This window comes from Megascapheus bottae, chromosome 3 (assembly GCF_031878675.1).
Source record: "Megascapheus bottae isolate mThoBot1 chromosome 3, mThoBot2.hap1, whole genome shotgun sequence".
In the NCBI taxonomy this organism is placed as follows: Eukaryota; Metazoa; Chordata; class Mammalia; order Rodentia; family Geomyidae; genus Megascapheus; species Megascapheus bottae.
In genome coordinates, this window is record NC_143511.1 from 9,136,342 (window position 1) to 9,351,373 (window position 215,032).

The 215,032-nt window shown below is 40.8% G+C and overlaps 1 protein-coding gene across 6 annotated transcripts; it reads left to right on the forward strand.

The window, feature by feature from the left end:
• The first annotated feature begins 66,966 nt into the window (after window positions 1-66,966).
• On the forward strand, window positions 66,967-187,390 carry LOC150064923 (glutamate receptor ionotropic, delta-1-like). Of its 6 annotated transcripts, none has more exons than XM_090329544.1 (6): window positions 66,967-67,114; window positions 71,628-71,789; window positions 73,112-73,231; window positions 166,314-166,480; window positions 174,081-174,321; window positions 186,705-187,390. In XM_090329544.1, the coding sequence occupies exons 2-6, from the start codon at window positions 71,661-71,663 to the stop codon at window positions 187,032-187,034; spliced, it is 987 nt and encodes a 328-aa protein (XP_090185670.1). In that variant the 5' UTR covers window positions 66,967-67,114; window positions 71,628-71,660; the 3' UTR covers window positions 187,035-187,390. The 6 variants fall into 6 exon arrangements, with proteins under 6 accessions (XP_090185670.1, XP_090185672.1, XP_090185667.1 ...); XM_090329541.1 differs by lacking the exon at window positions 66,967-67,114 and adding an exon at window positions 137,273-137,468 and having other exon boundaries at window positions 71,702-71,789; window positions 186,705-187,388; XM_090329546.1 differs by lacking the exon at window positions 66,967-67,114 and having other exon boundaries at window positions 71,672-71,789; window positions 73,089-73,231.
• The last annotated feature ends 27,642 nt before the right edge of the window (window positions 187,391-215,032 follow it).

Here is a 215,032-nt window from a genome sequence, read left to right on the forward strand (position 1 = left end):
AATTACCAGCAAAAACCTAGACTGGAGACATGGGTCAGGTGGTAGAGCACCAGAGGAGAAAGCAAACCAAGCCCAAGTACAAGATGCTAAGTTCAAACCACAGGAAAACAAATAAATAAACAAAACCAACCAACCAAACAAGGCAACAGCAAAACAAAACAATCCTGCTTATTGAAGAAATTTGAGGGTGATATCAGCGGTTATATTACTGTCCTACACTGCTATAGTAAAAGACCACACGTAGGTTGGCTTGAATAACAGAACATTATTTTTTCACTTTGGGAGATTGGAAGTTCAAGATCGACATGGCAACAAGTTTGGTTTCCTGTGAGGTATCTCTCATAGTAAGGTGAAGAAGACATTTTATTTTTTGGCCAGTCTTGGGTTTGAACTCAGGGCCTGGGCACTGTCCTTGGGCTTTCTCAAGGCTAGTGCTCTACCTCTTGAGCCACAGCACTCTTCCAGCCTTTTCTATGTATGTAGCATTGGGCCTTCCTTCATGTTAGGCAAGCACTCTACCACTGGCCCAGATGACACCTGGCTCTGTCGTTGCTTTTTCTTGTCAGGGTAATATATAGAGGGGTTACAGTTACATTCATCAGGTAGTAGGTACATTACTTCTCTCACATTGACACCCCTTCTCATGTTTTTGTCCCCCTCTCCTTCCCCCCACCATCTTGCTATCTCTTTGTGTGACTTTTCCCACCCTTCATACGCCTGTCTATCTGTCTATCTCTTACTCCTACATATACACAGAGTTGTAAGAGCTCATGCCTGACAATAAATAAATTCTGATGTCTCTTTCTCTTCTTAAAGAAGTTTGATTTCCTTCCTTCCTTCCTTCCTTCCTTCCTTCCTTCCTTCCTTCCTTCCTTCCTTCCTTCCTTCCTTCCTGCCCTGTGCTAGACTCAGTTTCAAACTGTACCTGTTATTTCTGCTCATTGGCTAGCACTCTGTCAATGGAGCCCTATCTCCAATCCCTGGATTATCTTTATTTAGCATTTATTTATGGAGAAATATTGCTTCAGAAAAAAATGTGAGTTTTTCAGTTTTGGGGATTCAGAGATTAAGAGTAGATTAGTTAGGATAAACTAAGCTATATTGAAGCAACAATTAAAAAAATGAGTATTCATTTACTAGAAGGCTTGTCACTCATTCATCAGCATGGGTCATTTTTCTATCACCATGGTTTAGTTTTTGCCTGTTCCAGAATTTTCTATGAATGGAGCCGTATAATTCACGTTCTTGAGTTTGACTTCTTTTGCTCACATAATGATTTTGAGATCTATCTATCCATCCATCTACCTAGCTATGTATCTCTATCTACCTATCTATCTATCTATCTATCTATCCATTCTTCTGTCCACATCCATCTATCTATCATCTCTATTATTGATATATGTATATATCATTTATCTATCATCTGTCTGGCTGTCTCTATCTCAATCATATAATCTACCTATCTATCCTTTTTCTCTATCATCTATCTCTATGATCTATAGTTCGTTCTTTTCAATTGTTCACGCATAGCATGCATTAATTGCAGAAGAATTAACCCTATGCTTATCATTATAGAGTATGAGTATGATATTAACCTTTGGCTAAAGCTAATGTATGCATGTAATAATTGGGGGATAAACATTTTACAACTGTGTGTGTGTGTGAGCGACTCCGGGATCGCCGCTCTCCACCGGCCCGGAGTCGGGAAGTTGGGGAGAGACTTCTCCCCTCCCCCGGCCGCGGCGGCCATGGCGAGCAGGGGCCTTGGCCGTGGTCCCCGCCCCACCCCAGGCTTCCTGGTCCCCGCCCGCGTCCTCCGGGGCATAGTGTGCCCACCCCGCCCTGAGGAGGTGTGCGTGTGGGTGGGGGAGGGAGGTTGGGTGGGCAATGTGTGGTGTGAGTGGGGGGCGTTGAGCCTTCATTCGGATCCCCGAGCCTGATCAGGGGTCGCGGGGAGCGGCTCCTTTCTGCCCTGGAGAGTGGATGGAGGTCCGCGGGCCTTCGGGCTCAGGGGGCCGCGGAGGAGCCGGGCTGGGAGGACCTGGGCGCGGGGACGAGCGGGGGTGGGGGGGAGCTCCGGGGCCACGGGTTTGATGGAAAACCTCCACCTGTGTCAAGTGTTCCTTTGTTTTGCCTGGGGGTGGGGAGATCCACCCTTCCGCGGCCACTCGAGCGGCACCGGGCCGCTCCGCTGCCTCCCCTTGCGTTCGGTGTCGTCCACATGGGCTCCAGGAAATTTTGTGTTAAAAGTGTGTGTGCATGTGTGTGTGTGTGTGTTTTCTTCTTGGTAATCGCTTCCAGCTTTTGCTTTATTGGGCAGAGTTGTTGTAAGGAGCTCCTGGAAAATCGTGTCTGGTGTGGAGGGATTGCTTTAGTGTGTGTGTTGTGAGTGGAGTGGACGCGGCGCAGTTTAGCCTGGGTTATTGTCTCAAAATCCATGGAACCAGTCATGGAATGACGGGCAGTCTGGTCACCTTGTAAGCTGCTCAGTGAAAAGTCTTCTGGTAGCACTGAAGCTAGCACATGCATGCCGTTTAGTTCGTCTGCTGATGGGGGAGGTTGTCATAGGTAATTTCAAGAATGTATGCCGTGGTCGTATAGACGTGCATGGTTGTCATAGGTAATTTCAAGAATGTAAGCCGTGGTCGTATAGACATGCATGGTTGTCATAGGTAATTTCAAGAATGTAAGCCGTGGTCGTATATACGTGCATGGTGGTGCTGCAAGTGTTTATACCATTCACTTCCTAAGAGTTAAATTACACACTTAGGAAAATACTGCTCAATGTGGGCATGTGACTGCATTTGCGAGAAAATACGTATTAAATCTAGGATATCAAGCAACACAGTGCCTTGGCACACAGCAGACAGGAAACGTTTTGAGTGGAATAGATAATAAAGGAATGTCTTGAACTAGAAGCCAGGGTTCCTCTGTCCTTCACATACATTCGTACATTATACTTTGAGACAAAGTTACATGTCACCAAGGCCAATTTTTTTAAAAAACATTATGTGCGAACCCTGCCATATCAACATTTAGTTTTATCAGAATTTTTAGACACTAGCTGAACCTCAGTGAAAAATTGATATGCTTGTTGAGGACACAGAGGGTCCTAAATTTAGAAAAAAAATAAAACCCCAACCAATTGCTTTTGGTCGCAATCGTAAACACAAGACTGTTCATATACATGTTTCAAGGATAAAAGATGAAAGGGCTCCTAACATATGTACTTAGTTATAACTACCGTAATGTTATAATAGCTTTAATTTTCCAGTTAGTTTTGCTGCCTTCATAAACCACAAAATTGACTCCTTTCTGTTTGACCGAAAGTGAAATTACAGCGTTTATCTGTCTTCCTGGGATAGGAGGAATTTGTCTTATGGTTAGAGTATATACATTATTAATACATTGTTGGGGGAAGATATCTGGTTCAGGAATCCTGAAACTGAAAAAAAAATCAGTGTTTATATAAATGAATTTGTATCTTCTTATATGTAGTAGTAAAAGAATAAATATACTGAAAGAAAAGCAGTGACTGAATAAGATACTTATTACCAATCCAACTTGTTTATTCATGGTTAATTTTCGTGGATCTTAAGTTATACATACTTTTTATATGAGTAATTTTTTTCCTTAAAAATATAATTAGCTCTTACGTTGGGCACCGGTGGTGTAAGCCTTTGGTCCTAGCTAGTCAGAAGGATGAGACCTGAGGATCAGAGTTCAAAGCCAGCCAAGGCAGGAAATTCTGAGCAGACTCTTATCTCCAGTTAACCAGTAAAAGCAAGAAGTGGAGGCATGGTTCAAAAGGTAGAACACTACTCTTGAGTGAAAAAGCCAAGTGAGACCTTGCCCTGAATTCAAGCCCTAGCACAAAAACCCAAAAAACTCACACAAATATATTTAGGTCTTAATCTAGTCAATCAGTTCCGTGGACATCCCTTATTAGTCCAGTTAAGAAAGAAGCCTAGTAAAACATTTTGAAAAGCATTGTTAAGATTTGCTGTCTAGGAATATACATCTGTCTGTTAAGAAATACAATTTCAATGAAATTATGCCTTTATAAGTTAAATATTTGCTGTCTTGGAATGCAAACTTGGGTGGCAAGACTACATTAAGAAAAAAAATCTGCAGGAAACTTATTTCATGAAAAGATAGGTTAGGAAGGAGAAGGCTGTGATTGCTATCTTGTTTCTGAAGTGGCAGAAACCGTTTGTTTTTTAACCTAGTTGTGGTGCAGTGGAGTTGGCCTTTGTGAAATGCATTAAGCCGAATACCTCTTATGTGTGCTTTTCTGTATCTGGGCTTTATTTTAGGTGGAAGTTTTCTTTAAAGAATGTGTGTAATGTATATAAGATACTTGGATTAAGAACTAAGTGTTTGGTGATTGGATTTAGAACTTTGGTGGGGCTTTACTTTGCCTTAGGGGTAGACTTAAAAAAAATGGTTGGGGTGGGGTAATGTATTGAGGGGTTACAGTTACGCCCGGCAGGTAGTGGGTATATTACTTTTTGAATTTTGATAACTCTTCTCATGCTTTTCTTCCTCTTTTGCTCCCCAACCCCCTCCAAGTCATCTTGTTTTTCCCCCTTTCTTCCCTATTTCAAATAAATGCATACAGTAACAACAGGTAGGGTTAGGTTTATTTAATCTTAATTTTTATATACCATTTAGTGTGTATAGTTACCTTGAAAATGCTATGTACTCACTTCCAAATGTATAATAATTAGAGAATTTCAGAAAAGATATTTGCAATAAAGTTCTGGGTTCTTTTAGGATGATAATTATTTGACTATTTTGAGAGTAGACACTAGGTTTACTTACTTTAAATGTAAGTGAAAAATAAAATAAATACTGTTGTGTTGTCAAATACCCTGTTTTTCAGAAAACTGGTCAATATATCAACACGGCATGTTGGCATCACAGGAGTAATTTTTTTTTACTTTTGTCCATTTTTAGTTTTCTAGAGCAGAATGCTTTTAGACCAATAAATCCAGCCTTACATTTGACATTTGACATTGATTGTTAGGAAATTCTGTGAAAAATAAGTTGTCATTACTTAAATTTTATGAAAGTGTATATCAGCGCAAGGAAGATATACATCTTCCTTCAAGGGATATGTTTCAGAAGGAAGCAAATGACTGTCTGGTGTTAGAGTTTCAGAAATGCAGATGGAAAGACTTAGAAAAAATCATATTAAGTGAAGTAAGCTAGACTCAAAGGAACTTAGGCTCAATGGTTTCCCTCATTCGTCATAATCAGTAGAAACCTTGGGCTCTACTAGCAGAGATCTGCAATAGAGCAAAATCTTGATACATAAGGCCATATAATGTGAAGCTAATTGAAAGGACCTCCAGGATATTGAAACAAAAGCCATATAATGAATTCTTTCTTTTTTCATATTTTTATTACAATTCATAGAAGGGTTACATTATATTCACCAGATAGAAGGTGCATTACTTCACAGACATGGATACCCTTTCTCATGTCTTGGTCCCCATTTCACTCCACCCACCCCCATTCCTTCTTTTTTTAATGGTTGTTACTTTTGTGTTGCTTAAGAAGTTTGGGCCTACTGTCAGGCCACAAAGATGGTTTGAGTTTATTCAAAGAGCTTGATTATCTTACTACTTCATTCTGGTACTAGGGCTTAAACTCAGGGCTAGAGTTTCATTTGGCTTTTAAACATTTTTTTATTGTTATTATTAAGGTCATGTATAGAGGGATATCTCACTGTCTGTGTGTGTGTGTGTGTGTGTGTGTGTGTGTGTGTGTGTGTGTGTGTGTGTGTGTGCGCACATGCATGCGTACGCTGGTAGTGGAGCTTGAACTCAGGGTCTTGGCATGTCCACTAGCATTTTTGCCTAAGGCTGTGTAGGGAGCACAATAATGATACAGATAAGCTGAGATGCATAAAGGTGTTTATTTCTCCAGTGCTAGTTCCATAGTACCTTATTCCATTACCATCCAGTAGGCGGCGCACCTCACCCACCCAATGCAAGGCTACCCAGCCTCCTCCTACCTGCCTGTCCCAGCCAGGGCACTCACTTGGTCCCACAGGTTGGCCTGCTCCCACTGGATCCACAGCTTCACTTCTGGGATTTTGCTTGTTAACAGGAGATAAGAGTTTTATGGACTTTTCTGCGTGGGCTGGCTTTGACCTTGAATTCTCAGATCTCAGGCTCCTGAGTAGTTTAGGATGAGAGGCAGGAGCCATTGGTGCCCAGCTCAGAATTGAATACTTTGGAGTAGTTTTAAGTTCACAGTAAAATTAAAAGAAAATGACAGATACTTCCTATGTCCCTACACAGGCCCAGTCTCCCCCACAACCAACATTCCCTACAGAGGGGTACACTGTGAGAATCAGTGACACACACCTCACACTGGCACCCATGTCTCCAGAGACTGCAGAGTGTGGCTTATTTGCCCTGTTGTGTCATATGTGCACTGTGGTCCTGGGCCCAGGCACAATGTCGTGTGCCAGTCGCGTTATGTTTCATCAGGAGTAATGCCAATGTTATACAATCCTTTTCTCCAATATAGATTTGGCCTAATGTCTCTAGATTTTGTTCTATTTTAAATCTCTCCTAAGAGAGCCCAAGGTTTCTACTGATTATGACAAATGAGGGAGACTATTGGGCCTATGTTCCTTGGTGTCTGGCTTACTTCACTTAATAGGATTTTTTCTAAGTCTTTCCATTTCCTTACAAATGGGGTGATGTCGTTCTTTCTCACACCAGCATAGGATTCCATTGTGTATAAATACCACATCTTGTTGAGCCACTCATCAACTGAGGGATATCTGGGTTGGTTCCATAGCTTTGGTACGGTAAATACTGCTGCAATGAACATCATTGTGCTATTGGATGTAGTATGCCCTTGTTTCTGGATGGTTGGGTAAATGCCAAGTAGTGGGATTGCTGGGTTATAGGGGAGCTCTATGTTTCGTCATACTGCCATACTGCTTTCCACTCCCACCAACAGTGTAGTAGTGATCCCTCCTGGCCATATCCCCTCCAGCATCTGTTATTAGTTTTCTTGATCCTGGCCATTCTAACTGGAGCGAGGTGGAATCTTAGAGATGTTTTGATTTGCATTTCTTTTATGATCAGAGATGTCGAGCATTTCTTCATGTGTCTATAGGCCATTTTTGTTTCTTCTTCAGAGAAGAATCTCTTAATGTCTTTGGCCTAATTGTTACAACGTAAGGAAACCATGGAGCTTATTTTTTTTGGGTCTGGGTTACTTCACTTAACGTGATTTTTTTCCAAGTCTTTTCATTTCCTTAGAGATGGGATGATGTCATTCTTTGCTCACACTTTATGAATGAATGAATGAAGGAAACACTTTCCCCTAATGACCTACAATACATAGTACCATGAAATAGACGTGCATCAGAACATCCCTGTCATTCAGCTCACCTTTTTCTTAGAAACATTTCAGAAAGATGTCCATGTAGTTGAGGGTTGACCCTTCTGCAATAATATTGCTGGCCTCTGCAGACCAAATCAAGGGTATTCTGGATGCTCTGCCACTGACTTGATATAGGTAGCCATGTTAACAAAAGGGTATCACTCCAACATGACTCAGATTTCCTGTACCTGCCCATCTTGAATTCCCTTTGATAGTTCAAGCCTATTTAACGAGACTGGAACCTGTGGAGTGTGAGATGGTATGGTATGTGAGTGGTGGTGGGTGGAAGACTAGCGTGGGAGGAGCAGGAAATTGGAGACCCTGGGGATGAGATTGTAGCATTTTCAGTTGCAAAGCTGTGCAGCCAGGATAGCTTTGTGAGCTCTGTGGGTGAGCTCTATTATCTGGTTCTTCCTGGAAAATCCCTGTAGTTACAGAGATGGCAGAGCAGCTCTTCCACCATTATGAGAGGCCAGAATTAAATCTGTGTGTATGTGTGTGTGTTCCTCACATTAGTCACTGGTGAATGCTAATGGTCTTTCCAGTCTCAGGCCTTCAGAGAGGGGGTACAAATGTGTTTCTTGGTGACCCTTAGCAGTGTGGTAAACTAAGTGGTGGTGGGTCCTTTCTTGTCTCATGAGAATGTCCATCACTGGATGACTTGCAGTTGTTGGAAGCCTCATTTTAATGATGATATATAAGGAATTATTACTATTTTGGGGTGTGTGTATGTGGCAATCTTGGGGCTTACTCAGGGTCAGAACAGTTTTCCTTAGTTTTTTTTTTTCACCCAAAGGCTAGGGTCCTACCAACTAAGGCAGTCCTCTTCTCCTGTTTTCTTTTTTTTCAAATATTTTTATTGTAATTAATAGAAGGGTTACATTATATTCACCAGATAGAAGGTACATTACTTCACAAATATTGATACCCTTTCTCATGTCATGGTTCTCCTTGGTTTTTAATTGGAGCTAAGAATCTCATGAACTTTTCTATCCAGACTGACTTTGAATCCTGCTTCTCAAATCTCAGACTACTGAGGAGGCAGAATTCCAGGCATGAGCCACCAGTGTGCCTGGATTAAGACCTGTTATTATCCACATTAGAAATGAGCTCCTCAGCCCTTTTCTCCAGGTGAGAATGAGTTATGGAACAGGAAGCTTTCAGAGGCTGCAGGGAATTGTACGCTGGTTTGAAGTTGAGAGGTCACCAGAAAACAGGGCTATCAGAGGTAAAGGAAGGTAGATAACATTTCTCAGCAGAAATACAAATTAAGTTACACCACATTCTTGACTTCAGTGTATTTATATATACTGGACATTTAGAGTTTCAGTTAATAACATTGATTTGTCATCTCTCATGGAACAGGAGAATGGGGTTGTAAAGGCTAATGAAGCTAGAGGACAACTGAGCAGCAGGCCACCTACCTCATCTAGATGATTCATTGCATTGCAGTAAGGTAAATAAGTACCTGTAAGTAAGTACTGAAGCTCCCGGGATTTCTGCACCTGGCTCTGCCTTCTGCTGGTTTGCAGCGCAGTGTCCTCTCACTGCCCTCACCTAAGGGTTAGACTACACTGGGTCCTTGCAATTAAATGCTTGGAGCATCTGAGATCCTGATCAGAGGCCACTGGTGACCAATACCTGTTCTGCAAGGGATGAAGTGATTCCTGGCTTCATTTTACTATTTGTGGGTCTCCAGTAAAGTGGAATGGCTGAGAAGCAGGCCACGGGACAGCTGACCTGAGGTGTTGCCAGCACCAAATGACAGCTTTCTAGATAGGATGGTGGTAATGCTGCATCTGGAAAGTTCTCAGCTGAATTTCAGCTGAACAGATGCCAAAGGCCAGCCAGTTTCTGGATGCCCTCTGGGGAAAGTGCAGCCAGTAAAATTATAAAGACGATACAGGGCATGATTGACCACAAACAAGAGTAAGCCATTTCCACGAAGTCAGGGGGATGCCAGGAGAATAGAAAAAATGGGATTGGGGGCAGAAGGCATGGAACTGAGTCTCATAGGCTTTCCTTATCCTTGGCTAGCTTCGAACTGCAGTGCTCATATCACAGCTTCCTGCTTAGCAGGGATTACATGTGTGAGCCACTGGTGCCTGCTTTACTTTTGTATTATCTATTAAATGCTCTAAGTGGCTTTTCTCATGTCTTTATTTTTCCCAGTTCATGCATATTTGGCTCTGTTTATCCTATATCCTCTACTAAGGTGTCATTGATATGTTGGTCAAAGGGAGTAATAAAGACAGATGATAGGATTTTTTTAAACCAAACTTTCAGGCACCCAAGAGTTCTCATATTTCCTTTGACATTTGATCAATTTATATTCATATTAGTTGGAGCTCAAATATTAGGTCACAGCTACACTTAAGAGTAGGTTTTCTATTTTCTCCATTTCTAAACATCCAGTTTATTACTATCCATAGACTCTGTTTTTCTCTAATGACAGAAGAGCTGCATAGCAGGGGCAGGGACCTTTTAGAATGGACGCATACGTAGTTTGACTAAGACACTCTTTCGTGGAGCAAGCATGGATCTTCAAAATATTTTACACAGCTATGTTGTAAAATGGTAGTAGACAGAGCTGTTTTCATTGCATATGAGATTTGAGCTGATGTGTGTGTGTGTGTGTGTGTGTGTGTGTGTGTGTGTGTGTGTCCCTTGTGTGGAAATAAAATTTAAACATCCCTAATTCTTTTTTTAAAGCATCATTAATTCATCATTCTAGCATTAGAACTCGTTGGGCACATGGCTTCCCAGCCCAGCTAGATGTGACCAGGTGACTACGTTTCCTCCAACAGAATGTCATCGAAATGTTCACAACCTCTGCGACAAGTCCTTGGAAGGAAACTGCTTGCCTTCCCTTTCTTTTTTTTTCTTCCTTTTGGCTCCATTTGGGATATCTGTTGGCCAGCTTGTCTCAGGGTAGATGAGGAGCATATTGCAGAATTTCCAGAATTTGTCACTAAATATTCCCACTTCATTGATCAGAGTTTAGCTGTATCTAGTTATACAGTGACCCAGATAAAAATAAGAATTGTTTTTAACTAAGGAAAAGAAAGACGTGTTGAGTGGACTTCTAGTTAGAAAACTCCTATCTAGGTCAACAGTGAAAAACAATGGCCTATAGACCAAATCTACCCACAACCTTGTTTTATTATTATTATTGCAAATACATTGTTATTGGAGCAAAGCCATAAGCACTCATTATACATGTCATCTCCAGCTAACTCCAGGCTAGCAGAGTTGAACAAGTATTCCAGAGAGCAAAGGGACCATGGGCCTAACCTGCTTACCATGTGCCTAGAGTGTCCTGGAATCACAAACCTCTCCATCTTAGCCTTGTGTGCTAAGATGATAGGCAGAAGTCTCCATAGTAAGCTATGTATTAAAGAAGAGGTCTCATAAACCTACATACTCAGAATAGCTGCAAGCTACCATTCTCCCAAAGTCCACCTCCCAGGTAGCTAGCAATACAGTCATTATAATGCCTCAATTCAGCTGATTTTAACTTAACTGAGTAACTAGTGCCTCACTCCACACATGACCCTTGCATGGAGAGTCACTGCTTTTGCACCCTCTTACAGGAATGCTCTAATTGAGTTATTTGTGAACCAACACAGTTGCCATCCCTCCACTTGTTTTCTTCATGTCATTTCCCTATGGACAGGTGGCTTTTTTCTGCAAATTACTGTCACTCTTTGCCTGTGGACATTTTTTTTTACCTATAGTAGCATGCTCAGCCTACATAAGGGGCAATCTGGAAGTCCCTTAGGCATTAATGCTCCAGGACAGCCCTTAAACAATAATGAATATGAGCTATTACATAAAATATCCCAGCTTCCTTACTCCTCTAATGGGTCAACTCTGAGATATGTCCCAGAATAATTCTCTGTCTCTCTGTCTCTGTCTCTCTGTCTCTGTCTGTCTGTCTGTCTGTCTGTCTCTCTCTCTCTCTCTCTCTCTCTCTCTCTTTCTCTTTCTCTTTCTCTTTCTCTCTGTCTCTCATTTTCTTCATTTCCTGCCCCTTAGTGATTCTTGGAAGGACCTACTTTTAGTCCAGTTCTTACATCTGAATCTATTTCTCCATGGATAAAACTGAAGCAGGGATAGGAGTTTGGTCTAGTGGTAGAGTGCTTGCCTAAGCATGCACGAAGAACAGAGTTCAAATCCTCAGTACCACATAGAAAGAAGGTGGAAGTGGTGCTGTGACTCAAGTGGTAGAGCTCTAGCCTTGAGAAAGCCCAAGGACAGTGCCCAGGCCTGCCCCCCCCCTGACAAGAGAAATGAAGGCAGTAGCTTGTCACATTTTGTATCAAGGAAAACTGATATGACTGATGATTTGCATCTGTTTCAGGGAAATTGGATAAGCCTTTGTTCAGAGTCCATCTGCCTTAGTTAAATACTGAGCAGGAGCTGGTGTTTTTCAGAACAAACCCCAAAGTAATAGATGGTAAATTGGTTAAGCAGTCTGATGTGTATTTAAATTTTGTTATATATATATCTTCCATCCTGTCAGATGGAAGACTGTCTCTGTAACATAGAGATAAAAGAAGAAAAGCACAAGAACCAGAGCAGAGAAGAACAAGAACTTTAATTAAATGTGAACATTCAAATCTAACTTATCTTTCTAAAAAAACCCCTCCAGTACCATTAGTATTTTACTTTCTGGCATGTACACAAATATTCATTGTTAATAAATCATATACAGAGCAAGGGCCCATGTTTCTTTGTTTGAAAAAGTACTCAACATCTCTGGCCACAAAAGAAATGCAAATCAAAGCAACATTGAGATTTCACCTCACTCCGGTTAGAATGGTCATTATAAGGATAACTAATAATAATAAATACTTGTGGGAATGTGGCCAAAAGCAAACCCCATTACACTGTTGGTGGGAATGTTAACTTGTTCAACCAAAGGCAGTGTGGAAAGCTCTAACCACAGCTTCCCTATGACCCAGCGATTCCGTTCCTCGACATTTATCCAATGGACCACAAACCAGGCTAAACTAAAGCCACCGGAACAACCATGTTCTTTTTAAAAATTGCTTTATTGTTTTAGAGGTGATAAACAGCAGTATTACCTTTATATACATTAGGTAACAAATTCATTTCCTTCCTTTTTCAGAGTATCATCTGTTCCCTCATTCTCTCCCACTTCCCTCCTCCCATCTTCACCCTCGAGTTGCATGGCTCACGTTCATCAATATCCAGTGCAAGCAGTGGGCTCCTGTGCTGCACTTTTCATCCTTTTCCTACTGTGCTCTCTCCCATCTTCCCTCAAATGTGCATGCGTATGCACCATACTTAAGATAAATCATACAGAGTCATCAGAAAACAAACAACAGCAACAAAAAAACAAATTAAGAAAAAGGTCCTTTGTTTCCATATCTTTGGAGTTTGTTTCAGTGTGTATATTATTTTATATACATATAAAGAGCCATTTGGGTATTACATCTTGGTGATTTTCTCCTAATACTATCCTCTTCTGGCATCACTGCTTATGGTTATCTAAAGTAATTTGCATGTTCCGTTGCATTATAAGTCTAACTTTCTAAAAATAATTTTATTTCAAAATATGGAGGGGTTACAGTTATATTCGTCAGATAGAAGGTGTATTACTTCTCACACATTGATAGCCCTTCTTATGTTTTTATCCCCATGTAAATATAATTTCTGTATATAAGAAATAACATGTGATATTTGTCTCTCTGAACTTGGTGTACCTCACTTATCATGGTTTGTTCTTGTTCTATCTATTTCCCTGAGAATGATACTATTATATCCTTGCTAATGGCTTCCATTGCATATAGGTACCATGCGTTTTCGATCCACTTGTCTATTGTGGGGCATCTGTGTTGTTTCCATGTCTTGGCTATTGTGAATGGCATGGCAATGAACGTGGATGTGCAGGTATCCTTGTCATATCCTGGTCCATGATGCTCAGGGTAGATGCCTAGGAGTGGTATGGTTGAGCCATAGGAAAGGTTTATACATTTATTTAGTTAGTTGGTTAGTTTTTGAGGAGCCTCCATCCTGCTTTTCAGTGTGGTTGTACTAGTTTACATTCCCACCAGCTGCACAGTTGGGTTCATTTTCCCCCATATCCCTGTCAGCATTTTTTCAAAATAGTGGCCAATCTAACTGGGGTAGGATGATATCTCAAGGTTGTTCTTATTTGCATTATGACCAGAGATGATGAATATTTCCTCATATGCTGAACATTTCCTCTTTGTCATTCTTACCTCTTTTTCTCAGAAGACTCTCCTTTGCTTCCTTGCCCATTTAGTGATTGGTTTATTAGGCATAGAGGGTTTTTTTGTGTGTTTGTTTGTTTGTTGAGATCCTTATATATATTGGGCATTAGGCCTTTATGTTGATATATTGCTAGTAAAGATTTTTTTCACAATTAGTTGGCTGTCTTTCTGGTTTAGTAGGTATGTCAGTTGTGCAGAAACTTTTTGGTTTAATGTAGTCTCATTTGGTAAGTCTCTCTCCTATCTGTTGTATCCCTGGGACTCTATTCAAGAAGTTCTTGTGTGTACCAATACGTCCTAATGTCTCTCTTTTGAGGTAGCTTCAGTGTTTTGGGTCTGATGTTGAAGTCTTTGATCCACTTTGTGTTGATGTTAGTGCATGGTGTCAAAGAGGGATCCATTCTTAGTTTTCTACATATGGCTGCCCAGTTTTCCCACCACCAATAGTTAAAGAGGCTATGTCTTTTCCACTGTATGTCTTTGCCTCTTTTGTCAAACAAAAGATAACTATAAATGTGTGCTTTTATTTCTGAGTCATCTGTTCCATTGATCTTTGCATTTATTTTTGTGCCAATACCAAGCTGTTTTTATTATAATGGCTCTGTAGTATGATATCTGGTATTGTGATACACCTACATTGCTTTCTTTTTTTGGCTAAAGTTGCTTTGTCTATCCTAGGTCTTTCGTTGCTGCATGATTTTTTTCGATAGCAAAAATATGTTTTTTGCAGCATTGTCTACCATAGCCCAGATATGGAATCAATACATTTTTTCTAGGTCCATCCATGTCTCTGCAAACGGATGAGTAAAATTCCATTGTATGTATACATTTTCTTGATCCATTCACCCATTGCAGGGTTTTGGGGCTGCTTCCATAATGTGACGATGGTAACTTGTGCAGCAGTGAAAATAGGTGTCCAAATGTCGTTCCCAGGGAAATTCCTTTGTGACCCATGCTGTATGATTCTGCCTCCCAAAGAATTCACTGTGGTGAGAAATTGAAGTGCTGCATTTTGATTAGACAGCAAATGATGCTGGATGGATTGTTTCAGACATATGCAACTACCACAGGCTTTGATACAAATTGTTTAAGATGCTTATCAAGTAACACAGAAGGATAGCTTAAGCATTGAGCTCACTGAGTGAAGCACTAAGAGACTAGCACGTCACCAAAAGCTCAGGGGAGGTGGGTTCTCAGGAAAGAGGAGGCATTGACAGTGGGCTCTCAATCCATCTCAATACCCAACAAATGCCAATGACTGCCATGTATGTTGTCCATTGTAAAATTTCCTTTGAGCTGCCGTCTTCACTTATCTGCATGGAAGCCATGTTCAATCTCGTGTGCCCCTTCCAGAATACATTGTCCTTTCCAAACCCAGGGCTTGCGCAGTGATCCTTGACCTCAAGGATCTCTATCCACAGCACCATGGTAGCTCTCACCTCTTCAAGCCACTCCAGGAGGACACAGACTTATTTTTATCCCTTAGCTATTCTTCCTCCCTTCCTCCTCTTCCCCCTGCCCTCCTCTTCTTCCTTCCCTATCTCCATCCCTCCTTCTCTCCCTTCCTCCCTCCCTCTTTCCCTCCCTTCCTCTCTCTCTCCCCCACCCACTCTCTCTTCCTCCCTCCCACTCCTTCTCCTCCTTTTCTCTCTTCTGGTCCTGGGCTCTGTTCCTTAGCTTCTGCTGCTGCTGCTGCTTCCTCCTCCTCCTCCTCCACCTCCTCCTCCTCCTCCTCCTCCTCCTCCTCCTCTTCTTCTTCTTCTTGTCCTTCTCCTTCTCCCTCTCCCTCTCCCCCTCCCTCTCCCTCTCCCCCTCCCTCTCCCCCTCCCCCCTCCCCCTCCCCCTCCCCCTCCTCCTCCTCCTTCTTCTTCTTTTTAAGACTGGCACCCGGAGCCACAACTCCACCTTTGTCTTTTTGGTGGCTAATTGGAAATAAGAATCTAATGGACTTTCCTACCCAGGTTGGATTTGAACTGTGATCCTCAGTTCTTAGCCTCATGAATATCTAGAATTATATATGTGAGCCACTAGCACCTGATTGGATGCTTTTTTTAACTATTTTTTTGCAACTATTTGGACAATAGTGTTCCCCCCCTTTCCTTTTTTTTTTTTGCCAGTCCTGGGCTTGAGCTCAGGGCCTGAGCACTGTCCTTGGGCTTTCTCAAGGCTAGAACTCTACCTCAGCACCACTTCCGGCTTTTTTTTCTATATATGTGGTACCAAGGAATCGAACCCGGGTCTCTGTGCATGCTAGGCAAGCACTTTAACCACTAGGCCAAACTCCCGCCCCCCCTTTCCTTTTGTTTATATTACATTGATTCACTTTCTAATATTAAAGAAACTCCAGGATCCCTGTGCTAAAAGCTTGTTAGTCATGATATCTTACCTTGGGTATATTCTGTCACACTTGAGTTGGGAAATTTTGATTAGGAATTTTTCCCCTGTGTTCACAAGGGATATTGGCCTTTTCTTTCACCTTTTCTATTCTAATATCTTTTTCTGTTTTTTAAATTTTGGTAAAGCTTCCCTCAATATACGAGTTGAATCAGGTGCTGGTGTTTATCCTATAACCCTGGGTACTCAACAAATAAGTATCACAGTTCTAAGACAGCCCAGATGGAAAAGTCCATGAGACTCTTATTTCCAATTAACCACCATCCTGAGTTCAAGCCCCACCCAGTACTGGCACAAAAAATTAAATTAAATAAATACAATTTAAAAAATGACTTGGTAAGTGTTCAATCTTAGAATAATTTGTGTAGAATTGTTGTCAATTTTTCTGTTTCTTTGGACTCAACAGTAAAATCTCTGGGTCTGGAGGGTTTTTGGTTGTTTGTTTAATTTGATTTTATTGTCAGGGTTACAATTACATATGTAAGGTAGTGAGTACATTTCTTGTTGGACAATGTTATCCCTCCCATGTTTTTGTCCCTCTTTCCCTCCCTGCAAGTCGTAGAGTTCATTTCGAACATATTGTCTGTGTGTGTCACTATTACATTGGTTCACCCTTTATGTGTTCAGTAGATGTGGAACTACCTATGTCTTCTTGACATTGTTATATGTATCCCCGTCTAAATTGTAAAACATGTAAGTATAAAGTTCATAACATTCCTTCACTATCCTCTTAATATTTGATGGATGGACCTAAAGATATTGAGTAATTCTCATGTTTGGTATTCATATGTCTCTTTTACTTTTTTTTAAATCTTTTCCTTTGTCCTGGTCATACTGGGATTTGAAATCTGGTGTCATATTTGCTAGTATTGTGCTCTGTGACTTGAAGCATGCTCCCAGCCCTTTTATTTCAGCTATGTTTCAGTCTTGTGTTTGTTGCCCAAGTCTTGCTTATACCTTGCGTGTGGCTGAGATCACAGATTCACCCACCATACCTGACCTTTTTCATTGAAATGGGTGCTTGCTAACTCTTTTTGTCTGGGCTGGTCTCAAACCATAACCATTGATCTCTACCTCCTGAATTGCTAGGATTACAGTCAATGGCTGGCTCCTTTTTTTTCCCTTAATCTGTCAGATTAGAAGTTTATTGATGTTATTGATTTCAAAGGACTTTTTGTTTCACTGACTTTTCCTATTTTCTTTTGTATTGACTCCACTTTTGTCTTTAGTATTTTCTTTTCCTGCTTACATTAGCCTTAATTTATTCTTCTTTCTTCTAGCTCCATATGGATAAATGAAGAGTTATTGACTTAAAAACTCTCTTGTTTTTAGAGCTACATTTCCCTTTAAGTGACTTAGTGTGATTCCATACATTTTGATATGTTGTAGTCCATTATTTAATTCAAAATACTTTCTACATTACTTTTTTATTTCTTCTTTGACCCATGGACTGTTTATAAGATTTGGGGACATTCTTAATCATCTTTAGGTTGTAAATTTCTTTTTTTAATTCTACTATGTTGAGTGAACATAGTTTCTATTACTTAAATATTTTTAAATGTACTGAGACAGATGACAATACAATGTGTTATATTGTCCTTCTTGATAGATATTTTTTGAGCACTTGAAAAGTATGTGTAGTCTGCTGTTGTCCTGAATTGTCTATAAATGTGAATTAGGCTGACTGAATTGATAGATTTATGTGTGTCTTTAGTATCCTTGATGACATTTTTGGTCTATTTATTCTATCAATTATTGAGAAAGAGCTCCAATGATATTCAACTTTAATTGTGTTTATTTATTTCCTTTTTCAGTTTGATCAGTTGTTGCTACATATTTATATCTCACACAGAGATATAAATACGTAGGATTTTTTGATTAATGGTCCCTTTATTATTATGGAGTGACTTCCTTATTTTCTGCTCTCTGAAATACATGCCTTCTGGTGTTAGCCCAGCCTTTCATTAATACTTGGAAGTTGAGGTGATGCCTTGCTCCGTGGACCACAGAATGGATACGGTGTTGGTAGGTGTGGAAACAAAAGCATCTGTATGTGATCTCTATCATGGCTCTTTGGGGATCAGGTGTGTGTTTAATGAGCATGAATACACTAAAAGATTCTGTGTGCATATGTGTGTGTGTGTATGTGTGTGCATGCACATGTGTGCTTGTGTGCATGCCAGTGCTGAGAACTCAGAGCCTCACACTCTTGCTTGGCCTTTTGCTCAAGGCTGGCATGAGTCACCAACACATGGGTAAATTTGCCTTCATATATAGGTGAGGTTCTTGGTTTCCCCAAACAATGACAATAGTAATGTTAAAGATCACAGTTTATACATCCCTTTACCAAAAAGAGTAGTAATGCAAACACTGGAAACACTGTAATAATTACCAAATGTGACTGTGTACTGTTGCGAGTGTGCTGCCAAATGGCTGGGTACAGACAGAGCTGCTCCAAACCTTTGATTTGTGACCATTGTCATATCCACCCAAGCTCAATAGAGTAAACCAAGAGAAGCTGCACAACTTAAGTGTTTTGTGAAATGTTGTTATAATGTTTCATTTAGGGACTAATGACAAAGAAATTAAAGCTTGTCCAGGTTCAGTACAGTTGTATCCACTGTAGGTCAAATCACATAGTACACCTCAGCAAACACTGTCACTTTTGTAAATGAAAACTTTCTGTGTATTGTTGATTGACTCTGTAGATGCAGAACCCTGGTACAGGGAGAGTCAGCAGTATGGTTTTAATTTATTATGATATATATGTAAGTACTATTATATCATTTCACTTAGAGTATAAGTGTATGACACTTTATAAATGTGTGAAACTAGCTTTTATGTAATTATTGTCATAAAGATTATTTTTATATGGTATGGGTAGTCAGTCTCTCCAGTCCTTATCTTTCGTGGCCTGTGACAACTGGCTTTAGACAACATGCTTCGTCTGCCCATTCTCTACCATGATGTGGGAACATTCTCAAGACACTAAGCCAACTCAGTCACAGCATACACTTGTCTTCCTGCCTTGAAAGCTCACTATCCTTTGCTGCCTGCTGACTGGCATTTAAAAAAATCCAAGTATTTATACACAATGGAATTCTATGCTGCCATCAGAAAGAATGACATTGCCCAATTTGTAAGGAAATGGAAAGACTTGGGAAAAATCATATTAAGTGAAGTAAGCCAGACCCAAAGGAACATAGGCTCCATGGTTTCTCTCATTTGTAAAAATTAGTACACACCTAGGACATTCCTAGCAGAGAATTACACTAGCTCAAAACCTAGATACATAAGGCCATATAGGATGAGACTAAATGAAAGGATTTCCAGGATATGGAAACAAGAGCTTTATCTTGTGTGATTGTTGTTCTTAATGTACTATGTTATTTCTCTTCTCCTTTGTTGCCCATTGGTTAATCTCAAAATGTTACTGTATCTGACTTTGTTACCTGGCATATTGTATATATGTTTATTTGAAATAGGAAAGGGAAGGAGGGGAACAAGATGACTGGGAGGGAGTGGGGGGGAGGGAAATGGAGACAAAAATTTGAGAAGGGGTATCAATGTGTGAGAAGTAATGCACCTACTACCTGGCGAATATAACTGTAACCACTGTATGCATTACAATAAAAAAATCCAAGCTAGGTGCGGTGGCTCATGCCTGCACTCCTAGCTACTCAGGAGGCTGAGATCTGGGGACAGAGGTTCAAACCAGCCCAGGCACTAAAAAACATGAAACTCTGATCTCCAATTAATCACTAGAAAGTGGGAAGTAGGGTAAGTAGCCTTGAGCTGAAGAGCTCAGGGACAATGCCCAGGCCCAAGGATTGTGTGGCAGCCTTGAGCTGAAGAGATCAGGGACAGCACTCAGGTGGTGTTCAAGCCCTATGACCCACAAAAAAATGCAAAACTATAGTTTTATAAATTAAGTTTAATTTGTTAAAATTATTTAAGCAGAAGGGAAGAATAAATCTAGTAGGGATTTCTTTCCACCTTAATCAAGTTCTAAAAATCATACTATTATTCATTTATTTCACAAACATTTCTACTTTTAGCTTGGTATTCATGGCTGATAGCTGTAATCCTAGGTACACAGGAGGCTGAGATCTAAAGATCTTGACTTGAAACCAGCCTGTGTAGACTCATCTCCAATCGATTCCACCAAAAAGCTATAGATGGAGATGTGGTTCAGGTGCTAGAGTGTTAGCAATGAGCAAAAATCCTCAGGGGCAGTGCCCAGGTTTTGAGTTTAAGGTCTAGTACCAGCAAACTCTCTATTCCTTTTGCTCCAAAACATTTGTGGTTTTGTAGAACTTGGCTTTTTCTTTAACATATAGGGTCTTGACATATTGCTTAGGTTTTCCTTTTCAAATATTGGGCATAAGTGATTCTCTGGTGTCACCTTTCAAGAGGTCATTTAGGTCATTTTGGCCATGGTATGGCTGTTATTCTGCATGAACTGGAAAGTCAAAAGGTTTAGAGAAACATAGTAAGAATACACAGTTTATTTTTAAATGTGTAATAGAACATGGCCTTATGAGTCTTTTGGGAGGTAGAGGTAGCAGGATTTAGGCCTGTGGCTGGCCTAGCAGAAACCAGAGAGTTTGTGTCAAAAACAAACTGAAACAAAGGGAGAAACAAAACATCTCCTAATACTGGGCAGTATGGTTCAAGTGGTAGGGTAGTCCTTGGTAAATTGTGAGGCTCTGGGTTCAAATCCCAGTGCTGTAAAATCCAGTTTTTTTTAAGATGAGGGGTGTAAGGATGGGGGAAAGAAGGACAATGATTAACAGATTATTATTGTTATGTTGGCACAAAGAGGAGGTGATTGGAACTGTGGTAATAGGAGGAAGTGTGGAGAGTAGTTGGAGTGTGGATTTGTTGCAGCAGATAAAGTTATTTAGATCATATATGGGTTATAAGAGAAAGAACTGAAGGATAATTCCACAGATTTTGTTTGTGTAGGATTTTCAGTTGTTTTCAACTTGAGAAACCTGAAAGAGAAATCACTTCTGAAGACAAGGTACTTAGAGTGCTGTATATTGGAAAGGGATGATGAGAAGCTTGGTTTGATGTTGTTATTGCTGTGTGTGTGTGTGTGTGTGTGTGTGTGTGTGTGTGTGTGTGTGTATCTGTGTCCAGGGGCATGAACTTAGGGGCTGGGGGCCGTCTCTGAGCTTTTATGCTCAAGGCTGTCACTCTACCCCTCAAGCCATAGCCCCACTTTGGGCTTTTTGCTGGAGATAAGAGAGTCATGACTTTCCTACCTGGACTGACTCTGAACTGTGATCCTCAAGTCTCAGGCCTTTGAATAACTAGGATTACAAGGATGAGCCACCACTGCTTGGCTTGAACATGTTCATTTTGAGATGTCTTAGATAGCCATGTGGAAGACACTACAAAAGCTTGTGGCCACATAGGATTCGTTGCATGAGGAAAAGGATGCTGATATTGGAATTTAGGAGCTAGCAGCTTATAGGAGATTTTAATATGACACAACTGCATGAAATCATTAATGGGGTAGGCATGTTTCTAATGAGTATACAGTGGCCTGGCAAGCCAGAGAAAATAGAGACCTGCAAAAGAGTCTGAGAAGGAGAAGCCTGAGGTAGAGGAGCAGGCGTAGAGGGGGAGCCCTGGCAGCTAAGTGAAGCAAGCATGTCACAGGAAGGGAGAAAACATTTGTGTTTATGCTTGTATTGTGATCTTGGAGGACCATGACCTCTTTGAAAGACAGAGCCCCCAGGGACCTCAAGTTTACATGTCTTCTATTTCACAAATAAGGAAACAGACAAAGGGAGATGGGGTGACTTTCCTTGGTTTGGTTTTTGTTCCAGTTCTGGGGCTGGAACTCAAGGCTTGAGCACTGTCTCTGAGGTTTTATTCTTCTTTTATTAATAGTACTCTAACATTTGAGCCACAGCTCCTCTTCTGGCTGTTTGGTGTTTAATTGCAGATGAGAGTCATGAATTTTCTTGCCTGAGCTGGATTTGAACTGACTCTTCAGATCTCAGCCTCCTGAGTAGTATTAAAATGTCTTTTTTTAAGACTACATAACTCATAAATGGCCATATTGGGTTTTGAATTTAGATTTAAGTGACTCCAATTTAAGAACAGTGTACCTAATGCACACTGCCTGTCTATTCTTTCCCCTGCCACACATCCAGCATTTGCTGCATCCTGAATGCATGACTGAACATCTGAAGTACTTAGATTTTTCATAATTTGGAAGAAGTAATATAGTACTTATTAAGGAAAGTCTTGCTGGGAAACTTTTGTTATTTGTTATTAGATTTCTTCCCTTTAGATTAGTTTGTATACTGGCACCTTGTTTTGAAATCCTTGTAGAAGAGACGAAAGAATCTCATGCTAACAAGCTAATAGAGTTACACAAGGAGAACTGGAAGGAAATAAACTGTTTTCTGAAGACATATTTCCACTCCTTAGAATAGAAGCTATCTTTCTTTCTCAGCCAAAGGGACCATGTAAGACTTAGCATTTATATTTATGGATGCATGAGGTCATTGTTGCTTTATATTAACTATTAACCTTATCGGAGACCGTGGAGAGGGAATCTGAGGTTCATTTGGGAAACATGACTGAGGTGCTGTTGATGCCTAGGTCACAGTCTTCAGGGAAAAAGTCTTTCTAGGACAGTATTAGAGTTTAAATGAGCAGATATAGAGGAAATGGCCAAGTGTGGGTTCAATCAGACAGCAAGCCTTCCTAAATGAAAGGTTTTCCTATGAGCAAATACCTAATGTCCACCAAGGCAGGATGGCTTGACATCTGCAAGGAGTAAACATTGAGATTTCAGGCGGCACTGATTTTAGGTCAGAACACATGGGATGGGAACATGGTTTGAATCAACACCTTACTAATTTGAGTTGTGTCCTTTATGGCTATATTCTGGGTTTGCTGGGATTGTAATTCTATCTCAGCCTTTAAAATTACTGTGCATTAGTTAATGCTCAGCTGAAAGTACTCTAGCCTTTCCTTGCCCACCTATCAGTTGGTTTCATAGTCTTTTCTTCTTTCATCCTTAGCTTTGTGTAATCTCTCTACAATGATGTATAGCTCTTGATGAGCCATGGCTCATTCAACATATACTTACTGAATAACAATGAGGTGAGGTGTGTGTGTGTGTGTGTGTGTGTGTGTGTGTGTGTGTGTGTGTGTGTACATACAGAGAATATAATTGTAACTATGGGACTATTTGGGAGAGGGTACATGAATGGTGAGGGGTAAATAACATTGAAGTGCATTGTGTCTATCTATGAAAGTGATATGAGGAAAGTAACCAAAATCTGATGAATAGTAGAGGGTTGAAATGGACAGGGAAACTGGGTATTGGTAGCTCACATCTGTAATTCTAGCTACAAATGAGGCTGTGATCTGAAGATCACAACTGAAACCAACTCCAAGCAGAAAAACCTGTGAAAAATTGGTTAATTTCCCTTTAACTAGCAAAATGCTAGGAGTAGACTAGTAGCTCAAGTGGTAAAGTACCAGCCTTCCTTCAGGGAAACAAATCAAAGTGACAGTGTAAGACACACACACACACACACACACACACACACGAGGGAGGGAGAGAGAGAAAGAGAGAGGAAAGAAAGGAATGAAAGAAGGAAGGGAGGGAAAGAAGGAAGGAGAGACAAATAGTGTGTTAATTTGACTAAAATATATTTATGTGTGAAATACCACAGTGAAATCCCTCTGCATAATTAATATACACTGAAGAAAATGAGCAACAGGAATATATAACAAGATTTTGTTTGTGTACCAGAAAAGAAGATGAATGGTCAAGGTTAGGGAGAGTAAATGTGGTCAAAGTACTTTATATGCATGCAAGAAAATAGAACAATGAATCCTGTTGAAATTGGTTTAAGAACTGTAGAAAGATGGTAAGGGAGAGTGAAGGGGCCCTGAATTTGGCCAGAGGATATAGACATGTCTAGAAATAGCCCAATGAATTCTACTTGTACAACCAAAATGTGCTCATTAAAAAATATTAGGATAGGGTGCTGGTGAATGTCTCCAACCCATAATCCTAGCTCCTCGGGAATCAGAAATACAAGAGGACTGTGAATTGTTGCCAGCTACGCAAGTCATCCCTTAAATACCCAGCAAATAAAAGCTGGGCTGGAAGTATGTCTCAAGTGGTAGAGGGTTAGCTGATTGAATAAACTAAACAAATGCAGTTATGCGTTCAAACCCAGTACTCACAACAGTAATGACATTTTTCTTTTTCTTTAAATGTGGAACAGTGTCTCCTGCCCTCAGAGAGGTGTCTATGGGTCATGAAACTACAGCGGTCAGGCTGTGAGGACCTCCTGAATACAATTCACTAAAACTTCCTGTAGACACACTGCTTACATTTCCTGGGGAACCAGACTCGATGTTTATAGATATGATTCAATTGTTCCCAACAAATGGTATTGCCATTTTGCTGAGTTTTGACAGATTGCTTCAGAAAGGGTGTACTGACACTTGAGGGAGTTGTAAAAATAGCTCTAATTACCACATGCTGTGAATGTATCTGAAAACTAAAGGTTAGTAATCTCTACCTTTCTGCATTCTAATCCATTGCTCTTCCCACAAATGGATTCCAGTGGATTCAGATGAACTTGCTGCTTGTGCCAGAAAGGCTTTATTATTTGTGCTTTCTACTCTGTTATTACATCTCCTTTGTCAGGCTGGATGATCATGATACACCACGTGGAGAAGAGAGCATGTCTGCATGTGTGCTTATACCCACAGGGATGCTGAGTTCACAAAAACCCGTGGGGGGCTGGAGTTGTTCAAGGAGAGGCCCACCAAAGTGGGAGGCAGAAACAGAGGCACCACATTGTTCAAACCACCAGCCATCTTGCTATGAAGTGTCTTATATGATGTCTGAAGGTTCATAGAGTCCAGAGTCTTAACTTCCCTTGGCTTTTCTACTGCTTCAAATCATGGAAGCCTTCTGTGTAAGAGAGCAGCTTGTCTGAGAGCTATTGAAATCTCCCCAATGAATACCTTGGGCATTCAGAAAAGGGAGGATGTAGGAGGTGAGGATGAGGAAGAAGTAGGATGCTACTTTCCTGCAGGTGTGCTGACTAGTTTGTCAGCTTCTGAGTTTTCTCCAGTGGTGGAAGAGCCAGCTGTTGCCTTCCACATGCCTGGCATTTCTTCAATTTAAATAGTACTGAAGAGTGTACCTGGAGAAACCAATGGGGTCTGAAGGCCTAGTCCTTAGCCTTCACTTTCTTCTTCTTTGCTGTAACAACACCAAGCTGGCCCTTGTCATCAGAAGTAAGGGAGCTCACATTACCACTTACCTACTATGTGCAGGCCCTGCATGGGGTACTTCATAGACTTTTTTTTTCAAAAGAAATTGGTCCATGAACTCAAAGGAATGGCAAGAAGTTTGATCCATTGTAACAGGCTCACTTTCTCTTTGTTCTCATGAAAGTTTTGTCAAGGACGTTGGGTTTTATATACTAAGATCAATCATTGAAAGAGCTCTGTAGACTCAGCAATCCCACTACTGGGTGCATATTCAAAGAAGGGGGTTTGAGTATGGATGGACCTGGAAAAAAATATGCCAAGTGAAGTCAGGCTCAGAGAGACCAAGGATGCATGGTTTCTCTTTTCTGTGGAAGTTAAATCTAATTTGTAAGCATAGGTGTAAACATATACAGGGTCATTTGCATAGGTATGCAAATATATTAACTACAGCATAACATGTGCAAGGGATGACTCCTGTGGTGTCATTGCGTTGAATAGCTAACTTGCAACTCCCTAAGAAGATGAATACTAGAAAGCTGGAATTTGAGATGTCAGGGATGAAGAGAGAAAGAGTAGGAGAATGTAGTCATGATGTTCAATGTATAGAACTATGAAAAGTGAGGGCCAAGGTTGGATTGGAAGAGTTAAGGGGTGATATTAATGAAGATATGTTATATTTATAATCTGACCTAGGCATCTATTACCTTTAAGTAATAATAACCCTATTTTGTGTGACTACTTAAAGAAATAAAATGATAACAATAAAAATAAATAGAAGTTGCATTTAAAAGAGACATCTATATTATCATGTTAATCGAAGCACTATTCCACTATTCATAACAAGCAGGACAAGTGTGTACCAGAGGACTGGAGAAAGAAAATGTCACACACACACACACACACACGCAGACATTCACACACACTGTGAAACACTCTTCTTTAAAAAAGCAAAGTAAATCCTGTCTTTTATGACAGCATACATGCACTCGAGGGCACTATGTTAAGTGACAGAAAACAAGCATAGAAAGTCAAGAAGGATACAATCCCATTGATACGTGGAATTCAAAAGAGCTGAACTCATTGACATAGGAACGTAGAATGGCTCCTGTGACGGATTAGGGTAGGACTTGAGGAGGTGGTGGTCAAAGGATAGGAGATGTCAATTAGACAGGATGAATAGCTCAGGAGAGCTTGTATACACCATCGTTGTACTCTGGAACAATGAATTACAGTTTCCAACAATACTGCCAGTAGATTTTAAGTGTTCTTATCACAGAAGAACTTATGATCCACTTAATACTCCACCACTTGCATATTTTTCAAGCAGCATATTGTATGCCATGGCTTCATGCAATGTTACATGTCAGCTTCATACTACTACTAATAATTAATAATACACAAGCTGATCTTAGTGGGCACTCAATATGTCCCAGCCCACATTGGCTCACAAATGGATTAATGATGACTTCTTTTCTGTTGATGTGAGGTCCCATGCTGGGGCCCAGCCTTCTTAAATAGCCACCAGCCTTCTCCGTGCTATTCCACTCTGGAGGTAAGTGGGTAGCTGTGGATGGAGAGACCATTAGCCTCCTCCTCCTCCATCTTCCAAACTCTACTAAAACCTTAGCAAATGACTGTCACCACCACCTACTTTGTGTGTATGTATGTATGCATGCATGTATGCATGTATGTATGTATGTGTGTATATGTATGTGTATGTATGAGTGTGTTTGCCTTTGTATGTATGCATGTGTGCATGTATGTATCTATGTGTGTTATGTATGTGTCAGTACTTGGGCTTGAACATGCGTGAAGGATTTGAGAGGCTTGTTCTTTACTTTTTTTTCCTTATGGCTAGAGCTCTACCATTTGAGGAACAGCTCTGCTTCTGGATTTTTGTTCATTAATTATAGATCAGAGTCTCTAGGTTTTGTGTTCTCCAGTTTATTCTGAACCACAATTCTCAGATCTCAGCCTCATGAGTAGCTAGGGTTTGTCACCTAGTTTAAAAAGGGAATATCTTGGGGAAGAGAGACTCTCACACATTTTCCAGACTTATGAGTGTGTGTATGCAGTGAGTTGGGGGGTGCAGGTCATGTGAAAAGAGGGACAGAAATGAGAGACTAGAGGAAAACAGTGAATTCCTTGTGATTATTCAATAACAAGACAAAAATGCAAGTTTATAGGTCAATAAATTGTCATTTTAAACAGTTTTTATGTAACTTATTTAGCTAGATTGAATTTTTTAATGATTAAGACTGGTTTTGCAATATAGTACTATTTTCAATGAACTATGCAACATTAGCATTTTGTTATATAAGTAAATAATTTTGGTATAATATTTAGCATTCTCTAATAGAAGGAATTTTGTCATTCAAAAGAATCAGAATTTATGCAAATTGTCTTCATCCCTTAGAAACCTAGGTTGGTTAATGCTCTGTTAAAGAAATTCCACAACCAACATGATAATACCTAGACTTGTTGACCTTGACTTAAATCAGTCTTATAGTTGTTATACTGAAGTAGAACATTTTGAAGAAAAATTTGGCTTCAAGTTATAGCAACACAGAATTTTGGTTAATTAAGAATTGATTAAAAAATCATGATGCTTGCTCAAATTTTCATCCAACAGAAAGCAATGAATGAGCAGGTTCAAGGGACAAGCAGAAAGCTAGGGGAAGAAGGTTTTATAACTATATTGCCTGGGGCTCTTTGGGAGGTATGCAAGGATTCAGAGAGAGCACTTGCTCTCTGAGAGAGAGGGAGGGAGGGAGCAGGAGTCTTTACTGCACTATAGAACCAGAATCAGATTCAGCTTCTTCCCTAAAGACTTATTCTGTACTCAATTTTTTTTTTATTTATTTCATTTTTTGGTGACAAGTTTGACACTTCTGAATTATGCAAATCCTCCTGGTGGGTGCAAACTGGAAGCGTTTTGCCATGGACAGCAGGCTTCTAGATGAGACACTTGTATAGGATTTCATATCATGAAAGCTTGGTACCTCAAAAGAAATGTTTGATTTAACATAATTGTTCAGATTGATTTGAAATGCTATTTCATCTCCCCTGAACATTGACTTGAGGATCAAGGACTCTCTAGCCTATTGGTTGGTCCATAAATCCTGCTCAAAGACCTGGGAAGAGTATTGCTTTGGTTTCCATGTGGTTTTTTGAATCCAAAATTCATGTTTGAAATTGGACTTCCAATCCAACAGTGTTGTAAGGTGGTAGGGTCTGTTAGCCATGATTAGACTGTTAAGGGGGATTAATCCCTTTATTACAGGAGTCAATTCTTGTCCTCATGGGGGTGACTTGGTACCAACATAATTGGTTGCTGTAAAGCAAGGCCACCCTTACATTTTATTTATTCTTTTAAATAATTACTGGTTTTTTTTTTGTTGGTGGTATTGGGCCTGGGGCTTGATCTCATGTCCTGAGTGCTATCTGTAAACTTTTGCTCAGGGCCAGTGCTCTCTCAGCACCACTTCTGGCTTTTTCTGAGTTATTGGAGATAAGAGTCTCATGGGCTTTCTTGCCCAAGATGTCTTTTTTCATATATTTTTTATTGTAATTAATAGAAGGGTTACATGATATTTGCCAGATAGATGGTGTTAGACTCCCGATTCAGCGGGATGTCTTCCAGACGGAGCCCCCTTCCCAAGGAACAGCGAGACCACACAGTCGGATGTAATCAGCAAGAGGTTTATTCAGGAACCCGGGGGCAACAAGATCTCCTAGGAGACTTGCGCACCTAGGCTGGGGAGAGGGGGATATTTATGGGTGGCTGAAGCAGGTTACAGAAGCAGAAGCATAGTTACAGAGTAATGATTGATTATAATTACATTAGGTAAGACTCAGCTAGGGGTTTATTGAATTTCCACTTGGTTAAACAGGCAGTTGACTGCATGTCTTGTTTCTGGCCATATTTTATTGTTTTATCCCTGGAATTTTTTCCTCTTATTCAGGTTTATAAGGTATACAGTTTTACTGACTCGAACCAACTCAAACTGCACATCCTGTTGGCTGTTCTTCAGCCCATTGTATAAACTGCAGCTACTTGCACTATTCTAAAGGCCATTTTTTTAAGACTTTGGATTTCTTAAGTAAGATGTTTGTGTTGTGTGGTTACTGTTGGTTACTATTACATTATGGAGAGATTTTATATTTTTTATTATTATGGGGAGATTTTATATTTTTTATTCCCCATTTTTTTATGGGTTGAATGAAATCCTTTATTTAATGAGTGTGGTCTCTCTTTTCTTAAGTTGTTGATACTGTTGAGTGAGCACTAAGGCTTGTACTACAGTTAATCGATCTTTTACAAATTGGACTAGTCTATTTAGGATACAGGGACCCAAGGTGAGAATTAGAATGAGTATAATGAGTGGTCCTGCTATAGTGGATAACAGAGTTGCAAACCAGGGGGACTGATTGAACCAGCTTTTAAACCAACCTTGTTGGGAATGGAATTTTTTTTTTCTCTCTGTTAGTCTTTCCCTAAGTTTACTCATAGTTTCCCGTACAGTTCCTGTCTGGTCTGCGTAAAAGCAGCATTCCTCTTTTAAAGCAGCATACAAATTACTATCCTTTAAGAAAAGTTCTTCAGACAAGGATGTTAGAGATTTTTACAACCAAGATTGTCCAGGTTAATTTCTGTAAAGTCAATTTCCCAGTGAACACCTGGGAGGTGTCCTCTTATTTTAGTTCCAAGTCAAGTTTTAGTCTGTCCTGCATTTACCCTAGCACACGCTGGGCACTGGGCAGCCACTTGTTGTAAAGCCTTCTTCTTTTTCAAGAAGTGGCCAAGGTTTTTTTGCCGCTTTATAAGAGTTTTTATTTTATTTTTACTTAAATGAGTTAGAGTGTGGAGATCTAGAATGAATTTAAAAGTCCACTTTTTGGGCCAAACTGTTTTTTTATTAAAAGTCCATTGTCCTTGTTTGGAATCATAGGCCGCCCCCATTTTTTTAAGACACTCAATATCCTCTGGAGTGTATGGGAGTGGGGGAAGACTACGGTGAGGCTTTTCTATTATTGAGAGAGCTTGCACTTGTGGAGTTCTCTTGCCCTGGAGTGCAGCTTCCCGGGCCGCTTTGTCTGCTAGGCGGTTGCCTCTGGCTTCCATGGATTCCCCCTTTTGGTGTCCCGGACAATGCATGATGCTTAGTCTTTTGGGTAAGAATAATGCAGTCAATAGGGCTATAATTTTGGCTTTGTTTTTAATGTCCTTTCCCTCTGAAGTCAGTAAGCCCCTTTTTTTATAAATTTTTTCATGTATGTGAGCTGTAGCAAATGCATATCGGCTATCCGTGTAAATGTTGAGTCTCTTACCTTCAGCCATCTCTAGGGCCTTTGTCAGGGCAATAAGTTCTGCTTTCTGAGCCGATGTTCCAGGGGGTAGTCCTTCAGCCCAAATTACCTCATTTTCAGTGGTAACAGCTGCCCCTGCCTTCCGCTCTCCATTTTTCAGAAGGCTACTGCCATCCGTGAACCAGGTGAGCTCAGCATCCTGAAGGGGGTGGTCTGTCAAATCAGGTCGGGTCCCATTACCAAGAGTTTAGTTCCAGTCCTCTCAGTAAACAATTGTAAGGTGGTGGTTGAATCCGGCAGCACAGCAGCTCCAATGGAATGTCACACCTCCTGCTAGGTCACCTGCAAAATTTTTAAAGAAGCTTAACTTAAGGCCTGACTCTGGTGAATTCTCCCAATGCTTTTCTAGTTGCTTTACTCGAGCACACTACTTATGAAACAGCACAGTGGGTATGGCAAAACCAAATATACCAGGGTGGCAACTTTTAGTAACCAGATTGAACAAGGCTTAGCATTCTCTAGACAGGCACAGAAGACTCGAAACTGTAGCCGTTTTCCACAAGTGCAGTCTCCACTTGCACATTTGTTACTACTATTTTTTCCATGCCTTTAACTTATGCTGTCTTAATTTTTAAGAAACAACTTTTTGGTCCCTTTATTTAAAGAGGACTGATGGGCGACGATCCATCTTTTATAACTTTTTCAGGCTGACTCAGGGGCGTTGTCTCTATACCTAGCCAGGGACCCTGAAAACTTAGCCTATTTTACCAAGAGGCTGTCAAGATTACATATATTTTACTCTAAATTGGAGGTCATGTAAAGCATTTAACAACTGCACAAGCTTTTTCTTTGGCTACAACAGTGTAGCTTACTTAGCACCCACTTGCAAAGGCATTTTTCTGATTTTCTGGGGAACTTAATCCCTGCACTCTATGCTTCAGTTGCCAGATCTAAACAGATAATAGGGACGCAAGCGTCACATCCACCCTGAATTTGTGGCTGGTGTCAAATTAAACTTCACTCAGTTAGGATTTTAAACCATTCTTTATTACAGATGATTGACAAGTTCCTGCCCAGGTAGGCATGGGCATTAGTAAGGCATGCTTACAAACTATTCTATGACCTCCCGGCTCTGATTAATTTTGAATGGCCAAGCACAAGTGACTCTAGGATCTGACACCACCTCTGTCATCCAAGCTGTGGCTTACTGCATTTGGATGCTTTATTGTCCCAGTAGTGTCTCTCTACACAGGAATAAATGTCCCATTGGCATTTTACTTTGTTGGTTGCTAGACTTGAACTCAGGGTCTGGGTGCTGTCTCTCAGCTCTCCAGCTCAAGGCTAACACCCTGCCACTTTGAGCTCCAAAGTAACTCTCAATAGCACTCTGACAGATTAGACACCACAGTCTCACAGGGACTTTGCCTTGCCCGGGCTGGCTCAAAACTGCGGCTTTCAGATCAGTGAGTCCTACAAAGGCCACTTTACTCCAATTAGAAGCAACAAGGTGGTCAACTCAGAAATAGTCTCTAAGCATGACCTTACCTGGAACTTGGTGAGGGCCAAATTTACATCTGAATGAGGATCTGCTGTCCTTCTCCATGGACCTGCTGCAGATTGCTATAGAGTAACTTGCAAGAATAAGCTGAAATAGCAATTAAGCAACCATTTTGGTAGTCCTGATTTTTCTTGTTTAAACAAACATTTAGGATAATTTTAATTTTAAACTTTGTTCAGAAACCCATTTCCAATGTTTTTTAAAAATTTTTACTGATATTTGCTTAAACAATTAACACTTTAGCCTTTATGTGCAATTGAAAAATCTTTAAGGGCCCAAGGAACTCCCTTTGTTTCCAGGTTTTAAAACTCCAGTAACAGTTTCCTCAATGCAAGAACTGTAAACATCATCAGTGCACCAAAAGTCTAAATCTGGACTTAGTTTCCTTTTTTTTTTAGAATATATCCAATTGCAATGCAGTAGCATGAACCCAAATTATACAGAGATAAACTTTTAAATATTTATTCCTTTTAAAATACTAATTATATTACCCAGATTTTACCATCAGATTTTCAGTATCAGTCTGCAAAGAAAAAGAGTGAAGATGTGGATCTTAGTCCACCTGACCAGGTTAAGTGAACAGCCTTCATTCCAGCTTATTTACTCAGAGCTGCACCTTTGCCAGTTTACCTCTTAACCCCAAAGATGGTCACATAGGACTATCCTAAGTTTTTCCATCCTTTCTCTTAGCATTTGATTCCTAATATTTATTTTTAAATTTTAACTTAAGGAAATAGATTCCAAATTCCCTAATACCTCTGGGTTAAACAGGATACAATGTTCACAATGTAAACAGCTCTGTGCATTTTAATATTAAATTATTAATGTAAATTTTATTTAGAAAATACTTTTTTTACTTTAGAAAAATACTTTTTACCAGTTTTTCTTTAAAATAATGCAATAACCCTTTGAGACATTGTAAAACATTTTAACCTAATAATTTTTTTAAAGTTTAGACTTAGATTTACCCAATTGCCTTTTTGTTTCAAGTATAAATTTATCCATTGTTTTATACAGCATGCTGACAATTTAATCTTGAACATGTTTACTTATTTATTTATACACACTTATACTTAAAGATCTTAAAGCGCGCAAAATTAATATCGGCCGTTCATTTTCCGGAAGTTTGTGTCAAGAGAGCTTTGCCAATTTTACTCTTGCAGGTGAGAACCAGGTTCAGAACAAAACTTTTTACAAGGCAACTTAGCAGTGATTTATTTTTCTAGGGCTTGTTACAACTGCCCATAATACACACACAAAAATTGTAAGGATCCTGGTACCAATTTTGAAAACAAAACTAGACAATAAAAAACATCTCACAAAACAAGATAGAAGCAGAGACCTTTAAATACCCCAAATTTTGATGACATGCATGGCAGCAGTCACAGACTGTCCCATATTAATAATCAGTCCCAGTCCTGTCACCATAAACACAACAATTAAACAGACACAAAGGACAACACACTTCGCAGCGCGGCTTCGGTGCAAAACCGAAAGGGGAAGGGCGTTCGAGGGGGAGCTCGGAGTCTCCCCTACCAGACGGACTAGAGAGTCCTCAGACCGAGGCAAAGCCTCGAAAACAGACCGGGGCGAAGCCCCGAAACCAGACGGACTAGAGAGTCCACAGACCGGGGCTAAGCCCCGAAACTAGATGGGTCAGAAATCTGACCCCAGACACCTTCCGGGACGTCTCCCGGAGGCTGCGGTCGGGAGTACGAGCTCGTCAGCTCCTCCACGGGTCCGCCAGATACAGATTGACACGGCCGAGTCACAGATTCCAGAAATACTCTTAACATAAGACAAGACACACAAAAGACAACAGAAATTTGCTGGCCAGCTTACCTCCCGGAGGTGGGTCGGTGGTCCCTGGGTGGGGGTCTCTATCTCGCTGGGGCCTCCAAATGTTAGACTCCCGATTCAGCGGGATGTCTTCCAGACGGAGCCCCCTTCCCAAGGAACAGCGAGACCACACAGTCGGATGCAATCAGCAAGAGGTTTATTCAGGAACCCGGGGGCAACAAGATCTCCTAGGAGACTTGCGCACCTAGGCTGGGGAGAGGGGGATATTTATGGGTGGCTGAAGCAGGTTACAGAAGCAGAAGCATAGTTACAGAGTAATGATTGATTATAATCACATTAGGTAAGACTCAGCTAGGGGTTTATTGAATTTCCACTTGGTTAAACAGGCAGTTGACTGCATGTCTTGTTTCTGGCCATATTTTATTGTTTTATCCCTGGAATTTTCTCCTCTTATTCAGGTTCATAAGGTATACAGTTTCACTGACTCGAACCAACTCAAACTGCACATCCTGTTGGCTGTTCTTCAGCCCATTGTATAAACTGCAGCTACTTGCACTATTCTAAAGGCCATTCTTTTAAGACTTTGGATTTCTTAAGTAAGATGTTTGTGTTGTGTGGTTACTGTTGGTTACTATTACATTATGGAGAGATTTCATATTTTTCATCATTATGGGGAGATTTCATATTTTTCAATGGTGCATTAATTCCCATACATTGATACCCTTTCACATGTCTTGGTCCCCATTTCCCTCCTCCCCCACCCCCACCCCTCATCGTGTTTTCCCCCGTTCCGGGGATGTGGCCAGGAGGGATCACTACTACACTGTTGGTGGGAGTGCAAACTCGTTCAACCACTATGGAAAGCAGTATGGCAGTTCCTCAAAAGACTAAACATAGAGCTCCCCTATGACCCAGCAATTCCACTACTTGGCATTTACCCAATTGTCCAGAAACAAGTCATACTAAATCCACTAGCACAGCGATGTTCATTGCAGCACTATTCACCATAGCAAAGATATGGAACCAACCTAGATGCCCCTCAGTTGATGAGTGGATCAACAAGTTGTGGTATTTGTACACAATGGAATTCTATGCTGCTGTCAGAAAAAATGACATCGCCCCATTTGTTAGGAAATGGAAAGACTTAGAAAAGATCATATTAAGTGAAGTAAGCCAGACTCAAAGGAACTTAGGCTCAATGGTTTCCCTCATTTGTCATAATCAGTAGAAACCTTGGGCTGTCCTAGCAGAGATTTGCAATAGAGCAAAACCTTGATACAAAAGGCCATATAGTAGGACGCTGAATGAAAGGATCTCTAGGATATAGAAACATAAGCCATATAATGAATGATTGTTGTCCTTAATGTACTATGTTATCTCTCATCTCTTTTGCTGTCCCTTGGTTTTCTCATATTGTTACAGTATCTCACTTTGTTACCAAGATGTCTTTGAATCACAGTGCTAAACTCTCAGCCTCTTGAGTAGCTAAGTTTATAGGCTAATCAGTCTTTTACTATTATTATTTTATTACCCATATATATCTGTACAGACATGTTTCAATTCAACAGGTCAGATCAGATTTTGAGTACACTGCATCTTTTCTTTTTTCTTTCTTTTTCGCCAGGCCTGGGGCTTGAGCTCAAGACCTGAGCCTTGTCCTCGGGCTTTCTCAAGGCTTGAGCTCTACTACTTTATCACTTTCTGCTTTTTTCTATGTCTGTAGTACTGAGGAATCCAACTCAGGTCACTGTACATGCTAGGCAAGCACCCTACCACTAGGCCAAACTCGTGGCCCCATAGTGCATCTTGATCAATGCCATCCCTTCCTTCCTTCTCCTCACATCTATCCCAATGGCACTCATCCCCTTGACTTATCTAGCTCCATTTTCATATATACTCATCAAATATGGTGATTATCTTCATCCACCCTTCCCCTTTCCATTTGTCTGTCCTCCTCAATTGGCCAGATGGATAGAAATTTGCTGATATACTGCTGTATGGAGAAGGCAAAGTACTAGTCCAAGGGCAGGTGCCTAGTATGTATATAAAGCTGGAGAAGGGAAATGGAGAATTCATGGTATTCATGGGGTGAGTGGAATTTTATATATCAATTCTGGTTGATGTGACTCTGGTGCCTGAACTCACACTGTTTTATAAACTTACAGTATAATTTTTTATAAAAAAATGACCCACACAATATGATGGTACAAGATGTTGTTTTGATATGTATGTTTGTGAATCTTCATCATCAAAATAATGAACATTTATCTGAGATCTGAGAATCACAGGTTGAAGCCAGCCTGGGCAGGAAAATCCCTAAGACACTTATTTCTAGTTAAGTTACCCGCCCGCCACCATCCCCAAAATAAAGCCAAAAGTGGAAACTTTCAAAAAATCAACTGGCGGGCCTAGAGTTTAGCCTACTGGTAGAGTGCTTGCTTAGCATGCACAAAGATCTGGGTTCGATTCCTCAGTACCACATGCATATTGTGCCATGTGTGAGTAAAGATAAATATACTTTTCCCCTCCAAGATGAATCTTTGACTTCTTTTTCTTAATATGAATCTCCTATTTCTTTTTCTTGCCCTTTGATCCTGGCTAGATCTCCTACTACAATATTGAATGGAAGTAAGAGTCATTCACCTGACATTTCTAATCTCATAGGCTAAGTAGGGTATTGCTTGGCTAGTGTTTATGGGAGAATTATTGGGGATAGATATTTTTCCTTTTCCTTTTGGGGAAAGCAATCAAACTTTTACTACTAGTTACTGTTGTAGATTATTTTCTTTTTAAGTCACTTTGATGCAGTTTTCTTTTATTCTTCTTTTACTGAGCGGCTTTAGCTTAATTAAATGATAAATTTAGTTAAATTCCTCATATGCATTTATTGGGTTGATCATATGTTCTGATTTTTTTATTGCGTGTTAAAAAGGACAATGTACTTGATTTATTTTTAATCTTTATAGTCTGGGAATAAATTTTGTTTGATACGGATTTTTTTTAATCACTTTTGATTTGTGGGATTTAAAATTAGTGAAAGTTGGGCCAGCAGTTTGGCCTAGTGGTGAGAGTATTTGCCTAGCATGCATGAAGACCCGGGTTCAATACCTCGATATCACTTACATAGAAAAAGGTGGAAGTGGTGCTGTGGCTCAAGTGGTACAGCTCTAGCCTTGAGAAAGCCCATGAACAGTGCTCAGGCCCTGAGTTCAAGCAAAAAATAAAATAAAAATAGTGAAAGAACTTTAGCTCAAGTTTAAAATAAGAATTTTAAAGAAGTTTTGTATCTCTGTAATATAAATAATAGTAAAATAAATAGTATCTAAGGATATTATTTGTATTTTTTCTATATTGTAAGCCATTTTGTTTTGTTATTAGGGAAATGGGGCCTCTTAAAGTGAGTTGGATATGTTCCTTCCTGTCTAAATTTTTGAAATTAAATTGTTGGTAGAAAGTAGAGTTGTGGCCTAAGAGGTAGAGTGCCAGCCTTGAGTAACAAAGCCAAGCAAGAATGAGGGGCCCTGAGTTCAAGTACTAGCACACACCAAAAAGTTGTTTATAGTTGGCATTATTGCTGCTATAAAGAAATGTAGAATTTACCAAAGAAATTATCTGGGCCTGAAATTTGTAACTACTTTCACATCCCTACATATGGGAAAATGTTCTTGCTGGGCAAAATGATTTATTTAATAAGTATGACACTGTTTAGGTCCTCAGTATTTTGATAACTATAATAACACATGTCCTCAGGGAAAATGGTACATTTCACCCAAGTTGTTTTAGGTCTTATCGGCTCACTATCCATTTTCTATTTTTATATTCCCCCTAAAAATGATTTGTTCTTGTTGTACATAGAAATTTAGTAAAAGGCAGGAGATGTGGCTCAGTGTAACACATTAGACTGGCACATGTAAAATCCAGAGTTCAAAACTGCTTTCCTTACTCCACAACCCCCAAAAGAAAATAAATCAATTTGGCTCCATAATGATTGAAATATACCATTTCACTGATTTTAGGTTGCATTGTTTTTAATGAAAAGTCAGCCATACATCTTAGTTTTGTTTCTCTTGGCTGTATATTTTCCCTGTTGCTTTAAAATAATTTTTATTGTGTTTGTATATTTATATATATTTATACACACACACCTATATGCACATACACTTGTGCATGTTTTTCATCAAATTTGGAAAAATGTTAACTTCTATTTCTTTTTATACTTTGCCCAGTCTCCTCCTTCAGAGGTCTAAGTGACTTGAGCATTAACCAGCTTAGAATAATCCCATTCTCACTAACAATATTTGTTTTTCCCAGCCTTTTTTTCTCTCTGTTGTAATACATTCAAGATCATTGATTGCTTTCTTTCACAGTGTCTAATCTACTATTAACTACATCCAGTGCCTTTTTCACTTGTAGAAATTCAATTTGTCTCTTACTGTTTTCTGTACTATGCACCTACTTTGTCTTGTTGGTTATTCAGTATATAACAATAATATTTATAATATATGACTTGGTGTCCTGTTCTACCATCAGTATCATTTCTGAATACATTGTTTATTGATTGCATTTTCTCCTCATTATAAGTTGTATTTTTCTGTTTGTTTGCATGTGTGCCTGGTTGGTGTGTGTGTGTGTGTGTGTGTATGTGTGTGTGCGTGTCAGTGTGTGTATGTACACTGAGGCTTTTACTTGGTACCTCATACTTACCCTTGGCTATTTCTTTCATGGCTCTTGTTCTATGTCTTGAATCATTCCTCTACTTTTGCCTCTTTGCTAGCTAATTGGAGATAGCAATCTGGAGAATTTTCCTGTGTGAGATGACTTTAAACTACAATCCTCAGTTCTCCTCCTGAGTAGTTTAGGATTCTAGCCATAAGCTCTGGTAATTTTTGAGTATATGCTAGACATTGTAATTCTATGTAATTGGGTCATTGGTTCATTTTTGTTTCTTTAACTCTGTGTACCTAGGTTACTTTGAAATATTCTGCTTTTATAAGACTGATTTTAAAATCTTGTTTGGCATGCAGATCTTGTTAGATTGTTGCTAATTTGATCTTTTCCTGTGATTTTCTATACCCGCTTCTTTCAGGTGATACTTTTCCTGGACTGAAGTAGCTTCTTTGTGCACAGGCATTAATCATTTAACACTCTGTCAGGGATTCAAAGACAACTTAATGCAGATTTCTGGAGGATCTTTTTTATCTCTCTTGCATGATTCCTGAGCCTATGAATCATAACTACTCTGGACTCTTCAAACTTCAGACTCTCTGTTCAACTTATGGAACCTCATGGGTTCCCCTTTCTGTGCTAAAACCTATTCTTTAAAAAAAAGTATTGTAAATGTGAGGTACAGAGGGGTTACAGTTATAAAAGTAAGGTAATGAGTGCATTTCTTTTTGAAGAGGGTAATCCCCTCCTTCATTTCCTCCCACTCCCCGCCCCATCTGAATCCCCTCTCCCACAAGTTGTAAAGTTCATTTCCAACATAATGTCTGGTGTGCATCATTGCTTCATTGGTTGACCCTTTGTCCTATCATTTCTGTTGCTCTTTCCCTTCTCTAAATCAAAAGATAAAGGGTACAGAACTAAAAATAAGTGACAATGTGGAATAAACCAAAAGAGAAAAAGAAAGAAAGAACTACACTAACAGAAACCTTTTGTTTCAGTTTCTTTGAGTTCATTTCAATAAGCATAATTTTATGTGGTCATATACAATAGCTATTGAACTACTGTGATTTTTTGCTAAGACTATCCTAGACATATTTTAGTTACTACAAATGAGGGAAACTACGTAGCTTATGTTTCTTTGTATATGGCTTGCTTCACTTAATACATTTTTTCCCGTCTTTCCATTTCCTTCCTTATGTACAGAGTAATTTCTTTCTCTCATGTCTTCCTTTCTTTTTTCTTTCTTTCCTTCCTTCCTTCCTTCCTTCCTTCCTTCCTTCCTTCCTTCCTTCCTTCCTTCCTTTCTTCCTGTTTTTGTTTTTGTGGTTTTGTTGTTGTTGTTGTTGATGGGGCTTAAACTCTGGGCCTGGGTGCTGTCCCTTAGCTCTTCAGCTCAAGGCTAGTTTTCTATCACATTTAGCCACAGCACCACTTCCCATTTTCTGGTGGTAAATTAGAGGGAGATAGGAGTCTCCTTGACTATTTGTACCCAGGCTGGCTTTGAACCATGATCCTCAGACCTCAGCCTCCTGCGTAGCTAGGATTATAGGCATGATCCATCAGCACATGCCATACTTTCTTAAGGAAGTATAGTACTCCATTTTGTATATATGCTACATTTTCTTGATCTATTCATCCACTGAGGGATATCTGGGTTGATTTAATATCTTAGCTTTGGTAAATAATACTGCAATGAACATGGTTGTCATTTGGGTAAATGCCCATGAATGTGATTGCTATATCATAGGGAAGTTCCATGTTTAGTCTTCTGAGGAACCTTTATACTGCTTACCAGAGTGATTGAACAAGTTTATATTCCCATCAATAGTGTGATAGCATTCCCTTTTGTTTACATGTCTGCCAGTATCTGTTATTAATAGATATCTTGAGAATGGCCATTCTAAGGGCAGAGGGGTGGAACCTCAAAGTTGTTTTGATTTGCATTTCTTTTAGATCCAGAGATGTTGAACATTTCTTCATGTGTCTATTGGCCATTCATATTTCTTCTTCAGATAAGTCTCTCTTTAAGATTTTAGTGCACTTATTAATGGGGTTGTTTCTTTGAGAATTTGTAGGGATTTAATTTTTTGAGCTGTCAGTGTATTTTAGTATTATATAGTTAGAAAGGGTCTTCAAATCTGTAGGCTTTGTATTTATCTTGATAGCTATGTGCTGACATGCAGAAACTCTGCAGTTTAATGCAGTCCATTTATCCATGCTTTCTTTGATTTATTGTGTTTCTGGCTCTTAGAAAGTTTTGACTCTGCCCAGGAACCCTAGATTTTTTCCGCTATCCCTTTCTGTAATATTTTCAGGGTACCTGATCTTTCAATGAGGTTTTGATCCATTTGGATTTGATTCTGGTGCAGGGTGATACTGAAGGATCTAACATTAGTTTTCTACACATGTATAGCCAATTCTGCCAGTACTATTGGTTGAAGAGGTTGAGTTTCTTCCATCCTGTGTTTTTGACTCTCTTAGCAAATATTGGGTGGTGATAGATCTGTGAGTTCATTTCTGGGTCTTCAATCCTAATCCATTGGTCCTCAGGCCTGTAAAAACCTACCCTTATTTTGTCATCAATCCTGAGGCTTCAACTCATTGCTTGGGCACTGTCCTTGAGTTTTCTCAAGGCTAGCCCTCTACTACTTGAACCACAGCAGTACTTCCAGCATTTTCTGAGTATGTGGTAACAAAGAATCAAACCTAGAGCTTTGTGCATGCTAGGTAAGACTCCACCACTTGGTCATATTCCTGGCTCTAAAACCTACTCTTTAAACAACAAGCTCAGGTTGACTTCATTCTCCTTTTATTGGATGTTTTGGTTAAGATAGCAACTCATGCTCTTGGCCACCATCATATATCCTTCCGAATTTACATTTTCAGATCTTTATATTTTTCCCAGCACAACTGTATCTTGTTCAGATGTAGGAATTTTAATGTGTTAAATCTGGAGCTGTAAACTTCAGGACCACACTGTATTAGGGCTCTATGTTTGGTTCATCTTGTGAAAAAAAATTGTGGGAATGATATTTCAATATTTTAAATTATAAATGCAATTAAAATGTATAATTTTCTTTTAGTTCTTTGGGGGATACAAAACCAAGAAGTGTTAATATGGAACGGAAGGCCTTATTTTCTTAGTGATAGGGACAGTTGTACACAAATAGAAGCTGAATTAAATACTCCCCTGAGAAAACAAATAGGTATTGCAAACAAAATAATTAGAATGGTTTGTAACAAGCAAGCAAATGAGTGCTGCGAAGGAATTGCTGCATTATATTTATTTTTTTTTCTATTTGAATATCTGCCTGGGGCTGCAAATTGAAGGACCCAATTTGCTTTTAAAATTTTAATGACAGAATGAAAAGCATTGGCTTTGTGTTATGGAGAGATGTACTTAGGTCACAGTTTTTTACATATTAAAATTTTTGAGCTTTATTTTGTATGGAGGTGTATGAATAATTTTGAAGAATTCCTTCTTTTTTCCCTCTTCTCTTCCCATTCCCTCCCTTCTCTTCCTGCTTTTCATCTTTCCTTTGCTCTTTCCTTCCCTTCCCTTCCTCTCCCATAAGCACTAACTAGGCTTGGTACTCAGTATTAGGAACCCACTATAGTATGAAACATTAACTTAGCTCATAAGGAATTGATCTACTCTAACTCCAGCTTGGGTGAAGCAATGCACTATGGCCTTCAGTTTATTTTTAGTTCTGTGGGTGCAGAGGGTCCTGAATTCCTAACACTTGTGAAGTGAATCAGTATGGGTATATTGTAAGGGACTAGCAGTTCCTTGTGGATTTTGGATTTTAGTGTAAGGCGTTTCCTTACACAGTTGCTGGGTTAATTGCCATATTGCTCCGTTGGAGCCAGAGGGTGGCAGGAAGGACCACTTCATAGCCCGTGAATACAGAGTTTTATTCCCTGGACATCTTATGTGGACTGTGATCCCAGCTCTTGAATTTCAGGGACTGTAGCTCTGCCCTGCCTCCAAATGCCAGGTGAAACTATTTTTAGCCTGTCCCTGGAGTTATTTTTGTGCTTTGTAAACCCCAGGTCTAGACCTGCAGCAGTTTACATTTCAGATGCAACTTAGAGCATTTTTCAGGAATATCACAGCTGAAAAAGTTAGGACAAGGTTAGCAATTGCTAATCCCCTTTGCGGAGGGGATTGCTTTGACCTACCTTGGATGCTAAGAGTTCATTGGAATGTTGGTATGAGCTGTGATGGGTGAGATGGAGCCATAAGTATTTAGTGCTTGTCAGGGTGGTAGAAGGAGGAATTCTACAGGAGATGGAGGCAGGAAGTGAAGAAAGAGGGAGAGGAAGAGGGAGAGGGAGAGGGAAAGAGAGAGAGGAAGTAACAATAATGAAAGAACACAAGAGTAAGAGACAAGAAAGAAAGGTCAGAAAAGGGATGAGGAGAATATATAGAAACCTCGATCCAGTTCTACCCATAATCCACCACTAACCAGCCAGCCAGAGGAATTTCATGGGCTGTTGCCAGTAAATACTGGGGACAGAGGTGGGTTCCTGCATTTATTGAAAAAGGGATGACCCACCTAGTGCTCATGATCAAATAGAATAGAATAAAAGAGAAACTCAATTCAATAAAGCAGAATAAAAGATTCACTGAAAATGTATATGTTTGAGGAATGCTACTTGGACTCCTCTGGCTAGGACAATAGTCTTTTGGTAAGCAGAAAAAAACTAAGGGAGGATTTTCCAGAAATGAGCAGATGACCTGGATGACATCCATCCTACCAAACCCAGGCATTGGTCTTGAGGAAATAAGGTTAGCTGAACGACCAGATCCATTCAGGAAAACCTGCTGTCCTGACAGTGGCCTTGTAATCATCCTTCAGAGAGAATGGCATTGAACCATTGGTAAAGAAATGGAAAAGCCTGTCAAGGATTCTGTTAAGTGAAGTAATCCAGACCCAGGGAAGCACAGGTGGCATGGTTTCTCTCATGAGAGAAACTAGCACATGGCTATAAATCTAGAAGTAAATATACTAGGTGGCACTTAAGCAGTTATACATGAATTATCAGAAATATAATAGATTCTATGGAGAACACAAGAATAATTCTTTAGGAAGCCTAAGTCGAAGCCTAACAAAATGAGTATTAGAAGATGAGAACTTGTTGGGGGAAGGTGCAGCAGCAAGAGGAGAGGAGTATAAGAGTGAATGTGAGCACTGAGTAGGATGCAGGCAAGAATGCATTGCATAAGTCAGAGAACTGAGAAAAATAAGGAGAACAGTGAAGGTGCCAAGGGGCTGACATGGGTCAAAATGCATTGAATACATAAAATGCTTTGTTAAATGGGAAAAAAACCTCAATATATAGCCTTGAAATTAGGAAAAGTGAGGAAGGGGTTGAGGGAGGGGTGGTGAGAATGTGAAAAAGGACCACATCGATCAAGTTGCACTGCATTCATAAATGCCCCGTTGAATGGCAATGCCTTTGTTCAACTAATTAAAGAAAATAAAACAGTATATTTAACAAAGACACTTGCTGAGTTGAAGGAGATGCTGTGTGGTCAGAACTTTGCCACCTCTGTCTTGGAAAATCCACAGTAGAGCGGCAGGCAGCATACTGACTGGACTGTGAGCAGAAGCCACGTGTGTCATTTGCACAAATAAAGCCATAGAAGTGTTTATTTAATGACTGGGTGGTTGAGCCCTGGTGTATTGTCTTGGCAGGATCTCTTGGGGGTAAGGAGGAGAAGACAAGCTTGGTGAAGAAGACAGTGGGCTGAAAAGGGCTTACTTACTAGTTCAGGGTGACGCATCAGGAATGAGTCGGACAGATGTGTAGGCGAATGTCCCTTCCCAAGGGGAGGCTAGGTAGAGGCATGCCTGTGCTGGCTTGCAAAGGTTATAGAATGAGCTTCAGCTTTGGGGTTGGAAAGATGAAGTGTACTCACTTGTGTGAGTCACATGAATTCCACTCATGGACTGTTCTGGAAAACTCTTGGAAGTAGTTGTATCTCGTTTAGATTACACACAAAGACATTACATGCCCTGCCTAAGTTATATAGCCAGGACTGGACCCCAGATCTATCTAATCAGTGATACACTGAGTCAAGGTCTAATATCCGAAGGTGGGATTCTCTGGACATCACAGGGAGATCTTTTGAAAATGCTGATTCTGATATGCTGGGCCTGGGTGGGACCAGAGACTCTGCATTTTTAACAAGTTTCAAGATGTTTCTGCTGTGGTTAGCTCATGGACTGTGCCAATCCTGGGGCTTAAACTCAGAGCCTGGATGTTGTCCTAAGGTTTTGTGCTCAATGTTAGCATTCTACTACTTGAGCTACAATTCCACACTCAGCTTTTTGGTGTTTAATTAGAGATGAGTCTCATGGACTTTCCCGCCCAGGTTGGCTTTGAAACAAGATCTACAAACGTTACCCTGCTCAGTAGCTGGGAATATAGGTGTGAGCCATCAGGGCCTAGTTCACACCTATAGGAAGAAGATGGTGATGATGATGATGATGATGAAGATGATGATGATGATGATTATGATGATGTGTGTGTATGTGTGCTGATCCTGAGATTGGAACTCATGGCCTCATGCTCTTTTACTTACCTCTTTTGCTCAGTGCTGGTGCTCTACTACTTGGGCCACAGTTTACTTTCAGAATTTTTGCTGGTCAACTGGAGAGAAGAGATTCAAGAGCTTTTCTACATGGGCTGGTTTCGAATCTATACCTCAGAACTCAGCCTCCTGAACAGGAGTAGTTATTGGCATGGACAACCTCCTCCTGGCTTATTATTATTAAGTAAATGGACAAAGGAGTTTCAGTTCATTGCATCAGTTTCTTATTACAATGCATCTCTATCAGTGTCACTTCTTCGATCATTCTCCCTCTCATTTATCCCAACAGGACTCCTCCTTTCCCATTTCCTAGTTCCATGTTTACATATGTTCACATATGTTCACAAAGAGTATTATAACTATATTGTTGACTCTTCCTGTGTCACGGATCACACTTGGATAAATAAGGATGATCTCTCTGCAGTTTTCTATAGCTTACATCAAAAGGGAGACTCAGCAGCAGTCAGTGAGGTTTTCTGAAACAAATAGGGAGACAGGGTATGTCTCTGAGCAGAACTATCGTGTCATCTTCTGCCCCAGAAAGGTAAGCAGAACCAAGCTTTGAGGGTGTCCTACCACCCTCCCTTCCTTTCATATCTCCCTGGAACTTTGGTTCACCTTGATCTGTGTACTCTGATATGCTATGAATGCAGCAGACACTCCCCAAATTCTGTTGACTTGTCTGGGAGTGATTCTTTCATCACAACTTTATTGAATCCTGCTTCTATTTTCTCCATGTTTTCCAAGCCAGTCTTGTCTATGAAATTTCTCTACTATCATTAACTTTAGATTACTGACACCATAGATTTTTTTAAAGGGGAATAAACTTTATTATTTCTCCAGAGATGGAATAATGCTAGTATCACACAGATGTTTGATAGATTTTGGTCTTTCTAAGGAATAAAAAGAAATGACTAACAGTGTGATTGCATAGCCCTATATAAGTTTAGAGATCCATTTAAATATTTAATAACATTTCTCCCTGATATGGGGTGGTTCTGAAATTTTACTGAAGTCTTAAAATTAGACAAAAATGTGTTTGTGTATGAGGGTAATATCCACTTCGTCAAGATGTATATTTAGAAAAATGAGATCCTTAGTGTTTTAATTGCCATTCTGAACATTTCTTGTCATAAAAATTTATCCTCTTTGCTGCTCTGCCTGACTTAACATGAGATTCCTGCCGTGATTCAATCTATGTTCAATAAAATGCTTCTAAGATGCTTAAAAGTTCAGATGATAGAAGGCACCCCCACACAATTGCCATTCAAATATTGCTCTGGTTGAAATATCAACTTTTAAAAATTTAAAATACAATGGAACTTTGTGCTATACTGCATTACATGTCATATTGGACTCATTATTCTGTTTTGTTTTTTTTTTAATTAGACTGTCAGAGAAACCTAAACCAAGCTTTCTTGAATGGTCTGAGAATGTATTATCACAGAGGTAGTGTCAGGGCTTTTGGACTGGTCCTGGTAAGGCAAAATGGTCACCATGTAAAGATAAGCTTGGCTATACTTTGAAGGTTTGGGGAATGGTACAAGTGGTAGAATGCCTGCTTAGCAAACCCCAGAATCATTATCACCAAAGAGAATCCAATGAGGTGTCAGGCAGGAAGAGGAGAGTCAGCAAATTCTCAGCCTCCCTCAACCCCCACCCAGTGCTCTCAGTGTGATGTGTCTGCTCTCAGGTAGAGTTTGCCTGGGACACAAATATCCAGTCAGGAAGGTATGGACCCCTCCAGGTCTTCTTTGGATTGCATAAACCCTTTCAGAACTCACTAAGGAAAATCTCTTCCCATCTCTTCACTCAGAAATGGGGTCGTGATGCTCATTTACAACTCTCCAAACTCTGTTCTGACATGTAATTGGGACCAGAACCCATAGGATGCCTTCCCGCTATGGAGAGGAGCAGTCACCTCCCACCTCCAAGACGCTGATTGTGGGGGAAAGTGCAGATGTGTTAGGACAATGTAGAAGAGGAAGGGGGAATCCTGTCAGGAAAGGAGAAAAAAAAAGGTTCTTTCTGTTTACCAATTGGCAAAGCAGCTGTATGTGCATCACACTTTATTTTTATTTTTATGTTTTGGTAGCTAATAGGATATAAGAATCTTGTGGACTTCCTGCTGGTTTTGAGTCATAGTTTTCTGATCTGAACCTTGTGGGTGGCTGCGATTACAGTTATGAGCCAATCACACCTGGCCATTCCTAAGCATTTTTTATGCTATTACATACCTCTACTATAAGTGTATCTTATTTTGTATCATCTTTCTTTTTTCTTTTTTTCTTTACTCAGTTACCTACATTTATACATAGAATGATGTCATCTCATTAACTTAGTCATTTACTTACAGCTGCATATTAGACTATTTTACAAATTCTTTTGCTTTCTTGTTCTCTTTCTTTCTGCTGGTCGTGTGGTTTGAACTCAGGGTCTGGACACTGTCACTGATCATTTTTGCTCAAGGCTAGTGCTCTACCACTTGAGGCCACCATCCAACTTCTGGCTTTTGTGGTGCTTTACTGGAGCTGAGGTTTCACAGACTTTCCTGCCCAAGATGGCTTGAAACTGTGATCCTCAAATCTCAGCCTCCTAGACTGAGTGGGAGTAAGAAAGGAGCAAAAAATCTTTAGTTTCTGTTGTTATAGTGTGTAGGAAATAGGATAGAGAAGAACAAGTCCAATCCATCAGACTCTTAGTTTGACAGATGCAGAAGTCCTATGTCTCCCAAGTTATGTTAGTATCATTTTCATTTTTCTTCCAGTTAGAAAAAAAGGGGCACTTTAAAAACCATTCGTAGCCTCCCTATCAATTGCTCATCTACTTTCAGGGGGAGGCTGAAAGATTTTTTGAAAAGTCAATGCAGCCTATGGGTTTTCTCCACATGAAAATGCGCACACACTCATATTCATCTCATTTTTTGAAATGGTGAACCCCTGTGAAGTCAACCATGGGCCCTGGCTGAAGACACACATTTCCTCTGAACAGAAGCAATCAAATCTCATTCTCTTCCTTAGCATGCTCTACAAGAAGGACAATTTTGCTTTCAATCAGTAAATTAAGTATGTGCCTTCTGGGAGAATGGGCGATTTGGCTTTTCTTTAGAATTCTTCTAACTTTTCTTTGGCCTTAACCCTTCGAGAGTAAAGTAGAGATTTGTAGAGGTTTCCTAATAATTTATTTGACTCAAGATACATATTTTTCTAAGCTTCAGTATACATTCTCAGTAGAGAACTGGAGATAGTATTTTTATTATTCAGTGCACGAAGCAATTTCTCACATTTTATTGTACTCATAGCCATTTTTCCTATAAGTATGCTACAAGGCACAAAAGAGTCTGTTCCCCCTATTTCTTTCTGATAATGGGTAGGAAGAATGTGATGTTAACTTGAGACCATAGCCCTCTGTATTTCTGTACTTCCTTCTGTACTTATTCCATTGTTAAAACAATCATAACAAATATGTATTGTTTCCCACTGAAAATAGAGACATATCCAGCAGTGTTTTACTGCCTCTTTATCCAGATTCTGTCATCAGTTAAGTGTTCTAGATACTCAATTTTAACTGTTTCTAATGATAATCCATTGACCTTCAGGGCTAATTTCTTGAGTGAGTGGTGTAGAAGAAAAAAGATTTATGGTGTAAACTGTAAGATTATAGGAGGTAAGGGTAGTCTCAATTCATGACAATATTTCTTCAAAGGAAGTCAGATGGAACCTACAGAGAGCTTGTCCTCTTGCATCTACCAGGGTAGATGACACAAGAATCCAATTAGGATTTGGTCAAATGGAGGAAATTGTTCAAATGTCTTCCGAGTTCCTTATAAATAGTGCTTTTTCTAATATTGATGACAGTGAACTTAGGGAAAGGCAGTCAAATGAAACAAGTATAAATTATAGCATAATAGCTGGGATTTAACCAGTCATACAGCCAAGACATATGGGGAGCAATTTGGGGCACAGGTGTGTGTTCCAGAAAAAGAATTAGGATCATGAACTAAAGAATCTGAAATACATACAAAAGGTTTAGTAGTACGTTGCGATGGAAGAGTAATTAGCTTGAATGACACTCCCAAATGGGGGAAAAAAGCACTAAAATAGCTGAAAATGGTATATTTAAGAAAAATCAAATAGCAGCTGTCAAGAGTAAGAACCATAGAGACACAACATAGAAAGAAAATGGAAACTCTTGGCAATATGTGAGCTTCAAATTTAATGTTTGTCCTGAATGTCTTGGCCAAGCTGTTTTTGTTCTTCCAGTTGGGTGGGAAACAGGACATAGAAGATCAAGTCAAAGAACCACCTTGTGTAGAGCCCAGTGTCAGACTTCTCCCTAGCTCTGGTAACATATCCTCACTCTAAGAATTAATGAGAAACAAATGCAAGGGAAATTTCCCATTTTCACTTCAGAGTTGCACGGAAGGGACATTTTCTTAAAAACTGATGACTCATGCAGGTTTGTGCCCCAAGTTTATGTTGTTTGTGGGGTCTAAGGGAACTCAAAGGAGAGCTTAATTTACAGTGGTTTAGATGGGCAGTGAGGAGGAAGTAGATTGCAAGCAAACAGTTTCTGAAATAATGTGAATGGCAGCTAGACTCAGAATTCTTAGAGAAGTTATAAGAACAATGAGACCGAGAAAGAGATAAAGAGAGAGGCATAATCTCTGACTTACACTATGAAAGAAATGTACTTAATATGTCTTAAAAATAGTGGTGTATGTGCCTTGAAAAATAAAAAGCAGAATTGAGGCTAGCTAAACCAAACACAGGGAAGTCACAAATCCTAGTAAGTTAAAAACCTTACAAGGAGACATTACACATCAGAGTGGACCTACAGAGAAAAAGATGGAAAATACGAAGGCATTATTTAGACTATAACCACAGAAACAAAAACATGAGAGGTTAAGACACATGGAAGATAAGTAACAATATTTAGCATATTTTTGACTAAATTTCTAAAAGCAAGTAGGAGAAAGTGAAGTAGAAAGAATATTAAAGGACATTATGATTTATAAGAAGAAAACAAACCAGATGTAGCAAGACTAAGGATCAAGAAGATGACAAAAAGTTCACATCTAGCCACATCACAGAATGACACTGTAGGAAACCAAAGACAAATAAAACCTGAAATGTATTTACAGAAAAATGACAGACCATATACATATTTTTAAAAAAATTTATGTGTGGTAGGCTGAATATTTGCCTATGACTATATTCAAGGCCTAGTCTTATCTTTCAGTTCTTTTTTATTCATTTTCTGACAGGAGAAGCAAGGTTTAATTGTTGATAATTAAATTAACAACACATGAAATTGGCTTGTATAAGTTCATACTGTTAATATATTTCATTATCCTTATATAATTTTTATAAAGGGCTACCATTCAATAAATCAGTTTATAAGTACAATGCAGTTTTTTTATTCTCAACTATTTATTTTGTGATAATTTGTTATTACAGCTATAGGAAACTAGTATCTGGATAATAATGGAAATCTAAGATAGTGTCATATTGCCTTCCATGAGAGAAGAGAGAGTGGTTAACCTACAAGTGTACCTTTAAAAAATGTGTTGTATTTATACATTTTCATGTTGAACTGAAATTCCTTTGTGCAACTATTTAAAGGATATAATAAACAAATTTAAAGAAGAATAATATCGACATGGCCTGAGGCTAGCTCTGGGCAAAAATATAGGATTCTGCTAGGAAAATAACTAAAGCAAATAAGTGCTGGGGGCATAGCTAAGTGTTAGAGTGCTTGCCTAACAAGCATGAGTCCCTGAGTTCAAAAGACACAAAACCCTGAATAAGATAAAAATGTTTTTTCTATTAATGGAAAAAAATAAAACAAAACTGAGTCTATAACCACAATTCAATATGAAAAGAAACTCAGTAATGTACCCCAGAAAGAGAATTTTGTCACATGTAAGGCTTGAAATCTAGTCAATAAAGTCTAACCAATATGCTAATGGATACTTAGTACAAAGGCACATGTGCAGTTTATAAAACAATGTGGCTGGAGCGAACTAGAAGAGCACAAAGAAAGACAGAATGAGACTAATGTGCCATTGACACACTGACACATTAGTTGGCCCACATTAGCTGGTCATGGGAAGCTCACATTGTTGAAGAGAAATACGGAATGATTTTGCTTGTGCATTCCAGTGAGCATTGTGTCTGATGTGTTCTGTTACCTCACTGTCTTCTGAGAGTGCTGTGTTACCCAGTGGCTTGTTTCTTTTCTCATCAACTGTAGTCCTTGGTGGGGTGGGGGGAAGATTTTTCTCCTGGTACAAAGGGAAAATGTTTTCTGTTTTAATTGAATGCTTAAATTACCCTGTGTCTCCATAGGATGATTCGGAAGTTGGGGCCTCTCACTGTGGTCCAGAGATATCAGCTAGGAACTAGTGGGCAGGAGTGAGAAAAACTTCAGTGCTACCCTAGGGGCCTAGCAGATACATTGGGACAGGACCAGGGCCTGCCATATTGCTGCCAGAATGGACCGATCAGATAGACTCAGAATTGGGAAGAGGGAAAGAAGTGGGGGCTATTTATTACCATGGGTTCCCAGATTGGACATGTTTCTGGAGAGAGAGGAATAGTCCAGGGGGAGTGTAGGAACAACTAGCAAGCAGAGATCGAGTGGATTCAAGCCAGGCCAGGTGACACAGGATGGTCCACACGTTCCAACAGACTCTCATGGTGGAAGGCATATGGTAGTTAATGGCTTGGCAGGACGCTGTGCCAAGTCTTTTAGAAGTCCTGGGAAGGCAGAAGGAAAGGGCAGATCAGGGAAGCTGAGAAGACTCCCACCCCTTGGTTCACAGAGTCATTCCCCCAGGGCTTGTGAATTGCCAGGAGAGACAATGGTTGTTCTAGGCTGTCTTGTAAGTCAACTCCCAGGTTTCCAGGGTCTACCGGGGTCTATAGATTTGCTTTTGAAAATGAGGAAACATGAGAAATTTTATAAAAGGACTTCTAGGAAAATGACTGTCCTGTAATAGCCTCCTCAAGATGTGGGAAAAAAGAAATAATATGAGACACACCCATTTCCCCTCTGAGGGGTGCTAGCTCTGATTCACTTCTTTATGGGAAATTGAAGTGGTGTTTCATGATATCATGCAATTTTTAGATAAGAAGCTTCTCAATTTCTTTCTTTGTTTCTTTTCCTCCTCCTTCTCTCCTCCTCCTCCACTCCTCCTCCTTCTGTTCCTCCTCCTTCTCCTCTTTTTCTTCTTCCTCATCCTCCTTCTATGCCAGTACTATGTCTTAAACTCAGCACCTCATGCTCTTGATTAGCATTTTTCTTTTCTTCTTATGGCTGGTGCTTTATCACTTGGGCCACACCACCGTTCTGCTTTGCTCTGGTTAATTGGACAAGAATCTCATACGCTTTTCTGCCTGGGCTTGATTTGAATCTGGATTCTCAGATCTCAGTGTCCTAAGTCAGGATTACAGGTATAAGTGACCAGTACCTAGCTCCTCACTTTCATATGGTTTCTGGAATAGTAGATAGCTGGTGTACGTGGGTAGGTTGATGATATGAGGGTGTGATTTCTCTCATCCTCTGTCTGTGCTCAGGGTAGGGCCTTGGTCCCAAGAGTGGCTGGGGCAGAGCTGACCATGTATATCCAGATTCAGCTTTATCCTTTACTGTGCTCCTTGAAACCCGCTGTGTTCTGGGTCTGTTCTGCATAACTAGTCTTCTTACCTTGGATTGTCTATTGCTCCAATCTAGCAAGTTCATCTTCCTTCAAACAGACTTGTCTGGAACATTGTCTTGAGAGATTCTAGCACAAAAACAGCATGAAAAATTTGGATAATTTAACTTGATGTGATCTCTGCAGGCCAGCCTTCTTGGAGATTACAGATTATGCCACAACTCTTTGTATGCCACCACTCTCTTCCTGATTCAGCATGGGACTTTAACCTATTGTAACCCTTCCCCGACATGTTTCCTTAGACCCATCCTATATACATTGTTTACTGTCTTGCCCTTGAAAACGTTATGCTGTGGTTTAAATGATCACTAATTTCTAACTACTTTCGGAATGCGTCATCAGTCATCATTAATTTCTAACCTCATTAGCTCTATTTACACCACTATAGAATTTCAGCTTGGGGGATCTGTAAGGAGAAAAATTTAAAGCTCATTTTAAAATACAATTATGCATAGGTAAAGTCTTCACTTGTAACCAGCTGCCAGTGGAGACCATGAGCTGAGACTTCAATTAACCTAACTATTCCTGTCCCATTCATGGAGTGCTTGATGTGTATTCATTGTCATCTTATAGCATTCTGGGTGTGTGAACCCCATATACCTCTGTTGGGGTCCTGGGTTCAAAACCTATTTTTGATCCTACTTATGATCAACCCCCTCTGATCACAAATGTCCCCACCCCAGGACCACCCCAGGCCGGTGGAGCCTGTGGCACTGCACATCTGGTGAGGGCTCCACCCTGAACAGAGTTTTTCTGCCCTGTACTGCAGCCAGTGTAGCACCACAAGCTTCCCGGCTGTACTCTGCCCACACATATGCAAACACTGTGCCTAGTAAGTTCAGCTTCAAGTTCAGTATGTGAGACATTTCTCATGGCCTCTGAAGGCCCCTCCTTTTGCAATGTCTCCACCTGAAGGCAAAATGGAATGATACTAAAATATACTTCACTGCATTTCTAGGGTTGTTGTAAGCATCAAATAAACAAAGGCATATGAATAGCATCATTGGTGTTTCAGTCTCTGAGACACTCGGTATATATTTCATCTAGTAATGGAAAAGGAGAGGTTCTTGGGACAGGACTGTGGGTGACTCCTGTTGTATCACTAGTGTTAAATATAGAACAAACACCATACAGGATGATGGGTAGATTTTTGTGGAACAAATGGATATGGTTGTGAATTTTTTATTGGAAGAAACCCCAACAATCTAAGTAGGAAAGAATTCTAGGGAAGACATTGTGTTTTGGCTAATCAAGTCAGAGAAACTTGGCTTTCCCTGATCACATCAGGCTGGTGACTCCCAATAGAAAATACAGCAGTACATCTGGCTAAGTAATGCCTACTTGTATCTACTGTGAGCTGTGACAACACCGGTTGCTAAAATCTTGACCTGTGGAAACCAGCCTCTGACATCTTTTAGCCTCTGACATGTTTTTATTTTTTTTCCACCCCCTCTGGTGTAGAGGAAAAGCTAAAACAATTCTGTGTATACCTAAGGGCTAACAAGTATTGTTGTAAATAAATAAGAATATGTGTGACCTGAGCCTCATCCCTTGATCTCTTTCAAATTATTCATGAATTGATAGTAAGCACAGATGTGATTATTTCTGTAGGAAATCAGTGACCCCGAGATCCTGGATCTGGTCCACAGTGCCCTTGGAAGAATGACGGTGGTCCGGCAAATCTTCCCATCTGCAAAGGACAACCAGAAATGCATGAGGAACAACCACCGTATCTCTTCTCTGCTCTGTGACCCTCAGGAAGGCTACCTCCAGATGCTCCAGGTCAGTGTGGGATATACAATTCCGTGGGGGGTGGGGGTACATCTCACTTACACCCTTGGCTTGTGGCCCAAAATGTTCTGGGGTTTCCTGGGTATGAGCTGAATGCTATTGCCAACCACTTTTAATTACTAAGACCTCTGTCATTTGCTAAAATTGAAACCAGTCAGCTGGACAGTGTCAGCAGGCCACTATGTTTGTTGTTAGCAAGCAGGAAATGCTAGCACACAGGGGGCCTCTAGTATTTTTTTACATATATAATTTATTGTAATTAATAGAAGGGTTACATTATATTTGCCAGATAGAAGGTACATTACTTCACAAACATTAATACCCTTTCTCATATTTTGGTCCCCATTTCCCTCCCCCCACCCCAGCACCTCATCTTCTTTTTCCCCCTTCCCTATCCTATTTCAAATAAACAAATAAACATATATACAATATATCAGATAACAAGGTGAAATACTGTAACAATATGAGATAACCAAGGAACAGCAAAAGAGATGAGAAATAACATAGTACATTAAGGAGAACAATCATACATTATATGGCTTTTATTTCTATATCCTGGAGGTTCTTTCATTTAGCGTCATCCTATATGTATAGCCACACTTTTAACAAAAGGATTTATATTTTGTAATACCCACAGAATAAACTAAAAAGAGAAAAGAAAAAGACAAAAACTTCAAAGGTAAATGAACCTAAGACCTAAAGAAAATAAAAAGGGTGTGTAAGTCTCAAAACAAGCAAATGAAAATCATGCTCATTGATAGTGAAAGAAGTAGAAAATAAATGGGCAAAATAGCATTTATAAAAACTGAGAATCCCCTGAGTTGGCAAAGCTAGATACTAACAGACACCTATTTACACTGTAGTTCTTGGGGAGTCCATTGACACACATATGTAAGATAAATTTGGGCCTCTCGTATTTAAAAGTTATACCTCTTGGTCACTGGTGGCTATAATCCTATAATCCTAGCTACTCAAGAGGCTGAGATCTGAGGATTGTGGTTTGAAACCAGCCCAGCAGGAAAGTTTGTTAAGAGTCATACCTTCAATACTAGCTTTGAATACAAAAGCTCAGGAACAGCACCCAGGCCTTGATTTAAGCGCTAGGACTGGCACCAAAAAAAGGAGAACGTTATACCTTCGTGGGGAAGAGATTGCTGTTTCTCAGGCCTTGTTATTCACTTTTTGAAGGGATGGGTTTATTGGGCAGGGCTAGAGGTGGAGAATGGCTTTGTGCTCTTTCTTGTAAGAAGTCACTCATATGGACACAGAACATATGCTAAGGAACTTGGAACTTCCCTAGCACATCTTCTGAATGCTGAGGCTCAAGTTATCCAGGTTCAGGTCAGAGTTGGCTGAGTCTCAGCCACTCACAGGACATCTTTGATGTCAATATTATTGTGGAGGGGTTGGGGAAGGAGGTCTCACATTTCAAGGGGTAAGTTATTAGGATCTCAAATGGGTTGATAACATACATAATTTGCCAAAACATTGAACCCACGATGCTATTTTATATCAGGAGAGGGGAGGAAACATGGCTCAGCAGATAGTACACAGGAGAAATAGGTTCTCAGTGGCAGGAAAAGACAGCAGGAACTGAATTTAGGTGGAATAAATGCCCTCTCTTGGTGTCCACCGCTCCAAGGTATAACCAATCAGCCGAATGGGCTGGATGGAATGTCTGGGACTGAAGTGGTAAAGGGTTGGCAAGAGAGTAGCCTCTTCATGGACCATGAATTTGAACTTGAATTTGTACTCATAGCTCAGAAAGGCCTTTGGTAAAAATTTTACATTTTTGTTCTGCTTTGCTTTTGTTCTCTCTGGCCTATTTAAGAAATAACAATGACCAAGTATACTGTAACAGTGATCCTGCTCATGTGTCATTTCTGCTCTCCATGTGGATGAATGTGACACTAGACAAGGGGTCCACACTGTGTGCCTGCCCTTCTCGATGCATAATGAGAGGAGAAACCTTTGCCCTGAACGAAGTGAAAGCATGTGCACCTCCAACTCCCTGGAAGGCGTCTCCAGCTCTTCAACCCTTTGAATGGCTTCATCCCTCTCCAGTCTTAAACCATCTCTTCCCTGGCCGTACCTCTGTCCTTCTATCCACATCTCCAGTTCTTGCTACTCAAACCACACTCCATCTTCAGGGATCACTTCCTGTTGCACAAAAGTGGGTGACATAGTCTAGGGCGGGGAGTTGACAGTGTTTCATGTTGAAGTATGTAATGAATCTGTTTCCTACAGACAAAAATATAAAACGAAGTGGGTTTATAGCAGGCACATTGGATGCAAACAATCTGGCCACGGAAGACTAGAAGGCTGGCTGAGGGGCCAGGTCCAGGTGAGGGCTTTCTGATATGACATATATCCCCCAAAGACATAACGGAATTATCCAACTAGGAATTCTGGGGTCCCCTACCCTTCTCTGTTCCAGGAGCTAAACAAAGAGAAAAACTGAAAAGCAAAAGATCAGAGAGATCTTGGAGTTACAGCCATAGCAGCAGCAGGACAAGGGCCAGATTTGCTTGGGCTCAAATCCCATTAACTCTAGTTACGAACCACTTAATGATTGTTATTTATTTGTCATTCTGTGCCTCTGTGTTTTGCTCTGTCAAGTGGTGACTAGAATATTACCTATCCCCAAGTGTCATCATGAAAACTAAGTGAGAGAACATGTGGAAAACATTTAGAACTATTACCATTATCATTGTCATTGAGGCAGGAGGAATGTATGTTCAGAGTTTCCATGGAAAGGATGAACATGGCTGTTTATCCATCCATCATCCATCGATCCATCGATCCATCCATCCATGTATGTATGCATGCATCTATCTATCTATCTATCTATCTATCTATCTATCTATCTATCTATCTATCTATCTATCTATCTATCTTCTACCTAGCTATTATGCATATTTATGTATACCTGCATATGTTTGTCTATCATTCATACCTAGTTTGCATATTGCTAACTATATAATATGTTCCATTTTCTTCCTAAGCATATTTTTAAAAGGATTATCATAATAGAAGAGTAGCTCCTATCTTCTCAGCTTCTGTCTCAAGCTTTATCATCTCTCTTTTATCCATGTCAGTTCCACAGATGCTCAGTCACAGGTTGGAAGAGGACAGGCCATGTTGTTGATTCCCATGTAACTCTTCATTGGAGACCCTGTTTCTTGAAGGCCCTCCATAGGGGATTCTTGGGTAAACGTGTTAAAAATGTAGGGCTTGATACAAGTCAAATGGTATCTAGAAGTATCCATGTAAAACACTTTCTTAAGGAAATCTCTGGTGCATTTTCTTTCTCAAATGGGGGATATGATGGGGGCAGAGAGGGGAATGAGATTTATTTACTCCTCCTGAAACTTGGGAAGCTTGTAGATTCTCATTTACAAGCCAATCACTTCAAGTTTCCTCAGATATGATTACTTCTTTCTTCTCTAATGACAGTGTAGAAGGCAAACTAATTTCTACTAGCCTCTAGGTGTGAGATTTATCGAGAAGACTCTAAGATGTTTAGAACAGCCAACTGAAGGGGAAAAAAATTGATGCCACGGATTATTAACTTTGTCTTGACAAAATTAATGAAAATCTTCCCAGAAATGGAGCTTCTCAGTCCATCTTAGTGCCTTCCCCAGATCGCTCTTGGTATGACAGTAGTTCAGGAATCTTTGGGTGCGAATGGCTCAAACCACTAATCCTAGCTACCCTGGAGGTTTAAGACCTGAGGGTCCCGTACTGAAACCAGTCAGCTTGGGCAAGAAAGTCTGAGACTGTTATCTCCAATTAAACTCCCCCAAAATGCTAGAGGTAGAGCTGTGGCTCAAGTGGTAGTGCTCCAGACTTCAGTAAAAACAGCTAACAGACAGCACCCAGGTTCTGAGTTTGAGCCCTAGTACTGGTACAAAAAATAAAAATGAACAAGTAAATAAAAAGAATGGAGTATATTTTTTTTCCTGCAAGTTCATTCATCTTCTGGCTTCTCCACTGAATTGAACTGGCCTCAGAAACTCTATCTTCCTCTATTAAGCCTGTGGTCAGGGCTATCTGTGTTTGAACACCCACCAAGAACTATTATAGCAAATCAATTTGGTTGCTGTTTAGTAGAATGCAAGTCCTTCGGAAGAAAAATATCTAAATAAGTGGCTTCTCATGGCTTCCAAAGTATTGTATTTTCCAGCATGCCAGGGTTGTTGTTTATTTTTCCTTACAAAGCAGTGTCTGAATTCAGTGTTTCTCATTCTTGTTTTCTTGACAAGTTAGTTTAGGGCTTGTCTGACTCAGCCAGTAATAAAAGTGATAACTGGCCCCTCAGAACCCCAAGACTTTTGCTGAGATTTCACAGTCAGCCTTGCTCCAAAGAGACTCTGTATAGCACCCTATCTTCAGAATTGCATTTCCCTGAGACTTCAGGTCTGTAATTATCACATTGCCACTCCATTTATATTCAAATGTGTTTCCAAAGGATGACCAGCAAATGAGGTAACCTATATCATCTGGCCACTATGACCAAGAATTAAGCTGAAGGGGCTAATAGAGTATTGTTACCGAATATTCCCCAGGAGTTGAAATTCCTCTTTTTTATGCATTTAAATGTTGTTGATGGTTTGGTGGAATCATCCTCACCCCATATAGTCATTTTATTAAAGCATTTCATTTCCCCTCCCTTCTTAACCAATCTTGATTATTTGTTTTTTTGCTGATACTGGGATTTGAACTCAGGGCATTTGTCCTGTCCCTGAGCTTGTTTATTTCAAGGCTATCACTCCACCACTTGAGGCACAGCTCTACTTGTGGCTTTTTAAAGTTGTTGTTGTTGTTGCTTTTATTTTTTGTGATAAACTAGACATAAGAATCTCAAGGACCTAGTGCAGTGGCTCTCGCCTGTAATGCTAGCTACTCAGGAGGCTGAGATCTGAAGAACAAGGTTCAAAGCCAGCCTGGGCACTAAAGCATGAGACTCTTATCTCCATTTAACCACTAGAAAATGGGAAGTGAAACTGTGACTCAAGGGGTAGGGCGGTAGCCTTGAGCTAAAGAGCTCAGGGACAACACCCAGGCCCAGAGTTCATGCCCCATGAACTCTCAAGGACTTTCTTCTGGGGATGGTTTCAAACTATGATAGTCAGGTTTCATTGTCTGTGTAACTTGGATGGCAGATGTGAGCCATTTGTGCCTGGCTCTGATCCCTAATCTTTAGAACTTTCTATATTCTACAAGGTTTCTATTGATTTGTCATAGAAAGCCACCCTCAGCATCCCTACCTTCTCTCCAGAGACTTGGATTTCATGTCACTTTCAATATTTCATTAATTGTAAAGATCCTACAGGCGCATTTGACAGGCAGGTTAGGGTGGTGTGTGTCAGAGACCAGTGCCCAGGTAAACAGAGTTGTGCTGTTCTACTTCAGGTGGCCACATGTACAATGGGAGTCCTGGGTATGTGGGGAGCCGGAGCAGCCAAGACGGCGCCTGTCCCCTGCCTCGCTCATTGTATACAAATTTCTTAGTTCCCCTTAGTGGGTGTGTGAGTGCAGAGCCTTTGCTCGCTCCGCTGCGTCTGCGCGTATGACGTCAGAGGCCTGACCAATCCCGAGTTTTATGACAGAGCAGCCAATGGCAAAAGTCCCGCGTTCCTTGATTGTTTATAAGCAGCTGCACTTCCCTGCCCCGCGCCCCTCCGCTTCAGCTGTACAATAACCGAGTTGCTCTTCATTAAAAGCGTGATACGAGAAGGATCCTCGGGTGGTGTCCGTTCTTCCCTGCTGGTCAGGGGTGCCGGGCGCCGCAACTGGTGCCGAGACCCGGGACCTGCGGAGGGGCCAAAGAGGATCCAGAACTTGACACGTGAAGAGGACTCCTTCTAGGTATGTTGTTCTGAGAAGTTCCTGTCTGGGTGCTTGTTATCGTTCTTCCTCTGTGGTTTGTGTTAACTCGGTCTTTAAACATCAGTATGGGTAACTCTTTAGGAAGTGTGTGCCGTATAAGGGACTTCTGTGCCCCCTTAAACAGCGTGGGCTGAGAATTTCCCGCGGCACAATACATAGAGTGTTAACAGATATTGAGATACACGCCCCATGGTTTGCGGAGTCTGGAGATCTCTCACTAGCCTGTTGGGATATATTAGGCGAGGACCTGAATAGAGCTCTAGAAAAGGGAGGGGTCTCCCGCGCCACATTGCCCATATGGAGAATGGTGCGCGCTTGTTTGGAGGAGGGCAGAAATACTGAGATTATTAAAGAAGGGAGGAAGGTATTAATTAAGCACCAGGATAGTCTCTCGGAGTCATCGTACAAGGAAGGAGGGACCACCAAGAGTGGGGTAAAATGTAAGAGAAAACAAAAGAATGGAATTGAGGGACTGCAGCCCTCACAAAGTACAGTGCAGGAGGAGGAGAGAAGAGAAAAGAAAAAACAGGAGGGACCAAGGAGCTCCCTCTATCAGGATGCAGGAGAGTCAGATCAAAGCACAGAAAATGAGGGGGAAGGGCCCCCGGAGGAGCTAAGTTCAAAGGAAGAGGAGGAGTTAGAGGAACAGGCTGCCTCATACAGCCCTAGGGGAGGATTTGGTGCAGACAATGGCCAGGCCCGACCTGCCCCCTCTGCCCCACCCCCCTACGTCCCAAAGGGAAGTTCCTTTAAAGCGGTGTGGGTGCCTCAGTGGCCCCTGTCCCAAGAAAAATTGGAGGCTATAACTCAATTGGTACAGGAACAACTAAGGTTTGGACATGTGGAGCCTTCTGTTTCTCCATGGAATACCCCTATTTTTGTTATTAAAAAGGCCTCAGGCAAGTGGAGATTATTACATGATCTCAGAGCCATTAATGCTCAAATGCAAATATTAGGGTCAGTCCAACGCGGCCTCCCACTGCTTTCTGCTTTGCCCCAAAGATGGCCCATTATATCTATTGATATTAAGGACTGTTTCTTTTCTATTCCTTTGCATCCCAGGGATAGAGAACGTTTTGCCTTTACCCTGCCTTCTGTTAATCATGAACAACCTGATGCACGATTTCAGTGGAGGGTTCTTCCACAAGGAATGGCTAATAGCCCTACAATATGCCAACTATATGTTGACACAGTTCTTTTCCCTGTGAGACAGCAATTTCCCATTGTTAGAATTCTTCATTATATGGATCCTTTTTCAAGTATTTAGTAAATTGTCTAAACTTCTTGCAAAGGCAGGCTTAAACTTGGCACCAGAAAAGGTGCAATTTTCAGAAAAGGTTCAGTTTTTAGGTTCCATAATTTCTCCCATAGCTGTGACACCCCAAAAGGTCGTCTTGAAAACAAAGCATTTGCATACCCTTCATGATTTTCAAAAATTAATGGGGGACGTAAATTGGGTCCGAAATTTTCTTAATGTCCCTCGCTCTGAATTGTTGCCCCTCTTTTCCTTATTGGAGGGAGATCCGGATGTTACTTCACCTAGAAAATTGACTGTTCAGGCTAAGAGTTCCATTCAGCGTCTTGAACAGGCCATAGAAAATGCACAACTCTTGCGTGTAAATCCATCAGCGCCAATCTTATTGTGCATATTTAAAACAAAAAATTATCCTACAGGAGTATTATGGCAAGAAGGCCCATTGTTATGGTTGCACGGAAATTCTTATGGCTTAAAAACTATTCAGTATTTTCCAGAATTAGTTGCTTTGCTAGCTCTTACAGGTTGCAAGGCGTGTTTGACTCACTTTGCAAAATTTCCTGACAAATTAATTATTCCTTATACCCGGCAACAAGTACAAATATTGGCTGCCTCTGTTGACTGGTGGGCAGTTTTGGTGTGCTCCTTTCCAAATATAATTGACAATCATTATCCCAAACATCCACTGCTGAATTTTGTGCGTGAAGATTGGATGTATTTCCCCAAAGTTACGAAAAAACTGCCTCTGAGTAATGCCCTAATTATATTTACAGATGGGTCAAAAACAGGCCGAGGTGCCTATGTAGTTCAAGGAAAAGAGCCAGTAACTTTAAATTTTCAACCAGAAACTCCACAAGTAGTTGAATGTCTAACAGTTTTAGAAGTATTCAGGAAATTTTCTGAGCCTTTTAACCTATATTCTGATTCACAATATGTAGTTAATGCAGTGGCATCCCTGGAAGTCGCAGCCTCCATAAAAGGTAGCAGTACAGTTTCAAATATATTATCCCAACTTCAGAGTTTAATTTTACAAAGGAAAAATCCTTTTTTCATTGGTCATATTCGGGCACATACTGGCTTGCCTGGTCCCATGTCAGAGGCCAATGCCTTAGTGGATTTGACTGCCAGAGCCCTGGTGGGCCTTTCCCATAATTCTGTTCAATTAGCACGAGATTTTCATCAACTTTATCATGTTTCTGCAAAAACCCTTCGTTATAAGTTTTCCATTTCACGCCAACAGGCTAGAGAAATTGTTAAAGCTTGTCAATCCTGTGTAGTATATCATCCCTCTTTCATAATTGGAGTTAATCCTAGAGGCCTTTGCTCTAATGCCTTATGGCAAATGGATGTTACTCATGTGCCTGAGTTTGGCAGGACAAAATATGTTCATGTTTCAGTGGACACTTTCTCTGGCATAATGCATGCCACTGCCCTTACTGGGGAAAGGGTGTCCAATGTTAAAGTTCATTGCTTGGAAGCATGGGCAGCATGGGGAAAACCATTAAAATTGAAAACAGATAATGGCCCTGCTTATGCCTCTGCCGGATTTCGCTCTTTTTGCACTCAAATGCAGGTAGTTCATTCTACTGGCCTCCCTTACAATCCCCAGGGTCAGGGAATTGTGGAATGCGCCAATAGAACACTTAAACAACTTTTATTTAAACAAAAGGAGGGAATAGGCCGAGATGCCTCCCCCAGAGAAAGGCTGGCCATTGCACTGTTTACCTTAAATTATGTAACAGTGGATGACAATGGACAATCAGCTGCTGATCGGCATGCTGGAAAAATGGCAATACCACCCACACAAAAAGTAATGTGGAAAAATGTTATCGATAACAAATGGTATGGACCGGATCCTGTAATTCAGAGATCCAGGGGAGCTGTTTGTGTTTTTCCACAGGGACAGGAATCCCCCCATTGGGTGCCGCAGCGCCTCGTAAGGATATTGGAGGAAAATCAAACGCCTAAAGAGGATGATGCGAAACAAAATCCTGGGAACAATCCTGTTAATAATTCTTCTGCTGCCACGACTTTGGATGAAGAGACAGAAGGGAAAAAGCAACAAGGAAAAGACAATGTGGGCAGTGATGAAGACCTTTCCATTCCACCAATTCTTCCTTGCAACTATGCCTTACCCTGTCAAAAAATCTGTCCTTCTGTGTTAGGCTGGTTTCTCAAAAATTGGGTCGCTCTGATTATTTTAAATTGTTCTGCCATAGAGTGTAAATTGAGTCAATGCTGGAGCCGTTGCCTACATTTGTTCCAGTTCCTGTGAATGTTTGTTGCAGTTTGTTTTGGGTTTTGTGTCTTTAGCCTTTGGTTGCTCTGCTGAATGAGGTCTCGTAATAAGAGAGAGAGAGCAATGCTTGTTCATGCACTCACTGCCTTGGAGCAGGGACACTCCCCCAAAATTTGGCTTGCAGCTTTAAAGGCCAACTAAAAGTGCCCTGTACTGCCTTTGCACCCTCAAGACCTTAGTCTATTGCACGAGGAATAGGAGTATAGGCAGCCAAGAGTTGTGAAATGATGGACGAAGTACCACTCCTGACCCTAACAGGTCAGGGAGAGCATGTGCGTCAGCATATGGGTCTGCGCCCCTAGCCCATCTCCACAAAGGGAAAAGAGGACCTGGAGGGGAGGGATCCAGGGTTGGCCGCCTGGGTCACTCCTCTAGAGTAGGACCTCAAGTTTTACTTTGGAGGACAGCACCTCTACTCTCTTCACAACAGGTATGTTGGCCTGCTGCGTTAAAACAGAAAGGAGGAGATGTGGGGAGCCGGAGCAGCCAAGACGGCGCCTGTCCCCTGCCTCGCTCATTGTATACAAATTTCTTAGTTCCCCTTAGTGGGTTTGTGAGTGCAGAGCCTTTGCTCGCTCCGCTGCGTCTGCGCGTATGACGTCAGAGGCCTGACCAATCCCGAGTTTTATGACAGAGCAGCCAATGGCAAAAGTCCCGCGTTCCTTGATTGTTTATAAGCAGCTGCACTTCCCTGCCCCGCGCCCCTCCGCTTCAGCTGTACAATAACCGAGTTGCTCTTCATTAAAAGCGTGATACGAGAAGGATCCTCGGGTGGTGTCCGTTCTTCCCTGCTGGTCAGGGGTGCCGGGCGCCGCATGGGTACAGACAGATTCCTTCAGATTCAGTGGTGAGCGAGCCTCCTGCCTCCCGTTTGCCCTCTGCCACCATCTGCTCTAGCCTCTGGCCAGGCTCAGAACAGGTTGGTTGGCAGCAGTTTGACATGAAGATCTAGCCCGGGGATGGTTTCCTTGAGCTGTGGCATCTGGATGTCAGATTGCCCCTCCCCCTGGGCCTACTGTCCATTGCTTATTTGACATTGCTGGCTAACCAGAGACTGTCTGAAGATCCTGTCAAAGGTCAGTGGCTGCTGTTTGCCTCTGAGATATCTCCTGAACAGCCCACTTTGCTTGATTAATGATGGAGGGCAGAGACTCCTAGGCTCTTTAGAAGCCTGGAGGAAGGGAAGAGCCTTTCTTGATGAAAATGTTTCCCGCATATCCAGCTTTTGGTTCAGGAAGATAATGGTCTGGTGTAAGATGCAACTGGTCTCTGTGGTTTTGACCTTGACTGACCATTCAGCATCTTATACCTTCAGGGATGATAATGCAGGTGCATAACTATCCTTGATCCCTTAGAGCAGACAGGGACACAGCTAAAGTGCCCTTATAAGTCTTCACTGGAGTCACAGATTTACTATGGGGAAGACAAGCCTCAGTGCCTGGGAGGCAGACAGTCTGGCGCATCCTCCTGTCTAGCCAGGACCTCTGTCTTCCTGGCTGATGGTGGATAGATTCTGGCATCTGCTGCCTTCATCAAATGGGCTTGGATGAGCTCTGTGGACGAGCTCAGCACATATCATGTAAGGGCTGATATTTCATGACCTCAGGTCCTAATCTGTATTGCAATAAGTGAAATGGGCATCTGGGCTTTCAAAGGGCTATCCTCCACCTGCTATGTCCTTGCCCAGACAGGGAGTAAGTCATTTCTTGAACTAATAAGGTAATAAATCCTCAGCTACACAAAGAAGCTGTTAGGGAGTATCTGAATATTGTATCCACTCAACTTCCGTATGTTGAAACCTGATCCCCAAGTTGATGGAGTCAGGAGATGGAGCCAACTTTTATGACCTAATGCATATGTGAAAAAAAAGAGGTCATCGAACTACAGATCTTAGAAATGGGTCAAACTAGACACTTATGGCTTACTCCTGTAATCCTAATCTAGAAGCTGAGACCTGTTCAGAGCCAGTTCAAAGCCAGTCTGGGCAGAAAAGTCTTTGAGACTCTAACCTCCAATTGAAAACCCCAAAAGCTGAAAGTGGAGCCATGGCTTAAGTGTTGAATTCTAGACTTAAGCGAAAAAGCTCAGAAATAGCACCCAGGCCCTGAGTTCAAGCCCCAGGTCTAGCACAAGAAAAAGGAGAAAAAAATGATGAAAGAAAGAAATGGACCTATTACTCTCTAAAAGGAACCAGAGCTCTTTGCTTCTACCACGTGAGGACCCAACAAAAAGGCATCTTCTGAAAGTCACGAAATAGGCCTTCCACCAGACAATAACTCTGATAACCTTTGAGCTTGGAAGTCCATTCTCCTAAACAGAATTTTGTAGGTTATATATCAGCCCATCAATGGTATGCTATTACAGTATTCTAGAATCTAGAATCTCAGTGAATTTTTGTAATGCAGTGACATCAACAGCCTCTAAGTCCTTCTGGCTTGGAGTATTCAATATTAGTGAACACCATGCCTCCTTTCCCAGTGCTCCATCATCTCTGTATCCTGCTGGCCTTTCTGTCATCTCTATGCTCATTCCTCTTAGGACCTGACTATTAAGTACATTCTTACCTTCTTATCATGGTCCACTTAATGGTCTTACTAACAGGCTTTGTTTCTGTTGACAGGTTCCTTAATAAAATGCAGTTAACAGATGTAACAAGAGTTCTGAGGAAAACTCTTAAGAAAACTCAAATTCTGTTTTTTTCTGTCTTTCGGGTGTCAGTCGATGTGTATGGATTGGATTCTAATTCTCCAACAGCTGAGTAGCTCCACCTGGCTTCTCAAGAACTGCTAACTCCCAGCAAGAGTTCCTTGATAACTTCTCCTACCTCCCAGAGATGTGTCCTCCCTTTTCTGTTTCCTCCATGAGGACATAGTGACATGGGTAAATGAAGTTTGAAATTCAGCCTCTTCAGGATCCTGCCATCTCATGGAGGCATATGCTTTGTGATTCTGACTTGGAGTGAGGGGAGCCACACAGAATGTATCTATACCCAGCTCCTGTACCTTTCCCTTGTGTGGCCTCAATCCACCATCTTCCACATTCCAAGAAGAGGCAACCTCTATGCAAATATCTTTAGAGCTCTTTAATTTGGTATTTGCTTCTAAGAACAAATGTAGAACTCGTCATTCAACTTCATTAGTTCCACAAACATTTACTGAGCAATAATGTATCCATGCAAATTATTGTTAGGCATTTTATACATTCTTTCTATTAGTCTCTCCTCTCTGGCTTTCTTTCTTTCCCTCCCTCTCTATTATTTTTTTGTGCTGGTACTAGGGCTTGAACCTATGGCTTGAGCATAGTCACTTAGCTTTTTCACTCATGGATGCTGCTGTACCACTTGGGCCACAGCTTCTACTTACAGCTTTTCCATGGTTATCTGTCCATAAGAGTCTCCTGGATTTTCCTGCCTGGGTTGGCTTTGAACTTTGATCCTTAGATGTCAGCCTTCTTAATAGTTAGAATTCAGATTGTGAGCCCTGTAAAAATACTCTGTCTTTTAATTCTCACAAATTCCTAAAAGTTGGGATATATGTTGTTGCTAGAGAGAATAGCACTGTGAATAGATCCCAGGGCTTGAGAGGCATAGGGTGAGAGACAAGGGTCGGGAGGAGAATTGGAGAGGATGGAAGTCACCAGAGCAATGCTTGTGGGATGCATTGTGGAATTATGACCACGGCTCAAAATGAAAAGGGAGAATGTGCAGATATGAGACAAAATTCCATTCTCCCCTGAGAATGGAATGAGGCTGCCTGCTGCAGCAGTGTCAATTTAAAGAGGACATTGGGGGGCTTCCCAGGGCTGCAGCCTCTGAGCCCAGGTGGGCAATGGGTCAGAATAACTTGGTACCAAACACAGTGCCTGCTATAGACGCTAGGCTAGACTATGCCAGACATATTCTACCTGCTATTTCCAGCTTCTCTGAACATCTGGGTGGTATCATTGGAAGAGCAGCTCCCATGGCTCTGCCAGCCCAAAGTACAAATGTGTGGCCTTCAGCTGGTCTATGCTAAGTCCCTGTCAAAAACATGGTTCATAGTATTATAGAACCCTCTTCCTCTGGTGAGCAATATGATCTGGGCTTTCCTATATTGTCCATTTTATTCAGAATTTACATGAGATACAAATGAAGGAAACTCCCTTCCAAATCCAAGTTGGAGACAGCAAATCTTTCTTGGGTTAAGTTGTACCTTTTAAGCACAAAAATCTGTCCACTCTACCACCTGTACTTTCACCCAGACTCTTCTAACTATATGTCTATCTATCACCTATTCACCTAAGGACTAATCGTCCATCAATCCACCTACTAATCAACTATGCATCTAGCTGTCCATCCAAAACTCAATCCATCACCTTATCCATCCATCCCTCTACCACTTATCCATCCATCCATCTACCTATCCATCCATCACCGTCCCGTCCCATTTATCCACCCACTCATCCATCCAGCCACTAACCTATCCATTACCTATCTATCCATGTGTTCATCCACTCATCCATCACCTACTCAACCACCCACGCATCTACTCATCTATCCATCCACCTACATCCCATCCATCACCTACATATCCATCTACCTACTCATCTACTCATTAATCTACACATCTATCACCTATCTATCCATCCACCCACTCACCCATCCAAACACCCACTCATTCATCTATCCACCCATCTATCTTTCTATCCATGCATATGCCTATTCATTATGTACATATCTATCAAACATTAACTAGGAAGAGCTAAAAAAAAACGCTCAGATTTTGGTGAGGTAAACACATTTATGAACTGACAATGTGTAGAAGCCCATGGAAAAGGGTGATATTGGGGAGGTGGGAAGGCTTATCCATGCCTGGAAAAGAGCATTGCTCAAGACTGTTCCTTTGAACTAGAATTCATTCTTTCTTCCAAGCAGACACACTTGTGGGAGGATGAAGGGCTTCCTTTGGCCTTTCTGAGTCATGTTTGCTTTTTCTTCTATATTGCAAGCCTCTCTGCATTCATGTATTTGCTGAGCGCTTTAGTTCGTCCTGAATAGAAATGCTGGGAGGGGAGAGAAATTCAATCAAGTGCTAGTCTGGCTAAACATGAGGCAGTGCTGTGTGCTTGCGCTGATAATGTATAACTGGTATTCAGGTAGGGGTGGAGGTCGAAGGGTCCTAGCTGACTAAAGAGCACTAAGCGATTTAGTTTTACTTTCACTGAGAGTCTCACAAATGTCTTGAGAAATTTTCAGACCATCAAGGACTCTCAGCTTTAAGTTAATTACTCTTTTAGCAAAAAGAAAAACCAACACTGAAAGCACCTAAATACATACCAAGCCTTACATATCCTTATAAAAATTTCTCCTTTATAGCTTTATATTTAAAGGGCAAAAGTATGTCTATGCAGTGGTGGTAGCTTCTGAGGAGTGCCATGGAAGGAAGTGGGTGGGGTTTAGTCTTGCTCACTGGGGACATGGTTCTGTGACAGGGGTCCATGTGGGATAGTCAAGTTCCCAGGTGGGAGCAATTCTAGACTTGGTTGTCATGTAAGCACCTGTGTTATGCAGGTCTTCAGAGGAACAGCCCAGACACTAATGCACTATAGATAGCCCTTTGGCCTGAGACCAAGCTTTTGGGTCAGGGTTGATCAGTTACCCAGACACACCCTGTCTCTACCATGAGAGCTGTCTTTCCTCCACCCACTTCCCATTCATGTAAGTGGTATGCAGAGGCACCACACATGGGTCCCATGATAACCACGGCAAGGAAAGTGGACATTTCTAGACAGGACAGGAGTCTCCAGGGATGGTCAGGACAGAAGGGCACCTGCAGGGGAAACAGTCAGTTCTGTTTGGCTGCGTCATGGTGAAAATGGCCCTTGGAGCTGGCATGAGCTTTGTACCAGGCCTGATGCTTTGTCCTCCTTCTCTTTGGCTCCTGATGGACTTGAGCTTCAGTTTTGGAGGGTAATTCCTGCCACAAAGCTTCTCATCTGAGGCTTAACATTTGAGGCACCCAGAGTCAAGGCGGGTGAGAAATGAAGTTAAGGCAAAGAATATGCCTGAGGTGTGGGGACTGGTGGAGGAGGAAAGGCTGCAGATCACAGGGCCTCTTCTTGCAGGCCAAGAAGCCTATTTGATCTTCCCAGGAGTTCAGTGAGGCTGACATAGTCTCCTATTTCTGTCTAGTGATGTTTGTGTGAAATATTTTTAGTAGGCTACTTGCTGTTTAGGTGTACATTGACTGGTCCCTTTGACACACTTTGACTGACCATTGATTGTTACGAGTGAGATGTCCTAGACTGTCCAGCATGGACTTTGCACCTCTCCGTCTTTCTATGTCTGTGTGTGTGTGTGTGTGTGTGTGTGTGTGTGTGTGTGTGTGAGAGAGAGAGAGAGAGAGAGAGAGAGAGAGAGAGAGAGAGAGAGAGAGAGAGAGAGAGAGTATCCTGGGGTTTGATTTTAGGGCCTGAGCACTGTCCCTTAGCATTTTTTGCTCAAGGCTTGTGCTCTACCACTTGAGCCACAGATCTGTTTCCAGCCATTTTAATGGTTAGTTGGAGACCAAAGTCTCAAGGACTTTCCTTCCCCAGCTGGCTTTGAGCCATAATCCTCAGATCTCAGCCTCCTGAGTAGCTAGGATTACGGTTTGTGAGCAACCAGTGCTTGGCTAGAAAATAATGCTTTAATGGTACATAGCTGCCTTCATCTGCTGATATGTCGTCTGTGGCTGCTTTAAGTTATAACATAGGATTAAATTATCATGAAAAGACTGTTTCCTAGCACCAGTGGCTCACACTTGTAATTTTAGCAGTTTGAGAGGCTGAGATCTGAGGATTACATTCAAAGCTAGACCCAGCAAGAAAGTCCTTGAGACTCATACATCCAGTTCAGCATCTAAAAGGCCAGAAGTGAAGCAGTGGCTCAAGTGGTAGAGTGCCAGCCTTAAACAAGAAAGCTCAGCCACAGTGCCCAAGCCCAAATCTCTATCATCTCTCAAGAGTCCTGGGATAGCCTGAGGACCTATTAGGAGGGCCCCTTCTTACACCACTTACTTCCTTTGCCCATGCCATGCCCTCATTTTACCCTCTTAACCCTCCTCTCTCTCTGCTTTATGTTACTTGAGCAAGTTACTTGTCTGCTCGAAAGCCTCAGTCACCGTGTTGTGCCTGCTGGTTCTCTGTGTTGATGTGCCAGTCCGCTTGCCAATCTTGTTCCTGGAGGGTTAGGTCTGACTTTCTGGAACTCTACCACCTGACTGAGCTGTTGAGGAAACACAGGGAACCAGAGGCTGGTGGATAGCTATCAATCACCATGTCTTAATTCCTATCGCTGTTTTCTGCTGGCTTCTCCCCCTCTCTCCTGAATTGGACCAATTGAAAAATGTCTAATTGCTCCTTTTTTTTTTTGTAGATCTCCAACCTCTACCTGTATGACAGCGTTCTCATGCTGGCCAACGCCTTCCACAGGAAGTTAGAGGACCGGAAGTGGCATAGCATGGCCAGCCTCAATTGCATCCGGAAATCCACCAAGCCATGGAATGGAGGGCGGTCCATGCTAGACACCATCAAAAAGGTGTGTACAAAGGAGTATACTTCCAGGGTGGGCCAAGACTGGAGACAGGTCCCTCCTCACAATCTCACTCTGTCCATGCAGCAACTGATCTGAAACTGAGCGCTTTATATGCCTCCTTAGTCCTCTCTTCAGGTTTCTATTTTGTCACTCTTCTTGTCCCTACATTTGAAAGCTGGCTGAGCTGCATCTACGCATGTGTGTTATTACTGCCTCTACTTTAATTCAAGGAGACCTGGTTTTAGAAAGGTTGGAGACCACCACCAATTCTATGTCTCTTCCTATGCCTATCTTCTGTCTGTCTGTTATGCCACCAAAAAGACTGCCACTGTTTACACCAGAGGTAGTTTTGGTGGATGCTGTCGTGTGCCAATCATCTGGGATCTCAGCATGTTTATGTGTGTGTACGTGCGTGCTCCTGTGCACATACATTGCCCACGGGCCATGTTCCACTTGAAGCCATGGTAGAAGACTGGGTTTGAAATTGAGTAATTCACACAAGACTTGTTAGAGTGAATTGGTTTTTAGAGGCTTTCAAAAGAGCATTTAGAGAACTCTATAGTGTTAAAGAGTTTTAGTTACGATAAATTGCACATGGCTTAGATAGTAGTAAACATGTTCCTGTGGTGGCTTGAATTTACTGCAGCCTAGGATAAAGCTGGGCTTCTCCTGGGCTCAGTCTCTGTGTTCTCAGTACTCATTGGTGGTAAGGTTGAGTGATACCCTACCCCAGACTTACAAGACTGATGGGGATGAGACCACCATAGCCCTCACTGCCCTGCTTTTCCTATGGAACTCACAAAGCTGCTAAAGAGAGAGCAGGGCTAGTATTGCCTCTGACAACATGCCTTATTTATTTGTATATTTCTCCTTCAGTGCTGTTGACTCTGTGGCATAGATTTATTTCAGGCTGAAGCTGGGGTGTGGGGAGGGATGGGTACAAATTTTTCCAAGCTGGCATAGGTAACAAAGCTATATTTTCCCAAGTAATGCTCTCATTTACTGCCCTGCAACTTAAGGCTGTGTGTCAAATATGGTTCCCAGTGACCTTTGAGATCCTTCTGGCATCAGAAAAAAAGAAGCACCTGCATTGGGTCACAAGGGGAAGTTTATATCTTGGGAGGAACAAATGCTATTACTGCTTTATTTCACAGCAAGCACCGTGTCTGGCATGTAGCAGGAACTGTCAGTGCACTGTATGAATGACAGGTGCAAGTCTTGGGGATTTCTCCTGTAAATACTTTGGGAAGTGGTGGTCCTGCTTCATATTTTGACTCTACCCGTAATTTCCTTGTTCACTAGTGGCCTTCCCTTGTCCCCTGCAGGGTCATATCACTGGCCTCACAGGCGTGATGGAATTTCAGGAGGACAGCTCGAATCCCTATGTCCAGTTTGAAATCCTTGGCACCACCTACAGCGAGACCTTTGGCAAAGACATGTGCAAGGTAAGTCCCAGGGACTGCATATCCCAGCCTTTCTGCCATGGTGCCATTAGAGAAAGCCACAGCCCTGGGGGTCTCTATATTCCCAGCAACTGTTCACTGACAAAGAAAATCTCTCTTCCCATCTCTCTTTCTGCTTCAGTGCTGTTGATGCTGGTGTTTATGGGCGCAAATTTTCCTACACAGGAAGTACCTCTAGTGAGTCTCTGAGATGTCAAGGGAAGACCTGAGTCCTGCTCCCTTCACTAGGGGAATTGCTTTGCTGGTTTCAAAGGTCAATGCATTTTCCCTCGAGCTGTGAAGTCAGTCCAACTGTGGGGACAAGTGTAAATTATGGCTGAAGCTGAAACCGAGGTCGTAGCCAAGGATGGGGTGGTGGTGGGGCGTGATATCAGAGAATCGAGACAGGATGCCTGGATTCCCTATATCATGGGGGAAAGTGGAGAATTATAGCCCTTATGTAATAGATAATTGTTAGGAGTTGGCTGAACAGATTCGAGGAGACTCAACAGTTGGTTGTGATCTGATAACTTAAACATGTGGCCTGTTGACATTTTGGAGTAGTCTGGAGATTTGTTTGTAGTTCCATTCAGGATATAGATGGTTCTCTTGTGTCACCATGTAGGTCCAGAGTCTGATGCATAGTGTCAAGGAAATCTGGCTGCCCTGGGTCAGTAGAAGTACCCCAAACTGTGAGCCTTGCTTGGGGGACGGTGGATGATAGTCAGAGCATTGGATTAAGACTTAAAGAAAAGTGACTTCTGTCTTGCAAAGTGATGTCAAGGCAGGAGAGTGCCTTCAGTTACTGTGGTACGAAAGAGACTTCCCAGCTTGTCATCTGTCTGCTGAGACCACCATTCCTGACCAGCCACAGTGTCAAATCAGGAAGCCCACTGTTTCCCTCCCTTCTTTTCACTCATCTTGAATCTCAAGGTCTCCATAGTCTGGGCAGGGTTGGCTGTGGAGTCCCTGTCTCATCTCATGTAGTGGATACTGGAACCCCCAGGCTGGCAACCTGCTGGCCACTCCTGATGTCTGAGAGGGAGAAACACTGCATCCTCCACTTCCTGGGTCAGGTGTCTGGGCCTTCCATGTTGCCAAGGCAACATTTCTCAAAACGACCCAGCAGCCAATAGGAAGCGGGCATCTCTCAGTATAAGGAGCTTCTGAGCAGGAGGCCTGAATGTAATTGAGGTGGAAGGGAAGCTGATTTTCAAGTGGGCTTTATTTTAAACTGTATCTTTTTGTCATTTTAAAATCTGCCCTTAATAACTGCATAGCCCAGTTGTTATCTAGTCTGCCTAGCAGCTTATGGCTGGTAAGAAGTTATCTAGAAAGCATGGAAATGGGATTTACCTTGGTAAATGTTTGTTATTCAGACTCAGGGGCATTTCAGAATGAAGCAAAGGGAGAGAATTAGGAAAGGGGGTCACTAGCTTAGGTCAGCCTTTTAAGGCAGATCCAAGCTATGGCTTTTGGGTAGAGGGTGCTGGATAGCTAGAGTGACTTAAAAGATAAAACCTTGGCAAGAGAGGAAAGACAGCAGAGTGGTTGGCATATGTAAAGAAGGGTTGGGGTGTGAAGGTAGTGAGTGCAAAGATAGTCTTTGGAGGAGCTGTGCTACAGCCACTTGCCTCAGCCAGAGTCACTAGAAGAAATAACTGGAAAACTTACCTGGGATTGCTGTGCTGACTGCTCAAAGGTTCCCTGCAAAGGTGATGCTTGGGGCGTGTGTGTGTGTGTGTGTGTGTGTGTGTGTGTGTGTGTGTGTATGTGTGTAAAACAACTATAGCAAAGTCCCTGTAGTTTCTTAAAGATTGAAAGCAAGATAATTGTTCCTAGAACAAATGGATACTTTTCTTTAACTAAATACCCTAGGGGGAAGTCTCAGGCAGTGCGTCACCCAGGATTTAATGGTATCAGGAGAGTTTGGATTATTCAGTTCCTGCATAGAAGGGAGGGAGTGTGAGTCCTCTTTCATAGCAGGGTGCTAGAAAAATACTAATTAAATTATCTCATCCAGGAAGTGCATTTTTGTTGAGGGATGGCTGGATGGCAAAAATCAAAAGTCTGTGTCCTAGGCTTGCTGTGTAACTGAGGTCAAAGTTTTAATAATGCTCTCTTGTGTTGGATTTGGAGATACCTTGCATGGATCTGCCACTGGGGGCAGTGTTTTGCTTGGAAGTCACTTGCAAAGGCCAGTGGTGATGGCTAAAATTTTTGTTTCTTTGAATAGAAATGTTAAAGAAGGGTCCCATGGGCTTATCCCTGTAAATTCCCCCTATCTTAAAACAGAAGCTAGGAAGCATCTATTGGAGGTCCTTATGACATTTTCCAAAATGAGGGCCTATGGGAAGCTGTTTGGCATAGGATGAGAGGGTGGCAAGCAGGAACTACTGAATACAAAAGTGTAAGATTCACATATTGTTCCACGGACTCCCAGGCCCCCACCTTGAGTTATTGTAGCCCCTCCCCTTCTCTAAGTCTTTGTTAGATGGAAAGTATGCTGGGCCATGGCTTCTCATCACAGTGCAAGCCCATGGCAGAGGCTTTGGTGCTTTTGGTGCAGGTGTCCGGTGTATTTCTGAGCAGGTGCAGCTGGGGTTAGTACCTTCTTCTTGAATGCTGGGACCAGGTATCTGCTCCTTAGAAGGCCTGCCTCTAGAATGCTCTAGAAAGTATCACCTGTGGACAGGCTTGTATTGGGGCGGGTGTTTTGGTGTTGGGATAATTAATGGGAGAAGGGAGCCATAGATATCATTTTTCGTTTGTCATGATTGTTACACTAGTTGCAGCCCCAACGAAATGTTCTCCCATAACTGGACTTTGAAGGTCACCTGCCCTTTGCCAGCCTAAAGACCCCAGTGTGGTAGATTTATTTTCTCCCATTGCTACATGGTCCCTGATGCTATGAAATCCTGGAAGATTTGCCAGTTGCTGTGTGCCCTTGGACCTCATGTGGCATCCACATGATTCACAGGCTCAATGGAGGGTAGAGAGTTTCTTTGAGGAGGCTGGTGAAACTGTAGGCAGAGCTTCCAGACAACCTGGGGCTTGTTTAATGTCTTATGTCCTAGCATTAAGGCAATAGCAGAAGATGACAATGCTGTTTTCTGGTGCTTTCTAGAGAGGAATATTGAATGGGTCTAAGGAGGGTCCTGAGGAAATATTTAGTCAGATTGTGTGATATCCTAAAAAGCACAGTCTTACTGGGGCCTGCATGTGTTCAACAGTTAGAGAACTATACAGAGAGTGCCAGTATTGGGCAGGGAATTGTTGCAGGGAGACCTGCAGCCTCTGTCACAGTCCCTTATGTCCTCATCATCCTTGTGATTTGCTGCCCAGCTCTGTTTGGGAAACTGAGGCTCAGAGACTAGAGAGATTCCATTGTATAGTACCAATAGTATGTATGCGGTTGGAAGATTCCCCTGGGAGTGTGTGTGTGTGTGTGTGTGTGTGTGTGTGTGTGTGTGTGTGCGTGTGTGTGTGTGTGTGTGATAAAGAGGGGGGGTGGTTCTGTGGCTTCCTTTCTTCCCTTTTTATTCTAACCTAGCCTTCTTCCTCTGAGCCAGCCCTAGGGTGTCAGTCACTTTCTGTTGGCCTGAAGCCTGCTAGCTTGAATTCTGCTCTTTGCCCTTGGCCCAGACTCCTTGTTTCGGCAATTACCTAGGGTGATGGGAGAGCTGCATTCTCCACTAGCTGCTTCTACCCTCTGTCAAATTTGATTCTTCCTGAAACCGGGCCTTACCCAGAATCGAATGCCCCCTGACCCGTGACATCATATCCCCTGGAGGGTCTCATGGCTGCTGAAAATTCCCGGAGGAATAGTCATTCATAGGGCAGCGATTGCTATACCAACAGACCTCAGCCATCCTTAGAGATCAGATGAGCTCTGCAGAAAGAACTTGTGGGAAAGGGCTAAGGGACAGGCTAGCTCTGGTGACAAAGGTAAGCAGAGCTGCCTTTATATCTGGTGTCTCTAGGAGTTGGTGGCATGCAGATGGTCCCAGTAGAGCATAGGGGTCCCTGGTGGAGGGAGATGTTCAGTTGGAGCCCTGTGCCATCTCTAGGAAGCTGCTGTTAAAGAACCAGGCCATGCACAGCGACTCACAGAAGAGAAAAACTAAAGTCTCTTGGATTAACATGCATGCAGCGTGGTTCCCAAGTAAAATGTCAACCGTTCTGAACTCTTCTACAAGAACTGTTTTTTTGACAGAGCTCAGAGCCAAAACAAACACTGCTGCTTCATGTGAGTAAAGACTTAAGCAGAAGATGCAATTAAGTATTTCATTTTAAGTAACATTCCATCAATAGTGCTCATTTAGGGGAGAATGCTTAGAAAATACAGATAAATGAAATGAAGGGTATAAAAGTCAGCTACAATCTTTGAACCAAGGAAGAATACAGTTTGCATTTTGGGAACATTTTCTGTAGAGCCTTGTTTTTCTCCCTTCTTCTATCTGTAAGTATGAAAAGAGTGCTATGTATATTTAACATATTGCTATTTATTGTGTACACATTTTATACCCTGATTTTTACCACTTTGGGCCTCTTTGTCTATTTCTTTAACTGTCCTTTACAACTATGATTACTATTATTATGATTATTTTACTGGAAACACATCACTCAGTTTACAAAGAGTTATCACTTGTTTAATCTTTATCTATAAAGGGATGTTTATACATTTTTATGATATTATTTCAGAGGAGTGCATTATCAAAATCCCATATACATATGATTTTAATTACATGTGTACTTATTCCCTTATTGTATGTATATATATATAAAATACAATTTTTGTAATTATAAAAAGAGATTACAGCTATATATGTCAAGTGAAGTACATTTATTTGGACACTGTCACATCTTTCCTTGCTCTCTTCCAGTGTTCCCCTCCTGTCATCAACCACAAGTTGTATAGAGCTTTCCGGTTGAAGGATGTACTTGATACAAATGTTCAAATTGATCACCGCAAGGCTCAATGATTTTTATAACCACTCGTAATATATAGAAGTTTGGGTCACATCTCATACTCAGAAAAACAGATAGGTATATTAGGCAAGTTTAATTCTGAAGCAATAAAACACAATGCTGCTGAGTTTGCATCTCTTGAGAAAATAGCATCATGTATCATTTGTATTTCACATTTGATAAATTGTGGATTTCAAGTCTTCTGCCCATGTCTATTGGAGATATAATTTTTCTTGTCAATTCAGAACTTTTCTTTCAGAACTGAAATGATAGTTTTCTATGTCAAGTGTTCTGTCCCCATAATTTACCTTTGAATTAAAACATCTTTTCATGGAGATATTTAATACTTGATGGGGGCTATATATTTAGATTTTTCTTATTTGCAGAAAATTTTCCAGGGTTGTAAGTAATATTAGTCATATCCAATTTGGAGATTAGAGAATATTTATCCATACTTTTTTCCTAGAATTTCTTGGTCTTTTTATATGTAGTTTCATTTTCCTTTCATCAAGTTTTGCTATCTACGTAGGTTGGATTCAGGATGGCCTATAATAACATGGACTGACTTTTGCATTTATTTACTAAGCACTTCTGACCACACATGTATGTAAACTTCTGTTTCCTATTGACTTGACTGCCCCATCTTACATATTCTATCCTGTCTTATCCTATTTGCACAGCTCCTTCTTGTTTATAAATCTTAATTTTTTTCTCCTCTTTTTTCCCCCGGCTTAAGTGTAATTTATTGATACATATTACTGAAATGCAGAGAATGAAACAATAAGAAAGACCCTCATCTCACCAAGGGGCAGCTTCTGTCTAGATTTCCCCTGAAATCGAAGGTTCTAGTCTTTTTTATCTTTTTCTTTGTCCCTTCTCAAGACTTGTCTTAATTTTCCCCAGAATAACTGTGCCAGTTCCAGCCATGCATGTCTTCTGTGTAGCTCCTTTTTCCCCCCCTGGTTCTGGAGCTTGGGCACTATCCCCGAGCTTTTGTGTTCAAGGCAAATGCTATATGGTTTGAGCCTCAGTGAAGATAAGAGTCTCATGGCCTTTCCTGCCTGGGTTGGCTTTGAACTATGGGTCCTCAGATCTCAGCCTCCTGAGTAGCTAGGACTACAGGCATAGCTATATGTCTTCTTTTTGTAAGTGGGAAGTGCTTTTCTAGAGTTGATACTGGTTCCTGGGCTTTGTGGGGTAGAGAATCTATCTTTCTGCTAAGGGCTATTTGGATATTTATGACATCATTTCAAGCCATACAAAATTACCAATTCAAGAAGCCAAAGAGAAACATTACATTAGGGAGTGATTTCTTGAGCCTTACATAGCCCAAGGCAAGAATGTCCCCAGGAGAGCCTGCTGTTTCAGCCAGATACACAACAAGCATGATGGGTCTGTCCTTGTTTTTCTCTCTGAAGTTTTCATTCAGCTTCAAGATGAGGACAAAGGCTCACTCACTTTTTTTTTCCTTGTAAGATAGAACTTTTCAGGGCTGGGAGTTTGGCCTAGTGGTAGAGTACTTGCCTAGCATGCACGAAGACCTGGGTTCGATTCCTTGGTACCCCACATACATAGCAAAAAGCCGGAAATGGTGCTGAGGCTCAAGTGGTAGAGTGCTAGCCTTGAGAAAGTCCAAGGACAGTGCTCAGGCCTTGAGCTCAAGCCCAGGACTGGCAAGATAGAACTTTTCAGAGTTGGAAAGACTTGGACTGTAGACTTCTCTCATCTAGTTATTGGCTGTACAGCTGTTGCTTGATATCTTAGAACCTATTTTTTGTGGCTTTTACAATTCATGGAGTTATTTTTAGTCATCTATTTCACTGGAAACTTTGCCACATTCATTATATGAGTCTCTGTGTGGTCTTTGTAGATATATATTTTTTAATATCTATAGGAATTTCTCTATTTTCATTGTCAATATCTCTATTGTCATTCCTATTATAGACTGGGGTTCCTTCCATTTTTTTCTTTATGAGACCTGACAGAAGACTTATATTTACTTAGTAATTGTTAGTCTGTGATGGGGTTTGAACTCAGAGCTCTGTGCTTGACTTGGGCCATACCTGACAGCCCATTTGGTTGCTTTATTATTCCCTTTCCTCTTCTCTACTCCCCTTTCTTCTTCTCCTCTCCCCTCATATCTCCTTCCCTCCCCTACTCTTTTCCCTCCTTTACTTGTTAGGGCAAAGCCTAGACCAAGATCTATGTTTCTATACTCTAGGTCTCTATATCCTATATTTCCATGCCTCTGTACTCTAGAACTTTCTGCTTATGCCTCTTCAATGGCTGAGATTACAGATACAACTGAACATACCTTTCATGTTGATTAAGACAGCTGGCTTTGAACTGTCATCCTCCTGCTCCCCACATTCCTAGTAGTTAGGATTAGAGATGTGAGCCACTGTGCCTATATTCCTGCAAATTATGTCTAATTTGTTTAATCATTTTTCTATTCTTTATTATTCTAATTACTTGATTTATGCCTTCTTTCTCATCTACTTACCATCTAGTGTTTATTCTATTGCTAATTTTAAAAATAACTTCTATGAAGTTTTAGATAACTTATTTTTTTTGTTTTATGACTTTGGAATGTAGCATCTTTTATTCTGCATAAAGATGTTCTCAAATTCTAGTGCTTCCCCCCCTAACTTATAAATCGAAATTTCATGCACATGCAGGGAAAAGTCTAAATCTTAAGTACATTCAAGATAGATGATAATATGTGAGCAGGGCCTGTAGCACTTGAAGACACAGGACATGAGCACCCCTGGATGTCTCGTGCACCCTTCTGGCCAATGAACCACTAAGTACAACGTGAGGGTTCTGTCTGCCACCCTCATTCAGTTCTTGCAGATCTTGACTTGATGCATCAATCTGTCAGATGTTCTGATCACCTTTGAAATTGAGTTCTTTTGCTTAGTATTATGTTCTTAAGATCCATAGTTGCTGTCACATGTCATCTGGGGGGAGGCGTTTATGCAGTCATTCATTGTTGTTGTTCTTTTGGTGCCAGTACAAGGCACCTCAAGCTTGGCTTTTTTTGCTCAAGGCTGACTCTACCACTGGAACATCTACATTTATGGGTTTCTTTGTGATTAATTGAAGATAAGCCTCTCAGATTTATTTCTCTTGGCTAGCTTTGAACCATAACCCTCAGATAACAGCCTTCTGCCTAGCTCGGATTAGAGGCATACATCACCAGAGCCCAGCTCATTCGTTGTCACTGTGTTCCAAAGTAAAGGATTTCTTTTTATTATTCCTCTGGTATGATGAAGGTAACAAATCAGGAATCAATGGCCTTTGTAAAGGTGTGCTAAGACAAAAGGTCGCAATGCAAAGATGGTCTCATGGGCAGTGCCAGAACCTATCAGAATGCACTGGAAAACATGCGGACTTACAGTTTAAGACTGACAGGATTTTTTTTGCTTCTAGAATTGCTCTACACATTTTAAAGACTCCATTTTAATTTTCCGCAGAATTTCAGGATTTACTGCACTTGCATTGACTCTGTGTCAATTTCAGGAGCATTAATATCTCATAATATTGGGTGATATAGTTCAAGAATACAGTATAGTCATTGATTGATTTAGACTTATTTAATTTCTCAGGAGGGTTTTGTAGTTTTCATTGTCAAACTCTGAATAAGTGTCATTTGATTAATTCTAGAAATTGATGGTTGTTATTTTATCATTGCTACAGAGTAAATATTTGAACTGATGCTTGCTTATTTATTGTTTATTAGTTTCATTAGTTTATCATATTTTCATTGATTTATAGTTAACTTCTAGATTCTTTTGAGTCTCTATACAACCCTGCCATCTATGAATCATGAGTCTTATTTTTTTCTAATTGTAATTGTTTTACTGTACTAGAGTGTTTATTTCAAGTTGAATAAATAAGTATTAGCCTACATTCTTATCCTACTTTTTGTATTAGAGGATAGAATTTAACAATCCACCTTTTATATTTTATTAAGTAATTATGATTGGTGTTCTTCAGATAAGAATTAATTCCTGAAAAACCTGGTTTTTAAGAGAGAATTTATTAAGAATGAATATTATATTTTATATCATCAAGATAATTATATATCAATTTTCATGCTTACTAATTCCTGGTAATATGATAAATGATGTGTTACTCATTGTTCATCAATATTGTACCAGGCCATTTTGAAAAGTTTATTTGTTCCAATTATTGATAAAGTTGATTCTTTCCAATATGTCTTCCTTTCAAGGACATTAGTTTTGATTATATTTTATCTTGTGCTTAAAATTCAGTTGTAATCAGTAATATAGAAGCATCTTGTACATTCCCAGTCTCTCCCAATGGCAGCATCTTGCATTACTACTGTACAATAACACAACAAAGAAACTGATATTGACATAACTTGGGGGTCTGATTCCCAGGTTTATTTCTATTTGTGAAGTGTGTGTGTGCACATACATGCATGCTGTCCAGTCTCATAATTGCTAGTGTATTCACCATAGTCATGATATAGAATTATTCTGTCACTGAAAGTCCCCTCCCATTCCTCTTTGTAACCTCACCTTCTTCCCTTATGCCTGCCTTACCCCTGCACACCTAACTGCTGATAACCAGTTATCTACTAGGGTCTCACTTTCTAATATATTTTTTGTTCCATTCTTGGGGCCTGAACTCAGGACATGGGGTATCCCTAATCATTTTGACTCAAGGCTGGTACTCTACTACTTGAGCTACAGCTCTGGCTTTTTCACTGGTAATTGGAGATAAGAATCTCACAGTCCTTTCTGGCCAGGCTGGTTTCGAACTGTAATTCTCAGTCTTCTGAGTTGCTAGGATAACAAGTGTGAAACACTGGTGGTACTGAACCCATTTTCTAAAATGGTAACTATTCAATGCATATCCTATGACATTAGAAAAGTTGACGGGATTGGGTTGGGAGAGATGGGGGAGAATGATGAAAAAATAATATTGATCAAAATTCATTGTACTTATAAATTAACTTGCTAAAGGAGAATCCCTTTGTCTACTTAATGGTAATAAAAATATAATCTTAAAAACATGTGATCTGAAATAGCATTCATCACAGGGATGCAAAATTGGTTCAACATATGTTAATCTATTAATATAATTCAACACATCAACAGGAGCAAGGACAAGAAACACATGATTGTCTCAGTAGATGCAGAAAAGGCATTTGACAAGATCCAACACCCCTTTATGCTAAAAGCTCTGGAGAAACTAGGAATTCATGGAACATAACTCAGTATACTAAAGGTTGTGTATGACAAACCCACAGCTAGTATTATACTTAATGGTGAAAAGCTAAAGCCATTTCCTCTAAAATCAGGAACGAGACAAGGATGCCCACTCTCTCCACTCCTCTTTGACATAATATTAAAATTCCTAGCCAGAGCAATAAGGCATGAAGCAAGCATAAAGGGGAGCCAAATAGGGAAAGAGGAAGTGAAACATTCTTTCTTTGCAGATGACATGATTCTGTATTTAGAGAATCCTATAGACTCCACTCCCAAGATGCTCGAGCTGATTCAAAACTTTGGCAAGGAAGCAGGGTATAAAATTAACCCTCAAAAATCAACTGCCTTCCTATATGCCAACAATGAGAGGAACAAGGCAACAATCAGGAAAGCAACTCCTTTTGCAGTGGCCTCAAAGAAAATAAAGTACCTAGGAAATAACTTAACTAAGAATGTAAAGGATCTTTTTGATGAAAACTTTAAACCTCTGAAAAGGAAATTAAAGCAGAATTGAGGAAATGGAAAAACCTCCCATGCTCCTGGATTAGAAGAATTAACATTGTGAAAATGGCAATCTTGCCAAGGGCTATCTACAAATTCAACACAATACCCATCAATAGTCCAATGTCATTCTTTAAAGAAATAGAAGAGGCAATCCAAAATTTCATATGGAATAATAAAAGACCCTGTGTAGCAAAAATACTTCTTAGCAGAAAGAACAGTGCATGAGGAATTTCAATACCAAACTTTAGACAGAGCTATAATGACCAAAAAAGCTTGGTACTGGCACAAGGACAGGCCTGAAGACCAATGGAATAGAACTGAGGACCCAGATATTAAACCACAGACCTATGGCCACCTAATCTTTGACAAAGGAGCCAAAAAAATAGAATGGAAGAAAGACAGCCTCTTCAACATATGATGCTGGCAGAACTGGTTAAGCACATTCAGAAAATTAAAGTTGGATCCTCCTTTGTCACCCTGCACCAGGATTAACTCCAAATGGATCAAAGACCTCAAGGTAAAAGCAGATCCATTGAAAACCTCACAAGAAGGAATAGGAGATACTCTAGGTCTCCTAGACATAGGCTGAAACTTTCTTAATAAGGACCAAGAAACACAACACATCAGAAAAAGGCTGTATAAGTGGGACTGCATTAAACTGCAGAGCTTTTGTATGGCAAAGGGCATGGCTAGTAAATTAATTAGGAAGCCAACAGAATGGGAGAAGATCTTCACTAACCATACAACAGATAAAGGTCTCATATCTAAAACATCAACAGATCAAAAATTTGAATCACTCCAAAACTAATCTCCAAAGAAACAACCATCCCATTAAAAGATGGGCCAAAGACTTAAAGAGAGACTTCTCTGGAGAAGAAATAAGAAGGGCCTATAGACACATGAAGAAATGCCCAACATCTCTGGCCACAAAAGAAATGCAAATCAAAACAACTCTAAGATTCTACCTCACTCCAGTTAGAATGGCCAGGATCAAGAAATCTAATAACAACAGATGCAGGAGGGGATGTGGCCAGGAGGGATCACTACTACACTGTTGGTAGGAATGCAGATTCGTTCAACCACTATGGAAAGCAATATGATAGTTCCTCAAAAGACTAAACATAGAACTCCCCTATGACACAGCAATTCCACTACTTGGCATTTACCCAATTGTCCAGAAATAAGGACATACTAAATCCATCAGCAAAACGGTGTTCATTGCAGCACTATTTACCATAACAAAGATACGGAACCAACCCAGATGCCCCTCAGTTGATGAGTGGATCAACAAGATGTTGTATTTATACACAATGGAACTCTATGTTGCTATCAGAAAGAATGACATCCTCCCATTTGTAAGGAAATGGAAAGACTTAGAAAAAATCATATTAAGTGAAGAAAGCCAGACTCAAAGGAACAGAGGCTCAATGGTTTCCCTTATTTGTCATAATCAGTAGAAACCTTGGACTCTCCTAGGAGAGATTTACAATAGAAAAAATCCTAGATACATAGGCCATTTAGTATGAAGCTAAATGAAAGGATCTCCAGGATATAGAAACAAAAGCCATATAATGAGTCATTATTGTCCTTAATGTACTATATTATCTCTCATCTCTTTTGCTGTCCCTTGGTTATCTCATGTTTTTACAGTATTTTACCTTGTTATCTGATATATTGTATATATGCTTATTTGGTTATTTGAAATCAGATAGGGAAGGGGGAAAACAAGATGAGGTGTGGGGGTGGGGGGAGGGAAATGGGGGCCAAGATATGAGAAAGGATATCAATGTATGTGAAGTAATGCACCTTCTATCTGGTGAATATAATGTGACCCTTCTATTAATTACAATAAAAATATATGGAAAAATGTGATCTGAATTGAATAATATATACAGAGTTGTAATTTTGTAAACAACTTTTTTTCATTGAGTATAGTTTCCTGGATTTATCTAAGTTGTTGTACACATTCTTTCTTTTAAAGTGAAATATATTTCAAAGTCTGTATGTACTTCTGACTGCTTGGATAGTCATCTGTTGAACCAGTAGAGGATGTCTAGATTCTTTTCCATTCAGGATTCCTCTGAATAAAGCTGTTATGATCATTAGTGTATAGGTTTTCTGATAGGAATACCAGAGTGCAATTTCTGGGTCATATGTTGATTGCATGTGTGTTATAGAAAATAACTGCTGAGTTTTTTTCCAGAGTAACTGTAACATTTTATGCTTCAGCACTGCAAGAACTGAAGGTGCCAGAGAGCTTCTCCACAGTTCCAACAACCCTTGTGTTTATTCCTACGTTTTGTCTGGCAATTATGCAGACAGACATCTTACTATGGTTTTACGGTTTGTGTGTGGTATGATGGTGTTTGTGTGTGTGTGTGTGTGTGTGTGTGTGTGTGTGTGTGTGCCAGTGTGTGTGTGCCACTACTGGAGTTTGAACTCAGAACCTGGTGCTATCCCTTAGCTTTTTTATATAGGTCTGGCTCTCTACCAGACATTTTGTTGGGTAATTGGAAATAAGTGTCTAACAGCCTTTCCCGCCCTGCCGACTTTGAACTGGAATCTTCAAATCTCAGCCTCCTGAATAGCTAGGATTGCATGACCCACTGGTGTTGGATCTATGCTTTTGGCTATTGCTTCTCTCAAATCTAGTGATATTGAATACTTTTCATGTGGTTATTTGCATTCTACATATCTTCTTCAGTTATCTGTCCAAATGTTTTTCCCCCCATTTTCTATTTGGTTTTCTTCTTTATACTGTTGAGTTCCAGGAGTTCTTGACAGATTCCAGAAATGAATCTTTTATTGAATATGTGGTTTTGAGCATTTTTACCACACTTTCTTTTTGTAATATATTTTATTGTAATGATAGAAGGGTTACATTATATTCACGAGATAGAAGGTGCATTACTTCACAAACATTGATACCCTTTCTCATGTCTTGGTCCCCATTTTCCTCCCCCCCCCTTACCTCATCTTATTTTCCCCCTTCCCTATCCTATTTCAAATAAACCAATAAACATATATACAATATATCAGATAACAAGGTAAGATATTGTAACAATATCAGATAACCAGGGGATAGCAAAACAGATGAGAAATAATGTAGTACATTAACAACAACATTATATAGCTCTTGTTTCTATATCCTGTAGGTCCTTTCATTTAGCCTCATTCTATATGGCCTTATGTATCTTGGTTTTGCCTTATTGTAAACCTCTACTAGGAGAGTTATTTTTAAAGGTCAAACACACACACACACACACACACACACACACACACACACACTCCATTTAAGCTCTTGATTTACGTCCATGATCCACTCTGAATTTTTTGAGATATTTCGCTTGCTAAGGATGGCAATTGCTTTATTACCATATGTTTAAGAGACTCCCTCTCCATCCTTCACTGAATCAATTTAAGAATTAACTGTAAATGAGTTGGGAATTTGAGGAGAAATTTTTTTCCTAGTGTTATATTCTGTTCATTTGATCATTGTGCCTAACCTCTTGCTTGTACCACAGTACTGAGGTGTCTTTATGTGACTTCTTTTTATTTTTGACTAGCATTGTGACTTGAACTCAGGGTCTTAAGCTCTTCTTTAGCTTTTTTTTTTTTTGCCAGTCATGGGGCTTGAACTCAGGGCCTGAACACTGTTCTTGGAGTTTTCTCAAGGCTAGAGTTCTACCACTTGAGCCTCAGCACCACTTCCAGCTTTTTTTCTATGTATGTGGTACCGAGGAATCGTACACGGGTCTTCGTGCATGCTAGGCAAGCACTCTAACACTAGGCCAAACTCCCGGCCCCAGCTTTTTTTTTCTCTTAAGGCTAGTCTTATATCACTTGATCAACACCTCCACTTACATTTTTTTTCCTGGTTACTTGAAGATAAGAATCTCACAAACTTTCCTGCCTGGGCTGGCTTTGAACCATGATTTTTGAATCTCAACCTCCTGAGAATAGCTGAGCCACCATGGCCCAGCCATAGTTCATTGTTGGGATACATTTGCCAATACAATTACAAGGACTTTTGTATGTTAATTTCAAAGGTATTAGGTGTTTACATTGTTGTACTGTGTCTGATTTTGATGTCACGCCAGTATCAAACTCATAAAATAGATTGGAAAGATTTCCTTTGTTCCCATCTCATGGAAACATTGTGTTTAATTTCAATGTTTGATAGAATTCTCCAGTGAAACCATTTGGGCCTGGAGGTTTATTTTTCAGGAGCTTTTAAATTACAAATCCATTTCCTTTGATGGTTATTGGACTATTCTGATTAGCAAGCACTTCAGGATTGAATTTTGGCTGTTTGTGAGTTTCAAGGATGTGATCCATTTCTTCTTGCTGGTCGACTTTATGTGCATAAAGTTGTTTGTCTGATTATCTTTTAAATAGCTACTGTATCTATAATAATGTCTATGTCTTTCCTGACATTGGTGATTCATCTCTTCTTTAATATTATTTTTGTTAGGATATCAAGGGGGCTTATAGATTTTGGTGATGTTTATAAAGAGTTTGACCTTTTGTTTTCCTAATTTCCTTGGTTGTCTTATTTTTTCAATTTTAATAATTTCTGTCATTATCTCTATTATTTTAATTTATGCAGGAGTTTATTTTATTCTTGCCCTTTTGGTTTCTTCATGTAGAATCTTGGATCATTTAGAACATTTATCATTCTCTAATGTAAGCATTTAGCATTATAAATTTTATCCCATTGGAGCCTTTTAAAGCTGTAGTCCACATGTGGTAATAAGTTATTTTTTATTCAGTTCTATGTCCCTTGTGAATATTTTTCAGATTCCTTGTCTGATACGTAGGTTATTTGTAAAATGTAGTTCATTTCCACATGCCTAAGAAATTTTTTGGGGGGGTGATTTGTTTTTTAATGGATTTTGGTCTGATTTTTTTATGATGAGGGGTCATACCCTGATTTCAGTGTGTAATTTGCTGAGGTTTTAGTGATCCAGATTATGGTCTCTGGTAGTCTGAAAAAAAGTGCATTCTGTTGATATTGGCGATGTGTTATATATATGCGTGCTAGGCACACTGACTATTGGCTGATTGTATTGAGTTTGTCAGTGTCCTAGTCTCTCAGATGCAGGGATGGAGTGTTGAAGTTCCCACCAATATTTAGAATTTTATCCTTTTTGTTCAGCTTCATTAAGTTTTGCCGTATTCGTTTTTAGGGTCTGTTGTTTGGTGTGTATTCATGTAGCCTCATTAGATCTTCCGTATTGGTTGTCCATTTCTATGCCATGCCATATCCTTTATTTCTGGTGATTCTATCTATCTTATATTCATGCAACCACTTGTATGTTTAAAAATTAACATTTCACGTTGTATATATTTGCTTCTTTTACTTTCAGCCACTTATTTGGCTGCCTTTGAAATGAATTTCAAAAAACCCAGTGTTGGGCCACTTTAGAAATGAACTATGCATTGTTGATTTGTGTGTTTGCATGATTAAAATTTGGGGCAATTATGATTTAAGCATTTAAGTATGCGTTCAATCTTAAATTTATTAGTTGTTTATATTTCTGTTACCTTCCCATGGATTACTTGCCTATTTTGAGGATTCAATATTTATTTGTTTATAATGTGTTGTATATTTATTTTTGTTATAAGTTAACATTACTTTCTCTCTTAGTATAATACACGCATGTGACTTATGGTTATCTGGTCTCAATGTTTAACCACTCAGAGTAGAAATTTTATTGGATTTGGACTCTATGCACTCTTTTACATATTAGTTAAGGATAAGATGGGGTTAAAATTTCTATTTTAATCATAACATGAAGTTTATAAAACTTTTAGAGAGAATTGATTTTAACTGTGTGTGTGTACTGGGGCTGGGGCTGCACTCAGGACCTGTGAACTGCCTCTTAGTTTTATCACTTAAGGCTGGTGCTATACTACGTGGTCCATCGCTCCACTTCTGGCTTTCCAGAGTTTAACTGAGTATGAAGAGTCTTCTGAACTTTATTGCATGTGCTGACTTTAAACTATGATCCTCAGATCTCAGCCTCCTCACTACATAGGATTTAAAGGCTTAGTTGTGATTTTTACAATAATTTTTAAATTCAAATGTCAAATATTATATCCTGAAGTATAATTTTCTGAGTGATATTTGCATAGACTTCAGTTACCTCTCAGATTATTTGTTTTTCTTTTATTTTTCTATAATTATCTTTTATTTTTGAGTGTATTATTTTGTTTTCCATAAACTCCTGGAGGTATATTTAACACCCTAATCACTTAACCCATCAGTTTTAACTGTGTACTTCAAAGACTTTGAGCAACTCTACTAAAAGATAATGGAAGTTTAATAATTTGTAAATATTGTCAATGTTTCAATGGGCTTCATATGTGCAAAGCTATATAGAACTACATAAGCTTCACATATAAACAAATGCATGTATGTATATATACATATATGTATATAATTCAATAACTTTTCTTTGCCATCAAGTTTACACATATTTGCATCACTCCAGCATTTTCCTGTGTATTCCTTGCTTTAACATCATCCTAAGTCAATCACAAATCTGCTTTCTATTTTTAAAACTTGTTGGCTTTCCTAGAGTTTTATATAATTATAATTCTATGGTAGGTACTAGAACTTTATGTAAATAGAATCCTACACTATGTGAGCTTTTTCTACTCTCCCCCAAAATAAGGATTTAGGGATTCATCTATGCTATTGTGTTTAGAAGGCCATGCCTTTTTATTTTTATATAGTTTTATGATGTGTGAATGCCATAATTTATCTGTTCATTTGTTGATGGGCATTTGTGGTTGTTCTAGATTTGACTATTTTCAGTGAAGAAGGTATAAGCATTGTATAAAAAAGTTTCTGTGTGAGCATATGTTTTTATTTCTCTTAGATAAAAAACAATTTGTTTAAAAACAAACTCGGGCCGGGAGTTTGGCCTAGTGGTAGAGTACTTGCCTAGCATGCACGAAGACCCGGGTTCAATTCCTTGGTACCACATACTTAGGAAAAGACAGAAGTGGTGCTGGGCTCAAGTGGTAGAGTTCTAGCCTTGAGAAAAATCCAAGCACAGTCCTCTGGCCCTGAGCTTAAGCTTAAGACTGGTAAAAAAAAAAAAAGAAAGAAAGAAAAGAAAAAGAATAGTCTCCATAGACTTTACTACCTAGGCTGGCTTCAAGTGCTTCTTAGATGTAAGCATGCCTGGCTTCTTGGTTGGTTTTTGAATAGCTATTTAATAAGGAAGTATAGGCATTTTCTTTTATCTTTTTCTTTTCTTTTTTTTTTTTTGTTAGGTCATGGGACTTGAACTTTGGGCTTCGATACTGTCCTTGAGCTCTTTATCTTATGGCTACCACCCTACCCCTGAGCCTGGGCATTGTTACTGAGCTCTTCAGCTCAAGGGTACCTTCCTACACCTGGAACCACAGCTCCACTGCCCCTTTTCTAAAGATTAATTGGAGATAAGTGTCTCACCTGGCTGGCTTTGCATGCTAGCCTCAGGTGTCAGCTTCCAGAGTAGATAGGATTATAGGCATGAGCCAGTTAAGCATTTTCTTTTTTAATCAATATTTCTGCGAGTGTGTCTCACACATAGTTCTTTATATATGAAATTAAGTTGGGTGGTTCAAAGTTTATATTCTCAAGTCAGAATGTAGGAATCCAGACAAAAGAAATGAATATGTTATCTTTCTTTGAATTTTTAAAATCTGCCCACCCCATTAAAATTCTTTTTTTTTTTTGCCAGTCCTAGGCTAGAGCTCAGGGCCTGAGCACTGTCCTTGGAATTTCTCAAGGCTAGAGCTCTACCATTTGAGCCTCAGCACCACTTCCATCTTTTTTGTAAGTATGTGGTACGGAGAAACCAAACCTGGTCTTTGTGCTTGCTGGGCAAGCACTCTACCACTAGGCCTAATTCCCGATCCCCCATTAAAAATTCCTATAAAATACCTTTCTGGGCGCGAGGTGCTGGTGGCTCATACTTATAATCCTAGCTACTCAGGAAGCTGAGATCTAAGAATTATCATTTGAAGCCAGCCCGGTGGAAGAAAGTCTGTAACTCTGATCTTAACTATCAAAAAACGCTAGCAAAAGACATAGGGAAAGCACCGAAGCCATGAGTTGCAGCCCCAGGACCAGCACTGAACCAAAGCAAACAAAAATTGCTACATGGTATCTTAATGGATTTTTGTTAGCATATATACCGGACTATGTGTGTGGTGTTGCTAGATTTACTTGGAGTAGGGTAAATTCTTTCAATTTCCACATCAGATCTTTTGTTGCTTTGTTGTTTTGGAGGGTTGTTTTTCAACAGTAACACTGGTTATTACTCCTATGACAGCTGGTATGTATCTGAGCTGTTTCTATGTTCTGGTACTCTCTCCTCATTGTAACCCTCATCTTTTCATTTTTATGTTCCTTTCACTTCTTTATCCTTTTCCTCTGTATTCAGGATGAAATGTGTCCTTAGTACAGTTTCTACTGTCTTCTCCACTGTTCCTGTGGCATGTATTTGAGAAATTTCAATTTTCCCCTTGTAACTTTTCCTTTTTCAAATCATTTCTCCTTTTACTTCATCCTGATTTGCTTCACAGTCTTAGCTATTGGACCAGTCAAAAAATGCTTGTAACTTGGAAAAAAATCATATTAAGTGAAGTAAGCCAGACCCAAAGGAACATAGACTCAATTATTTCCTCATTTATTTGTAATAATTAGTACACATCTAGGACTCTCCTAGCAAAGGATTACAATAGCTCAAAACCTAAGTACATAAGGTAAAATAGGATGACACTAAATCAAAGGATCTCTAGGATATGGAAACAGGAGCTTTATATTGTGTGATTGTTGTTCTTAATGTATTATGTAATTTCTCTTCTTTTGTTGCCTTTGGTCAATCTCATATTGTTACTGCATCTGCATATACGTTTGTTTATTTTCAAATAGGAAAGGGAAGGTGCGAAAACAAGATGATGGGGGGACAGGCTTAGGGAAATGGGGACAAAAACATGAATAGGGGTATCAATGTGTGAGAAGTAATGTACCTACTATCTGACAAATGTAACTGTAACCTCTTCATATATTACCCCGACAATAAAAAATAAAATAAAATAAAAAATGCTTATAAAGAAGTGGTACATTTGGGGGCTGGGAGTTTGGCCTAGTGGTAGAGTGCTTGCCTTGCATGCACAAAGACCTGGATTCTATTCCTCCATCTCACATACATAGAAAAAGCTGGAAGTGGTGCTGTTGCTCAAGTGGTAGACTTCTAGCCTTGAGAAAGCCCAAGGATAGCGCTCAGGCCCTGAGTCCAAGTACCAGGACTAGTGGGGAGTGGGGGGAGCAGGGAGAGGGCATTTGGTGTTGTACAAAGTTGCCATTTTTGAGAGAAAGTATGGCATTTGACCATGCTTTATTTGATTAGAAAGTTGGGAGGGTTCAGGTTGCTTGACAGCAATGCTTTTCCATTAGAAAACTTGAGATATATAATATGTATATTGATAGGATCGCGATCATAGAGAATACCAAGAGGATGGACTAAAATAGTGGATCCAACAGAACGCATAAATGAAATCTGACAGGTTGCCTAAAAATCATGTCACTTGGTGTGTTTCCAGACTTACACGTGGCTTATACGTGCTTACACTGCCTGGCTCCCTGACTGATCCTCCTGGGCAGTGCCAGCTACTCTGAAATTTTCAATTATCACTAAATATTGAAGCCATGACACATCTGGGTCCCTGGACAAGGCTAGGAACATAAATTTACCTTGTTCAGTACTAAGCTTCTTACTTGTATCCCAAACAATTTAGTAAGCATTATTCATTCATATAAAAGTATTGCCACCTACATGGATTGCCAGTGGCTCATCCTATAATCCTCGCTACTCAGGAGACTGAGATCTGAGGATCACAGTTCAAAGCCAGTCCAGGCAAGAAAGTCCATGTGACTCTAATCTCTAATTAACCACCAAATTAAACAAAGCAGGACAGCTGGAAGCGAAGCTGTGGCTCAAGTGTTAAAAGCTCTAGCCATAAGTAAAAGTAGTTCAGGGACAACAGCCAGGGCCCGAGTTTAAGCCCCAGAACCAGAAAAAAAAATCACTATCCAGCAAAACATATAACCTCAGGCTCTTCTCATTACCTAGAGAAAATAATTTGCCACCCAGAGATTTAATCTTCTTCATAAATATTTCTCAATATTTCCTTATTATTGTAGTATGTGTTCACACACGTAACTTCCTCTTTGCCTCTGTGTGTGCTTAAATGTATCCTGTTCTACTTCTTCCTTACTTTTTACTTTTGGGCTGGTGCTGGTGCTTTCTCTCTTGCTTGACTCAAGGCTGGTACTCTACCATTTGGATCACAGCTCCAGAATTTTGGGTGGTTAATTGAAGATAAGTCCCAAGGACTTTTCTGCTTGGTTTATAACCACTATTCTCAGCTCTCCTAAGTAGCTCGGATTACAGGGGTAAGCCACCAGCACCTGGTATTTCTTTAATCCACAAACTTCTGAGTATTTTTTTAAACAGAAAAATCACAATGCTGAATCCCTTCCTTCCTTCCTTCCTTCCTTCCTTCCTTCCTTCCTTCCTTCCTCCCTCCCTCCCTCCCTCCCTCCCTCCTTCCCTCCCTCTCTTCCTTCCTTCCTTCCTTCCTTCCTTACTTCCCTCTGCCCCTATTTATTTTTTTTTTTGGGTATTCTCTTTTCTATACCTTTCCAACCAGCTATTCTTCTTTTCCTAAGAAAATAAATGTCAGTTAATTCCTGGTAGAAAAAAAATCCATATTCCCTCAATGGCTTCCTCCAGGTTGGGGAGGTGACAAGATTTCAGGTTTTGCCTTCCTGCTTTGCTGTGAGGTTTCTCCAAGACTTTTTGCATACCTGATCACTGAGTCACAACAAGTTGTCTCCTTTCTGTGCAATTGTGTTCATTAGTTTTTTCTCCTGGTTAGTTTTCTCCCTTCGTCTTCTTGGAACACAAGTTTTCTATTTGAGAATCTCAAGAGTTCCCTCCTTTTCAGTCCTTGATGACCAGACACTCTCGGAACAATCCCACTTTCTAGGCTTTCCCAGCAAATTTCACACATCGTCACCACTGCTAAATTTCTCCAGTGAAACTGTCATTAATGTGCTTTATTTCCTACACTTAAATATAGTCACTTCACTGTCAGTAAACCAGTTATTTCCAGGGAGTTCTTTGCCACCTCCCCTCCCATACCATGGATTTGGGTCCTTTACTTCCTTTTGAAATTCTCCCAAATTCTTTCCAGATCTAGTGTCAGCCTGTTCTTAATTGTTGAAGTTTGGCAATTCAGTGCTCTCTTTCTGAAAATATTGGTCACAGTATATGCCTGTGCGATATTGTGTTGATGGGCATTACTGTATACATTTCAAAGTAGCAATAATTATGGCATTATTTAGAAATTTTCCTTCCTTCCTTCCTTCCTTCCTTCCTTCCTTCCTTCCTTCCTTCCTTCCTTCCTTCCTTCCTTCCTTCCTTCCTTATGTCTCCCTCCATTTTCTCTTCCTTTGTCTCTGTGTGCCTGTGTGCCTCGTGTCTCTCTCCTCTCTCTCTCTGTCTCTGTCTCTGTCTCTCTCTCCCCTCCCCCACCTCTCTCCTCTCTGTCTTTGTCTCTCTGTCTCAGTTTCCATATGCCCATTTGGAAATAGTCATCTTAGATGTCTGGCCCTACATATTTTATTTATGGGTAGATAGAAAAAGGTAATCTAGGAAACAATGAATCATGAGATGTAACTATCTTTAGTAAAATCAGTCCATTTTTAAATGACTTTGAGGAAATATGAATATATGCAAAACTAAAACTATTGCCTAGTTTTAGAGTGTATTTCTTGATCACAAGTAATATGAGTTCTCTTATTAGCCTTCTGCAGTTATAAGATAAATCTGTGAAACCAAAGAACTTGCACATTTTTGTCCACCTCTTTATGATAAACAAGGAAAATGTCCTACAGAAATATCTTCCATTTGCTGACCCTTCACCTTCTATGTTTTTAACTATGATATTTACCTTGAGAAAATTATATTCTTTTTCTCATACTCAAATTACCAAGATTGACTAGATATTAGTTCTGTATGTAAATGAATTCAAAGCTCCTCAATAGTTACATTTTTATCATCATTTACATCTCATTAATTTTCTTGGTTTTTTTGTACAAAGCATTTAAAATATAAAGAATATAGCAAATACTTATGTTAAACCACCTGCATGGAACAAATGTTACTTAATCAATTTGCCAGAAATTATATTTGCAATAAAAGCTTATGGAAGGCTGGGAGTCTGGGAGTGTGTCCTAGTTGTAGAGTGCTTGCCTAGCATGCATGAAGCCCTGGGTTCGATTTCTCAGTACCACATACATAGAAAAAGTCAGAAGTGGTGCTGAGCTCAAGTAGTAGAGTTCTAGCCTTGAGAAAGCTCAAGGACAGTGCCCAGGCCCTGAGTTCAAGCCCCAGGACTAGCAAAAAAGAAAGAAAGAAAGAAAGAAAATCTTAAAGATTTGAATATATATTTGAGATTAAACCCAGATGAATAATGCTCTATTCTACCAAGATTAATTTTTAAATATGAAGTCAGCATATTGAACAGCTAAAATACATACAAAAATACATATATATATACACAAACATATAAATTTTATTATGTATGATGTGTCTGTCAACGAAGTATACTATTATTACAGTTTACAGCATGACAGTTTGATTTTAGGGTCCTATGCTTACGATTCAGGAACTTTATTTCTCTATCTTTTTTTGTTTTGCACTGGTTATTGTTAATATAAGGTCTCACCACTCGCCCTGGCATGAATCTGGGCATTGATTTTTGTATTTTTCATATCTTGCTGCAACTGGGGTAAATGATGAATGCCACCAGACCCTGGTTCTTTCTAGTGAGATGGAGCTTTGTGAACTTTTTGGCCTGGATTGGCCTTGGACTTTAATCCTCCTAATCCCAGCCTCCCACGCAGCTAGATTATAGATGTGAGCCACTGGAGCCCAGCTTCTCATTTTAAATGCATGTCTTTGATATATTTATGTACATATATTTAACATATTTAGCATCTTAAAATGTAAACAATGATCTTGAACTATTATATATTGTTCACGGCTAATATACATGAAATAAAAACCCTTTATTGCATTTTATGATGTTTAATATATACAAGTCTAGTCCATTTTTTGACTAGTATATAGTCCATTTGATTTAACTGTACAGATAGGTTATATTCATCTATATTGATACTGACATTTGGAATATTTAAGTATTTTGCCAGTCTGGCAAGACTGACAGGGCCCCAATTGGCAACGTTGTTTATGTCTCATGAACACATGGTGTGTCCTGTTCCACTCTGAAATAGAATTGCCTGTTTAATTCCATCAGATATTGCTAAATTGTTCTCTAATGCAGTTTTCAAATTTATAATGTCAGCAGCTTTATATGAGAGTACACATTGTCAGCATGGTGACTCCTGGATGAATTTGTACTTCTTTTCATTTAAAAAATCTAATTTCTATCACAGGCTCTTTTAATGGCTACATTGACTTGCAGTTTCTTTATTACAAGTGAGGCTAAATAGTTATATAGGCTTATTTTCAGAAGGGCTTCTACAGAAGATTTGCTATCTATCTATTTTTGTTTTTATTTAATTATTTGTCTTTTACCTTTATCTGTTACACATGTATAGACATTTTCTCCTGGTCAGTATTTATGCTTTTGGAAACATAAACATCATCATAATGACATTTCCCCACTTGCACACAATGTAAGATAATTAAATTGTGAGAAGAGTTTTTTTTATTGTTATCATTGCAGTGCTGTACAGTGGACTACTGTTTCATAAGTCAGGTAATGAGTTCATTCCTCCCTGGGTAATGTAACTTTGTGAGAACATTTTAATATTAGTATAGTCAACTTTATAAATTATTTTCTTTAGACTTTGTCTTGTTTGTTGTTTAAAAATATTCTCCTTTTCTGGGTGCCTGTGGCTCATTCCTGTAATCTAAGTTTATCAAGAGGCTTACAACTGAGGATCATGGTTCAAAGAAACCCCAAGAAGGAAAGTCTGTGAGACTTTTATCTCTGATTAATCACCAAAAAAGCTGGAAGTAGCACTAGCCTTGAGCAAAAGAAGCTCAGATACAGAGTCTAGGCCCTGAGTTCAAGTCAAGCTCCAGGACCTTCATACACAAAAACATCAAAAATAAAAACAAGCAAACAAAAAGAAGTCTTTGGGACCTGGAGTTTGGTCTAGTGTTAGAGTGCTTGTCTAGCATGCACAAAGACCCAGGTTTGAGTCCTCGGGACCACATACATAGAAAAAGCTGGAAGTGGTGCTGTGGTTCAAGTGGTAGGGCTCTAGCCTTGAGAAAACCAAGGACAGTGCTCAGGCCCTGGCCAAAAAAAAAAAACCCAAGAAGCAAAAAACAACTCTTCATTACCTCCAGAAAATATTTGTTTAAATGAATATATCATATTTATTTACACAGCTAAGTTTTGTGATACATCTTGAATTTATTTTGGCAGCACCATTTTACCTGTATGATATCCATGTTACAGTGTCATTTTCTGAAGACATTTTCCCCCTGATGTTTCCCTTTGATTTTGGTAAGAGCCTCCTACATTTAATCAGCTTTTCATTCACTGCTTACATTATACCACTTGAACCATACTCTTACTTCTGTTTTGTAAATTAGAGATAAGAGTCTCACAGAACTGCTTGGACACAATTCTCAGATCTGTCTCTTGAGTATTATAAAATTATAGATGTTTGCCAGGAGAGTACCTGGCTTAAATTCAGAGCCTCATCATCACACATGATTTGCTTTTATATGGCTGGGGCTTTACCACCTGAGCCACACTTTCAGTCCAGTTTTTGTTTTGCTTTGTAATTGGAAATAGTCTTGTGGACTTTTCTGTGTAGATTTGGCTTAAATTGTAATCTTCAAGGTCTCAGACTCCTGAGTAGCTAGCATTAGAGATGTGGCTCACCTCTCTCTCTCTCTCTCTCTCTCTCTCTCTCTCTCTCTCTCTCTATATATATATATATATATATATATATATATATATATACATATATTCTGTGCCTAGCTTTAATTCAAAAATGATTTCTATTTAAGAGAGTTTAGTCTTGCATGAAATCTGCAAAGATATAGTTCACACAAATCCTATTTAGTCTCCAGCTAGTCCTCCGCTTTTCAATGACACGTTAGTGCCCTTCACATTAGCTCATGGTTAATAACTAAACTCCACTGGATCTTTCCAGTTTGCTCCAGCTATCATCTTCTGCCCAAGTGTCTCACCAGGACTCCACATTACACTTGGTGATTATTTCTTCTCAGCCTTCTCTTGTCCTGACAGTTGCTCTAACTTTCCTTTTGTTTTCAAGATCGTAGCAGTTTTGAAAAATCTTGGTTGGGGATTTTTGGAGAATGTCCTTCAATGAGACTCAGCTGGGTACTTTTTCATGGTGTTGTAACTTTTGGAGTAAGAGCCACAGGGGAAAGAGCTTCATTCTCACCAGTACCTGTTCACATGCTGTAGACATTAGTTATCACTGATGATGTGACTCTTGTTCTCTTGGCCCTGGTACTGGTTTCTGGCTTTCTCTAACATGAAGTAACTTTGTCCTCTTTGCCATACTCTATTTTCTAGAAATAAGACATTAAGTGTAGATCACCAGCAGAGTGGAGAAAACACTAGATTCCACTTCTTTTTTCATTATTTAGAGAATACGTAGTAAACTGGGATACTTTTTTTCAAAGCTGACAACACAGCTAAAGTTTCCAAAAGTTTAAATTATATATATGTATTTATATTTATATAAAAGATCAATAATAGCAGTATGTTATGCATCGATAGCAGTAGATTCCACTTCTTATAGAAGGGAATTTTTGCACATAAATTCTTTGAAATTCTTTTCTAAAGTAGCCTTACCTAAACTTCCCCATTTATTCAGTAATATATATCAGTATATATTCCATAATATTTTCTTCTTAAGTTGTATTTTACATATTAATTTTGTAGCTCATATTATTTTAGCATTGAGGACTGGAGAATCTTGTGTGTCTCTTGGGAGAATACTCAATTTTTTTCTCAATAATTTTTTTCTCAATAATTTTTTTCTCAATACTTTCTGACATTTTAAGATGTTTTGCATTCATTCACCTTGTCTATTTTTGCCCTCGACCTAGAATTAGTTCTTCTCCATTGAGCTTGCTTTCTAATATGAAGGCTGCTATTAGGCAAGGTGCCATGGTCTCACATCTAGCTTCTCAGGAGGCTGAGATCTGAGGGTCTTGAGTTGAAGCCAGCCTGGGTAGGTAAGTTCATGTGACTCTTATCTCCAATTTTCCAACAAAAGCCCACTATGGTTATAATGGTAGAGTACCAGCCTTGAGAGGAAAAATTTCAGGCTCTGATTTCACATACACACACACATACACACACACACATCCACACACACACACACACATCCACACACACACATCCACACACACACACACACACACACACACACACACACACACACACACACACACATACACTAATGGTTTTAGATGCCAAGCTATGAACTCTGGATATTGTTATGAGGCATAAGTGCTCTTAAACACTAATCAGAAGTTAGAGATAGGGAGCATCTCTGGCAATACTAGGCCATATACACACACACATCTGTAATTTTCTTTTCTTTTCTGTGGCGGATCTGGGGCTTGAACTAAGAGCCACGCTACTCTTTATTAGCTTTATTGCTCAAAGCTAGCATTCTACTGCTTGAGCTACAGTTCTATTTCTTGCTTTTTGGTGGTTAATTGGAGTGTTATGGACTTTCCTGCCTGGCCTGGCTTTGAACTGCGATCCCCAGATCTCTCCCACCTGAGTAGCCAAGATTATAGGTATGAGCCACAGGTGCTGGGCTCTAAAATTTTCCTTATTTGATCATATGTGTCTCTTTTAAGTTAAGCCTGAATTCATAGTGATATTTCTAACTTTCGTCTAGTAGTACCTATTGCAGCCCACTTCTCTCAAAACCTCCTTCTCCAATAGACAGAAGCTAGCATCCTTCTTTCAACTGTTCATTTATTTATCCAGCCCTAATATAGAAGTATATTATTTTCAGAATTAGTAACCTACACTCCCATGAGAAATAAATTTACCAATTAAAGCAATAGTTTTCGACAATTCTCTTTACCATCAGTGTTAGCATTTTCTAGTTAAAAACATGGGCCTAAATGCTCTTCCTTAGCTTATTTTTGCTCAGTGTTGGTGCTCTAAAACTTAAGACAACTCCATTTTCGTTTCTTGCCAGTGACTTGGAGATTCATAGCCTTTTCTACCTGGGCTGGCTTTGAACCTCAAACTTCAGATCACAGCCTCTTCAATAGCTAGGATTAAAGATGTGAGCACCAGTGCCTAAGTAGGTTTCTAGCAGAGGTGGAGGCAATATCTTCTGGTATGGTGCTCATGGCATGTTTGTTGCGAGGGTGGGCAGCAGACACTGGTACTGAAGGATACTAACCCAGTCGGTTGCCATGATAACCATTTTTTACCCTTCAATAAGCCATTTGGATATTTCTAATATCCTTTAGGGCCATAGCAACATCAGTTCAGCAGACAGCCAATGAGGAGCATGCAAGTGACATATGTGTCTGTTCTGTCATGTACCAGCAATTTTGTTGACATGATATGGCCTGAGGACCAGAGGGACTCTACACAGGATTTTTTTTTTGCCAGTCCTTGGTTTGAGCTCAGGGCCTGAGCACTGTCCTTGGACTTTCTCAAGGCTAGAGGTTTACCACTTGAGCCTCAGCACCACTTCCGGCTTTTTTTTTCTTACATATGTAGTACCAAGGAATCGAACCCGGGTCTTCATGCATGCTAGGCAAGTACTCTACCGTTAGGTCAAACTCCTGGCCCTACACAGGATTTTTTAAATAAGTTATATTGCTTTACCATACTGGCGGAAGTAAACATGTGTGTAGGATGGTAGTAGAAATGATTCATGAGGGAAAATGTTGATTGCTCTTCACATCCTTGGAAAGTGAGAAATGACCTGAACTGAAGGCCCCATCAAACCACACGCCATCCTGGGGGAAGATGGTAGAAGATGAATCTCAGAACGGCCAGCCTGCAATTCTAAGCACCCATATTCCATGAGCCTGTCTGCACCCAGACACAATTATTCAAGCTTCTGCTGATGACTTGATGCCAAAAGGCTTAGGGGAGGCCTTTCTCTACTAGGGGAAAGCACCTGCCCCCTGCCCCTCCACATTTCCTCTCCTTGTCCCTACTGGAAGTCAGTTGTTAGTTTCTTTTTTCACATACTAAAGGAATCTGTCTGTGTTGACAGGGGAGATAAAGTGAGAAATAGAAAGCGCTAACTTTTGTGATCTACAAAATATGCTGGAGCTGGCTGTTGAATAATGGTTCAATGACATCACAATGACAGTTTAATATTGCCTTATGGTGGGAATATTTAAACCAGACAAATCTGCAAAATTGACAATGCAGTGCTATTTGTTTGTGCATCTCATTTATTTACTTATTATTCTTGAGTCTGCTGTTAAATTGCCATCCTTTTCACCATAGGGCTATAATTTTTGGCTGCCATTTACTCTATGGGAACTATCTTACCAACAAAGTCTTCTATCACCTTCCTAAATCTCTGGGAAGTGGACATTGCTATTATTTTCACTTCACTGAAGAAAAATCAAGACCTGTGCAGTTAAGAGACTTGTTCACTATTGCTTGGCAGCTCATAGAGGCTCTGGTACTAAGGTTGTTCCCAACTGTCTCTTCTTAGGAGCACATTACCACTTTCCTGAATCCTCAAGCCATTCACTGGACCACAGCTAGCAAAGCCAGCTGGTTCTGAGAGGGCAGGTGTACCTCACCTGTCCTTGTCATCTGTTGCAATCTACTGCTTTTCCCATCAAAAGAATACACTCTCATTATGCTCTCCCAGAATATTCTGGAATTTGAGTTCAATAAGATGGTGCTGATAACATGGTTCTGAATGAATTGCCTGGATACCCTGACATTCATTCAAGTATGGTTGAGCATCTACTTAAGTCGACACTGTGCTGAGCACATATTGGGGATTGGTGGAACATAGACTGGGAAGTATCTCCATCGGGGAAATGAGAGATGCAGCCATGCCAGCGGAGAAGCACAGAGCTGTGTGTCAGATATATTGCAGCATGGAAGAATACTTGATCTCAGCCGAGGTAGCAAGACAGAAAATGGCCATGATGGGGAAAGGAATGAGGTTTGGAGACAGTCTAACAAACGCCTGAGTTCCTGCCCTGGAAACAAATAAACATGAGGCAATGAACATTTCCAAAGCTATTTCTTTCCTTTTCTAGAAACAAAATGAAAACTGCTAAGATAGACTTCATAAGGCTTATTTTGATTAGGGGAGAAAAGAAATCTGACCCATTTATAAGTATTGGATCTGTTTTTACTGTCCCTTAGGAAGTACTTTCCAGCCTACTCAGAGTTGCTTTCTTTTCTTTTTTTTGTTGTTTATGGGCACAGATGAAGAATGGAGCTCATAGGAAGTACAAGGGAATGAATTTGGCCTTGAGCTTTTAGGTCAAGTCATGGAGGATCTTCAGTACAAAGTCAAGGATATCTACACGGAATGACAGGGAAAGAGAGTTTTGCTCAGCCATCAGCCACTAGCACATTTTGGAGGAGTTGTGTGAGCAGGCTGGTGAGGGAAGCTATGGTCTCCTGGACTGAGTGTTGAATGACAGTACCATCCCCACGAGAATCTCAAGCAGATGTAACACAGAGGCCCAGGAAGTCTACCTTTTGATTGAGTATGATCTGAAAGGAAAAAACTGAAGAGTGATAGACAAAGACTATTGGTTATTTCTTTCCTTGCTAATTTTGACACTCTTCCCCACTCCATGAACATTTGCTTTATTTTATTCATCCATTTTGTTAAGAGCTGGAGGACAGACTGGAGCATCAGAGAGAGAACAGCTGGGTGGTGTAGGCCTGTCTAAATCCTGTGGGGGCCAAGGTTATGGTGTTTGCAGTGAAGCCTAGGTGCTCCATCTGGGAGCTGAAAACACCCTCTCTAATTACCCAGGTTGAGTAGGCCCCACCACAGACACACCCTATCCTATCACCATCTCACCTCACTCACCTGCCTCCATGACAGAGCCTAGGGACTGTTAATGATGCCACAGCCACTCTTCCGGGTGGCTTTCCATATTTAAGTTATGTCACTGGAACTTTTTATTTCGTTGTAACTTCTAGGGTGGTGTTATTTTTTTTTCTGTAAAGATTCTTGTTCCATCCACTTGTAAGGGCCTATGAATAATGTATTTTTCCACAAAGAGTTCAGGAGCTTCCCTTTTGAGGACCTTTGCTTTTTCTGTCTGGAAGACCCTTCTTTTTTGCCTCTCTAGTCCCTTAAGATTCATTCAATTGCTTTATTAATGGCTTTCCAAGATCTTTTGAGGTTGAATTGAGAAGCAGCTAAAAACATCCATATACCTATTGGTCTAGAAGAAGCTTGATTGCTAAACTCAGAGCGTTCAAAATCTCCTGCAAAGAAACACACTTGATGGAAGACAAAAGGGATTCCAGTTGAAGATACTATGTCTTGTCCGCCCAAAAGTCGCAGATAAAACTTTGAGTAGGAATCACAATTCGGGTGTTAAAGAAAAGGGGGGTATATAATTATGGATGACACGGAGAGCCTGAGAAAGCTTGGGTGACCTGATATTCTTGTAAGCCAGTATGAGCACATGGTTAGAGCAGAGGAGTCAGACTTCATCTCAGAATGGGGGGGGGAGGATTTTGGAACAATGTCTCTTACCACTTCTGAATAATCACTGACATGTTGCTTACAATGGGGGAGGATTTCCTGTCCCTAGACATGCTTGGATAAACAAGAGTAGAAAGAATACAAAACTAAATAACAAATTAAGTTATCAGTGTTCTTTCAGATCCTTCTTTCATCCTATAGCAGGGATAGATTATCTACAGTAATGCCTATTAACTAGCAGTGTAGGATTTGGCTGAATGTAGCTTTCTCCTTTATCCAGTGAGAAAGAAATTTAGTTGCATACAATTTGGTATAATTTCAATTTCATGGAATATAAACCAGAGTTGAAGTAGGGAAGATTTAGTGTAATTGAAACTTTCATGGCGAGAGGAAAGGGAGAGAAAACCAGAACTTTCAAGGGTGCTGAAAACAGGGCTGACTTAGAGAAGGGTATGCAGGGAGATTCGGATACTGCTGTTATTGTTTCGGAATGGGGTAGAGATCTGATCAAGACTCTAGACTGAGAGGGTCCAGAGTCGAGACAAAGTGTGGCTGATGATTGAGGCAAAGATAGGCAGCTAGAGAAAATATAAAGGTTGGGTCACAGGTGGAGAAGGAAAACAGACAATAAATACAGAGACTGAAGCTATTTGAGGTGATGAGATCTCTCCACAGGCCACCAACTGCAGGAACCAAGAACAGACCCTCCTTCCAGGAATGGGATTTTCTAGAAGTCTACTTTGTTCAGATTAAAATGTTTGTACCTGCTCAGATAAATAGGGCAAAAGAATCTGAAGCCTGGAGCTCTAATTCTCTGTGAATGTATCTGGAGGTGGGAGAGAAATGACTACTTTCTGCCTTTTCCTTTAGGACATTAATAAAGAAGAACATCTCTTCAACATTGTCCCCATTTGAGTTTCATCTTGGAGCTTCTTGGCTAGCAGCAGGATGGTCATTTTTTTCTTTGTAATCAGTAGGACTGTGAGCTTTTTCTCCTATGGAGACATCAAGAGGCTTATGATGATTTGACTATAATTATAAATCATAATCAATTATATGTTAAGATGATTATGATGTAATATATCATCTATAATGTAAAAATTATTATTATTATTGGCCAGTCTTGGGGCTTGAACTCAGGGCCTGGGCGCTGTCCTTGGGCTTTTTCAAGGCTAGTACTCTGCCACCTGAGCCACAGCACCAATTATGGCTTTATTTGTGTATGTGGTAGCCAGGAATTAAATCCAGGGCTTCATGCCTATTAGGCAAGCACTCTACCACTAGGCCTTGCTCCTGGACCCAACAATTATGAATTATATGTAAGTATTATAATCCAAAGGCTTATTGTAATCAGTTCTTTCACGGAGCCCACTCCAGGACTTGCCTCAGTTCTGGCCAAGGTGGAGTTTGCATTTGGCTAGGATAGGAATCACCAGTAGTAGAATACTAGGACTCTTGGCCTTTGAGTGCAACATGACAAACGAATGGAAAACAGCATCCATTCTGTGCTTGGCTGAGTTAAGTCTTCTGTAGACTGCTTTCTTGGCATCTGGGAAGGCTCAGCACTAGCATTGTTTGCTGCCTCTTGTTTGTTTCCATCTTAGGGTATAACTCTATCAAATTATTTCTCACACATCTCACCATGAAGTGGATCCTGTTCTTCTTTCTCCCATCATTGTTTATGCCATCCCTACCCCTTCTGCCATCCATTTCTCCCCAACCTTCTACTCTCCATTTGTATCTCTAGGATACCATCTGTCTAGAGAAATGGATCCATTTCTTTCTCCCAGTAAAGAATTAAAAGGCAGGAAAAGGTTTCCAGTAAACTGTTTACAGTAAACAAAATTAATGTATCAAAGGAAAGCCATGAAAATATCTGGAGAAGAGCCCAAAGAGGAGTCTAATGGAGTCCTCTTGGAGTGTGGTTGTTATAGTCTGAAGTTTCTGGCCTATCTCCTGCCTGGGTTTTACACTGATCACTTGATGGCTTGTGCACAACTTGCCCCAGAATTTTCCATCGATTGACCCAGGACATTATGGGAAGTGGGAACTCACTACAGCATTAGGGGAAGAAGAAACCCTTGAGTAGGAGCCTAAGGTATTATGAGAACAAGTAATGCCATGATGGAGCACATGTTATGAGCCACATGTTATAGCTTCCACTTTTTACCCTTCTCTACCTAACTATTCCACTGTTTTTGTCTCAGCTCCGCTCCTGCTGACAATACCTCCTCTAGGAGGCTCAGGGCCAGCCCCCAGACTATGCTTTCCAGGGCAGCAAAGATCACAGGCCTATCTTGAGTACCAGCTCATGGCGAGGAAGCCAGCCAGTTGGCTCCTCATCCAACTGAGATCCGTTAAAGGGTTGAGAATAAAACTTTGATGAAGTAAGCAAAATGATATCTCCTATTAATCATGCCAATTTCTTCACAGAGCCATAAAAGTTAGAAAATATCAAAAGATACCACCATGTGGTTACAATCTGCACATGCTATGTCCTTGGTTAAAATTATTGCCCCTCCCTGATTTCCTTCTCATTCATTCACAACTTTTGATCTCCATCCCTCATGACTTGAATCAGAAGTATCAGTTGTATCAGCCTCTCTTCATATTGCTATGTGGCCACTTTATCCTGGGCATCCTGCCCATGTGGGCACTCTGAGTCTACTTATAGGCTTCACCCTTAGGCCCTGACCTTGATTAAGACTGACCTACGATGATCTAATTTGTTTTAGATGCAGTTATCAGGCTTAGCATTCAGGAATCCTAGCTGACTTGGGGAGCAGGTTGCCCAAGCTTGTATGTATCCATGGAGATCTATCACTCAGCCCAACACGATCAAAATGGCTACAGCTTAGAACATGCAACTCAGATACCAGAGATGATGAATTCATTCTGCAATTAACAGCCAGAATAAGGGTCAGGTTTTGTCTAAGACTTTATTTATTTTATTCCTTCTCCAAATAGGAAAGTGATTGTTTGCATAATTCTGCCTTGCCATTAACGAATGACAAATGCAGTATCTAATTGTGCTTGCATTTGGTGAACAAGTGAAATTAATTGTCCTTGCAAAGACTGTCTCCTGAGGCATTGGAGAAGAGCAGGAATGCGTGCATGCCTAGGTAAACCCCCTGACAATGTAGAACTCTACAGTCACATCGCCCCCAAGCTTGAATGGGTGATTATGACATGTTTAGTCAACCTAGAATTGGGAGAGATTCATTGGAAGCCACATTTCTATTGGCCTTTGCCGCCAGAGCTCTAGACCTTTTGTCTGGAGATAGGATCCCTATAGGCATGGCCTGAGTCAAGGGCTTTTGCACAAATGGTTTATTGAACAGATGGGGAAATTTCTAGAGAAGCAGAATGAGGAAAATAGGTGACAGGGGAAAAGTATCAAGCAAGAAGGTGATCTCAGTCTGAAACTAGCTCTAGGCCAATCCCAGGAGAGTTTGCAGTGAAATCAGCCCCGCCTCCTGCTAATCCTGTGCTTAGGTGGGACCCAGCCCTCAGCACTCCATTGAGCTTCAATTGCCTACTAGACCACTGGTTACTTTTTGTGGAAGAGATGCAGGTGACATTTCTAAGGGTAATCGCTCCCCTCTTCTCTACCTTAGCAGCCAATATTCTGAAGAGGAGGAGGAATAAACAGTCCCACCTCTGGCTTTTTTTTTTATTTTTTTGGTGATTAATTGGAGCTACGAGTCTTACAAGCTTTCTCGCCTGGGCTGGCTTTGAACTGTAACAGGATTATAGGTGTGAGCCACCAGTACCTGACTTATGAAACATATTTTAATTTTCTTGCTTGGCTATTTTCTTAGATATCTCCCATCACCACTAGGAGCAAGGAGTTCTCCAGAGTGACACAGACAATGAGTGTCATTGTTGCCAGTGTCCTTCTGTAACAACCTTCCTGCATCCAGCCCTTCCTGCAAAGGGCTGTCTCAGGTTGAAGTTGTCATTGCTCATGATTTTGGAAAAACAAGTGAGAACATGGGGAGGGTGGAAAGAAGAAAATAACATGTAGATATTAAATACAGGGTCAATTGAAAGCCCTAATGCATTTTATCACTGGCTTGTAGCCACAGCTCTCATGTGTGTCTTGCCCAGGGGTAAATACCAGCATTAGCTCTCCCAAATTCATAAAACTTTTACTGGGAGTACATTTCTTCCCTCTCCCCTCTCCCTGTCTTCTGAGCAATTTCCTAATATGCAGTAAGGCAAACCAGCAGCATTGAGGCTGATGGACGCTCTCTTATCTCTTGTGAAACAGCTGCAAAGCCATTGATAGTGCAATGAACACGAACCTAGAAACGAGCTCTAAAAAATAATTTTCAATAAACGCCGATGGAATATATTAGCATGTTAGGCAGAATGAGTCTCTGAATGTCTATGTCTCATGCCCAGGGTTTGTCCTACATTTATCTCCTCCTGGGAAAAAGGATCTAGTGTGTCTTTGATTACAATTTTCATTAATAATGAATGAACCTCCCAGTGCCATACAATGGGTGTGTAACAGGCAAGTAATCCATTTGTCTCTGCTATGGATGCACTTATGTAGCACTTTAAAAAAAAGTCGACAGTATTCACTCTTGACTTGCCTTTCAGTGTATGGGACAGATTATATGACTCCACAAAATGTTGCTTCTGTGATCTGGAATAACCCTTAACTCCTGAGAGCCCTTTTTCTCATCTTTAAAATGAGGCTAATGAATTACAACTGATTTTGTAAAATGTCTTCTTGGTCAATCTGTGAAATCTGTGTAATGGTTTCTGGAATATTCTCAGGTGTCCCATGAGATACAACCTATAATCTCTTATAATCCATCACTCTCTATAATAGGACCTCATCATTTGTCTTTCTTCCACTTCTAAGCCGTATTTCTCATTGTTTGATCTCTAACATACATTTCCTGAGTACCTAGTTGGAGGTTGGGTTTCTAGTTAAGAAAGATGCAGTCTGCATCCTGGATACAGGGAAGAACAAACTAACTTATGAATCAGGAAAGAGATACAGGGAGATCATCACATTCACATGTCCTACAGGAAATATGATAGAATAAACATGAAGGATGTGGCAACTGAACTGAGAAAAGTAAGATTAGAATGAGAAGAAAGTCAATGGTGGAAAGAGAAAAAAATACGTTTTAATATAAATGACATTTTACAAATGGATTTATCAACTAGGATAAGAGTGATCAGGATCAAATTTGTAGTGCTAAAAATTTCTAATTATCTCTGTTGGACAAAAGTATGGATTGAAATATTGGCGGCCAAGATGGAATAGTCAAAGGATAGGTAAAGAAGCTGAACTACAGGGTGAAATTCAAAATGAAGAATGAAGAAATAGAAGCAGAATTCTGTTGAATAAATGTTACAGAGGCAGAGGAAGAAGGGGTTAGGAACAATTTTAGTGCTTTATGTTTAGAAATGTGAGAAGATACTATTGTCTTCCCAGGATATGGGAAGAAGAGGGCTTGCTGTTGGCAATCTAAGTATAAACAATCTGCCTGTTGGCATCTTGAAGGTTCTTTGCTGTAAGCCTGTGAGAGAAAGAAGGCCTGATGGTGATGAGGCAGCTCCATCTCATCTGTAAGTGGATGAAATGAGATACAGGAGATGGAGAAGATTACAGAATTTGTAAGTAGGGATCAAAGATTAAAGGTAAATAAAACAGAATAGTATCAAACGGGCATCCGTGGGCAAAGCATTTTCCAGGAGATGGTGGTCTGAGGATTGGAGGTATCTAGCAAGATGGTAAACCATATTGACTCCTCACTAGCTAAGTTTTATTGAGAGGAGGGGCCAGCTAACTGTGAGCAGAAGAGCTTCAAAGAATTTGTGTGCCTCTCAGATTTCCCCAGATTGATGTTTCTAGACCCAAGAGACTATGTCCTAATGTTCTTTTGTACATCCCCCCCATTTTAAATTTCTGATACTACAGTTTCTGGCTCTTCTTCTGAAGTATCTCCCTTTTTGAGGAGCAGTATTCTTTTAGTAAATTATTCCAGATGGAAATATAATAGGCTTAAAAAAGGAGGGGCTTGGTAATATCTTCAGCAATAGGGGCAAAATCATCATTGCTTTGTTTCTAATGAAAGTCTCTCTCACACACACACTCTTTTTCTTTTTCTTATTTGGCATCTGAGGCTCATTTTGTTGCCTTCTAGTCCTTGACTTGTCTGTATTCCATTTCCTCACAGTACCCTTGTTTCTCTGAAATGGTAAAGATGGGATAAACCAAGTTAAAAAGTTTTCAGAGTATTTTTTAATATTGTTATTCATCCTAAGTTTCTAAGATGGGGCTATAGAGTTCATTCTTTCCTAGTGGCCTAGTGGTAGAGTGCCTGCCTAGCATGCATGAAATCTTGGGGTTCCATTCTTCAGTACCACATACACAAAGCCAGAAGTGGTATGTGACTTAAGTGGTAGAGGGTTAGCCTTGAGAAGGCCCAGGAACAGTGCTCAGGCCGTGAGTTCAAACCCCAGGACTGACAAAGAAAAAAGATTAGAAAACCAATTTAATAAAGTAATTTGAAAAATCTTATTTTCCTTACACTTTTAAGGGAAACAAAGTCTCTATTCCTTATGATACAACTTTGACAGTATTCCTCACTGCAAGCCAAAACAGTAGATTGTATTGTTTGCATGAAAAAACAAAAAGCCAAAATGATCCTGTGTGTGTGTGTATGTATGTGTGTGTGTGAGTGTGTGTGAGTGTGAGAATGTGTGAATGTGAGTGTGTGAATGTGAGTGTGAGAGTGTGTGAATGTGAGTGTGTGAATGTGAGTGTGAGAGTGTGTGAATGTGAGTGTGTGAATGTGAGTGTGTATATGTGTGTGAGTGTGAGTGCGTTTGAGTGTGTGTATGTGTGTGAGAGTGTGAATGTGTGTGAGTGTGTATGTGTGTGAGTGTGAGTGTGTATGTGTGTGAGTGAGTGTGTGTATGTGTGTGAGTGTGTGTATGTGTGTGTGAGTGTGAGTTTGTGTGTGTATGTGTGTGAGTGTGAGTATGTGTGTGAGTGTGTCTGTGTGTGTGAGTGTGTGTATGTGTGTGTGAATGTGAGTGTGTGTATGAGTTTGAGTGTGTGTGTGCTGGTGCTAGGCTTGAACTCAAGGACTCAGGACCTTGTTCTCTTGTTTGTCTTTTTTACTCAAATGTGAAACTCTTTCATTTCTTTGGTCTCAGCTTTTGAGTCATTTATTGAAGGTAAGAGACTCTGCTTTGTCTGCCTGGGCTAACTTCAAACCGGGATCCTCAGATGCCAGCCTCCTAAGTAGCTAGGATTACAGGCATGAGCTAATATCTTTGAAGGCTTCAGGAGTAAACTAGGATAAGAGATCTTCTCTTTTAGCAGTCTGTTACTACATGAAGCAGATGTATTTTGTCTGGTGTGGGATACAGAACATGCCCCAGAGTCTCATCAGATCAGTGTGGGAGATAGGAACCAAAGCCCTCGTCCTTGACAGTCTAACCCAGTCATTGACACAGCTAAAATCCTACGTCCTCTGACTCCACACAGGACTCCAATGCCACAGGGTAGGGTCCTGAATCAAAATGAAGTTTCAGGAGGCCTCTATGAATGTGAGTCAGGGCTGTGGTGGGGAGGGCAGAGGGGATGAGTGTGGAGGATGAGTGCAGGGACTTCAGAAAGTGTGGACATTGCTTCTTTGGATATGTTTGTGTCTTACCTTATCTAGTCTGCTCATCCATTTCAGGAACCATTTGTCTTTTGGGCCTGTCCCTGTGACCCCAGAGGGGTTCTTTGAGCCTGTCCAGATTCCAGGTTTCTCCTCACACATGTGCCCTGGGCTTTGTGATGGCTAGTGACTGAGCAAAGCAATGCTGTCTGTAAAAACATCTGCATGGGGCTTGACACCCAGGAATCTTTAAACACACAAAAAAGCATCTGTATTTCACTATGCATCTTCTCAATTGCTACTGGACATGTTCAGCTTGGTGAGGGCCACGTGCTTGCTTGATGCTGGGGCAGAGGAGTCTTGTAAATAACCATGTTTCACTTCCTGGTGATGCCAACAGATTCTAATTTGCTCCTGGTGATGCCAACAGATTCTAACTTGAGCCATGTTTTCCAGACACTCCACTCAGCTAGTGCAAGTCCACCATTACTCACTGTTGACTCTTCTGTGTGCTGAGATCTAGATCTTTCAGACCACAGTCCCTTATCACAACTAAGATTCTGGACTTACTGCAATGTTCACGAACTAGTGAGAGCTATCAATGCCACTTTTACTTGTCATCATGTAGAGTCTGAAAATTAGTGTCATTCTCAAAGAAGGATGAATGGCTTGACTATCCTGGCTGAAGTTTCGAATGCCATCTGCCCAGAAGCAGTGGCAAGTTTTGTAGCCATCCCTGAGGCCTTTGTCAACATTTGCAGACTTGGCTGTGCGTCTTTGGGGATTGACTATCCTTTCCGGGCTTCCTTGTCATGATTTCTGAAATCAGGGGATTTTATAGCATTTCCAGTCTTATTTTTAAGTCTAACATCTTGTGAACTTACATGAGCAACCTGGCTGTAACATTGGGCCTACCTAGTACTTTGTGTAACACATCTCAGAAATGATCTCTTGACTCAGCCAACCAAGAAAAGAAGTCTTTGGTACTGGAAAATTAAAATAAAATACATGCCCATAGAGCCTCACTCAGGGGTAGAAACCACACACACGCAGACACACACACACACACACACACACACACACACACACACACACACACGGCCTCCTCCTATTGCTTACATGCAGATAGAGTCTGCCTTTTCTTTTTGTGGATCAATTGTTAGCTTGGTCTCCACTTCAGGCCAGGAAGTGCTCCGCTGAAGCTGCTTTGCCCACCTTGGGATCCAACGGTGAGCCTGACAGGCTGTGGGATGTGTGAACTTGATGCCCTCACACGGCTGGTGCAGGTTAACAGGCATGTTTCCCTTGGAGATGGGGCGGACTCAGCTGGTACAGCAATGTGTGGGCTCTGCATGGTTGTTTTTGCCTGGGACTTAGGAAAGTGTGGGAGGATGCTCGCTCACCTGCTGAGAGTCCAGGCTCCGGGTGTCATAGAGAAGTAGTGGGATGGTGAGGTGCATTTCCTAGAGAACAGAGACAGGAACAGAACTTACCTGAACCATTCCTCAGAGTCACATCTATAGCCATGCCGTTCAGACAGGCTGAACTCATCAGTTTATCCACTCACAATATCTTTTGTGGATCAAATACTCTAGACCAAGAATTGTATGGTTCTTCAGAAGCAGGGAGACCTATTGAGTGTCTTGAGTCTCCAACGCTAAAACACTGTGAACAGTGCATGCTGGGAGTCATTTTGCCTGAGCTCGCATCCTAAGATCCAAAACTGAATCGTTATGTGACTTTGGGCAAATTAATTAGTCTTCTAGCTCTAGATTGCTTTTCTGTAGATTAAAAATAATAGGCCCTACTTATAAGCTTTGTTGTGTGAGTACTTAGAGCAATGCTCTATTAGAAAAAAAGCAAGCCAAAGAAGTGTTTGTGTGTGTGTGTGTGTGTGTGTGTGTGTGTGTGACTCTGGTAAAAGAAATACATGTTATATGTTAGATGATATCACTGACTTACTTATCAGCCATGGGAAAATGCTGGGGAAGAAGTCCAGAAGTACAGCCCATAAAATATAGTCAGGCTTCCCAGTGCCAAGTGTGGGTACTGATTTACACCTGAGACCTTTGAAGTGATAGGAGTAGGACATGAAAATCAAGTCTACTTTTCTGCTACTGAAGACACTCTACTCCTCACTGTTTTGGTCTTTTTGTCTGTTCATTTCTCTTTAGAGCCTTTTCTGCATTTTCCCAAGGTAAACCAGTAATATTGACATTGGTGGAGTTGGGATACCTGAGAAATACTGTGTGATCATTGCTGTTTGGATATGAAATGTTGAAATAAGAGTCAGAAGAGCCATGTCCTAGTGGCTTACTTTTGTAATCCTAACTATTCAGGAGGTTGAGACCTGAAGATCACAGTTCAAAGCCATCCCAGGCAGGAAAGCCCATGAGACTCTTAATTAACCATCAAAAAAAACCAAAGTGGAGCTGTGGATCAAGTGGTAGACTGCCAGCCTTGTGCAAAAAAGCTCAGGGATAAGGCCCAGGCCCTGAGTTCAAGCCCCAGGACCAGCACATACCCAACACACACACACACACACACACACACACACACACACACACACACACACACAAGAAAAGTCTAATCCTTGGTTCTAGGCTGTAGCAGAATAGTGATGCCCACATCCAAGGTAAAATTTACAGAAAAGGAGCCAGCTTTGATAGGCACAATAAAATCCCATGGGACCAAGTAGTGTTGGATGCCATTAGGTATCTAGGTAAATTCCTAACATGTTAAGGTGCTTAGGTGAATGTGGTCAGAGTAACCTGAGGCCATACCCATTTGTACTATTTGAAATCAGGACACATTCTTGGAACAGCAAAGGATGGACTCTTGAATCATGGATCTTGAATACTGGATCTGGGTTTCTTCACCTATAAAATAATATATGTCTTTCTTGGCATGTAGATATTCCTTGATATATGATAGAATCATATCATACTCACTCATCATAGGATTAAAAATATTCTGAGTTTTAATATGTAAACATATTGCTGGGAGCTGGTGTCTCATGCTTATAATCCTAGAATGTCAGGAGACTAAGATCTGAGGATGGTGATTTGAAGTCTGCTTGGACAAGAAAGTCCATAAGACTTATTTCTAACTGACCACCAGAAAGTTGGATGTGAGGTTATACTTTAAATGTTAGAGTGCTAGCCTTGAATGAAAAAGCTAAAAGTCATTGCCTGAGGACCCGAGTTCAAGCCCTAGTATCAGCAAATACACACACCTACCCAACACACACACACACACACACACACAAACACATACACTCACTCACTCACATACATCCTTAGCCTGGATTAAGAACAAAATTTAAATTTCAATGGACTACATATCTTCCCCCATCATTGTAAAGTCAACAGATTGCAAGTTGAACTATAGTAAGTCAGGGACCATCTGTATTCTGAAATTTTACTGCAGAATAAATACCTATTAAATATTAGCTACTCCCCAGGCTGTATCATGGGAATATTTAGAAGAGTGATATTCTAATTATTTACAAAAGAAGTAGGTTATCAGGCAATTTGTTTATGTAATTTCTGTACTGAGGATTGGAAGGTCTTTGCCAAGATCAGAGCTCTGACCTCCAGGGGTGAGCTGAGCTCTCTCTCAGAGTCCACCACCAGCAGAGATTCTGATTTTGCCTGACAATGCCCCTCCCTTCCTGAGATAGCATGGAGATGCATGTTTATGTATTTCCAGCCATTACCCCCAGAGCTCAGATTTTCCTGTCCTTGGTGTCACTTTAATTAATACACTCCTGTGTGCTGGGTGACAAAATTAGGTTGCAGGGGTGGCAGGCATTTATATCATGAAGGAAGAGAAAAAGGTGTTTTGTACCATTTTCCTTTTTGAGCTCTGCTATTAATCTTTGAAATCAATACTCCTTTATTTTTGGCTCAAGAAGATGGAGTTGGGGTGGAATCAGACTGTCAAGCAATCTGAGGCCACATCTGCATAAGTAATAGAGATGGTTGGTTCTGTTCACTCTAGGTGAAAATAGGCGTCCCTGGCCAGATGTGGTAGGACCGGCCTTTGTGATTCTCATGCCAACTTTCTGATATGTTTGATTTAGGTAAAGTGCCTGGAACCTGCTGGGACTAAGTTGTTATTCAATACCATCTGCACTTTCACTATAATTAATATCACAAGAATTAAGATCCCGTGCTTTCATTGCTGTGTTAACCCCTTAGGAGCCTGGGGGAAAGTAGAAGTGTAGACCAGGCTTCTTAGAGGACTTTGACTTTCTCCGCTGATGTCCTTTCTGGAATCTCTCCATGGTTGGCCCCTGTCCACACGTACCCCTGGGGCTGTTGGACAGGAAACTGGACATTGTTGACCCCAAAGATAATTTGCTAAAATATCAGTCACTTCCACTTTCCTGATTCTTTAAACTGCCTCAAAACCCCCAATAACAGCACAAATAATAACTGTGATGATGTTGATAATAGTGGTAAGTGTTGTTGGTTGAGAGATTACTACTCTTGTATTATATTGTACAATATCATGTGTCATGTATGTGTGTGTGTGTGTGTATGTGTATATGTGTTTATATCATCTGTCAGTATTTGTAAGGAAGTAGATCCAGGACTCTTGTCTTCAGTGAGTGTGAAAATCTAAAGATGCACATAACCTACCTTCATCCCCAGTACATTTTAAATCATCTCCACATGACTTATAACACCTAATGCACATGTCAGTACCATGTAGTTATTGTCTTATATTGTTTAGCAAATACTGACAGGAAAACTAAAGTAAGTACCATGCATGATCATTATAGGTACAGAGGATTTTTCCCTCAAATCTTTCTAACCTACAGTCGGTTGAACTCTTAGATGTGAAACTCATGGATTTGGAGTATCAACAATGTATGAGTATGAAAACATACACACTACCCTGTGTGCTGTGAGTGCTTTGCCTCTCATCTCTTCTCACTTCACATTCACAACAGCAAGAAGGAATAATTGTATGCAAGTTTAATTAAATGACACTATAAAAATGTTCCTATAGTTCACATAATGCTTTTGGTATTGTTGATCTTTAAAAATTAAATGGTCTTTTGTAATGGAAAAAAATGAGAATGCACAAACCATAATAAATAAACCACATCAGATAATTTTTATTCACTGAGCCATTGTTAATGATGAGGACTCTGAGGCAGAGAATCAGTTCCCATGGTTGACATGTGGCTGGGCGCTGACTCAAATGTATGCGTGCTGGAGCAAAGTCATTGGCTTTTATTGACATATATCACTACATAACATAATTAGGTAGAAGTAGAAAGTCTTCAAGCAGATGAAGGACCTGTTGTGGCCTCCTGAGTTTCATTCCCTTGTAGAAAAATGAAATCTCAGATTCTACAATCATAGCCCCTGACATCTTTTTTTTTTCTTTTAATCAGTTGTGGGGATTGAACTTTGTGCCTGGGCTCTATCCCTGAGTGCTTCAGCTCAAGGTTTAGTGCTCTACCATTGACCCACAGTGCCACTTCCAGTTTTCTGCTGGTTAATTGGAGGTAAGAGTCTTTAGTTCCCAGACTGGCTTTGAACCAAGATCCACAGAAGTCAGTGTCCCAGGTAGCTAGGATTACAGGAATGAGCCACTGCACTTGGCTCCTCTATGGTTCTTATGGCTGTGGTTTAGCTAAATCCTCAGTTAAGTTGGAGCTCTAACTTGGGCTCCCCTGCCCAGCTTAAGCTGGCTGGGACTGTGAAAATGATATATCACACAAGACACGAACATATTCAGATACCACAAAAGGTTATAAAAAGAACCAGAAACGTCAACTGTGAAGTCTGAATGGCAAGATTAGTGTTAAAGCTATATTCTATTTTTTGAGGGAAGAGCTCTTAGGCAGACCTTGTTGTCTAGTCTCTGGTCTGGCTGTCATAAGCTATGAACAGGTCACTTCTTCCATATGACTACATTTGCTTCTCTTGGAGTGCATGGGACTCTTGACACACAGTAGCATGCTTTTCAATAGCATGCCTCCCTCAGCTGGAGGGCCTGAAGCGTGGAAACCAAGCCATCTCCTAAGGGGTAGTAGCCATGCGATTCTCAGGAGGTCCCTTTTGTCCTCCACTCTGCCTTCTGATGTGGCAGCATGTAAAGACTGAGCTGCTATTCTTTACCCCAAATTAACTGTTGAGGAGCGAGGAAGAAGTGAACCTGAGTTGGAGGAGAGTTTCTCCCTGTTAGTCATAGGAGTGTCTCTTGACAATAAATTGGCTCACGTGTGCACTTATTTACTGGACACATTGATTATTGGTATGGGTTAGTCATTGGGTATTTGAGTAACAATGCCCTAGGAGTGACATGATAACTCTACTGGGAGTCATTCTACTCATTTATTTCATCATTCACACAGCTCTACATCATTAGAGATCATTGTCTCCTGTGCATTTGGCATTGTGTTAGATCTTGGAAATTGAAAGATGAACCAGGACCCATGGCCTTTACCTTCACAGATTAGCAGTTTGAAATTCAGAGCAGTATGAGAGTCACTTTGTACTGTTCAGAAAGATAGTGGGTGCTGTGACTGAAAACTGAAGGACATAGGATGGCTGGAACAGTAGAAATGGATTTTCCCATAGCTCTAGATGCTAAAAGTCTGACATCAAAGATATTGTCTGGTTCCTTCTGACGGCTGTTTGGGAAAATCTGTCCTCTGCTTCTCCTTGTCCATCTTTGGCATTTCTTGCCTTATACATTTATTACCCTGAGCTGGCCCTTCAACTTCACATTATGCTCATATAGCATTCTAAGTATCTGCATCCCAATTGTATTGTTTTCATTTAAAACAAGTACATCAGTTGTATTGAAATCAGGGCCACCCTGATGAATGTGGACTTTTGAAGACCCTGTCTGCAAAATAACATCACAGTCTTCACAGGTGCCAGGGATTAGAACTCCAGCCTATGGATTTTGTGGAAGAAGTAGTTCAATCCCCAAATGAGGATGGGTGTGCATTTAGTGGCAGCTTGCACATAGTGATCTGTAGCCAGTCTCTCAAGTATAAGGAGTGACGGTATCATTCATATGTGTTTCCCTGTGGCAGATGGGAGGGGCCAGCCATGAGGGCCATGGCCTTGGGAAAGCCTTTGTTTGGCCAGAGTATTAAGTAGAGGGGAGATGCCAGAAGAGTAAGGTAAAGGTCTTGTATGGCCCAGGGAGCTGTGTTTGGAGTGGTCACATTCTCCTGTTGGGAGTAGACAGCCGTGGAAAGTTTATTCAGAAAGCAGCGTAGTCAGAATTTCTCAGCACCTCCCATAGAGCCCTGGTCACACTGGTGTTGCAGGCCACAGTGACACATCCCATGTGGAGAGAGTCTGTACTTCTCTTGAAAAGAAACTTCCACTCCACCACAAGTTCACTGCCAGCTCTCCCTGCTCAAAGCCTCTGAACCTTGGGCTCACTCTGGGTTTGCGGTTTTTATATGTTCATTATTTCTCATCCAAGCACTGTAGGGCAATGTTATGTCACTATGAGGAGGCACAGTCACCTGAAATGATGCCTCTGGAGATGGTGGATATTTTTTCTCTTTTCTCCTTTCCTTTGTTTCCCTTTCCATTTCCCTTCCCTTTCCTCTTGCGCCTTTTCCTTTTCCTTTCCTTTCTTTCTCTTCCCTTCTCTTTTAGTGCCACTACTGGTGTGCTTGAATTCAGGGTCTGGGCACTGTCCCTTAGCTTTTTCACTCAAGGCTTGTGCTCTACTATTTAAGCAACAGCTCTACTTGTAACTTCTTGTGGTGAATGGAAAAGAAAAGTCTCACAGGCTTTCTGCTTTGCTTGGCTTTGAACCTTGGACCTCAGTTTTCTGAGTAGCTAAGATTACAGGCAGGAAACACCCCTGGCCAGCATAGAGATAGTGAATTTTCTTCACTCATGTGTGTGTGTGTGTGTGTGTGTGGCTGTGACCTTGGTGTGACTTGGAGATGAGCTTCCAAGCTCCTCAGTTGTGAGGAAGCAGCTGGCAGTGCTCTAACAGGGCAACGTTCTTGGTGTCTGGATAAACTGTTTATTGTTTAATTATCCGAAGGCTGGATGTTTTGGTTTTTGTTGTTGTTGCTGTTTGAGATCCTCCCCCTGGTAACTGATTCCCAATAGGCTACAAAATGAGATTCCAGTTTTCAGAGAAAAAAAGCTCATGATGTTTCTTGTTAGAAGACAGAATCCTAAACAAGATCCTGCCAGCTCAGACCACAGAACACTGAAATATCACAGCAGGAAAGAGCTGATGGATCGTCAGATCCAGGGTTTTCCATTGCACATGGTGGCAGAGCCAGACAGGGAATCTATGGCTCCATGGTAGTGTGGTCTCATTCTCTCATTCTGTCATTGGGAAACCTGCAGATTATCACCATAGTTATCACTCACAATATGTTTCTTACTGGCACAATTCGCCGTGCCTTGTCTAAACTCATGAATGATCCCTGAATCCTCCAATAACCCCTGTGGCACATATGAGGACACTAATACATTGGGAGGTAGCTTCCACAAGGCTGCAGAGCTAGCAAGTGCCAGACTGAGGTCCCAAACCACAGAAGGACTTCTATGCGAAAGTCTGTACCTCTGTGGCACTCCCCCAAATATCTGGGGCTCTTTCAGGCTAGCTGCATGGAACGACGTCTGTCAGGATGGGGCCATATTAGTCCCTACTTTCCTTCTGTTTCTCAACAAGCTCAAAGAGAAAACCAGGTTTCATAGCCAACAAGACTGGTTTCTTTTCTCTTTCTTCCCCTTCCTTCCTTCCTTCCTTCCTTCCTTCCTTCCTTCCTTCCTTCCTTCCTTCTTTCTTTTGCTGTAATTGGAGATAAGTGCCTCACAGACTTCCCTATCCAAGCCAGCTTCAAACTGCAATTTTCAGATCTCAACCTCTTGAGTGACTAGTATAATAGGCTTGAGCCAGTGGCACCCTGCAAGCTAGTTTCTTTTTAAATTTAAATTTAAGACTTACTGGTACCTTTAAGTAGTTGTACAAAGGAGTGTCCTTAAACAAGCCAGTTTCCGAGTACAATGCATCTTTATCAATGTCACCCCTTCCTACCCTTAAACTCTGTGGTTCTATTTTTACATATGTATATCGAATATAATGGCTTCCTTCCTTCATTTGTTCCTCCTTCTCTTTAGCCTCTCTGCCCCTCAACAAAGCTTTACAGCTTCTTCGTATATATTTTGTTAAACTGATTTTTAGTTGTTAATCTTTATACTGTTGGAATCCTTCCACATGTATATTATGCTTTGTAGTCTCAGGTACTCAAACTTTCAAGTTGAACAGATTCTTGGTGACTTGACTTAAGCTTTTATATCATGAGGAAAGTTGTGTCCTGGGACTGAAGACAGATAACCACCTGTGGGGTAGCTGCGGGAATGCGGAAAAGTGGAGCTATTCCCAGCTCTGAGTAGGATTGATGATGCCTAAATATCAGGGCTTCCCAGTGTATGTTGTCAATAATCTTTCCATGGTGGTTTATCTAGGTCCAGAGATGGGTAGGATTTGTTTTTCTAGTATTGGGACTTGAAATCAGGGCGTGTGCACTGTCCCTTGGCTTTTTCCCACCAAGACTGATGCTCTACCACTTGAGCCACAGCTCTACTTTCATCTTTTTGGTGGCTGTCTGGAGATAAGGATCTCACAGACTTGATCCTTAGAGCTTGGCCTTCTGAGTAGCTAGGATTACTAGTGTCTTATTTTCCTGGGTGTTCTATTTCTACTGGACACTGGCAGAGTTATCCTCAGTGGCTTTCCTAAACCCTAAGAAGTTAATGGGATGAATAATTATCCCAGAAAATGAGAAACAGGCCCATGCTCCATCCTGCCAGTATATGGCTGCAGCTGTAGACTGTGCTGTTCTAACAGGCACTGGCAGATGCCAGTGAGGCCTGCCTAAGATATTCAGACAGCCCATGGTATTGGCTGGATACAGTGCCAGGAGAGGGCTGACTGGCTTGTAGGGCTCCTGATGGTGGTCTGGTTGGCACCTGGCATTGCTCATGTTGCCCAAAGACATTTTGTCTGAGAGAAAATGGGCTGAAAGTCCCATAAAATGGACATCATCCCTCTTTGGAGCTGGTTTGAGATAATCTTTGACATAGCTCAGAGATACAGGTCTGAAAATGCTGGGTATTATATGAATAAGCCATGTCAACCTTTTTTTTTTCTCCTATGGGCCAGTTCCCAAATCTCCAAACTTCATGATCTATAAGGTAGAAATATTATCTTACCAGAGATCCCATCTATGGTGTAGCACTTTGCCCAAAGTTGGATTCCTTCTATCCTCTGGTTTCAAATGACACCTGTCAACAATAAACATACCTTCTTTTCCCAACTTTCTTTCCTAACCTTTCTATCATAGTTTTTGTTCTTGCTAAAGAGATTCAGAATGGCTAGCAATGCAGAGTTTCATATGTAATTAGCTAGTTGCTCATTGTTCAATAATAGGTTCTTGTATGCTAGAATCCCCTTCTCGCTGGCTTTGCCACAAGGGAAGGGACTCTGTGTGTTTTCTTGCACAGACAGTTTTATCAACCCAGAGTTGTGTAGAAACCTGAGCAGTTGGTTGTCTCTCAAGCTGTGAACCCTATTCCAGCTGCCTTGGCTTGTTTATCTGTCATAGGAATCGGCCTATACTTGGTTTCCCATCTCACACTAGGGAATCCCAAGCTGCTCCTGTATTCTAGAGTTTGTCATAGTGAATGACATCACTTAGTCTGGGTATCTGGACACTCCCCAGGCCATCAGTGCACACGCAGACATGCATATACCCTGGCTTAAACCTGTGCATGTGCACATAGCTAGATATGAATTTGTGCATGTGCATGTGTATACACACATATGCACTAAAGTATATGTTGGTTGGGTGCTGGTGGCTCACACCTATAATCCTAGCTACTCAGGAGGCTGAGATCTGAGGATTGTTATTTGAAGCCAGCCTGGGTGGTAAAGTCTGTGAGACTTGTTTTTGTTTTTGTTTTTTATGTGACAGTCACATAAGTCAGATAATGAATACATTTCTTGTTGAACAGTGTTAACCTCTCTCTCAATTTCTCCCAGTTGTTTTCCGTCCCTCCCCATCCCTAAGTCAGATAAACTTACAAGACAGACTCTTATCTCACCCAAATAACTGGAAATGGAGTATGTGTGATTCAAGTGGTATAGCATCAACCGTAAATAAAAAGGCTAATGGACAGCATCCAGGCCTTGAGGTCCAACAGACAGACAGGCAGACAGACAGACAAAAAAACCCATATGATTTGTTTTTTGTAGTGATTTCCCCACTTTCCAATGTGTAGGACAAGCCACTTGATCACCTCTGAGTTTTCTGACCCCTGATGGTTTAGAGAACACTGATGGTTTATCATAGTTTCAACATCACTGTGCTTTCATAGTTCCAGTATGACTATCCTCTAAGTGGTTATGGATAATTGTTTTATCGTGGACTTATCCATTATTCTTCTTATTTGCCTATCCTAACAAACCAACAGTAGTCCCAGAAGGTCTCACTGCCTCCCTCATGCACCTGTCTTTTGAAAATACTGTTACTCTGGTCCAGAATGTCTTTACTTTTTCTGCTATATGCATTCATTTTTGTACTGCATCCTCAGCTTTGACCTCATTTTTCTTATGTACTTTCTCTTTTCTCCTTTTGAGTCTACCCATAATGTATGTCCAAGCTGGGAAGTGTTCTATATCATGACCCCATGTCACTGTGTATAATTGTAGCAATGCCTTTTGTTGTGTGTACCAGCACTGGAGCTTGAGCTCAAGGCCTAGGCTCTGTCCCTTAGGTTTTTTCCACTCAAGGATAGCTCTCTACCATTTAAGTCACTGATCCACTCTTAGTTCTTTTCTGAGTAATTGGAAATAAGAATATCAGGGTTATCTTGTCCGGGATGGCTACCATCCTGAGTCTTGTATTTCAGGCTCCTGAGTGGTTAAGATTATAGGCATGAGCCTATAGGTGTCTGGGTTCATACAGCACATTTTGCATGATTTTTTAATTATCTATGTACTTATTAATCCTTCCCATATAACTTAGCTTCTTCCTGTAACTCTGGGATGAGCTAACATGTCTAACATGTCTATGTTTTTGTTTCAATCCTTCCTGGGCATGAAGACATCTTCTTAACTTGAGTCTCCTGTAACTGTCTATTTCTTAATCTCTCCAAGCCTCTGATCTGTGAAATGGGATGGGGAAGGTAATAATTTTTTGAAAGGCTTATTGCCAAGGTTAAATGAAGCAATGCAAATGAAGTGTAAGCATAGTCTGAGAGTTAGTAGTATTGTATCATTTTTTTTCTGACATGTTAAATGACTGACAGGGAAGCAGACATAGTAGAGGGGCCCAGAAGGAAAATAGAGAAGGGACCTAATGGGGAGAAAAGAGCCTTGGACTCCTGGTGTTGCTCTGGAGTATGAAGGGAAGCAGGCTGTGCCTAGGTGGAAAGAAGGCACCTTCACAGCCTCCAAGAGGGTAGCCACTCTGATTTGCATTTCAGCCACATTTATGACACCATCATAATGGATTAAGAGCCCCAGCACTGATATATTAAAGGTTAATGGTGCATCCTGCTTTTGTATTGATTTGTGGCAGCAAATATTTGTGGGTGTAGAGAGCTGAGAGCCAGCATGTTCTTGGCATGGAGGAACTGGCGGCTGGCAGGGCTGCTTGTGGAACACTCTCACTGAATGTCAGGGATGCAAGAGCCAAGGAAGCCAACAGCAGCTGCATCCTGGTGGGATGCTGTCAGCCAGTGGAGGCACATTTCCAAAAGTAAGCTGGATCTTGAAACTTCATCCCCCTGAAGGTGGATCCCATAAAGAAGCAGGCTAGATTCCCAGACTCCTTAGAGATCTCTTGTGTTCTCAGCTGTGACCTACAGCACTGTGTTCCTCCTCCTGGCCCAGAACCGCAACTCTTGTATTCAAGCATTGCTATGACTGCGTGTCTCAGATTCTCTATCCATCCATGGTCCTGAAAGGAGACTGGACATCCCTAGAGGTATGCTTTTCCCAGTAGAATCCAAGCTTAGATGCTGAAAGGCAAGAAAAGGTTAATTTATTTACATTGAATGTTTCATGCATAGCACACATGTTCATGACAATGTCATGTAGGGAACAAAATGTTTTGGTTTGGCTGGAACACTCCTATAGTGCCCCCAGATCCCTCATTCCTGATGAGAGTTGGGCAAAGTTGCAGACACTGGTGCTGTAACTACAAGAGGAGAAGTTACAGAGCACAGTCATGTGTCAGATTGGTTTATATTTATTTGATCAGCTACTTCAAAGAGAGTAGGAGGGGTTTATATCATAACAAAGGCCTCCCAGAGACTGTGACATTGGATCAGTCAAGATATAAGAGAGGGAGGCAATTGGAGATCTGAAGGAAGGGTAGACCAAGTAGACCAGAAGATGCCGCTATGAATATCTCAAATGAGGAAGATGTGGAGATGGGTGTGTGAGAGTAGAGGCACTAGCACACTAGCATTCAGACCATTGAGACTTTCAAGGCCATGTAGGGAATTTTTTTATATTCCTTTGAGAGAGAAATTGTCTTGGGAGTATTTTAAACAGTGAGGTGGCCGAGTCAGGGGTTACATTCTAAAAGGATTGTTTGCTTGTTCCCCAGAGAATAGATTATATAAGAATTAAAAGTGGGGGCCGGGAGTTTGGCCTAGTGGTTAAAGTGCTTGCCTCACATGCATGAAGACCCGGGTTCGATTCCTCGGTACCACATACCTTGAAAAAAGCCGGAAGTGGTGCTGAAGCTCAAGTGGTAGAGCTCTAGCCTTGAGAAAGTCCAAGGACAGTGCTCAGGCCCTGACCTCAAGCCCAGGACTGGCAAAAAAAAAAGAATTAAAAGTGGAAGCAAACTGTGTGCCTACAATCCTAATTACTAGGGAGGCTACAATCTGAGAATCACAGTTCAAGGCCAACCTGGGTAGAAAGTCCATGAGACTCCAAACTAACCACGAAAAATAGTTGGAATTGGAGCGGTGGCTTAAAATGGTAGAGACCCACCCCTGTTCCTCCTCTAATTCTCCCAACTCAGTCAAACACTATTCTGTTCTTTGAGTTTCTGTGGCCAAAAACTTTAGAACTTCTGCCAATTCCCCTCTTTTTGCATGTCTCACAAAATTTTCATTGTATCTGATCTCTTGTACATCAGTCAAGAACCTAAGGGCTTCCTCTCTCCTTCACTGCTAATCATTCAGTTTCTCTCTGGATACTGAGAACACTTTCTCTAAAGATCTTCCTCTTTCCATTTCCTTTTGTCTTTGTACAAGGCTTGAGGCTTGAACTCAGGGCCAGGTGATATTTTTGAGCATTTTTGGTTAGCACCAGCAGCTAGCTATGGATTTTTATTTTTAAGGCAGAAGATGTATATGTTTTCAATCTGATGGAAATGATCTATAAAGAGAAGTCATTTCATTATATAGGAAATAGAAGTGACAACTAGAAGAGAAGTGTACTTTGCAAGAAATAGAGTTAGACATAAATAGGACCAGCAGCAGAACCTGTAGTTTAAAAGAAGGCTGGGTAGCTGGGTGCTTTTGGCTCATGCCTGTAATCCTAGCTACTCAAGAAGCTGAGGTTTGAGGATCACAGTTAGATGCCTGCTAGGGCAGGAAAGTCTGTGAGACTCTTATCTTCAATTGCCCACCAAAAAGCCAGTAGTGGTTCAATGGCTCAAGTGATAGAGTGCTAATTTTGAGTAAAAAGAAGCTCAGGGACAGTGCCCATGCTAAGAGTTCAAGTCTCAGGACAGGCAAAAAAAAATAACAAATAAAAAGGAAGGCCAGGGCAGGTATACAATGGTTTTAGAATAACAAATTTATTTAAAAGGTACAGTTCTTTACTGATGACTTCTCCCTACTTGGGAAACAATAAGCAGAGTTAGAAGTTCATGAATTGCACAGTGAAATTTAGATTTCTAGTCAGTATCAAGAGTCCACTTGAAGCCAGTGAAGTTAGTGAGTCTAATATTAGAGCCATCAACAGCCTGACTCCATTTCCTGTCTCAGCCATATTCAGCTAGTCAGCTACAAAGACAGTGTTCATGTAAACCAGAGTTGATTGTGACAGAAAACATGAACTGAGCACCTGCTGCCTATCTGTCACACCATTTATAGGCGTACTGATCTGTTATGCCCTGAGGAGGTTATGTCTAAGTTGGGAATCTTGCTCTCTCTCCTCCCTTTCCTTGGCTCCCTCTTTCCCCTTTTCTTTTTCCTCTCTCTCTCTCTCTCTCCCTCTCTCTCTCTCTCTCTCTCTCTCTCTCTCTCTCTCTCTCTCTCTCTCTCTCTCCTCCTTTAGTATTCTTCTTCCTTTCTCTCTTATTCCTCTTTCACTTCTTTCTGTCTTCCTTTCCTTCCTGGGCATGGATCTAGTGGGCATAAATTCATTTCATCTCTAAGACCTTAGTGCTGAGCTGAGTCCTTGTAATGGGAAGATACTGAGCCTGAATGCAGATGGGAGGTAGGGGTTGTTGACAAAACAGGAGATCCTCAGGCTGGTAGTACCCCATGAGCAGAGCAGGCTATGAAAATGCAGGAGAAGGCAATAGGAGAGAACAGAAGTAATCATGTAGAGCCTCCTTTATAAGGGTAGTAGAGTCACCCGCATTGGACACCATTAATAGTGTAGATGTTGAGCTTCTGCTATATTCTAGGACCTTCACTGTGCACTTGGGCCACAGCTACCTCACTTCCTTTAAGTACTCTTCACAATATCCCTTACTAAGCTGTTCTCACTTCCAAGATGCAAGTGGAGTCCTCTCACAAAAAGAAAACACAGGAATCAGTTGCCCACTATGTAATGACTCATCTACCCTAGTCTGTCTTGAGGGCAATATACCAGGCTTGGTTGAATCCAGGAGGAAGAATCAGAAGCCAGGGAGCATTTGGTCTGCCCAGTGTAATAATTCCCAGAACGGATTTCTGGATGCTGGGGATGGTCTTGTAGCCTTTTGAGTCAGTCTGGGTGTGTCAGTCTGGTCACTGAAGATACAATTATCCCAGGTCCTGGCTTGCTCATTATATTTCCAGCTGGCAGGGCAGGCGGTTGAAGGTGCAAGGAAGGCAGGGGTCTTATTTTCCAGACAGATCTCAGCACACTGAATGACTGACCCAGATGCAGGTGAACACAGGGGAGAGAAGAGAACATGCTAAGTTCTCCAGACTCAGAATGGATACTTGGATGTCAAAGGAATTGTTAAAAATCACTCTGGGACCGGGAGTTTGGCCTGGTGATAGAGTGCTTGCCTAGCATGCACAAAGATCTGGGTTCGATTTCTTGGTACAACATACGTAGAAAAGCTGGATGTGGTGCTGTGTCTCAAGTGGTAGAGCTCTAGCCTTGAGGAAAGCCCAAGGACAGGGCTCAGGCCCTGAGTTCAAGGCCCAGGACTGGCAAAAAAAAATCATTCCACTCATTTGTGTTTACAGTAGCATAAAATGCAAATTGGGGAGCAACACATTTCTGAGAAGTAGGAGATTTGTAACCGTTGCCTGCTTCTTTGCCCTATTTTTTGCTTTTATATTTTATTTATATTATCCAGGGTTGTTTCTTGTAAGAATGGAAATAGATATGTACAAATGCTTTTAGATCTTTTCTTTTTTAAATTTCCATTTGCATTTTATTTAGGACATATTTTCATCTTGATAATACAATAGTACTCTCTAACATGAGAGAGAAAGCTTCCAACACTCATAGTGTATGCCTGAAATCCATATTTATCAAATGCTATATACCACTTTTCCGATGTATACCTACCTACATGTGATAAAGCCTCACTCATCAATTAGTCACAGTAAGAGATTTAAAATGATAATAGATACCAGGAGCCAGTGACTCACACTTATAATCCTTGGACAGGGTTCCCGAGGTGGTTTGTCCCTAAGTACAATTCAGGTCTGCAGTCACTCTGCTGACTTCAAGAATTCCCACCGACTCAGCTGTGGATACCAGGAGCTTAGTGCTTCAACTTCCTCCAGGCATTCTGGGAGGTTCTGAGGAAAGATTCTAGGACAGAAGCTGACAAGCAACTCCCCAGTAGCTGCCCACTGCCTTTTCTCCTGGGCTATTCTCAGGATTGTCCCTTAGGAGCTGAGCTTCTCATCTCCTTTTTGCCTAGAGGAAGAAAATGCACTGGAGCCAGAGGCCCTAGATGTGAATTTTAATGCCTGAAGCATTCATCTTAGCTGTAAAACAAAATCTCTTCCTCCATTTTCAATAATTCTTATTCTGCTCTGTTAATCTCCCTAGCATTTTCCTCACTTTATACGTGACATCCGAGGTTAGCAAGCCGTGTCCTCACAGGCCACTTACAACCGACCACCTGTTTTCCTGAAAGCTAAGACTGCATGCACCTCTTTGAACATTTTTTGCAGTGCTGAAAATCAAAAACAAAAATGAAAGACATATGACTGAGTGGCCGGTGGCCATCAGAGCCCACCTAAGCCCTGGGAAGTTCCTTTCCAGAAGGGTTGCTAACCCTCACATAACATATTATTGCTTTGCTGTGGGTGATGCTACCAGTCTCTCTCTCCACCTCTACTAAGTGAATGCTACATATGGTTCCTGCTCTCCTTCCCCTAGACCCAGAGCAGGGCTTAATACAAGCAGACATTCTAGAAATGATGGGTGTCCAACGATGAATGGATGAAAGGTAGAAGATACTAAGGAAGGCTTGTACTGCCTGGGAAAAGGTTCGGAGGTGGTATATATGGGAGAGCCATAGGGATGATGCCCAGAAGGGGTGGGACAGCAGGCAAGGAAGGAGTATATCCTGGTACTGAAGATTCTGGGCATCAGTAGAATCCTGGTCAGGCATCCTTGCTCAGCGCCATCTCTCACTGATTCAAATGTGAGCCAGAAAAGCAATACATTTGGAATGATAGCAGATACATCTGTGCATTGTCACAGATGGGGACAGTGTCCCCATATTTCCGGGTCTATGGGCTACTCCACTCATTTCCTTTCTTCTTCGAGGAGAATAACAGGACTTCGGGATTTAGATTTATCAGGCAGGGTATGACATCCTCACTGTGGTTGAAATCTGCTTTGCAGATCCTGTATATTGATTCTTCTCTTGTTGCAAGTGTATTTATCTCCATTGCCAATGTAAATATTTCTGTTAACATGCAAAGATGGATTTATAAGGTCTGTATTATTGATTTTTCTCATGCCACAAACACATTTATCTCTTTGTTAATGAAAATGAATCTAAGAAGTAGTGAGATTGATTTGGGGGGTAAAGGTGTGGGGAGGAAGGGGGTGAAGCCACACTGGGGTGATTGCCCTTGGTTAAGTCTGAAAGACACATTGTGAGACTCTGAACGGTGTGTGTGTGTGTGTGTGTGTGTGTGTGTGTGTGTGTGTGTGTGTGTGTGTGTGTGCGTGTGTTTGTATGTAGGGAGGAAACTGCTCTCAAGACTGTACAAAGTCCTTGTTCTTTTGTTTGCCAATCCTGGGTGTTGAACTCAAGGCCTAAGCACTGGCTTTGGGCTTTCTCAAGGCTAGAGCTCTAACAGCTGAGCCACAGTACCATTTCTGGCTTTTTTCTATGTATGTGGTACAGAGGAATCGAACCAGGGTCTTTCATGCATGCTAGGCAAACACTCTCTCATTAGGCTGAACTCCTGGCCCACAAAGTCCTTTTTCAAGACAGTGTTTTAGGCTCATAGAAAACCATGGAAGAAGAGATTGTGAAAGCTAGAGAAGGTCCTACCTGAGGTAGGAGACACAGAAAAGTAGTTCTCACTGTTCTAATCTCTGGATCAGCCAAGCACAGATGAATGGAAGAGAGGGATTCAACAAAAAGCTTGGAGGGGAGCATGGCCTTTGATATGGAAAGAGCTCCAAACAGAACACAATGCAGAAGTAATGTAAGAAGATACATAGTGAACTGAAATGGCAGAAAGCCACAAGGCACCCATGCTTACGCTAACACATGTTCCTGGCCAGTTCAAAACAGGTAGGCAGCCTAGGAATGATGCTGTGTGTGTGTGTGTGTGTGTGTGTGTGTGTGTGTGTGTGTGTGTGTGTGTCTGTGTGTGTGTGTGTGTCTGTGTGTGTGTGTGTGTACATGCACACTGGTCTTGGGGCTTTAATTCAGGGCCCAAGCACTGTCCCTGAGTTGTTTTTTTTTGCTCAGGGCTAATGTTCTACCATGTTAGGTACAGCTCCACTTCTCTTTTGTTGTTGTTGTTTTGTTTGGGTGCTTAATTGGAGATAAGAGTCTTGTGAACTTTCCTGCCTAACCTGACTCCAAACTGTGGTCCTTGATTTTCAGCTTCCTGAGTCACTGGGATTACAGACATAAGCTGCTGATACCTGGCTAGAGAATTGTTTCTGCTGCCTCTTGGAGGCAGTTTCTTGGGTGTTTGGGTGTCTGTATGCTCACCCTTGGTCATTACATTAGATACCAGTGCTGTTGGTAAGACCATAGACAAGTTGTTGGTAAGAAACATTTGCCCAGATCCAGCCAGGGAGACAGATTGGTTCTGATCATACAATCCTGGAAGCTGAAGCACAGTATTTACCCACATCTTTCTCCACTCAGGTTTTTACCACCCCAGTGTCTAGCCTTTAATACCTTCTTGTGGACTCATTCAACCCCCTTCACATGCTGATTGGAAGTCTAATAGGAGAGCTGGCTCTCCTTAAAATCTGACTGTGGGCTAGGTATATATATTTGATCTCAATCTTCCCCAGTTCTATGAGAACAATGAATTATAAGGCCTTGGGGATGATCAAGACTGCAGCTCCAAGGGCCATTGTGAGAGATACTGGGCTACTCAAGCAAGTTGAAGCATTCAAAGGCAGGAGCCACGTCTAGGGCTCCCATGTCTTTTTAACAGGTAACCATAGCCCTGCACGGGCATCCCAGAGGATCATATCTCACATAGCAGGACCTTCTCAGGTAAACAGTGCTCTCCCTGAATACCCTACCTCTTGGTTCTCTAAATACTTGCTTTCACCCATCCTACAGATTTGATATATTCATGGCTTTCTTATTCAGAAGACTTTCATCAGCCCTGGTCCATGAATTAATGGCTCCTCTTCTGTGATTCTGGGCTCCCTCATATGGACCTGTCTTTCTATCCCATTCACATTGTTTGGTCACTGTGGGTTTACTTCTCCACTCACCTATTCCCTGTTGCAAACCCCTGGAGGATGCTCACGATTCATCTTGTGCTCTGTGTGACACGAGCCTTATATACTAGACATTCAGGAATTGTAAGGGAAAGGAACCGTTCCTGTGTCTATGGAGGTGCATGGTGCATGGTAGTTTGACAGAGACCCTGTCTTTGAAGGGTGGGCCTACCTTTTCTTCTCTGTTGTTGTCAATGCCTGAACAACTGTATGTAGTTATTGCTGGAGAAAATGGCTTCAGAAGAATACTACATTTCCTGTGCTGCCAGGACAATTCATTCCTGGACAAGCTTTCTTGACTTTTCTCAGATGAACACCTTATCTGGCTTCAACATCTGTTGTCCACTGACTGCCAATGTTGGCTTGGCAGCCTGGCTGGCTAGCTGTCCTTGCTCTCCTTTCTCCTTCCCTGAGTGACTCTTCCAGAATGGTGTACTTTACCAGGAGGTGGCTTTGGGGTGCCACTATTTAGGCTCTTTGGGTCAGGCCCTCTTAAGGTTGAATTACCTTGGGAAAATGGCAGTGGTGACTACAATGTGCCTAGCCTTGTAGTGAGGCTGAAAATCTTTGTTGGAAGAGGCAGTGCATATCCTTCTGCGACAGGGAAATCTCCATGTTGATTCATGGTTAGGGGGGAGGCTGGGTCAAGCCGTGGCATCTAATGTTGAAGGTGATGTTCTGAAGACAAGACAAGTAGCTATGCTGGAACAGAAAGGGAAACAGAATCATAAACATCTGGGCTGCCTGCTTGTCATCAGAGATGTTCCCTGATCCTTTGACTGTGGGTATGGTTGTGAATAAATACCAGGACCAGAGAGGGTAATCTCCATTTCAAATGTGGGGAAGAAACAGGAGAGCCACACTCCCTGGCTTTTATGCATTCATTCTGCACTCAAGGAAACAGCAGTAATTTAGAGTAGTTCAGTATTTAGACTCAACTGTGTAATTCATCCTGATGTTTCCCATTCATCAAAGCCTTGTGTTTGTTTGTAGTACCATGAGAAAAATAAAAAAATGTGGAAAAAAATTCCTCTTTCCTTTCATTACAGGCAAATTATGACAAAGTTACAACCCTTGGGGCCCTTCAAGCAAAGGAACATCTTGCTTCAATTAGATATAAATAATGAACAATAATTAGGAAGATTTCTTCATCGAATTTGTTATTTCATGTTTCCTTTCATCTGCAGTGTACTGAAATCAATCCTGAACTCTGTTTGTGGGCTATGTAGCAGAGGCCAGAGGAATGCTGGGAAGTTTGTCTTTCTAGCTAGAAAGGAGCCAGATACTGCTGGACCTCTGTGAGGACATTGCTAGCCCTGAGTACAGAGTCACCCTGTGATGATCCAGCTTCCCCTACACCAGGCCCCCAACACTTTACAGTCTGTGGAGACAAGATCTATTACAGCAGCTCACTGCCTCCAGTTCCTGAGCATGGACCATATCAGATGCCGCTATATGATCTGAGCATACCCAGCTTCTTCCTCTTGTCAACTCTCTGCTACAGGCTCTGCTGTAGCCCTGGGTTTAAAGATTTGGAAACTGCTGGAGCCTGTGGTTCATGACTATAAGCCTAACTATTCAAGAGGCTAAGATCTAGAAGACTGTGGTTTTAAAGAGCCAGCCTAGGCAGAAAAAAAACATCTGCCAGACTCGATTTTCAGAGTCAACTAGTAAAATGCAAAGGGTAAAACCTTGGCTGAGCAAGCAAAGTGAACAAGGGTAAAGCCGTGAATTCAAACTCCAGTATTTGTAGGCTGCAGTCTGAGTGATGGTAAGCCCTGGAAACAAGGTGGAGTTCCTGTTTGTCCTTGCTCTGGCATGCATAATGTTGAAGTGCAAGCCTGCTGCCAGGGAAGCCTGCAAAATGTGGAGATGTCACGGAGAGGCAAGGAATGGAGTGGCTTCTCACAAGGAAAGACAACAGGTGGATTTTAAAGTGGCTTGTGAAAGTGTACAGGTGTGTAGTTGAGAAGGAGGGATTCCAGGAAAAGGCAGTAACATGGCCTGGTGCCATAGATGAATTTTGGTGGCATTTTTCATTTTAAGATTGGCGATTGTGAAGTGTGGGAGTGGAGACAACTGACAGACATTGGAAGAAGGAGGCACTGTAAATTAAGATGGGAAGATTGGCTTTTACTGTGGGAATAGTGACTCAGAAAAAGGTATGGGTAGGGAAGTGGGTGGATAAAAATGAGACACGGAGATTTCTAGGAGAGAAATAAATCGTCATCAGATTACAGCCTGGCTAGATAGATTGGATGGCCACCATGATTTTTGCTTTTATAAATAAGAACTGTAACATTCTCTCAACAGGCTAAGCCATGCTCCCAGTATGAGTTTATTTTATTTTATTTTTGCTCTAATTACTTTTAAGACCACCTTCTTGTAGGAGGATCCTGCATAGCTGGAATTACAGTCTTGTACCACCACATATAGCTTATTGGTTGCCTCACCTGGCCTTGAAACATGATCCTTCCATGTTAGTGACCCTCTTAGTAGCTATATTATATTTCCAAATTCAGCCTGCCTGCCTGCCTGCCTTGCCTGCCTGCCTGCCTGCCTTCCTGCCTTGGCTCCTTCAGGCTCTTTTCCTTTCTTTTGTTTTCTGATAGTATGCTAGCACAAAACATTCAGTAGAAACTTCCATTCCTCTTGTATAATGCTCCTCAGTCAGTCATGTGATCGTGAGAGAGAATAGCCCTCATTCTTCAGTGTGTGGTGCTATCAATTTTGTAAAATTTAATTTTATTGTCAGGGTGATATACAGAGGAGTTTTAGTTACATACATAATAAGGTAGACAGTACATTTCTTGTGGGATATTGTTACCCCCTCCCATGTTTTTCTCCCACTTTCCCTCCTCCAGCCCCCAAGTTGTAGAGTTCATTTCCAACATATTCTCTTATGTGTATTGCCATTACATTGGTCCACCCTTTCTTCTTTGTCTTACCATTTCATTGATCCCTTTCCCTTTCCCTAATTCAAATAAATCAGTTACAGTGACAACAGGGAATAAAACATAGGGGGAAAAAAGAAAAAAAAAGAAATAACTTCACATAGTACATTAACAACACTCACAAAGAAAAACCCTTGTTTCCATATCCCGGAGTTTGTTTCACTTAGCATCATCATATACGGTCATATGTACATAGCTATTGAGCAATATACTAATTATTACAAATGAGGGAATCCATGGAGTCTGTGTTTCTTCGGTTCTGGCTGACTGTACTTATTATGATTTTTTCCCAACTCTTAAATACAAGTAATCAATAAGTTGCACAATATATTTAACCCTTTGTTAAAAAGAAGGCTTCAGGGAGGATTTCATCCAATCACAGTTTAGTGTCTGCATATATTGGGTAGATTAATGCTAAGGTATGATGTTTGTATTCTCCAGTTCATGATAGTTTCAATAAAAGATGGGTATGCTGGGACATAAGTACATCATAAGTCAAGGAGCATCTGCATGTCTCCTTCTGAAAAGAAGGTTCTCCAGCTCCGATGTCTGTCCTCAGGCTGCTGATAGTCCTTCCGGAGGCACTCTACCCAACAGGCACCTGGCTGGGAGCTACCTGAGCCTCCTCCTTATACAAGCCAGTGCTTTCAAAAGTGCTTTATTTTCCTTTCCCTATCCTTTAAATATCCATCAAAATTTGGACAGATGAATGGAGAGAGGAAAGGCAGAAAATCAGTCATTATATTCAATATACATGTATAAAACTGAAGCTACCGTGACATGAAGGTATGGGTGAGATTATGAAAGATGGGGGAGAATGAGGGAAAGGGATGATATTGGCGATGCATTGTACTCAAAAACTGACTTGTTGAATGGAAAACCCTTTGTACAATTATTTAAATTTTTTAAAAAATCTTAAGGATCATGAAATTTCAAATAAAACTCCAGGTTTCTTAGTTTATAATTAAAGAAAAATAAGCCCTGTCCAAGTAACTCATGTCTGTAATCCTTGCTACTCACATAGCTGAGATCTGAAGATAATAGTTCAAAGCTGGCCATGGCAGGGAAGTCTGTGAGACTCTTTTCTCCAAGTAAACACCCAAAAAGTTAGAAGGAGAGCTAGAGTGCTAGCCTTGAGCACAAAAACTCAGAGGTAATATCCAGGCCCCGAGTTCAAGGTCTAGTATGGGTATATGCACACAAGAAAAATAAAAATAAGTTGCTTGATGGTTGGTACTCAAAAGCAGTAACTGACTGGAGCTCTAAAACATCTGAAATCTTTTCAGGAATGCCATTCCATTGATCTAGCCTCCTAGTGTGAGTTTATCTTGTACTGGTGCCACATGTCAGTGGCCCGTATCTGCCATTTATCATTGTCATCATCATCATTAATCTCGCCAACATGACTATTTCCTTCTCCATTCTCTTTGAATGTTCAGGTCAGAAACATTCAATAATTAATATTATATTCTCAGTATTTATCTAGATAAAACAGGAATCCTGTCTACTTTTTCCTTATATACCTCAAGCTCAGTGGAAAGACTGGTTCTTTAAGTTCAGCATCTTTGAGGGAACCTAGCTACAGTAGAAGGCAGAGGCATGACAAAAGCCTTCTCTGGGCTGAGCTACTTATGCTGTTAGGCAATGGTTGTGAGTGGGTCTGGGTGGGCCTTGGATCTTAGGAAGAAATCACAGACCATTCCCATCTTTGCAGTGTATGATATGCAGTATATACTCATGCTTTGTTGCTTGTTTTCCTTTTTCTTTTTCTGGCATTTCAGGACATTCCAGGATCTGTCCAAGCAAGTAGAGATGCCTTACGGCACTGTGCGAGACTCTGCTGTCTATGAATACTTCCGAGCTAAAGGCACCAACCCCCTGGAGCAGGACAGTACATTTGCTGAGCTCTGGAGGGCTATCAGCAAGAATGGAGGGGCTGACAACTGTGTGTCCAACCCTTCAGAGGGCATCAGAAAGGTAGGGAGGAATTGGTGCTTGAGCACATGTGCTGAGCCAAGGCTGTGAATGGGCTAATCCTTAAGGTGTGAGACACACTCCCAAGTCTTTGAAATAGGTCTGTACCTGCAAGGTAACCTCTTCTCATATCTTTTTCCATTTTACTTTCTTTGTATTGTAAAGTTGATATGCAGAGGGTTACAGTTACATAAGTAAGGGAATGAGCCCATTTCTTCTTGAGCAGTGTTATCCCTCCCTCATTTTCTATCACTTCTCCCATCTCTCGGCACAAATTGTAAAGTTCATTTCCAACACAGTGTCTAGTGAGTATTTCTGTTGCATTATTTTGTCCTTTGTCCCACCATTTCTGTGATTGCCCTTCTCTTTCCCAAGTCAGATAAATTTATATACAAGGCAAAGAATACCAAAATTAAAAACAGTGACAACAGGGTATAAGCCAAAGGGAATGGGGATGAAGGAAAAAAGAAATAACTGCAAATAGAATGCACACACGCACACACAGACACACACACACACACACCCTCTTGTTTCCATATCTTGGAGTTCATTTTAATTCATATGGTCATATATGCATAGCTACTTAGTTATTTTGTTCTGCTAGGATAATCCTAGACATATACTCATTGTTAGAAATGAGGGAAACCATGGAGCCTATGTTCTTTTGGGTCTGGCTTATTTCACTTAATATGATTTTTTTTCAGTCTTTCCATTTCCTAATGAATGAGGTGATGACATTCTTCTGATGGAAGCATAGAATTACATTGTGTAAGCTAGGCATGGTGGCTTGTGCCTGAAATCCTAGCTATTCAGGAGACCAAGATCTGAGGATTGTGGTTCAAAGCCAGCCCGGGCACTAAAGTCCATGAGACACTTATCTCCAGTTAACCACCAGAAAACCAGAACTGGGGCTGTGGCTCCAGGGGTAGAGTGGTAGCCTTGAACTGAAGAGATCAGGGACAGCATCCAGGCCCTGAGTTTAAGCACCATGGCCAGCAAAAAGAAAGAAAGAAAGAAAAGAAAGAAAGAAAGAAAGAAAGAAAGAAAGAAAGAAAGAAAGAAGAGAAAGAGAGAGAGAGAGAGAGAGAGAGAGAGAGAGAGAGAGAGAGAGAGAAAGAAAGAAAGAAAGAAAGAATTCCATTGTGTATATATACTACATTTTTTGATTCTTTCATCCACTGAGGGACGTCTGGTTTGGTTACATAACTTAGCTATAGTAAAGTGAATATGCTGCAGTGAATATGATTATGCTGGTAACATTAGTGTGGTCATTTGGATAAATGGCCAGGAGTGGGATTTCTGGGGAGCTCTGTATTTATTCTTTTGAGGAACCTACATATTTCTTTCCAGAGTGGTTGAACATGTTTAAATTGGCACCAACAGTGTAGCATTCTCTCTTGGCTACATTCACACCAGGATCTGTTAAATTTTTTTTTCCTAATAATGGCCATTTTTAACTGGGGTGAAGTGGAATCTCAACGTCGTTTTGATTTGCATTTCTTTTATTGCCAAAGATGTTTAACATTTCTTCATGTGCCATTCTTATTTCTTCTTCAGAGAAGTCTCTTTCTAAGTGTTTAGCCCACTTATTAATGGTGTGGTTTCTTCTTCGAGGATTTTTTTTTACCAGTCCCAGGGCTTGAATTCAGTGACTAAACACTGTCCTTGGGCTTTCTCAAGGGTAGCACTCTACCACTTGAGCCACAGCATCATTTTTAGCTTTTTCTATATATGTGTAGCAAGGAATCAGACCCAGGTCTTCGTGCAAGCCAGGGAGGCACTTTACCACTAGGCCACACTCCTGGTCCCTCAGGATTTGTTTTGTGGGGAGGTTAATCTCTCCCAAGTTACTCGAGCTAATCTTAAACTTTGGCAAAGTAGCAGGGTATAAAATTAATCCACAAAAACCAACAGCTTTTCTGTAGGCCAACAATGAGAAAAACAAGGGTGAAATCAAGAAAGTAACTCCTTTTGTAATAGTCTCAAAAATACCTAGGAATTAACTTAACCAAAGATGTGAAGGACTTATATAATGAAAAATTTTAAAATCTGAGAAAGGAAGTTAAAACAGAATTTAAAACCTGAGAGAAGAAACTTAAAAAAAAGCCAAGAAAGGAAATTAAAACAGGTAAAACCTCTCATGCTCGCAAATTGGTACGATTAACATCATGAAATGACAATATTACCAAAAGCTATATACGGATTCAATGCAATACCTACCAACATCTCAACAACATTCTTCAATACAATAAAAGAGCAATCTAAAAATTTATATGGAATAAATATATAGAAAAAGCACCAATATCCTTAGTAGGAAGAACAGTGCTGGAGGAATATCAATAGCAAACTTCAAACTCTATTATGAAGACAGTTATTAAAAAAAGAAAACAGCTTGATATTGGCACATGAACAGACCTGAGGACCAATGAAATAGAATTGGAGACCCAGAAATGAGCTCACATATCTATGGCTACCTAATGTTTGATAAGGGAGCCAAAAAATGCTAGATGGAAGAAAGACAGCCTCTTCAACAAATGGTGCTTGCAGAATTGGCTATGCACATGTAGAAAACTACAGTTAGATCATTATAACTCACGCTGCACCGAATCAATACCAAATGGACCACAGACCTCCATATAAGATCAGATACCTTGAAAATATTACATGAAGGGATAGAGGATACACTAGGGCTCCTTGGCACAGGCTGACACTGAGTAAAGAGCCAGAATCACAACAAATCAAAGAAAGGCTGGATAAATGGAATTACATTAAACTGCAGAGCTTCTGCATGGCAAAGAAAATAGCTAGCAAAGTAAATAGAAAGACCACAGGTTGGGAAAAGAGCTTCACTAGATATAAAACAGACGATAGCCTATCCTCATATCTTTTTTTTTTCTTTTCTGTTTTTTTCCAGTTCTGGGTCTTGAACACAGGGCCTTAGCACTGTCTTTGGACTTTCCTTCAGGCTAGAGCTCTATCACTTGAGTGGCAGCCTGACTTCCAGCTTTTTCTGTTATGTGGTATGGAAGAATTGAAACTGGTTTTTCATGCATGCTAGGCAAGCACTCTACCACTAGGCCAATCTCCCGGCCCTATCCTCATATCTTTAGTCTCCAGTTTGTTAATTCAGAAACAGAGAGGTTAGGTACCTTGTGACTTTCAAAGGGATGCTATCCAGGGAAGAGCAGGCAGATTAAGCTAAAGCCTTGGCTCTCTGTCTTTATGGGCTTATATAACCGTTGCCTGGGGGTCTGCCTGGTGAAGGTGAAAACATTTGGCAAAAGCAGAAGCAGAGTTATCAGACTTCCAGGGAGTCTGGAAGAAGCTTTAGGAGATTGTGTATGTGGTATGTTAACCAGGAGACTGAGATGGGGAAGACTGTAAACAGGACATGGGGCTACCTAGATAGGCTGTATTGTGAAGAGGCATGCTTTAATGATGACAGGAAAGGTGACAAACCTGAGATAGAGATTATACAGGAGGTCATGAGAGGAAGCCATAGCCAAAACAAAACAAAACAAAACAAAAACAAAAACAAACAAATAAAGGGTCAGGCACACACCAGCACCCTCTTCAGTAGCTATTAGACTTTGCTTGTTTGTTTTCACTTGATTTCTCACAATGAGCACTGAGGATTGCTATCTCATTTTAGAGATGATTACCAGAGACAGCTTCACACTCTGACTCCTGACTGAGGTTTTGCTGCGTCAGAGCCATGAAAATCCATATGGCGAAATCCACTGAGTTAGATGCAGCTTCCAGGATGCTTCAGCTGGTGGGCACCATTCTGCCTGAGGTGTGGGAATACTACAGGTGCTGCCAACTGTCCCCCAGCTCATTTATGAGTGGTTTGTGAAAGATAAACTGGCCTTGGGGCCAGGACTATGCCTTACTTCACCCAGGGTTCTCTCTCATCCTTCCCCTTTCACATTGTCCCACCAGCCTTGCAGAACTGTTCTCTCTCTCTGTCTCTCTGTCTCTCTCTCTGTCTCTCTCTCTGTCTCTCTGTCTCTCTCTTACACACACACACACACACACACACACACACACACACACACACACACACACCAGAATAAACTAAAGCAAACCCAAACCAAAACACACCCTCTGTATGTTCCCTTCTCTCTCTGACTGGTCAGGGTGTCTCGCTGTTCTTCACAGAGCAATGGATGTCCTGGTGGCAGGATGAAAGTCGTGGGGCACCAGTGCTCACTGCTCTGCAGAAGGAGAGGGTCCCCCAAACCTACAAGCTTCTCCATCCCCTGAAGGTTCACCACTATCCAGGAAGAGAACCCTGAGTTTGTCCATGCCTGGAAAGCCAATCACAGCTTCAGCCCTGTGGGTCCTAGTTACTATGTGAGAACACATAGTTATGTGCTGGTGAGACATTTTGTTGTCATCTAGCTCAATAGCAGGAGGTGTCTCTCTCTGGAGCCTGACATGAGTCAGTATGAATTCCCATTCTGCATGAATGGGTCACTCTCTCTGGAATCTCAGAGCTGAGAGAGACCTAGATCAGTTCTTATGGTAGAATTTCCTTAAAGACTTACGATACCTAAAAACACATAAAGTAGATTTTGACCACTGACATTTAACTAAAGTAGTTCCATTCTTACAAGATTTATTAGACCTCCTTAATGCCTAGTGTACTCCACTCCAGCCTTGAGCTTAAGGACCTCCTTTCATTCCCAGAGAGTGAATCTTTGTGGTTGAGAGTCACCTCATTTGGAGATAATGAAGTCAAAGCTGAGCTAGGGCCTTTTATGAGTGCAAGGCAGGGGTGGTGTGGCCTTCGAGTTCCCTCTCCCAGATTTCTTTTCCTCTCACAGTAAACAAATGCTCTATCTACAATAGATTTTTATGAAAATCCACTGTAACAATTATCCACAAATCATTTCTTATGAACAAAAGACCCCATAAAGAATGGATAGTTACAGCACATACAAACACTATCCAATTAATATCAAGAAGATACCATGAGCATTTACAAATCAGTAAGAAAAGCTCAAACAATTTAATAGGGAAAAATGGGCAAAAGGCTCACACAGATTTTATATAAGAAGCAACACATGTGGCCAATAATCATAGGAAGAGATGCTCAAAGTCATTAGTGATCTGTGAAATGCAAATCAAGACCATAAAGATATATCATTTTCCACCAATTAGACTGGCATCAAGTGAGAGGTGGTAGAGAGGATTTGACAGAACAGGTGTTTAATTGCTGCTGGGAGTGTACTCAGTACCAGCGCTTTGGAAAAGAGTTTGTCATTCTCTTATAAAATGGGACATTGCATAGCTAGATTCTACCAATTCCACTCCTGAGCATATACCTCAAGTACATGTCTCTCAGCACTCCTGGAGATAAGAAAAGCCACAGTAATATTGCCTGTAGAGTCAAAACTCTGGAAACAATCCCCATGACCATTAACAGAGTACAAAAAAACAAAGGTATCTGCAAGGAAATGCATGAACTGTCTTGAATAGTGTATATGAATCTTAGCAGAACGGTATTGAGCAAAATAGAAGTATTAAAGGCAACTAATCGAAGATAATGTGTAGTATCATATCCTTTAAAAAACATAAAATATCCTCATATTCACATCCAAAGTCAGGATAAAATGCAAGAATCATCATTAGTATTTGCTGCAGATGGGAGGCATGGAGCCACAGGAAGAAGGGAAGCATATTGTTGGATGAAAATCAGAGTCAATGCTAAGGTTTAGATAAGCCATTTTATTGTTTATTTCTAATGATAGCACCTAGTAAGTGGTTTGATTATAAATGAGAGTTATACCCAAATAAATGACCTAAAGCAAGGGTTGCAACTGTTATCATTGTGCACATCCATCAATTCTTCCAAAATAAATATAGACTAAGTCAGGCAGAGGTTTGTTCCCCATTCAATCCCTCCCTCCCTCCCTCCCTCCCTCCCTCCCTCCCTCCCTCCCTCCCTTCTCCCTTCCTTCCTCCCTTTCTTCTTTCCTTTTGATTATCTTTAAGTAGATCCACAAAGGAGTTGTCATTTAACAAAGCAGTTTATGAGTACCATATATCTTGATTGATAGTGCTCATTTTGACATTCTCACCCATCCCTCTCCCACATACCCCTTCCCTCACTCATCTTAGTTTTGTAGAATGTGGTCTACATGCCTGCTCTGATATGCCTCAAGATAACTAAAACTTTCCTCTAGAGAGTTGTGGCTTGGCGATTGTGAAGATGTCTTCTCACTCTGGATGCTACACATTGGCAGCCCATCAGAAAGTGTTTATTGGATGTATTGATACTTTTGAGTAAGAGCAAAATCATAAGCAAAACCATCAATGAAAAGTTCAAATAAAGCATTCTTTATCAAATCATACAACTTCTCTGGAACAGAATCTAACCTTTTTACAGTATACAAGATTTGTTACTTTCCTGAAATGATTAATGTATAAACTCCCGAGCCACTTTTGGGTAGAGAGGATCGCACATTTACCTTTTACATTTGAATCTGCAATAAAAATGGAGGGCAGTGCTAGAAAAGTGTGGAAAGGTTTTATAATAGTGTCATAAACACAAGTTTACATTTTTTGGAAAGAGAAAAGCTCAGATTCACCTTCCAATTTTCCTTCTTGTATCTGTTTGAGTGGTTAAGAGATGGAAATAGAACCCCCCATCTCTCTTTCTGGATTTATTCCTCCCCACATCCCCCCAGCACAGATTTGGTAATGTGGAGTCCAGGATGCGCAGGTTATATATTCTCATTTCTCAAGTGAAGACCATGCCTTAAATCTGGAACACGTAAGGGAAAAAATGAGCAAGTAGGGAAACAGGCATTGATGCTACAGTCAAATGAGGGTAACTGCTTCCATTCTCAAATACAGCCTGCTTCTTTGCAGTTCAGACAGTCTGGCAAAGATAAGAATGCCCAGTATGTGACTCGTAGGGACAATTACACTTGTAATTTCCAGTTGCTCTTTGATGATACCAGTTCCATTTCCAGAAAGTGCATGGTAGTGGAACAATGGTTAATTGCTATTAAAGTCAAGGAGTTGGGTATCTGCATAACCTTGGAAAGCTGCTATTATTTTTAATTCACCAGTACTGTGGTTTTTAATGACTTGAAACCATTTTAAGTGGGATATGGCTTAGGGAGTGGCAATCACTTTTGTACAGTAGCAGAGGAGGAAAAAAGGTTGTATCATGCTTGTTCAGACTCCATTGGTTCCTGGCAGCATTGCTGAAACAGGGAGGAAGGTAGAGCTTTGGTCCTGATGATGAAACATTTCAAGATGGGACCTGGAAGGAGAGAGAGTTTTTATATCCTAAGAGACTGCAACAAATACTTTTTAATGCAACTGTCTATCTCCAGGGGAGAAAACCCTTCTACTCCTGTGACCTGTGGACAGGCCTCCATTCTACACAGCCATATGGACCTAACTGACACACGAAAGAGGAACCAAGAATGTGGCCAACTAGATCCATGACTCAAATTTGATTTTGTAAAATATGCATGTATTTATTTATTTATCTGTCCACTATATAGAATTTTTATTTCTGCTTTCCCAGAGCAGAGTGGTGGGACAGCAACCACATGGTCACATTTTTGTCATCTATACTTTTAGAGAAAAAAATTTAAAGAAAGTGTGTCTAACGCAGAGTTCTGCCCCACCTAATAGCCCACAGACATCTCCAGCAGCTCATCTTCCAGTTCTGCACAGCTGGTAACCTTTAAGTACCTGTAGTAACTCGTTCTCTTGTTCTGCACCCTCACTGGTTCCTTCAATAGTTCATCCTCCAGTTTGGTACAGTCTAGTGGTCTGTAAGCCTCACTAGTCACTTGTTTCCCTGCTCTGTGCCATCTAGTATTGCATGTATCTCTGTAATCAGTGGTCTTCTGGTTTTGTATTATTTGGTTGAAAGGTACCTCGAATGATTTGTTTTGTTGTTATGGATCATCTAGTAGCCCTACTAGCTCATCTTCTAGTTCTGCACCATCTAGTAGCCCATAAACCACTACAATCGTTTGTCTTCTTTCTTCATAGCATCTAATAGCCCAAAGGTATTTGTAGAAGCTCATCCTTTAGCTCTGTGCTACTTAGTGACTCATGTTCCTGCAGTAACTCCTGAATTGGTACTAACTAATAATCCATAGGCATTTCCAATCACTTGTCATCTTGCTCTGGACCATGTCCTAGCTCCAAGGCACCTCTGGTAGCCTTTCTTTTAGCCCTGCATCATTTAATGCCTTGTATTGTCCTTTCTAGGTTTGATGCTGGCCGCCTAGGACTATACTGGGATAGCTTTTGTCCTGGCCTGATCTAGTTTTCCCTTTGGGTCCAAGGCACTGTGCCAAACTACTTACATGCATTACTGCTTTCTTCATAAACAAATTTCTCCATGATTATATCTCCATAATGTAGAAAATGAACTTGAGCCTCAGAGAGTCTGACTTGCTCAAGGTCATAGAGACCAGTGGTCTAGCCATCCAAACCTCACACCTTCATTGCCTCTGGTGGAAGCTAATGTTGCCATTTCTTTCTTTTTTTTGCAGATAATGATAAATTCTTATTTATTGAAAGACATTCAGTTGAGAAGTAGAGAAATAATTGTTAGGTAAGCTTAAATGGCACATGATTATGATTAAGTTCCACTAATTTTGTATTTCTGAATTTGCTTTCTATGCAGAGCATTATATTCATATAGCAGTAGCAGGAAGAACTGTGTTTTTTCTTTGTCCATCTTCTTGATAAAGTAACATTGCCATTTCTGTTCTTCAATTCCTTTCTACCTGTGTGCATACTTTTTACTTCTGTTTTTTATTAATCTAATACTTTCACACCCACATAGTAAAATGTATGCCTGACCTCAGTTATTAAAAGACTTTTCCCATCTTCCATGTGTCATAGCAAAGATTATTTAGGTATGTGATTTTTATTTATTTTTTATTTCCATATTATTAAAATTATCAATTGGAGAAAACTTTGAGACACAGAGCTACAGAGCTGAGCTGGAAAGTGGTTCAAATTTATATAATAATAACTATGTGGGATTATTTTTTCTTTTCTTAAGCTTGATGAACTCCACCAAGGAACAGCTCACATAACCCAATTTCTGTGCAGTGCCACGACTGACCTGGACTGCAAAATGATTAAACCTTTCCATAAATCAGACCTAATATTTAATAACATTGTCAACTAGAATATAGTGTTAATAGTGCAAGTGTCAATCTTTACAGCTTGTTGAGCTCTTTGAACAAATAGATGAGTAACTTGTCTCAGACCTTGTGGCTAGAAATAGTATTTTTTTTTCCCTAGAGGGAGGTAGCTTCAGAGGCCAATAGTCTTCCCAGAAGTTGTTTTATTTTTCCACTCCGTGAATTTCACTGGGATTATAAAATGTGGATGCAAATGCAGAAATAAACTAGGCCTACAAATCTTATTTATTTCCATCATTGATCCAATGCTTTGGCCTCTTCTCTCAGCACCTGCGTTTGTACCTCCCCTCTTCCTTTCTGCTCTGGGTTGAGGGCTGCTGGAGTCAGAGACTAGTCTGTGACACATAAGATGGTATTCGATGGAAGGACTGTGGACAGATGAGGAACTTTTCTAGTATCTTTCTTTGGAATGATTAATGTAAGGAGGCGTTATACATGAGGCACCACTTTAGCTCTACAAAATGCTAAGGAGGTGAAGTTGCAGATGGCATGAGTTGGTAATTTTGAGGTGCTGGATTAAAATGCCAGAAGGCCTCAAGTGCCAGTGGTTCAGGCCTCTAATCCTCGCTACTCAGGAGGCTGAGATCTGATGATCACAGTTCAAAGTCAGCTCGGGCAGGAAAGTCCACGAGACTCTTATCTTCAATTTTTAAAAGAAAAGTCAGAAGTAGAGCAGTAGTTCAAGTGGTAGAACATTCGCCTTGAGCCAAAAAGATCAAGGACAGTGCGCAAGCCCCAAGTTCAAGCCCCAGGATAGGCACAGAAACAACAACAAAATAACACCCAAATCACTACCACCACTAAAAGCTCAGAAGGCTCTGACCCTGATAATGGGAAAGATAAAGTTCTGATTTCCATCAGAAAATGAGCAGGAAGGAAGTAGGAAACTCCCTATGGAGGAACAAAATGGGTTTGTTGGAATGCATTTAGATAACCACTTCATTTCCACACTTTTTGTATCTGCTTAATAGCACTCTATCCATTTACAGGTTGGATGCTCTCCTCTCTTGATTCATTCATTTATTCACTTACTCATCCATTCAAGAAATGCAGTTCAAGCCATTTCTGCTTAGGAGTTAGGAAATATGTGTTTAAATTCCATTTTATCCTAATTTAATCCATGGTTTTGAGCTAGTGAAGTCACCTTTCTGAACTATCTGAGAAACTTCAGCAAAGTTTGGCATGATTAGATGTGAGCTTACCAATGTGTCGAATCTAAAGCATCCAATGTGGATTGTAGCCCAAAGCACACACTCTGGTGGATGCCAGCACACTGTTGTAGTATCTTCTATATGTTAGGAAGAAAGATGACAGAATATGAACACAAACACCATTGGTATGCATAAAATAAAATGGCATACATAAAAATTGACATTCATAAAATAAAATGCTTATATATTGTGTTCATTTCCTGAGCTTAACTTATAGTTGTACAGTCAGCACCCAACCCAAGATACAGAACACTGACAACACCCACAAGAGTTTTTCTGGATACTTCTCCCCATCATCAAAGACAGACACAATTTGTTTCTTGCATGACAAATTAAATTTACTTTTAATTTGGTTTGTATAAGCAGATTCTAAACACTATAAAATTCTGTATGTGCCCTATTTGACCCCCCAAAAGCCTCAGATTTATCCATGATGAAATGGACATCAGTATTCTGTTTTCCTTTTTTTTCCTTTCTTTGCATTTTTGAATGGAATTCCTTTGTAATTAAAAATTTCACCCTTGCTTATCCATTTGTGGTGGTTCATATTTCCACTGTAACAACTGAGGACTCCTGAGCATGATATGAGTATTCCTAAATAAGTCCAGTCAAGGGAAGCTTCCATTTTATATGAAAATAATAGGAGGACATAATCAAAGGTCATGGTATACATCTGTGTTTACTGCTGTATGAAAGTGAGAAATCAATCCCAATATGGCTCCACCATTTCACACTCCCAGTAGTAATACAACCCTTGATAACTATAATGCTAGACATGCCAATCAGTGCTAGCATTGTCACCCCATGTGACTGCCTTACTTGTAGCCAATTATTTTTTCTTTTAGATTAACTTAGAGTCACTGCAGTGGATGTGAGTAGATATCTCATTGTTTCAGTGTAATGGCTTTGGATATTGAACTCGTTTTCATGTCCTTCTTGGTCACCTATATATTTTCTTTTGGGAGTGTGGGCTCAAGCCTTTTGTTAATTTTTATTGGGCTCTTCATCTTTTCATTGTTGATTTATATGGGCTTTTAATATATCCCCTGATTTAAGTCCTTGATAAAATGCATGTGCTACGAATATAATTCCCAATCTGTAAGTCATCCATTCATTTTCTTAATGGTGTCTTTTGAGAAGTAGAAAATTTTAATTTTGATAAAATATCATATGTCAATTTCTTTCTTTTCCTCTATAGTTAATGCTTTTGGGTTCTGCCTGCAAATTTTACCTACTCCAAAGTGGCATAGATTTCTTTTAGATTTTTTGATGTTCTACGCTGCACCTAAAAGTAATTTTCCTGTGTGGAATGAGAAAGTGATGAGTTCATTTGTTTTCTATATTTGTACGTAATTGATCTCGTCTCATCTCTTAAAATATCCTATATTTACTCAAGAACAGGTGAGAGACCTTGATTGAAAAGCAACAGGACAATATATGTTGGTCAATGTCTACATTCTCTACTCATTTCATTGATCTACCTTTCTATTCTTATGTGGATACAAAAATGATCACAGTAGTTTATAGTAATTCAGAGTTAGATGGTTTAAGTCTTCTAATTTTGTTATTCTTATATAAGCTTGATCCAACAATTCTGGATCATTTATCTTTACTTAAATTATAGAACCATCTGTTAACTTCTTCAAAAAAGCATGATAAGATTTTGATAGACATTGAGTCTTCTGATCCATGAATGTGAGATTTTTTTTCATTAAGAAATGTTAAATTTGACTTGTAATTTTCAGTTTTTTTGTTTTATCTAGTTCAACTTTTTGCAGCAATGTTTTCTCTTTTACTTTGATTATTTTCTCTTTTACCTTCTAGTAACTTAATACTAAGAGTTAAACCATTAATTTTAGACTTGTTTCCTTTCCTAATATAAACATAAGAGCTATAAATTTCCCTCTAAGTTCTGTTTTAGCTCTATCCTTGAATTTTTTACATAGTATGTTTTCATCCTCATTCAGTTCAAAATATAAATTCTCTATAAATAATGATGTTCTATTGTACATTAAAAATAGAAGAAATGATTTAGCAAGCCCTCATTGTAGAAAAAGTGAATGTTTGAAGAGATAGATGTATTTAAACTAATTTAAACATTTACTTAAGTTATACAGGAATCAAACATTACCTAGTAACCTCATTTAACATGTATGGGTTTATATACCAGTTAGAAACATAAAAGAAGCTGGGCTCTGGTGGCTCATGCCTGTAATACTACTAATCTCCAGTTAACCATTCAAAAACTGGAAGTGTTTCTGTGGCTCAAGTGGCAAAGCTCTGGGCTTGGTGAAAGAGCTCAGGACCGTGCCCAGGCCCTGAGTTGAAGCCCCATTACTGACAAAACAAACAAACAAACAAACAAAAAACCTACAAAAAGAGTCAAAACAACAAAAGAAAGTCTCACAGTTAATCTTTTCAACAGTATCTCAATGGAGTTCTGGTGGACAGAAAAAGACTGATTTAATATAGAAAAAAACCTTTGGGATACAGAGCAGAAATTTACTTGCTTATTGAGGCTGGAGGCTTCCTCTGATAGTTCATTGTTCCACATAATTTATAATTCATGTGTCTTGGTGCCTTTTCTGTTTTGAAGATAATAGTATCAGAATGCAAGAGGGAAATATCAGGCAGGAAATGAAATATATTTAAAAATGGAAATGCAAGAAGAAAAAATACTTGGTGAACTCCATGTGAACAAAACCAACTTGCAAAAACAACTTGTTTACTAAATGAATAGGTTTTTTTTTGTGGGATCGTAAACTTAACAGTTGCTGTCATCATAACTCCTCCTCTAGATCTTCAATTTCAGGTGAGTTTTAGATACCTTGGCAAGGAAATGTACCTGCTCATTCTTCTCATGCATTACTCTGTTCCAAATCGGCTACACATGTAATCCATATCACCTGTTAAAGCTATTAGCAGTTTTGAGTGGGAAAATCTGTTTCTAACTTGAATACCTTATGTAACCATTAAGAAAACTTTATAGCTTCTCAGGTGGCTGAGATCTGAGGATCATGGTTCAAAACCAACCCAAGAAGGAAAGTCCTTAAGACTCTTACCTCCAATGAAACTAGAAACTCAGAAAACACCAGAAATGGTGCTGTGGGCTTGAGTGGGGGAAATGCTAGCCTTGAGCACAAAGAGGCTCAGGAATGGTGCCCAAGCCCAGAGTTCAAGTCCCAGGACTGACAAAAAAAAAGAAAGAAAAACAAAATTTTGAAATAACTTAAAATAAAAATTACTAAAATATATGTAAAGAGGAAAAGTCCAGTTCAAAAATTTTCACCAACTAACTGATTCTAGGAATTCTCTTGCATTTTTCTATCTAGACAGTTTTGAATTATAACCAGTTTTATGTAATTATAATGTGAGATAAATATATTTTATGTTTATTTTTGTTCTGGTTTTGTTTTGAGATAGAGTCTTAATATGTAATCCAAGTGGATTTGAACTCTCAGTCTTCCTAGTTTAGCCTTTTTGGTGAGTAAAGGATAGGTGTATGTTATGTTACTATAACTTGATATCCTGCATTTTTTATAACATTGTTGTAAAACTTAATTATTTAGCGACTAAAATGCCTTCGATTGTCATAAATCAATTTATCTAAACATTCCCTTCTTGATAGTCATTTTTCCTTTCCAATGTGTCACAAATATAAATAGCAACTCAATGAACATCTTCCTGCCTAATGTTTCTTTTTATCCAATTTCTACATTTATTTCTGTAAGTGTAATTCTCAAAAATAGAATTATGGTGTCAAACAGATGCCAATGTTTAAAGCTCTTGACAAAATATTACTGCATTTTGTCAAAAGCAAGACGGAATGGATTATAGTCTTATTTGTGGAATCCAAAAATATTCAACTTTCACTGCCCCCCACTATGTCTTAATCATTTCTCTTTAGGTGGAGTAATTGTTTTATAAATTGATGTTTTCCAATTTTTCTTATATCCTCTCTTGTACTTCTGTCTTCCTCTTTTCCCATATATAAATGTTCTTTTTTATCTGCAAAATTTGCTTTATTTCACTTTATTATACTGGGGAATTATCATTTTATCTTCAGTCCTTCTTTCCTTTGGTCTCTAACAAGGCACTGGAATCATAAATTGTAACATATCAATTGTGAGTCCAGAGAAGTTGAATGAGACCGTGACTAAAGGTCACAGTCCTTCATAGATGAGAAGTGATACACATACAAACCCACCCTCAAATATGTGTTTCTATGGTGATTTATGACATGGTTATTTTTCCATTTATGAATTCACTGATTTATCAACACATTTTCTAAGACTGAGCTCAATATGTAAAAGTACACCTGACATTTTTAGTCCCAAACAGCATTAGAAGTGGTGTGATCACTGTCAAAGAGAGCACACAGGCTCACTTATGTCATGCATTCTCATTTCCTTCCATTAATTTTACTGTCTTCTTTCCTTTCCTTGGGTCCTTTGTCTGTGTGTAGACTATCCGGCCATCCATTTAATCTTACAGATTTTCATGAGAGACACTGAGGATGCATCTGAAGTGGCCAGTGTTTCTCATGTCCAGTTGTACTTCATCAGCGCTGTTTGTGGGTGAGGAAACTGATGTCCAAGGGAGACAAGTTACTTCCTGAGAATCAGGCTCGAGTCAGAATTAGGTCCAGCATTTGATCTCAGGACTCCAGGGGAATGCTTAGAATGATGCCTCAGCTTCTGTCTGCCAATTGCATGAGCCTTGGTCACTAGAGCCTGTATGGTCTCCTCCTTCGGCTCACCTTTGTGCACTGTGGTGTATGTTGCTTGAAGCATGGTCCTAATTTTGTCATCCAAACTGGCTGAGGGCTGTTCCCTTCAATCTGGATGGAAGGATATACTCCTCCAAGCCTTCCTGGGACCTAAATGTTTAAAGTGCAAAAGTAGTTGGAAGTGCCATCCTGTCTGTCCTCAGTATGAATGAACAGAACTGCTAGAAATGCATGCCAAGAACTGCAAGGGGGATAAGGAGACAGTAGAGAGGGGAAATGATGTCCTAGTAGGGGCTTCCTTAGTCTCTCTGAAGCTCCTTACCTTACAATCAACTGACTTGGTCCCTGAATAACTCCTTGCTGCTTAATTCTGTTGGACGGTGATTGGTTTGGGATAATAGAGTCCAAAGATCAAAGAAAGCCCCCCTGAGCCTCCCTTATTAAAGTATTTGGCTTTGGATTTTGAGCATTGCCAAGCAAATCTCATTCGGAATTCTTCAATTACTTTCATTTGCGATTTTTATAATTTGGTAAGGTAAGCTCTGGAATCAAACCAATATCCATGCCATCATGCTAACTTTGATTATTTCAGACTCATCACTGGAGGGAGTGGGAGGATGTTGATTTTCTTAAATCTGATTTTATATTTCGGATTTCTTCTGCCCTGTAATTTGGCTTTGTACCCAGGCCTGAAATACTTTACCTTAGCACTGGCTGTAATAAGGGCAGATTCCATTCTATTTGTTCCATTGAATATTATTGGCTTGAATTTTATGATTTAAGATTTTACATTTTGAAGGGAATTGTTTTGTTATTTGATTACACTAACATCAAGAAGTGAGGGCTGATGAAAACAATTTTAATTTATTGCATATTCCAATTTGTTGGCCACATTTGCTTAGCTTATTGTTCTTTCCATTTTGTTGGCAAAATGTTTATCCAAAACCCAGAAGATTTTAAGGGAGAAATCACAATAACATTTCTTAAAGAAATAGGTATGTATGACATTATGAGAATGCACTCAATCTCCACACAGAGGGTGCTCTATGATATTTTCACTTTGCAAATAAGGAATGTGAAACTCAAAATAATTGAGCCCCTTGCCCACAGATTACTTAACTCTACCCTCCTGGTGTCTGATTGCCAACATCATCATGCCACCATTAAGACTAGAAAATGTAACTAAGTAGGTGTAGATTTTTCCAATTCCAGGGGGATACTATTGAAATAGTATTTAGAGTTAATCTGAACCCTGTAATTTAAATTTAAGAGTGATGTGTATGTGTTTGTGTGTGTGTGTGTGTGTGTGTGTGTGTGTGTGTGTGTTAGAGAAAGAGAGAGAGAGAGCAGAGAGAGAGAGGAGAAGTCAATAAAGTTAAAAAAAAAAGGCAAACGGTAGGATCAGTAAGAGCTCTGAAAAGCTCTCCTTATGAAGGTCTCCTCCCCAAAAAGAGCAGAAATGGTTGTCCTGGTAACAGACATCTTCAGAAGTAGAATTTTGTTGTTTCTAATATCTGAAGGGTTTCCACGTGGACCAGGACTTGAACTTCAGCCATACTGCCCATGAATCCAACCTCAGTTCATCACAAGGGAATATGGTAAGATTTTCTAGAAGGGGAAGAGATGTGGAATCCGTAAGCTGTGCAGTGGGGTCTTCATTAGGGTGGCACCAGATTTGAATTGGTGACCCACCAAGATTCTCTAAGGATTCCACCACTTGACAAAGCTGCAAGTCAGGTAGAGCCCGAGCTTGTTCATCCGTACAAGATGGGAGTTTTTTCTTTAATCTTCTAGGTCAGGATGATGAGACCTCTTTTGCAGCTCATCAATGTGCCTGCCCTAAGGCACAACCTTTGCCTCTCAAGGTTGATGCTTCAGGAATGATATAAAGGAATATGAATGCACAAGTAAAATGAGAGAATGCCACTCTTCAACCTAAACTCCCAGGGTGGCCTCCCAGTCTATTAAGGCATAGTTTATGATAGCAGTTGTGATCACATGACATCAACCGCTTCTCTTTCCTTCCGGAATCAAGGGCTGCCTGGAGTTAGCTAAAGAAATATGAAGAGTAGGTTGTGTGAGAGTCCATTGCATATATCTTGAATTGTAAAATTCCATAGTGTGTACCACATTCTGGATCCAGTTATCTGTTGTTGAGCATCTGGCTATTCCCCATAAGTTGGCTGTTATGAGCAATGCAGCAATAAACATGGGTGTGTAGGTACTTTGGTTGTAGCCTATCATGCATATTTTAGGTAAATGTTCCAGACTTCAAGTGTTGAGTGGTTTTGTTTTGTTTGTTTTTAAGTAATGTCCATACTGATTTCTACAATACTTGCACTAAGTTCCTTTCCCAAGAATAACGTACAGGGTTCTTTTGCTCCTACATCTTTGTCAGCATTTGTTGCTAGTCATATTTTTAATTATGGCCATTCTAACTGAAGTGAAGTAGAATCAGCATGAAAGTTCCTGGATCAAACCTTTCAAAAAATAAACATTTTAATGGAATGAAAATCAGGGAACTGAAATAAGTCTGAGTATGGGAGTCAGAGGGACACAGGCGAATGATTGAAAAAATTGAAGTGTATAAATATAGTCAGAATACTCAGTGTATCTCTGTGTTCAAGGAAGAGGCAGGTGAGACAGAGAGAATGATGGAAATAGGCATTCTGACCAAAAAACACTAGACATAGATATGGGTGTGTTAAATGGCAAATCTCTTCTATGAGCATTTGATGTTTAGAAATTTTAAAAGTCTTAAATTTGCTTCACATGGCAAAACCACTGTGGCAGCTGGATATAATTTCATATGTTTTTCTTGACCCTTGACTTGACAAAGTCAAGTGCTTAGTTTAAAGTCTGCAGTGTGGCCAAATAAGTTACGGGATTTGAGTCACTGAGAACTGGATTAGTTCCTCTATCTTGCTTTTGCCAGCTACAAAATCATAGGCAGGTTAATTAATTCTTGAAAAAAGAAGAATAATATGATTGGTTCTTCCAGAACAATGAAGACTGGCAGTGATAGGAAGGGATTGGCAGAGAGTACATTTTAGCCACTCTTCAAAATGTGGGGCCTGCAGTCCCTGGGTGCTTGTGAGATACGCATATTCTTGGGTTCTAATTCAGGACTATCAGATCAGAAGCTGGAATGGGGAAAGTTAGCAATCTATGTTTGAATGAGTCCCCACCCCTTTCTTCCATTTGCTAGGATCTGTTTGATCTGACGGCACTGACACTTAGAATGGTTGCTGCATTTGTATTTGATTTTACTTTTGAAGTTTAGAAAGTGACTCTGAGCTAGTGGTCAGCCCAGCCTCTTCTGTTTTCTGTGTGGATCAGCCTCTAGGTGGGATACAGAGAAGAGAAGGATGGCAGGTGAGCTGGAGGGAAGAGAAGGTCCCTGTCTTTGCTGACCTAGATTACTCATTTTTCTAGCTCCAACAGTATGTTAATCAGCAGACTGGATTATTAGACAGGATGCGCAGAGGAGGAGCTTAGATTCTTCTGTATGTATATGTATATGCTTGAGGCACAATATCCACATGGCCTTATGATGTGTTTGACTACAAGAAAGCCCATTCGCTATACTTGCTGATTCTTTTTTTTTTTTGCCAGTCCTGGGCTTGAGCTCAGGGCCTGAGCACTGTCCTTGGACTTTCTCAAGGCTAGAGCTCTACCACTTGAGCCTCAGCACCACTTCTGGCTTTTTTTTTTCTATGTATGTGGTACCGAGGAATCGAACCTGGGTCTTCATGCATGCTAGGCAAGCACTTTAACCACTAGGCCAAACTCCCGGCCTACTTGCTGATTTTTGTATTCATTTCCCTTCGTGGTTCCATTTATATCTAGGCAAACTCATTTACTGTTTCTCTTCAATCATTCTTAATTTTTCCCATAAAATACTCAGATGGGATTGTTGTCCATCATTGTCTCTGGATAATTAAAAATTTTTGACAAATCCTTGAAAAATCAATGTGCCCCTTTGCTCTGTTGAGAAGCTTGTAGATGGCTCCAATTTTGCTGATGGTGTACAATTTCACATTTAGAGAAAGTAGTCATTGTTTCTCCGAAGTTTTCCTTTCCTTTCCTTTCCTTTTCTTTTCTTTTCTTTCCTTTCCTTTCCTTTCCTTTCCTTTCCTTTCCTTTCCTTTCCTACCCTTTTCTGTTCTTTTCCCCCTCCTTTGTACCACATCAATTCCCTGTCCAGTGGAGTTAAGATGAAACTTTTCCAGTAGGAAAATTCTTGGTTTACTAAATAAGGCTACTTCTCTCCAGAGAACCAAAGGCTCCAAACAGAACAGGGCTATAGTGCCTTCATGGGTGAAATGTTAAAGACAGACATCATTAGTACAAACTTGGGAAAAACATTATCAGAGCATAACCAATGGCTTAGGGGTTCTAAGTGGCTCTTGAGGGCTACTGAAGTAGAATTTTTCACATGATAGTGGAAAATACCACTCACTTAAGGACTGCTGGGGAAATTTAAGCTCTGCCAATGACCAAATTTTCTGGCTAAGGAAAGTATTTATTATTTTTTATTACTTTTTTTGTTAGTTTGTTTGCTCAAGGCTGGTGCTCTACCATTTGAGCCACTGTTCCAGTTGTAGCTTTTTGTTGGATACTTGGAAATAAGAGTCTCACAGACTTTCCTGCCTAGGCTGACTTCAAACCACCATCCTCAGCTCTCAGTCTTCTGATCAAGAATTACAGCAGGCATCAGCACCTGGTGACCACAGTTATTTCTAAATCTCAACTTCCTTTGTATGGGAAATGGACAGTGTGGAACATGAAAGTTTACCCGGGAAACTTAGAAGATACCCATTGAGACAGCATGGAGGTACAGTAACTTGATCAAGGAAAATATCTGGTGTGACTTCCATTGAAAGTGTGTGTTCGGCACTCTTGCTATACTCCATAATTTTCCCTCAGAGCCAATGCTCCGTGTACAAATCCATAATACTCTCTGCGCTTGACCTCGCTTTTATGCAATGGGCCTGGTATGCAGCCTGAAAACCGACACTTCTTCCACATCGATGCTGCTGCTTCTGCCTCTCCAAGGGACACACTTTGGGACCCACAAGTCTTTCCCACAGACGTGGAGGAGGTTAAATCTGGAGAAGATCCTTAAGGACCATCTGGGCTTCTCTTACATTTTTTTTTTTATAAATTGATAACAAGTCAGTAATTAAGCCAAGAGTGTAACCCAATCTAACCATCTTTCTAATCTGCCAGGCTGATGATGGAGGACAATTTCAAGTGTCATTTATCTCAAGGCAATTGCGTTTTAATCAGGATCCCAACTTTATGCCATGCTGCTGGTGATTTGATTACCGCAATGCTGAAGCCATGTGCTAACACTCGTTTGAGTTCTTGTAATGCGGCAGGCACTTTTGATGCCGTCTCTTTCTCTTGGAGGAGTAGGAGGGCGGGAGTGTATTTGTTCCCTCTAGGAACTCAACTCTGAGGGCTCATGAGGACTGCTCGTACTCCTTTGGGACTAGAGTCAATGACTCTAGAAAGTGAAAGGGGAGAAAAGAGATCAACACATGCGCAGTAGAAGGCCAAAAGTTAAGATACAAAATTACTCACCATTCTTTACCATCTTGTGCCCCTCCTGATAGATTATATAACCCCAGGACATTGGAGTGTCAGGATGGGGCAGGCTATCATTGGCAGAATTCTTAGAACTTAGGGCCATTTTCCTACTATAAACTTAGTAGAAAGTACCTTCCTTCCACAAGGACCTCCCTGGTGGCACCAGGGCCAACCTGTGATCCAGCCTCATGCCTACAGTATGACTGAGCCCACTAAGGACGTCCTCTGGCTTAGCCAATCTTCAGTTATGACACCACACTGTCCAGCTTCACCTTGTTCACTGTGGCTTGAAAGTCAGAGCCCAGTGGACTTGGCACCCCATAGAGGCTTCAGAAGAGTAGCTTGTATGGTGATGGTGGCGAGTCCAGCTTTGATATCCCTCCCTCTCACTGTGCCTATTCTATTCTGCCTCCTTTGGCTGCTCCAGGGCCTACTCCAAATGGAAAGTCATCTTGAAGGTATCCTTCAGTCCCCAGATGCCTTTCATCGTCCTGGCATTTTGGATAATGTCTTCTCATTGGAGATAGCTCCAAATCTCCAGTGGAACCTTCCTGAACCTTGTGTTGATACCTTAGAGTTCCTTTCCCAGGGAGTGTTATGCTCTTGATATGTGGCATGTAGGCCCTACACATATGCCCATAAGCATACACATATCCACACCTATGAATACACAATTGACATCCATACACATAATCATTTGGCTCATATACACATGTGCACTCACGCAACTATACACACTCAAGTGGTTCACACACATAAATACCCACACACAGTCATGCATGCATGCATGCACACCTACACACAGATGTCAATCTGCATGTTCACTTAGACATGTATCAACATGTATACATTACCCCACACTCACAATTCTTACAATAGACATTGATACACATGCTGCCACATATTCTCACATGCATACACACACAGGTATACACTTATCCTCACAGATGTCCACTTCTGTTCACACACACACACTCCCCGCATTGACACACCTGCATTCCACCATTTCCATGTGCTCCCCTAGAGTTCTGCACACCCATGCACATGGCGTATGAAAGTGGAGGAATGACTGGCAGTCAGGTCAAGGGGGTGGAAAGGCATCACAGTGGATAGGTTGATCTGCATCCAGCTGGAGACTTCTGCAGCTGGAGGCACAGCAGGGGTTGAACCCCCCACCGTGTGGGGTTCTGGCACAGAGCTGTGCACTGGAATTTCACATTATGGTATTTCTTGCAGGAAGCTATTCTCATTGCCTGAGAATGCAGATCTGCTGGAGAGCTGGGTGTGGTCATGTGGCCTTCCTGCTGCCCACCTCTCTTCTCATTATACAGTGCTCAAGGGAGAAGGCTGATTCTTACAATTACCCTCTTAGACATCTGCAAGCATAGAAGAAAGGCGTGCTGTACTGCAGAAGCCTTGGGCACCACAGAGGTTGTAAAAAGCCAACCAAACTCATCCATTTCACTCACCAAAGTTGATCATTTGCTACTTGATTTTTGATTCTTGTGTTTATTTTTTAATGAACATGGTCCTTTGACACAAAATTGAAAAAAGAGCTAGTATTACCAAATATCACAGGCTTTTTCTCATTAAATGGTGTAAGTATTAGCATTCATTTCACAAAACCTTCAGTATGTCAAATGTATGTAATGTATATGTGATCTTCAGCTGAACTCTGCCCATTTGCTACCCAGTGGAACACAGGCCTGGATGTGTTAAATCACTCACACTGTTGACAAACAATGCAGCTGAGATTTGGATCCATATAGTTAGACTCCAGCAACTTAGACTGACTTATGCCCAGAGCTGTCTTCCATTTATCAGAGACATTTTCCTCAGCAACAAATATGCTGAAAACACCATTTTAGTGAAAAGAAAATAGTCCCTCATTTAAGGCTACCATTTACCTACTCAATTCTCACTAGTTGGACATTGAGATTATTTCCAATTTCCTACTAGTTTAGCAAGTGCTGTTCTGGGAAAAAAAAATCTTCACACACATATCTTTTTAGAAATGGAACAATTCTATAAGATAAATCCCACAGGGGTAGAGTTGCTATATAGGTCGATTTTTTAAAAAGAAGCATTTGATTCTCCTCACCAAACTGCCATTCCAGCAATATGCCAACCAACTGTCTTACTAGCAAGCTGTAAAATTGGCCTTTTCTCTGCAGAAGGTCTGGGGTTTTACTGCTGCATTCTGTGATTTGGCATAGTGCACAATACAGGTATCAGTGTAGCCAGGGTTCAGGCTGTGTCTGGCAACATGTTGCCATTGTATGAAGATGATTATAGGAGTTAAGACTTGAGAGCATGAAAGGCTGAGCTCTGTTTTGTTGGAGTGAATGAAAGGTATAAAAGAAGACAATAAATGTGCCGCCTAGATGGTTAATGCATCAGGTGTGTAAAGAATCCTTGGAGAAGGTACACAACCATATCCCCTCTTCTCCCACACTGTCATCTTAATGGATGACACTGGTGGGAAAATAAGCATTGCCATTCAGTGTGGTGTAGCAGAATCTCCTGGGAAACTGTCCAAGAACAAAGATACCCCAGAAACCCCTTTTTTCTTAGTACCCTCCTCACATCCCAGCAGAATGGAGAGTAAGTACAGGCCTCTTTGCCATCAGATGAAGCCCTGAGGATGACCTAGAAATCCTGCTCAAAAGCTGAGCTTGTTTATAATGAATCACTCCCATTCTCCCAGTCTCAGTTTCTTCATCTATTAAAGAGGATAACTGTACTTGAGAAAAAGATGTCTGGTTTCTGGAGACTCTGCCACCAGGGGATGCTTCACACCCACTCAGGACCTGGCATTATACATGCCTAGCTAACATGCACACTTTGTGATAGCAGCATTGGCACTGGGGTTGGCTGCATTACATTTCTCATCTGGGGAGACCAAACAGTTAGGATGGATTAGAAATGAGTGTGTCGGGGTTCGTTGTTTTAAAGGGTATTATCTCTGGAAGTGTGTGTTCCAAACCAGCTCTGGGAAGGATGGAAGCAGTGGGAGAAATGAAAGACTGTGCAATCTCTTTTTATAACCAGAGAGAAGCACTGGAGAGCCAATGAGTTCATCCAGTGTCATAGGTCACCTGTGGCTGTGGCGTCCAACCTTCCTGCAGCAATGTAGTCCACTCATAACCTGCCAAGCATGGGGCCTCTTGTGGTGTCTATGTGTTTCAGTTTGCAGGCATCCGCTGTGCAGGTGGACATCATAGGTTTGGATTCCATTTGCTGCAATGTTTGCTGGGAGATCAGCCAGGGGTAGTCCATCTCCCTGCTGCTATCCTGGCACCCAGGCGATGAAAACCCAGATGCCCTTGACTGTCTCTAATGCCAGAGATATTCTTTCATTCTCCCTTACCTTCTCACATCTACTTTTTAAAAAAAATTCTTGTACCAACTGTTTTTGGTTTGCTGATTCATTATTTTTATTTTTGGGAAATGGGTTGGGAGAGGAAAGAAGCTAACTATTTAGAAGCAGGCCAAAGAATATTAGGGAGATTTTCTCAAGTGTTTTAGGGTCAAGGATAGAATTTCCTTTATTTATTTATTCATGTACTTATAGTTCAATATTTATTTGTAGTTTATTTATATATTTATTGCCAGTACTAGGACTTTAACTCAGAGTCTGGACACTATATCTACTCTACCACTTGAGCCACATCTCCATTTTAACCTCTTTGATAGTTAATTGGAGATAAAAGTCTCATTGACTTTTCTGCTCTGGCTGAGTTAGAACCATGATCTGTAAAGCTCAGCCTACTGAGTAGTTAGAATTACAGGCGTGAACTCCTGTAATTACAGGCTTATTCATATAGTTTTAATGCAGTCTTTATAATGAGACTATGTTGCACAAGATCTCATTCTACTCTTTAAATTTTTTTTATCCCATTCTACTCTTGATCATAATTTCATAGATTATTTCCTGAACATTGACCATTTAAACGATTCCCCCTTTACTTTAGAGTCAACATTAGATTTGTAATATTTCAAATATTTGCTGTCTTTTAGATACTTTGTGTTATTTTTTTTTAAGTTAAGTTTCAATTTGCCAGTCTGAAAACTATAGTAACTTCCTGGGTTCACATTATGTTTTGCTTCATTAATTTTTTCACAGGATTGTATGTGATGGTCATTACCTCTAAGAATAATCTCATTTATTTTCTTACAAATTTTCCCTCACTAGATATTAATTAGAATACACTATAGGGCAGGGTGTTTGGCTTAGTGGTAGAGTGCTTACCCAGCATGCACTAAGACCCACCCCCCCACCCTGCCGAATTCGATTCCGCAGTACCACATACATAGAAAAAAAAGCCGGAAGTGGTGCTGAGGCTCAAGTGGTAGAGCTCAAGCCTTGAGAAAGCCCAAGGACAGTGCTCAGGCCCTGAGCTTAAGCCCAGAACTGGCAAAAAAATAATACACTATAAGCAGGGCACTGGTAGCTCATGTCTGTAATCCTAGCTATCCAGGAGGCTGAGATCTGAAAACTGTGGTTTTAAACAAGATAGGCAGAAAAGTCTATGAGACTCTTATCCCCAATGAAACCACAGAAACCTGAAAGTAAAGCTGTGGGCCTAGTGACAAGAGAAGTAGGCATGAGCAAAAAACTCAGAAACTGAGTTCAAGCCCTAAGACTGGCTGAAAATAAATGAGAGGACAAGTTTGTGATAGGTAGGACAGGAAATATAGTAATTCTTGGCTCTCAAGGCAGAGCCTTGGTACTTTAGTTGTCTTAAGACCAACCAGCAAAATAATAAGATTTCAGAATTGTTAACATCCATAAAAAATTGATTCAGATTCTCCAGTTATCAAATTTGTCATAGTGTTTTTTTTTAATGTAGAAAGGTCTGAAGCTCATTCTACAAGGAAACATGGAATGAATCCATATACAGACAATACACCTGTGGTGGGTGTAGGTGTTTGACTTGGAAAAGCTGGCTCTGAGATGTTTCTGATGACACAGCCTGAGCTAGCAAGGCTTTTGTCTCACACAGAAAGACCAGGAGATATTTGCAAGGTCCAGAATATTCTTCTGGAAATTGATCTTTGTGAACTCCCCTGAAAAAAAAATTTGAGTGTTACACACTGCTAATTGCAGGACTGAGAGGTGGAGTTATTCTAGAGATTTTGAGGCTGTTGAGGAAATTAAGAAGGGATATTTGCAATCCTAATTCCTCAAAGCCAGCCCAAGCAGGAAAATTCATAAGACCTTTATTTCCAATTAACTTTCAGTTGTTCGAAGTAAAGCTTTTGTTCAAGTTGTAGAGTGTTAACCTTGAGGAAAAGAGTAAAAACAAAAGTAGCTCAAAGATAGTGCCCAGGCCCTGAATTCAAGCCCCAGGACAGGAAAAAGAGAAAAGAGAAATAAAAAAAAATGTTAGTGATAAAGATGGAGCTATAATCTGCTTCATTTTACTGCTGTTGGTGCCTTTTTCATTGTTGATTTGGCCCTATGACAAAACATGGCAAATATCTCTAAGTCGTCCTATTTTGGCACTGTTGAGTAGATCAGAAACTTAGCCACAAGAAAACACAAGAAAGACCCCCATTTGTGTGCCAGTGGCTCCTGCCTATAGTCCTAGCTACACAAGAGGCTGAGATCTGAGGATCATAGTTTGAAGCCAGTCTGGGCAGGAAAGTCCATGAGACTCTTATCTCCAGTTAATCACCGGAAAACTGGAAGTAGTGCTGTGACTTAAAGTGGTAGAACACTAGCATTGAGTGAAAAACTTAGGGACAGCATCTAGGCTTTGAGTTCAAGCCGCAGGCCAGGCAAAAACAGAACCCAAACCAAAACAGCAAAATGAGACTCCTACTTTCTCCTCCCTTTCGGAACTGCCTCCCGGTTGAGCAGGGAGTAAAAGTTGGTACATAGTATAGCTTTTCAATATTTCACAGCTGTGTCCATAAATATAGATGTAGTGGTCTTCCTAAACTGTGTTCACTGTCTGAGCCCTTTCAGTAACCACACATGCATGTAGAATGCAGTTGTCCCATTATAGTGACACTGGTACGCTTTGCTCTGAATCTGCTTCCACTTGACTTAACCCAGCTTATTTCTTTTCCTTCTTGGAACCTCACTTGAAAGGTAAAGTGAAGCTGATCTTAATTCTTCCCTCAACATGACATGCCCTTTTGAAATCGTACAAATAACAGTGTCTGATTGTCATGTTGAATTGGGGGTATGAAAGTAAAATGTTCCCAGGTCTGGCTGAAGCCAAATATTAGGTCATAAGTCAACAGTTTTGCTGAGAAACATGGTTACTAAGAAGTTGAAAATGTATATCTTTTCATGAGAAAACTTGTTTGCCAGTAGGAAAGAAAGTCCAAAGACTGTTATCTTCCTACATGGAGGAAGAGAGATGTGTATAATTTGGCAACCTAGGTTAAAGTCCTTTTGGATGTTTGAAATTGGCTTGGTTGAGGAATGAGGGTTTGGTGTGATATTTGAAGTGTTCCCTGATGTGAAAGTTAGTGGGTGACATGGGTGTGTGTTGTTTCCGACAAGGTAGTAGGCAAAATTGTGAGAAACACTAGGAGCAGGTCATTGCCTCTGTAGATCATATTCTGTCCACAAATCCTTCTGATGGATGGAATCTGACAAGAAAAGGAGATATCTTGGATTATATGCATTTATGGTACTAAAAGAAATAAACTCTCACGGAGTGTAATTGCACATACCTGTAATCCCAGCACTCAGGAAGCTGAGGAAGGAGGAGTTGAGAATTATATGGAACCCTGAGCTTTCATATAATTAACTTTAATAAGAGAGAGAGCGAGAGTGAGAGCAGGTGAGAGAGAGAGAGAGAGAGAGAGAGAGAGAGAGAGAGAGAGAGAGAGAGAGAGAGAGAGAGAGAGGAGAGGTAGGTAAACAGGCAGAAAGAAAGACAGACAAAGACAGAGAGAGACGGAGAGAGAAAGTATATTCTGGGCTTTCCCAGAGGCAGAAACTTGTGATTTTAGGGATTCCCTATTGAGGAAGCTGAGTCTATGGCTTGAATATCAAGCGAGACTCTGTTTCAATTTCCCAACCACAAAGCAGGAAATAAGAAAGAAGTAAAACCCTGAGCTTTGTATTAGCAGCTATAGTGCTCTTTGAGGAATCTTAGAGGTCATGAAGAGTCTACTGAATAAAAGCAGGGGCTAGGGACAAGACCATTGACAGTTTCAAGGAGGATATACAAAGCACTGGTACAAAGGAAAAACAAGGGGAAAAGAAAATAAAATCAAGAGTCATTTGCATCACTTTCAAAAAAACTAAAGCAATTCTCCTCTCTGGGTGTTTTCCAACTTAAGTTAAAGTTAAAATTATGGCTCAATATAGAAATGATTTCCCATTGTGGATGAGTGTGGAAAGTAGTAGAATGTGGTAGTATGCAGTAGTAGTAGAATGTGGTAGTCAGGTGTGGCTGAGTACCCAAAACAGTGCACTGGATGGGAATATTGATACATGAGTCTGTGTGTCCCCCAACGTCATTCCATGTGTACTGTACATATGCATCAACACATATCCCTTGTGTGTGTGTGTGTGTGTGTGTATGTGTGTGTGTGTGTGTGTGTGTGTGTGTGTGTGCATGCTCATCCTCACAAATGAGCAGTGAAAGGCAGAGCCTGACCTGCTGGCAGCTAAACAATTAGGGCCTTGTTCCCAGTGGATTCATCTCCAACTTCTGGACAACTACATGTACTTGACATTTAGTCGTGGCTACTTACTGCGCTGAACACAAAGCCATCATCTCCTGTGCTCACAGCCATCTCCTAGTGCTTTCCACTGTCTCCATTGCTCACAAGTAGCAGCATTTAAATTCCAAGTAGAAATATAAAGAGAATAATATTTACCTCTGCCACTAAGGCCTATGTTTTTCAGGGTGGGTCTTTCCCATCATTGGCAAGTTATCACATTCCCTGTACATCTCTGACCTGAAGAATCTTAATTTACGTTCTGGATTCTTATCTGAGAGGCCAAAAATAGTGGGAGAGTTTTCTGGTGAGCAAGAGAACCTTATAGAGAAATTCCACACGTCCACCATTGAGGTGTCTCACTAGGTAAGACATCACAGTTGATGGCCCACAATCTGACTTAGTGGTGATTTGTGTCTTCCAGGCAAAGAAAGGCAACTATGCCTTTTTGTGGGACGTGGCCGTGGTGGAATATGCAGCCCTGACGGATGACGACTGCTCGGTAACCGTCATCAGCAACAGCATCAGCAGCAAGGGCTATGGCATCGCCCTGCAGCCTGGCAGCCCCTACAGGGACCTCTTCTCCCAGAGGTAGGCTCTCCTGGCCAGCCATCCCGGCAACATCAGGACTTAGGCAGCTTTCTACCAATACAACTTCCACCCCAGCTCCATCTTGGCTCTCTCTGTCAGTGCTGCGATGAAAATTGTAAGGGCATGGTCTCTGCTCATGACAGTTCCTGGTACATGTAGCATGGCACTGTGAGTCATGAGTGCCAGCCTAGGGCATGAGCAAACTGGCAATAATATTCTCCAGAGACTAGAGGAAGTAGTAGAAGGGGAAGAGAGGACACTTGGCTAGATCCAGGAGGACTTCCCAGAGGTGGTGACACCAAGCCCTGTAGGAGTTAGGCTGACAAATAAATAATGAATATCAAATAATGGCTGGGAAGGCCCTAATGATAAGACTTAATGATAAATGTATTGTCAAAGCCAGATGCCAGTGGCTTGCATCTGTAATTCTACCTACTCAGGAGGCTAAGATTTGAGGATCAAGGTTAGATGCCAGGCTGGGCAGAATCTCCAATTAACCACAAAAATGTCAGAAATGGAAGCATAGCCCAAGTGTTAGAGACTCAACCTAGAATGAAAAAGGTTAAGGGACCATGCCTAGACATGAGTTAAAGCCCCAGTACTGCCACCAAAAAAATGTATATCAGTAAGCATTCATGTACACTAGAGTCAAATGCAATGAGTCCAGCTTGTGCTTGACCATGTAAGACTCTCCTATGATTGGTTGGTGTGAATCCATTCCTTGAAGCCTCACCATCTCTGGACTCTCAGACAAGATCAAGTTTCAACAGTTCTTGATGCAGGCATTTAGATTACTTCCTTGAGAAAACAGTCTCTCTGTAACCCACTCCTTTACTCTACTGTAGCAGCTTATCTTGACCTTGGACTAGCTGGCCTGGCCTCAGTCTAGGAACATGGGTAATGTCAGGGGCCTCTTCCTAGCAGCTAGCCTCTCAGCAGTGGCTCTTGTTCCCAAGGAGTGCTACGCTGTAGACCCTCCACTTGCATAGAACTGTGAGGTAGCATTGTGCTGAAGGAAGGACAGGAATGACAAAGCCAGTGAGAAGGCCCCAACTCAGACTTTGTCTGTATCTATCAAAATTCAAGCTGTGGCAGGAATATCTGAAAGGCAGCAAAAGTCTAGGCTTAGAAGCAATCCTCAGTTGCTTAAATGCAATCCTCAGTTGCATGAATTTCAGTACTAAAAGGTCTGTGACCTTTTTATGTGTCAGTCATGAGACTTGAACTCAGGACCTGGGAACTATCCATGAACTGATTTTGCTCAATACTAGTGCTCTACCACTTTGAGCTATAGTACCACTTCCTGTGTGTGTGTATGTGTGTGTTTAATTGGAGATCAGAGTTGCATGGGGACTTCTCTGCCTAGGCTGGCTTTGAACTGTGATCCTTAGATCTCAACCTCCTGAGTTTCTAGGCTTATAATTGTGAGCCACTGGCACCTAGCTGGTGTAAGATTTTTTTTAAAATGTATGTTGCAGTTTGGTGCCAGTGACTCATGCCTGTAATCCCAGCTATTCGGAGGCTGAGATCACTGTTTGATGCAAGCAGAAAAATCATCTGAAACTCATCTCCAATTAACAAGCAAAAAGCCAGAAGTAGAGTGGTAGCTCAAGTGCTAAGAGTACCAGCCCTGAGCAAAAACAAAAAAAGCTGAGAGATATCACCTAAGTCCTGAGTTCAAGCCCCATGAGACACATGCACATGTACATACACAGATAGATGTATTGTACATTCTACAGTGGAGAGGATAACGCTGCCATCCAGAACTGCTCAGCTGGTTTCCGGCAGAACAAGGAATAGGACTGCTGTTCAAACTCTACTTCCTCTCTTCCCCTACTTCCTGAGTGTTCAGATTGGTCCCTGCTTCTCATGACCATTGGCGCCTCAGCCTCATAAGGAAAATGGTTGAGGACACTGAACTTGCAAGCAATCCAGTGTCTTGTTTGCAAAACTGGGAAAGGGTTTAGGACTAATTCAGGTAAATGAGGCTTCCGTTCAGGTTGATTTTCAGAATTTCATCCATTTTTCATTTTGCTCCTTACTCTACTCCCTGGGCAACAGAGGATGATTGGTCAGGCTGAAGGCATGAAATAAAGATGGCTTTTCTCTAGGATTTAGGTTTATATGGGTTTGTTTGTCTAGGTGGGAGGCTCAAGACACAGACCTGCCACCTATGAGTATTTCGATGGAGCTGATGGGACTGATACAGGAACAACATCCTGACAGCCAATATGCCCCCCAAGAAAGCATTCACAGTAGCACAGAGACCCAGTGAGAGGAGGTTGGAGTCCCCTGTATTTGCAATGCTTATTAATCTCCTGAAACTAGACAGAAGTGAGCAGATATTGACCAAGAAGCTTAGGACTTTGCTGGATTGTTCAAAGGAGTAAAAGCTAGATCACAGGAGACCAGAATGGCATTCAACTTGTAGACAGAAGAGATGGGTAAGGAAAAGTTACTCCTTTTCTTCCTTCTACTATGACCCCTATATCCTCCATAAACAAAGGCAGATAGTCTATGTTCCTTGCCTTTCTTGAAAGAGGTCACTTTTTCCTTCTTTGCTTTTCCTCAGAAGGTTGTGTGCTCTGTGATGCCCAGTAAAGGTCCCCACTGGGCTCTCTGGGCTTCTGAAAGCACAGTCAACTGCCTCCACAGGGCAGACTCACCTGGACAGCAGTAACTCTTCTCTGACACACGGTGTCTGCTTTGAGAGGAATACTCAAGACTTTGGAATGCTAACTTCTTGCTAATAGTTGTAGAAAAAGTTTTCTTCCATGGCACATAAAGATTGGTGTGCTGCTTGTTTCCAGCTTGAGTATGCCAGAGAGGAGAGAAGGAAACTGATCTAAAGGTGATGCACCATGCAATGACAGAAAATAAAGGTAGCCCCTTGCACAGCTTTATCTGCAATGGCTGTAGCCATCTTTCCCTACACCCTGGAAGCTGAGTTCTTTCCTTGCTTTGACAGAGCCCAGGATGTAGGGGTGTGTGTGTGTGTGTGTGTGTGTGTGTGTGTGTGTGTGTGTGTGTGTGTGTGTGTTTTCGTGCATGCGCTCACACTTGTGCATATGCGATAGGATTTATGGTCTATAACAGGTTTGCAAACCCCAGCATGCAGAGTGGTCATTCAATAACTGTTTAGTGAACTTAATAGCCATTTATTGAGCACCTACTGTGTAACAGGCTCCACAACTATTGAATAAAGGAAAGCACCTGCAATTATATCTGTCTGGGAAATAGAACAACTGGCATCAGGAAGTGGCTATTATTGCTCTGGCTTCCTCATAAGACTATAGATTATTACAGTGTGCATTAGTTGAACCCCATTCTAGAAGACATTTTATGCCTGTGACTTTTCTTTCCTATTGCTACTGTATTTAAAGTTCCTTTGTTTGTTTATTTTTTCTGTTCTTTATTTTCCTATAAATTTCCTTATGCTCTTTCTGGACTAAGACTGAGTATAAAAGATGTAGAGAATTATAGGGAGCCAGAAGAAAAGGTCAACAAAACTATGTAGCCAGGCTATGTTTCACAGAAGCTGCTTGCTGAGTGGAAGAGAAGGGATCTGACCAGTGTTTCACTATTTCCTATGCTACAACTTATCCTTAAAGAATAGCTTGCTCTCCCAAAAAGAATATAGTCTCTCTGATCCAGATCTCAACACAGGCTTGTCACTTTTCAATTGTAATCTGGGACAAGTGTTTTAGATCCTCAGCCTCCAGTCTTCAAGAAGTGAAACAGACTTGGTAAGAACTATTCTTTAAGCCAAGCTACTCAGAGGACTGTGATCTGAGGATCCAAGTTCAAAGCAATCCTGGACAGAAAAGTCCATGAGACTCTTATCCCCAGCTAACCAGCAAAAAGCCAAAACCGGAGATGTGGTTTCAGTGGTAGAATGTGGCCTTAAGCAAAATAGCCAAAAGAGAATGTAAGGCCTTGAGCTCAAGCCTCAATCTCAGTACACACACACACACACACACACACACACACACACACACACACACACACACACACACAGAACAAAAGCAATGAACGAAAATGGGATTACTCAGCAGGTTTTTGTGAGGATTGAAATAGTATGAAATGATTTTCCCCTATTATTTTCTCAGTAAACACAGCTTATACCCAACTAGCCTGGTAAGTCTGTTGGTCAATTTGACCATCTGATTGTTCAACTACTAAGTGAAGATAAAACGTGTAACAGACTTTCCTGCCCAGGTTAACTTCTAACTGTGATCCTCAGATCTCAGCCTCCTGAGTAGATAGGATTAGAGGCATGAGCCGCTAGTACCAGGCTCTGTTACCTTTTATGGAGATTTTGTTGCTCATCAGGATGCGAGCTAATGGTCTGTGAGGTAGGTACATTTATTGTCTCAGATTTTTAGAAGGCTAGGGTTTCAAAGTCTGGATTCCAACCATTTGCATTAGCACAGTCTCTAAGGTCCTGACATCTTTTATATCTGACACTGGAGTTCCCATAACTTTACAGGATGTTCAACCTATTCAACCCTGCCAACCAAGACACTTAGATAAGGCCAGTGGATCTGTAGACACATAACTTCCCTTACCTGACACGAGTCATGGGAGATACTGAATGAGACACTATGGCTACCCAGTTAATTCTGCAGTGTGCTATTGGAGAGAAAGCTATGATTTTCAGGAGCATGGCTCCTGACACCCAAATGCATGTTGAATCATGCACTTATCTCAATGTCCAAGACCTTCCATGCATAGCCATATTCTGAGTCATTTGGGCTCATCAGTGCCTTGAACATTTGATGGACTCATGTCATGATTTAACCATGGCCATTTTGGTTTAGGTTAGTTTGCATTATTTGACAAATACACATCTTTATTGGCAGAGCACATGCTTGCAACCTTAGGCCTTAGCTGTGAGAGCAAGTAGATTTATATATTTTTTTAAAATCCATGCGAAAAGAACAGGCAGACCCATCCCAGAAGCCACTACCCTATTAATGTAGTAGGAATACAGTCTGTGCTAGAAAGATGAGGATGCTGCATTTTAGCAGGGACCAAGCCTATGTCCAGGTATACAAGGCTGAGATTTGGCAACTCCAAAGCCTGCTCTTTTCACTCAGCTTGATTGATCCCAGCCAATGAAGGGGCTATGTCATTCTGGATCCATGCTGCTAACAGGTCAGTGGATCCTCTTGAGGAGTCACCATTTGTAACTATTGGATACAATGAAGGATATCTGAGCACTGCTTTAGACCTGTGGTCACAGCCAGCCTGTGACATAAGTCCAAGACAGATACTGCTCAGTTATTTAGGTGAATGTCTTCCCAGTGTGATCAATTGCTGCTTGTTAACAGTGCATAACCAAGAAGATAAAGGAGATCACATCAGATGTTGTTAACTGAAAAACCTCATGGACCAGATTCAATGAGCATGACTTCAAAAACAGGCTTAGTTGACTATTTGGAGTTGGTGTGTGTGTGTGCGTGCGCGCGCGTGTGTGTGTGTGTATGTGTGTATGTGTGTGTGTGTGTGGCACATGTGGGAAGGATGTACCAGGCTGCCACTGGTTCACTTTTTAGGCTCCTGGATTTCAGGGGGAAGCTACAAAATACAAGTTAGAAAAGCCTCACCAGAGGGCAGCAAGGAGCAGTAGGAGTTGCCCTTCTAAGGTAGAATAAATCCAATCCAGATGCCTGGGCTCGGCTTGTTGTGTACTTACTCACACCGTCCTTCTCCTAACTCACCATTCCACAGACTCACTGGCCTTGTTACAGTGGCTTGCACACAACAAATCCCTGCACCAGCCAAGACAGTTATATGTAATTCTAGTCCCAGGAAGGGGCTTCCTTTGCCTCGTTGCACACCAATGCTGCCAACCTCAAAGTAAGTTTGGGAAGGTATTTCATCTCTCTGCGTTTTGATTTCTGTCTCTGTAAAAATGGGAATACAGAAATAACCTTCACAAAGGATTGACACAAAAATTCATCATTATCTACAAAACATTTAACACAGATATTTCCTGGCACACTGAATATTCTAGACCGGTATAAGCTATGATAAATCATGCTTCAGGTGTAATTTAACCATTACTTCCTTCACAAGATCCTCCTTAGCCTTCCTGGCTGAGCTGGCCTCAAAATGTGCCATTTCCTGGCACCTGTACTTTCATTTCAATTCCTGGCACCTGTACTTTCATTTCATTGTATTTATCACAGCTTCTGTCTTTACATTGCTGGCTCTGTTTGTCTTAAGGCTAGTTTCTTATGCCTTGAAAGTATAAGCTCAGCAGGATTAGGCATTACTTTCCACATCAAATGAATAAATGAAGAATCATGTGGGTCCTAGAGGGAGAGACTTGGGTAGACATGTGAAGTATTCCTTGTCAAAAATGCTCTGGAGAGGCCAGGAGTTTGGTCTAGTGGTAGAGTGCTTGCCTAGCATGTATGAAGACCCGGGTCTGATTCCTCGGTACCACATACATAGAAAAAAAGCTGAAAGTGGTGCTGAGGCTCAAGTGGTAGAGCTCTAGCCTTGAGAAAGTCCAAGGACAGTGCTCAGGCCCTGAGCAAAAGCCCAGGACTGGCCAAAGAAAAATAAAAATTAAAAAAATGCTCTGGATAAGAAATGTTTTAGAGGTTTCTTTATTTCTTAAATGCATATGTATAATGCATTAAATAAATATATATCATTATATAATATATAATTACACATCACTATTTCATTATATGATGCATCATATATCTCATTATATATATTTATATCATTACATATATATCTCATTATATATAATTATATATATACCATTATGTACCTCATTATACATATATGTATATATGTATATATGCATAATGAGTTTTCTTAGGGATTACACCTAGGTGAAATTGTATACTATTTTAAATAATTTTGCATATGAAATTCTCTCCATCAAGTCATCAGAAGATATATGTAGAATTTTCTAATCGGAATACCATGTTATTCCTCAGAATTTTTCAGATTGGGGAGCATTTTGAATTTCAGATTTTTGTTTTTTGGATAGATATGCTCAACCTGTGGAAATAAGAAATTTCTAAGGTATTTTTATTATGGTTAAGAAGCTTTAACAACGAGTTGGTGTTCAGCAAGGCAGTTTATGAGTACTATGCAATTTGATCACTATCATTCCTTTCAACATTCTTACCTACCCATCCCATCCCAACCAACCCTTCAAATAATTTTTTTCATATATTTTTTATTGTAATTAATAGAAAGGTTACATGATATTTGCCAGATAGATGGTGCATTCGAATAATTTTTGTAACCATGAATGTCTTAAGCCCACTGTGTGTGTGTTTACTTGATTTGTTTCCATATTTACCTATTGATTCCTTATTCATTCTCCTGTTTTGTTACTGGATTTGGTCCATGGACCACAGAGGAAAGGAGATTGGCTGCTGAGGAGAAAAGAGATAAAACCTGATTAATGTTTTGGGGAAATCACTGTGTCTGCTTGTATGGGTTGTAGTGGAATTTGAGGCAAAGAGTTGCCTCCAAGACTACACATAATAGAACCATCATGGTGGCAGAGACCAGGACTGAGCGGACGAGATCTGTGACTATGGCTCACCTGAGTTTTGTCTTGCAGGATCCTGGAGCTTCAGGACACAGGTGACCTAGATGTACTCAAGCAGAAGTGGTGGCCGCACACAGGTCGCTGTGACCTCACCAGCCACGCCAGTGCCCAGGCTGATGGCAAATCCCTGAAGCTGCACAACTTTGCTGGTGTCTTCTGCATCTTGGCAATTGGTCTTCTCCTTGCCTGCCTGGTGGCTGCCTTGGAGTTATGGTGGAACAGTAACCGGTGCCACCAGGAGACCCCCAAAGAGGTCTGTACCTGGGGTCCTACCTCTGTCTGCCACAACCAAGGAGGGAGGGCGGGAGGGAGGGAGGGATCCCATCGGGCAATTGTTTTCTTCCAGTTAGTGTTTACATGAGGCCTCTTATTGAGAGATATCAGCAATGTATATCGGGAGGGATTCTGGTTTTATTATATATTTTAAAATAAATTTTCATCTATTTTGATTGTTATTATAAAGGGGATAAATGAACAGAGGGTTTGTAGTATCATAAGTCAGGTAAAGAATACATTTCTTTGTGGACAGTGCCCCTCTTTCCTTTGCCTGGTTTTGGTTTGTTTTGTTCTTAAAACAAGAGAGGGAAAAATGCAGGGGACAGTTTCATAGTTTGAAGAAAGCACCACGTGCCAGCCACGGCCACTAAAGTCCTGTATTTATCTATAGAACAAGTACAGCGTGGGCAGCGCCAGAGAGCCTTTCCCCACCCTGCCCTGCCCATGTGCCTCCACCCTGACCTGGAGAGATCACCTGTAGGGTAAGAGAGGACCCCATATTCCTTTCTGGTTCTCTTTGCTTACCCAGCCACAGAGGGTGTCCCCATCTCTCCTGTTACCCCTCCTCCCTCTCTCCTTCCTTCTTGTAGGGTTTACATCCTGCTTGAGACACCCCATTTTCAGGGTATTATTGTAGCTCTGTCCCAATGGATGCTAATCACAGTTAAATCTGTGCTTTGATACTTCTCCTGGGGGGGGGGGGTTCTTTAAGCTCATCTTGGGAATTGTTTGAAATGAAGTCATCACAAGGGCCCCTAGGAGACAGTTCTAAACGATGGCAGCAGGGTGTGCCATTTGATGACAATGTTCTTAGCACAAGCCCAGTCACTGCATTCATTGGCTCTCACATCTCAGCCTATACCCCTCAGCGACAGACAGCTGGAATCACAGCCCTGCTTACAGATTCTGTTGGGGTGAGGATGGAAATCCCAAACAAGGGAACTGAGAGGCAACTGACTTGTTATGATTTGTTCATTTTTGTTGTTGTTTGTATTCTCCGGTGACTCTAGTGACACAAGTTCACAAAAATGATTTTTAGAGGAAAGAGTCAAACTCAACTGGGGCAGGGGCAGGGGCAGAAATAAAAACTAGGCAGGAGCAGTGTGAGCGGCCTGGAATCTTCTCAGTCTAATGTGGGGCTGGGAATCTGTGCCTCTGGACAGTAAGAACCTTAGTCATCGTCTCTGTGGTCTGCAGTGGTTGGCTGGCTGTGATGTCATTCACCAGTCTGTAAGGAATTTCTAGCTGAGGACTATGGGGTCTGCTTGCTTCCATCTTTCTTAACAATTCATCCCAGTGAGCAGTGTCATCTGATTTTCCTTTCCTTGGAAGGAGGGCACTGCTGAGAGAGCTCTGAAATATTCCAGGGGCATCTTCCTTTCCTTCCGTATATATTGCCATGTCAAAAAATACAAGGAATGGTTCCAATGCCACCTCCATAGCTCCCCTGTCACTCCCAGACCCCAGGAAGGCAGGAAGGATTACCTTTGCAGGGAATTCATGGAATGGTGATTAATTGGAGATAAGAATATCATGAACTTTCTATCCAGACTGGCTTTGAACCTCAATCCTCAAATCTTAGCCTTCTGAGTAGCCAGAATGAATACATGCATGAGCCACCAGAATGGAGCTACAACTGGAAACTTGTAAATGAAGCCACTGGGAAGGACTGGGAATTATCCTTTTAAGTGGTTTCATGAAGAACCTCACTTAACTCTGCAGCTGGGGCATCATGTCTGACCCCTCCACATCCTGGTCATGGCCCTCTCACCACTGCCACAATCATGGCCCATGTGCACAGCACAGGCAGCCAGAGAGGGTTATCCCCAGAGATACCCGGAGCAGGAACAGGGAAGACAGAGTGGATGAAAGAGACACTGGCTGACTCATATAAAACCCCTCTTGGACTGTTTATACTGTCCACCACCTCTGCTAATGCCACCTGGGCTGGGTGCTAGTGGTTCACATTTGTAAGCCTAGCTACTCAGGAGGCTGAGATGTGAGGATTGTGGTTCAGAACCAGCTGGGGCAAGAAAGACCTGGAGATTGCATGTATATGGAAGTGGCCTTGTGGCCCAAGTAGTAGTGTGTTAGCCTTGAGCAAAAGAAGGTCAGAGACAGCACCCGGGCCCTATGTTCAAACCAAGGACTGGCAAAAAAAGGAAGGAAGGAAGGAAGGAAGGAAGGAAGGAAGGAAGGAAGGAAGGAAGGAAGGAAGGAAGGAAGGAAGGGAGGGAGGAGAAAGAAAGAAAGAGGAGAAAGAAAATGCCCCTTGGATCAGGGAGCAGAGGTGAGCAGTGCTGGCCTGGCTGATGTGGGCAAGGTGGGGTGCAAGACATAAACTCGAGTTCAAACTCTTAATACATCTCCTAGGAGCCTCTGGAAGGCATTGTCTATTTTTAGTCTTGTCCCTTTGCAACTATTTTCAGTTTTATCTCTTTATAACCCCCAGTGTCATGACAGCTCCAGAATTAATCATCAGTTTGTATGTATACAGGAGTGTGTGTGTGTGCGTGTGTGTGTGTGTGTGTGTGTGTGTGTGTGTGTGTGTGTGTAAGAGAGAGAGAAGGGGAGAAACACAGAATTTTATCTTCTGGAGAGACATAGGTAGGAATGTGAGAAGGTAGAGGCAAAAAGAAGAGTGCACGCTGTCTGTGCCCTTCTTGCTTATCTCCTGGTGTCTAAGTCCAACATCTCAGCTATGAGGAGATGAATGTTCATATCTTACTTCTAAAATGCAGCTCTCCTGCCCTGGCTGCCGACCTGCTTCTAGGAAGAGGAGGGTCCATGGAGAGGCATGCAGAGAAGCAGAGCAGCTGCAGTTAATCCTGACATCATTATGATGTTGTATGGAAACATATACTACAGAGAGAGAGAGAGAGGGAGAGGGAGAGGGAGAGGGAGAGGGAGAGGGAGAGAGAGAGAGAGAGAGAGAGAGAGAGAGAGAGAGAGAGAGAGAGAGAAGGGGGGGAAGGGGAGGAAGAGAGAAAGAAAGAAAGAAAGAGAGAGTGCATAGAGTGCATCCTGGGACTTGAACTCAGAGGTGCTATTCCTGAGCTTTCTTGCTCAAAGATAGTACTCTACCACCACTTGTGCCTCAGCTCCACTTCTGGCTTTTTGATGGTTAATTGGAGATAAGAGTCTCATGGACTTTACTTCCCAGGCTCACTTTGAACCACCAACCTCAGCTCTTAACCTCCTGAGTAGATGGAGTTACAGATGTGAACCATTGGCTTTTTTTCAATTGAAGATGAAGTTTCTTCCATTTCTCTCCCTTCTTTCTTTAATAAGATCACTGGTGGGAGCACAGCCCCTCTTTTCAGATAATTTACCACCTTACTGGCAGGTACCACACAGATATTTCCAGGCAGATCTCCTTTCCATGGATCTCAGCTCTTCTGAAACGAGGAGCAAGTACCAGCCAAGGCCCTAGTCCAGCTAACTCTTTACGGGGCCATAGTGGGTAGTGGTGAGTAACCAAGATTTATTGGGGCTTGAGTTGTTCTGACATGAGTGATAAGAATGAGAAGAAACCCTACATCTGGAGATGAGATAGGATAGTGAATGGCAAATGAATGGTTAACAGGGAAGGAGGGCAGGAGGAAGATGCTGGTAAGGGAAGGCTGGATGTGTTCCTCAGGACTTTTATGTCTGGCTGAGGAGTATAGATTCCTCATCCAAACAGAGCATGGGAACCAGGGAAAGGGCTAACATGACTGTATTTAAGAAGTGAATCTTTCAAACCATGGAGAAATAATGATGGTGTTTAATTTAGATCTACTGTGGCTTGTGTTTTATGGAGCAACATTTGAAATTAGATGAGAGTGTCTACTTACTCCTAAAGCATTTCATTTGGGGCCACCAGCCATATTTCTTAAGAGCAAGGAACCTGTCTTTGGGTGGAGCCCAAGCTGTGTTTAATGGCTTATTCTGAGATTGCCTTCAGAGTTTAGACACCTATTTGGGTAAGAGTAGTAATGTGCGTTCAAGCCCTTAATATTCATGTGCATTTGAGCTCATATATTTTTTTTCCTGGGGAATCAGACAATTATGTAGTTACCCAATGCAGGTGAGTGCATCAAGCTCAGAGGATGCAGTAAAGAGCCACCCGCTAGATTTATGGGGTATGTGGAGTCATTGCTCTGAGAATAAAATATTCATGAAATAAAGATGAGAACTGCACAAATGGGAGCTGACATGAGGATTGAGAGATGAATCATCCATCCGTAGGCTGGAAGCTTAGAATCCTTGCTGCTTCCTGCCTTTGCCCACCCTCCCTCGCCCCATGCTTCTGTAGCAGGCAGGAGGTGGCTGGCAAGGGTAGTTGAGTGGCAGGAGAGTGAGTGATGGCTGGCCTCTTTGTCTGGCCAGCATCTGTCTGGGCCCTTCTTGGGAGGTCAGATCTCCAACTCCACACTATTCTTTAACAAAGCCTCTCTTCCTTTGATCACTGTTTATTCTGTGTGGAGACTTTCTCTCCTGCACAAATTCCCTTTTCATCTGTTGTAACACTTTCAATCAAGAAAGATGTGCAAAGGGTCTTCAGGCTACTCTCATCCCAGAGACATTCTTGATTCATGGGGACCAAGGGTCTGTTGCCTCTTACGAATGGAGGAATGGATGGTGTGGAGTATGGAAGAGGCACATTACACCTTAGGGTAACTGGCCTGTGCTGGGCAAATTGCAGCTTATCTACTTAACATTTGAAAAAGGCATTCTTACCCTTGGAAGGCCACAGGGAACTGCAAGAGCCCAGATGCATCTGCTGCCCTCTAGAGGCAGGCTTGTCAAAGAGCCATATACTGGCTTTCTGGCTGGTGTGTGCTGGATTCTGAGTTCCTAACTAGGAATTCCTACTTAAAATCCAGATATTAGCATTTTTCCCCCAGAGAATTCAGGAAATGAAGGATGTAACACAGTTCTTCCATGGATCAGGGCTCTCATGAGACAGCTACTTCTTTTAATCCCCAGTTCTCACTGGTCAGCTGAAACTTGAGCCTAACCTGATAGCTACTTTACTGAGGTTGAACAGTTTGGCACATTCTAGTTCTTAGCCCAGGGCCTTTTAGTCGGAGGGGATTGAACACTTTTTGGGTGGGTGTGCTGCTCTGACACCTTGTACTTGGGGCCTAGGTGCTATCCTTGAGCATTCTTGCTCATGGCTAGCCCTCTATCACTTGAGCCATGGGGGCTCCATTTCTAGGTTTTTCCAAAGTTCACTGGAGCTAAGGGTCTCACAGACATCTCCTGGTTAAGCTGGCTTCGAACTGTGATTCTCAGACATCAGCCTCCTAAGTAGTTAATATCCCAGGTGTGTACCCAGCAGCAGCACTGAGCACTTTATTATATATCACTGCAAATCTCCAAACCAGCCTACTGGCAAAGCTTCCCCTGAATGTGGACAGTGTTAGATACAATTCCATCCTGTAGTGATTGTTTACCTACTTGTCTCTGCTGCAATTCTGCCAGCAACTCCTCACCTCTGAATTCTCATCATTTTTGCCTTCTTTCTGAGACACCGAGGCCTTACTAAGGCATGATGAATATAACTGAAGTTTTGAGCATCTTCCATGTGCCAAGAACCAAAGATGAATGCTTTCTGTAGAACACGAGTTCATCTGGTGGTAGGAGCTCAGAAGTATTTATTCATTCATTCGAATGAACTAACCTGGACTCCTATAAAGAAAATCTTATTCATGTTAAATTGTTAGATAATCACTGCAGTGAGTGAGATCAATGGCATTCGGGTATGGCTGTGCATCCAAGATAATTAATTCTTGAGCCATTTGAAATATAGATGCTTGAACCTCGTTTCATAAAGGGTCATTGTAAGGAGCCACGGACAACTGTAATTGATAAACTACATCTACTCCTGATATTCTGCTAGGGATTAAAATCTCCCATCAACCTTCTGCTAAGTTGTGGATAAATCTTCATAGTGAGATTTGGTAAATATCTAATATCTACTTTGGTATGGTAGGGGAAAAACTTCCAGGTTTTGGAGACAGGTGGATGAGAGTGCTAATACTGATGCTTCACTCGCCATAGAACTGTGTGATCTCGAGCCAATCACTTCACTCCCAGCCTCAGTTTATTCTCATGTTTGCCATTGCTTGTGGGGGCCCTGTCGATTAAGTTACTCAAAACTCTGCCATGGTGCTTTGAAAAATCTGCCTGTGAGACCTCTCTTGAGATCACTTCCTGGAGGTGAGGGTCAACCGCTGATTTTATCCAACATGACTCTGACTCCCCTAGCCTTTTCCAAGACATCGGTGTCAAACTTTACGGGGATCATCTTGGTGGCATTTCTCCCAGTCATTACATCTCATTTACCACCTGGCTCGTTGCAGTGGTTAGTGAGAGAGAGCTGGCAACGATCGCTGTAGTCAGACGAGAAGTCCCTCACTCCTAGTTCTGGTCTTGCCTGACTTAAAGTAGGAGCTGTTGGATTCCAAACAAAGTCAGTTCTAACGAGTCCCGCGTGTAACAGACTGTTACATAGATGATAGTTTAGTTAATTACCATTTTTCAATATACTGTATTATTTCCACATTGGTGAACAGCAGCTTAATTACAGAACTTTATCTCTCTGCAAGACAATTCCTGAGAGAGATTCCCTGGTAACCTCTGTTGGTGCATCTGTTCATCAAGTTTAATTTGGGGTAAGAAATACAGAGCAGGAATGCAGCTGAATCATGGGTAAATGCAGCCAGTGGGGTTTTATGTCATATTCTTCTGGGGTGTTTGACTAGGTCAGCTGCCTATGCTAGATTAATGAAGGCCACAGAAAGTTTCCAGGTCTCTTTCCTCAACTGTCATTACCTGGCTGAATGCAGAAACCTTAGGAAAATGAGGATGTAAACTGATGTAGTTCACATTAAAAAGCCCATTATTGGAATTTGCATAACATTATAGAATGCACCATTTTGTCTCAAAGATGAATAATTATTCAAATTACTCTTGCCTCTTTCCTTGAGTAAGCTGATTACTCCTGCTGCTACTTCCCTTGGCCAGACACAAGAAGGTACAACGAAACATGACCTTGCATGTGTTAATACTGTGACCCCCGGTAATCTAAGAAGACAAGATTGCCAAGCCTTAAATCAGATATGTTCTTTGCTGTTCAGTTCTGGGTGCATACAGAACAATTGGAGCAAGCAAGATCAAGAAAAACTGTGAGACCGACCCTCAGATAGGTTGCATTTCTGTTTTGCAGAGGAGTCATGAAATTTTCTCTTCTTATTCTACTCATTTTCTTTTTTTCCCAGTCTTGGGGCTTGAATTCAGGGCCTGGGCACTGTCCTTGGACTTTTTGCTCAAGGCTAATGCCCTGTCACTTGAGCCACAGCATCACTTCTGGCTTTTTTTGAGTATGTGGTACTGAAGAATTGAACCAAGGGCTTCGTGCATGCTAAGCAAGCACTCTATCGCTAGACTATGCTCCAGATCCTCCATGCTTTGTCTTATCTGGTCACACAACCAGTGGTCGCTGGCTCTTAATGGTCCCCTCCTTTCCCAAGGGTTGTCTTAGCATTGGCTCTACTGGATTAATGGAATTTGAATAGAAAAATGTCCCAGTGGCGCAAGGAAGTTGGATGTTTGACAGCCATTTGAAATGAGACACTCTCTCTAGAAAATTTCTGCAATTGGTGTGGACATTTTCCATGTGTCCTGGTGTAGAGAGGTTAAAGGCTAATTAATAGCCACAGGACATGTCCTCGCAGCCGGGGAATGGATTCATCCATCCTTAAATTGAAGCAAGAAGAGAATAAATGGGCTTAAGAAAGAATTTATTCAGAAGTGGAGGTATGGCTCAAATCACAGAGTGCCAACCATGAGCAAATAAACTAAGAAAGAATATGAGGTCAGTCTGAAGAATTTGAGCCCCAGTATTGGTAAATACACACAGACATAGAGACACATAGATACACACACACACACACACACACACACACACACACACACACACACACAGAAAGTATTCAAGACTTTTTATTCAGAAATGCTTATCTTTTTCTTTCTGTTTTTAAATTGATGGTTTTGGGGATTGAATTTAGGACCACATGCTTGCTAAGCAGTGTCTTTTTTTCCATTGGGTTATTGTTGAGGTAGAGTCTCACTGTGTTCTCTGTGTGTCTTGGTCTACGATTCACTCCTCATGCTTCCCCTTGTATCTGGGGGTGACGAATACGAGCCCAGCTATTGTGCTTCCCAAGGAACTGGAGCAATAGGTATAGGCCATAATGACCAGCCAATGGTGAAGATGGAGTCTCTTAAACTCTCGAATTGTTCCCTGATTTTTATAACCCAAGTAACTATTATTGCAGGTTGGAACCACAACACACAACTTACAAACATGGTCTTAAGTTAAATGGCCAGGTTTACATTAACTTTCTGGATTGGTCTGTTTTCTAAATGCTTTAATGGTACCTGATCATCTCCCCATACATCACTGTATTTAACATGTTAGGCTGGATTCTGTGCCCTTTCACTTTTTTAACATACCAGGCCTTCTGCATTCTCTCCTTGGTATCTCGGTGGTGAAAGCATCTATATCAAGAGGGGAGGGGGAAAGGAGGGAGAAAAAGAGAGCTTTCTTGTGTTTTTCTCTTCAGAGGATTTTGATTGGTCTGTCTTTTCCTCAAAGCTCACAGTGTTTGTTTGCCTGGTAGAAGATAGGGGAAGGTTTTTTTCTCTGTGCCCTCTGCTCTCAATTTTCCAACTCCTTGTGATCTTCTTGGACAAGAAGTTATCTTTTTTTCTCTCTCTCTCAAAACCTTGAAAAAAGTAGGAATCACCTTCTGGACACCTAACATTAAAATGACTCTCAGAACAAGAACTAGGTTGTCCCTGCCACCTGCCAGAATCTAGCATGAACACAAGCCACATACTTGCTTCCTGCTGCAAAGAATTCCACTCTTCCAACTTCATTTCCTTCCATTCCCACAGAAGACCTACCTTTGGAGCTCAACCATAGGCATAAGAGTTTACCTTTGTCACAACCATGGCATAAGGGAAACTCTGAGGACCTTACAGTCCTGAAGAGAACATAGAAAGGAAGAAAGTCAGGGTTGCACAACAAACTAGTTCTTCTAGTAATCCACAAAACCTCCTGGTAATCAGTTTTCTTCCATGGATGGGTAAACCTTTATAGCTGGGCGATATGCTCAGCCATCCTTCCCTGGGTTTTGTTGCAGGCAGAGGAGGGAAAATTGAATTTTTTTTGCCAGTTTTGGGGCTTGAATTCAGGGCCTAAGCACTATCCTTTGGCTTTCCTCAAGGCTAGCACTCTACCACTTGAGCCACAGCACCACTTCCAGATTTTCTGTGTATATGGTATCGAGGAATTGAACCTGGGTCTTCGTGCATGCTAGGCAAGCACTCTCCCACTACGCCAAACTCCTGGCCCTGAAACTTGAATTCTTAAACCTTCAAAGTATCTGATATTTGCTTCAAAGTATCTGATATTCTTCTGTTACCAGTCTTCTTCTCTTTGGACATTTAGAAAGTAGCTTGTGACTTTGGCTAATGCAGCAGGTGATGGAATCGCATCCATTATCAGAAGCATCACAGGGGATCCTGGTAGCCAGGAGAAGCTGGGGGAATAGGCTTGGTGGTGGGCAGAGCCAAGGCTTGACCAGGGGCCCAAAATCAAGGGGCAGAAAGCTGGATAAGGTACCTCTGCCCTCCTGACCAAATACCAACCATTTTCTCTTTGTTTGTCTCTCCAAATAAACTTCAGACTCATTCCTCTTGTTCTTGCTTAGGTTCAGATTGTATCTCTTGGCTAGGTGAACAGGTCACTTGACAAGCTGCTGTCCAGGGTAGACAATCATTTATTTCCTCAAAGCAAATAAACTGTGAGCATATTTAAGAAGAGATTAGTGCCTCTGAGTGATTTGCACACACTAATGTTTCCAAGTAACAGGCATAAAAGACTACTTCAACAATTTTATATGCAAAAATTCAAATGAATAAATAGAAAGACAGGAAGCTGCCACAACTGGCTCAATTGTGTTATACTTAAGCAATGAACTTGAATTTGAACTCACTGACTATAGTAAGCAACGAACTTGAATTTGTTTTGTGATTTAGGGGTTGCCCCTGATTCATGGTTCAACCCATGAACTTTTTTAATGTTGACTATGCTACTACACAAGCAATGTGCCAGCTGGGCACCTGTGGCTTAAGTCTGTAATCTTAGATACTCAAGAGGCTGAGATCAGGTAAAGCCAGCCTGGGCAGGAACGCCCATGGGACTCTTATCTCTAATTAACCTCCCAAAAGTTGGAGGAAGTGTTATAACGCTAACCTTGAGCAAAAGTGCACAGGGACACCATCCACTGAATCACAAGTGAAAGCAAGCTCTACCTGCCTTGCTAAGCTAGGATGTTTGGTAGGTGAGGTGTATTAAATGCATTTTAATTTACTGAATGATATTTTTGACGTATGCTGAGATCCTCGGGATTAATCTCAACAATTGAAGAACATCTATAGTTTATAAACTTCTGAAAGATTCAATGAAACTTTCCTGAATGGTGTTTTCTTCTCTCATGTAGAAACCTGGTGTCACTTGTGACTTTTGCCTCTCAGACATGGCCTCAACTCAAAGCTGGTCTCTTAGCCCCAACTTGCTGAACTGTATTTCTTCTGGCTCTCCTTAAAGGGCTTGTCAATTATGTCCAACTGCCATCTGACATGGATCTGAGTTCACTTTCAAACCAATGTGCTCTCTGACCATCATATCTCTTAGTCTGAAGCCATTTCTCCGTTGTCGTAGGAAACTGTCAGTTTTCTCACTCTGGGAGACTTTGTGAGAATGACAACAGGTTCCCCACCCAAAGTCAAGCACTCTGTGTGTCAACTCTAAACTCATGGGGGCATAGAGAACTGATGGGCACCTTTTTCCATGGCAGGGAACATTTGGAAGGAAGTGGCTTCAGGGCATTTCACCTTATCTGCTAGCAAATGAACATTTGAGTCTTCCTGGGGTTAGCCCTCTGCATCTAAGTACAGGCCAGATGTACTTGGTGGCCTCCTGGAGGAAATTCCTGTGTACCCAGCCCCATAGAAACAAACCTCTGGAGCAGTCATTATTTATTTTTCAGGGTTCCTTCTTTTTCTTTCTGAAAGTGTATCAAGACTTTTGAATTTCTCAAGCTTTCTATCATCCCTCCCCAAATGCGGAAGGTCCGAGTTTCTCTGTCCCATATGATGTCAGCATTGAACCACCCACGAGATTTTCCTTGGAGAGGATTTGGATCCAGTGTTTCTCTTGGAGTGTGGCATCAGGTAGGGGTGGCAGTATATGCTACACCCCATCTGCCTTTATTGGCAAGGTATGCAGCCCACAAATAGGACTGCAACTTCTAATCCCATCTGGGAAGCTTTTCCCTGGGAGAAGAAGCAGGCCACACTCTACTGGCTTCACAGGGAAACAGCTGAAGAAGCAGTTTAAACTTACAAGCTGTATGACCACTTAGATCTTGATGCCTTCTGACATGGAAGGCAAAGCATAAGCTCCTTTAAAAAGAGTGATTTGCCCTTCTATTAATTACAATAAAAATATAAGCAAAAAAGAGTGATTTGGGCCTGTTTTAGATTTTTCTTTTTTTGAGCACATAAACAAGCCAAAGTATCTTCTGTGGTGCCACCAACCACAGTGAGACCATCATGGAGAGAGACAATATCTTTCCAGGCAGTCTCAAAGCCTTTGTGACACAAGGAGAGTCACTTACCCCATGAGAAGTGCCTTTCCTCACTTCCCCGGTCCATACCTAGAAACCTTGTTAGCCTTTCACATAGGGATTTGTACCACTCGTGGCATCCCTGAATGTATAGATCGCTCAGTGAGAGAGCAGGAAGCCCTCTCCTGCTCCACATTTCCCAGATACCTTGATTGGAGACTCGGGTCTCTGATGAAGTCATTGAGCTTCTCTGTACTGAGCCTCCTTTTGCGTAAGGTCAAGGTGATGGTATCAAGCCTTTGTGAACTCAAATGGTTAAGGCATAGAGCATACCAGAGGAAGAAAGACCAATCTTCTATTCCCATTGGGCTTTAGTCTCCACCAGGCCTTGAAAGGGCTTTGTCCCGGTGGATGCTTCTGGGCATGACAATGGTTCTGATGAGTACAGCAGGCATGCTGGAAGGATTGTTGGTACACAGTGCAAGTGTCCTTCCTATGGATTCCCCAGACAACAGAGGGTTGACTACTACTTGAGGGAGGTGGGAGCAATAGGGAAAATACTCTGTCCAGCAAGCTAAACAGGCCAGTACTTTCAGGTATGCAGATGCTGCCACAAGCCAGACTTAGTGTACTGCTAAGGCTTTCTCCTGATCTTCCTGCGTTTTCTCCCCAGGACAAAGAGGTGAACCTGGAGCAGGTGCATAGGCGCATAAACAGCCTCATGGATGAAGACATTGCTCACAAGCAGATTTCCCCTGCATCGATTGAGCTCTCAGCCCTGGAGATGGGAAGCCTGGCTCCCAGCCAAGGTCTGGAGCCTACGAGGGAATACCAGAACACGCAGCTCTCAGTCAGCACCTTTCTGCCTGAGCAAAGCAGCCATGGCACCAGCCGGACACTGTCATCAGGGCCCAGCAGCAATCTGCCACTACCCCTGAGCAGCTTGGCCACTATGCCCTCCATTCAGTGCAAACACAGATCGCCCAATGGGGGGCTGTTTTGACAGAGTCCGGTGAAGACCCCCATCCCCATGTCCTTTCAGCCCGTGCCTGGAGGAGTCCTTCCAGAGGCCCTGGACATGTCCCATGGCACTTCCATCTGACCACGCCGCCTACCCTCCCACCTGCCCAGCCCACCCACCCAACCAGCAGAGCTTTTTAATACGAGAAAATGACCACACACACGCACACACACACACACACACACACACACACACACTCAACATACACACATAGACACATGCCTAACACACACAGACACACAGAGAGACTCATTTTTCTGGTACATATCTGTAAATAATGACAGAATGGAGTGGGGTAAAAGTGTATTTTGAATATTCCCAATCTTCGAAGTCAGTAAAAAAAACCAAAATACCAAAACTGTATGAATGACTTTGTAAATTTTGTTCTATATGAATAAAAAGGCAAATTACTTGTGATCATTCTGAAGTGCCAAAGGAACTTCCCCCATTGCTGGGCCTTTCTGAGAGCAGGAAGGGTGACAGGACAAGCAGCTCCTTTCTGCTGGGGAAAAGAAAGAGGAGCAACCCTGAATGCTGCTGGCTGCCAGGCCCCCATGGCTTCCCACCTTCACCCTTTCATCTCTCATTTCCTTCTTCAGTCCATTGTAGTCAAAGAAGAGCGAGTCTGGAACCTGGTAGCACCGGGTCACGTGTTATAGGGCTAGCCTTGTTTCCTGGTAGCCTGGCACTGAGCAAAGTACCTTGGAAACAAGACAGTCCTGGTCTATCCATATCAAGGGCTCAAGGTGGTATCCCTACTGTGTGACCCCACAGTGTGCAGTAGGAATCTGACCCCTAAACCTCAGAGAAGATACCCACACTGAAGTGACAATCTCTGAAGGCTTTGATGCCAATATCTTCTAATATCATTCTGCTGGTCTTTTTCCTTTCAACTTTCTTTACCTACTCAGAAAAATCAGGTCATTAGATAGATGATGGAGGAAGTAAGGTGATTCCCAGTACTACCTCAGGGAGTTTGCAGAGTTGGGATTGGCCTGGTGGAAAGCTCTGAAGGACTGACAGACCTGAGGCTGGTCATGCAAATCATACGAAGTGATGAAATGAGAAGCCAGGTAGAGAAAAACTCTTCAGCTGAGCCCTGGTGGCTCCCGCCTATAATCCTAGCTACTCAGGAGGCTGAGATCTGAGGATAGAATGAAGCTCAGAGCTGCCCAAATTCAAGAGTCCATGTTAACTCTTATTTCCCGCTAACCAGCAAAAAAAAAAAAAAGCTCTAAGTGGAGGTGTGGCTCCAGTGGTAAACACCAGGCTGAGAGGAGAAGACAAGTGAGAAGTGAGGCCATGAGTTCAAGTCTCAGTATTAGCCCCAGTTTATGGCCCCAGGAGAGAGAGGTAAATGGGATCATAAATACTAGCAGTGGAGAGAAGCATTGTGATTTTAGGTAAAAGTATCTGTTGGAAGGGGTGGAGAAGGTGCTCTAGATGACAGTGAAGCAGTGGGATAGAAAAAAGAGACCAAGTTAGGAAGAGATTTGACCCTTGGGAATGAAGCCCAGCTTTGTAATATGAGGACTCATTCCTATCTTCTTAAAGGAATTGTTCACAGCCTCACAAATTAAGTTTTACCTCTAGGTGTTTAGAAGGCAGCTAGGAGAGTGAAATCCCAGCAGTCGCCTTCTATGCACGCTTTACCTCCTTTTCTAGGCCAGGAGGAGTCCTCAAGCAATGACTCCACTCCAGAGCAGGTGCTCTAAGAGCAATTGAAAGTCTCTAGGGCTATGCTGGAGCTGTTGAACTTGCTGGAAACCCTATATCATAAGAGTAGACCAACCTTAAAAACTCCCTCCATTACCCATTTTAGAGCAACAGAAGTTACAGAGCCAGAGGAAAAAAGGAGTGGAGAAAGAGGAATCTGGATTGCATCACTTCTGATTCTTCCTCTTGGAAGATCAAGGTGATTCTGATCGATCAAGGAATGAGGATACAACTCACCTCTGGTGCCTGCTAGGGCTCCTTACTGGATGCAGAAAACAGGGTATTAACAACCGGTGTCTGTGGTCTTGGGGAAATACCAAGTACTACTGATTACTTCTTCTATACCTTTGTGCAGTCATGAGACAGATGTGTTTATGAGGCTGATAACCAGCCCAGGATTGATTGCTTTCCTAAAGTCCCTAGTGATGTGATTGAGCTGTAGGAACTGCTGTACCACACAGTCAGTTAAAAGCACCCTGGGGAAGAGAGTGCTTATAATTATGTTATTTATCTTTGGATGCTGAGAATTGCCTGGTATTAGTGCTACTGGAGTGATCCGTTGACATCTCTGCAGAGTATATAGCTCTCCGAGCTGGGTGTATGTGGCATAGCATAGGTAAGGCTGCTATCAACCTGAAAAAGGAGCCTGCTTCTCTTCTTTCCATCAGCATTTTGGGACACCTTTCCAGGGTGGTCAGTTTATTTCCCCTCTATGTATAATTTCTCTATTTGAAAATTCAAACTGGTCTCACTGCCTTATACCCATCTGTATTTCATTTTCTTTCCTGGAGATGATCTGTTTTATTTGTTCTAGCATGAATGAGGATGTTTTCTTGGGTGGTGTGGGAAAGAGATGGTGCATGTGTGTGTGTGTGTGTGTGTGTGTGTGTGTGTGTGTGTGTGTGTGTGTGTGCATGTGTGAATGTGTGTATGTATGTGTAGGATGGGGGAGTGGAAAGAGAAAAAGAAATTGAGAGAGAGAGAGAGAGAGAGAGAGAGAGAGAGAGAGAGAGAGAGAGAGAGAGAGAGAGAGAGAGAGAGAGGAGAGAGAGAGAGAGAGGTTAAGGGAAAACATTCTGCTTAAAAAAACCTGGTGTTAATTCTTCACCATTCTTATATTATTTTTTTTGAATTTCTTACTCTTGGCATGAGGGGAAATGATTGAGATTCAAACAAATTCTCTAGGGGGAAACAACAACAAAAATCAGAATCTTCCCAGCTCAGATTTCTATGTCAGCTCAGAATGTATCTTTTTTTTCATGCTTTGCTTTTTGAATTTATAACTCTGTTTAGACTATTCCATACATTTTAGGTATATTTTGTGCCTTCAGACACTACAAATAATAATCAGCATTTGGATTAAAGTTGTTTAATAATAAAACTTGTCTGTTCCCTATGCTCTTATTCTCTGCGATAAAGAAATGAGGTCTGATTGTTTCTGGATGTGCTGTGGCCATGAACTGAATTCTGTCCTGTTGGCATGTGTGATCCTGAAGAAAGTTTCTCTCCTCAGGTGGGCCTCAGTTCTAACTGTGGGCTAAGTAGCATGACCTTCTCTTTCAGAGTTACCCAGGATCTCTTGTTATTAGCCAGGGTCATGTTTGGTACCAACTCTAAGCTTTGGTTTCCTTTCAAATATTTAGTTCCTAGCTGGGCATTGGTGTCCTGTGCCTCTGTACTGCTCAGCCTGAGATTTGCAGTTTAAAGTCAGAGGAGAAAAGTCTTCTTATCTCCAATTTACCAGCACAATGCTAGAAGTGGAGATGTGGCTCACGTGGTAGAGTACCATCCTTTAGTGGAAAAAGCCAAGGAAGATCACAAGGCCCTTAGTTCAAGCCCCAGTACAGGCACAAAAGGTTAGCTGAGTTCTTGGATACTTAGGGGAAAGTGGGCCATAAACAGTGAGTACACATGCCTGTTGACTTGCTTGTTTCTCTCATTCCTTTATGAACTTTGACAATACATCAGTCCTGTGTCTATAACAGTTAGGTCTCCCAGCCTAAGGGAAGATTTCCAATTTGGCTACTTATTATTTGGCTTTGTCTAAGGTCCTTGTAAGTCTTTCTCTTATGGATTTAGCCTTTTCCATGGTCCTGGAATCCTCCTTTCCCACTCCCAAGTGGCTGTGCTTTCTAGACCCTAATGTTCTCACTGACATTTGGATATTCATGAAGAGAACCAGCCTAGTAAAGGCTGCATGTTAAATCAGGTTAATGTAAGGGGGTTGACAACATAATGAGATCTCTCTGCTTACAGGAACTAGAGGGAAAACAGCTGGAACTTCTCCTACTTCTTTAGCACTTACATTAGGGACAATGTCCAATGTTTGGGGCAAGCTTTTCAGAATAGAGATGAGGAACAAAGTAAAGTCTTTTCCAAATCTTCTGTATAAGCAGATGTGGCTAGTCAGGAACCCATCACCCGAAGGGCTCTATTTTCTTAATGAAGGAGCTCAGGTCTTAAATTCTAGGTCCCACAAATCATACTAGTAAAGAAAAAGTCATTCTGTGTTATTATTATTTTTTTTTGTCTTTTCAAGCTCTGAAAGAGAGCAGTGACACAAAGAGAAGAATAATAACCTCACTAGGTTATAGGCCTCACTAGGTGTAAAGGCCGTGATGATGAGATGAATGGAGTGTTTGTGTCCTGTGATCCCTGCTTTTCCATTTGAAAGTCTTTAATAGTGCCTAATAGAAATATTATTAAATGTAATAGTTATATTTCAGATACACTTATATATTTTATTTCATAATAAAGATAAACAATTTCTAATGGATAGTGTGGGGTTTTTGTCTGACCTTTGGCTTCCAGAGCTGAGGGGTTAGTTAATCATATGCTTATACCTTCTTTTTCAGTCCCCTTCCTTTCCCATAAGGAATTAGCATGGATGCCTTTAAAGCCTTGTATTTTGCTCCTAGGTCTAGCAACACAAGATTAGATAAAAGCCCCAAAATGTAACTGACCTTTTCTTTGCTTTAGCCATGGTAACTGAGTCAGTGTGTCTGTTCCTAATACAACATTTTTAAAATACCTAAAACATTTCTTTTATTTTATGCCATTAGTTGTTTCTAATAAGTGAAATTATATCTGATTCTACTCCTCATCCTTCGTACCAAGAATCTCTAGATAATAACCCTTTCCTTCTTTAATCATTATCTTATTTTTCCCTCTCAGAGGCATTTCAGTCAGAACAGATTATTTATGAGAGAAGTGTGTATATTTTAGATACATTACCTGAGCAAGTAGTCACCACCTACAAAAGAGGAGATAATTGTCAGTAATCTCTAATCACCTCCAGCCCCTGTAGCCTTCATTCTCTCATATCTGAGCTTGACCTTGGCTACTGAGCTCCAGAGATAGTACTCTATGTCTTTCCTCTTTGCAGCAAGGAAAAATATAAAACAAAACAAAAAAGTGAAACAAAAGTATTCTATCGATGTAAATTTGCAATAGCAAAGTGGACAGGATCTGGAAGACGAAGCAGCAGAGAGGTCATGATTGCTTAAGATGAACAACCAACTATCATTCAAGGAGGGCTCAGTTGTTGGAAGCATCTAGCATACAGTTGCCAGGGTAACCAGGCATTGAAGCTCAAAGGCAAACAAAACATTCCCCAACACATAGACATTTACTGACATTCAGAGTAAGTAGATCCAGCCATAAACGCACAATTGCATTCACAAACACTGAGGTCTATGCAGACGTGTATTCATCCTATCTTGCTACACACATGTAGAGTTTCAAAGCACATCATTACAGAACAATCCTGTTTATCAGAGCGGGGAAATAAAGTCCAGGAGAGGAGAGTCATTTTCAGAGCTTCCTCACTCCAACCCCAGCCAGCCCCAATGCAACTGTCACCCAAGCAGCATTCTGCAATTAGCGGCTGAGGAAGGAAGCATACCTTCTCCAAAGCCCTCTCTCCTGACAGGCATCCTTGGCATTCAAGCCTCCTGTACCTCATTCGTTCTTCTGAATTTCTGACTATAACCCAGAGCCCCTGGGCCTCATGTCTTCAAGGCATCCTAGTTGTCTCCAAACAAGAAGATCCGTGATCATATTTGTATCTGTGAATGTTTATTGATCAGGTTTGTGTTCTAGAGAATGTACTATAAACACATAGACATGTGTTTCAGCCATGAAAGGCAGAAATTACTATGTTCTTGTGTATGTCTGTCTGTTTTTTTTCTGGGGCTTGAACTGTAGGCCTGGATGCTTTCCCCTAGTCTTGTTGTTCAAGGCTACTGCTCTATCACTAGTGGAGCCACAGCTCAACTTTGTGACTTTCTGCTGGTTAATTGGAGATAGGACTCTCCTGAACTTTCCTGCCTGCACTGGCCTTGACCCACAGTTCTCGGATCTCAGCTTTCTGAGAAGTCAGGATTCCAGCATCTGGAAGAAATTACTATTTTAAAGTTAAAGGAAACTCAAAGAGGCCTGGCCCTAGATTCATTGAGAGATAATGCTTTCATTCCCATCCTGTCCTCTACTGGACTCTGTAACTCCTTTATTCCCGTGGCCTCAGGGCATATCGGTGAGTGTGATTATTAATCATTAATATTTTGTTTCAGTACTGAGTCTTGAACTCAGAACCTTGTGATCTTGCTTAATTTTTTCTTTAAAGGCTGACACCTATTTTTGTGCCACATGTATACACCCTGCTTTTTGCTGATCAAGTGGAGATGAGTCTCACAGATTTATCTTTCAGGGTGGGCCTTGAACTATGATCCTTGGTTTTTAGCCTCCTGAGTAGCTAGGATTACAGGCATGATACTAAGCTGGTTGTTCCTCTTTATTGGCCACATATTTTGACTGAAAATCTCCGGGAGATTAGTAAAGCATGCTGTTGGGTGTGTCTCTGAAAGAATTTCTAAGGAGGATTAATTAACAAGAGTGGGGAGGGGAGGTAGAAATTGCCCTGGATATGGGTAGTACCAATCTTACCAGCTGGGAACCTGGTTGGAATACAGGAGGAAAAATTTAAAAAAAATCAGGCATTTCCTCTCTGCTTCCTGTTTCATTCTACCAGCTCTCTCTAACATGATGGAATGAAACCTCTGAAGGTATGGGTGAAAATAAGCCCTTCTTCCTTTTCTTCTGTCAGCTATTTTGTCACAGAGATGAAAAGTCTAACAAAGAGAATTAATACCAGAGAAATCTGGATCATGGCTTTGCTTACCTGACCAGGTAGCTCACAAGCCTTAGAAACTACTTAGTGAGAAGACTTTGGAAACGTTGGCTGATGAGGGATGGAGAGGCCCTGCAATGCTATAAGCAGCACTTGCAGGAGGTGGGGGGATGGGAGGAGCTCAGACCAGAATGCCAATAGTCACGAAGAAGGTAAAGTCTGCTCAGGAGGCTTCAGATGGAAATGAGGGCCCTGCTTCAAATCAGACTACAAGCCATTCATGCTATTTGCTGGCAAGAAAGTTGTGCGTTTATCCTTGTGAGACTGTGGAGGACTAAACTTAAAAAATAGTGATGAACCATTGAATCTGTTGAAAGATTTCAGTTAGCTCAACATTTCAGCTTTTGCATAGATGTTTTTAGGCTCCTTTAGGCAGGTTTATAATGAGAATTCTGAGCAGAAAGCAATGCAGGAGGATTTTCTAAGCTTTCAGTTTATCCAGAAATGACATGTGAGTAGCCAGGTGTGGGTAAGCTGCTTGTAATCCCAGCTGCTCAGGAGGATGAGATCAGAAGACTGGTTCAAAGCCAGTCTAGGTAGAAAACTCCACAAGACTCTTCTTTACCACCAAAAAGCTGACAGTGGAACTGTGGTTCAAGAAGTCAAGCACATGCCTTGAGCACAAAAATCTCAGAGACAGTAGCCAGATGGTGAATTCAAGCCTCAGGACCTGGATGCAAAAGAAATAGGTGTGCTGAGATGATTTTGCACTTGCTCTGTGCTGGTATTTCAGCTTCTGCCTTTACTTGAGGCACGAAACCCACCACAGTGGTTGAATTCTTTCTCATTCAGCAACTTGTCACCTAGACTGGGCTGAGTTATCTCATGTAGATGGCGCTTGTCACATTTAGGAGAAAATGACAGAGTGGGATGCTATGTACTGATATAAGAATCCTGCATGCTAAGAAAGAGACAGCACATTAACACTGAGGGAGTGACAGAGGGAGACTATTCAGAAAGATAAATAAGGAGAAATCAGTCAGAAAGCAGACAAGCGTAGGGCTAGAAACAGCAGTGTGTCCTAGCTACCGAAGATGGAGGTGGGGCAGTAGGTAGAAACAAGGTTTCTAACTGCGGGAAAAGCTGTTGGATGGAGGCTAAATCATGCTCTGGAAATGAACCATCTAATGAAGACCCACCAACATTGTTGTTAGTGGAAAATATACTCTGACTGACTAGACCAGTCTACCACCCTTCTCCTCTAACCTCTGCCAAGCTCAGGAGCAGAGGACCATGGGGAAGCATACTGAGATATCTCCTGTAACTATCTCCCCAGTAACAAAGTAGGGAAGGATGGACAATAGGTATGAAGAAAGAGAGAGAGAGAGAGAGAGAGAGAGAGAGAGAGAGAGAGAGAGAGAGAGAGAGAGAGAGAGAGTGTGTGTGTGTGTGTGTGTGTGTGTTAGGGGCAAAGGAAGGGAATTAGACATTCATTATAGCAGAGGAGAAGGAAAGAATACAAATCACATGAATTCTATGGCTATCATTTCCTAAGAGAATTAACTCATTCTTTTTTTTATGTTTTTATTATTGCATTTAATGGAGAAGGAAAGTAATCAATTGCAATTCAGACAGATTGTGAAACTTTAACCAGAATTGATAGAAATAAAATTACTGTTTTTTTAATTGTAATTAATAAAAGGGCTACATGATATTTGCCAGATAGATGGTGCATTAATTCCCATACATTGATACCCTTTCACATGTCTTGGTCCCCATTTCCCTCTCCCCCACCTCCACCCCTCATCTTGTTTTCCCCCATTCCCTATCCAATTACAAATAACCAAATACAAATATATCCGATATATCAGGTAACAAAGTGAGATACTGTAACAATATGAGATAATCAAGGAACAGCAAAAGAGATGAGAGATAACATAGTACATTAAGAACAACAATCATTCATTATATGGCTTATGTTTCTATATCCTAGAGATCATTTCATTTAGCGTCCTACTATATGGCCTTTTGTATCAAGGTTTTGCTATATTGCAAATCTCTGCTAGTAGAGCCCAAGGTTTCTACTGATTATGACAAATGAGGGAAACCACTGAGCCTATTTTCCTTTGAGTCTGGCTTACTTCACTTAATATGATTTTTTCTAAGTCTTTCCATTTCCTAACAAATGGGGCGATGTTGTTCTTTCTGGCAGCAACATAGAATTCTATTGTGTACAAATACCACATCTTGTTGATCCATTCATCAACTGAGGGACATCTAGGTTGGCTCCGTATCTTTGCTATGGTAAATAGTGCTGCAATGAATATTGTTGTAGTGGTGGATTTAGTATGTCCTTGTTTCTGGATGATTGGGTAAATGCCAAGTATTGGAATTGCTGGGTCATAGGGGAGCTCTATGTTTCGTCTTTTGAGGAACTGCCATACTGCTTTCCATAGTAGTTGAATGAGTTTGCACTCCCACCAACAGTGTAGTAGGCATCCCTACTGGCCACATCCCCTCCAGCATCTGTTGTTATTAGTTTTCTTGATCCTGGCCATTCTAACTGGAGTGAGGTGGAATCTTAGAGTTGTTTTGATTTGCATTTCTTTTATGACCAGAGATCTTTCTCCAGAACATAATTACTATTGTTAACAAATGCAGGCAATGAAATTTAGGGCCATTAAGTTGTTATCTCCAAATCATTTAAATAGCCCATCAGTGTAAAGAACACTCATGATATTTCCACCCTAGGTACCTACCTTGTGTTCAGAAGATCCAGACACAAGGCAGCCAGGCAGAGGGTTATCTTCCACACGTAGGGAGCTCTGAGCTTGTGACACTGAGGCTACAGGCTTGATGGAGAGGGTGGGCACAAAGGACAGTGTGACATTCATGAGGAAACATTGGGCTGCTGTTTTACAGTTGAGATAGTATGATGCTCCTCAACAGAGCACTAATCTGTGAAATGCCGTGCTTTTTAAGAAATATATTTTCCCCGTGAATCTCAAAAGGTTGTTCCCATTTTAATATGATGATCTAATTGTCCAGTATTTCCTGATTCATCACCACTTGTTTCATTCTCCCCATATACTGGTTTTCCCCTCCCTGGAACACATTTCGTATATCTGACATCACATATGTCTGCATGTGGTCCCATGTGTCCTTTTCCATTCATCTACTCCTTTCCACTACCTTCCTCTTACATTCCCATTTCAGCTTCTGAAATCCATTTTGTTAAACTATCTGTTCATTGCTTGTTTTGCCAAGGAAATTGACTTCTACATAAACTCTACTTTTCTCAACTAAATGGTGTATATAAACATATGTCTCTTTGTGTGATTATATGGGCGGTTGTATTTTGGGTCTATGAAGGGCCATTCTCATACATGAAATCCCCAGGAATCTGAAAGTGTGGAGCTACCGAGGGCCTAGTGATTGATTTAGACTCAGAAAGATGTTTGAAAGATTCTTCTATTTTTCTAGTTGTATTACCATATGTTAAATCATTTTACTTTTATGACCATCCACTTTTGCAGCTACAAAGTCTACACAATGAGAGTTGCACTTGTATCTTTAAGGATGAATTAAGAAAGTGAAGACAGCTGGGCGTTGGTGACTCACACCTGAAATCCTAGCTACTCAGGAGTCTGAGATCTAAGGATTGAAGTTCAAAGCCAGCCCTGACGGAAAAGTTGTTGAAATTCTTATCCAATTAACCCTCGATAAGGCAAAGAAAGTGAAGAAAGGTGTACTTCAAGAGGACTTGAGGGACAGTGCTCAGGCCCCTGGTTTAAGAGCACAACAATAAAAGTTGGAATATAGTTACAAATACATGTTTGAAATAAAGCACCCATTGTTTCCATTAGGTTACTAGACCCACAGTAAAAGTGTCATTGCTAGTAAAGGAAATATTGTCACATAGGCTTCAACTACAAGACTTGTATAGTAACATAATACATATTATATTATACTGTTATTATGAGTCTGTACCATATTATAGTGTTATACTATATTATATTGTCATACTATATTATTACAGTATATTATATTAATTATACTATATATTAAGCAATCCTAAAATGCATGCAGACAGATACAGAGACTCTAAATATACAGTTCAGTTCATTTTCCACAAAGTGAATGCTCAAGTGTAGCCCTTAGTCAAAAAGAAACACAGGACCAGACTTCCTGCCACTTTTTGCCACTGCCGAATGGATTCCTCTAGATTTCAAAAGGTACTACTAAGATTTCAAACTACATGTGAATATCATTCCTGCATATGTCCTCAATGATAATGTTTTGTTTGCTTTTCAAACAAATTTTATTGTCAGGGTGATGTATAGAGGGGTTCCAGTTGCATAAGGTCATAAGGCAGTGAGTCCATTATTTTTTGAACATTGTTACCTCTTCTCATGTTTTTCTCCCACTTTCCCTCCCCTCACCCTCTCCCAAGTGGCAAAGTTCATTTCCAACATATTGTCTTCTGAATATTGCTTCACCCATTTTTAACTTGCCATTGACTTTAAAGATTTATCTATATTTAAGTGTGAAACTCCTTTTCATTGCTGTGAAGGATCTCACTGTATAAATATGCCAACATTTCCACATTCTATTTTTGGTAGATTTCCAAGTTGTTCTCAGCCCAAATGATTACAAACAGTGTCCCCAGAGGAGATTTTTGCATACGAGTTGGGTAGATTTGTGTATCCCTCTCTGTTGAATTTCTGAATCATCAATATGCTTATGTTTGGCTTTATGTAGATGCTGCTAAAAAGTTTTCAGAAAGAGTTGTGCTGATTTATGCATTTTACCTGTAATGCTGGGGAGTTGAAGTTGTTCTGCTTCGGAACTAACAATGGCTATATTCTGTAGTTTTAGTATTGTTTTTTTAAAATTCTAGTAAGAATGTAGCATGCCTAATGGTGATTTCAGTTTGCATTTGCAAAGTGTTAATAGCATGGGTTCGTTTTTGTGGGCTTAGTTGAATACTCTTTTTGCTACCACATCAGGACTTGCTTTTTCAATTTACTATTTCTGATATAATCTGATGAACAGATGTTATTAATAGAACTGAAAGCTCAGGATCAAGATTGTCCTATTTCTTTCTTTTTTCCTTTTTGTGGGTTATGGGGCTTGAACTCTGGGCCTGGGTGCTGTCCCTGAGCTCTTCAGCTTAAGGCTACTGCCCTACCCCTTGAGCCATAGCCCCACGTCCCATTTTCTAGCGATTAATTGGAGATAAAGAGTCTCAGGTTCTTTAGTACTGGGGCTGGCTTTGAACCTTTATCCTCAAATCTCAGCCTTCTGAGTAGCTTGGTACCAAGGAATCAAACCAGGGTCTTCGTGCATGCTAGGCAAGCACTGTACCACTAGGCCAAATTCCCAGCCCCTTTCTCTCTTTTTTTTTTGCCAGTCCTGGGCTTGAGCTCAGGGCCTGAGTACTTGGACTTTCTCAAGGCTAGAGCTCTACCACTTGAGCCTCAGCACCACTTCCGGCTTTTTTTTCTACATATGTGGTACGGAGGAATCGAACCCGGGTCTTCATGCATGCTAGGCAAGCACTTTAACCACTAGGCCAAACTCCCGGCCCCCCTTTCTCTTTTTTAAGTGAGTATATTCCACAAATGTTAGGGGCAGTCTTTGACATTGTATGAAAATTGGAAGTGCATGTTTTGAGATTTTTTGAATTGATTTGATATGTCTTCAATATTTCTGCATATGATCTTAATGTAGACATGAATGGTACTGCATTTTGTTAATATTTATTAGTTGCTCAAAGTAAGAAGCTTCATTATGATATTTTTAGGGATGCACATGAATTAATTTGGCCCTATTGTCAAGGTACATTGTATGAGTTAGCATTTATCAATTTAGGTAATAGTTTAGCTAATGTCTCTTTTCTCTTCTGTGCCTTGGCTTTTCATTTAAACATTTTTCACTAAAACCTGGAATTTCTGCCATTATAGTTTTCCATTTCTCATATAAAAAACCTCTTTAACGTAGTTATTTTTCCACATTAAGTATTGCTTTTTTTCTTTGATCAATCCTACTTACACTTAGGGCTGTCTTCATTATTTTTAAGTAATGGTTGTTTCAGAATTGTGTGTTTGTGTTTGTGTGTGCATGAGTGCATATGTGTGCACAAACATGTTTATGTGCCAGTTTTGGGGCTTGAACTTGGGGCCTGGGGCTGTCCCTGAGCTTTGGTTGAAGGCTAGCACTCTACCACTTGAGCTACAGCTCCACTTATGGCTTTTTTGCTGGTTAATTGGAGATCCAAACTCTTTTCAAAATGCATTCCTCAGTTATCAACCTCCTTAGTAGTTACGCTTAAGGAAGTGAGCCACCATAGCTCAGCTTTTTATTTAAGTGTTTAAGATTTCCATGTTTCATATACTATTCTGATAATAGTAGTTACAGGAGCACATTTAGGTACAAGTGGATGGAAATTATAGAGACTTCTGTCATAAGTTCCCTTAAAAATACAGAGCTTCATAAGTAGCACCACGTACCAGAATGGTATGGTTGTAACCTTAACTCTGCTCATGAGAGGAGAAATTCTCATGATCCAATGATCTCTTAAAAGGTCCTGCCTAAAGAACCAAGCACCAGTGCCTCATGCCTATAACTCCAGATACACAGGAAGCAGAGATCTAAGGACTGTGATTCAAAGTCAGCCTGGGAAGGAAAGCCTATGAGACTCCCACGTTCAATTAGCCACAAAAAAGCCGTAAGTGGAGCTATAGCTCAAGTCCTAGAGTGCTATCTTTGAGTACAAACGCTCAGTGATAGCAGCCAGACCCTAAGTTTAAGTCCCAAGGCTGGCGCACATTCATGCTTGCACACACACACACACACATACACACACACACACACACATACACACACACACACACACACACACACACACCCACATCCTACCTGTAAAACCCTTAACCTAGGACATGAACTTTTAACACATGAAGTTTGGAGAAGACACACAGGCATGCTCAAACCACAGATATGGGGACTCATATCCGTGATGCCTGCCAGGATATTTTCATTGCCTAAAAATTTTCATGATCTGACTCTTCGCTCTGTTCCCAGCTGCGGCAAACTTGATTTTTCTTCAAGTCACTTAGTTCTTACCTTTTACCAAAATGTCACCTAGATAGACTCTAGTCTGGCTTCTTTCACTTAGCAATATATATCGAATACTCCTCTACATCTTTCCGTGGCTTGAGAGTGCAAATCATTTTAGTACTGAATAATATCCCATGGACTGGGTGTGTCACAATTTACTATTTACCTTCTAAGGATCATTGTCATTCTTCCCAGACTTAACAGGTGTGTATAAAGCTGCTATCAACATGCACAGAGAGTTTTCTGGAGGCATCCTGTTTCCAATACATGTGAGTAAATGAATGGAACACTGAGGAGCTTGATTGCTGTGTTCTGTGATGAGAAAGCTTATCTTTGTCAGAAATGGTCATATTGTCTTCTAAAGTGGTTGTATCACCTTAATAATTCTTCAGCCAATGAGAGCTGCTATTGTTTCACATGTCGTAGTGTCAGTGTGATCGATTTTGGATTACTTGTTTACTTGTTTATTTACTTGTTCACTTACTTTCACAGTGTTGGCGTTTGAACTCAGGGGCTTGGACTATGTGGGCAGGTGCTCCACCACTGAGTAATAACTCTAACTAGGGGGTAGCCATTTAGAAAAGGATTTGTTCTTATCTGCTTGTTGCTTTCACTGCAATGGACTAATGATATATGAGGCAGAGCTTTTCTTTACATGCTTCTTTGCAACCTCCATCATGTCTTTCCTGAGATCTCTTTTGGGAACTTTTAACTATTTTTCATCATTTTTAAATTATTTTTTTGTTGAGATTAAGACTTTATGTATCTCCAATAACAGTCTTTCATCAGAAATGTCAAGTGATGGAGGAGATGAATCTTAAAAATGGATATTGTTCACCTATATGGTCATGTCAAAACAAAATCTCTTTGTACAACTAATTAATGCTAGTAGGAATATAAAAGGAAGGGGAGTAAGAAAAAAGAAAAAGAAAAAATATTTCTCCATAATTGTGGGTTGTCTTTCCTTTCTGAATGCCCAAATAGAGTAACACACCATCTGTAAAGGAAAACAATTTTCTAATTCCTTTTTCGAAGGTATCCTCTGATTTCTTTGCTTTGCTAGTCTGGTTGCATTTGTGTGTGTGTGTGTGTGTGTGTGTGTGTGTGTGTGTGTAACAATACTGGGACTTGAACTCAGGGTCTGCGCATGGTTCCTTCGCTTTTTGCTCAAGACTAGTGCTCTACCACTTCATCTACACTTGCACTTCATTCCCTTGTTCTCATTCTCTGGACTAGCTAGGGTAATAGGCATTAACTATAGATTCATAGCCGGATTTTTTACTTTTTTTGTGTGCATTTAGGCAGCTGACTCTTTTCAGAACTTGTGTACTGCACTTACCAAATTTATAGGCAGACTGCATTTATAGTATTTTTGCCATTTTTAAGGTCTATGAAATTGTTCCTTTTCCCCAATTATATTACTATTTTTTGTCTACTTTAACTCTGAAAATGACCAAAGGCTTATCAATTACATTTATAATTTCAAAGGATTAGCTTTTGGCTTTGTTGATTTTTCTTTACTCAGTTCTTACTTCAATTTCATTAACTTTTGCTTTAAATTTTATTATTTTTCCTACTTACATTGAATTTAATTTATTGTTTTTCTATTTTCCTAAGGCAGAAGCATAGATTATTCATTGTTTTTCTTTGTACTAAAGTGTGCATTAAATGTGATAAGTCTCACTGAAAGAAATACTTTGGCTGCATCCTGAAATTTTTGATAAGTTGTACTTTGATTTTAATATAGTTCAAAATATTTATAAATGTCTCTTGAGATTTCTTTATCGAACCAAATGGTATTTAAAAATGTGTTCTTCAGTCTTCAAATATTTGGGACTTTTCAGCTATTCTTTTGTTATTGATTTCTGGTTTAATTCTATTGTGGCCTATGTTCAAATATTATGAGATATCTGGTTTTTACATTTTTCTTGGTTTTTAATGATCTAGAATGTGGTTTATTTTAATGTATCTATGTAAGAGCTAGACCAGAATCTGTATTTTGCTTTGTTTTAATCATCAAGTAATTCATTGGTGTGTAACATGTAAAGTTGATTGATGTGGTATTGATTGTAACTCTGGCCTTGCTGATCTGTTGTCTGCTGAATTTGCCTATTTCTGATAAAGTAGTGTTCAATTCTTCAACTCTACCAGTTGGTTAATCTATATAGCCTTAGATTTTCCTTCATATATCTTCACCTTCTATCTGCAAGTATACACACAGTAAGGATTGTTTTGTCATCTTGAAACTCTCCTTTATTATTATGTAGAGTCTCTCTTGATTTTTGATATATTTCCTGATCTGGTCTGTTATTTAATTAATATAGCTTCTATTTTATAATCAGTATGATATATCTTGCTGCCTTCCTTTAATTCTAATATTTATGTATTTAATATTTAAGGTTTGTTTCTTCTACGCAGCAGATAATTGGGTCTTGTTTCCTTATTTATTCTGGCAATCTCATTTGATTAATATTTGCAGTAATTATTAACCTACTTGGTAAATATTTACCATATTTCTTACCACTTTTATTTGTTGCCTTTGTTTATGTTTGACTTCCATTTGTTTCTGTGTTTTATGTTTTTATTTTGATATTAGAGTTTTGAATTCAAGCACTTATACTTGGTAGGCATGTGCTCTACCCCTTGTGTCATTCCTCTTGAGTCAAGATGAACTTATTACTTACTCTTTTCATCCATGTCAGACTTGACCATGTTTCCTCTATTTCTGATTCCCATGCTGTGGCTGAAATGATAAACACATTCAACTTTTTCTGTTAAGATGACGGGCTCATGAAAATTTGCCTGGAATATCCTGGAACGACAGTCACCCTGATCTCAGTCTTCCATATAGTTGTTATGACAAATGTGAGCCATTATTCTAAGGTATTGGTCAAGAAGTTTTCTCAGTCATGCTCCAGTTGGCCCTTAAATGCAATTCTCTACATCTCTGTCTCAAAAGTAACTAGGATTATAGGTGTAAACTACTTGCACCTGAATCTTACCTGGTTTCATTGGGAGTTTTTTCTTATTACTGTTTTAACTTTCCTTGGTGTTTGGGGTCATTCATTCACATCAATATAAACTCAGTTTCAAATGCCACCCCCATGTTAGGGCCAATAACTTCTGATAGCAAGACTTTCAATTCATTCTCATTCTTTGTATCATTGCCAAAATTTATTTCACCTATAAATAAGGTATTAGCATTGGAAATGTTGCTGCTATTATTATTTTGCACAAATTGTCAGATTTAAGAAGACAAAGAAGATTTTTACTTTACTCATGCTTATTTATTTCATTTTCTTCCTTTGTTTATTAGATTTGAGATTCTGATTTTATCATTTTCCTTCACCCTGAAAAACTTCTCTTAACATTTCCTGCAAGACAGGTCTACTGGCAATAAATTTCTTAAAGTTTTGTTTGAGAAAGTTTTTATTTCTCCTTCACTTTTAAGGTAATTTGTTGTATACAGAATTCATTTGTGTTTGTTTTCTTTTTCTCCCTCTCAACACTCTGAATATTTCATTCTATTTTCTCACTGCACAGTTGTTGAGGACAAGTTGGAAATAATCCAAGTAGCAAATCTTATTTGCTTCTCCATAGAAAGGTGTTTTTTTCCCACTCTGACTTTCTTTAAGACCTGTCATTCTTTGACTTATGCAGAGATTGAATAATATCTTTCTTAGTATAATTTTGGGGGAGAGAAGCTGAGTGATGGTTATCCTGCTTGGTGTCCTCTGAAATTCAGATATCTATGATTTGTCTGGGCTGGCCTGGAATCATAATCTCCCTGATCTCAGCCTGTATCTGATATTATTTGGAAGAAGTTCTCAATCATTATTGCCTTAAATATTTGTGCTTCTCGTTCCTCTTTTTGTTTTCTGGTACTTACATTAATCTTTGATCACACTTTTTATAATTGTCACATAGTTCTTGCATTCTATATTTCCTTTTCTTTTTCTTTTTCTCCTCTGTTTTCCAGTTTTTGTCATCTTTGTTGGCATATTCTCAAGGTTAAATGCATTTTTCTCCATGATGTGTAGTCTACTAATTATCACACATATTCTTTATTTCTTGTTTTTGATTTCAAACATTTCTTTCTGAATATTTCTTAGCATTTCCATTTCCCCGTTTACATCATTTCTCTGCTTATTTAATTTTTCTGTTGGAGTCTTTAGAATATCAACCATCTCGTTGTTTTAAATTCTTGGTCTGGCAATTCTGATGTCCCTAACTCATGAGTCTCATTCCACTAACACCTGTAATCCTTTCTATATAAGGGGCTGAGAACTGAGGACTGAGCCACAAAGCCAGCTGAAATGAAAAGGGAGAAACTTGAACAAAAATAAGCCAAATAAAAACCAAATTTAAGCTCTAGTAAGACTAGAAACAAGCAAACAACATGCATTTGTGTTTTTAAGTCTGTCTTACAATGTTTTCTTGGCATGATGTACTTGAATGGACAGGTCTCTAGTCACTTCTGAAGGTGTGGGTAAAAGGGAAACAGTCGATAATTTTATGGTTAGGTTTTCATCTTTTTATATGTTTATTTTTACAAAAGGATTTCAATGCAGCACGTCAATTTATGAGTACAATTTCTCCAGATTAGTGTCATACCTTCCATCATTCTCCCCACCATCTATCTCAACCCCACTGAATCCCCTCAATTCACCTGGTGCTGGTTCCATTTTCTCATTGACCTTTGGCTATGAACCTCATACCCACCCACTTCAGGGATGACAGCTACTTCACAGCAAGAGCGAGCTAGAGTTGAGTGTTTCCTTTCCACGGGGTGAAGGAGCTAGGTTCTAATAACGCCTAACATTGATAAGCTAATTCATCTTGACTTTAGCTCTTAAGAAGGCCAGATACTCTAGCATATTTTTAAATAACTATCTTAAACAGGCCTCCTACCATCAACTGAAGCATGAAAGGACTTTTCTCTGATACTCACTTTAGAAATAGAGCTCCAAAGACTGAAGGTCCTCCCTGTGTCAGTTCCCCTGATATTCCACCCTTCTCTTCAGTGCTGTCACTTTGAACCTCCAGTAAGTCAACAGCTACAGTTTGGGTTTTCCTGGACCAGTCTTAGTTTCCACAAAGGTTTCTCTAATAGGCGTATATTCAGGTAAGTCATGGTTCTCTCTCTTTTTAATTTTGGGGTACAACGATTTCTCTTGTGAACTCACTTCTCTAATGGATCTAAGAAGAATTGATTTTTCAGTTTGTTCAGTATTTTACCTGCTGCTAGGATGGAGTCATGATCCTAAGCTCCTCCTTTTCTACTGAAACACAGACAAAAAGAGCCTCTGTGTGTGTGTGTGTGTGTGTGTGTGTGTGTGTGTGTGTGTGTGTGTGTGGTAATATTTTATTGAAAGTTGGACATAGTGTGTGAAAAATCGTGGAGGCACAAAATGATATTCTTTATTCCCAGATGTAATCTACTCCATCATTCAGCAGGGAACTAGAATAAGACAGACAACTTTGATTATTCAGGGGTGGAGCTGGTTTGCGCTTGCATTCCGTGTCTTGCCTCTGTCTGCTTCTGGTTTATTCCTCCTCTTAGGTGGTTGCACTCTAGGAATCACAAATGAAAACCTATGATGCTTACCGATCCTCTCCTCATGACTTATCTAATCTCCATATTCAGTCTTTCCACTGTAGTGAGATGGCCAAAAACTGCCCACCCCTTTCACCTTTTTCCCCCTCTGCATCTCAGACTCTTTTCTGGTATAACCTAAGAGTTCACTAATGCTTCCACAGCAAAATTACCTGACTCGTCTCATCCATAATCCAGGGTTTAAGAATGGATGCTTTGATTGGATGGATCACTAACTTCCATTGGCCTAGATTTGTGATAGATGGAAAGCTAATGATGGCCTTGACTTTAGCTTCACTTTTGACTGGTTTCTTTGTCTCTTATGGCAAACCAGAGTGGTAACTGCTTCCCACAGCTCCTGAAGGACTATGGTCCTCAAATCTTGGCTTGCTTCAGAAAGTCTCTAATATCGGCCAACAGATGTTTCTTTCATTCTATTCAGCCTTTCTAGTTGTTATTCTTGAAAATATTGATCTTAATCGGCAGAAATGCAAGACCTGGGACCACTTAATTGTGAAATGGAGAAGTTGTGGGCAGGTGTTCTCAGCATCTGTGAGATAAGGCAGTGACATATAGAATGTCAGGAGGCCCCCAGAATGCCAGAACTTACTATCAAAATAGAGAGATGACCTCTCACTACAGTGGTGGAGGTTTTGCTTCTGTGAAGATTAGTGCTGTTTTGAGTGTTAACACTCAGGAGAGCAAAGGAGGCAGCTCTCTAACAGATGACCATGGAGAGGCAGCTTTTACAGCAAAAAATGGGCTAGAAAAGAATTTATTATTAGAGGGAGAGATGGTCACAACCACTGAACCAATATAATTCCAATATTAGGAGTGTGCTTCAATATATTGTGGATCTTTTTCTCAACCTTGCGTTGATTGTATTATGTTAAAAACATGAAATTGACCACTGTGGGACTATTTACACCATGGAAATCAGAAAGCACAAATAATTCAGAGCTTTGTTTTGGGAAATATTACCCACTATAGTACCTTGTACGGGGAGGAGCACTAGGACTAGAGCTCAAGCCTCATGGGCCACAGATACTGAGTGTTGATTAAATAATTGGCTCCATGTTAAACTCTTTGAATATGCACCCTCATTTAGTTCTCCCAGCAACGCTGGGATATTGTACCATCAATGCTAGGAGATTTGGGGTAACCTGGCAATCTGGGTCATTTTGACCCACAAATCTTTTTCTTAGCTATCACACTAAGTAAGCACTTGCCCACCAGAGGACAGATCTTAGACTAGAAGGATTGGCAGAGTTCCTGTTACTGAGGGCAGACCAAAGACAGGTGCCGGACCTGAGCACACATTGGACCTACATCCAAAGTACAGAGATTTCCAGAAGTAGGCTCTGAGGATAGAGAGCCAGTAGAAACTCAAGTCCTGGGAAGCGGGAACTTACAGGTCTCTCTGACAGTCAGACATGGCACAGTGAGTGGGACCCATATTATGAGCAAAACACTAACAGCTGGGACCCATACTATGAGCAAAACACTAACAGTGGATTAACAGAAATCTGCCACTGGACTTTGGGAGACAGGCACAGAAAAGCCCAGTGAGTGGTTTTCAAGTTCTAAGCAGGCTATTCATTATGATACCCAAAGATGATCCCAGTTTCTGCATTTAGGGGGAGGCAATTTGGACAAAATACAAATACCAGTCAAGGTATTTCTGGGACCAGATTGGGTCCCAGTGGTCCCAGGAAAAAATACAGAGACCTGGAAGGTGAAGCAACGGACTCTTAACCAAGACAGTAAAGTTGAGGGAGGAGGCTCCTCTCACCCTGGAGATTGAGCAGGCTCAGTAGCAAAGCCACAGCATGTTTCAGGGTTTCAAATTAAGGGTTGAAGGATGGTGTATTTATCAGATCAAGCAGAGCAGGGACAATCAGCTCAATGGCAGATGACCATAGCCAGACAGTATGTCCTCGGACACATAGGTTAAGGATAACTGAGTTTATTTTTCTCTTCTTGTATCTGAGTAATGTTCCTATGAAAGCATTTTTGGTATATTGCAGAACACAATAGGAAACAGTTTCATCCTCTCGTCAATGAGGACAGATGATCTCTCACATGGGTAGGGAGAACCCAGAATGGAGTGTGATAGTGACAGAGCACAGATACAAATAAAAACCAAGAAGACTGCATGTCAATGACACATTCTTGTAATCCTAGCTAATCAGGAGGCTAAGATCTAAGGATCATGGTTCAAAGCCAGACCTGGCAGGGAAGTCTGTGAGATTCTTATCTTCAATCAAACTCTCAAATACCAATCTGTGGCTCAAATGGTAGAACACGTCTTGAGCACAAAACCTCAGGGTCAATAGCCAGACTCGAAGTTCAAGCCCCACGAATGACACAAAACCATAAACCTCCAAATAAAGAAGGCAAGGCTATGGCGGGGAGTCTGGCCTAGTGGTAGAGTGCTTGCCTTGTACAAAGACCTGGGTTTGATTCTTTGGTACCACATACATAGAAAAAGCCAGAGTGGTGCTGTAGCACAAGTGGTAGAACTGTAGTCTTGAGAAAGCCCAAGGACATTGTTAATGTCCTGAGTTCAAGGACCAGGACTGGCAAAGAAAAAAAAAGAAGTCAGGGCTAGCAGGAATAGTAAACATTTACCAAATGTCACAATAAACAGGGCATCAGCTTCTTTCAGGGACTGAGCGATGGCAGAAGACTAGAATGAGATGGCTTCATGTCCTGGGTTGTCAGAGGCATGCCCAGTTTATGCTTTCTGTTCCAGCACTGAAGGTTATTAATCGTTTCAATCTATTCAGTTAGAAGGATGAAGGATGTGTTCATTCTAACTATAATGGATCTGGTAGTTAATTTTATGTATCAACTCAACTAAAGTCATTACAATCAGATATTTGCTGTAGGTTTGTCACAATGCTAGAACAGGTATCATTGTGAAGTTATATAAGATAAATAAGTAGGAAGCAAGCAGATGTAATTCCCTCATGTAGATTGGCTCAATCCAATCAGTTGATGACCTCAGGAAAGAAAACAGGTTCTGCTTTTGGATTTGTTTTGCAGCATTATATTTTCAGGGTCTTGGACAACTTAATTCATAGCCTCTTATTTACAGAGCACATACTTGTCCAGCTCCACATTACGCTACACACACCCTTAAAACAAATAAACAAAACAGATAAATATGTCTGTCATCTGTCTATCTACATATACATCCTGATGGCTCCGTGTCTCCACAGTGTCCTAATATGGTAAATATATGGAGAAGAATCTGTGAGAAACATCATGGGTGAAGGTCAGTAGAACACATGCCTAGCCCTGGGTTCTATTCTCAGCATAAACAAGCAAACAAAGCCAAGGCAACCTGTGGAAGCATGGTTGATGGAGCTGTTGTTTCCTCTGCACCCAGGATTTTCAGTGTAACTAAAATATCTGCTGAGGGGCGTTTCCCAGAGAAGGACTTGGGGATATGGGATGTAAATGAGATAGGATTTGATTCAGAGCGAGGCAGGAGCAGAGAAGTGGAATGGAGAAAAGTTAGCCTTGCACCTGTTGCCACACCTGGATCCTCGAGAAGCCCAACCACCTGTGTTGCATATTTGTATAAACAAAAAGCAGAGTACAGGTAGTAAAATCTTGTATGGGGAGCAGATTGCTGTCTTTATAAAGTCCTGATTACTGATCTTTATGAGATCTGCAGTTCCTAGTAGCAATTAGGGGTCAATTCAATCTTGCTGTTTTCTAGAAACTATTCACACTTTTTAAACCTACAAACATTCCTCCTCTCCCTCTTTCAATATTCTGTTTCTAATTAACATTTCTTTTTATTAATTTTGAGACAGTGTGGTAAATTTATATGAAGTAGAAAGAAATAATACTGTAAGGTTGCCTGCAGGCTTTGTTTAGTCTTCTCCAAAAGTAACATCTTGTAAAATTAGAGTATAATTATAGTACAAGACTTAATCTAGGAGGAGATTGCTACTGATACAGTAAAGGGAAAATTTTTCCATCACCAGCAGTCATTCCCTTCACATTAGTTTTTTATAGTTACAACAGCATCACCTTGATCCTCTCAGACCAACAATAATTTGTTCTCCAGTTGCATGTTTATCATTTTGAGAATGTGATGCATTCATAGCATGTACCTCTGGGGATTATTGGTATATACCATTTAGCATACCCTTAGGAACTTTGAGATTGTGGGTTATTTCAATATCTATATTGCTGGTTCATATTCCAGAGGATGGAGTCACTCTTACTTCAAGTTTGAAGACATTGCCAGTTTTTTCCTATTCCAAATAAAACTCCTGCAGGTAATTTGTGTGTGCTCACATGAACCCAGCAGTCCTAGGGCTTGAACCCAGTCCTAGGGTCTGGGTGTTTTCCCTCAGCTTTTGTGCTCAAGGCTAGCATTCTATTATTTTGAGTCACAGCTCCATTTGAGGTCTTCAGGTGATTAATTGGAGATAAGAGACTCACAGACATTTTTGTCCAGCATGGCTTTGAACTGCAATCCTCAGGATTTTAGCCTTCTGAGTACCATGAGCCACCAGCACCTGGCAATGCTTTATGTATATAATTTTGCTGATTTTTAAAGCCCAGGAAAGCAATTCTAGGATAGCAGTTGCTGTGGGATTTCCATATTGGCATTTTCCCCACATTTTTATTATCATCAATAAATTGTACAAGGGGATTTCATTTTGATATGTCCATCTATACATGAAATGTACCAGATTCACCTCCACCATTCTCTCTTATCACTTTCTACCCTGTTGCCAAACCAAACTCCACAAGCTTCATTGCTGTAAATTTTAATAAAGTACCAAATGGGTTTTCAGAATTTTGCATACCCACCAGCAAAGGTGGGTTGAATCAGTTTTCCACATTCCATTGCTAATTGGCATTACCACTGTTTTTAAAGTCTAGCCACTCTGATTGGCTGGCCCTCTGGTTTTCATTTGCATTTCCCTAATGGCTAATGATATCAAACATCTCTTTCAAGGGTTTATTTGCCATCTGCATATCCTCTGGTGGAATGTCTTTTTATGTTTTTTGCTTGCTTTTCCTTTTCAATTGGATTATTATTTTATTGGTTAGTGTTTCAAGTTCTTTACATATTTTAGATATGAATCATTTGTCAGACCATGGTTTACAGAAATATTCCCCATGTGCATAATCGCATTTTCATATTCTTTACAAGGTGAATGGTTTAAATAGTGAGAAAGCTCAATTTTCTGGTATTTCTTTTTGTGGGAAGCAGTTTTGGTTTGTTGGATTAAAAATACACTAACTAGCCTTAGGTATCAAAGGTATTCCTTTTAACCGTATTCTGTATGTTAATAAAAGTTTTGTAGTTTCACATGTCAGTTTGTGAACCATTTTAAATTATGTTTTTATACAAAGTGTGAGTTACCTGTTCATTTATTTTGCTTTTAGATATCCATTTGCTCCAACATACTGTGGTAAAAAGAGTACTTTTCTCATCAACTTGCTTTTGTAGCTTGTCCCCAGTCAATTGTGCATATTTGTTTAAATATAATGTGTATGAGTGTGTGTGTGTACAATATTAGGGCTTGACCTCAAAGCTTCATCACTATCTTTCAGCTTTTTTAAAATTTAATTTCACTGTCAAGGTGATGTACAGAGGGTTAACAATTACATACATAAGGTAGTGAGAACATTTCTTAACTAACATTGTTACCCACTCCCATGTTTTTCTCCTATTTTCCCTTTTACCCAATCCATCCTCCCAAGTTGTTCATTTCCAACATATTGTCTTGTGCATACCACTGTTGCATTGGTTGGCTCTTTGTCTTTTGTCTTACTATTTTGTTGTTCGCCTTCCCTTCCCTTATTCAGATAACTGTGTATAAAATACACTGGGTACTCAAATCAAATACAATGGCAACAAGAAATAAATTATAGGGGGAAAAAAAGGAAAAACTTCACATAGTGCATTAAAAACAACAATGACAAAGAAAAACCTCTTGTTCCCATATCTTAGAGGTTAATTTTCTCCCTGCCTTTTGCTAGGTTTAGAATTCACTCTCTATCATAGCACCCCAACTTCCCAAGGTCTTTAATTGGGGACTTTGGTTATTGTGTTGACACAATCTGCCTTTTTTTGTTGTTGTTGTTATTCTGGTCCTGGGGCTTGAGCTCAGATTCTAGGTACTGTCCCTGAGCTTTTTCACTCTAGGTGATCCCTCTACCACTTGAGCCACATTCCCACTTCTATCATTTTTGGTGGCTAATGGGAGATAAAAATCTCATAGGCTATTCTGCCCAGCTGGCTTCTAAGTGATCTTCAGATCTCAGCCTTTTGAATAGCTAGGATTATAGGCATAAGCCACTGGCACCCTGCACTATCTGCTTTTCTAATACACAGGTTTATTTGCTTCTGCTTTTTTGTTTTTGACCTTGCTTTTGTTGTGTTTCATAAAATTTAATATTCCAGTTTCCCTTGATTCCTTTCCCTCTTTTCTTTTTTGTTCCAAAAATATTTTAATTGTCTGTTGGAATACTTTAAAAATTCTAACAGTATTAAAATCTTTATCAGAGAATTCTTGCATCTATCCTCTCAGAGATCACATCTATTGACCATCTTACACTATAGAGCCTGAATATCTTTGACTCTTATTGTGACTGAATTTCAATTTCAATCCAGATATGTAGGTTATTACACTGTGAAACTGTGTATCATCTTTGAACTTTCTGTCATAACTGGATTACTATCAGTGGCATTGTTCTGATTAGAAAAGATGGCAATACTTCTTGGTTACTGTAATCTGGGAGTAGAAGGCCACATTTAACTTTTGACCACCTCTAACAGTAAAAATTGGCAACTCTCTGTTAATGCTGGATGGAGTAGAAATTGTGTCTCTCCACTTGGTTCTGCTGATGCTGCGGTGGGGTGTCTCGTCACCACTGTGTAGTCACGGAAGTCAGATTTCCCTCCAGATCTCCTCTAATACTGCATTATGGAGGGAGAGTTAACAACTTTGACTCAGGATTTGTCCTGGAAAGTCAGCATCTCAGTAAGGTGAAGGGTACTTCATACGTCAGAAGCTAAGTTCCATACTTGGCTTTTGTTTTATAAGATGGGATACAGGTTGTATTCATTCATTCATTCATTCATTCATTCATTCATCTGTGTTTGTTTTCTGTGAAGTTTTACTGCAGCAGAATAGTTAGTAGCTAAAGTTTTCTCTGTCATTTTTGGCTACCCTTATCCTTAGTACTTTGGGTAGGAGGAATAGTCTTTATTTTTTATCTTTCCTCTCTACCCATTTGTGTTTCTGCCTCTTCAACTCCATGTTTCAAGAATTGGATCTATGAGGCTAAAAGGAAATTCAGAGCTGGATGCCAGTCTCATGCCTGTAACCCTAAATATTCAGGTGGCTGAAATCTGAGGATCTTTAGGTTTTAGCCAACAGACATTTATGTCCAATTAACCAGCAAAAAGCCTGTAGTAGAGCTGTGGCTCAAGTAGTAGAATGTCAGTCTTGCATGAAGAAGCCATGTGGGAGATGGCAAGGATCCGAGTTCAAGCTCGTGGAGTATCATAAACAAAACAACAGCAAATCTAGGAACTCATTGCCACTTGTTCCTCAGTTCCCAAGCCCTCACTCAGCCAATCTAGTCTCTTCCCTGTACTCTAATTCAGACCCTTAAGTTTATGTCCCATAACGTCCAAGGCTATAAATTTAGGTTGAGGGAAGCATATGGAGGAAATGCACAGACTCTTCATTTTACTCCATATCTACTTTGTTGAACTAAAAATAGTTGGATGAGGTAGTTCACACCTGAAATCCCATGCACACAAAAGGCTGAGATCTGAGAGTTGAGGTTCAAAGCCAGACTAGGGCAGGAAAGCCCACGAGATTCCTTTCTCCAATTAACCACCAAACAGATGAAAGTAGAGCTGTGGCTCAAGAGGCAGACTGGAATGAAAAAGCTAAGGGACAGTGCACAGGCCCTAAGTTCAAACCCCCAAACTGGTAACTGAGATGAACTGTATTCATAAATTCTTTTTTTCCTATGGCAACTCCTTTTGTGTAACTACTTAGAAAATAATAAAAACAAACAAATAAAAAGAAGCTACCAAAATAATAACTTGCTTTTCTTTTGTCTTATCCAGTTACACATGCATGAACTTCCTTCATCTGCCTTTACCTTCTTCCTTCTTTTTCTCTTGTTATAATAAAGACTTCTCTCCTGGAAGCTAAGGTCACACTTTATTCCTGAACATTAAATTCCAGCTACTCCTGCTTTCCCAGGAGCATTCAGATTCATAGTAATGATCTTTTCTTCTCCTTTGCATAGATTCTTCCTGTTAACTAGATTTTTCTATTAGCTTTTAATTGTGCTCAAGCCCTTTTCATTAAATACAACTCCAATCCTAGCTGTACCTTCCCTCCAGCTATTGCTCAG

Excerpts from the sequence above, each read along its gene's own strand:
- LOC150064923 (XM_090329540.1), top strand. The coding sequence starts at position 134,430 with ATGGAGTGGCTTCTCACAAGGAAAGACAACAGGTGGATTTTAAAGTGG. Across the intron at positions 166,481-174,080 it reads AGGGACCTCTTCTCCCAGAG|GATCCTGGAGCTTCAGGACA; the intron begins GTAGGCTCTCCT and ends TTTGTCTTGCAG. Across the intron at positions 174,322-186,704 it reads ACCAGGAGACCCCCAAAGAG|GACAAAGAGGTGAACCTGGA; the intron begins GTCTGTACCTGG and ends TTTTCTCCCCAG.